Source organism: Tamandua tetradactyla, chromosome 13, assembly GCF_023851605.1.
Source record: "Tamandua tetradactyla isolate mTamTet1 chromosome 13, mTamTet1.pri, whole genome shotgun sequence".
NCBI lineage: Eukaryota > Metazoa > Chordata > Mammalia > Pilosa > Myrmecophagidae > Tamandua > Tamandua tetradactyla.
In genome coordinates, this window is record NC_135339.1 from 82,172,486 (window position 1) to 82,404,715 (window position 232,230).

The 232,230-nt window shown below is 37.6% G+C and overlaps 2 protein-coding genes and 2 pseudogenes across 12 annotated transcripts; 1 reads left to right on the plus strand and 3 right to left on the minus strand.

Moving 5' to 3' along the window:
- Positions 1-24,557: 24,557 nt before the first annotated feature.
- On the plus strand, positions 24,558-186,811 carry INPP5F (inositol polyphosphate-5-phosphatase F). Of its 7 annotated transcripts, XM_077126194.1 has the most exons (23): positions 24,558-24,741; positions 45,999-46,079; positions 103,320-103,456; positions 130,531-130,659; positions 130,999-131,166; positions 131,285-131,341; positions 134,042-134,240; positions 134,784-134,963; positions 135,546-135,613; positions 140,231-140,355; positions 141,136-141,213; positions 142,115-142,235; positions 143,513-143,641; positions 145,890-146,007; positions 147,486-147,684; positions 154,406-154,477; positions 155,533-155,606; positions 156,052-156,180; positions 157,318-157,405; positions 162,305-162,991; positions 164,065-164,155; positions 185,106-185,141; positions 186,367-186,811. In XM_077126194.1, exons 1-23 carry the CDS (start codon positions 24,645-24,647, stop codon positions 186,514-186,516), a joined length of 3,213 nt encoding a protein of 1,070 aa, XP_076982309.1. In that variant the 5' UTR covers positions 24,558-24,644; the 3' UTR covers positions 186,517-186,811. The 7 variants fall into 7 exon arrangements, with proteins under 7 accessions (XP_076982309.1, XP_076982310.1, XP_076982314.1 ...); XM_077126195.1 differs by lacking the exons at positions 185,106-185,141; positions 186,367-186,811 and adding an exon at positions 169,779-170,124 and having other exon boundaries at positions 24,559-24,741; XM_077126192.1 differs by lacking the exons at positions 185,106-185,141; positions 186,367-186,811 and having other exon boundaries at positions 24,563-24,741; positions 162,305-164,177.
- LOC143654359 (mitogen-activated protein kinase 6 pseudogene) lies at positions 67,276-69,445 on the minus strand (annotated as a pseudogene).
- MCMBP (minichromosome maintenance complex binding protein) lies at positions 159,792-229,779 on the minus strand. Of its 5 annotated transcripts, XM_077126207.1 has the most exons (18): positions 229,653-229,759; positions 218,415-218,737; positions 217,515-217,854; positions 211,621-211,706; positions 210,897-211,037; positions 210,737-210,778; positions 207,288-207,389; positions 194,280-194,424; positions 191,832-191,983; positions 190,281-190,381; positions 184,323-184,501; positions 183,839-183,962; positions 182,398-182,515; positions 176,720-176,885; positions 175,583-175,716; positions 174,467-174,631; positions 167,811-167,899; positions 159,792-166,983 (listed from the first exon to the last, which is right to left on the minus strand). In XM_077126207.1, exons 5-18 carry the CDS (start codon positions 210,969-210,971, stop codon positions 166,857-166,859), a joined length of 1,719 nt encoding a protein of 572 aa, XP_076982322.1. In that variant the 5' UTR covers positions 210,972-211,037; positions 211,621-211,706; positions 217,515-217,854; positions 218,415-218,737; positions 229,653-229,759; the 3' UTR covers positions 159,792-166,856. The 5 variants fall into 5 exon arrangements, with proteins under 5 accessions (XP_076982322.1, XP_076982321.1, XP_076982319.1 ...); XM_077126206.1 differs by lacking the exon at positions 229,653-229,759 and having other exon boundaries at positions 218,415-220,127; XM_077126204.1 differs by lacking the exons at positions 217,515-217,854; positions 218,415-218,737 and having other exon boundaries at positions 229,653-229,779.
- LOC143654368 (folate receptor alpha pseudogene) lies at positions 213,118-217,507 on the minus strand (annotated as a pseudogene).
- Positions 229,780-232,230: the final 2,451 nt, after the last annotated feature.

The window sequence follows — 232,230 nt, forward strand, 5'->3', positions numbered from 1 at the left end:
TTTCCAGGATCCCATTCTTTTCCAACGAATGCCTTTACTTGAATAGCAGACAGCCTGCAAGGTTGAGAATTTAGTTTATGTTATCAGTCTGCTACTCATATAATGAGACTCTAGGTCTGGTTTTCAGAGATCTCAGTTCTGTAGCCACAAGAAATAAAAATTTCTTTCAGGGCACACATAGAAACATTTACATCTTACCTAGAGTGCTTCAAATTTGCATCTTAAGCATTCTATGTAAGAACGTCAACTAGTTCCATCCCTCTATTCCATATTATTGACACCCCTTTCTAACATGAAAAAGTTAGAATGGGCATAGGCCAAATACCCCTAAAAACTGGGAGAAGGATCAAAGGAGAAGGGGAGTTATAACAGAGAATATAGGATTTAACAAATAAGTATGACTGCTGAATCTTTATATTAATATTTCTTTCAGTCTCCAGTGTCTAGGAGCAGCTGGAAGGAAAAAACTGAAATTGTGAAACTGTAACCCATACCAAATTTTGATATCTGTTCTATAATTACTTGTTACAATGTACTTTGAAACTTATTGCTTTTTTTATATATGTTATATTTCATAATTAAAAAAATTTTTTTAATGTTAAAACAAGACACTGCCATCCAGAGACTTGCCTTGTATAAGCCTGCAATTAGCAGAATCAAATGGTGATATTTTGCATATCTGTATTGCCAAATTACACCATGGACTGTCAGTGCCATCTTGATTATTGGAAAGAGAGTCATTAATGCCTTTGAATCTAATCAGAGCAGAAAACCAATGACAAAAACCCATTTTAAAGATTCTGTTTCGCAAGAACCACTAACAATTCCAAATCCTAGAGAGAGAGCTTCAAAAGAAAATGCTCCAGGACAGTCAAGATGGACCCACAGGAGCTGAGAGAGTCATTTTGAAACCAACCCAGGAAAGAAGGGCCAGCAAGCATTGCCATGTGCCTTCCCACGTGACAGAGGAGTCTTGGAAGCCATTGGCCTTTCTTCAGTGAATGTATCCTCTTGTTAATGCTGTAGTTTGGACATTTTTACACCTTTGAACTAGAAATTTGTAATCTAATAAATCCCCTTTATAAAAGCCAATCCGTATCTGGTATATTGCATTCTGGCAGCTTTAGCAGACTGAAACACACCCTCTCAGTTATTCTCTCTTTTCTCACGTCTCACCTACAACTGGATGGGTAGTTCCAGAGAGCCTTGCCCTGTGGGGAGAGTTCACTGGAGAGGGAGGAGGACTACGTCTTCCTTAGGCTTAAGTGTAAGCCATATTAAAGTCCATCTTTCTCTAAAGCTTTGCATTAGGGTTGGTTTTTGGTCCCCCATTTGGCTAGAAACCCTTGGACATACATTCTGCTGATATGAATCTTAGAGCAAGGGGAGCGTGAGTGACTCTTGATACCTTTGAGGTTATTCTCCTCAAATATTTTGCTGGATAAATAAATGAACTGGCTCATTTACCCCAGTTTTTCCCTCTTATAATAGCTCCCACTGACTGAGAACCTTCCATGGGCCAGGCATTATTACCTCATTGTATCTTCCCAACAACCCTGACAAGTGAGTTTTATTGTTTCCATTTTATAAAAGAGAAAATTCTACATAATGTCATCAGATTAAATATCCTAAAGCAAATCTCTGCTTTGAAAAAAATAGTAGTGCCTCATTCCTCCCAAAATCTGGTCCCAGATTCCCTGTCTGTCTTATTTCCACAATGGCTGGCCTACTGCTTGGCAGCTCAGAACCTGATGTGCTTTTGTCTCAGCTGCATATAGCACTGCTCTTGCTAAAGCATGCATTCTTCCAGCCTCGGTTCCTGCATTCATTCAACCACAAATATTTACTGAGTACCTACTATGCGCTGGATACCCAGCCAGATCCTGGGGATATGGTGGTAATCATTCTCCCTGTCCTCAGGGAGCTTTCCCTCTCTTGGGAGCTAACAGATTTGAACAAATGCATTAAGTGTGACAAAAAGAAATGTGGCTGAAGTGAGTGTGTGTGACAGAGGAACATAATCTAATATGGGGACTTTCTTGAAGAAATTATCAATTTGAGCTTAAGGTCTTCTGTCTTTATTCAGGAATGGGTTGGAACTCCCTTGCTGCTGATTTTCTCTGGTCCTCTCCACCATTCAACATCTAGAGCAAGTGAAATCTCCAGAAATCTTTCCTTCATCTTTTTACTGAATTGTAAAATAAGATGTTAGGAAATGAAAATAACTTTACATCATTTCATCATGGGGACAGAGACTGTTTGTTTCCCCCCTCCCCCCCAATAACATTCTTCTTCCTTGGAAAGAGAAACCTAAATCTTAGCTGGACTGATGGCGACCCAGAATAAAAACTGCATTTCCCAGCCTCTCCTGCAGCATGACATGGCTGTAGGATGTAAGCAGTATTGATGGGTGCTACACCCAAAATATGTCCTTAGTGGGAGGAGATGAGCTCCTTAGTCTCTCCCTGTTCTAGTTTGTTAGCTGTCGGAATGCAATATACCAGAAATGGAATGGCTTTTTAAAAAGGGGAATTTAATGAGTCGCTAGTTTACCATTCTGAGGCTGAGAAAATGTCCCAATTAAAACAAGTTTATAGAAATGTCCAGTCTAAGGCATCCAGGGAAAAATACCTTGGTTCAAGAAGGCCGATGAAGTTCAGGGTTTCTCTCTCAAGGGAGAAGGCACACGGTAAACACAGTCAGGGCTTCTCTCTCAGCTGGAAGGGCACATGGCAAATACAGCGTCATCTTCTAGCTTTCTCTCCTGGCTTCTGGTTTCATGAAGCTCCCCGGGAGGTGTCTTCCTTCTTCATCTCCAAAGGTCGCTGGCTGGTGGACTCTCTGCTTCGTAGTATTGCTCTCTCTGAATCTCTCATTCTCCTTTTATAGGACTTCAGAAACTAATCAAGGCCCACTCAAATGGGTGAAGACATGTCATCCCCTAATCCAATTTAACAACCACTCTTGACTAAATCATATCATCCAGGGAGATAATCTCACAGTTTCAAACATACAGTATTGAATAGAGATTATTCTACCTTTATGAAATGGGATTTATATTAAAACATGGTTTTTCTTAGGGGGCATACTTCCTTTCAAACCAGCACACTCCCCTTCCCCATCCTGAAGCCTGGTGGATGTGACAACTGGGGAATCTGTCTTGGACCATGAAGATGAGGACCACCTCATAAGGATGATGGAAAGGAAGCTGAGAGATGCTTGGAGAGCCACCATAGCTCTAACATGTAAAAAAGAAAGACTGTTTTCTCTTGTTTATGCTATTATTTTGGGTCTCTGCACCAGTATCTAACCAACAGAGTCATTCTGCGGTGCATGGATTTTGGGTTCTGCTGGGGACTGCTCTTAGGGAACAACCTCTCCCATTCTTAGAGGGGGTGGAGGGTGGCCAACCTGCTCCAGTGACCATATTTTTGATCCATGAATAGACACTTGACTCAAGTTAAGCCAGTGATATTCTCTTGCAGAGGATTTAAAATTGGAACTGAGAGTTAGCCAGTGTCTAGACTTGTTTTCTGTTTCTTGTAACCAGGAAGTTCAAATCATACTCATTCTACACAAGTTTTAACATTTAGAAAGTGGAGGAAGCTAAAAAATGGGGACTCTTTATTCCTCTTTTGCTTTTCAAGATTCTTGTTTTTCTTTTCAAAATCAGAAATACAGACGTTGGCATTAAAAACACCCCTAAATCTAGAGCCTAGATAATCTTCTATTTTAACTTTTTGTAGACCACATACCTATTTCTCTCAGCCTTTATTGAACAAGTACTTTGAGCATTTAGATTGCATCAAAAACTGTGAAGAGTTGGCACATGACTGTGCTGGTTTGAAACTGTTGTGTACTCTGGAAAAACCATGTTCTTTAATCTTGATTCAATATTGATGGGTGAAGATGTGATGTGCCCGATTGTGGGTGGGATCTTTTGATTAGGTGGTTTCCATGGACATGTGTCTCCACCCATTCAAGGTGGGGTTGCTTACTGGAGTCCTTTAAGAGGGAACCATTTTGAACTGACACAGAGAGAAATGTTTGGCAATGCAGAAAGAAAATACTCAAAGCTTTTTGAAATGAGAAGCCAAGAGAGAAAGCTAGCAGACATCCTCATGTACCTTCCCAGCCGACAGAAAACCCTGAACATTAGCAGCCCTTTCTTTGGTCAAGGTATCTATCTCTGGATGCCTTAGTTTGGACACTTTTATGGTTGCAGAACTGTTAACTTGCAACTTAATATATTCCATTTTTAAAAGCCATTCCATTTCTCATATATTGCATTCCAGCTGCTTTAGCAAACTAAAACAACAACACCAAGTAAAATTTCTTTCCTCTTTTGATTGTAATTGCTTGTTTGACCTATGATGAAAATGCTTTATTTTTAGATTGTATTCATGAGGGAAATCTCTGAGCATTCCGTGAGTGTGCTTTTGAGTTGTATATTTTCACTTCCTTTTTCTTTCTCAACACTTTTACTATTGGTAATATTATATCAGAATTTCCCTTTTTTTTCTTTTTGTTGTTTTTCTCTTTAGTGAAGTTTCATAATAACGATGCCATATTTCCCAAATTTTTATGAGCTCTTCTGCCATCTATCCACAAGAATGAGTCCTCAAAAAAGATTGGCTTATGGGCTTTTTTTTTTTTAATTAGAGAGGTTGCAAGTTTACAGAAAGATCATGCAGAAAATATAGAGTTGTCATATACCCACCCCTATTTTTAACATTTTGCATTTGTGTGGTACCTTTGTTAAAACTGATAAGAGAGGGCAGGCCATGGTGGCTCAGCAGGCAAAATGCTTGCCTGACATTCCAGAGGACCGGGGTTCGATTCCAGGTGCTTGCCCATGTAAAAAAAAAAAAAAAACTGACAAGAGAATATTATTATAAATGTACTATATTGTACTATTAACGCCTCAAAAATTTTAAGCACCACAATAACTTTTCTAAATCTGTATTTGATGGGCCAAAGCCTAAGATCTGACATTACTGTACAGCACAAGACATCAACAAGCATGGCAGAGGTATGAAAATTTCTTATGTGGCTGTGGATTTTGGTGCAAAGAAGGAACCAGGGATGACTTGAGATAGCCAAGACACCTGGTTCTAGTGCTGGGTCCTCCCACAAATTAGCATTACTTTGGCCAAATCCTTTCCCTACATCCTAAACCTTAGCACTTCATCTATAAAATGATGCTGTTAAACTAATTGAAAGTGTATTTTTGCTTTAAATGTCTATGCTTTTATGATTCTAGAGTGAACCATAAGGAAGAGAAAGTCAAACAGCTGTGAACAGTTAAAAATAGTTTGGAGAAATTAAAAAGAAAATCAGGAAAATTCCAAGGACAAAGAAGTCAATAGAAAATAATACAGAATAATAGAAAGTGAAAGAGTAAATTAAAACAAGGTAAAAAGGAGGCAGCAGAAAATTAAATTTTTTCTTGGAATTGAAAAAATAAAGCCATGAGATTTCACTCTCATGCCTGAAGAGAAAGAACAGAATCTGATTATTTGTGTTAATTTTTCATTAAGATGAAATCTTCAGGAGTTATTATCACTTGCCTCTCCAGGATTTAGCAACTCTAGCAACTAAAAAAGAGAGTTGCTGTCTAGTGGCTACTTTGAGTTATCAATTTGTTATAACTAGCACATGGTAGTTATTGAGTAAAAAAATGGTTTTAAAGAGAAGGTGGAGAAAGAATGTTGTGGGAGTAAAATGAGGCAATGTGGGTGGGGGGCGCTCACTCAGGAATGAACCATTCAGTTCTGTTGGTTTTCCTCCAGACTCAGAAAGAATGCTTACATTTTATGGTTTCATCTAGCTTGGCAACAATGCACGGTACAGATCATTGGGAAATGCTTAGTTCGCCACCTGACTTACATGACAATGGGACCCTGTTGTGGGATGTTGTGTGAGTGGCTTATTTTGATTGTTTTGGTTGGTCAGAAATTTGCTGAGGAGGCAGAGGCATCACTACACAAACAGAAACAGTACCTTCTAAACAAGCCCCTACTTGGTACAAGGGGGCAGAGGAAGCTTCTATTCTGGTCCTCTCTGACCCTCCCTCCTCTTCTCACTCAACCAGTACCTTAGTTCCCTCACTCTTGTGGGTCAGAACAGGGTGCACTGGTCTTTATCTTCCCCTCCCCCGCTCCCAGGGCCTGTGAACCTTGCCCACTTCTCATTTTCCACATCCCTAAGAAGGGACGATGATGTAGATCATGTGTATATTTATTTTTTTCTTTTTTTTTTTTTTGCATGGTCAGGCACTTGGGAATCGAACCCGAGTCTCTGGCATGGCAGTTGAGAACTCTGCCTGCTGAGCCACTGTGGCCTGCTTTTTTCTCCTATATATATATTTTTTTTAGATCACATATTAAGTAGAGATGGAGCTTACCCATGGAGTCTCAAACTGAATGGGAGCTCAAGAATGTTCTATGATTATATGGACATTCTTCTCCCTCCCTTCTAAAGAATGGCGGAATTGTTTAGAGCTGACCATCACATATACAGAAGATATGAGAAAGCCTGTTACCAGCTTTGGGGATGGGAAGTGAAAAAGTTGTAATGGAAAAGTCAAATCAGGCTTTATAGATTCCGTGGGGGCCATAAAGTTCAACTTGCAGAATTATGACTCATAGCCCTAGAGGGCTTATGCAGACAGAGATTCTGGGCTATTTCATTGGTAAACATGGTGCCGCTTCCCTTTTTCCTGGAGAGCCACGAGCTTTGATGATTTGAGTGTATTCACTCTTAGGTAGCAGTAACTCGTTCTTATGCTGACCAACTGACCACATCTCTGTCAACCCTTGTTTTCATCTGTGGAATAGAACTAATCCCTGTTCTCTAAAGCTTTGAGATTTCTGCTGAAATTTTAGTATAATTATTAATATGCAATTTTATATTAAAATACTATATATTTAGATTGGGGAAATCTGCTAGTTGAGTTGACAGGCTGGTAGGAAAAAGAGAGAAACTCCATTCTCTAACCGGAGCCCGGAGATTCTGCTGGGAGAACCGAGGTAGCACCTAAAAACACGTGCTGCTTCCTTTTCACCATCTGTGAAAGCTGCCGATGTTGACTTCCTGCTACCTCGGAATGAAAATGAGTCTTTTAAGTATTTTGAGCTCGATGGAGCCTGCTGTGGAAAATTAAAGGTAGCATTATCTTCCTTCACCTCCTCTCTCTCTCTCTCTTTTTTAAATAATGAACTTTCCCATCCTCAGAACTCGTTATTCACATCTTTTCCCTCAAGACATTTTCTCCTTGGTACCTGACAGTAATTCTCGTTCTGATGTCATTGGTGATTCCACACTTACGCAAAGGTGTTATTTTCCATTCTCTCAGGAACTTGGCTATTTATTTCGCTCCATTAATAAACTGGGAGCAGAGAGGGATATTTGCGTTGAATATATCTTACTTAATAGGTTATAAAGATGGGTGTAAATGGAATGCATCCTTGTAGTGCGGGCTGTTTTTTTTAAGATGTGGAATTGATGTAAACCCTGTTGACCTCATGCTTTTTTTTATTTTTAATTTTTTATTACATGCACAGGCACTGGGAAACCCGGGTCTACAGCATGCAGGCAGAAATTCTACCACTGAACTATCCTTGCCCCCCTCACGCTTTTTTATACCCCCCCCCCCATTGTGCGGATCAGATAGAATCTGGAACTGATATCAAACTAGAGATCTGAAAAAGGGTCCACTGTGTAATTACATTGTCATTAATGATAAGCTTTCTGATCTCATACTTTCTAACTGCAAACAAGGTTCTATTTTTCATGTTGAAAGGACTCCTTTGTCTTGGTGCTAGAGTTATTTTTATATGTTCATTTTCTGGCTTCAGCATTGACCTTTCTCTAGAGCATTACTAATATTCTTTTTACTTCATGCCCTAAAGTAAAATACGAACTAAACTAAACTAAAACATGAGCTATTTGGTTTTATTTTCCTATGTACATAACCTTTGCTTCTCATTCTGTCTTTATAATTTAGGTTTTTTGTTGACTGTTATTCACTTTTTTGTGTGTGTTTTAAAAGAAAGACACTTGAGTGCATTAGCAGTTGGCTTTGATTGAGTTTGTAATGTTTTTTTTTTTGACCACGATTATTCACAGTGAGCTTACACATTTAGAGAGTTTTGATGCCATTTTTAGCATAGAGTAAGCCTGTTGTTTTAGATTAACTTGATAACCAACTACTTCTGAAATGATAATTTTAAAAATAGATATTCTGATTTGTCCAAGACCTTTATAGGGTAAATCAATAATGAGTAGATTGTTACAAGCATCTGGTTTCTATGTGTCTAAATTATTTCATATGTTTCACTTTGTGGGTTGAGAAAGGACTCCACATTTTGTAGGGTGATTGGATGGACTCCAAGGATAGGTAGGTGGTGATAGAGTAGGTAGGCTGATGGTGACCTCTTTGGCTGGGTGTTGGCCACATGTCCGTCCCCACCGTGGAGTTCAGTTTGAATGGGAGCGGGAAGGGCAAGGAAGAGAAGAACAAACAGCAGAGCTATCCATTTAGAGATCCGCTTGATAGAACATTGAAAGCTCGAAGTATATTATCATATCAAGTTTGGATGGCAGGTATAGAAGCCTTCTTATGAGTAGGGAAAGGGATAAGCAGAGTGGGTAACAAACAAAACACATTCAAGTAGGCTGGGGTGGAGGCAGAAAGCTGTGAATATCCACACTTTATTTAGTTGTTGACTTTTCCTTAAAAGTCAATAAATCTATACTCTTGAGAAAAAAGAAGAGAACAAGACAATTAATTTGGGCAGACTTCTCTTACTCCCTATATAGCATTTGCTTTCTGAACAACATGAGGAAGTGGTGTATTAGAAATGGCAGTGAAAGAAAAAACAAGCCATCCAGTCTCTCTTGGGTGAGTGAACAAAGCAGGGACAAGCACAGTGCTTGACAAGTGCTGATGGTTTCTGAGTGTCATACAGTGGCACAGATCCAAACAGCAGGCTCAGACTTGTGGTGAATATTATATAAGTTGTAACGTGTCTAGCATAGACTCTCAGAAATAGTTCTCCTCTTCCCTTTCAAAGATGTAGTGTGGTAAGTACAATCCGCTGTTCCATGAGGCATCTCTTGGGAGTGTTCATTGTCTGAAATAAAATAACACATATAAAGAGCTTTTAGAACTGGAGGAAGCATCATAAACTTTGAGGGAATTATTATACTTCCAGGGGAAAGAATCATCTATATTCTGAAACATCCAAATAGCTGTCTTGGGATGGAAAATCAGCTAACTTTTGAGAAATCTTTCCCTTTTTAAGAAGAATTATCATTTAGCGATGGGTTCTGGAAGATAAGCATTGGAACTGCAATATTTTCCTGAATCTTTCCGATGTGAGCTGAAGTATGAAGCCAAGAAAAAAGAAGGGAACAAGACAATTAATTTGGGCAGACTTCTCTTACTTTCTATATAGCATTTGCTTTCTGAACAACGTGAGGAATTGGTGTATTAGAAATGGCAGTAAAAGAAAAAACAAGCCATCCAGTCTCTCTTGGGCGAGTGAACAAAACAGGGACAAGCACAGTGCTGCCTTTAATGTATGCCTGTCTTTTCTGCCAAAAGGGGTTGTGTGTGGATGGTGGGGGAATGGGGGGAGGGGTGCAAGGGTAGTTTAGTGGTAGAATTCTCGCCTGCCATGTGGGAGACCCAGGTTTGATTTCCGGTCTATGCACTTCGCCAACAAACAAACAAACACACACACACACACAAACAAGAATTTAACAAATGATGCTGCCATAGTGGGATACTCACAGGGAAAAATAATGAAATATAACCCTGCCATAAACCATACAATAAAAAGTAGTGGGGGGAGTGTTGTGTGAAGCTTAGTGAGGTATATGTTTGCAGCTGGTTGTAAAGACATAGTATCATTCCCAGGTAGGAAATTATCCAAAAGGCTGGGGTGTGTAGAGGGAATTGCACTGAATTGGGAACTCTGAGATTGGCTCCAAGAGGCCTGATGTTGCTGCCTAACCCTAGGCATGTGGTTCCACGTATTAGGAACTGAAATCGTTGGGACCATTATTCAATCTACTGCGAGGTTAGACTGTAAAAAGTAAAGTGCTGGAAGCTTTTGACTTCATCTAACTTAACTGTTTTCTTCACTGCTCAAGGAGGGGCTGGGGTGGGGTAGGGGAAGGCTTCTCGGTTTAGGCCTTCAGAGAACGTTCTGAATAAATGCTACCTGATGCCTCAGTTCTGTCTTCCTGATTCTTGATTGTCTCCTACTCTCCTTTAAACCTCTTCCAGTCTGATGTCTCCCAAATTCCAGTCCTTCTCACCAGGGAGACTTGCTCTCTTTCTCCATGTGTGTCCTGTAATTTCTGCCACTTCAGGTTTCCTCAGCAGAGGAGGTTCCTCTATTGGCTCTGAAGCTGGCAGGTGGGGGGTGAGGGAAACTTGGATTGGGGGAAGACCATGGTACTTCATTGCTTCTAGGCAGCGCCTTGGCAGGAATGGAATGGCTGTGGTCAGGTTTCTCCTGAATAAACCAAGGGCAAGTACAACTTAACCCACTCAATATTACATTTCTCCCTAAGACAATCTAATCTCATCTCACACAATGAAAACACTTCCCTCCTATTAATAGTACTTTTGAATCCACTTCTGGGAAATCTATAACCCTAGCATTATTGAATCAAAAGATTCTTCCTCAGTCTATTTTCACTATAAGAGCTTCACAATAAATGGGACGAGCTCTCTCTGAGTCATCTGGATGAATGGTCCTGTCCTTGAATGTACTAATTCCAATCTCTAAATTTATTCCTTGGTAGGAGTGTGTGTGTGTGTGTGTGTGTGCACACACACGTATTCACCCAGCCACATGATTTTTAGTGGATTAGAGAATTAGAGGGAGCAGAAAATACATCTTAGCTTGAGAAAGGGGAGTGGGTAAAAATGAAACAAGAGAATGATCAAAGAGGGAAGGACAAATCAACAGTAGACAATGGACAGGCACAAAATTCTCCTAGAATGTAGAAGCAAAGAACGTTCTTTTGTATTGGTGTTGGGAGTAAGGTTTGTGGGGCTTGAAGATTCTAAAATATGGAGGGTCCTCTTTAGGAGTAAGAACACAAAAATAATTATTATGAATTATGTACAGGGTTTTGGATAAAATTAAAAAGTCCTGAAGTTCAAGCTTCATTCGTCTCAGGGAAAATCTGCTTCTGGCAAGGCATCCAGGCCAACAGCCACCTTAGACTCCCACCATGTAACATAGTTATATGTTTAACATTTTGTCTATTTCCCAATCATGCAATCTGAGTTAAAAACATTTGATTTACTATATGTGCGCATATACACACACTGTAAACACACGCACACACAAATATATGTTCATAGGAATCTGTCAAGTAATGAATCTAAAATCTGTAGGGGAAAGCTTTCCACATAAAACAGGCATATTTTTTCTCTTGTTCTAAAATTTCTTTTCTATAACACTTTATAGTTTAGGATGCCTTCTTAAAGATTTTGCTTAAATATGAGAGGAACTTTGTGAAGAAAATTTTCTGTTTTACCCTAATTTTATATATGAGAAAACTGACCTTGAAGAGTTGAGACATTTGCTAAGGACATGGCTGGACAATAAGAGAGGGAAACAAGGACTCAGGGCTTTTTTAATACTTTGCAGTGTTGACAGGGGCTCGACAAAATTGGGGAGCATGGAAGAGTACAAGATCAATTAGTAGTTTCTATACACAAGCAATGAAAAATCAGAAGAAATAAAAACAGAATTCCATTCATAATAGCAACTAAAATAATCAAATAAATCTGACGAAGGATGTAAAGGACTTCTACACAGAAAACTACAAAACTTTGCTCAAAGAAATTTTAAAAGACCTGCATAAAGAATGGAAGGATGTTCTATCATGGAGTCGAAGACTAAATATCATTGTTAGTCCCACCCAAATAAATTTATAGATTCAATGAAGTCCCAATCAAAATTCCAACAACCTTCTTTGCAGAAATGGAAAAGTCATTGAACAAATTTATATGGAAGGGCAAGGGGCCCAAAATAGTTAAAGTCATCTTGAAAAAGAAGAATAAAGTTGGAGGACTCATACTTCCCGATCTTAAAACTTATTACAAAGCCAGAGTAATCACACCTAGGGCTCTATCTGTGATTCTACCAAAGTTTCACATACTCCATAGCCCAAACACCCCTAAAGAGAGATGTGAAAAGATCAAAGGTGATGGTGGAATTATACATAGACGATAGGACTTAACAAATGAATATGAATGCTGAATCATTAAATTGATATCTCTTGTAGTCCTCAGGATTCAGAGCAGCTAGAAGTAGAAACCTAAAATTGTGAAATTGTAACCCATGTCAAAGTCTGAAATATATTCTACAACCAATTGTGGTGCTGTGCTTTGAAATTTACAGCTTTTTTGTATGTATGTTATTTTTCACAGAAAAAGAAGGAAAAAAAGACGACAGTGATGATAAAAAAAAGTATTTAAACCCTCTAGCTGCCTATATGCTGGAGCAGCTAGAAGGGAAAATATGAGAGGATTGTTTGGTAGCCCATGACAAACCCTGGGATCTGTCCTATAACCACCTGTTAAAGAGTGCTTTGAAAACTATTGCTTTTTTTTTTATTTCTTTGCTTGTATATATGTTATACTATACAATAAGAAAAAAGTTAAAAAAAAAAAAAAGAAGAAAAATTTCACATACTAAGATTACTTTCCAGAAACCTACAACCTCCTTATCTGGCCTAGATGGGTTCCTAGACCAGTTAAGTCCTGAAACCCAAGGGGCCAGCCTCTACAAGAACATCAGCTAGTTCCATCCCCCATCACATATTATCAACACCCTTTTCCAACATGAAAAAGTTAGCGTTCAAATACCCCTAAAGATTGAGATAAGGAACAAAGGAAAAGGAGGGGTTATAACAGAGAAGATAGGAATACATGAGCATGATTGCTGAATCACTATGTTGATATTTCTTTTAGTTGCTAGTGTCCTGGAATAGCTAGAAGGAAAACCTAAAATTGGAGAACAGTAACCCATACCAAACTCTGAAATCTGTTCTATAACGACTTGTTGCAAAGTGCTTTGAAATTTATTGATTTTTTTTGTATATATGTCATATTTCATAATAAAAAATGTTTTTTAAAAAGTCACAGTAATCAAAACAGTGTGGTATAGGCACAAGGACAGCCATACAGAGCAACGGAATCAAATTGAGAGCTCAGAAATCAATTCTCACATTTATGGTCAATTTATTTTTATTGTTATTTTTTAAACAGTTTTATTTACACACCATAAAATCCATCCTAAGTATACTATATTGAATGACTCCTGATATAATCACATAGTTATGCATTCACTACCACAATCTATATGAAAACATCCCCATTTCTTCCAAAAAAAAACAAACAAAAAAATCCTACAACCCTTCCTTATATCACCTTATTATTGACATTTAGCCTTGGCATTGTACCTTTGTAATAATTTATGAAAGAATATTACGTTACTGTTAACTATAGACCTTAGTTGCATTAATCGTATTTTTCCCATATACCATCCCATTTTAAAAATCTTATAATAGTGACATACATTTGTTGTAGTTTATGTAAAAACTTTCTTATACTTGTATAATTAGCCACTGTCATTTTCTTTCTAGGTTTTGTTATGTTATACAGTCCCAGTTTTTATCTTCTAGCTTTCCTTCTGGTGCTACACACAAGCCTAGTCTTCCTCTTTCAACCATACTCACACTCAGTTGTGTTCATTATATTCACAGTATCGTGCTACCATCACACAGTTTTGTGCTATCCGTTTACAAACCTTTATAATCAACCTTATTAAACATTCTGTACTTCGTAAGCATCAGTTTTCCAATCTCTACACTCTTTCTATCTTCTGATAACCTGTGCCCTCTAATTTAACTCTCAAAGTTTGCTAATTATAATTAATTCATATGAGTGAGACCATACAGTTTTTGTCCTTTGGTTTCTGGCTTATTTCCCTCAACATAAAGTCTGCAAGTTTTATCCACATGGTTACATACATCATGACTTTATTCCTTCTTACAGCAACATAATATTCCATTGTATGTATATACCACTATTTGTTTATCCACCTGTCAGCTGATGGACATTTGGACTGTTTCCATACATTGTCAATTGTGAATAACACCCATGAGCAAATATTTGGAAACCATATATTCAATAAAGGTATATTATCCAGAATATAAAAAGAAATACTTAAACTTAACAACAAAAAGACAACAGGGCAAAAACATGTGAATGGACATCTCTCCAAAGAAGATAAACAGATGACCAGATAGCACATGAAAAGATGCTCACCATCACTAGCCATCAGGGAAATGCAAATCAAAACCATAATGAGATGCCATTTCACACCATTAGAATGGCTGCTGTAAAAAAAAAAAAGGAAAATAACAAATGTTGGAGAGGATACGGAGAAATAGGAACACTCATTCATTATTGGTGACAATGTAAAATGGTGTAGCCACTGTAGAAGATAGTTTGGGGTTCCTCAGAAAGTTGTGTATAGAACTACCACATGACCCAGCAATTCTACTACTAGGTATACACCCCAAAGAATTGCAAGCAGGGACTCAAACAGACATTTGCACATCAATGTTCATAGCAGCATTATTCACAATTGCCAAAAGACGGAAGCAACCCAAGTGTTCATCAAAGTGAATGGATAAACAAAATGCAGTACATGCATACAATGGAATATTATTCAACCTTAAAAAGAATGAAGTTCTGATATATGTGGCAACATGGGTAAAACTTGAAGGCATCATGTTAAGAGAAATATGCCAGACATAAAAGGAAAATAGTGTATGATCTCATTGATCATAGGGATCATAGGATAGGGATTGGAAAATTAAGGCTTAAATGTGCAGGGTTCCTATTTGGGATGATGGAAATGTTTAGGAAATGAATGGTGGTGATGTTAGCACAACATTGTGAAGGTAATTAACAGCACCGAAATAGATATCTGAGTATGATTAAAAGAGGAAATGTCAGATTGTATATTTGATAACAGAATAAAATAAAATAAAAAATCAGTGGAACCAAACTATACAAGCAGGAAACCATAAATTAAACCATGGACTTTAATTAATAATACCATTATAAAAATGTGCCTAACCATTGATTGTAACAAGTGTTCCACACCAACGCAAGGTGGTGGTGGTGGGGTGATGTATGGGAATCTTGAATATTGTGCATGATTGTTCTGTAAACCCACAACTTCTATAATTAAAAAAAAAATAGGGTAACAGTGGCCTGGATAAGGAAGTCGGTTTCCTTTGAAAGAAGGATTTATAAAAATTTCTCATTGTAGGGTGAAAAGATTAAGCATGAGAGCAGATTGATGAACCCAACCAGGAGTCCCACATTCTGTGAGAGGGAACCTCTCAGGGGTAGGGCAGGGTTTGTTCATGTCTTGTCTCCTCATAACCCACTCTTGGGATAGGGTGCTGGGGACTGTCCCAAGCAGTGGATTGTGATGATAGACAGCTGCAGACCTACTGCTCCAAAGTTCAATCCTACCCTATTCTGGGCCAATACAATTGTATTTACTTGCTCCCTTGGATAACTGCAGCTTGGGTCCCACTTACTCTAGTCTACCCACTTGCACTAGCTGCGTGCAAATGACATATCTTGTGCATTCCAATTTTTTTTTTCTTAATGTAAACATGCTGGTTTTGTATTTTTGTATGTTTTAATCTAAGCCCTCATTCCTGTGCTGTGTTCTCAGGTACATGAGCAATCTCAGGGATAAGTCCAGCAGCAGCTCCAGGTCTGCACAGCAGGAATACTTTTTTATGGTTGTTGTTTTATCACCACAAAGAACAACTATTTGAACTACCTCATTTTTACCAATTAGAGCTGTCCATAGTGTTCTCGTGAAATCCCTCCCTTTCATGGGAGATTAGGTTTTAATTGGGTTGCCCTATGACTTGATCTCCTACTTGAAGACTGGAAATTAGTATAAGTGGGAAGATGGTGCAGAGAGGTTAGGAGAGGCTGGGCCAATTTAAAGGTTAAGAGAAGAAGCCAAGGTTAGGTGAGAGTTATCCAAATATGTAATAAAGGAGTCCTGCTCCCAGCCTCTTAATCCTAGAGCACAGTGCTTGCTTGGTACACTAGATTCATCCTTCACTGGGTTAAGCTAGGCCTGCTGTGCACAATGTGCGTGTATGTGTGTGTGAGTGTGTGTGTGTCCCAGGATGGATGTATGAAGCAAAGACTAAAATCCTTCACCTTTCGAAATTCTGGACTTTTCCTGCTTGGCTTCCAGAGAGACCATAAGTGAAGGCTTTTTCTGTGGCATCTGGAGCCCATGCCCCTATCCTGGGGCAGTAGTGATTATAGTGTCATAGTAGCTAAAGGAGAAAGGGGGTTTTGTTTACATGCTGTGGGCTCACTGCAGACCTACCTCACTGAGTTGAAACATAGCAGATGCAATAGAAATCATTGGGTGACATGTGTCTCATCCTGGGTTCTTGTCTTCCTCAAATGTTGCCCCCTTCTAGCCATTGTTTTTGTCTGGGTTTTGTTGAACTTCACAGGTTGCTGATTTGGTCATTGCTAGGTGGCCTAATTTGTGTGAGTATAATGCGTTGGTCTTTCTCCATGTTCTTTTGGGGATTTTATGTTTACAAACTTCTTTTTGTGTGTGTTGAAAAATAGTGAAAACATCTTTAACAGAAGATTCTGCAATAGGCAAAAGGATCTGAAACATGCTTGGGGGCCCCTCTATGAAGTGGAACCATCCTTTCTTTCATGTTCCCTTTCTCCTATTTCCTATTTTGGACTAGATCTTCTGTCCTAAAAAACTTATCTCATCACCCCTCTCCAGCTCCCCCTCCCAAACCCCCATACACATTTAATTTTGAGGGTATCTCCACAACTCTTCAATGACTTTTGCAAAAAACCCGAAGAACCTAGGAATACTCCATCCCTCATTCCCAACTTTTTGAGTTGTGATTCATGCCAAAATATTAATGCTGCTGTACCTGGATTAACCAAACCTACCTAATCATCAATCCTAGGATAGAGATAAACAATGGGGCAGGGATGTTTCCATTTAGAAGGTGGAGGTGAGAGATCAAGAAAGAGAAGATGAATGTATACCCAAGTCACTCAGGAACTTTTGTGCAAGTGCAAGAAACTTATGTCAAAGTGGCCACAAGATTGTTGAATAGGAGATAGACGAATGTAACTCCATTTTTACTGCTAGAAACCAAAGCTTTGTGCAGAATCATGAATTTATGGGGAGGAAGGGAGGGTAGGAAGCCGTGCACCTGTTCTTTCCCTAATCCCTTCCCCTCATTCCTGAACTGTAGGAGACTGGACCCCCTTGGGCTTTGGTGACCCTATCACTGGAGTATATTTATATGATGGTTGATTGTTTTTTTTTTCATGGGCAGGCACCGGGAATTGAACCCAGGTCTTTGGCATGGCAGGCAAGAATTCTGCCATTGAGCCACCATTGCACCGCCTTGATGGTTGATTTTGTTCTGGGTACTTTCTTTCCCTTCTGCTATAATTTTGTGAAAATGCTGACCCTTTGCCCTCCCCCTCTTTTCCATGGGCTGATACAATGAATAAATAAGACTTATTGCTACCTGAAAAAAAGAAATAGGAAGGCACTTCAGCACGCCAAGGCTGGGGCAGGTTGAAGGAGAGAACAAGACAGTTCATCTAAACTGCCTGCCTCTTGCCACACTGATCCTTCTTACCTGTCGCTTACCACCCCCCTTGGATTTCTCTCAGCTTGACAGGTAGAACGGTAAGTAATTTCTACAAATAGGCTGGGTCAGCAGAAAACAAGGCACTGGTGACACTTTGGGGAATTGTTTTAGATCCAGTGCTTGTCTATCTCTGCAGGCAGACACCAGTCCCTGGAAGCTTGCTGTCCACCCCTGCACCAAAGACATTCAAATTCCAATCACGAAATGACATGGGAAGAAAAGCCCAGATACTAGCCTACAGCCTTTGAATGCAAGGCCCCCAAATGAAATTGTTTATAGGCCACTTTTTTTCCCCATTCAAAATAAAAATGGTTTTATAGAATCCCAAGGGGGAAATACATTTATACTGAAGTGGTGGGATTGACTTTTTAATGTCTGAGTATTCCCTTTTCCCCAAAGCTGGAGAGTTTTCTGGCTTAGCTTTGGGCTGTTTCTTCCCCTCTCCCCGACTCCAGGGAGGGCCAGGCCTTGCCGAGGAAATAGCTCACTCTAAATGTTTAGCCAGATTTCACAACAAAGAGCTGAAAAAGAGAAAGGAAGCTGGAGTAAGAGAGTAGCTGTGGTATACCAGGGCAATGGTCAGGAGAGAAATGAGGATTAAAAAAAATAGCTATTTGAAAGGGTTTTATGGTTTTCGAGAAATACATACAAAGTGCTTGAGCGTTCTCAAATTATTTTTAAATGTTTGGAATGCATTTGTTTTTTTAATTTCAGTGCTGCCCTGAAATGAACCTCTTGGGTTGTAGCTTTATAAGCATTATATCTACAACTTAGAGTCCATGCTTGATTAAATTGGAAAATGGCAATGAGAAATGACATAGTGCTTTGAGGCAACTTAAATGTTAGTTTCTTGCCATATTTGAGAAGCAGTAACGTGGAGGTAGCAGCTGTCTAATCCAGAAATTAGATTGTGGGCCAAATTTTGAAATCTATTTGCCAAATTTGCCACTGGTTGCTGGTCAGTCATTATGACCACAAAAACTGGGCGGGCCGCGGTGGCTCAGCGGGCAAAGTGCTTGCCTGCCATGCCGGAGGACCTCGGTTCGATTCCCGGCCCCAGCCCATGTAAAAAACAAACAAACAAACAAAATACAATAAAAAAAAAAACAAGAAAATGTTTAAAGATGTTTCCTTCCTTCCTTCTCTCTGTCTTTCCTTCCTTTCCTCCCTCTCTCTTTAAAAAAAAAAAAAAAAAAAAAAAAAAAACTTTGCATATCACATTCCCCCCATGTACTTTGCTCGCCAAACCTATGTTATGTCCCCAGCCCCATCTAGTCCCTATATTTCCTCAGGTCATTGAAGAATGCTGTAAAACTGAGGCAAAACAATGAAGCAGTATTGGGAAAACAAAAATCCTACATTCCTTTGTCATTGAATGCTACTCTTATTCATCGTAAAACACTGTAATATATTATTATCACTATTATTATTTTTGTTAATCAGGAAAGACACAATGGATGAAAATCTACTGGGCAGCTTTTCCAAAGAAGTACCAAGTTTCGGTAGGGATAATTTTCCCCCTGTGGTTTCCTGCCACAGTGCAAAACCTACTTTTGAAAATTCCCTAATGTGATTAGCCAACAGAACACATTTTTGATAATTATTACTGATTTCTGATGGTACAGGCCCCACCAGGCCACCAGCGTGAAAATTACATTCGGCAGAAAGGAAGAACAAGCCATTGTTACTGCTGTAGTTTAGAGAACGTGGTAAGGAAAAAACACTATTCCTTATATTATGTTTAAAAGAGTACATGGTATAGAAAGGTGGCTTATATACTTACTGTACCTTGCTTTGACAGCATTTAAGGTGTTAGGAAATCTCAGAAACATTAAATAGAATATGAAAAATGCCCCACCCACTGGTATGCTTGGGAGTGGTTGACATGGGAAAATTTTTATTGTACATATGTTTCCACAATTAAAAAAAAAAAGAACAACTAGAGACAACGATAATTAAACACGGTAAATGATGCTGAATGGGATCTAATAATGGAGGAGAAAAGGCTCTAAAGGACATTGAGACATGGAGAAACTGGAATTTAGACAGTAAGCTTTAAATAAATGTTAAATTTCTTGACCTTGGTAACTGTACTTAAGGTGGTTTTGTAAGTGACTACCCTTGTTCTTAGGAAATGTACGTGAAGTATATTATGTTCAAGGAGCATGATGCGTACAATTACTCTCAAATGTTTGGAAAATAAACAAATATATAGAGAGATGGATAGATAGGTAGGCAGATAAATAGAAAGAATGGTATAGTAAATGCTGCAAAATGTTAAAGTTTGTGGAGCTGGGTATCTGGTGGGGTGGTGTATGTTGGAATTCTCTGTATGGGTTTTGTATTATTTTTGCCACTGTTCTATAAGTTTGGAATTATTTCAAAATAAAAAGTTTAAGAAAAAAAAGCTGGGCAGTAAAACAGTGGCTCAGTGGCAGAATTCTTGCCTGCCATGCGGGAGACCCGGGTTTGATTCCCAGAACTTGCCCATGCCAAAAAAAAAAAAAAGCTATGCCCATGGACTCCTAGCTTGGTAAGACAAAGATTCTAGAGCCTTTAAATCTAATTTTTTTCTTAAAGAGGAGTGAGCTTTATAAATAGCTATACACACACACACACACATAAATGCATACATATATTTAACTATTTTTTTAAATTTAAAGCACTAAAAGCACATGGTTAAAAAATCAAACAGTATACAAGATCATTAAGTGAAAAGGAAAAGTCTTTGCCCTCCGTCCTGAATTCCCTTGTTCCCCCATCCTCACCCCACCCCATCCTCCAACCCCATGGCTGCCCATACTCCATTTTTCCTCCTTAGAGGTAACCGCACTTTCTGGTGTTTTGTTCTAGGAATATTCTGGGCTTATAAAAAAAAAAATCTTTCTCCCCTCCCTGCCTTTTAATAACTCAAAATGGGATACTATAAAATACAACTCTGAAACTTGGACTTTTTCTATTTAACAGTATATCTTGGACTTGTTTTCCAAATCAGCTACCTGAAATTTTTTTTAGCTACCTAAATTTTTAAACTTTAAAAAAATAATAATACAAAACAGAATGGAAGTGAGAGATAGTTGGCTTTAGACAGATACGAAATTATCACTGTAAAACAGTTATATTCCTTCTGCAAGGAGAGCAGAGAAAAAATAGATGCAGAAAATGTTTTCTCTCTCTTCCTCTCTCTCTCTCTCTCACACACACATAAACAAAGAGCCATTATAATTGGTTTAAACAATTACTAGGGTTCTTGACAATTTTATCAACCCTTACAATTAAAAAGCCAGTACTTATTTACCCCCAAAGTACAGAAATGAAGGAGAGATGGTCATCTACATTTAAAAAGTCATTTCTGTCTTTAAGACCAACAAGATGGTCTCCGTAAGAGACTTTTCCCCCTTTTGTTCTGTAGTGCTTCTCAAATGAACTGTTTCATTCACGTCAAAGTTCTCCAAAATGGCCATTATAATCTCCAATTATTCTTGATGAAGTTATGCAAGAGGGTAGCACAAGTTTATTAGCAGACAAATCCATGAAAAATTGGCTTATTGGTCATATGTAAAAATATGTCTTGTGAATGTCTTCAGCTCTTAACCCTATGTTAACTGCCCTGACTGCTGGCCTGAGAAATTAGTGGCCTCCCAGCAGGTAGAACATAAACACACACATGTGCACACGTATGCACACACACACACACACACACACACACACACTTCCCAAAGCCAATTTTTCATACAGAGAGAAGAATGACAGACGTTCTCACAACATACAACATACAAGACTGTGGACAGACAAAAGGCAGGAAAGGATGTTAAAAGTCAAATTTTACCAGGGGATGCAAAAAATCCCACAGCAAAATAATGAACCTGACAGTGAAGAGCCAAAGAGATCATCAATGTCCATATTCAGCATAAAACCCACACTACTGGGGACAGAGAGGCCTCCAGGGGTGAGATTCAAAGGGTCCCAAACTGTCACACCACTAAGGAGTCCAGGGTCTCAACCACACCTTTGTAGAATCTCCACAGGAAGCCACACTAGACATGTTTCTCTCCTACAAGGTGGAAGGTGGAAGATATGGTCACTTAAGTTGGTTGGAACATTTGGCATTGCTTTATATAGGTTACATTATATGGACACATTTCCTCATATTCACTGATTTTAGGACTGGAAGAACCCACTGTGATGATTTCTTCTAACAACTAAGGAAGCAGAGTAAAAGAGATTAAGTGATTTGATGGAGATCACACAGAATTGACTAGATCTCTAGTGAATGCACTTAAATTAATATAAATACAACCATACATATAAAAAATACATAATGTGTATGATGGTCATCCATGTTTTAAAAATAGAAGAGCAGCACATGAACTGTCCACTATACCAGGTGACACCAGGGCAGGAGGACCTAGAGTTACGTATCTGGGAGGTGATGAATGCTGAAGGGCAGCCTCAGGCCAAGGATGGATTACCCAGCCAGGGAGTGGAGAAGCTGCAGGACCAGAGGCTCCAGGCTGGCAAGCAGGGTCCAGGTTTCAGGAAGTCCATAGCACTAGCAAGATAGGCTGATGTCTCTCAGTGACAGAGAGTGTTTACTCTTTTCACTCATTCTGTTGTTATGTGTTCAGAGCCCAAAGGAGAGAGCTGTGTGCATTTGGTCAAATACACTACAGAGCATCTTTCCTTAAGGTTTTCTCTTTCCTAGGGACTCTGCTTGCTAATTAGGCTTTTACACGTAACCAACCCCACACAACGGTGTTAGTTAAATGACTGACTTCTGTTTTCTGCACACCTGCTATCAGAAAGATTTAACTAATTAATCGAGGCTACACATTAGAATCACATGGGGAATTTAGGCCAAAAATACGGATGCCAAAGCCCCACCCCAGAGATTTTGGTTTAATTGATCTGATGTCAAAACATTGGTATGTTTGAAAAACTCCTCAGGTAGATTCCTACTGGATTAGAATATACATACAACCTACTGGTAGCCAGGATTGAGGACAGCTGATATGAATATCTGGAAAATTTTCAATCAACTAATCTATGATTGTAAAACAGTTATGAAAGCATTATTTTCTTCACCTCAGGCAACGTGATTCGTTAAAAAATAATAAAATAAAAATTAATGAAATAATTCTCAGAACATACTGTCTATGTAGGACACGTTTATCTATTCATTTTTGCTAAGAAAGTCACCATATGGCTTAATTCAACAATAAATTTGAAACCAACGGTTTCACTGAAGTTGTTTTTTTTTTAATCGCCTTCTTGTCACCAGTATCTTCTTTGTCTAAATCACATCACAGAGATTTGTTGTAGAAATCACTCCTCTTGACACTTACTTTGAGATATCTGGGTAGCCCAGAAGGCATGGTACTTACAGAGAAAATTCCAGGACATTTTGTCATCATGGGACTTTCTGTGCTATGGAAATTCAAAGGAGAAATCAGTGTGTGCTAGAATGATTAGTAATGTGGAACGCCTTCCTTCCTGCTTTTGGGCCCTCTCTCTGGAGAAGGTTAAAAGTATTTTCTCATTTTCTTGTCTCCTATCTCTTACCTGCCTGCCTTCTTTCTTTCTGTCTTCGCATATGACAAGGCAGTAAATGAGTAGAACGACTTACTGATTTATAGTACTGGGAATGTAGTTAAAGGTCATTTAATTAATCACCATCTGAGCCCAAGATAGGACCAGGAGCGGGACTGGAACTCTGAGGCCTGGCTCCCACACTCCATTCTGTTCAAAATACTACCTGGCCTTTCAAGGCCAGACTAAACTCACGATGCTCGGGAGCAATTCCTCCTTTCACAAGCGCTTCTCCAGCTATCACATCTTTGCCAAACCTTATCTTTTCCACTTCATTTTTTCTTTTAAGTCTTTTCAGACCCATTCGGCTTAATTCAGCATGTAATAGTTTCTGTACTTGCTCCCTTCTCTTCAGTTTAGACTCCTGTGCTGCTAATCCTTGTGCAGTTTTTATTGTTCCATGTTTCTCATTGATGTGCATTTATTGAATGCCTGTTGTCGTCAAGCATCGCAAGGTTCTAACTCAAAAAGAGAAGACATCTGCTCTCAGCGGAAGACTCCGCAAGCCCCTTAGAGCTGGGTCTCTGCAGACAGCTCAGGCTCGCACGGCACGTGCTCAGCACCACCCTGGGTGATTTGTCTCGCTGGATTTAGGAATTCGGTCTGGCTTTCCTCAGGGCTGGTGAAAGGAATAAATCACTCGTCGGCTTGGTCAAGGGAGGCCCTATGAGAGGGTGCCCGCTAGGGGCTTCGGCCTGTCTCAGCCAAGCTCAGGTCTCGCCCGCTGTCAACAAGAGCAAGAAGGCGGGCCCGGGCGGGAGAGGATTCTGAGGAAGAGGGAAGGAGGAGAAGTAGGGAGGGGGAGCGCGAAGAAAGGAGCCGGAAGGAGAAATCCGGGAGAAACCCCGAGAGAATGAGCCGGAGAAGGGCGGGGGTGTAGGGGAGTAGGAGGCGGAGTAGGAGCCAGGTAGGGGGAGGTGCCAGAGAAGGGGCGGATCCTGGGCGGAACCGGGGGAGGAGCCAGTGAGGGGTGGAGCCTGGGGAGGGGCCAGGAAGGGGTGGAGCCGGGGGAGGAGGCCTCGTCCGCCGCCGCGGCCGCTGCCCCGGCGCGTTGTCCTCGCGCGGGTCGGGTCGGGCGGGGTGAGTACTCTCTCAGCAGCTTCTCTGAGGCGCTGTCCCTTCCAGAGGAGCCGGTTCTGGCGGCCCCGGCCGACGAGGACGCCCCGGGCGCCTCCCGCGGGCTGTCGCCGCCGGGACCGGGGGATCTGCCGGACGCAAGCGCGCCCGGACAGCCGCCTCTCTCGGCGCCCGGGGCCGGCATGGAGCTCTTCCAAGCCAAGGACCACTACATCCTGCAGCAGGGCGAGCGCGCGCTGTGGTGCAGCCGGCGGGACGGCGGCCTTCAGCTTCGGCCCGGTGAGGCTGGCGGGGCTGGGGGAGAGGGGGGCGCGGCCGGGCCCCTCCGCTAGGAGGAGCCGAGCGGGCGGGCGGGATGCGAGGGCCGCCAGCTGTCATTGTTTCCTGACCGGAGGGAGAGGGGCCTTTCGGCGAGGACAGCGCCCTCCCCGAGCCCTTGCCCCACCTCTGCGGGAGAAGAAAGGACTGGCGACCCTCGTCGCTCCCGGGCTCACTTCCGCCTCGCGATCTCGGCGGCTTGGTAGAAGGGCACACCCGGACCCAGCCTCTCACCGGCCGGTCGGGTTCTGGGCCTCGAGGACCGCGGCCGCAGGTGCCTCCTCGGCCCTTCGCAGCTGGTAGCCCGTTTTCCCCTGAAAGTTCGAGCGGGGTGCGCTCCGGTGGGAAGGCCGCTTCGATTCTGGGGTGACCGAGTAGTGTGGCTTCTTATAAGCAAAGTCCTTCGCGAGAAGTTCTGGGTTCTAATTCCGAAGTCAGGCCAGAAGAGATTGCGCCCGTTTGAGTGGAACGTTCTGCGGGAGAGTCCCTCTCTAACATCTCTGTGTGCCTGGTTCCTTATTGTTAAAGGTGTGACTTCATTATGGTTCCCTCACAGGCCCCCCCGACTTAAAGCATCTTTTCTTTGATTTAGTATTACAATTAAGCTGCATTGAAATGTTAAAATTTTAATATTTGGGAGTAACTCGATATTGTGCGATACAAAATGTTTTGTGGGCTGATGTTTGGGTGTCATGTACGTTGTTAGATACCTAAATCCACAACAGTGAGTTTCTTTAGGAAAACTTGTTTACAGTCTTGGCCTAAACAAGACAAGTCCCTGCCCTCAGAGAGCTAACAGTCTAGAGGGGTTCCTTTTTGAGGGAGTGGGTGGTATCTCACCTTTTAGGTTGTCATTCCTTTCTCCTGATCAATTCCAAGATCCTTTCACTTTAGGAAAAGTGTGAGAATAAAGTTCTTTAAAGAAATAGCCAGAGAATTTCAAATTTACTTTTAAGTCTTCTAGGTAATCTAGGCAAAAGAATGATATGTTGTTGAATTGAAATGTGCAAAGGGTTCAAATGAGCTTTTCATAAAAAAAGCAGTGACTGTTGATGGGTTGGTGTTAAGAACCCCTTAATATTTATCTTCAGCCTCTACAGTAACTTTGCAAAGCAGGTGGTAGTATCCTCTTTTTCAGGTGAGAGGGAAGGTGTGAGAAGTTATGCTGATTTGGAGCAGTTTCACCACCTCCAGAACATTTTCTAGCAGACCCTACTGCTTTGTTATAATGACCTGCTAATTGATTTGCCAGAGCAGTGAATAACTTTTTTTTTTTTTTTTAAGGCTCTGGCTATTACATTTTATTTCCTCTAGTTAAAATAGAGGAGAAATGACTACACCTGGATAAGGTTCTTGATGATGTTGGGACAGAAGTTGTAGATAGGCTGATTTTTGACAGTCTCAGTCTCGTGTCACCTGTGTTTTTCCTTATCTGACTATTTGCGCCGCCCCCCCCCCCCCCCCCACTTACCATAATAAGTTTGCAGTTTGAAGAAAAGTCGATTGTATAATTTCCAGGGCTATGAGAAGAGCCAGCTCCTTGGATTCTGAAAGCTTAGACTTGTAGAGCTAGGTGGAACTTGAGATCATCTTCAGTTTATCTGACTGATACACACTTTTATGTGCCTCATTTTCCTTAATTATAAAGTGAGGGTTGGGTTTTTTTTGTAGTCCTTTACTCGTACATAATGAAAATATGTTTAAAAACAATACCTATCTCTTAAGTGTTCGGTGTTTAGGGGACAAGAATTAACATATCTCATGAAAAACACTCAGGAAATCCTTAGTGGTCACTTGTATATTTGAATAGTGAGATGAGGCATATCTAAATAGGGTGGATTTGTTGCTTCCATTTCTTTCTCTTAGGCTTCAAGATGGACAGATATGAACCAAGATGGTAAAACTACATGATGTGGGGGAAGGATTCTGGAGTTCTCTGAATAGGAGGGATTTTCAGCAGATTACTTATCGTTCTGTTTGGTTTGTGTTAGTTTCTTGTACGCAGGAGGGGCGCCAGTCCTAATGACTACTTGGGGAGAAACAGCTCCCCTGAAGTTAAGTAAGTCAACTCTTCTGGAATGTGGGCTAGTAACTTATCTTTAAGTGGAAAGACTATTATGCCCATACTACTGAGCTAGAAAAATTCACATAGCTGAACAGAACCACAGGCCCAAGCCTTTAAGGAATATTCATGGGGTAACTAGGGCCCAAATTTTGCATTAAGCGATTTGGTTTGGATTTCTGTTTTTTTATCTAAAGGCCATTATCAGAACACAAAAAACTTTTTTTCTGAGTAAAAAAATGACTGTAGCTTTTGCAGTTAATTTCCTCAAGCATAGTTCACTTCTTAGGATATACTAGACCTTCAACTGAAGTAGAACAAAAGTCTAGAGCAGGGAAGAGACCATTATGTTTCAGAAGTAATGTCCATTTAATCTTTTAGGTGTTCAACTATAAGCCAGTGAAGAAAGAATCCCATGCACTTGACTTCACATTATAGCTTATTCTAGCCAATATTCAAGATCTTTTCTGAATAATGGCTGCTTAATAATAATGTCTTAATTGAGTAAATGCTTTTCATTTCTGATCTTTTTCTGTATTTGGAATAATCTAATTATTGAACTTTCTTCCCATGCTTTTATGGCTGGTTTTGCTATTGTTTGTAGTGACAGATCTTTAAAATCTTATATTGTTATTGGCAATTCAGCTCAATAGATTGCTAAGCTGTTTTCTTTTCCAAGAGAAAGTATTATAAGCCCAAAAAAGCTTCCAGGTGTTGTGGTTTTTACATTTTTTTGTGACTATTGAACAACCTGAAGTGGGATTTTTTTTTTTTTCCTCAGCCTGGAATGTTTGTTACTGCAGTACCTTTTCCTGAGTAAATCATTCTGTAAGATCCTGAACAGGTGCCACTTTTATTGTGTTTCCAAACACTTTATACGCTTAGTATACTCTTCGATGATAGCCCTTAACTGTGTTGTATAATAATAATTTGCTTACTTCTTCCCCAGTGGACAGGGCATTCCCCAAGGACAAGGACAGTATATTAACTCACCTTGATCTCTCCATACTTTTAGAATGCTGAGAACATAGGCATTTTTCGTTAAGTTGAACTGAATTAAATTTAAGTCCAAGTGATTTCTTAATATCATTGTCTTAAATAATAGAAAGTTGTGTTTGTTTATTTTAGGCCCTGTTTTGAATATCTTTTAATTGGAACAGAAAATCTCTGTCCACTTAGGTGAGGAAATGTGAAGGTTGCATTTCCTTTGTGCTATTTCTCTATCTGATTTAGCTTCCTTTTTTTTTCAGTAATCTTTGTGGTAGCATTCCTTATAGTTTTCTTCTTTACTGTTTATATTTTCTTTTCAGTTTTTCCTTCTAGTCAGGGAAAAAGTTATTTTTCTGCTGTTTCCATTTTTTTTCTTAAAGAGTAGTGAGTGGGGTGGGCCACAGTGGCTCAGCAAGCAAGAAAGTTTGCCTGCCATGCCAGAGGACCCGGGTTTGATTCCCGGTGCCTGCCCATGTAAGAAAAAAAAAAAAAAGAGTAGTGAGTGATGCTTATGTCTATTGCAGACTGATGACACCAGAGGAAAAATATTTAGTTTGTTTTATTTTCTATGAGGAAAAAATGATAAAGCACAGTGTAATCATCCAGTAGTTTCCTGAGAGTGGAATTTAATAAATGAGAGTAAGAATTGTAATTTAAAGACTTAAAAAGGAATATAATACAGCCTACTGTTGGGAAAGGGTGATATGGTCTTATCTCTTCAGTCTTAAAATTGCTTCCACTAGTCCTCGTGGTCTTGTCTGATATGACAGTGTTATATGATTTACTTCTGTGTGCTGCCTCATTCTATTCTGAGACTGAGTGTCCACAGAAAGACCTCAAAGCATGTCATAACCATAGCATTCCTAAGTAATTGAACCATATGGAGAGAGGTGATACTCTGAAAGATGAATGCCAGGGAATTTTTTGGGAGGGGATGTTAGCTATCAGGGCTTATGGAAACAAAAAATTTTACAGTTCTCAGAATTTATCTTTGATAATTAAATTATTTTATGGCAGGTCATATGAAGTTAACTTTTTTGCATAAGAAATTTTAGGTATAGAATAAAAATCTACATAGAATACTTATCTCTTTTGAGGAATTGAATTTTACGAAACTATTTATTTTACATGGAGTTTTGTGTCACCTGGGATTTACTTTGGGGAAAAAAAAAGACTTTAAATTTTACCCTTTTAAAAAATCTTGTATGCTAAAAATTCATGAAGTACCATATCAAAATATAACAGGACATGTTAATTTAAAAATGAATTATTTGGGCGGTGCAACGGTAGCTCAGTGGCAAGAATTCTCTTCAGCCAAGCTGGAGACCTGGTTCAATTCCCAGAGCCTGCCCATGCCAAAAAAAAAAAAAAGATCTAAAAAATGAATTATTAATCATATTGCAAAAAATCTTTCTAACCATTTTTGTTGAATAACCACATTTTTTTTTTTTCCCTAGTATCTGTAGCCTTCAGTTTCTTTAAAAATGTCTTATCAATCTTACACCCTGAACTACTTTATACTCCATTTTTTGTATTACTAACAGCTAGCTGTTGGGTTGAATAGGCCTGTATGATTGTTTTATGTATGCTTATTTTCATGCATGCAAGATAGAAAAGAAATTTCTTTCCAAACTCTTCCCTGCCCCCCTTTGGTAAAAAAGTATATATATGGGTCTTTCTAAAGTAACTAATGACAGTTTTTGGAATTGAGTTTTATAGATTGTGGGAAGCTTTTGTGTATATTTTGTCTACATTGGCAGCTGAGTGATTAAAAGTAGCTAGTGATAATGGCTTATATTTGAACATTTTTCTGAACCAGACGTTGTTCTAAGCCCTTTACATGTATTGTTTAATTACATCCTCACAGTAACCTCAGGAGAAGTGTTCTGTTATTCTTATTTTACAGGTAAGGCAACTGTGACACAGAGAAATAATTTGACCAAGTTCACAGAGTTAAAAGAGAGAGCCAGGCTTCTAACCTAGTATTTGACTAAAAACAAAATATTCCTCAATGTTGGCAAAAATGTTTTATAAATCTTTTTGCCTTCTTGACTACAAGATTATAGAACTTAGATTTTTTTATGGGTAATATCTGAAATCTCTTTAGTTATCATAAACATTTTAGACTATATAGAGAATAAACTAGCCTCTCAAATGTCAAAATTTATTGAGGAATGATATATAGAGTGAAATTTCTGATAATGGAACTTCTGATTTGTTCTTTGACCTTATATCTTCACTGACTCCTTTTTTGCAAAATTAATTTATCTAATTATAGGAGGCATTGTTATATAATAGATTGACTAGTTTCTCCAGCTACAGTCAGTTTAACAGAGTTCTCTTAAGCTTTCAGAATGTCTGCAGTTTGGGAAGGGTAGATCTTTGAGCAGAAACATTGATATGTACTAGACAGGAACTATTTTAGCCAGTGATAAGCAACCTGAAGCCTTTTCCAGTCTAGCTTTGCAAAAGTCCTAGATCCAGTTTCCTGGTCATCTCTCAGAGCCTACAAAGCAGAGAGGAAATGAGAAAAGTCCTTGAGGGCAGCCTCCTTCAAAGAGAGGAGGAACTTTATGGGAATCTTTGGCTCCTAGAAGTTTGTGTGATGGCCAGGATTTGCCAAAAGGCTAACCTGAGAGGAGAGGCTGTCTCAAGAGCCTTCTTAGTAGGGCGTGCAGGTGCCAGAACTGACCTGACATTTGGCTCTTTGGGAACCTGGCCACATTAGTGCTGCTCAGGAAGCCCCCCTTACTTGGCTCCCCTTATCCCACTTATCAAGCCTCACATAGCCCAAGCAGGGAGAGGGAGATGCAGATTCATCCCTTTATCTTTAGCTTTGACCCACAGTAATTAGGCCTTCAGTAAAAGTTGTGTTGAATGAACTGAAATAATTCTAGTTCTTGTTCTACCCTGTATGCCTTGAGCAACTCATTCCATCTGTGTTTTAGCTTTCCTGTGTGTAACGCAGGAATGATGGTAATTCCTACCTCATAGGAGCCATTGAGGAGTTTAAATGCAAAATATGAGAAAGACTGCCTCTTACCACCTTAAAAAAACCATCTTAATTTCTCACTATAATTTTATTCATAAAGGTGGTAATCTAATTTTGAAGACTGTGGGATTCAATACATCTGTTTGCTTTTTGAATGAAAATAAATGGGATCCATAGACATTTTTATTTTTCCTAAACTGGCACAAGGCAGGAAAGTTTGCTTGTTGCTGATTTTGACCCTATTGATTTATGATGGAATTGACTGCTGTATTTGCAGATAGATATTAAACCATTGGAAATTAGTTTGACTGTGCTGTTGATTTGGTGCATTCTCAGAACCATAGTCCCAAACTCATTTTGGTGTGGTTTAAGGGGTTTAAATGTGTCAGAGCTTTACAAGATGTATTGTTATCTCACTTTTTGTTAATTGTGCTATTTCTGTTGAAATATGTTTTAAAATATAATGTTTTTAAGTCTAGCCTTGCAAATGCAAGTTTAGGAAGTAGCAGTATGGTTATAGAGCCCTTAACAAATCATTACTCATTAGCTGGTCTAAATCATTAATCCTTGTATGTCAACTGACCATAATTAAGCTGAGAAGAACATTACAGTCAGGGTATATTTAGCAATACAGGAAAATAATACAGTTGTTTATTGTTAGTGACTAATGACAATACATTATAGTAAGTAAAAATGCTTAAGTAGTATTTTTAAAGTTAGATTAAACACTGAACATTTAGCACTATAGTTCTTTCACAGCACATGCTGGTAGTATCTTAATTAAATCCATGTTCTGTTAGGATGACTCATTTTGCGGTTGCTGTGAGACCCTTAAGGGAGCTGCTTCTGTTCACCAAAAAAAAAAAAAAAAAAAAAAAAAAAAAGACATCCACCCAGCCTTGCTTGCTTTGGTGAGGCTCTGGAGTGAAATACAGGTTGATTTTAGATCAGTGTTCCTTGGTATTATTTCATTTTAATTTAAATTTCTTTTAAATTTAACCTTGCATTTTTTTTAACTTAGCAGTAGGATATTTAAATATATGTATTCTTTTAGAATCTCATCCTTGAAATAGCTTTTCACTTTGTTACACTGAACTTCAGATTTTCACTGTATTTGTAAAATCAGTATTTACCTTTTGAGATAATCATAACATCTAACTGAAATGTTTGGAAATTGTAAACATGCCGTAATGCTTTTATCTTTTTTTAACATGTATAGTATCATTGAGATATATCACAGTATGATTATACATTACTTTTATGCCAGATATAAACGTTCTTCTCACTATTTCCAGCTAATCCCCCCTCCCCCCATACACTCAAACTTCATGTGGTGGAGGGACAGCTGTGGTTTGCTGAGCAAGGAGTTTAGTAGAGTAATACATTGCTCTTTTCTCTTCTGGGCACCTGTGTGTCTCAACTTCCAGGGTACACCTCTGTCATAACTGTGGCATTTATTTCTTTTTACGCTTTTCAAGTGCTCCCTTTTTTCAAAGAAACAGAGCTCTCCCCTTCTCCCCCATCGAACTAATTTAGTGTTATCTTACTTTCTCCTTGACATTACATTAAATCTTAAATCCTTTAAAGTTATTTCAGCAAACATTTATTGAAGACTTGTCTCCCAGGCCTTGTGCCAAAGTAAAAAGATAAATAAAACACTGTCCATGCCTTAGTGGAGGTTGCTGTTCGTTAGAAGAGACACACTTGATTCTAGACACTGGATAGAGCTATAAAGAGTTTTCTGAGGGAGATTTGAATTGAGTCCTAAAGTTTGAGATCCTGATCTTTTTTCCCCAAGATGGTAAAAATCTATTTTTCTTTCCTAATAACAAAGAAAATGGGAAGAAAGGTGTTCTTTGATTTGAATCTAAGATGTTCCTTTTAGATGTAGTCTGTTATATCCATCTATGGGAGTGGAAAACTGGGAGACACTGGCTTTTGTACTACTGGACTTTTATAGACGTTTCTTTTGTTTCACAAGAAAAATTGCTCTTCATTCTAACTTAGTGCTAAAAAAAAAGGAAAAAAGTTGAGAGAATGAATAAAACCTAACTGGCTAAACTGTTGGAATCGGCACAAGTTTTTGCTCCCCACTGTGCTGTTTGATCCTGAAGCAGCTCTTCATTTGAGGCCAAGGAAAGTAGCAGATCCTAGACTCACTGGTAAGTTGAAGGCAGAGCTTTTTGTTGGCAAGGAGTGTGCAAACAGTCTGAGATGGGAGAAGAAAAGTTAGGAAATCAAACGCCAGTTGGGAGAAAGGTTAAATCTATTTCATGACTGAAGCAGTAATTTTATGAAGCTCTCTTAAAGGTTCTAAAATGAGAGATTGAAAATACCAATTGATAGCACACTATTCATTCTTTGATTTAGTTCTCAGAATTGTGTTTCTGAACACTAAAATGAAGGTTTGGGGGAAAGTAGTAGTTCAGTGATATAACCCAAGACATTGCTTTGTTTCTTGGGTGATGTGTTATGAATTTTTTATCTAAGGATTTATTGAATCCTTGTTTGAATTGAATGTATCATCAGTTTTCTAAGTTGATGAGTGTGGAAAGTTTTAAGCTGTGCTTCCTTTCATTTATTCCTTAGCCATAATACAACCTATACTTCATTTCATTTGTTCCTGAGCCAAACTTGTGTATCACCTGTACTGATATTCCAAATGTACTGTGAAGTCATGATTTTTACTGTTGCATAATTATGTCTAATTTCCATTAGGTCTTCTCAGGCTGAAGCCTAATACCATTGTCTTACCTTTCATGAAAGTCTTTTTTTTTTAATAACCATCCTCTTGTTCTTTTTTTGATTAGTGCTGGGTCTTGAGATGCGACTGGTAGAACTTTATGTTCCAGGTAGAGGATCTAAACAATTTTGGATATTGTAGAATTGTAAAAAATGTTTCTAATATCCTTCAAGATGATAAAAACTTTGTGGTCCCCTTGCTTGCATTGTAATTTGATCCCTATTTCAATAGAAGCATCACTAGAAATTCTTCGTTCCCTTTCCTAGGTGATAACTAACAGATTTACAGTGCCATTAATTTTTTAAGTATTCTTGGGATTATTTTTTGAAATGTATTTCCTTATACTAGGTTAGACTGAGATGTCTGATTTTATGCTAACTCATCACGTTGAGATCTTCATGCAGTTTTGATATTTTATTACATGAGAGTTTAAAGTTCTATATCATAGGTACCATCTTTAGATAACTATAAACTGCTAATGCAGGTTCCACACAGTGACCTATAATCTTTTAGACCAGTAATTCTCAACCTGGCTGTAAATTAGAATCACCTGGGGGAGATTAAAAAAAGTCTGTACAAACAATCCCCCTCTAACCAATTGAGTTAGATTCTCTAAAGCTTGGAGGGCAGGCATCAGTATTTTATAATGCTCCCAAATGATGATAAACAGTCAGGGTTCATGCTGGAAAGTGACTACCTACTAATTTTTCTAAATTGGATTAGATCTTTAGTTTGCTGAATGTTGGGAAACAATTATCATTAGAAACGTCAAAGAAACCTGTATCTAGCTTAGTATTTAAAAGATGGCTCCTGAATGAAATTACTCCTTAACCTCTTTTTCCTGGTCTAATTAAATTCTTAGAATTGAGGCATGGAAGACCTAACAATTGGAATTTTCAGTTCTTTGTTTGAGAACCTTTTTCCTCATTGGTATTGATGATTTGTCTTTTCAGAGCAATAATATCCTTCGTTTTAAGCAGGAAATGAAACTTGGGTCTTATTATGATAAATCATAAATCATGGCACCTTTTTTGAAAAAAAATTTTAGACAAACGAAATTGTTTATGAATTTCAGCAGTTATGCAAAACACAGACTTGTTCTTGGTCTGAGAGAGCCCCTTCACTCTGGGCTCTTGGAATGAATGACTCATGCTTTATACAGACACACAATACTTAATCACTTGTTTTCTATGTACCAGGAAGAGGAGGTATATGAAAATAGAAGCCATGTACTGCCAGATGGATTTGAAATAAAAATGGAAATGTTGACATAGTGGTCAAACAATTGAGTTTATGACAAAAATTTATGTCTTTAAGGTGTATTTTACTTTAACTATTTCACTAATTAAAGTTTGGCATTATTTTTTAAATGCTTTACTTTTATAATTTATAAGCATTCTGTTCCTTATTAGATAACACTGATGATCTTACATTTTTAAAATTGAGAATTTTTTGAATTTTTTTTCCTATTGGAGTATATCTTTTGGGGGGAGGCTTAGAAAGTGATATGTTTTTTGAAGCAGTTCAGTTACATAGCTGTTTTTTGTGGAAGGATGGTATAAGCAGCAATGGCCGTTTTCTCTTCCAATGCCTTCTGCCTTCAGAGTAGCCATTTAATATGAGCAACCATGAGGCTCTACTACTAAGCATAGTCAATATGCCTTGGCTAATAATATCTATAAATATTTCCTATATCAACAGACTCTGCTTGTGCCAACTTGTTTATTTTCTTAGTGAAGAGTAACAGATTAAAAAAATTTACATATTTTGAGATGAATATTTGTACTAGATAGGAAAGACACAGCACTTATCTCTATTGGTATGAGAAACCACGTGCACCTGCTAGAGATTTTAAGATAATTTAAAATTGCCAAGAATTTTTAGGTATATCTTTCATTATGAGAAATCACAGTCATCATTTACTATATTTATTGAAATATAAATTTTTTTTAATTAAAAGCACCAGTATAACATAGACTGATATTTTTGGACTTCTTTTAAAAACAATAAAATGTAAGAGTTAGTCATTTTACAAGTCAATGAAAGTAAGAAGTTGGTAGGAGAAATCCATTTTCTGATTGAGTTTTTGATGCTTGTTTTATTCATTTGATTTAGTAACTACTGATTGAGGACCTACTACATGTCAGGTACTGTACTAAACCACAAGTACACAGTAGTAAACAAAACAGGCAAAGAAATAAACTGATACAGGGATTGAGACATAATGGTCTGTTTTTAATTGGTTAGTTTGAAACTTTTTGCATTTAATGTAACTATTAATAATTGGAGTTATTTCTGTGTTTTTCGACATATTTTCCACTTATGCATTTTTCTTTTTTTTTTTTCCTATCATCTTTTCCTGTCTTCTACTGGGTAGTTCACATTTTTGTCAGATGTCTTTCTGTGGTGATTAAAAGTTATGGACATTTTATTTATATTCTTCTGTGGTTTCCCAAAACTTGGGACCCAGTATTCATTTTCACATACATAATTGAAGTTTATCAATATCTGTGTCTTTTTCCAAAGCATATTTTGACCTCCCTTTATACTTGACCTCTTTTAGATTCTCCCTCCCTCCCATGAAGAGGGTCAGGGAGGTTAGGAAGCTGAAGATCATGCTTGATTTACCATTTGGATCAGAATTAGCTTACTGAGACAGTATGCTCAGTTCTGAGCTGTATCAGAGCTGCAGATCTGTGTTTCATATTCAGAAGAAATAGAATTCTAGGAGCAGATCTAGAATTCATAAAGCATGTATACCCTGAGATGCACCTACCATAACATTTGATAAGTAAAAAATCTCATTTGAGCAGGTTTTTTAAAAAAATGCTTTTCTTTTTTCTTTTTTAAGTCATATATAGACTCTTTTAAAAATTTGTGGGGAGATTATGGAGAGGTAGGAACCTGACATTTTAAGTGTATATATTTTCCTCAACTTCAGCTAAAATTTACTGAACATTTACTGTGAGCCAAACATTGTGCTAGGTACTTTCCCATAATTATCTTATTTAATCATCATTAAAACCCTGTAAGCTAGGTGGAATTCCCATTTACAAATGATGAAACCAAAGCTGAAAGGGATTCAGAGACTGTCAGGGTCCTGCAGGAGAGCCAGGATTTTTCACTAAGGACTCTTGACACCAGGTGTAGTAGGCTGTTTCCGTATCACATCTGTTGTCTAGTCTTCCCACTCCAGAATCAACCCTGAGCCATTCTGTGTGACTCTTATCTGTCACTTGGATCTCTGGCATCAGGCTTGCCCTTAAATGTCCATCTTTTACACAGCTATTCTAATGTTCATTCTCAAATGCAAATCTACCCTGTCTAGAGGAAAACCTGAATTTGCTATCTGTTGTCTTCCTGATTTGGTCCCTGTTTAGTTACTAAACTGCATTCTTACAGCTTCCTGTCTTATATCTCATGGCCCAGCAGAAACGAACTGCTTTGAGTTATCATTGCATTTAATAAATATTTGCGTGCTTGTGTTATACATTGAGCAGCTTGCTAGATGCTGGGAAGGTAACAGCTTATTTAAGGATCCAGATGGCAAAGGTCTTTGCCCTGCCCAAGGGTCCAGGGCAGTGGGGATAGAGAGAAGTGAGAGATTTATCAGACATTGAGGAAATAGAATCAATAGGATTTGGTGAGGAAGAAAGGCATTTTTGGATATCGCCCAGATTCTGGCTTGGGCAAAATGGATGGTGGTGATCTCAAAGCTCCATTTAATGTAAAATGAAAATATTACACCAGAGAGCATTTGGCAAGGAAATTTATGGTGTTAGAAGGTGTATTGGAAATAGCCCTAGACTAAGAGTGGGAAATAGTGTTCTGATTTTAACAAGCTGGGTAATGTTGGGCAGTCAACTCTGCCAGCTTTGTTCTTTATCTGAAATAGTAAGTTGAATTTAATTTTGCTACTTTAAATAGCTCTGTGAACTCTTCCAGCTTGATTCAATGCAAGTTGTTATCTCACTTCAACTTGCTTCTCGTTTTGGTGTCGTTCATTCATCTGTCCATTCAGCATTGTGGAGCCTGGTGAGTACCATGCACTGGGAACATAATGCTAAGGCAAGAGTAAGTCTTGATGAGCTTTTTGTTAAGTTATGGAGTCAGGGCAAGTCACCAATTAGGTACACTAAACCAAAATAAAATTTCCTCATGGAACTATGTGCAAGGTTCAGAGATTGTCAGTTTTACTGGATGGGTGGAGTGGGAAATGTGTCATGGAAGATCAGTGACCCTTGTTCTGAGTGTGGAATGAAGAATGAATAGAAGTGGGTGGAGAGCAGCATTCTAACCCAGGGCACATGGAAGATTATGCTGCTGGGGGTGGGAGGGTGGGGAGGCAGGAGGAATGTAGACACGTAGGGCCTTACAAACCTTTCCAAGGAATTTGGATTTTGTTCCTAAGGCTGTGAGAAGTAATGTGATCAGATTAGCAATGTTTGTATTTATCCCTTTTTACTACCTAATGTATTTCTTTTATAATATAAATGTTAGATAAGTCGTACTTTAAGACTTATTTGAAAAATAAGGATTATTTGAAGTAAAGGCAGTACATTCTAATAAACAGAACTGTTCACCAGGAGGACATAATAATCCTGAATATGTATATGCCTGACAACATAGTCTCAAAGAATAGAAAGCAAAAATTAAAAAGGAAAAATGGAAAAAAATAACAAAAAGTATGTGTGTTTTTAAATATCTTCTGCAAAAACCAGTAGGTCAAGCAATCAAAAAATTTAGCAAGTCTGTAGAGGAGTTGAACAAAATAATAAACAAGGTTGATAGAATGAACCCTTACCCCAAAGTTAAAAATTTTTTTCTAATATTGAGATCTGTAGTAAGAAATACTTTTTACGTCATCACCTAGTGAACACTTACATATATGTATGCACCAGAAAAAGTTTAATGAAATGACATTTACATACACTTATATATATGTATGTACCAGAAAAAAAAAGGTCATGAAATGTGCAATTTTCTATTTTCTGTTCTACTCTTTTTCATTGTAATGTTGATCTCATTATATAAAATAGATTTCATGGCCTACTAATGGATAGACACTGTTCTTCTTAATATAAGCAGTGAGTTTAAAAAGGATACGTGTTCTTCAAGAATGCATGGAACGTTTACAAAGTGACTTTCTGATTCCCCTTGCCATACTGCCTTGCCTTCAGCTCCTCTGTTTTCACCCTGTCCTTCCCCTTACTTCAAAGATAGACTTTGATTCCTATTTTTACTGAGTCAGGGCCATCTAATATGCTCATCTCCCTCTTTACTTCATTTCTATATTTATTTACTTCATTTCTATATTTATATTTTCATCCTTCCAGACTTAGGAAAAAATATAATTTCTGTCCTACTTTTCTAGGGTTAATACCCTGTACTTTTGATTTTATCATCTCCTGCTTTCTTTTCTTCCTCCAGTACCTCTTGTCATATTTCTATTCACACATTTCTCCTGACCATCCATCATGAACTCAGTCTTAATGGCTTTAAATGGTTCTCTGGACCTCAGTGATTATGAATGACTTATTTTTAATCATTAGACTACAGAACTCAGTTTTTTAAAAAACTTTTTATTGAAAACATCCTTTTAGGGTTTTTTTATAAGTTAAACTTTTATTTTCGTGAAAGGATGATAGTCACATGGTTCCAAATCCTCAGGAGAGGATAGATGTTTCAGTGTTATCTTTGATTTACTCTCTGCCTATCTTTGCTATACCTTCCCTTGGTGTGTTATATGTTAGTCGCTTCTGCGTTCTTCCCCCACTGCCAGCTCCACTCTCCAAGTTAGTTCTATGTCATTTCAAGCCAAAACTCTTGCAAAACCTAACTGGTTTCCCTGTTCCCATTCTCCACCTTTTTAATTGTTGTCAGCCTAATTCCTAGCTATAATCTTGCTTTAGTTATGACATTGCCTGCCTGCCATGGACTTGGGGAAATACATTAGATTTGCGTTCAAGTCTGTCCATAATTGGCCTCCATTTATTTTTCTGATCTTATCAATTCAAATCCCCGGTGTTCTGTTATCTAGATGTTTGCACCTTTATTTTTATTTCTTAGCCTGATCCAGTACCTTGTTCCTGGCGGCTATTTCTCTAACTACAAGACAAACTCTAGAACAAACCTTTTCCTTTCTTTCCTTTGCATTATTTTTCTTGCTGCCTTCCTATGCCCAAAGTTCCACTTCTGTGTAATTGTTCCTGACTACTTTAACTCTTAACTTTTTCTTCTTCCTCCAAACTCCTAGAGTTCATTTGGTCTCCAGGAGATAGACTCTACAACTATGGTCTGCTCATCAGAGGGCAGGCTGTAGAGTTAGGGTAGCCAGATCTGCTTTCCTTAGCAGGGTGTCAGTGTTGTATGTTGAGATTTGGCCTGCCTGATACAGGGATCCTGGTTCACTATTTGGAAGGAAATCAGTATTTTTATTCTATACACTAATATGAATTCTAGTGCAGTTAATTTTTTTTAAATTCTGATTTTTCTGAAATCAGAAGGAAAGATAGACGATAAAGATTGAGATGGTATAATCTAGGCATGCCTAGAGTGTATAATGATAGTGACTAAATGTACAAATTTTGAAAATGTTTTTGCATGAGGAAGAACAAAGAAATGTCATTACTGCAGGGTGCTGAAAACAGATGGTAATTAATATTTTAAAATTTAAACTTACGTGTGAGACTAAAGCAAAAAATGATTATTTGGTACAAAATTTATATTTTGACTAGTGCATTTCCTAATCTAACTTAGGTAGATAGTTTGGTTGAACACCGTAAGTATGTGGAACCTTGGGTAGGACATGAGATTTTTTTGGTTTGTCCAGAGTGATGCCCCGATGAATCTCAGAGTGATTTGATCAGTGAATGAAAAAGTATTTGCAAAGTCCCCTTCAGGGAATGGTGAGAAAGGGGGAAAATTCAACTTCCCCAAGTTGAATTCTTTTTATTCTCACAAGCAGTGCAGACAACCAAAGCAATACGCTGAGCCCCCAATCTTGGGGTTTGTTCATATGAAACTATACCGCACAAAGGGTAGGTCAAACCTACTTAAAATTAGGCCTAAGAGTCACCCCCAAGAGAACCTCTTTTGTTGCTCAGATGTGGCCTCTCTCTCCAGCCAACACAACAAACAAACTCACTGCCTTCCCCTGTCTACGTGGGACATGACTCCCAGGGGTGTGAACCTTCCTGGCAATGTGGGACAGAAATCCTAGAATGAGCTGAGACTCAGCATCAAGGGATTGAGAAAACCTTCTCTACCAAAAGGGGGAAGAGAGAAATGAGACAAAATAATGTGTCAATGACTGAGAGATTGAAAACAGTCAAAAGGTTATCCTGGAGGTTATTCTTATGCATTAAATAGATATCACCTTGTTATTCACGATGTAATGGAGAGGTTGGAGGGAACTGCCTGAAAATGTAGAGCTGTGTTTCAGTAGTCATATTTCTTGAAGATGAATGTATAACGATATAGCTTTCACAATGTGACTGTGTGTTTGTGAAAACCTTGTGTCTGATGCTCCTTTTATCTACCTTATTAAGAGATGAGTAAAACAAAGGGAATAAAAATAAATAATAGGGGAAACAAATGTTAAAATAAATTTAGATTGAAATGCTAGTGATCAATGAAAGGGAGGGGTAAGGGGTATGTATGTATGAATTTTTTTTCTGTTGTCTTTTTATTTTTCTTTTTCTGAATTTATGCTAATGTTCTAAGAAATGATCATGATGATGAATATGCAACTATGTGATAGTATTGTGAATTACTGATTATATATGTAGAACAGAATGATCATAAGTTAAGAATGTTGGCATTTGTTATATATTTTTAAAAAATTAAAAATAACAAATACAAAGAACTAGTAAATGCCTAATTGATACTGGATAATAAACAACTTTTTTTAAAATTTGTTCCCCTATTATTTATTTTTATCCCATATGTTCTACTCGTCTGTTGACAAGTAGATAAAAGGAGCATCAGACACAAGGTTTTCACAAACACACAGTCACATTGTGAAAGCTTTATTATTATTCAATGATCATCAAGAAGCATGGCTACTGAAACACAGCTCTACATTTTCAGGCAGTTCCCTCCAGCCTCTCCATTACATCATGAATAGCAAGGTGATATCTACTTAATGCGTAAGAATAACCTCCAGGATAACCTGTTGACTCTATTTGGAATCTCTCAGCCATTGACACTTTGTCTCATTTCTCTCTTCCCCCTTTTGGTGGAGAAGGTTTTCTCAATCCCTTGATGCTGAGTCCCAGCTTATTCTAGGATTTCTGTCCCACATTGCCAGGAAGGTCCACACCCCTGGGAGTCATGTCCCATGTAGACAGGGGGAGGGTGGAGAGTTTGCTTGTTGTGTTGGCTGGAGAGAGAGGCCACATCTGAGCAACAAAAGAGGTTCTCTTGGGGGTGACTCTTAGACCTAAATTTTAAGTAGGCTTGACCTATCCTTTGTGGGGTGAAGTTTCATATGAACTAACCCCAAGACTGGGGGCTCACCCTATAGCTTTGGTTGTTGTGCTGATTTGAAAGGAAGTATGCCCCCTAAGAAAGCCATGTTTTAATATAAATCCCATTTCATAAAGGTAGAATAATCTCTATTCAGTACTGTATGTTTGAAACTGTGATTGGATCATCTCCCTGGTTGATGTGATTTAGTTAAGAATGGTTGTTAAACTGGATTAGGGGATGACATGTCTCCACCCATTTGAGTGGGTCTTGATTAGTTTCTGAAGTCCTATTGGAAAATGAGAGATTCAGAGAGAGCAGAGAATGCTGAAGCACCACAGAGCAGAGAGTCCACCAGCCAGTGACCTTTGGAAATGAAGAAGGAAAATGCCTCCCAGGGAGCTTCATGAAATAGGAAGCCAGGAGAGAAAGGTAGCAGATGATACCATATTCGCCATGTGCCCTTCCAGCTGAGAGAGAAGCCCTGACTGTGTTCGCCATGTGCCTTCTCACTTGAGAGAGAGAGACCCTGAACTTCATCGGCCTTCTTGAACCAAGGTATCTTTCCCTGGATGCCTATGATTGGACATTTCTATAGACTTGTTTTGACTGGGACATTTTCTTGGCCTTAGAACTGTAAACTGGCAACTCATTAAATTCTCCCTTTTAAAAAGCCATTCCGTTTCTGGTATATTGCATTCCGGCAGCTAACAAACTAGAACAGTTGTCCACACTGCTTGTGAGAATAAAAAGAATTCAACTTGGGGAAGTTGAGTTTTCCCCCTTTCTCACCATTCCCTGAAGGGGACTTTGCAAATACTTTTCCATTCACTGATCAAATCACTCTGGGATTCATCAGGGCATCACTCTGGACAAACCAACAAAGTCTCATGTCCTACCCAAGGTTCCATGCACTTAGGGTGTTCAACCAAGCTATCTACCTAAGTTAGATTAGGAAATGCACTAGTCAAAATATAAATTTTGTACCAAATAATCATTTTTTGCTTTAGTCTCACACGTAAGTTTAAATTTTAAAATATTAATTACCATCTGTTTTCAGCACCCTGCAGTAATGACATTTCTTTGTTCTTCCTCATGCAAAAACATTTTCAAAATTTGTACATTTAGTCACTATCATTATAAACTCTAGGCATGCCTAGATTATACCATCTCAATCTTTATTGTCTATCTTTCTTTCTGATTTCATTTATGCCCCCAGCCCTCCTCCCTCTATCATTCTCACATTCAGCTTCATTCATTGTTTTAACATAATTGTATTACAAGTAGGTAGTATTGTGCTGTCCATTTCTGAGTTTTTATATTCAGTCCTGTTGCACAGTCTCCATCCCTTCAGCTCCAATTACCCAATATCTTACCCTGTTTCTATCTCCTAATGGTCTCTATTACCAATGAAATATTCCAAGTTTATTCACTAATGTCAGTTCATATCAGTGAGACCATATAGTATTTGTCCTTTTGTTTTTGGCTAATCTCACTCAGCATAATGTCCTCAAGGTTCATCCTTGTTGTTACATACTTCATAACTTTATTCTGTCTTACAGCTGCATAATATTCCATCGTGTGTATATACCACAGTTTGTTTAGCCACTCGTCTGTTGATGGACATTTTGGCTGTTTCCATCTCTTTGCAATTGTAAATAATGCTCCTATAAACATTGGTGTGCAAATGTCCATTTGTGTCTTTGCCCTCATGTCCTTTGAGTAGATTCCTAGCAATGGTATTGCCGGATCATATGTCAATTCTAAATTCAGCTTTTTGAGGAATTGCCAAACTGCTTTCCACAGTGGTTGCACCATTTGACATTCCCATCAACAGTGGATAATTGTGCCTCTTTCTCCACATCCTCTCCAGCACTTGTCATTTTCTGTTTTATTGATAATGGCCATTCTGGTGGGTGTGAGATGATATCTCATTGTGGTTTTGATTTACATTTCTCTGATGGCCAGGGAAGTTGAGCATCTCTTCATGTGCCTTTTGGCTATTTGTATATCCTCTTCTGAAAAGCGTCTGTTCAAGTCTTTTGCCCATTTTGTAGTTGGATTGGCTGTCTTTTTGTTGTTGAGTTGAACAATCTCTTTATAAATTCTGGATACTAGACCTTTATCTGATATGTTGTTTCCAAATATTGTCTCCATTGTGTAGGCTGTCTTTTTACTTTCTTGATGAAGTTCTTCGATTACTGGATAATAAACAACTTTTTGAGCCTAAAGATAATGAAAAATGATAGATTTATATAAAAATTAGAAACTGGAAATATATGCAAACATGTTCCATGGGTTGATGTCCTTAATATAAAAAGAATTGTTATGAACCAGTAAGAAGTATAAAGAAAATTTGTTAGAGGATACAAACAAGAAAATCATAGAAGAGTGGTAAAGAAACATAAAGTAGCCAATTTTATAATTAAATATTTAATATTACCAGCAGTGAAATGTTAGGCAATAGGTGCCATTAAATTAGTAAAGTTAAAAAGGAAATTCTAAATGCTGGCAAGAATACTTGAAATAAGCATTTCCATATGCTTCTGACCGTGGAAAGTAATTTGTTAATATTTTAGAGGTTTAATTTTTTTTTTTTTTATATTTCGACTTAGTATTTCCATTACTAGAAGTCTGTCCTAAAGCTATTAGGAATGCAAATAAAGTATTTGCTTAATGCTCATCATTTATCACTATGCTTTTTTTTGTACAATAGGGGAAGACTGGAAATTACTTAAATCCCCAAGAGTGAGAATATGCTTCTTTAAGTGAAATTATGCAGCCGTGAAGTTATGTTTTGAAAAATATTTTAAGGACTTGGGAAGGAATACTCATGAAATATTATAAGGAAAAAATTAGTATATAATGCTCTATCACGGATTGCAATTTGGTATACTCATAAACATATGACTTGAGGTGTAGCAAAATAAATTATTTCTGGATGGCAGGATTGGGGTGATGACACATTTTCCAATTTTATGTACTGTTACTTTCATAGTAAGAATGCACGTTATATTAAAATTTAAATATTGTCTTTTTGGTGAGTTCCATTTAATGTTTCTGAGGAGGGAATTATAGATGCAGCTGATTAAGAGCACAGGCCAATCCTGGTTTTAGATTGAAGCTCTGCCCTTTATCCCTTTTATGGCTTTGGTTGCATTACTTTTTTAAGCCTTCATTTTCTCATCTATAAATGGAACTCAATAGTAGCTTCATTACAGAGTTGTCAGGATTAGAAATAATAATATTTATAAGGCACTTTTGCAACCTGGGTTCCACAAGAGAATTAAACCTTAGTGCCCTTAGGCATCCGTTGTATGTGATGGGTTAGCTTCACTCCTATACATCTAGAATGGTGCCAGTTATATGCATTCCTTGGGAGAAATGAAAAACAGTCACCCAAATTGTAGTCTGTGTTCTGTGGTTCTGATGAGGATCCCTGCTTAAAATGCCTGGCTCATTGTAGGCACTTAGTAAATGGAACCCGCACTTCTGTTTTTGCCCTGGACGTCACAGAAAAGAGCATTGACTTTCTGGATTTCTTTGCTTGGTGTCAGCATCTTTGGGAATAAGTATGATCCAGTAAATTGACATCTCTATGATGGTTTATCAGATATTGCCATTGGACTGGCTATGGCTGTAGGACTGTGACTACTCATCTTGTTCTGCTTTCTTGCAGTATGCCAACATCTTTCCTTTACTACAGAATGCTATATTACTGACACTCTTCTGGACAGAGTTTCAGAAATTCAATTCTTTCTCCACAACTGTCCTTGTATTAGAAGCCTTATTCAGACTTTGGATTTAATGCTTCTTCACATATTGCTTTATGGAAATATATTCGATTGTATAGGTACTTAACTGCTTTCTTGGGACTATATTTTTAGTATATTGCTAAGTTATTGTTGTAATATATTTTCTGATGAATTGTTTTCTCATGAATGCTTCTTATTTTATTTTAGCTACAGATCTACTTCTTGCCTGGAATCCGATTTGTTTGGGATTGGTAGAAGGTGTTATTGGGAAAATTCAACTTCATTCAGGTATGTTTCTGTAAAGTCCTTAAGCTTGTCAAATTTATTATGGCATAGTAAGATATTTTGCTCATTGAGGATAAATGTAATGCTGTTATGTTTTTTATTTCTTTGTTCTAACTTTTTGTCTGCCCAAAGGGGATGTATATCATATAAGTTTCATAAAATAAAAATGCAGTTTTAGGGAATGAGACATTATATTAGTCAGGATTGTTTAGAGAAACAGAACTAACAGGAGATATCTGTAAATATGAGCTTTATAAAGATGTCTCACGCAACTATAGGAATCTAAAAGTCCAGAGTCTATAGGGCAGGCTGTGAAGCTGGCAACTCTGATGAAGAATCTAGCCAAACTCTACAAGAGAGACTCAGTGGCTGAAGAAACTGAAAATTCTCTCTTCTCCCTTAAAAATCTTCAACCAATTGGATCAAATCCAACTGATTGGGCACTCAGGGGTGGTCATAGCCAGATTGCCCTTGGTGAATAGAAGTCTATGTTGCTGAGTCCATGCATAACCTCCATCCCTACCACCATGCCCACTTTGTTCATTCATTAGCAACAGCCCATGAGTCAGTATACAAACACATCTCCTGCCAGTTCTCCTTCTAAGCAAAAGGAACAACCAGGTACACTGCTCAAAGTTCCGCCCACTGGGAAGATTTCCCCTCACCTCCTTTAAGGACATCCCATAATGGGGTTGTAGTACTAACTGTCCACTTTCAGGTGGTACCTGCATATCATGCAGAACCATCTGTAAACCAAGCCCCAGTTTTCTCTTCCTCACTCAGCTGACAGTAAGGAACTCCTCAAGAGGCCTTAGCTCTGGTCTGGGAAAGAGAAGGTAATGTGGCAGGAGTGGGGGCCATGGGCATTTGGACCACTTCCTTATGTAACTTACTTATGCCTTCAAGACCTGTTCAAGCCCAGCTCTTATTTATCATTTCCATTTTATGATGGAGTGCTGCTTTGTGTGTCCAACTTTATGGCTTGGTGGATCAACAACACACAGCTCATGATAGGCAACTGAGGTCTCATAGTAACTTGATGACCCATGGTTAAGCATTCAGTCTCTACCAAGGCCCAATAGCAGGCCAAAAGCTGCTTCTCAAAAAGAGAGTAGTTATCTGCAGTGGATGGTAAGGCTCCCAAATCTCTGGGGTCTGCTTTGTGATTCTCCTAAAGGGCCTGCCATAGGCTCTGTGTAGCATCTCTATTTGCCACTGACACTTCCAGCACTATTAGATCTCCTAGATCATATGGCCCAAGTGGCAGAGCAGCTTGCATAGCAACCTATACTTGTCACAGAGCCTTCTCTTGTTCCCGTCCCCACTCTAATCTACCAGCTTTGCTGGTCACTTGGTAAATGGGCTGGAATAGCACACTCGCATGAGGACTCGATTGTCTTCAAAATCTAAAGAGACCAATCAGACATTGTGCCTCTTATTTGGTCATAGGAGGGGCTAGATGCAACAGCTTATCCTTCACCGTAGAAGGGATATCTCGACATCCCCCTCACCACTGGACACCTGGAAATATCACTGAGGTGGAGGCCTCTGTATTTTTGTTGGATTTGTCTCCCATCCCCTGATGAGCACATGTCTTACCAATAAGTCTAGAGTAGTCACTACTTCTTGCCCAATAGGTCCAATCAACATGATATCATCAATATAGCGGACCAGTGTGAGGTCTTGTGGGAGAGAGAAACAATCAAATTCTCTGCAGAAGATTATGACATAGGGCTGAAGAGTTGTTATATCCCTGTGACAGGAAAGTGAAGATAGTCTGCTGGCCTTGCCAGCTGAATGCAAACTGTTCTGATGGTCTTTACTGACAGCTATTGAGAAAAATGCACTTGCCAGATCAATAGCTGCATACCACGTACCAGAGGGTGATTTACTCCAGCAATGATATCACATCTGGAACCGCAGCTGCAGTTGAAGTCACCACCTTGTTAAATTTATGATAATCCACTGTCATCTTCCAAGACCCATCTGTTTTCTGCACAGGCCAGATAGAGTTGAATGGAGATGTGGTGGGAATCACTACCCTTGCATCTTTCAAGTCCTTAAGAGTGGCACTAATGTCTAAGGGTTACTCTCTTTAGGTGGAGGTTGGGTGGCAGACTTCTCTGGGTGGTCTGGAGGCCAGAAGCTGTTTTCTCAAGGCAGACTGGAGATTGGGTGGCTGTTTCCTCAGTGCAGGCTCAATGATCTGTTTCATTAGAACAGATCATTACAGGCCTGTCTAACAAAGACCCCTGCAAAATCCAGGGTTTCCATGTCCCCATTGCTATAATTACCAAACCATATGTTCCCATCCCATGTTTCAGGATCCCATTCTTTTCTAATCAAAGCCCTTGCTTTAACAGCAGATACCCTGCAAGGTTGAGATTTTCATTTATGTTGTAAATCTGCTACTTGTGCAATGAGACTCTGTCTGGTTTTCAGAGATCTCAAATTTGTGACCACAGGAAATAAGATGTTCTTTCAGGGCACACATGGAATCTTTTACATCTTTCATAGGTGCCAAGTTGCAAACATGAAACCTTCAGCTCATCCCTTTCCCTCATAACTGTATTCAGCGTATATAACAACAACCAGCGAACATCATTCTACCTCTTAACTCCACAAAACTCCATTAAGATTTCAAAACAGTCTCACCCAGAGTCTTCCCTCCTATAAGCGTACAGTTCGAAGAATCAAACGGTGATATTTTGTCACTTTATTGCCAACACATGCCATGGACTGTCAGTGCCATCTTGGTTACTGGAAACAGAGTCATTAGTGACTTTGACTCTAATCATAGTAGAAAACCAATTGTAAAAACCCGTTTTTAAGATTCTGTTTCTTAAGAAGCACTCCCTGTACAAGCTGTATTAGTCAGGGTTCTCTAGAGAAACAGAACCAACAGGAGATATCTGTGAATATGAGATTTATACAGATGTCTCAGGCAACTGTGGAAATGCAAGAGCCCAAAATCTGTAGGGCAGGCTGTGAAGCTGGCAACTCTGATAAAGGTTCTCAGTGAAACTCCACAGGAGAGACTCGCTGGATGAAGTTACAGCGAAAATTCTCCCTTCTCCCTTAAAAGTCTTTAATGATTGGATCAAATACAATTGATTGGATTATTTTGTTTGCAGGAAACAGCCCTTAGTTGATAGTGGATGTAATCAGCCACAGTTACAATCACCTCACTGATGATTTAATAAACCAGCCTTCTGGTTTGTCAGCTAGCCATGAAATATCCTAGCTATATATAGCAGTAAAGGTTAAGTCAGTGCTTGCCTACCAGCAAGTGGGCACCTAGCCCAGTGACATCAGAACCTAACATATTTATATTATACATATTTATACACTCCTTTTTTTCTTTTGTTAAGAAAATACTTACTGAATGCTTACTATGTCAGGAATTGTACTAGGTGGTAGAACATAGTAATGAGTAAAAGTTGACTGGTTCCACCCTCATGGAGCTTACAGTTAAGGAGAGAAGCAGACATCAGTGAATAATCACTAAAATAACACAGTTATTTAATAATTGTGGTAGGTGCTATGCAGGAAAGATTTACCAAATACACTGATATCAAGGGAGTGTCTAATAAGAATGAGACTGGAGGGTTAGGCAGGTGGTAGTGCATAGATTAGCCAGCTTTGGGTCACATATCCATTCCTAACATAATCTCTGGTGGCCAGGAAGAGTGTGGGTCTCTTAGCATGCAGCATGGTCCTTTCCAGGAGTACTTTATAGGGTGGTCAAATTGATGGAAACTCTAGGTTGTTCACCTGGCCCTAGCTTGGAAAGATAGGTGCCTGGATTCAGAGGGGATTTTTTTTGTGTGGTAAAATATAATAACGATTATATAGGTAGTTTCCCAAATGATAGCTGTACAGAGCTAAATTAAATAGTTCTGAGCACTATATTTAGATATCTGTTTTTCCTTTGGCATCAGTTTTAATGAGTTATGAACTATAGGAGGCTTTGCCATTATTGCTGTGTAATTGGGAGTATTTCTATCTCTGGAGAGTAAGTAGCCTTTTTATTCTTTTAAATAAATGTATTGAGTTTTTGGGAGCTGGGTTGATTTTTGTGTAATATAAAGAGCATATTGCTAGAGATTTCATTTTCCTTTCCAGATTCTTTGGTTGTTTTTTAAAATTTGTTTTTATAATGAAACATATTACAGATTCAAAAAGCTGTATATCACAAATATGTAATATAAGTTGTTATGAAACAACAAATATGTTGTGAATCTACCACCCAAATTGAGAAATGAAATGTGGCCAGTGTATTTGGAGCCCTCTGTGTGCCTTTCTCCAAGTTTATTCTGCTTCCTTCCCTTGAACAGAACCTACTACTTTGAATTTGTACTTTTGTTCCTTTGATTTTCTTTTTTCACATGGGCAGGCACCAGGAATCAAACCTGGGTCCTCTGGCGTGGCAGGCAAGCATCCTTGCCTGCTGAGCCACTGTGGCCCGCCCTGTTCCTTTGATTTTCATTACAGCTTTTATTACATATGAATCCCTAAATAATATGTTAAGGTTAGTATTTTGGAAACTTTGTACAAATGACATTAAACTGTATGTGTTCTTTTGCTTCTTTTCCCCGCTCAGATTTGTATTTTTGAGCTCTAGCCATATTGATGAATTAAACTGTAGTTCTTTATTTTTACTCTTATATAATATTCCACAATATGAATATGTAAAAGTTTATCCTTTTTTCTGTCATTGGATTTCTTTTTCACATGGGCAGGCACCGCGAATCGAAACCAGGTCTCCCGCATGATAGGTGAGAACTCTACCTGCTGAGCCACTATGGCCCACCCTGTCATTGGATTTTGAGTTCCGTTTTTTTTCCTGTTATAAGTAATACTGCTATGAGTATTTTTCTACAGCCTGTGTCTTTGGTAGAATGTAAAACCTCTGTAGGTTTTAAAGAGGAGAAAAGCATTTAGACATTGTATAATCATTCTAAGTATTTTAGTAACATTCTGCCCATCCACAGTTATGTGCTGACAGGATAATTTCACATCTGGATGTTCTGAACTAAAGTATATTTTCTGTTATTTTAAATGGTATGTATGAAACTTTTGAGTTATTTTTCTTCAATTTCAGTCACATTTTGGAACAGTGAATAGATCACTGAAATCAGCCTTGATCTGGATTCAAACTCTATTTATTAGCTTCAAAATATAGGGGAAGTTACTTAATATCTGTTTCATTTATTTAGTGCTGCCTGTCATGCCATCCCAAAAGTTAATGGCTTAAAGTAACAGCAGTGTATAATACTTTGCAACTCGGTGAGTTGACGAAGCAGATTTTCTGGTCTGGGTATTAATGACTGGAGTCACTGGTGCAATTACATTCAGCAGGGAGTTGGGTTGGGGCCTCTTCAAGGGGCCTCTCTCTCCATGTTTCTTATCTCAAAGGCCTCTCCTTTAGTTCCCTCCACACTCTCCTGGGTAGCCTAGAAGTCCTTTCAGCATGTGCCTGGGTGCTTAGAGGACAAGCCCCAATGTGCAAGTACTTTTCAAGCCTCTGCCTGCATCACTGAGCTTGCTCATATTCCATGGCCAAAGGAAGTCACTCAGCCAGGACCAGCATGGAAGGGACGTGAATCCCAGAGGGCCACCAGCACAGCTGTTGACTACAGTATTCCTGAGCCCTCTCCGTTTTAAGAGTGTAAAATGGGAGCAAAAATAACTGCCCTCTTCATTTCCTTAGGTATTGTGAGATAATATACCTGAAAGTGCTTAGTAAATTATAAATCACTCTTTTTTCAAGGCCCTTTTGTTTGGCAATACGTATGCCTGGGGGTTTATGAAAAAAGATTTTCTTATAAGAAACTGAAAACAAGTAGTGGACATTGTACAGGATGTGAGATTGCTTTCTTGGGACTGGTGGTCTCCATCTATTCCTTCTATGTATATGTCTCCTTCATTCTTCTCTTTTTTTGGCTTTCTTTGTTTCTCTGTGTGTGTTAAGACCAAATTTATGTCCCTAAACAGTTTCCTCGGCCCTCAAATCAACAAACATCTGACGTTCTCAATAACCACTGGAGACTGACTAGCAATTACAAAGGATTCTGCAGCAAGTCTAGCTCAGACTCCTAGCAAAGAGACTCTTATTGGTCCAGCTCAGGCAGGTGCCTTCCCCAGTCATACGGTTCAATGATGGTTCAAAGGCCCACTCCTACTCGAGGTGGGAGGGACAGTCAGAGCAGGATGGTTTCTACTTGGCTTGTCTCTGCAAGGAGTATACAGATATCAGTTAATAATTGATGAATTTATGGTGCAGTGAAAGTATGGTCATCTCCTGTGGTCAGCCCCACTTATATGTATGTACTGTCCTTCCATGCATTGTGTGCCTTTATTTGGACTTAAAACAGGTGGTTAGTAGGCAGTTACCTGTTGCATAGGATACCTTGAAAAGAGAGTGGTGGGAAATAGAATGGGTTGGTGAAATAAATTATAAAAAAAGTAAAGGAAGGAATAAAAAGTAAAGTAAGATAGGGAAAGTCCATTTTTCACTATCCTAATTCTGTAACTTTTATTTTTTCTGGTCACGTCAATTCAAAGATTTGGCTGTTAAGAAAGCGGGTGGAAAGGAAGTAAAGAAAATCGTTTCTGGGCCCCCTGCTGCCCTTCCTGCCTTCACCCAGGAAGGGAACTGCAACCCCATCCTCTTTGCCTCACTCTGCCTCCTTGTTTTGCCTTTCTTTATCCTCTATTCTTGGATGCTTCACCCCTCCATTTCTCGTGCCCCATTAATGCCTCTGCTCTGCCTTCAGAGTATCTGCCTGGCAGGTACACTTCCGGTATATATTAGAACTGAGTGATCACTTTGGGGACACTTTCCTAGAATATCATCTTAAGTGGTGGGGAGAGTATGCCTTTTGGGGGTAGAGAATAAGGGGAATAAAATGCATGTAGTTAAAATTTGTCTCCTCATACCTGTATCCCTCCTACTTCTATACATATTAATACACTAATTTTTTTTCTTACCTAGTGAGATGGGAACACAAATTTATTTGAATAGATGTCACTGACAGTCTAAAAATGGCATGGGTGTGCTGTACCACTGTTTCTGTTACTGAACTCTGAGCTCTGTGGAATGTAAGAGGCTCTTGAGACTTAGGAACCAAAATAGCAAAGCACATCAAAGAAAATCCTCACTAGTCCCATATTACGGTTTCCTGTGTCTTACTGTAAATTTCAAAGTGAAATAGTAGACCATCCCCAAAATATTGACAAGATACACACCCTAGAGGTAGACTAATCCTGAAAGATCGCACAGTTGTCTTGGTCAGATTACTTAATGTAAGTGTTGGTTGCCCATCTATAAGACAAATATAACTCCTCCCTATGCAGTTACTGTGAAGACTTAACACAATGCATGTAAAGTGCTTAGCATGAATCTCGGTAATAGTAAGCATTATTATATGCTGGCTATTACTTTGTTTTGTTTTAGGTTTAAAGGTGCTTAGAGGTATCACCTATTCTACTAGAGAACTGCTAGTTCTCAACATACAGTTTTGAACATATTTTAAGCTCGGGCTATTTTTCCAGGGATGTTAATATTTGCTCAAACTGTAATGATATCAAAAAGCATGATGGGAATCTAAATAAGGTAATATTTTTTGTACTAAAATATTAGTGGCATTAATGAAGGTTATATTTATAATCCATGTACCCCTTTCAAAAAAATGTATGGTGAAAGAATTTTTAAGTATTTTTTTGGTTGTGGTATCCTTGGTTCGCCCTTCCTTTCAACAAGCTATGCTTAGAAATTCTATTAACCCTGGTGCCTATGAAAATATTTATTTAAGACTGTTAGCCTTTTTCAGTAGGAAGGCCTATTTCCCAAACATTTGCTGGCTGATGGACTTTTAGCCAGGGCGTAATAGTCTATATCTCTGACAGCTCAAATGTATCTGACTTTGGTTTGATTGGTTGGAATTTACATATTAGTATGAGGACATGTAATTTGACAAATAGGTTAAAGGAAAGTTCAATGAAAAATCAACATTTCTAATTGGTTGTAGTATCCAGGAGGAAGTACATTATAATGGTACTTGCAACGTTATGTATATACAGGTACTTACAACGGTACCTGTAATTACATTTTGATTTTTTATTTTCTTTTGTGTCTGCTCCCCTCTGGATAAGCTCCAAGAAGATGGGCTGTGTCAGCTTTTTGTTTTTTGGGTTTTGGGGGCTGTGTCTCTTTTACTCACTGCTGTATCTGTGTATCAGGCACAGTGCTGGCTCACAATAGGGTCTATTAAAAAATATTCAGCGAATATTTGTTAGTTTAACAAATACTTTTGGAGTGGCTGCTGTACGCCAAGCCTACACACAATACTGAGGGCTGAAGGATGGACAAAACTCTTAAGGTTTCAGAAGTGTAGAATTGAATCTGAGATAGACATTAATTATCCAGTCACACAGTTTTATCATTACAGACTTAAGCTTCTGAAGAAAAGTAGGAGCATATAGCAGAGGGGCCTCACTGGGTGGGGAAGTCCTAAATAGCATCTGAGGAAGGAAATTAGTTGAGATCTGAAAAATGAGTAGATAATCTGGACAGGGCCAGATTATCTGTGTGTGTGTGTGTGTGTGCATGCACACATTTTGGGGAGAGGTGAGAGGTGGGGGAGTGAGAAGAGAGATGTTTTTTGGGAGAGTAAGCAGCTTGTGCAAATGTCCCACATAATTGATTGTATTTCTTCTATTTATTTTTTGTATACCTTAAAGTCTAAAGTGTAGCTGTATCTTTTCATAAATATCTTTGAAAAGATTGCTTTAGCCTGGAGATTTTAAATGGACCACAAAAGCTAAGTTAAAATTTATTTTGAAGATTGAGAAAAGGATAAACTCAGAATAAGAAGTATCTGAATATAAAAAGCAAAAGGATTCATTAGCAAAGATATATGGCCTGTGATATAATCAGAAATAGTTTGAAGAGAAAATTGTCAGGGATCTTGATTAATTTAACAATAAAGACCCTTTATTTTGTAATTACGTGAATTACTACTCAGAGTACTGAACAAAATTCACTCAAATAGATAATCATTAATAGTACTTGCCATCTGCTGTTCCTCCGCTTTTGATATGATGATATTCCAGTCATTAAATGGAGTATGAATATAATGCAGTATGAATATAATTTTAAAAGTTTTATTTTAGCCATCAATCTGTGGAGACTTGATTGCTCTGACACTAATGATATATGAAATGTATTTTATATTTTAGTGATAAATGAATTGAATGTTAACACTCTTTTAGTATCTTCCTAAAAAAACATTGGAAAATCCCTCACTTCAGGGACGCTGGAGAGAAACAAAGAGAACCCTGGTGGGGCCCAGCAGAGCACTCAATACTTTGTAGAGCTCTGGTTTTGGGTGTTCCTGGGGCAAATCTTTTAGGTAATGCTTCTATTCAATTGTTACTTAGTCAGGAAAGTGGTTGTTTTATTGTCTTTAGCAACTCAGCTTAAGAATGTGTTCTTAATTAAGGACGTGTAAGGATTGTGATGATAGTTATACAACTCTATCGATTTATAATAATTATTGAGTTATACCTTACAATGGGTGAATTTTATGGTATGCAAATTATATCTCAGTATCTCAGTAAAGCTGTTAAAAACATTGAGGCTTTTTGTTGTAGCCTGTTTTCTTTATTTCTATTTTATCTTAATTAAAAAATTAAATACAGCTGCGTTTTGGTACTTCAGATGATTCTTTCATGTAACAAGGTTTTTTTTATAATACTTTCCTCAAAACGAGTGTATTTGTAAAAAAAATTCTTTAGCTGTAGTTTAGCTGACTATTAATAGCTTTGGGTCTTGGAAGCAGGCAGTTAAGTGGGTGAGATGATTTCCTTTTTGGGAATTCTCTCATCTCTCTGTTTTGCTTCCATCCTCATCCTTTTATGCTTTCTCTAGGTTTCTGGATGCCCAATGGCTCATCCTGTTCTTTTTCTGCTCCCCTCTGCCTGTTATGCTACTTCATGCTTCAGAATTTCCTACCTCCTTATCCCCTAATCTGACCTCTAGTCCCCTTGGTATTGTTGATTCCAACCCCTTGGGAGGAGCAGTAGTCTGAACCTGAACTAGCCATGTGAATGTGGTCTATACTTCTGAGCTCTTCCAGAGGGTCATTAGACAAGCGTGCTTCTTATATCTGAGAATTTTATATTTTCAGATAGAGAGATACTTTAGAAGCAGGCTAATTTTCCTCTTACCTTTTCCATTGTCATTCCTTCTTCTCTATAAATTTGTTCTTAAACTCCAGTTGTTTTCCTCAGTGATTCCTATGGCAGTGATTATTAGAAATTTTGGTTTTTAATTTCTGAAAGAAATATGCATGGGCCCACTAGTAATATGCTTTCTCTATTTATTCCCTCCTTTGCTTTCTTATCTTATTAAACATTTTGAAATAATTACAATCAAATTATTATTAGCTCTAGTAATGTTATGTTTTAAAAAGGAAATTCTTGATAAACATAGTAATTTATTGTTTACTTATTCTTGGCCAGTATTTTGTTTAATTGACTGGTAAATTATCAGGTTTGTTACAGCCTATGGTTTTGATCCCTTTATGTACATTATGAATATAAATTTAAAAGTTTTATTTTACCCATCAATCTGTAGAGAAATGGAATAATCATGATAATTTTAAAACTTAATCCAGATGTAGGCAAGAAAAAAGGAATGTAGAATAGATGGATCCAATAAGATGGTAGACTGATTTCTTAAATATATCAGTACTTACGTGTGAATGGATTTAACATTCCAATTAAAAACAAAGATTTTCATACTGGAAAAAAATATAAACCATCTGCATGCTTCCTTTCAGACACACACTTTGTGTATACAGAAAGATCAAAGGTATAAGGATAGGAAAAAGAAACACTACACAAACACCTAATGAAAACTGATATTGCTATACTAATAATCAAAGTTGAGGCACTTCTCCAAGATAGACATGCATTTCAAAATAAAAGATTCAAGTCATCAGGAAGATAGAAAATTTTTATTTTGTGTGCATCTAAATATAACCTCAAAGTGTGAGTTAGGGGCGGGCCACGGTGGCTCAGCAGGCAAGAACGCTTGCCTGCCATGCCAGAGGACCCGGGTTTGATTCCTGGTGCCTGCCCACGTTAAAAAAAAAAAAAAAAAAAAGAGAGGTGTTGGTTTAATTGTTTAGTTTAGACTGTCAATTTGAAATGATAGAATAACATAGAAGCATTCTTATAGGCAACTTGACATGAAAGAAAGGTAACCAGCTCATAGTCCCCTTTACTAATTTTTGTTTCTTTTCTTTATCAACATATCTTCATGTTCTATTTATCTGATACAAATATAGAGACTCCTCTATGGCTTATTGAGTTTTTTTTTGTTGTTGTTGCGGGGCAGGGGTGGGGTGGGGTGGATGGTGGTACATGGTCCGGGAATCAAACCAGGTCTCCCGCATGAAAGGCGAGCATTCTACCACTGAACCACCGTGTGTCTGCTGCTCTTTGAGGTGTTTTTTTGTTTTGTTTTGTTTTGTTTAACATGGCCAGGCACTGGGAATTGAACCTGGGTGTGCTGGTTTGAAATAATATGTCCCCTAGAAAAGCCATGTTTTAATCCTAATCCCATTTTGTTAAGGCAGCCGTTTCTTCTGATCCCTATTCAATACTGTATGTTTGAAACTGTAATCAGATCATCACCCTGGTTGATGTGATTTAGTCAAGAGTGGTTGTTAAACTGGATTAGGTGACCACATGTCCCCACCCATTTGGGTGGATCTTGACAAATTTCTGGAGTCCTGTAAAAGAGGAAACCCTTTGGAGAGAGCAGAAAATGCTTTAGCACCACTAAGCAGAGTCTACCAGCCAGCAACCTTTGGAGATAGAGAAGGAAAATGCCTCCTGGGGAGCTTCATGAAACAGGAAGCCAGGAGAAGAAGCTAGCAGATGACATCATGTTCGCCATATGCCCTTCCAGATGAGAGAGGAACCCTGACTGTGTTCACCATGTGCCTTTCCAGATGAGAGAGAAACTCTGTGTTCGCCATGTGCCTTCTCATTTGAGAGAGAAGAACTTCATCAGCGTTCTGGAACCAAGGTATCTTTCCCTGGGATGCCTTTGATTGGGCATTTCTATAGACTTGCTTTAATTGGGACATTTTCTTGGCCTTAGAACTGTAAACTAGCAACTTATTAAATTCTCCTTTTTAAAAGCCATTCCGTTTCTGGTATATTGCATTCTAGTAGCTAGCAAACTAGAACACTGGGTCCCTGGCATGGCAGGCGAGAACTCTGCTAGTGAGCCACGGAGGTCCGCCCACTCATTGAGTTTTAATCTGCAGAAAACCTTCAAGAATTTAAATTTTTGTATTAGGGTATTATAAAAGGTGTCTATAGTATTTGCTTATGTCTTTGGGTTAATATTATTTGTACCTGTTGACGTAATTACTCTCCTGGTGTTGGGATTCCTAAGAGTCTGACTGTGTGAGTGCTAAGGGACTTGGGTGTTCTCTGTTTCACCAATTTTCTGCTTCTCCTTTGAGGATGCTTCAGTAGAAGTGGGCCTGGGAGAGCCCAGGAATGGGCTATGCAGTGTTGGGGCATACTAAGGAGGTAAACATGGGAGAGTCATTAGCAAACACATCTTCTCTTTTTTATTTTACCTTTGGTCATAATATGAATGAATGCTTCCAGAGAAATGTAGAGAAATCAGGAAGTGTCTAAAATCACGTGAAAATAGAACCTACAAAAGAAGTAATGATTATACGCTAGGAAAAAAAGGTTATTTTTAAGCTCTTAAGTAAAAGCATTCATAACCAACAATTATAACCTATTGCTCTCCATCTCTGCTAATCTCTTTATATGAGAAACTGTACTAAGTGGGGTTTGGATTAGACTTAAAGAATTTTCATGGGTTTGGGAATAGTAGTCAAAGGAAACTTTCTCTGCAATGTTTTGTTCCTTTTGTTTATAAATTTCAAGTGTTCATGTACTTCCTGTATAATTAACATTAATAAAAATAGTAAGAGCTGTGTTGTTGGATCAAATGCATATTTTCTATATATGTTGTTAGAATGGATAGTCATGTCTAGAAATATGTAGATGTGATACTCGGTGGAGGTGACAGGATGAATAGGTAGAAAACATTATTTTTTTCCCAAAGTTGAGTGAAAATCTTTATCCCATAGTTGCTCATCTCTTTTTAAGTAAGTCACTTATTATATATTGCAAGCAATTGAATATTTTCCAGAACTGTTGTTTAAACTTGTCCTTCTGGTCATGCTTTTCAAGATAATCACTTCCTAATACGTTTTCTTATCTTGCCAGGAAAGTTAAGTTTCCTTGTCTTTTTTTTTTTTCTTCTAGAGAAGCCAGGGTTATGAAACTTACTTTTTTTTTCCATTGTAATATGTTAATAAAGTTGAAAAAATGTCTTTTTGTCATCGGATCCTACTAGTTGAAACTGTTTTTAAACTCTACTATACTCTACATCTAGATCTCAAGGTGGCATATTTAATTTAGTGGAGCTTCTTTTCTTGATGGGTAATATAAAATTAATAAAATAGCCAATTTGGCCCTTTAAAATTTTTTACTTACAGAATTATACCTGATGGATAGAGGGAATCCTAAGCAATAGTAATATTCCGCCTTTAATTTTTCTTGTCTTAAAACTCAAGCTAAGTACCAACTCTCCTCAAACTCTTCAAAAGAATCGAAGTGGAGGGAAAACTACCTAATTCATTCTATGAAGCCAACATCACCCTCATACCAAAACCAGGCAAAGATATTACAGAAAAAGAAAACTACAGACCAATCTCTCTAAAGAATATAGATGCAAAAATCCTCAACAAAATTCTAGCAAATCGAATCCAACAACACATTAAAAGAATTATACATCATGACCAAGTAGGATTCATCCCAGGTATGCAAGGATGGTTCAACATAAGAAAATCAATTAATGTAATACACCATATCAGCAAATCAAAGCAGAAAAATCACATGATCATCTCAATTGATGCAGAGAAGGCATTTGACAAGATTCAACATCCTTTCCTGTTGAAAACACTTCAAAAGATAGGAATACAAGGGAACTTCCTTAAAATGATAGAGGGAATATATGAAAAACCCGCAGCTAATATCATCCTCAATGGGGAAAAATTGAAAACTTTCCCCCTAAGATCAGGAACAAGACAAGGATGTCCATTATCACCACTATTATTCAACATTGTGTTGGAGGTTCTAGCCAGAGCAATTAGACAAGAAAAAGAAATACAAGGCATCAAAATTGGAAAGGAAGAAGTAAAACTATCACTGTTTGCAGACGATATGATACTATACGTCGAAAACCCGGAAAAATCCACAACAAAACTACTAGAGCTAATAAATGAGTACAGCAAAGTAGCAGGTTACAAGATCAACATTCAAAAATCTGTAGCATTTCTATACACTAGTAATGAACAAGCTGAGGGGGAAATCAAGAAACGAATCCCATTTACAATTGCAGCTAAAAGAATGAAATACCTAGGAATAAATTTAACTAAAGAGACAAAAAACATATATAAAGAAAACTACAAAAAACTGTTAAAAGAAATCACAGAAGACCTAAATAGATGGAAGGGCATACCGTGTTCGTGGATTGGAAGATTAAATATAGTTAAGATGTCAATCCTACCTAAATTGATTTACCAATCAAAATCCCAACAACTTATTTTTCAGAAATAGAAAAACCAATAAGCAAATTTATCTGGAAGGGCAGGGTGCCCCGAATTGCTAAAAACATCTTGAGGAAAAAAAACGAAGCTGGAGGTCTCGTGCTGCCGGACTTTAAGGCATATTATGAAGTCATAGTGGTCAAAACAGCATGGTATTGGTATAAAGATAGATATATCGACCAGTGAAATCGAATAGAGTGCTCAGATATAGACCCTCTCATCTATGGACATTTGATCTTTGATAAGGCAGTCAAGCCAACTCACCTGGGACAGAACAGTCTCTTCAATAAATGGTGCCTAGAGAACTGGATCTCCATATGCAAAAGAATGAAAGAAGACCCATATCTCATACCCTATACAAAAGTTAACTCAAAATGGATCAAAGATCTAAACATTAGGTCTAAGACCATAAAACAGTTAGAGGAAAATGTAGGGAGATATCTTATGAAACTTACAATTGGAGGCGGTTTTATGGACCTTAAACCTAAAGCAAGAGCACTGAAGAAGGAAATAAATAAATGGGAGCTCCTCAAAATTAAACACTTTTGTGCATCAAAGAACTTCATCAAGAAAGTAGAAAGACAGCCTACACAATGGGAGATAATATTTGGAAATGACATATCAGATAAAGGTCTAGTATCCAGAATTTATAAAGAGATTGTCCAACTCAACAACAAAAAGACATCCAACCCAATTACAAAATGGGAAAAAGACTTGAACAGACACCTACCAGAAGAGGAAATACAAATGGCCAAAAGGCACATGAAGAGATGCTCAATGTCCCTGGCCATTAGAGAAATGCAAATCAAAACCACAATGAGATATCATCTCACACCCACCAGAATGGCCATTATCAACAAAACAGAAAATGACAAGTGCTGGAGAGGATGTGGAGAAAGAGGCACACTTATCCACTGTTGGTGGGAATGTCAAATGGTGCAACCACTGTGGAAGGCAGTTTGGCGGTTCCTCAAAAAGCTGAATATAGAATTGCCATACGACCCAGCAATACCATTGCTGGGTATCTACTCAAAGGACTTAAGGGCAAAGACACAAACGGACATTTGCACACCAATGTGTATAGCAGCGTTATTTACAATTGCAAAGAGATGGAAACAGCCAAAATGTCCATCAACAGACGAGTGGCTAAACAAACTGTGGCGTATACCTACAATGGAATATTATGCAGCTTTAAGACAGACTAAACTTATGAAGCATGTAATAACGTGGATGGACCTAGAGAACATTATGCTGAGTGAGTCTAGCCAAAAACTAAAGGACAAATACTGTATGGTCCCACTGATGTGAACCGACATTCGAGAATAAACTTGGAATATGTCATTGGTAACAGAGACCAGCAGGAGTTAGAAACAGGGTAAGATAATGGGTAATTGGAGCTGAAGGGATACAGACTGTGCGACAGGACTAGATACAAAAACTCAAAAATGGACAGCACAATAATACCTAATTGTAAAGTAATCATGTTAAAACACTGAATGAAGCTGCATCTGAGCTATAGGTGTTTTTTTGTTTGTGTCTTTTTTTTTCTGTTTCCTTTTCTTTTTTTTTTTAACTATTATTATTTTTATTTTTTTCTCTATATTAACATTCTATATCTTTTTCTGTTGTTTTGCTAGTTCTTTTCCTAAATCGATGCAAATGTACTAAGAAATGATGATCATGCATCTATGTGATGATGTTAAGAATTACTGATTGCATATGTAGAATGGAATGATTTCTAAATGTTGTGTTAATTTCTTTTTTTCTTCAATTAATAAAAAAAACTCAAGCTATAGAAAAATTTATATTTCAATCATGTACTCTACATGCACATCGTTACTGGACTTGCCAGACATTGTGTGGTGGTGGTAGTGTGGTTTCTGAAAGCTAAGTAATTTCGGAACTAGAGATTGCTGTTATTTCCCATGAGGTTTTTTGTTTTGTTTTTTAGAATGAATGGTTTTCTTTGGAAATGTCTCAGTGGTTAATTCATAATTTTCCTTTTCTTTCCATTGTGATTTTGATTATTCCTTTGAACACTACTCAAAACAGATGTATATTTTCATTACTATTATGTTTCAAGAATTAATACGTTGTCCTAGCTTAACCTCTGTCTTTGGCAGAAAATGCACTTTTTAGTTTATGTACGCTTTCTAGTAGGCAAGATTCCTGAGAAGTTCTTTCGTTCCTCAGGAGCTGTTTTTTTTTAACTGATATATAATACACATGCTATGAAATTTACCCTTTAAAAGTGTGCAATTCAGTGGTTTTTAATATATTCACAAGATTGTGCAACCATCACCACAATCTAATCCCAGAACATTTTCATTATTCCGAAAGAAACCAGATTTAGCAGTCATTCCTCATTTTGCCTTCCACTGATCCCCTGGAAATCACAAATCTGCTTTCTGTGTATAGAGTTGCTTATTCTGTACATTTCATCTAAATGGAGCCATGCAATATGTTGTTCTTTGTAACTGGCTTTTTTTCACTGTGCATAAATGTTTTTGAGAGTCACTTATGTTGTAGCATGCATCGGTACTAATTCCTTTTTATTGCCAAATATTATTCCATCATGTGTTTATCCATTCACTCCTTGATGGACATTTGGGTTGTTTCCACAGAAGGAGCCTTTTTAAATTGAAATTTTTGAATAGGTAATTCATGAACAAGACTTAACAATTTAAATAATGGTAAAAGGTATTTAGTGAAAAGTCTACCTTACTCCCCTGTTCACGTTTGCCCAATTTCCACTGCCGTATTCTAACCCACCACCATTATTATTCTATATTTTCTACATAAAACCCAGTGTACTGTTCTACAACTTATATTTTTCTCCTAATAAGATGTGTTTTGATAGTCTTTCTAAAACAGTATGTATAGAGCCCTCACTTTTTTAAAAAAAGATATGGATCGTATTCCATTGTACAGAATTACCAAAATGTATTTATCCTGTTTTTTTGTTAGTAGAATTTTAGGTCACCTCCATTCTTGTTCAATTATAAATAATGCTGCCCTGAATAACTTTGTGTATAAATAACTTCCCTCATTTGTCAGTTTATCTTTAGATTTACTGGAATTAAGAATTGGTCTCTCAAATGATAGAAGCATTTTACAATTTTGATAGATATTCCTAAATTATCCTCCATAGGGATTGTACTAATTTAAATTACCACCAAACATGACCATGGCCATATAAAGTGTATAATAACATATTAGTATTCCAGTGTGATAGTGAACTGATAGTGAACTGTATGTGCATAATTTCACTTGTTATTGGGGAGGTCGAACATCTTTTCATACTTTTACAGCTGTTTTCTCTGAGCCATGTGTTCATGTCTTTTGCTCATTTTTCTGTTAGATTATTGATCTTTTCCTTTTTAATTCTTAACAACTTTCTATAAAATAGGGAGATTAGTCCTTTGGTTGCAAATTTTCTTAGCTTGCCTTTTGACTTTGTGTTGGCGTGATTTACATGCTAAAGTTTTTATTCTAACACAATCAAATTTATGAATCTTTTCATTTATGCTTTCTTTGCCAAGGAAATTTAAAGGAAAGTTGGGAGGGGGAAAAAAAACAGTTCCAACACATGAATCAGTATACCATTTTCCAAGGAAGTTGTTAAGGTTAAATTACATAGATAATCACTAGTAGATATTTATCTCCTTATCAATTTTACTTCAGTTTTTGTTTTTGATTGAGTTAGCCTGAAACAATAAGGGAGGAAACTACCACTGAGCTCTCATGAGCTGGGTACATTTCATTTGCTGCACCTTTGCTTTCACTTCATAGAGAAAGCATAGACTTCAGGTGCAAAACAAAAGATGAAAGAATAGGTATACAGCAGTGTAAGGGTAGCTCCATGGTAGAATTCTCGCCTGCCATTTGGGAGACCCAGGTTCGTTCCTGGAGCCTGCATATGCCAAAAACAAACAAACAAACACACAAAAACACTTCCTTTCATGGGATCAACAATTCCATCCTGACCAAAAGGGGGAAGAGGAGTGTAACAAAGTATCAGTGGCAGAGAGAATTCAAATAGAGTTGAGAGGCTACTCTAGAGGTCACTCTTATGCAAGTTTCAGTTAGACATTGCTAGCTGTCATAAACTGCCAACCCCCAACCAGGACCATTCCAGCCAATCCTAAAGGACACCTAGGGCAATATATAAGATTCCACCATCACCTTTGATCTTTCTATCCCTCTCTTTAGGGGTATTTGGCTATGGCCATTCTTTTTCATGTTGGAAGTGGTTGTCAATAATATGGGGTAGGGAGATGGAACTAGCTAATGTTCTGGAGAGGCTGGACCCTCTAGATTTCAGGACTTATCTGATCCAGACCCATCTGGAGGGTATAGGTTTCTAGAAAGTTACCCTAGTGCCTGGAACCTTTGTAGAATCTTACAATATTGTCCCTGTGTTCTGACTTACTTTAATCCTGACCTGATCGACTTTGTTCTTATCCCTAAATACCAGATTATAGATACATAAAACAGCCTCTCAAAATCTAAAAATAGGAATTATCTCTCCGGAATAAATGTGCCTGCTATAAGAGCTTACAATCTAGGCCCCTGTTTTCTTATAAGCATTTTCTAAAGGAGACCATACAACAATTGTTCTTTAGTTTCTGGCATGTTTTGCCTAACCAAATGTCCCACAGGTTCATTCACATTGTTGTATGCCTCATGACTTTGTTCCTTTTTGTAGCAGCATGATATTCGATCATATTTATGCACTACTGTTCTCCAATATACTTCTCAGTCTTTGCATCCTTCAGCCACCTACATTCATTAGGCATCGTGTATGATGCCCGAAGTCCACAGTCCATCAACACTCTCAATTTTAGATAATTTCATTGTCCCCAAGAGAAAGATAGCTAATAAACACACCGTCACAAAATAGGAAATCTAAACCTCCTCTTAACTCGTCCCTCCTGCAGTTATTTACCCCTGCTATTGCTGTGGTACTGCTGATGTTTTCCTGTTAAACATAGCCCATAGCATGCAATAGCAGTTTTCCCTCTGTACCCTGTACTTAATTAAACACTCTTTGTACATGAATCATACCTTTGAAGTAGTTCTTACAAAAATTTATTTATATTCCTAGTATTAATCAGTGGGACATATAGGTCTATACAACCCCTTTCAATCTTGTTCACTTTCAAAATGTTCATATTACTTATAGACTCACCAGGGAACTGCCTTCACTTCTGTCTGTTCCCTTACATTTGAGTTCAACCTCATTAGTTAACTGTTCACCCATCTCTAGCTTCTATGTATCTCTAAGTCCCCTATATTCTATGTTATAAACCTTCAGGACATAATGCTGAGTGAAATAAGCCAGACACAAAAGGATCCCCTCAAGCCTCTCCATTACACCTTAACTAAAAAAAAAAATCTATTTAATGCATAAGAATAACCTCCTCGACTCTGGAATCTCTCAGCCATTGACACTTTATTTTGTCTCATTTCTCTCTTCCCCCTTTTGGTTGAAAAGGTTTTCTCAATCCTCTGATGCTGAGCCCCAGCTCATGCTAGGATTTCTGTCTCATGTTGCCAGGAAGGTCCACACCCCTGGGAGTCATGTCCCACATAGAGGGGGGAGGGTGGTGAGTTTGCTTGTTGTGTTGGCTGAGAGAGCGAGGCCACATCTGAGCAACAAAAGAGGTGTTTTCTTGGGGGTAATTCTTTGGCCTACTTTTAAGTAGGCTTAGCCTATCCTTTGTGGGGTTACATTTCGTATGAACAACCCCCAAGATTGGGGGCTCAGCCTATTGCTTTGTTTGTCCCCACTGCTTGTGAGAATATCAAGAATTCTCCACTTGGGGATGTTGAATTTTCCCTTTCTCACCATTCCCCCAAGGGGACTTTGCAAATACTTTTTTATAAACAGTGAATGAATCTTGAAAATAGTTTACTATAATAAATGCTGGCTAAATAGAAGTGCGTATTGTGAAGTGTTATGGGTGGTATATGTTTTGCCACATACTTTTGTTACTTTGAGGTAGATAATGCGTGTGTACCAAATTCGGCATTCATTTTCAGTTGCTGCTGGTATCGTGTGTTTCATGAAATGTGTACAGTATGAAAAACTTGAAAATACTTATAAATGAAAAAATGTTTTAGAAAAAAATAGATATTTTCATGCAATTATGTACAGTCTCACTGTGTAAATTTCAAGGCAAGATTTTTGTTTCCTGTAAAACAGATCATTGTTCTATGTTTTTACTTAGTGCATTCTTTTGTCTCTGCCCGCATTGCATTATTTTGCTCTATTTTAAAAATGCATTGTGTGCAAATGACATGCCAATTAAAATGAAAGCTATCTCACATGTAGAAAATAAGTCTGGGTTTTAAAAACCAAAAACTACTGAAATCCTTACTAAAATGACACCATCTGATTCATAAAAAAATGACTTAAACTCTAGTAATAAAAAAGACAAGCACTTTCGTGAAGAATACAAAGAGAAATGTCTGCTGAGTGTTTTTAGTTTAGATGTTTCAGAATGCTGCTGTATGTTTTACGAGGAATTTGAGGGGAAGATTTCATAGCAGAAGGTGTTAGCGTAGCCTGTATTGACTTAGGTGGTGACCCTACTGGACTGTGAAACTGTGGGATGCCTGTGGATTCAAGCTGCTTGTTAAAGAGGAACTCCCCATTGTTGTTCAGAAATCCTTCCTCATTTCCTCTCTCCCCAAGCTTCCCAATCTCTGGCTCAGTTTCTAGAATTTCAGCATCTTCTTTCCTGCTAAAGAACCTGTCCAAGTACCTCGTGTGAGTGTTTTCCTTGACAATTTATTAATCCTTCCATACCTCACAACAAAACTGACTTATAAAACAGTCCTCCCCCCACTCACAAACTGGCTATTCCAAGAAGACTGGTACAAGGCCTCTCATTGAGCCAAATTTGCCATTCGTTTTTCCTCTTTTTCTCGGCTTACTGACTTTGATATCAAACTTTTCAATTCTAGTTGGGACACTGAGCTATTTTATTTAAGTCATTTAATTTATCAACAACATCAGTAGGCTCATGTTGTGAACTAAGTTGAATAGTTCCTGCAATAAAGGAATCAAAGTCAAATCCCTGATTCTTTTCCCTTCCTTTGTCAGCCAGTTGCTGTGATGCTTCCTCTGGAGCCATCTGGGCTTTAACCAATCCATTCCTTTCACATTTTGACTTGACTTTCTTATCGGACTTTTCTTTGCTTTGTTCTTTCCAATTGGAAATATCTATAATAAGCTTGGGTTCATACTAATGATTAACTTCACTGTCTCTCCAAACTAAGTTATTTAAATATGATGATGACCTCATTTTGTAGCTACAAGTATGGCTGCACTCCAGAACACAATATTTGTTTTCGTGATGATCTTGGTACTGCCATCAAGGCTCAGTAGAGTAATTGGTATCAAAATCAGGGTCCTCCAGATACTTTTCACGATCTCCATCCAAATATTTTCGAGGATCAAGTTGTACTACTTCTTCATCTGTGACATCAGACAGAGCTCTTGGGTCAAGCTGAACTTCCTCAATATCAAAGTTGTTCTGTATAGGCCAATCATGTTCTGAAAACTGACAATCATGGTACCTTTCCCCATTATAAATGTGACTGTGAGTTTCTTCCATAAGCAAAATATCATCAACTTCATCTTCAATATGAAAAGGATTACTTGAAATTGGCTCATGCGTTGGAAAAGAATATATGCTCATGTAAAGATGGGAGAGTGCTTTTTCTGCTGTCAAATGATCCATGGGGCTAAATGTCAAAATCTGTTCTAGGAAATCTAGTGCTTCTTGACTAATTCCTGGAAGTAGCTGGGTTAAAGGTTTGTGTGGCTCAGTTATTTCATTTTGATGTAAACTGGAATTATGCTGAGAAGCTCCTGAGGATCTTCCTCATGTACAGCTGGAATAGATTCTAAAATTAGCTGCATCTGTTCAGGTTCATGTGTACCTGCAAAGAGGGTTTTACCAGTCAGCATTTCAGCAAAGATGTAGCCTGCAGTCCACATGTCAATGGCTTTAGTATAATTTTTAGGAGAAAGTAAAAGATGTGGAGATCTGTACCATTTAGTAACCAATCCTTCAGAAAGATGACCCTTATGGGAATAATGGGGATGCATGATCTGTGCAAGACCAAAGTCACCTATCTTCAGCACCAAGTCTTCAGTATTAATGAAAAGATTAGCTGGTTTGAAATCTCTGTGCAGTACATTTGCACGGTGAATATACTTGAGCTCACGTAGCAACTGATACATGAAAAGTCTGGCATACTCCTCCAGCAAAGGGCCTTGCTCCAGCACATTAGCCAAGTCTGTCTCCATGTACCACTGAACAATGTAGACACTGTTCAGTTTAGTAACAGAGCCCACATCATCTGTTAACTGGCTTCCACTGGGACCAAGAATTTCAAACACTTTCACAGTGTTATCATGGTCAAGTCTTCTAATAATTTTGATTTCACGTAGAGCATGTTTGACGCTCTGGGGGTCAGTAAGGACAGTTTTCTTGATGGCTTCTCTTTTGTCACAGTCATTGTCTACAGCAGAAAAAAATAAGCCATTGCCTCCACAACCCAGTGGTTTTAAGTCAATATACCTAGAGCCTAGAAAAAACCATGAATGTTCATGAGACTTTCAGATTTCTCTGCCATTTTGAAACCTCTTCCTTTTGAATTGTTGAACTTGTATAAATGAGGAAGAAAACTGGTATCGAAAGAAAAGATCTTTCAAAAAGGGAGAAGAGAAATAATTTTGCTTCCACAGCAAGGTAGTTTCTTGATGTTCATTGCATATGCCAACCAGGCTGTTGGATTCCCCTTAGATTTAAACTCAAAATGCTCTACTCATAGTGAAATGAAAAAGATTGCAGTACTTATAGTTCAAGAAAGGGGCAGCAACTCTGCAGACATTTAAAGAAAACACTCAAACTCAAATGGAATGAAATGACATACTATGCACTCAGATGTACTTGTGCTAAACGATTTAACATTTAACAAAAATGTGAATAAATATGCACACAGCAGGCTTCTCTGAACATTCTCTTCACAGTGCAGATACATTCAGTGTTGGACTGGTCCTGAGCAGCATCATTCTAAGGTGCTGGTAAGCACTATTTCTGTTTTGCTTCTTTTCTTCCTTTGTTGCTATATATTTCAACAGGAAGCTCTGGTGGCTGTTGGTTAACCGATGTCTTTTGTTAATGATCAGGTGGCTCCAGCTCACCACAATCACAATCAAAGCTACCATCCATCTTATTCTGATACAATGAGACTTCTCCGACTCATTGAGAGAGTGAGGGCTGCAGACAGCCCCCAGGGTCGGCTCAGGTCTCTGGCTGTGCTGGCAGCAGCGACATCTCCGAGGCTCTCGCTTTGCCTCAGTTGCCACCATGTAACCCTGACCTACTAGAGAGGGCGAAGGAGAGAGGGCCTCATTGTATTCTTTTTTTTTTTTTTTAATTTTTTTTATTAATCAAAAAAAGAAAAGAAATTAACACAACATTTAGAAATCATTCCATTCTACACATGCACTCAGTAATTCTTAGTATCATCACATAGATGTATGATCATCATTTCTTAGTACATTTGCATCGATTTAGGAAAAGAACTAGCAAAACAGCAGAAAAAGATATAGAATGTTAATATAGAGAAGAGAATTAAAATAATAATACTAATAATATATATATATATAAAGGAAAAAGAAAAAAAACAAAAACAAAAGATACAAACACACAAACAAACAAAAAAACATATTTCAGGTGCAGCTTCATTCAGTGTTCCAACCTAGTTACATTACACTTAGGTATTATTGTGCTGTCCATTTTTGAGTTTTTGTATCTAGTCCTGTCGCACAGTCTGTATCCCTTCAGCTCCAATTACCCATTATCTTACCCTGTTTCTAACTCCTGCTGGTCTCTGTTACCAATGATATATTCCAAGCTGATTCTCGAATGTCGGTTCACATCAGTGGGACCTTACAGTATTTGTCCTTTAGTTTTGGGCTAGACTCACTCAGCATAATGTTCTCTAGGTCCATCCATGTTATTACATGCTTCATAAGTTTAGTCTGTCTTAAAGCTGCATAATATTCCATCGTAGGTATACGCCACAGTTTGTTTAGCCACTCGTCTGTTGATGAACATTTTGGCTGTTTCCATCTCTTTGCAATTGTAGATAATGCTGCTATAAACACTGGTGTGCAAATGTCCGTCTGTGTCTTTGCCCTTAAGTCCCTTGAGTAGATACCTAGCAGTGGTATTGCTGGGTCGTAATCCATTCTGCCATTCTATGTCTTTTGATTGGGAAATTCAGTCCATTAACTTTTAGTATTATTACTGTTTGGATAATATTTTCCTCTACCATTTTGGCTTTTGTATTATATATATCATATCTGATTTTCCTTCTTTCTACACTTTACTCCATACCTCTCTCTTCTGTCTTTTCGTATCTGACTCTAGTGCTCCCTTTAGTATTTCTTGCAGAGCTGGTCTCTTGGTCACAAATTCTCTCAGTGACTTTTTGTCTATAAATGTTTTAATTTCTCCTTCATTTTTGAAGGACAATTTTGCTGGATATAGGAGTCTTGGTTGGCAGTTTTTCTCTTTTAGTAATTTAAATATATCATCCCACTGTCTTCTAGCTTCCATGGTTTCTGCTGAGAAATCTACACATAGTCTTATTGGGTTTCCCTTGTATGTGACAGATTGTTTTTCTCTTGCTGCTTTCAAGATCCTCTCTTTCTCTTTGACCTCTGACATTCTAACTAGTAAGTGTCTTGGAGAACGCCTATTTGGGTCTATTCTCTTTGGGGTGCGCTGCACTTCTTGGATCTGCAAATTTAGGTCTTTCATAAGAGTTGGGAAATTTTCAGTGATAATTTCTTCCATTAGTTTTTCTCCTCCTTTTCCCTTCTCTTCTCCTTCTGGGACACCCACAACACATATATTTGTGCGCTTCATATTGTCATTCAGTTCCCTGATCCCCTGCTCAAGTTTTTCCATTCTTTTCCCTATAGTTTCTGTTTCTTTTTGGAATTCAGATGTTCCATCCTCCAGTTCACTAATTGTAGCTTCTGTCTCTTTAGATCTACCATTGTAGGCATCCATTGTTTTTTCCATTTTTTCTTCTTTGTCCTTCACTCCCATAAGTTCTGTGATTTGTTTTTTCAGATTTTCTATTTCTTCTTTTTGTTCAGCCCATGTCTTCTTCATGTCCTCCCTCAATTTATTGATTTGGTTTTTGAAGAGTTTTTCCATTTCTGTTCGTATATTCAGCATTAGTTGTCTCAGCTCCTGTATCTCATTTGAACTATTGGTTTGTTCCTTTGACTGGGCCATATCTTCAATTTTCCGAGCGTCATCCATTATTTTCTGCTGGTGTCTGGGCATTTGATCAGATTTCCCTGGGTGTGGGACCCAGCTGTTTGAAAGCTTTTTCTGTGAAATCTCTGGGCTCTGTTTTTCTTTTCCTGCCCAGTAGGTGGCGCTCGTCTGTCTGCACGGCAGTCGGCCCGGGAAACCGCGCGTGGAGGCGGGGGTCGCTGGCCGCCGCGACTTGGGAGAGTGCCGGTCCTAATTGCCCAGCTGGCCCGAAACACCAAGCGTGACGGGAGGGCCCCGCTATCCAATGTTCCCAGTCAGATCGGGGAGCCACGTGTGTGGAGGGGACCCCAGTCGCCAGCCGCCCCGGCCGGGAAAACACGCGCCCCTCGGGTATCTCACCGCAGCAGATTCTCCCTGCCCGTTCAGCTGTTCCAGAATGGGGTACGCTGTCTTTTTGGTCTCTGTCGTGACTCCGGGAGCTGTTTCGTATTGTTTCTGTTTCTTTAGTTGCTTTTCTGGAGGAGGAACTAAGACCCGCGCGTCTTACTAAGCCGCCATCTTCTCCGGAAGTCCCTCATTGTATTCTTGATCTGCATTTCCCTTATAGGTAATGAAAACGAGCACCTCTTCATGTGCATTTGAGCCATCTGTATTTGCTCTTTAGAAAAACGCCTATTCATATCTTTAGCCCATTATATAGTTGGGTTGTCCCAGTTCAGTGGATTTGGGGGCCTTGTCAAAACTCAGTTGACCATAGATTTGGTGATCTATTTCTGCACTCTCAAGTTGATTCCATTGGTCAGTGCTTCTGTCTTTGTGCCAGTATCATGCTGCTTTGACCTCTGTGGCTTTATAATAAGCTTTAAAGTCAGAAAGTATTAATCCTCCCAGTTTGTTCTTCTTTTTTAGGATGCTTTTAGCTATTTGGGGTCTCTTTCCCTTCCAGATGAATTTGGTAACAGCTTTTCCAAGTCTTCAAAGTAGGTTGTTGGAATTTTGATTGGTATTGCATTGAATCTTTGATCAATTTGGGTAGATTTGTCATCTGAACTATATTTAACCTTCCTCTCCATGAGCAGGGAATGTCTTTCCATGTATTTAGATCTCCTTTGATTTCTTTTAGCAGTGTTATGTAGTTTTCTGTGTAAAAGTCCTTTACTTCCCTAATTAAGTTCATTCCTAAGTTCTTGATTCTTTTAGTTGCTATTTTGAATGGAATTTTTTCCTTAACTGACTCCTCTCCTAGGTCATTGCTTGTGTATAGAAATGTTACTGATTTTTGCACATTAATTTTCAAAATTTTTCAAGTTTAATATCATGTCATCTGCAAACAATGAAAGTTTTACTTCTTCCTTTCCAATTTGGATACTTTTATTTCTTTGTCCTGCCTGATTGCTCTAGCTAGAACTTCTGGTACAGTGTTGAATAATAGTGGTGACATAGGGCATTATTTTTTAATTTAATTTTATTTTTTTACATGGGCAGGCACCGGGAATCAAACCTGGGTCCTCTGGCTTGGCAGGCAAGCATTCTTACCTGCTGAGCCACCGTGGCCCGCCCAACATAGGGCATTCTTGTCTTTTTCCTGATCTTACGGGAAAGCTTTCAGTCTCTCTCCATTGAGTATGATATTGGCTATCAGTTTTTCATATATGCCCTTTATCATATTGGGGAAGTTGCCTTTGATGCCTGTCTTCTGAAGTGTTTTTATCAGAAGAGAATGTTAAATTTTGCCTAATGCTTTTTCAGCGTCAATCGAGATGATCATGTGATTTTTCCCTTTCAATTTGTTAACATGCTGTATTATATTAATTGATTTTCTTGTATTGAACCATCCTTGCATTCCTGGTATAAACCCCACTTGGTCATGGTGTATAATTTTTTATTGTGTTGTTGAATTCAATTTGCTAGTATTTTGTTGAGAATTTTTGCATCTATGCTCATTAGGGAGATTAGCTTGTAGTTTTCCTTTCTTATAGCATGTTTACCTGGTTTTGGTATTAAAATGATATTAGCTTCATGAAATGAGTTAGGTAATGTTCTTTTTCCTCAGTTTTTTGGAAAAGTTTGATCATGAGTGTTGTTATTTCTTTTTTGGAACGCTTCATAAAATTGCCCTGGGAAACTACCTGGTCCTGGGTTCTTCTTTGTAGGAAGATTTTGATGACTGATTGAATCTCTTTTCTTGTGATTGGTTTGTTGAGATCTTCTATTTCTTCCTAGGTTAGTGTGACTTGTTTGTGTGTTTCCAGAAATTTGTCCATTTCATCTAACTTGTCTGGTTTGTTGGTATATAGTTGTTCATAGTATTCTCTTATAATTTCTTTTATTTCTTCAGGGTCTGGGTAATACATTCCTTCTCATTTCTGATTTCATTTGCATCCTCTCTATTTTTGTCTTTGTCAGTCTTGCTAGTGGCTCATCAATTTTATTGATTTTCTCAGAGAACCAACTTTTGGTTTTATTGATTCTTTCTATTGTTATTTTGTTCTCCCATTCATTGAACTCTGCTTTTATCTTTGTTATCTCTCTTCTGTTTGCTTTGGGGTTAGTTTACTGTTCTCTCTCAAGTTCCTCCAGGTGAGCAGTTAGGTCCTCAATTTTTTGCTCGCTCTTGTTTTTTAATGTAGGCATTTAGGGCAATAAATTTCCCTCTCAGCACAGCCTTTGCCACATCCCATAAGTTCTGATATGTTGTATTCTCCTTTCAGTTCATCTATAGATAGCTACTGATTTCTCTTGCAATTTTTTCCTTGACCCACTGGTTGTTTAAGAGTGTGTTATTTAATCTCCATATATTTGTGAAAGTTCTCATTCTTTGATGGGTATTGATAGGCAGCTTTATTCCACTGTGATCAGAGAAAGTACTTTGAATCATTACAGTGTTTTTAAATTTATAAAACACTATATATGTTTCTCAAGCTTATGATCTATCCTGGAGAATGTTCATGAGCACTTGGGAAGAAGTATATCCTGGTGTTTTGGGGTGTAATGACCTATATATGTCTGTTAGGTCTAAGTCATTTATCAAGTTGTTTAACTTCACTATTTCCTTGTTGATCTTCTGTCTGGTTGCTCTGTCCATAGAGGAGAGTGGTGTATTGAACTATCCTACTATTATTGTTGAAACATCTATTGCTCCCTTCAGCTTTGCCAATGTCTGTCTCATGTTCTTTGGCGCTCCATGATTAGAAGCATAAACATTTATTATTGTTATTTCTTCTTGGTGAGTTGTCCTTTTTATTAATATATAGTGTCCCTCTTTGTCTCTTTACATTTAAAGTCTATTTTGTCCACTATTAGTGTGACTACTCCTGAGTTCTTTTGGTTACAATTTGTGTGGAACATCTTTTTCTACCCTTTTACTTTCAATCTATTTGTATACTTGTGTCTAAGATGAGTCTCTTGTAAGCAGCATGTAGCTGTATTATATTTCTTAATCCATTTTGCCAACTTGTATCTTTTAAAATGTAAGGTTAGTCGTTTAACATTCAAAGTTATTACTGAAAAGGCATTTCTTGAATCCACCATCTTAACTTTTGGATTTTGTCAGATCTAAATATTCTTTTCCTTCTTTCTCTTTTTATTGTTTAAGCTATACTTAGTGATACTCTTCAATTCTGTGCCCTCTTTCAGACTGCCCTCTTCTGTCTTTTTTCTTCAGCTGGCAGAGCTCTCTTTAGTATTTCTTGTAGGACTGGTCTCTTGTTGACAAATCCTTTCAGGATTCATTTGTGAAAATTTTAATCTCTCCCTCAGTTTTGAAGGACAGTTTGCCTGGGTACAGAATTCTTGGCTGGAAGTCATTCTGTTTCCTGATCTTAACTCTTACCATATCACTGCCTTCTTGCCTCCATAGGGCCAGTTGAGTAGTCTTAACTCAGTCCTTATGTGGTTACCTTTTATGTGGTATAATGTTTTGCTTGTTGCCACTTATAGGATTTTCTGCTTCACTTCAACATTTGGCAGACTGATTAGTATGTGTCTTGGGGAAGGCTTATTTGGATTTATTCTATTTGGCATTCGTTGAATTTCTTTGATTTGTGTATTTATATCCTTTATAAGGGTTAGAAAGTTTTCCCCGCATTATATCCTCAACTAATCTTCCTAGCCCTTTACTCTTCTCTTCTCCTTCTGGGACATCAGTGATTCTTATTTGTGTACTTTGTTTTGTCCATCATTTCCCTGAGATCCAATTCAAATTTTTCCATCTTTTTTACCATTTGCTGTTTTGAATGTTCGAAATCGGTTATCCTCTCCTCTAATTTGCTTATTCTTTCTTCTGGCTCTTCAAATCTGCTGTTGTGTGTCTCTAGTATGTTTTTTTATTTGGTCTACAGCATCTTTAATCTCTGTGATATCTGCTATTTTTCTATTTATTCTTTCAAATTCTTCTTTATGCTCTTCTATCTTCTTGATCTCCTTTATGTCATTAGCCATCCCATTTATTTTATTTAGTAGAGTTATATGAACAGCTTTGATTAGTGTTCCAACGTCTGTGTCTACCATGGTGTTTTAACTTGGTTGTTAGGCTGGACTATATCTGTCTGCATCATGATATGCTTAGTGATCTTCTGCTGTCTTTGTGGCATGTAAATAACTTGATTGGTTTACTTTGGAAGTTGATTTCCTTCAGTAGTCTAAAGCCTTGTATATATGAGATGAATGTGGAGCAGGATGCAGGGTGCAGGGCGGGTCACAACATTGCAGTGATGGTTTCAGTGCAGGTATAGGCACAAGTTAGGGATGCTGCACTGGTGCCTGTGAGTGTGGGTGCCCATCAGTGTGGAGGTTGTGACTGTGCAGGTACATGGGTCTGGGGATTGGGGTCCTGGTATGCACTGGTCTAGGGTGCAGGGTCCTTTGTGCACATGCACAGATCTCAGAGCAGTGGATTTGCATTGTGCCTGCATGGGCTGGGCACATGTGACCCCGTTGCACAGGTCAGCGCTTGCCCAGAGCTGGGAGGCGTGACTGCGGTCCATGTGCATGCACAGATCTTGGAGGCCTGAAACTGATGTACATGTGCACAGAGCTCAGGGAGGGCAGGGTGGGGTTGCATGATTGTGGGCTAGGGGTAGGTAGGTGTAGTCTGGGAATGGTTAGTGCCCGCAGCCTTTATGAGCTGGTGACTGCCTGCAGTGAGTAAGAACTGGGTGGTAGGGTTTGGGAGGGGCAGGGCAAGACTACACTTTTGTAGGAGAGGTGAGTTGGGCTGGGGCAGGTATACTTGTGCTAGGGGTGGGCTTGTAGGGTGGGCATGTGTGTGAGGGGTTGGCGGGACGGGGGTGCTTGGAGCATGGGGTGGGGTGCAGGTGACAGGGTTCAGGTGGGGGCATGGGATGAGTTGCGGGTCATGGGGCTGTGCTGGTGGGGTTAGCGTGTTCAAGGAAGAAGGCTTGGCTTACTTGTAGTCCCCATCTCTACCTCCGTGTACTCTGAGGGCTATGGGCTGTTCACACCAAACAGATGGTCTCCGGTTCTCTGCTTCTCAGTTCCTCAGCTTTTGCAACCAGGGCTGCCGTGTGTGGTACAGAAGACTCTCCCAGGTCACCTACACCCTGGAATCGCTGTCTCAGTTGCCCTTCTGTCCCTTCTCTAGCTATTCTTTTGAGCAGGATTGAACACAATCTAACCTATTCCACCATCTTTCTGGAACTCACCATGATCATTTTTTTAGATTATGCCAGAAAAAGAATTAAAAAGAAAAAAAAGCTCATAATGCCCTTATCTCTATTTCTATCTACCTGATTTATTTTCCCCCTTTATCCCCCTTATTATTTATTTTTTATCCAATTTTTTTTTTTTTTTTTTTTTACTCATCTGTCCATATCCTGGATAAAAGGAGCACAGACACAAGTTTTTCACAATCCCACAGTCACATTGTAAACATTTTGTCTTTATACAGTTGTCTTCAAGGATCAAGGCTACTGGAACAGAGCTCAGTAGTTTCAGGTAATTCCCTCTAGCCACTCCAAAACACCATAAACTAAAAAGGAGTATCTATATAATGCATTAGAGTAACCTCCAGGATAACCTCTTGATTCTGTTTGAAATCTCTCAGCCACTGAAACTTTATTTTTGTCTTATTTCTCTCTTTCCCCTTTTGGTCAAGAAATTTCTCAATCCCTTGATGCCAGGTCCCAGCTTATCCCAGGATTTCTGTCCCATGTTGCCAGGGAGATTTACACCCCTGGGAGTCATGTCCCATGTGGCAGGGGAGGGCAGTGAGTTCATCTGTCATCAGCCTTTCTTGAGCCAGGGTATTTTGCTCTGGATACCTCAGTCTGGACATTTTTATGACCTTAGAACTGTTAACTTGTAACTTAATAAATCCCTTTTATAAAAGCCAGCCCATTTCTGGTATATTGCATTCCAGTAGCATTAGCAAACTGAAACAAGATCTACAGTACACCATCAAGCATTAATACATGCATTATGGGAGTCCCAGAGGGAGAAGAAAGAGAGAAAGAAACAGAAGGGCTAGTCAAATAAATAATGACAGAAAGCTTCCCAACTTGGAAAAAGATGTGCATTTGCACATCCAAGAAGTCTGTTCAACACCAAATAAGATAAACTTTAAGAGAAATGGGCCCAGACATATAGCAGTCAAGTTGTTGGTTTGTTTGGTTGGCTGCAAATACTCTAAATTGTTCAGTGTAAAGTAAAAATTATTCCTATGAGGTTAAGAGACCTGTAGTAAGGTTTTATTTTTTTAATTCAAGAAAATTCGTTGACATACAGCAAAAATTAATTGTTTTAGGTGCTTGGTAATCCTGATCCATGCCTCATGTACTTTCCGGCACTTGGTAGGTTAGGTCTTCAGTAAATATTTAATGATAATGAATAATGAAATAGTCTGAAAAAGCCTTGAAACTTTGGAGCAAATTTCTACTCCTTTTCAAAAATTCTTGTGAAATATTTCCAAACTTTTGCATTTATAAAACACTTAAAGCATATCTATAAACACACATTCAAACCAATGCTGAACAAAGCACACGTTCAAGGCAACCTAAAATGAAGGCTGATAAATATTAAGGGAAAATGAAGGAAGTTGCAGTACTTTGTCTATTTAAAAAATTTTTTTGTATGGGAAATATATATATCCATTGTGTTAATTTTTTGAGGGAGAAATTCCTGAAACACTATTTATTTAGTTATTTTCATATTTTATATTTATAAATAATGCCAAACATAAAAATAAGGGTATAGTCTAATAAACTGAAAAATTGTTTTTGTGGGTTATCTTTCAAAGATTGCTTTTCATTATAAACCTCTCTTGTAAGAAGTAGAAATTTGTATTGGAAAGGTAACTATTGGGCTTTTGCATGTTTTCTTTCCTTCTTTCTCTTATGGTTACTGGAGGTTTTTTTGTTTTACCATCCTGTTTCATTCTCTCAATTTATTTGGTTATTTGCTTATTCCTAGTATGCACATAAAGTAGTTTTGGGATTCCTAACCCATACTCTTCTGAAAAACAAACTTAAGTACAATATTTATATATAGTTTCTTTTGGTTTTAGCCTTACAAAATACTGTTTTCCGAAGTATTTAGGTTATTTTTTCCCCCATCCTCTACAGTGTAGTTACATTTTCCATTTGTAGTAGAATTGAGTAACTGGTTGCGTTCTGTTTTGGGTCACACACCCCCACTCCTAACCCCAGCGCCTCTCCTGGCCTTTCTAGCTGATTTGAAATATATGAGACATTATCATGATTCTAAGAGTTGCAACTACAGTATGTAAAAGAGTATACTCAGAACAGCCATTTCCCCCTCATCCCGTCTATCCCATTCCTATTTCCCCCTTTCTTTCAACCTCATTTCCAAGTACTTGCTTTAGGTAACCAGTCTCATTAATTTCTGGATTATCACTCTTGTATTTTTTCTTTTTGCACAAATGAGTAAGTTCTTGTATATTTTCTTTTGCACTTTAATTTCTTCACTTAATATATCCAGGAATCACTTATCTGTTCATAGAATTTTTCGTCATACTTTTGTTTTTGTTTTTTTTTTTAACAGCTGCATAGCACTCTGTTGTGTGAATGTGCTGTAGTCTATTCAAGTACTCTCTTATGCCTGAGCATTTATTTTATAATGACCAAACTACTGTAATAAGTAGACTTGAATGTGTGTCTTTATTTTTTCTTTATTAGAGAAAAATTGCAAAACAATTATGCATAAAATACAGTTTTCCCATATACCACCTTATTACCACCACTTTGCATTGGTGTGCAACATTTGTTACAATTGATGAAAGCATATTTTTATAATTGTACCATTAACTGTAGTTCATAGTTTAACTTAGGGTTCCCTGCTTGTGAGTGTAGTTCCATGGGTTTTTGTTTTTAACTTCTGTTGCCATTTATGCAACCTAACATTTCCCCTTCTAACAATGTTCAGATATTAATTTCAGTGCTGTTAATTACCTCTACAATTTTTGTCCTTTTGTGGCTTATTTTACTCAACATGATGTCTTTAAAGTTCATCCATGTTGTTAGATGTATTAGCCCTGTATTTTTTTTTATTAATTAATGGGAAAAAAGAAATTAACCCAACATTTAGAAATCATACCATTCTACACATGCAATCAGTAATTCTCAACATCATCACATAGATGCATGATCATCGTTTCTTAGTACATTTGCATTGGTTTAGAAGAACTAGCAACACAACAGAAAAAGATATAGAATGTTAATATAGAGAAAAGAAATAAAAGTAATAATAATAGTTAAAAAAAACAAAAAACAAACAAAAAAACTATAGCTCAGATGCAGCTTCATTCAGTGTTTTAACATGATTACTTTACACTTAGGTATTATTGTGCTGTCCATTTGTGAGTTTTTGCATCTAGTCCTGTTGCACAGTCTGTATCCCTTCAGCTCCAATTACCCATTATCTTACCCTGTTTCTAACTCTTGCTGGACTCTATTACCAATGACATATTCCAAGTTTATTCTCGAATGTCGGTTCACATCAGTGGAACCATACAGTATTTGTCCTTTAGTTTTTGGCTAGACTCACTCAGCATAATGTTCTCTAGGTCCATCCATGTTATTACATGCTTCATAAGTTTATTCTGTCTTAAAGCTGCATAATATTCCATCGTATGTATATACCACAGTTTGTTTAGCCACTCTTCTGTTGATGGAGATTTCGGCTGTTTCCATCTCTTTGCAATTGTAAATAACGCTGCTATAAACATTGGTGTGCAAATGTCCGTTTGTGTCTTTGCCCTTAAGTCCTTTGAGTAGATACCCAGCAATGGTATTGCTGGGTCATATGGCAATTCTATATTCAGCTTTTTGAGGAACCGCCAAACTGCCTTCCACAGTGGTTGCACCATTTGACATTCCCACCAACAGTGGATAAGTGTGCCTCTTTCTCCGCATCCTCTCCAGCACTTGTCATTTTCTGTTTTGTTGATAATGACCATTCTGGTGGGTGTGAGATGATATCTCATTGTGGTTTTGATTTGCATTTCTCTAATGGCCAGGGACATTGAGCATCTCTTCATGTGCCTTTTGGCCATTTGTATTTCCTCTTCTGGTAGGTGTCTGTTCAAGTCTTTTTCCCATTTTGTAATTGGGTTGGCTGTCTTTTTGTTGTTGAGTTGGACAATCTCTTTATAAATTCTGGATACTAGACCTTTATCTGATATGTCATTTCCAAATATTATCTCCCATTGTGTAGGCTGTCTTTCTACTTTCTTGATGAAGTTCTTTGATGCACAAAAGTGTTTAATTTTGAGGAGCTCCCATTTATTTATTTCCTTCTTCAGTGCTCTTGCTTTAGGTTTAAGGTCCATAAAACCGCCTCCAATTGTAAGTTTCATAAGATATCTCCCTACATTTTCCTCTAACTGTTTTATGGTCTTAGACCTAATGTTTAGATCTTTGATCCATTTTGAGTTAACTTTTGTATAGGGTGTGAGATATGGGTCTTCTTTCATTCTTTTGCATATGGAGATCCAGTTCTCTAGGCACCATTTATTGAAGAGACTGTTCTGTCCCAGGTGAGTTGGCTTGACTGCCTTATCAAAGACCAAATGTCCATAGATGAGAGGGTCTATATCTGAGCACTCTATTCGATTCCATTGGTCGATATATCTATCTTTATGCCAATACCATGCTGTTTTGACCACTGTGGCTTCATAATATGCCTTAAAGTCCGGCAGCACGAGACCTCCAGCTTTGTTTTTTTTCCTCAAGATGTTTTTAGCAATTCGGGGCACCCTGCCCTTCCATATAAATTTGCTTATTGGTTTTTCTATTTCTGAAAAATAAGTTGTTGGGATTTTGATTGGTATTGCATTGAATCTGTAGATCAATTTAGGTAGGATTGACATCTTAATTATATTTAGTCTTCCAATCCATGAACACGGTATGCCCTTCCATCTATTTAGGTCTTCTGTGATTTCTTTTAGCAGTTTTTTGTAGTTTTCTTTATATAGGTTTTTTGTCTCTTTAGTTAAATTTATTCCTAGGTATTTTATTCTTTTAGTTGCAATTGTAAATGGGAATCGTTTCTTGATTTCCCCCTCAGCTTGTTCATTACTAGTGTATAGAAATGCTACAGATTTTTGAATGTTGATCTTGTAACCTGCTACTTTGCTGTACTCACATATTAGCTTTAGTAGTTTTGTTGTGGATTTTTCCGGGTTTTCGACATATAATATCATATCGTCTGCAAAGAGTGATAGATTTACTTCTTCCTTTCCAATTTTGATGCCTTGTATTTCTTTTTCTTGTCTAATTGCTCTGGCTAGAACCTCCAACACAATGTTGAATAATAGTGGTGATAGTGGACATCCTTGTCTTGTTCCTGATCTTAGGGGGAAGTTTTCAATTTTTCCCCATGAGGATGATATTAGCTGCGGGTTTTTCATATATTCCCTCTATCATTTTAAGGAAGTTCCCTTGTATTCCTATCTTTTGAAGTGTTTTCAACAGGAAAGGATGTTGAATCTTGTCAAATGCCTTCTCTGCATCAATTGAGATGATCATGTGATTTTTCTGCTTTGATTTGTTGATATGGTGTATTACATTAATTGATTTTCTTATGTTGAACCATCCTTACATACCTGGGATGAATCCTACTTGGTCATGATGTATAATTCTTTTAATGTGTTGTTGAATACGATTTGCTAGAATTTTATTGAGGATTTTTGCATCTATATTCATTAGAGAGATTGGTCTGTAGTTTTCTTTTTTTGTAATATCTTTGCCTGGTTTTGGTATGAGGGTGATGCTGGCTTCATAGAATGAATTAGGTAGTTTTCCCTCCACTTTGATTTTTTTGAAGAGTTTGAGGAGAGTTGGTACTTATTCTTTCTGGAATGTTTGATAGAATTCAGATGTGAAGCCGTCTGGTCCTGGACTTTTCTTTTTAGGAAGCTTTTGAATGACTAATTCAATTTCTTTACTTGTGATTGGTTTGTTGAGGTCATCTATGTCTTCTTGAGCAAAGTTGGTTGTTCATGTCTTTCCAGGAACCCGTCCATTTCCTCTAAATTGTTGTATTTATTAGCGTAAAGTTGTTCATAGTATCCTGTTATTGCCTCCTTTATTTCTGTGAGGTCAGTAGTTATGTCTCCTCTTCCATTTCTGATCTTATTTATTTGCATCCTCTCTCTTCTTCTTTTTGTCAATCTTGCTAAGGGCCCATCAATCTTATTGATTTTCTCATTGAACCAACTTCTGGTCTTATTGATTTTTTCTATTGTTTTCAATTTCATTTATTTCTGCTCTAATCTTTGTTATTTCTTTCCTTTTGCTTGCTTTGGGATTAGTTTGCTGTTCTTTCTCCAGTTCTTCCAAGTGGACAGTTAATTCCTGCATTTTTGCCTTTTCTTCTTTTCTGATATAGGCATTTAGGGCAATAAATTTCCCTCTTAGCACTGCCTTTGCTGCGTCCCATGAGTTTTGATATGTTGTGTTTTCGTTTTCATTTGCCTCGAGGTATTTACTAATTTCTCTTGCAATTTCTTCTTTGACCCACTGGTTGTTTAAGAGTGTGTTGTTGAGCCTCCACGTATTTGTGAATTTTCTGGCACTCCGCCCAACTTCATTCCTTTATGATCCGAGAAAGTGTTGTGTATGATTTCAATCTTTTTAAATTTGTTAAGACTTGCTTTGTGACCCAGCATATGGTCTATCTTTGAGAATGATCCATGAGCACTTGAGAAAAAGGTGTATCCTGCTGTTGTGGGATGTCATGTCCTATAAATGTCTGTTAAGTCTAGCTCATTTATATTAATATTCAGATTCTCTATTTCTTTATTGATCCTCTGTCTAGATATTCTGTCCATTGATGAGAGTGGTGAATTGAAGTCTCCAACTACTATGGTATATGTGTGTATTTCCCTTTTCAGTGTTTGCAGTGTATTCCTCACGTATTTTGGGGCATTCTGGTAGGTGTGTAAATATTTATGATTGTTATGTCTTCTTGTTTAATTGTTCCTTTTATTAGTATATAGTGTCCTTCTTTGTCTCTTTTAACTGTTTTACATTTGAAGTCTAAATTGTTGGATATTAGTATAGCCACTCCTGCTCTTTTCTGGTTGTTATTTGCATGAAATATCTTTTCCCAACCTTTCACTTTCAACCTATGTTTATCTTTGGGTCTAAGATGTGTTTCCTGTAGACAGCATATAGAAGGATCCTGTTTTTTAATCCATTCTGCCAATCTATGTCTTTTGATTGGGGAATTCAGTCCATTAACATTTAGTATTATTACTGTTTAGATAATATTTTCCTCTACCATTTTGCCTTTTGTATTATATATATCATATCTGACTTTCCTTCTTTCTACACTCTTCTCCATACCTCTCTCTTCTGTCTTTTCGTATCTGACTCTAGTGCTCCCTTTAGTATTTCTTGCAGAGCTGGTCTCTTGGTCACAAATTCTCTCAGTGACTTTTTGTCTGAGAATGTTTTAATTTCTCCCTCATTTTTGAAGGACAATTTTGCTGGATATAGGAGTCTTGGTTGGCAGTTTTTCTCTTTTAGTAATTTAAATATATCATCCCTCTGTCTTCTAGCTTCCATGGTTTCTGCTGAGAATCTACACATAGTCTTATTGGGTTTCCCTTGTATGCGATGGATTGTTTTTCTCTTGCTGCTTTCAAGATCCTCTCTTTCTCTTTGACCTCTGACATTCTAACTAGTAAGTGTCTTGGAGAACGCCTATTTGGGTCTAATCTCTTTGGGGTGCGCTGCACTTCTTGGATCTGTAATTTTAGGTCTTTCATAAGAGTTGGGAAATTTTCAGTGATAATTTCTTCCATTAGTTTTTCTCCTCCTTTTCCCTTCTCTTCTCCTTCTGGGACACCCACAACATGTATATTTGTGCGGTTCATATTGTCCTTGAGTTCCCTGATTCCCTGTTCAAATTTTCCCATTCTTTTCCGTATATTTTCTGTTTGTTTTTGGAATTCATATGTTCCATCCTCCAAATCACTAATTCTATCTTCTGTCTCTTTAAATCTATCATTGTAGGTGTTCATTGTTTTTTCCATCTTTTCTACTTTATCCTTCACTTCCATAAGCTCTGTGATTTGTTTTTTCAGTTTTTCTATTTCTTCTTTTTGTTCAGCCCATGTCTTCTTCATGTCCTCCCTCAATTTTTCGATTTCGTTTTTGAACAGGTTTTCCATTTCTGTTCGTATATTCAGCATTAGTTGTCTCAGCTCCTGTATCTCATTTGAACTATTGGTTTGTTCCTTTGACTGGGCCATATTTTCAATCTTCTGAGCTTGGTCTGTTATCTTCTGCTGCTGGCGTCTGGGCAATTAGTCAGATTTCCCTGGGTGTTGGTCCCAACAGGTTGAAAGATTTTTCTGTGAAATCTCTGGGTTCTGTTTTTCTTATCCTGCCCAGTAGGTGGCGCTCGTGGCACACGTTTGTCTGCGGGTTCTACCAGTAAAAGGTGCTGTGGGTCCTTTAACTTTGGAAAACTCTCGCCGTGGGGGAGGTTCGCCAGCCGTAGCGGCTTGGAAGAGTGCCAGCTGTCCCGGGGGTCCGAACGCGGGGAGGGTCGCCGGCCGCCACAGCCCGGGAGAGCGCCCGACCGAAATTCCTAGTCGGCCCGGGGCGCAATGCGTGGCTGGAGGGCGCCAGCTGCCGCAGCCCGGGAGAGTGCACTGTTCCCAGCCGGACCGGGGAGTCATGTGTTTTGAAGGGACCCCCCTCCATCACCGTTCTCCGTGGTCTGGGGATTTCTGACCCAACTCTCTCAGTTGGTCCGGGGGGCCTCGCGTGGTGGGGACTCCAGCTGCCGCGGCCCGAGGGGACCGCCTGCCCAGTTCTGCCAGCTGGCCTGGGAAGGAGGAAGGAAGGGACTCCGGACGCTTGCCGTCCCGCCCGGGAAAGCCCGCGCCCCTCGGCAATCTCACTGGAGCTGGTTCTCCCAGACAGTCAACCGTTCCAGGATGGGGTATGCCGTCCCTTTCATCTCCGTTGTGGCTCCGGGAGCTGCTCTGTATCGTCTCCACTCTCCCAGTAGCTGTTCTGGAGGAGGAAAGGTGAGGGTGGCAAGGCTGTCGAGGACGGTGGCAGAGGAGCCGGTGCAGGCGGAAGAGGGCACGGTGGTGGTTGGAGAGCCGCCGGAGCAGGAGGAGAAAGGGAAGGGCAAGATGGCGAATCAAGATTCCATTTCTTAACCACTCCTGGTACCAAGATATATTCGTTACAGTTCTCTGTATATCACCATCCCCTCGGCGCGCTCCGTGGGCTCCGCAGAGGACAGCTCCTGGGAAGGGGTGGGCGTGGCGCCCCACCCCTCTATTCTTTTTATAGCTGAATAATATTCCATTGTGTGTATATAGCACATTTTCTTTATCTATTTACCTTCATGGACACTTGGGTTGCTTCCATCTTTTGGCAATTGTGAATAATGATAATAATTAACATTGGTGTGCAAATTTCTGTTTGCGTCCCTACTTTCAATTCTCTTGGGCATATACCTAGTAGTGAGATTGCTGGGTCATGTGGTAGTTCTGTATTTAACTTTCTGAGGAACTGTCAAATTGTTTTCCACTGCAGCTGCCCCATTTTACATTGCCACCAACAATGAATGAGTGGTCCTATTTCTCCACATCCTTTCCAATGCTTGTAATTTTCTGTTCTTTTTTTTAACGGCAGCCATTCTGATGGGTGAGAAACAGTAGTTCCTTGTGGTTTTGATTTGCATTTCCCTGATGTGTAATAATGTTGTGCATCTTTTCATGTGCTTTCTGTCCATTTGTGTATCTTCTTTGGAGAGCTGTCTATTCAAGTATTTTGCCCATTTTTAAATAGGGTTGTTTGTCTTTCTGTTGTTGAGTTGAAGTATTTCGTTATATATTCTGGATATTAAACCTTTATCAGATATATGGTTTCCAAATATATTCTCCCACTGTGAGGGTTGTCATATTACTTTCATGATAAAGTCCTTTGAGGGGCAAAAGTTTTAAATTTTGATGAGATGCCATTTCTTTCTTTATTCATTCATTCATTCTTTTTTCGCTTCTGTTTTGGGTATAAAGTTTATTATTATTATTTTTGCATGGGGAGGTACCAGGAATCGAGCCCGGGTCTCAAGCATGGCAGGTGAGAACTCTGCCACTGAGTCACCATGGCCCACCCGGGTATAAAGTTTAAGAAACCACTACCTAGTACAAAGTCATGATGTTGCTTCCCTACATTTTCTTTTAGAAGTTTAATAGTTCTGGCTCATATATTTAGGTCTTTGATCCATTTTGAGTTGCTGTTGTATGGTGTTAAGTAGGAGTCCTTCTTTTCTTCTTCTTTTTTTTTTTGGCAAATGGAGATTCAGTTTTTTGAGTGTATGTATTTTTGTATTAAGGTAAATTCTCAAGAGTGGGATGGTTGGGTCAGAAGCATGTATCTTGTATTGTTAGGTATTGCCAAATTTCCCTCCAGAAAAGCAGTACTCATTTGTATTCCTAACCAGCACATATGAGTTTCTGTTTCCCATAGGCTTACCAATAGAATGTATTGTCATCCTTCTTAATTTTCACAGTGAGAAATGGCATCACAATGTTTTAACTTACATTTTTTAAAATTATGAGTGAGGTTAAACATCTTTTCTCTTGTTCATGGACCATTTAAAAAATTTTTATATTTTTATTTAAAAATTTTTTTTGTGTGTGAAATTTAACATATTCAAAAGAGTGATGAATTCCAAAGTACATTTTAGCAAGTGATTATAAAATAAATGTCAAAGTACGGTATGGGCTACAGTTCCACAATTTCAGGTACTTCCTTCCGGCTGCTCTAAGACACTGGAGACTAAAAAGAAGCACCCACTATAATGATTCAGCAGTCATACTCATTTATTAAACCCTATCTTCTCTGTTATAACTCCTCCTTCTCCTTTCAACCTTCTCCCAATTTTTAGGTATATTTGGACAATGACCATTCTAACTTCATGTTGAAAAGGGTTGTTGATATTATGGGATAGGGGTTGATGCATTTGGAGATCCTGGTACCTCTGGGTTTCAGGTCTTAATTGACCTAGTAACCATCTGGAGGTTTTAGGTTTCTGAAAAATAAACTTAGTGAAACTTTTGTAGAATCTCAGATAGAGCCCTGGGTATTCTTTACAGTTTACAGGAATACTGTTGGTTGGGGCTTGGCATACCATGACATATCTTGCTGAAGCTTGCATAAGAATAACCCCCAGAATAGCCTCTTGACTCTGTTTGAAATTTCTTAGCCACTAATGCCTTATTTTGTTACATTTCTTTTCCTTTTGATCAGGTAGGCATTGTTGATCTCACAGTGCCAGGGTCAGGCTCATCCCTGGGAATCATGTCCTGTGTTGCCAGGGGACTTACACCCCTGGATATCAAGGACTATTTTTATGTCTTTTTGCACATGCGTGTGTGTGTGTATATGTGTGTGTGTGTGTGTGTGTGTTTTACTTTAAAAGTTTGTATCTGGAGAGGGGCCAAGATGTCGGCTTAGCAAGGAGTGGGATTTAGGTGGTCCTCTGGAGCAGCTAGCAAATAGCCAGGAACAGTACAGAACAACTGCTGGGGCCATGTCAGTGACCAGAGACACAGTGTACCCCAGTCTGGACAAGCTGGACTGGCTGTGAGCCCACCCAGAACTGTGAGTCCCCCAAGCTGTGGTGCCGGCACCCCTTCCCCACAGGCTGGTTCCCAGAGGGAAAAGGAAGGAGACTTTACTAGCAGCATGGGTTGAGTGCAACCAAGCTCCAATTGGGGAATTAATTAAATAATTCAGACTACTAAAAATAGGCCCCCAGCTCAGCTGAACCTTGAGTAAAAGCTGAGGTTGCTGGGTTTTGCCCCTACACAGAGGAGGCAGGGATGGCAGGAAAAAAAAAGCAATAGAGGCTTTTTTGGATTGGACAGCATGTAATATTTGAAAAGGTCTGGTCCCTGAAGGAAAGGAGGGGGCATAGAGGACCTGGAGATACACAGAACAATGTACCAACTTAAGCTCTTGATTAGCAAATGCAAGGAATGGGGATCCTGCTTTGAAAAGGATTTTTCTTTTTCTTTTTTGTGGCTGTGTTTCTATGGCTTGACTACTCTTTGGATACAGCTGCAGGGCTTCTCAGGCTCCAACTGCCTGACGCATGGGCAGAATTAAGCTTGTTTGAGAGTTTGTCTGGAGCCTGTGCTTTCTCCAGGAGAGAGGTGGAACATAGGTCAGGTGGAATCCCTCCCTTGAGGAATTCAGACCCCAGGGTCTGGAAAGGTAGAGTGATTAAAGTCAGCTTACAACCTCTCCCCTGTCTCAATCAAGCCCCCAGCAGGAGAGTCCGCTGAAGTTAAAGGTACCGCATCACCTTATGCTGGTGTGACTCACAGGCAGACAAGTGCCACATACCAGGCAGGATAGGAAAAACAGAGTCCAGAGGCTCCACAGGAAAGTCTTTCAGCTTGCTGGGTCTCACCCACAGGGAAAACTGATACAGGTGACTCTTTCCTCCTGACAGGAAGCCACTCTGGTCTGGGAAAATCTGACTCTGGGGTCTATAATACCTAAGTAGACCCTCCAAAGGGGGGAAAAAGGCACCATATAGACAGGGCAAGAAACAGAAAAACAAGAACTGAAAAATACTGATCTGTTAGAACCTTAAGCTAGAGGTCTAGAATAAGCTGAACTGAATGTCAAAGAACAGATAGACAACAAAGTCATCAAGCAAGAAAATCCTAGGTAGAAACAGTGAAAACAATCTCCAGAATAAACTAATTAAGGAAATTAAATGCCTAAAGGCCAGCAAAAAATAACAAATCATACTAGGAAAATTGAAGAAATGGCCCAGTCAGAGGAACAAACCAACAATTCAAATGAGATACAGGAGTTGAAACAATTAATTCAGAATGTTCAAAAAGACATGGAAAACTTTATCAGAAATCAAATTAGTGAATTGAGGGAGGATAGAAAGAAGGCAAGGAATGAACAAAAAGAAGAAATTGAAAGTCTGAAAAAACAAATCACAGAGCTTATGGTAATGAAAGGCACAGTAGAAGGGATGAAAAACAATGGAAACCTACAATGGTAGATTTCAAGAGCAGAAGATAGGATTAGTGAACTGGAGGATGGGACATCTGAAATCTGACAAGCAAAAGAAAATAAAGGGAAAAGAATGGAAAGATATAAGCTGGGACTCAGGGAATTGAATGACAGCATGAAGCACATGAATATACATGTTGTGGGTATCCCAAAGAGAAGGGAAAAGGAAGAAAAAAAATAATGGAGGAAATTATTACTGAAAATTTCCAAACTCTTATGAAAGACTTAAAATTACAGATCCAAGAAGTGCAACATACCCCAAACAGAATAGATCCAAATAGATGTACTCCAAGACACTTACTAATCAGAGCGTCAGATGTCAAAGAGAAAGAGAGAATCTTGAAAGTAGCAAGAGAAAAGCAATCTATCACATACAAGGGAAGCCAAATAAGACTATGTGTAGATTTCTCAGCAGAAACCATGGAGGCGAGAAGAGAGTGATATGATATATTTAAGTTACTAAAAGAGAAAAACTGCCAACCAAGAATTCTGTGTCCAGCAAAATTGTCCTTCAGAAATTAGGGGGAAATTAAAACATTTTGAGACAAAAAATCACTGAGAGGATTTGTGACCAAGAGACCAGCGCTGCAAGAAATCCTAAAGGTAGCACTAGAGACAGATAGGAAAAGACAGGGGAGAGAGGTGTGGAGAAGAGTGTAGAAATGAAGACTATCAGTAAAGGTAAAAAGAAGAAAAATTAGATATGACATATAAAACCCAAAAGGCAAAATGGTAGAAGAAAGTACTGCCTGTACAGTAATAACACTAAATGTTAATGGATTAAACTCCCCAAATCAAAAGAGATAGACTGGCAGAATGGATTAAAAAACGACCCATCTGTATGCTGTCTACAGGAAATATATCTTAGACCCAAGGCTAAACATAGGTTGAAAGTGAAAGGTTGGAAAAAGATATATCATGCAAATAACAATCAGAAAAGAGCAGGAGTAGCTATACTAATATCCAGCAAATTAGACTTCAAATGTAAAACAGTTAAAAGAGACAAAGAAGGACACTATGTATTAATAAAAGGAACAATTCAACAAGAAGATATAACAGTCATAAATATTTATGCACCAAACCAGAATGCTCCAAAGTACATGAGGCAAACACTGAAAGAGAAATAGACACATCTACCATAATAGTTGGAGACTTCAATTCCCCACTGTCATCAATGGACAGAACATCTAGACAGAGGATCAATAAAGAAACAGAATTTGAATAGTACAGGAAATGAGCTAGACTTGGCAGAGCACTTTTTCTCAAGTGCTCATGAATCATTCCCAAGGATAGACCATATGCTGGGTCACAAAGCAAGTCTCAATAAATTTAAAAAGATTGAAATCATACAAAACGCTTTCTCAAGTCATAAAGGAATGAAGTTGGAAATCAATAATAGGCAGAGTGCCAGAAAATTCACAAATATATGGAGGCTCAGCAACACACTTTTCAACAACCAGTGGGTCAAGGAAGAAATTACAAGAGAAATCAGTAAATATCTCAAGGCAAATGAAAAGTAAAGCACAACATATCAAAATTTATGGGACACAGCAAAGGTAGTGCTAAAAGGGAAGTTTCTTGCCCTAAATGTCTATATCGAAAAAGGAGAAAGAGCAAAACTCGAAGAAATAACTGTCCTCTTGGAAGAACTAGAGAAAGAACAGCACACTAACCCCAAAGCAAGCAAAAGGAAAGGAATAATGACAATTAGAGCAGAAATAAATGAAATTGAAAAACATGAAAACAGTAGAGAAAATCAACAAAACCAGAAGTTGGTTTTATGAGACAATCAATAATTTTGATGGACCCTTAGCAAGGTTGGCGAAAAGAAGAGAGAGGATGCAAATAAATAAAATCAGAAAAAGAAGAGGAGACATAACCACTGACCCTGCAGAAATAAAGGAAGTAATGAGAGGATACTATGAACAACTTTATGCTAGTAAACTCAACAATGTAGATGAAATGGACAACTTCCTAGAAAGGCATGAACAACCAACATTAACTCGAGAAGAAATAGCCGACCTCAACAAACCAATCACAAGAAATAGAATCAGTTATTAAGAAGCTCCCCAAAAAGAAAAGTCCAGGACCAGATGGCTTCACATGTGAATTCTACCAAACATTCAAGAAAGAATTAGTACCAACTCTGTTCAAACTCTTCAAAAAAATTCAAGAGGAGGAAGATGGCGGCTTAGTAAGATGCGCGGATCTTAGTTTCTTCTCCAGGACAGCTACTAGGGGAGTAGAAATGATAAAGAAAGCGCCCAAAGCCACAACAGAGATAAAAAAAGACAGCGTACCCCATCCTGGAACGGCTGGCTGGCTGAGAGAAGCAGCTCGGGTGAGATCGCCGAGGCGCGCGGGTGGCGCTCCCTTCCCCCTTCCCGGGCCGGAGTAACTCCCTTCCCCCTTCCCGGGCCGGCTGGGAGAATTGGAGAGGCGGTCCCCTGAAACCAAGGCGGCTGGCGCCCACACCACGCGCAGCCCCCCGGACCAACTGAGAGAATTGGATCAGAAATCCCCAGGTCGCGGAGAACGGTGACGGGTGGGGGAGGCCCCTTCCAAACCCGTGACTCCCGGGGAACGTGCACTCTCCTGGGCGGGCCGCTGCCGCTGGCGCCCTCCCACCACGCTTGTCGCCCAGGGCCGACTAGGAAATTTGGACGGGCTCTTTCCCCGGCTGCGGCGACCAGCAACCCTCCCTGCGTTCGGACCCAGGGCCGGCTCAAGCCGCTTCGGCTAGCGAACCCCCCGGACGGCGAGAGTTTTCCAAAGTTTAAGTTCCCACAGCACCTTTTACTGGTGGGACCCGCAGACAAACGTGTGCCACGAGCGCCACCTACTGGGCAGGATAAGAAAAACAGAACCCAGAGATTTCACAGGAAAATCTTCCAAACTTTTGGATCCAATACCCAGGGAAATCTGTCTAAATGCGCAGACGCCAACAGAAGATAACGGATCACGCTCAAATAATTGAAAATATGGCCCAGTCAAAGGAACAAACCAATAGTTCAAATGAGATACAAGAGCTGAGACAACTAATGCTAAACATACGAACAGAAATGGAAAACCTCTTCAAAAACGAAATCGATAAATTGAGGGAGGACATGAAGAGGACATGGGCTGAACATAAAGAAGAAATAGAAAAACTGAAAAAACAAATCACAGAGCTTATGGAAGTGAAGGACAAAGTGGAAAAAAGAGAAAAAACAATGGATACCTACAATGATAGATTCAAAGAGACAGAAGATAGAATTAGTGATTTGGAGGATGGAACATCTGAATTCCAAAAACAAACAGAAACTATCGGGAAAAGAATGGAAAAATTTGAACAGGATATCAGGGAACTGAAGGACAATATGAACCGCACAAATATACGTGTTGTGGGTGTCCCAGAAGGAGAAGAGAAGGGAAAAGGAGGAGAAAAACTAATGGAAGAAATTTTCACTGAAAATTTCCCAACTCTTATGAAAGACCTAAATTTGCAGATCCAAGAAGTGCAGCGTACCCCAAAGAGATTAGACCCAAATAGGCGTTCTCCAAGACACTTACTAGTTAGAATGTCAGAGGTCAAAGAGAAAGAGAGGATCTTGAAAGCAGCAAGAGAAAAACAATCCATCACATACAAGGGAAACCCAATAAGACTATGTGTAGATTTCTCAGCAGAAACCATGGAGGCTAGAAGATAGTGGGATGATATATTTAAATTACTAAAAGAGAAAAACTGCCAACCAAGACTCCTATATCCAGCAAAATTGTCCTTCAAAACTGAAGGAGAAATTAAAACATTCTCAGACAAAAAGTCACTGAGAGAATTTGTGACCAAGAGACCAGCTCTGCAAGAAATACTAAAGGGAGCACTAGAGTCAGATACGAAAAGACAGAAGAGAGAGGTATGGAGAAGAGTGTAGAAAGAAGGAAAGTCAGATATGATATATATAATACAAAAGGCAAAATGGCAGAGGAAAATATTATCCAAACAGTAATAACACTAAATGTTAATGGACTGAATTCCCCAATCAAAAGACATAGATTGGCAGAATGGATTAAAAAACAGGATCCTTCTATATGCTGTCTACAGGAAACACATCTTAGACCCAAAGATAAACATAGTTTGAAAGTGAAAGGTTGGGAAAAGATATTTCATGCAAATAACACCCAGAAAAGAGCAGGAGTGGCTATACTAATATCCAACAATTTAGACTTCAAATGTAAAACAGTTAAAAGAGACAAAGAAGGACACTATATACTAATAAAAGGAACAATTAAACAAGAAGAAATAACAATCATAAATATTTATGCACCGAACCAGAATGCCCCAAAATACGTGAGGAATACACTGCAAACACTGAAAAGGGAAATAGACACAAATACCATAATAGTTGGAGACTTCAATTCCCCACTCTCATCAATGGACAGAACATCTAGACAGAGGATCAATAAAGAAATAGAGAATCTGAATATTACTATAAAGGAGCTAGACTTAACAGACATTTATAGGACATGACATCCCACAACAGCAGGATACACCTTTTTCTCAAGTGCTCATGGATCATTCTCAAAGATAGACCATATGCTGGGTCACAAAGCAAGTCTTAACAGATTTAAAAAGATTGAAATCATACACAACACTTTCTCGGATCATAAAGGAATGAAGTTGGAAATCAATAATAGGCAGAATGCCAGAAAATTCACAAATACCTGGAGGCTCAACAACACACTCTTAAACAACGAGTGGGTCAAAGAAGAAATTGCTAGAGAAATTAGTAAATACCTCGAGGCAAATGAAAATGAAAACACAACATATCAAAACTTATGGGACGCAGCAAAGGCAGTGCTAAGAGGGAAATTTATTGCCCTAAATGCCTATATCAGAAAAGAAGAAAAGGCAAAAATGCAGGAATTAACTGTCCACTTGGAAGAACTGGAGAAAGAACAGCAAACTAATCCCAAAGCAAGCAAAAGGAAAGAAATAACAAAGATTAGAGCAGAAATAAATGAAATTGAAAACAATAGAAAAAATCAATAAGACCAGAAGTTGGTTCAATGAGAAAATCAATAAGATTGATGGGCCCTTAGCAAGATTGACAAAAAGAAGAAGAGAGAGGATGCAAATAAATAAGATCAGAAATGGAAGAGGAGACATAACTACTGACCTCACAGAAATAAAGGAGGCAATAACAGGATACTATGAACAACTTTACGCTAATAAATACAACAATTTAGAGGAAATGGACGGGTTCCTGGAAAGACATGAACAACCAACTTTGACTCAAGAAGACATAGATGACCTCAACAAACCAATCACAAGTAAAGAAATTGAATTAGTCATTCAAAAGCTTCCTAAAAAGAAAAGTCCAGGACCAGATGGCTTCACATGTGAATTCTACCAAACGTTCCAGAAAGAATTAGTACCAATTCTCCTCAAACTCTTCAAAAAAATCGAAGTGGAGGGAAAACTGCCTAATTCATTCTATGAAGCCAACATCACCCTCATACCAAAACCAGGCAAAGATATTACAAAAAAAGAAAACTACAGACCAATCTCTCTAATGAATATAGATGCAAAAATCCTCAATAAAATTCTAGCAAATCGTATCCAACAACACATTAAAAGAATTATACATCATGACCAAGTAGGATTCATCCCAGGTATGCAAGGATGGTTCAACATAAGAAAATCAATTAATGTAATACACCATATCAACAAATCAAAGCAGAAAAATCACATGATCATCTCAATTGATGCAGAGAAGGCATTTGACAAGATTCAACATCCTTTCCTGTTGAAAACACTTCAAAAGATAGGAATACAAGGGAACTTCCTTAAAATGATAGAGGAAATATATGAAAAACCCGCAGCTAATATCATCCTCAATGGGGAAAAATTGAAAACTTTCCCCCTAAGATCAGGAACAAGACAAGGATGTCCACTATCACCACTATTATTCAACATTGTGTTGGAGGTTCTAGCCAGAGCAATTAGACAAGAAAAAGAAATACAAGGCATCAAAATTGGAAAGGAAGAAGTAAAACTATCACTGTTTGCAGACGGTATGATACTATACGTCGAAAACCCGGAAAAATCCACAACAAAACTACTAGAGCTAATAAATGAGTACAGCAAAGTAGCAGGTTACAAGATCAACATTCAAAAATCTGTAGCATTTCTATACACTAGTAATGAACAAGCTGAGGGGGAAATCAAGAAATGAATCCCATTTACAATTGCAACTAAAAGAATAAAATACCTAGGAATAAATTTAACTAAAGAGACAAAAAACCTATATAAAGAAAACTACAAAAAACTGCTAAAAGAAATCACAGAAGACCTAAATAGATGGAAGGGCATACCGTGTTCATGGATTGGAAGACTAAATATAGTTAAGATGTCAATCCCACCTAAATTGATTTACAGATTCAATGCAATACCAATCAAAATCCCAACAACTTATTTTTCAGAAATAGAAAAACCAATAAGCAAATTTATCTGGAAGGGCAGGGTGCCCCGAATTGCTAAAAGCATCTTGAGGAAAAAAAACGAAGCTGGAGGTCTCGCGCTGCCTGACTTTAAGGCATATTATGAAACCACAGTGGTCAAAACAGCATGGTATTGGCATAAAGATAGATATATTGACCAATGGAATCGAATAGAGTGCTCAGATATAGACCCTCTCATCTATGGACATTTGATCTTTGATAAGGCAGTCAAGCCAACTCACCTGGGACAGAGCAGTCTCTTCAATAAATGGTGCCTAGAGAACTGGATCTCCATATGCAAAAGAATGAAAGAAGACCCATCTCTCACACCCTATACAAAAGTTAACTCAAAATGGATCAAAGATCTAAACATTAGGTCTAAGACCATAAAACAGTTAGAGGAAAATGTTGGGAGATATCTTATGGATCTTACAACTGGAGGCGGTTTTATGGACCTTAAACCTAAAGCAAGAGCACTGAAGAAGGAAATAAATAAATGGGAACTCCTCAAAATTAAACACTTTTGTGCATCAAAGAACTTCATCAAGAAAGTAGAAAGACAGCCTACACAATGGGAGACAATATTTGGAAATGATATATCAGATAAAGGTCTAGTATCCAGAATTTATAAAGAGATTGTTCATCTCAACAACAAAAAGACAGCCAACCCAATTACAAAATGGAAAAAAGACTTGAACAGACACCTATCAGAAGAGGAAATACAAATGGCCAAAAGGCACATGAAGAGATGCTCAATGTCCCTGGCCATTAGAGAAATGCAAATCAAAACCACAATGAGATATCATCTCACACCCACCAGAATGGCCATTATCAACAAAACAGAAAATGACAAGTGCTGGAGAGGATGCGGAGAAAGAGGCACACTTATCCACTGTTGGTGGGAATGTCAAATGGTGCAACCACTGTGGAAGGCAGTTTGGCGGTTCCTCAAAAAGCTGAATATAGAATTGCCATACGACCCAGCAATACCATTGCTGGGAATATACTCAAAGGACTTAAGGGCAAAGACACAAACGGACATTTGCGCACCAATGTTTATAGCAGCGTTATTTACAATTGCAAAGAGATGGAAACAGCCGAAATCTCCATCAACAGAAGAGTGGCTAAACAAACTGTGGTATATAAATACGATGGAATACTATGCAGCTTTAAGACAGGATAAACTTATGAAGCATGTAATAACATGGATGGACCTAGAGAACATTATGCTGAGTGAATCTAGCCAAAAACTAAAGGACAAATACTGTATGGTCCCACTGATGTGAACAGACATTCGAGAATAAATTTGGAATATGTCCTTGATAACAGAGTCCAGCAGGAGGTAGAAACAGGGTAAGATAATGGCCAATTGGAGTTGAAGGGATACAGACGGTGTAACAGGACTAGATACAAAAACTCAAAAATGGACAGCACAATAATACCTAATTGTAAACTAATCATGTTAAAACACTGAATGAAGCTGCATCTGAGCTATAGGTTTTTGTTTTGTTTTGTTTTGATTTTACTATTATTACTTTTATTTTTTTCTCTATATTAACATTCTATATCTTTTTCGGTTATGTTGCTAGTTCTTCTAAACCAATGTATATGTACTAAGAAATGATGATCATGCATCTATGTGATGATGTTAAGAATTAATGAATGCATATGTAGAATGGTATGATCTTTAAATGTTGGGTTAACTCCTTTTTTTCCGTTAATTAAAAAAAAAAAAAAAGAGAAGGGATAATTGGAGCTGAAGGGATACCGACTGTACAACGGGACTGGATATAAAAACTCAGAAATGGACAGCACAATACTACCCAATTGTAATGCAATTATGTTAAAACACTGAATGAAGCTGCATGTCAGGTATAGGTTTTTTTTTTTCTCTTTCTATTATTGTTTTAATTCTTATTCTGTTGTCTTTTTATTTCTTTTTCTAAATCGATGCAAATGTACTAAGAAATGATGAATATGCAACTATGTGATGTTATTAAGAATTACTGATTGTACATGTAGATTGGAATGATTTCTAATTGTTTTGTTAATTCTTTTTTTAATTAATAAAAAAAAAAAGTTAAACACACCAAAAAAAAAAAAAATTCAAGAGGAGAGAAAGCTACCTAACTCATCCTTTGAAGCCAACATCACCATCATACCAAAGCCAGACAAAGATATTACAATAAGAGAAAACTACGGACGAATCTCTCTAATGAATATAGATGTAAAAATCCCCAACAAAAGTCTTGCAGATTGAATCGAGCATCATATTAAAAGAATTATACACTGTGTCCAAGTAGGATTCATCCCAGGTGTGCAAGGATGGTTTAATATAAGAAAATCGTTTAATGTAATACATCATATCAACAAATCAAAGCAGAAAAACCACACAATCATCTTGATTGATGCAGAAAAGGCATTTGACAGAATTCAACATCCTTTCTTGTTTAAAACACTTCAAAGGATAGGAATAGAAGGGAACTTCCTCAACATGATAAAGGGAATATATGAAAAACCTACAGCTAACATCATCCTCAATGGGGAAAAACTGAAAACTTTCCCCCTATGATCAGAAACAAGACAAGGATGTCCACTATCACTGTTGTTATTCAACATTGTGTTGGAAGCTCTAGCCAGAGCAATTAGAAAAGAAAAAGAAACACAAGGTATCAGAATTGGAAAGGAAGAAGTAAAACTCTCACTGTTTGTAGATGAAATGATACTATATGTTGAAAACCCCGAAAAATCTACAGCAAAACTAGTAAAGCTAATAAATGAGTACAGGAAAGTGGCAGGTTACAAGAGCAACACTCAACAATCTGCAGTGTTTCTATACACTAGTAATGGACAATCTGAGGGGGAAGTCAAGAAAAAAAATTCTGTTTACAATTGCAACCAAAAGAATAAAATATTTAGGAATAAATTTAAGGGTACAAAAGACTTATACAAAGAAAACTATAAGAAATTGCTAAAAGAAATCACAGAAGACCAAATAAATGGAAGGGCATACCATTTTCGTGGATTGGAAGATTAACTATAGTTAAGATGTCAAGTCTACCTAAATTGATTTATAGATTCAATGCAATTCCAATTAAAATCCCAAAAACTTACTTTTCAAAAATTAGAAAAATCAATAACCAAATTGATCTGTAAGGGCAGGGTGCCCTGAATAGCTAAAAATATCCTGAGAGAGAAAAATGAGGGTGGAGGTCTCACACTACCTGACTTTAAGGTATTTTACGAAGCTACAGTAGTCAAAACAGCATGGTACTGGCATAAGGATAGATATACTGACCAATGGAATCGAATAGAGTGTTCAGATACAGACTCGCTCATCTATGGACAATTAATCTTTGATAAGGCAGTAGAGCCACCTCATGTGGGACAGAACAGTCTCTCAATAAATGGTGCCTAGAGAACTGGATATCCATGTGCAGAAGAATGAAAGAGAATCCATATCTCACACCCTATACAAAAATCAACTCAGAATGGATCAGAGACCTAAACATTAGATCTATGACCATAAAACTTTCAGAAGAAAATGTAGGGAAATATCTTGTAAATCTTATAATTGGAGGCAGTTTCCTAGACCTTACACCGAAAGGACGAGCGTTGAATAAATAAATAAATAAATGGAAACTCTTCAAAATTAAATGCTTTTGTGCATCAAAGAAAAAAAGCCTACACAATGGAAGACAATATTTGGAAACAATGTATCAGATAAAAGTCTAGTATCCAGAATATAGGAAGAGATTGTTCAGCTCAACAACTAAAAGACAGACAACCCAGTTACAAAATGGGCAAAAGACATGAACAGACACTTCTCAAAGAGAGGAAATACAGATGGCTAAAAGGCACATGAAAAGATGCTCCACTTCCCTGGCTGTTAGGGAAATGCAAATCAAAACCACAATGAGATACCATCTCACACACACCAGAATGGCCATTATCAATAAAACAGAAAACAACAAGTACTGGAGAGGATTTGGAGAAAGAGGCACACTTACCTACTGTTGGTAGGAATGTCAAATGGTACAATCACTGTGGAAGGCAGTTTGGCAGGTTCCTCAGGAAGCTAAGTGTAGAATTGCCGTATGATCCGGCAATACCATTACTTAGTATCTACTCAGAGGACATGAGGGCAAGGACACAAATGGACATTTGTACACCAATGTTTATAGTAGTATTATTTACAGTTGCCAAGAGATGGAAACAGCCTAAATGTCCATCAACAGACGAGTGACTAAACAAGCTGTGGTACATACATACAATGGAATATTATGCAGCTGTAAGACAGAATAAGGTTAAGAAGTATGTAGCAACATGGATGGACCTTAAGGACATTATGCTGAGTTAGATTAGCCAGAAATAAAAGGACAAATACAGTGTGGTCTCACTGATATAGACTAACATTAGTGAGTGAACTTGAAGAGTCTCAGTTAAGAATAGAGACCATCAGGAGATGGAAATAGGGTAGATATAGGGTAATTGGAACTGAAGGGATACAGATTGTGCAACAGGACTGATTGTAAAACAGGACTGCTACAAAGAGATTGTTCAACAAGATTGAACAGGATTGTTCAAAGGATTGTAAAACAGGACTGATGTAAAAATTCAGAAATGGATAGCACAATACTACCTAACTGTAGTACAGTAATGTTAGTACTCTGAATGAAGCTGAATGTGAAAATGATAGAGGGAGGAGGGCTGGGGGTACAAATGAAATCAGAAAGAAAGATAGGCAATAAAGACTGAGATGATATCTAGGAATGCTTAGAGTGTATAATGATAGTTACTAAATGTAAAAATTAAAAAATGTTTTTGCATGAGGAAGAACAAAGGAATGTCAGTACTTCAAGGTGTTGAAAATAGATGGTAATTCATATTTTAAAACTTTAACTTATGTGTGAGACTAAAGCAAAAAATGTTTATTTGGTACAAAATTTGTATTTTGACTGGTGCATTTCCTAATATAACTTATGTAGACAGTTTAATTGAATACCATAAGTACATGGAACCTTGAGTAGGATATGAGATCTTGTAGGTTTGTCCAGAGTGATGTCCTGGTAAATCCCAGAGTGATTTGAACAGTGAATAAAAAAGTATTTGCAAAGTCCCCTTGGGGGAATGGCAAGAAAGGGGGAAAATTCAACTTTCCCATGTGGAGAATGGCTAATATTCTCACGAGCAGTGGGGACAACCAAAGCAGTAACCTGAGCCCTCAATCTTGGGGTTTGTTCATATGAAACTCAACTCTGCAAAGGATAGGCTAAACCTACTTGAAATTAGGCCTAGAATTAGTCACCCCCCAGAAAGCATCTCTTTTTTGCTCAGATGTGGCCTCGCTCTCTCAGCCAACATGACAAGCAAACTCACTGCCCTCCACTTCTCTATGTGGGGCATGACTCCCAGGGTGTAAACCTTCCTGGCAACGTGGGACAGAAGTCCTAGAATGAGCTGGGACTCAGCATCAGGGGATTGTGAAAACCTCGACCAAAAGGGGGAAGAGAGAAATGAGACAAAATAAAGTATCAATGGCTGAGAGATTTCAAACAGAGTCGAGAGGTTATCCTGGAGGTTATTCTTATGCATTACATAGATATCACCTTTTTAGTTAAGGTATAATGGAGAGACTGAAGGGAAGTGCCTGAAAATGTAGAGCTGTGTTCCAGTAGCCATGTTTCTTGAAGATGATTGTATAATGATATAGCTTTTGCAATGTGACTGTGTGATTGTGAAAACCTTGTGTTTGATGCACCTTTATCTACCTTATGGACAGATTAGTAAAAAATATGGATTAAAAATAAATAATAGGGGTAACAAATGTTAAAATAAATGTACTAGATTGAAATGCTAGTGATCAATGAAAGGGAGGTGTAAGGGGTATGGTATGTATGAATTTTTTTTCCTTTTTCTTTTTCTGAATTGATGCAAATGTTCTAAGAAATGATGATGATGAATATACAACTATGTGATGATATTGTGAGTTATTGATTATATATCAAGAATGAAATGTTCACATTTGTATGTTGTTATGTTTAAAAAATTAATTAATTAAAAAAAGTTTATATCTGTCCACATTTGTTATTGTTATTATATTATTCACCTTCTGCTTTCCAGTACAGTAGCACTTTATAAATACCAGAAATTAACAATATTTTTCTCTTTTAGATCTTCCGTGGTGGCTTATTCTAATTCGTCAGAAAGCATTGGTTGGCAAACTTCCAGGGGACCATGAGGTCTGTAAAGTTACCAAAATTGTTGTTTTGTCACTCTCTGAAATGGAACCTCAGGATCTTGAACTAGAGGTAAGGTAAAATCTTGGGAGATTTTATGAAAATTTGATATGAATATAATAGCAGTTATGAGGATTTGACTCATAGACCAGAATCATACAATTTTAAAGCTGGATAATGTCTTTAAGATAACTTAGTGTTGTGGCTTTCAAACTTCATTTTAATAGTGGAACCCTCATTTCAAAATCTGTAAAATCCAGTATAGAAGTATGGGGGCAACAGTGGCTCAGTGGCATTGTTCTTGCCTGCCATGCTGGAGATCTGGGTGTGTTTCCATGCCTGCCCATGTGAAAAAAAGAAAATTAAAAACCCAGTATAGGAAATACATAAAAGCAGAGCTACTTTGGTTGTGGTGGTGATGGGGGTTCCTTGGGGCTCTGCCCTCTTGACTTCTCCTGGCGAGACACCCTCTACTTCCAGGAAACCTTACGGCTTTGCACAATACAGTTTGAAAACCCCTGATCTGGCAGTGGGTGAGAGGGTGAGTAATCAAGAAGAGATTTAATTTTTACTAAATCCTCCTTTAATCTGTATTTCTAGAAAATGTTAGGCAAATATTGCTTTTGAAATAAGTTTTTGTTTTTTTTTTAAAGAAAGGAAACTACTTATCTATCTAGTGCAATATTTTTCTTTTCCAGTGTGGAAACCAAGCCCTCAAGTAAAGCAACTTAAGATAAAAATAATGACATTGCTTAGAGCTGGTGTTTTACCACTACATTGTGCTGCATCCTGCTAGAAGTAACCTATAAAAGTTTTTTGCCATGTTTGTCATTAGTGTGGCAATTTGGCGGCAAGGGATTTTCATCACTTTGCTATAATCAGAACCTGTTTTGCTCGATAAATGCTTGTCAGGCCCTGTGGATTACATGGGTTATCCTATTTAATCCTTAAGACCACCCTTTTGTAAGGTGGGCACTGCTGTGATCCATGTTGTGCAGATAAGGACAGAAGGTTTGTGGAGGGTCAAGTCACACAGCCAGCACATGGAAGGGTCTGAACTTGGCCTCAGGCAGTCTGGGTCTGCATCACTCTGCTGAGCTGCTTTCCTCTTACCTGAACAGCAGGTAACATAGCACCCTCTGCCTCAAGATATGTTTTTCCATGCTGAGTTCTTGGGGAGGAGTTTGGGGACAGTATTAAGTTGTTTTAAAACTCAGCAAAAATATGACTATTTTTATGTTTCAGATTTCACTGGAATTTCTACATTCTAATTTTTTTTGAATTATTAAAAATATTTTTTCTGTAATGGATACCATAGGACAATACTGATATTTGTGCGGTGCTTAGGATATTTCCTTTCTTGGGCAGGAATCTTGGAAGCTTTGCAAGATGTCTAACACCCTTAGCTCCCACACTCTTTTTTGTTTGTTTTTTAATGTTTTTTTTTTCAATTGTGAAGAATAACATAAATACAAAAAAAAGAAAAAACAATAATTTTCAGAGTACACTCCAACAAGCAGCTACAGAACAGATTTCATGGTTTGGTATGGGTTACCATTCTATAGTGTCAGGTTTTTCCTTCTAGCTGCTCCAAAACACTGGAGGCTAAAAGAAATAATAATATAGTGATTCAGCAATCATACTCATTTGTTAAATCCTATTTTCTCTGTTATAACTTGTCCTTTAATCCTTCTCCCACTCTGTGAGGATCTCTGGGGCCCTTTCTAACCTTTTCATGTTGAAAAGGAGTGTCCATAATATAGGGTAACCAGATGGAATTAGTTGATATTCTTGGAGAGGCTAGCCCCTCTGGGTTTCCAGGCTTACCTAGTCTAGGAACCCTCTGGAGGTAATGGGTTTCAGGAAGGTGAACTTACTGCATGAAAATTTTATAGTCTCTTTCAGCCCTAGATGTAGTTTAGGGTTGATAGGCATGATGTTGGTTGGGGGTTGGCAGATTGTGACAATTAGCAATATCTGGCTGAAACTTGCATAAGAGTAACCTTCAGAATAGCCTCTTGATTCTATTTGAGCTGTCTTATCCACTGGTATCTTGTTTTGTTACTTTTCTTTTCCCCCTTTTGGTCCAGAAGGCATTATCAATCCCACAGTGCCAGGGCCAGGCTCATCATCCCTGGGAGTCATGTCCCACGTTGTCAGGGAGATTTTACCCCTGAATGCCATGTTCCATGTAGCAGGGAAGGTAATGATTTTCCTTGTAGAGTTGGCTTAGAGAGAGAGAGAGGTCACATCTGAGGAACTAAAGAGGTTTCCTGTAAACAACTCTTAGCCATAATTATAGGTAGTCTTAGCTTCGCCACTACAGAAATACATTTCATAAGGGCAAGCCTCAAACTCAAGGGCTTGGCCTATTTTGTTGGGAGGCCCTAATATTTGAGAAATTACCAGGAAAGTTTAATAGTTCCATTTTCTTTTTCTCCAGTTCCTCAAGGAACTCTACCAGTTCTTTTTATTTATCAGCCCACCATAGTCTGGGATATCTCTGGGTGTTACATTAAGCTATACAGAATTACAAGGCCTCGTTCCTGTTCTGGGCTCCATGTGTTTGTGTTGTTTAAGTGAGCTATCCAGAAAGGTTGATTTAGAATGTCTGTTTCAGATAATGTAGATCCTGCCTTTGGTCTCATACAGTAGGTGAAGCTCTAGAGTACATACACTATCATTTTTTGCCCTGTATTCTGATTGACCTTTGTCTCAACCAGATCAGCTTCATTTTTATCTCTAATTGAAGCCTGATCTCTTTTTTGGTCACTTTAACTGTTATTATACGTAGCAGTGCAGACTTTCAGAGCTGCAGAATTCCAGCTCTGAATTTTAGTTGTCACAGAGGTACTCAAAGTTCCAGGGAAATACTAGCCGATACACATATAACTAGTGTCTCAGAATCTAGAAATACACTTACAACTTCAGATTAAGTGTGGTTGCTATACGAATTTACAATTTAGGCTCCAATTTTTTTTATAAGTATTTTCTGAAAGAGACTGTGGCATATTTATTCTTTTGTTTGTGACTTATTTTGAATAACCCATTGTTTTCAAGGTACATTCAGTTCGTTGAGTGCCTCACATCATTCCTTTTTGTAGCCACACAGTGTTCCATCATATGTATATATATATTTATCACAGTTCGCCTTTCAGTTTCTCAGTGATTGTACCCTCCATCCATTGGGCATCATGGATAATGTCCAAAATAAACTCTTACACAGTCCTCACATGGTTGTATAATCAGCAACCCTCTCAATTTTAGACAGTTTTCATTGGTCCAAAGAGACAAAGAACTGATAAACACAGCCTCACCAATATCAAGTCAAAATCTTCCTTAGTCTCTTATCCGTACTCCCCCCCCCCCCAATTATTTACCCCACTATTGCAGTGTATTTGTGCTATTTTCCTGTTAATTATAGGCCATAGCATGCAATATTAGTTTTCCCCCATACTCCTCTCTTAATGACTCTGTACAAGATCAAACCTTTGAAGGAGTTCATGTGAGAACTTATTTATAATTGTAGAATTAATCAGTGGGATAAATGGCACTATTCATCCCCTTTCAATCATATTCACCTTCAATATGGCAATGTCACTTATGACTCCAGTAATTAGCTGCCATCACTTCTGTTTTCTTATGTTTACATTCAACCTCATCGGATAACCTTTCTCCCATCTCTAGCTTCTGTGTACCTCTAGGTCCCCTATATTCTACTATGTAAATCTTTGAGATTACCTTTATTAGAGTCAAAATAGCAAAATCACATGGTATTTATCCTTTTGTGCCTGATATATTTCACTCAGCATTATGTTCTCAGGGTTCATCTATTTTGTCATATGCTTTGGGATCTCATTTCATCTTACTGCTGTGTAATATTCCATCGTATGTATATACCATGTTTTGTTTATCCACTCATCCTTTTGATGGGAACTTGGATTGTTTCCATCTTTTGGCATTGTGAAAAGTGCCCTTATGAACATCAATGTACAAATGTCTGTTCATGTCACTGTTTTCCGCTCTTCTGGGTATAAACTGAGTATTGATATTGCCAGGTCATAGTACAACTCAATATTTAGTTTTCTGAGGAACTACCAAACTGTGATCCAAGGCAGCTGTACCATTTTACATTCCCACCAGCAGTGAATAAGTGTTCTAGTTTCTTCACATCCTTTCCAATATTTGTACTTTCCTGTTTGTTTAATAGCAGCCATTCTTATAGGTGTGAGGTGATACCTTATTGTAGTCTTAATTTGCATTTCCCTTATAGCTAATGAAGATGAACATCTCTTAATGTACTTTTTAGCCATCTATATTTGCTCTTCAGGAAAGTGTCTATTTATATTCTCTATCCATTTTATAATTGGGTTGTTTGATTTTTTGTTGTTGAGTTGCATAAGTTCTTTATGTGCACAGGATATTCCAACCATTATCAGATATGTGGTTTCCAAAAATTTTCTCCCATTGAGTTGACTGCTGCTTCACCTTTTTAACAAAGACCTTTTAGGCTCAGAGGCTTTTGATTTTAAGGAGTTTCCAGTTATCAATTTTTCCTTTCATTGCTTTTGCTTTGGCTATAAAGTTTAAGAAGCTGCCTCCTATTACCAGGTCTTGAACATGTTTCCCTATATTTTCTTCTAGGAGTTTTATGGTATTGGCTCTTATATTTAGGTCTTTAATCCATTTTGAATTAATTTTTGTATATAGCATAAGTTAGGGGTTCTCTTTCATTCTTTTGGCTATTGATATCCAGTTCTCTCATGCTCATTTATTGAAAAGACTGTTCTGTCCCAGTTCAGTGGATTTGGGGGCCTTATCAAAGATCAGTTGACAATAGATTTGATGGTCTATCTCCAGTCTCAATTCAATTCCACTGATTGATATTTCTGTCTTTGTGCCAGTACCAAGATGTTTTGACCACTGTGGCTTTATAGTAAGCTTTAAAGTCAGGAAGTGCTTACCCTTCCACTTCACTCTTCTTTTTTAGGGCATCTTTAGCTATTCAAGGTCTCTTTCCATTCTAAAAGAATTTGATAACTAGCTTTTCCAAGTCTTCAAAGTAGGTTGTTGAAATTTTGATTGGTATTGCATTGAATCTGTAGGTCAGTTTGGGTAGAATTGACATCTTAACAACATTCAACCTTCCTATCCATGAGCACGGAATGTCTTTCCTTCTATTTAGGTTTTCTCTGATTTCCTGTACTAATGTTTTGTAGTTTTGTATGTACAAGCCTTTGCCAATCCTGGTTAAGCTTATTCCTAGATACTTGATTCTTTTGGTTACTATTTTGAATGAAATTTTTTCCTTAATTGTCTCTTCAGTAGGTCATTACTGGTGTATAGAAGCATTACTGACTTTTGTACATTGATCTTGTATCCTGCTACTTTTTCTGAAATTCTTTATTAGCTCAAGTAGCTTTGTCATAGATTTCTCAGGATTTTTCAAGTATAGGATCATGTCTTCTGCAAATAATGAAAGTTTTACTTATTCCTTTCTGATTTGTTTACCTTTTTTTTTCCTTCTCCAGCCTGATTACTCTAGCTAGGACTTCTAGTACAATGTTGAATAATAGTGGTGACAGTGGGTATCTTGTCTTGTACCTGATCTTAGAAAGAATACTTTGAGTCTCTCACCATTAAGTATGATGCTGGTTATGGGTTTTTCGTATATGCCCTTTATGATATTGAGGAAGCTTCCTTTGATCCCTACCCTTTGAAGTGCATTTATCAGAAAAGGTTGGTAAATTTTGTTGAATGCTTTTTTAGCCTCAATTGAGATGATCATGTGATATTTCCCTTTTGATTTGTTAAAGTGCTGTATTACATTAATTGATTTTCTTGTCTTGACTGTCCTTGCATTCCTGGTATAAACCCCACTTGATCGTGGTGTATAATTCTTTTGATATGTTGTTGGATTCGATTTGCTAGTATTTTCTTGAGAATTTTTGCATCTATATTCATTAAGGAGATTGGCCTGTAGTTTTCCTTTCTTAGAGCATCTCTACCAGGTTTGGGTATTAAAGTGATGTTAGCTTCATAAAATAAGTTAGGTAGCGTTCTTTTCCCTCAATTTTTTGGAAGAGTTTGAGCAGAATTGGTGTTAGTTCTTTTTGAAGTGTTTTGCTATAATTCCCCTGTGAAGTTGTCTGGTCCTAGGCTTTTCTTTGTAGGAAGTTTTTTGATGATTGATTGAATCTCTTTACTTGTAATTGATCTGTTGTGATCTTCTGTTTCTTCTCGTGTCAGATAGGTAGTTCTTGTGTTTCTAGGAATTTGTCCATTTCATCTAAGTTGTCTAATTTGTTGGTCTATAGTTCTTCACAGTATTCTCTTGATTTTTAAAATGTCTTCAGGATCCGTGGTAACAATCCTCCTCTCATTTCTGATTTTATTTCCATCCTCTTTTCTCTGTCAGCTTTGTTAGAGGTCTGTCAATTTTATTGATTTTCTCAGAGAACCAACTTTTGGTTTTATTGATTCTTTCTATTTTTTGTCTTCCAGTTTGTTTATTCTGCTTTAATCTTTATTTCTCTTTATCTGTTTGCTTTGGGGTTAGTTTTCTTTTCTTTCTCTAATTTCTCCAGGTGAGCAGTTAAGTCCTTGATTTTTATTCTTGTTTTTTAATAGAGGTGTTTGGGGCAATAAGTTTCCCTCTCAGCACCGCCTTTGCTGCATCTGATAAGTTCTGATATGTTGTCGTCTCATTTTTATTTGTCTCTAGATATTTACCAATTTCTTAGCAATTTCTCCTTTGACCCACTGATTATTTAAGAGTGTGTTGTTTAATTTCCATATATTGTGGAAGTTCTAGTTCTTTGGTGATTATTAATTTCCAGCTTTATTTTGTTGTGGTTAGATAAAGTGCTTTGGACAATTTCAATCTTATTAAATTTATAAAGACCTGTTTTGTGTCCCAGCATGTGATCTATCCTGGAGAACATTCCATGAGCAGCAAAGAAGAATGTATATCCTGGTGTTTTCGGGTGTAACGGTCTGTATATGTTTGTAGGTCTAATTCATTTATCACATTGTTTAAGTTCTCATTGTTTAAGTTCTCTGGTTGTTCTATATATAGTGGAAAGTGGTGTATTGAAGTCTCCTACTATTATTGTTGAAATGTCTGTAGCTCCCTTCAGTTTTACCAGTGTTTACCTCATATACTTTTGGAGCTCCTTGAAGGGGAGCATAAGCATTTATGATTGTTATTTCTTCTTGGTGAACTGACCCTTTTATTAATATGGAGTATCCTTCTTTGTCTCTTATGACATCTTTACATTTAAACTCTATTTTTTTCTGAACTAGCATAGCTACTCCTGCTTTCTTTTGGTTATAGCTTGCATTGAAAATCTTCTTCCGTCCTTTCACTTTCAATCCATTTGTGTCCTTGGTCTAAGATGCATCTTTTGTAAACAGCATATAGATGGATTATATTTTTAAATCCATTCTGGCAATCTGTATTTTTAAATTGGTGAGTTTAATCTGTTAATGTTCAAAGTTTTTACTGTTTAAAGCAGATCTTGAATCTCCCATTTTATTCTTTGGTTTTTTCAGGTCTATATATTATTTCTCCTCTCTCTCTTTTTATCCCTTAAATTATCATTACTGGTTCTAGTTTGCTAGCTGTCAAAAGGCAATAAATATACCAGAAATGGAATAGCTGTTAAAAAAAAAGGGGGGGGGGAATTTATTAAATTGCATGTTTATAGTTCTAAGGTCATGAAAATGTCCCAATCAAAGCAAGTTATACAAATGTACAAATTAAGGCACCAGCAAGAGGTTACCTTCACTCAAGAAAGGCTGATGCCATTCAGGGTTTCTCTCTCAACTGAAAAGGCACATGGCAACGATGGCAATGTCTGCTAGCTTCCTCTCCAGGCTTCTTGCTTCATGAAGCTCCCATGGGGGCGTTTTCCTTCTTCATCTCCAAAGATCTCTGGCAGTGTGGGCTCTCTGCTTTGTTACTCTAAAAAAGAGCCTCTCTCCAAAATGTTTCCTCTTTTAAAGGATTCTGGTAAATTAATCAGGACCCACCTGGAATGGGTAGAGTCACAACTCCATCTAATCAAATGTTAATAATCCACTGTTGGGTGAGTCACATCTCTGTGGAGATAATCTAATCAAGTTTCCACATAGCAATAATGAATGATGATTAAAGGACATGACTCTTCTGTCCTTTAAGGACAGATTCAAACCGGCATACTGGTATTCTTCAATTGTGTGCCCTCATCCAGACCTCCCTATCCTGTCTTTTTTTTTTCCCCCTGACAGGACTTCCTTTAGTATTTCTTGTAGGGGCAGATCTCTCGTTAACTAGTTCTCTCAGTCTGTGGTTGTCTTTGAAGATTTTAATCTCTCAGTTTTGAAGGACACCATGGCTGGATACAGAATTCTTGGCTGGAAGCCTTTCTCATTCAGGATCTTAAATATATCATACCACTGCCATCTCACCTCCATGGTGCCTGCTGAGTAGTCTGAGTCAATCTTATGTGGTTTTTCTTATATGTAGTAGATCACTTTTCTTGTGCTGCTTTCAGGGCTTTCTACTTCTCCAACATTTAGCAGTCTGATTAGGATGTGTCTTGGAGCAGGCCTATTTGGATTTTTCTGTTTTGGGGTTCATTGGGCCTCTTTGATTTGTGTATTTATGTCTTTTATAAGGGTTGGGAAGTTTTCTCCAATTATATCTTCAACTAACCTTCCCAGTCCTTTATTCTTCTTTTCTCCTTCTGAGACACCATTGATTCTTATACTTGCTGGACTTTTCTGTCCATCATTTCTCTGAGATCCAGTTCCATTTTTTTCCCATTTTTCTTGCCATTTGTTCTTTTGTGCCCTCTAGTTCGATTGTTATGTCTTTTAGCTCACTTAGTCTTCCTTCTGTTTCTTCAAATCTGCTATCATGTGTCTAGTAAATTTCTAATTTGATCGACAGTATCTTTAATCTCTGTGAGATGTGCTATTTTTCTATTTAAACTTTTGAATTCTTCTTTATGCTCTTCTAGTGTCTTCCTGTTATCTTTTATTTCTGTTTAAATATCCTTGAGTAGGTATTCCATATTCTGTGTCCCCTCTGGTATTTGCTTTGTTCATTTAGCTGGGCCATTTCTGCCTGGATCTTTATGTGCTCTGTGATTTTCTGTTGTATTCAGGGCATTTGATTATCTTAATAAGTTGGTTTCCTTCACTCATCTAAAGTTTTGCATTTACTTAGGTTTGCATTGAAGATCTGCTTTTGTACTTAGTTTGTCAGTAATTCCCCACCAAACCAAGTCCTAGATCTCATGTAGGGGATGCAATTCTGCTTGAGGGTCTATTAATAGCTAGGTTGTGGTGCACAAGTAGTTCAGTGGCAGAATGCCCACCTCCTATGCTGGATACCCAGGCTCAACTCCTGGCCCATGAACCTAAGACAACAACACATCAGCAGTAGTAGGCCCTGAAGCCAGAAGGAGATACCCCAAGATATATTGGGAATGAACTCAGACTGGTGCCCACAGATAAGAATGAAACATAAAAGAAATGAAAATAAAAAAATAAATAAAAATTTAAAAATAAAACAAATTAGGCAGTTTGCCAGACTGCATTTACTGCTTCTTCCCAGCAGATGGTCCTCTTAAGCTGCCACCTCCCCTCAGGCCCATCTGTCCAAAACTGTGGTGCTGGCTGGGCACCATGGTTTCACAGTGGCACAGAGGGACAGCTGGTCCCAGCACGCTGAACCAGTCAGCTGATCATAATGCCTTGCGAGGCATTTGACCTGGCGGATAATCCGTCTACAGGTTCCAGCAGGGTGACTGATGCCAGCACCCACGGGCATGGCCCCTTGTGAGGCACCTGTGTGAATCCCTGAGCTCCCCATAAGTGCTTCTGGATGCAGAGCTGCGTGCAGAGGTCTCCCCGGCTAGCCACTGGAGAAGCTGGAGCAGAGGGATGTTTTACTCCCTTGGATCCATGCTTCCCCACGTGCTGCCATCTGCCCCCAGGGGGACTGTGGCTGAACAGACTTACTCTGCTCTCCCCATCCTGATCCCCCTGCCATATCTACCAGGACCTCTGTATTAAATGCTGAAGACCCTCCTCGACTCACCCACTATGACTGCAGTCCTGGTCAACTTTTCCATCCCATCTCTTTTTGCTCCATGGTGCAAGAGGGATCCCAGTCTATCCTGCTCTGCCATATTTCTGGAAGTCTGCACTCTAATGTTATAAAACTAATGTTAAAACAAATTTAAGAGGCTCCTGATTTTAACTATCTCTTGCTGGAATTAAAAAAGAGATTAGAGTACTTTTTCTTATCCTTTTATTGGTACTAATGCTAGAATATTATTCACTATTGTTGATCTACTTAGGTGCCATTAGATGGCAATTAGGCTTTTTATTAAAGACAATTGTTTGCTTTTTTGTTTGCATTTTTAGGGATTATGATCCATGCTAAAAAAACTGAAATATGTAATGGCCCTTGTTAGTAGGAGTAAAAGTGACTATACAGAAAGTGTTTTCAGATCCTATTATAGTAAATAGTTTGGTGCTTCTTTTTCTCAAGAAAATATAATTTTTAAAATTTGCATATAAGCCTTTCCTCCCACCCCCACCTTTTAATTCTATTTTACAGTAAGGGAACTGAAAGGTTTAGGAGGCGAAAGGGTGAGAAAGAAGGAAGGTAGACCAGGAAATTTAAAGTGGGCGGGTTTATTTCTGTGCTCCCAGGAAGAGCTCACTGAACCCAAGATGGAGGAAGGTGAGTGCACGCGGGCTTTGACGTAGGCAGCTTTTAAGGATGGAGGTCAGGTGATGTCTGGAAGGGGTTGTTCATTAGTTCCCGAAGTCATGTTGGGAGGGGCGACACAGCCCTTGCAGCTCAAGGTGCAGTGCTCTTCCGCATTCCCCCGACCTAACAGGAACTTTACAATAGTGAACTAGAGGAGAAGGGGCAAAAAAACAGTTTCGTCGAAAATCCTGACTTTTGTTGCTTATTGTCTGACATACTAATTTAAATCTTTAGTACCCTCATTTTGATTTCCATGTAACGCCATTTAAAAGGAGCTTTTAGACACTTGATCATTTTGTTATATATTTTCAGGTTAAATAGTAAATTGTAAAGAAGGAATGAAAAAACCCCACCAATTAGAAATGATGATTGTCATTATTCTGGTGGACTTTTTTTTTCTTTTTTGGGTACATGAATCAGGAATTCAACCAGGGTCTCCCACATCTGATGGATTTTAGTGATTGTTTTCCATTTGCCCGACCTCTTTAGAGAAGCAATATTCCACATTTTTCAGAATAGTTCTTATTTTGCATGTTTATGTATTTTTTCATACTTAACTCTTAATCAGTTATTTTTTGGGGGGACATAAATATCTCAGGCACATAAAAGCTTACGAAAAAAAAGATGAACTGAGTCTCAGGTTTTTGTATTGTATCTTCTAATTTGGATGCCTGGGTATCACTACTGCTTTCATTCTTTCCCAGCAGGACCCTCAGGCTCCTTAGTGTGATCACTATTCTAGAGCCTATTCTGTCTCCTGTAATTGAAGCAGAAGTAATAATATTTCAGTGTTGATATTAAAAGAAATTTCTAATTTTCTACCTCAGTTGATATTTACCTCCAGTATATTGCTTATTTGTCTGCCATTTAAAAAAATATTGGCTGTATTGAGATATAATTTACATACCATGCAATTCATGCATTTAAAGTATACAATTCAGTTTTTTTTTTTAGCATATTCATGGAGTTACACGACCATCACCACCATCAATTTTAGAGCATTTTCATCATCCTGAAAAGAAACCTGGTACCCATTTGCTATCACTCTCCATTTTATTCCATTCCTCCACTGCCACTACCAGCCCTAGGCAATCACTGATCTAATTTTGCCTCTATGGGTTGTCTAGTCTTGAAATTTCATAATATGTGATCTTTTTTGACTGGCTTCTTCCACTTAACATAATGTTTTCAAGATTGACCGTGATGTAGTATGTATCAATACTTCATTCCTTTTTGCTGCCAAATATTCCATTGTATGCATATACCACATTTCATTTATCCATTCATCAGTTGATTGGCATTTAAATTGTTTTCACTTTGGAGCTATTTTGAATAATGCTGCTATGAACATTTGTGTACCAGTTTTGTGTAGATATATGATCTCATTTCTCTTGGTTATATACCTAGACATGGAATTGCTGGGTCATATAGTAACTCTGTATTTAACCTTTTAAGGAACTACCAGACGTTTTCCAAAGTGTTATGTCAGTTTTTTTTTTTTAAAGCAATTTTATTGAGATATATTCACATACCATATAATCATCCAAAATATATGATCGATGGCTCACAGTATCATCATAGAGTTGTGCATTCATTAGCACAGTCAATTTTAGAACATTTTCATTACTCCAAAAATAAAAAATAAAAGTAAAAAGAACACCCAAAACATCCCATACCCTTTATATCCCCCTATTATTTATTTATTTTTTTAATCTTTAATTTTCTTACTCATTTGCCCATACACTGGATGAAGGGCATATCAGTCACAAGGCTTTCACAATTGCTTGGTCACACTGTAAAAGCTATGTAGTTATACACACATCATCAGTATCAAGGCTTCTGGATTGCATATCAACAATTTTAGGTGTTTCCTCCTAGCTATTCTAACACTCCGGAAGCTAAAAGGCAATATTTATATAATGCATAAGAATAAAGTCCAGAATGATCTCAGGACTCTATTTGAAATCTCTGAGCCAGTGAAACTTTACTTTGTTTCATTTCTCTTCTCCCTTTTGTTCAAAGGCTTTCTCAGTCCCACAATGCCAGGGCCAGGCTCTGGGAGTCATATTGCGCATTGCCAGGGAGAATTACACCCCTGAGAGTCATGTCCCACTTAGGGGGGAGAGTATTGAGTTTATTTGCCGAGTTGGCTTAGAGAGACAGGTCACATCTAAGTAACAAAGTAGGTTCTCTAGAGGTGACTCTTAGGCATAATTATAAGTAGGCTTAGCTTCTCCTTTGTAGGAAAAATTTCATAATGGTAAGCCCCAAAATTGAGGACTTTACTTATTAAATTGGTATTCCCTAATGGTCGTGAGAATATCAGGAATTCCTCAGGTGAGGAAGTTTAATATTTCCACATTTTCCCCTAGGCCCCCAAGGGGACTTTGCAAATACTTTTTTTATTTTCTGCCCATATTGCTCTGGGATGGGTCAGGGTATTATAATAACTTTTTTCCTTTTTTAATGGTCTATACAAGGGTGTGAGGAATCTGTGGAGTTCAAATAAGTAAGAACATAGATGTTCTTTCTTTTGTAAAAACATCCTTTAAAGTTTTATGAGCTTATATTCCTTGTCTGCATATCTTATTTACTGTATCTCATTACCTTAATAGATGACTGTATCATTTTCCATATTTGGTTTCCTATCAGACATCTGTTTAAAATTTTATCTCCATGTGGCTATAGATAGATACCAACTTTTAAAGTAAAACCTCTTATTTTCCTTTTCTTAAATGGCAGCAACAATATCAGCCCTTAATCTTGATTATGAGACATCAGTAAAGATAGCCAATGAAAAACAATGGGAGCACTTCATGGGACTTGTAGTGGTTTTCTTTTTGAGATCCTGTATATCAAAGTTGTGATAAGGGCCTAAGCACATACTACACAGAACTGGCTGGGCCTCTGGAAAAGGGAATGTGATCCTGTAGTCAATGTCAGATCTTGTAATCCCAATAGTTTTATTTAAACAGAGCAATATGGAACTGCACGGCATCCCAAGGAGTAATTTTCTTTAACCCTGTTTAGCAGGACTGAATTTAACCCTTTCAGAAAGATAATCTATACTGTCTTTCCTTAAAGCAACTATGTAGAAGATTCTAAAATATTTATGTTTAAAGAAATTTTAAGTTTCTATTTAGAAAAAGTAGTTTTAAGGCACAGAGAAAAATTGGTTAAGTGAATTCACGCTTTGCTATATAGATTCACAGTCCTTTCTTTGAAGACTGAAGGACCTGAAAAGGCCATATTTGTTTTAGAGTTCAGGTTTTTGGGGGGTGTTTCAAAAGGTTGTCACACATATTTTATATACCTTTATCATGACCTCACAGTCCAACACATCAATATTTCTTTAAAAATCACCAATATTCATACAAAGGGGATGACTGTCAGTAGCCTCACATCAGTTCAGGATATGTTTTGCCATTAAATGAGTTTGCAAAAAATTTAAAAAAAAACAACATTCAAGTATCATAGTTTTGGGATTTTAGATTTATAGGCTAATGGGGCTGTAGCAGCTCTGTTCCAGCCACTTCGGCTGAGATATGAGGATAGATTAAAAATAGAGAAACAAAGAAGATTTGCCAGGCCCAGAGATAAGAAGCATCTCCATGGACCACAAATGCAACCTTAGATAGAACAGAAGCCATAGACCTCCTAGATTCTGGATTCAGAAGCAAGTAGTGGCAGCTGGAAATTTGGCTCCTACAGGATCCAAGAGCATTGACTAAAGATAAGATGGGAAATGGGGACCTGGAGCCATGCTCAGTAGTTGGAGCCTGATGCTAGGATGGGACTCTGTAGTTCATGAAAGCAGGATATTAGGTTGTGTGCATTATATGGGGTAATCCTGTATGAAGAGTTCTCCTGTCTACACCATTTTCACTTTCTTTGAGAAACACTGGTGTGGGCAAAAGATAAGGATCTGAATTAACACAATAGCAGTGGGCATGAAGTAGTTGAGGTTGATAGGAGAAGCTTTAAGGGTTAATAATAGAGGATGACTCCAAGGTTTCTTGCTTGAAAAATCCAGTGGGAATGTCTGGCCATTATCTAATATAGGGCATACTAAATAAGGAACCATACCAGTTTTGGAAAGTCTATGAGTTTTAGGGACCTGTGTATCAGCAGGGGAGAAATATTGGGTATATGGGTCTTGAGCTCAGGTTAAAAGAGTGTAGTTAGAAATGTGAAGTCAACAAACATAACGGTAGTTGAAATGATGAAAGGGGGTGACATTTTCTAGATAAAGCATGAAGAAGGAGAAGCGAGCTCAGGAAACCAATATTTTAGGGACAGAAAGAGACACCAGGAAAGAAGACTGAAAAGGAATAGTTAGAGGTGAGAGAAGAGCCCAGAGTAATTGGTGTCTTGGGGACCAGAGGAGGAGGCAGCAGGAAGATGTCCTCAAGGTCACATTCTATAGAAGAGAAAGATAAGGTTTTTTTTTCAGAGTCATTGTTTCACGTTGCCCAAGCAGTTTCATTGGTGCCTTTACCTTTCAACCTGCCACAAAATATGGTTTTCACAACTCTAGTGATGTGACACTGTACCCTGCTGGCTCACAGAAGGTTGAAGGATGTAGTGAAAGAAAAAAAAAAAGATTCTGGTATAGGTATAGTTGGCAGGAAAGGAGCTGTAAAGGAGAGGCTGGATAAAGAAGAGAGAGTGGATGGTGATGAGGCCAGGCCCTGCTCCTAAAGGAGACACAGACAGGGAAGTAGCCTTAGAGAGCAAAACAGCGGTCTTTCCTTCTGAGAGGGAGGGAAGTGCGGGTGCAGACAAGGTGTGTGATTACAACTTTACTTTAGAATGACTAGATCTTTTAAGTATTTCATTTCTTATTTCATTGATAACAGAGACCATCAGGAGATAGAAATAGGGTAAGATATTGGGTAATTGGAGCTGAAGGGATACAGACTGTGCAACAGGACTGGATACAAAAACTCAGAAATGGACAGCACAATACTACCTAACTGTAATAATTATGTTAAAACACTGAATGAAGCTGCATGTGAGAATGATAGAGGGAGGAGGGCTGGGGACATAAATGAAATCAGAAAGAAAGATAGATGTTAAAGATTGAGATGGTATAATCTAGGAATGCCTAGGGTGTACAATAATAGTGAAATGTACAATGTACAAACTTTAAAAATGTTTTTGCATGAGGAAGAACAAAGGAATGTCATTATTACAGGGTGTTGAAAATAGATGGTAATTAATATTTTAAAATGTCACCTTATGTGTGAGACTAAAGCAAAAAATGTTTGTTACAAAATTTATATTTTGACTAGTGCGTTTCCTAATCTAACTTATGTAGATAGTTTGATTGAACGCCATAAGTACTTGGAATCTCAGGTAGGACATGAGATTTTGTTGGTTTGTCCAGAGTGATGCCCCGATGAATCCCAGAGTGATTCGATCAGTGAGTGGAAAAGTATTTGCAAGCCCCCTTCGGGGAATGGTGAGAGTGGGGAGAAATTCAACTTCCCCAAGTTGAATTCTTGATATTCTCACAAGCAGTGTGGACAACCAAAGCTATAGGCTGAGCCCCCAGTCTTGGGGTTTGTTCATATGAAACTTAACCCCACAAAGGATAGGTCAAGTCTACTTAAAATCTAGGCCAAAGAGTCACCCCCAAGAGAGCCTCTTTTGTTGCTCAGATGTGGCCTCTCTCTCCAGCCAATACGACGAGCAGTCTCACCACCCTCCCCCTCTCTGTGTGGGACATGACTCCCAGGGGTGTGGACCTTCCTGGCAATGTGGGACAGAGATCATGGAATGAGCTGAGACTCAACATCAAGGGATTGAGAAAAACCCTAGAATGAGCTGAGACCCAGCATCAACGGATTGAGAGAACCTTCCCAACCAAAAGGGGGAAGAGTGAAATGAGACAAAGTGTCAATGGCTGAGAGATTCCAAACAGAGTTGAGAGGTTATCCTGGAGGTTATTCTTATGCATTAAGTAGATATCACGTTGTTGTTCAAGATGTAGCGGAGAGGCTGGAGGGAACTGCCTGAAAATGTAGAGCTGTGTTCCAGTAGCCATGTTTCTTGATGATGATTGAACAATGATATAGCTTTCACAATGTGACTCTGTGATTGTGAAAACCTTGTGTCTGATGCTCCTTTTATCTACCATATCAACAGACAAGTAGAACATATGGAATAAAAATAAATAATGGGGGAACAAATGTTAAAATAAATTTAGTTTGAAATGCTAGTGATAAATGAAAAAGAGTGTATTTATATATATATATATATATTTATTGCCTGGGCAAGCACCAGGAATTGAACCCAGGTCTCCTACGTGGCAGGCAAGAACTCTGCTACTGAGCCATCGTGGCCTGCCGGCTTTAGAGTAGTTTAGAGTATAGAGCTTTGAGGTATTCCAGGGAGGGGAAATTTGCTTATTTGAATGCTCTTAAGAATTAACTATGTCTGAAAAATACATCCTGACTTCTCTTAAATATTAAACTTACAGCAATCCTATAACTAGATTTTGGGCATGTTTTCAGATTTTCTTTGCAAGAAACTTATTAATATGAGTAGACAATTGTTAACATTCTGTATAAAAAAATGCTAGCCAACAATACCTTAAGTGTCACAAGCAGAAAGAATAGCAGAGGACTAAAGGGAGAGCATCTTTTTCTTTTTTTTTTTGTATGCTGTATGGCAGAGGTCACATTTCATTCTTTTTCCATGAGTGTCCTATTGTTGCGCTGTTTGTTGAATTTTTGTCTGTCTGTTTGTTTCACTTGTTTGTTTTTTGGAAAGTGCATGGGCCAGGAATTGAACCCAGGTCTCCTGCATGGCAGGCAAGAATTCTACCATTGAACTACCTTTGCACCCCCAAGTCCATCTGTTTAAAACAACTTCTGTGCTGCCTCAATGATACTTCACCAAGGAAGAGTGGGTGTGCATGATATGTTTGTGGAAGAACGTGAGTGATGGTTTTCCCAGGATTAATTTACATGCCCCATGTGTGAATCTAGGGGTTTCCACTTATATTTATAGCATCAGAGCCCATTCATTCCTTTAACAAATATTTCTTGAGACCTCCTATGCCAAGCACTGCTATATGGGGACATATAATTTCACACAGCTAAGATCCCTGCCCTCATGGAGCTTACATTCTGGTAATTATTAAAGTAATAATTATGTGATGTTTTTTTGTTTTCACATTTTTTTTATTAATTAATAAAAAATTAACTAACAACATTTCGAAATCATTCCATTCTACATATGCAATCAGTAATTCTTAATATCATCACATAGATGTATGATCATCATTTCTTAGTACATTTGCATCGATTTAGAGAAAAAAATAGCAAGACAACAGAAAAAGAAATAAAATGATAATATAGAGAAAAAAATAAAAATAAAAAATACAAAATATATATATAAAAAACAAAACAAACAAACAAACAAAAAAACTATAGCTCAGATGCAGCTTCATTCAGTGTTTTAACATAATTACATTACAATTAGGTAGTATTGTGCTGTCCATTTTTGAGTTTTTGTATCTAGTCCTGTTGCACAGTTTGTATCCCTTCAGCTCCAATTACCCATTATCTTACTCTGTTTCTAACTCCTGCTGGTCTCTGTTACCAATGACATATTCCAAGTTTATTCTCTAATGTCGGTTCACATCAGTGGGACCATACAGTATTTGTCCTTTAGTTTTTGGCTAGTCTCACTCAGCATAATGTACTCTAGGTCCATCCATGTTATTACATGCTTCATAAGTTTATCCTGTCTTAAAACTGCATAATATTCCATCGTATATACCACAGTTTGTTTAGCCACTCGTCTATTGATGGACATTTTGGCTGTTTCCATCTCTTTGCAATTGTAAATAACGCTGCTATAAACATTGGTGTGCAAATGTCCGTTTGTGTCTTTGCCCTTAAGTCCTTTGAGTAGATACCTAGCAATGGTATTGCTGGGTCGTATGGCAGTTCTATATTCAGCTTTTTGAGGAACCGCCAAACTGCTTTCCACAGTGGTTGCACCATTTGACATTCCCACCAACAGTGGATAAGTGTGCCTCTTTCTCCGCATCCTCTCCAGCACTTGTCATTTTTTGTTTTGTAGATAATGGCCATTCTGGTGGGTGTGAGATGATATCTCATTGTGGTTTTGATTTGCATTTCTCTAATGGCCAGGGACATTGAGCATCTCTTCATGTGCCTTTTGGCCATTTGTATTTCCTCTTCTGATAGGTGTCTGTTCAAGTCTTTTTCCCATTTTGTAATTGGGTTGGCTATCTTTTTGTTGTTGAGTTGAACAATCTCTTTATAAATTCTGGACACTAGACCTTTATCTGATATGTCATTTCCAAATATTATCTCCCATTGTGTAGGCTGTCTTTCTACTTTCTTGATGAAGTTCTTTGATGCACAAAAGTGTTTAATTTTGAGGAGCTCCCATTTATTTATTTCCTTCTTCAGTGCTCTTGCTTTAGGTTTAAGGTCCATAAAACCGCCTCCAATTGTAAGTTTCATATCTCCCTACATTTTCCTCTGTTTTATGGTCTTAGACCTAATGTTTAGATCTTTGATCCATTTTGAGTTAACTTTTGTGTAGGGTGTGAGATACGGGTCCTCTTTCATTCTTTTGCATATGGATATCCAGTTCTCTAGGCACCATTTATTGAAGAGACTGTTCTGTCCCAGGTGAGTTGGCTTGACTGCCTTATCAAAGATCAAATGTCCATAGATGAGAGGGTCTATATCTGAGCACTCTATTCGATTCCATTGGTCGATATATCTATCTTTATGCCAGTACCATGCTGTTTTGACCACTGTGGCTTCATAATATGCCTTAAAGTCTTGCAGCACGAGACCTCCAGCTTTGTTTTTTTTCCTCAAGATGTTTTTAGCAATTCAGGGCACCCTGCCCTTCCATATAAATTTGCTTATTGGTTTTTCTATTTCTGAAAAATAAGTTGTTGGGATTTTGATTGGTATTGCATTGAATCTGTAGATCAATTTAGGTAGGATTGACATCTTAACTATATTTAGTCTTCCAATCCATGAACACGATATGCCCTTCCATCTATTTAGGTCTTCTGTGATTTCTTTTAACAGTTTTTTGTAGTTTTCTTTATATATGTTTTTTGTCTCTTTAGTTAAATTTATTCCTAGGTATTTCATTCTTTTAGTTGCAATTGTGAATGGGATTCGTTTCTTGATTTCCCCCTCAGCTTGTTCATTACTAGTGTATAGAAATGCTACAGATTTTTGAATGTTGATCCTGCTATTTTGCTGTACTCATTTATTAGCTCTAGTAGTTTTGTTGTGGATTTTTCCGGGTTTTCGACATATAATATCATATCGTCTGCAAAGAGTGATAGATTTACTTCTTCCTTTCCAATTTTGATGCCTTGTATTTCTTTTTCTTGTCTAATTGCTCTGGCTAGAACCTCCAACACAATGTTGAATAATAGTGGTGATAGTGGACATCCTTGTCTTGTTCCTGATCTTAGGGGGAAAGTTTTCAATTTTTCCCCATTGAGGATGATATTAGCTGTGGGTTTTTCATATATTCCCTCTATCATTGTAAGGAAGTTCCCTTGTATTCCTATCTTTTGAAGTGTTTTCAACAGGAAAGGATGTTGAATCTTGCCAAATGCCTTCTCTGCATCAATTGAGATGATCATGTGATTTTTCTGCTTTGATTTGTTGATATGGTGTATTACATTAATTGATTTTCTTATGTTGAACCATCCTTACATACCTGGGATGAATCCTACTTGGTCATGATGTATAATTCTTTTAATGTGTTGTTGAATATGATTTGCTAGAATTTTATTGAGGATTTTTGCATCTATATTCATTAGAGAGATTGGTCTGTAGTTTTCTTTTTTTGTAATATCTTTGCCTGGTTTTGGTATGAGGGTGATGTTGGCTTCATAGAATGAATTAGGTAGTTTTCCCTCCACTTTGATTTTTTTGAAGAGTTTGAGGAGAGTTGGTACTAATTCTTTCTGGAATGTTTGATAGAATTCAAATGTGAAGCCGTCTGGTCCTAGACTTTTCTTTTTAGGAAGCTTTTGAATGACTAATTCAATTTCTTTACTTGTGATTGGTTTGTTGAGGTCATCTATGTCTTCTTGAGCAAAGTTGGTTGTTCATGTCTTTCCAGGAACCCGTCCATTTCCTCTAAATTGTTGTATTTATTAGCGTAAAGTTGTTCATAGTATCCTGTTATTGCCTCCTTTATTTCTGTGAGGTCAGTAGTTATGTCTCCTCTTCCATTTCTGATCTTATTTATTTGCATCCTCTCTCTTCTTCTTTTTGTCAATCTTGCTAAGGGCTCATCAATCTTATTGATTTTCTCATTGAACCAACTTCTGGTCTTATTGATTTTCTCTATTGTTTTCAATTTCATTTATTTCTGCTCTAATCTTTGTTATTTCTTTCCTTTTGCTTGCTTTGGGATTAGTTTGCTGTTCTTTCTCCAGTTCTTCCAAGTGGACAGTTAATTCCTGCATTTTTGCCTTTTCTTCTTTTCTGATATAGGCATTTAGGGCAATAAATTTCCCTCTTAGCACTGCCTTTGCTGCATCCCATAAGTTTTGATATGTTGTGTTTTCATTTTCATTCGCCTCGAGGTATTTACTAATTTCTCTAGCAATTTCTTCTTTGACCCACTCGTTGTTTAAGAGTGTGTTGTTGAGCCTCCATGTATTTGTGAATTTTCTGGTGCTTGGCCTATTATTGATTTCCAACTTCATTCCTTTATGATCCGAGAAAGTGTTGTGTATGATTTCAATCTTTTTAAATTTGTTAAGACTTGCTTTGTGACCCAGCATATGGTCTATCTTTGAGAATGATCCATGAGCACTTGAGAAAAAGGTGTATCCTGCTGTTGTGGGATGTAATGTCCTATAAATATCTGTTAAGTGTAGCTCATTTATAGTAATATTCAGATTCTCTATTTCTTTATTGATCCTCTGTCTAGATGTTCTGTCCATTGATGAGAATGGTGAATTGAAGTCTCCAGCTATTATGGTATATGAATCTATTTCCCTTTTCAGTGTTTGCAGTGTATTCCTCACGTATTTTGGGGCATTCTGGTTCGGTGCATAAATATTTATGATTGTTATGTCTTCTTGTTTAATTGTTCCTTTTATTAGTATATAGTGTCCTTCTTTGTCTCTTTTAACTATTTTACATTTGAAGTCTAAATTGTTGGATATTAGTATAGCCACTCCTGCTCTTTTCTGGTTGTTATTTGCATGAAATATCTTTTCCCAACCTTTCACTTTCAACCTATGTTTATCTTTGGGTCTAAGATGTGTTTCCTGTAGACAGCATATAGAAGGATCCTGTTTTTTAATCCATTCTGCCAATCTATGTCTTTTGATTGGGGAATTCAGTCCATTAACATTTAGTATTATTACTGTTTAGATAATATTTTCCTCTACCATTTTGCCTTTTGTATTATATATATCATATCTGACTTTCCTTCTTTCTACACTCTTCTCCATACCTCTCTCTTCTGTCTTTTCGTATCTGACTCTAGTGCTCCCTTTAGTATTTCTTGCAGAGCTGGTCTCTTGGTCACAAATTCTCTCAGTGACTTTTTGTCTGAGAATGTTTTAATTTCTCCCTCATTTTTGAAGGACAATTTTGCTGGATATAGGAGTCTTGGTTGGCAGTTTTTCTCTTTTAGTAATTTAACTATATCATCCCACTGTCTTCTAGCTTCCATGGTTTCTGCTGAGAATCTACACATAGTCTTATTGGGTTTCCCTTGTATGCGATGGATTGTTTTTTTCTTGCTGCTTTCAAGATCCTCTCTTTCTCTTTGACCTCTGACATTCTAACTAGTAAGTGTCTTGGAGAACGCCTATTTGGGTCTAATCTCTTTGGGGTGCGCTGCACTTCTTGGATCTGTAATTTTAGGTCTTTCATAAGAGTTGGGAAATTTTCAGTGATAATTTCTTCCATTAGTTTTTCTCCTCCTTTTCCCTTCTCTTCTCCTTCTGGGACACCCACAACACGTATATTTGTGCGGTTCATATTGTCCTTGAGTTCCCTGATACCCTGTTCAAATTTTTCCATTCTTTTCCCGATAGTTTCTGTTTCTTTTTGGAATTCAGATGTTCTATCCTCCAAATCACTAATTCTATCTTCTGTCTCTTTAAATCTATCATTGTAGGTGTTCATTGTTTTTTCCATCTTTTCTACTTTATCCTTCACTTCCATAAGCTCTGTGATTTGTTTTTTCAGTTTTTCTATTTCTTCTTTTTGTTCAGCCCATGTCTTCTTCATGTCCTCCCTCAATTTTTCGATTTCGTTTTTGAAGAGGTTTTCCATTTCTGTTCGTATATTCAGCATTAGTTGTCTCAGCTCTTGTATCTCATTTGAACTATTGGTTTGTTCCTTTGACTGGGCCATATTTTCAATCTTCTGAGCTTGGTCTGTTATCTTCTGCTGCTGGCGTCTGGGCAATTAGTCAGATTTCCCTGGGTGTTGGACCCAACAGGTTGTAAGATTTTTCTGTGAAATCTCTGGGCTCTGTTTTTCTTATCCTGCCCAGTAGGTGGCGCTCGTGGCACACGTTTGTCTCATGTGTTTGGAAGGGATCCCCCCGGTCACCGTTCTCGCGGCCTGGGGATTTCCCATCCAATTCTCTCAATTGGTCCGGGGAGCCACACGTGGTGAGGGCGCCAGCCACCGCGGCTTGCAGGGACCCTGTGGCTCCTTTATTAATGCCCCTATTGGTGTTTGGTTGGACCCAGTCCCTGCCAATGTCGGAAATTCCCTCCTCTCCCTGGAGGGGTGCCGGTCGCTGGCCGCCGCGGCCCGGGGAACTCGCCACCGGACCAGGAAGCCGCTCGCAGGGGAGGGGAGCCGGTTACCGGCCGCCGCAGCCTTGGGAACTCGCCACTGGACCAGGAAGCCGCCCGCGGGGGAGGGGCTCCGGTTGCCGGCCACCGCTGCTTGGGTAGCCCTCTGATCCGAGACTCATAGCCAGTCCAGGAAGCCGCCTGCAAAAGACGGGCGCCGGCTGCCGAGGCTTGGGAAACTTGCCTCTCCGAGACTCTCAGCCAGCCCGGGAAGGAGGGAGGGAGGAGCTCCGGCCGCCAGCTGCCGCGGCTCGGGGAAGCGCATGCCGCTCAGGGATCTCACCGCAGCAGAGTCTCGCAGTCAGTCTAGCCAATCCAGACTGGGGTACGCTGTGTGTCCATTCCCTGCCGTGGCCCCGGGAGCTGTTCTGCACTGTTTCTGTTCACCTAGTAGTTGCTCTGCAGGAGGAACCAAGACGCACACACCTTACTAAGCTGCCATCTTGGCCCCGCCTCCTTCTATGTGATGTTTTGAAAGGTAGTAAATGCTATGGGAAATAAAATTTGATTATATACAAGAAGTAGGGGGAGTGTTCAAGGGCAGAGATTGTGGTAAGATACCTGTGGAAGGAGTGCCTGGGCAAGAGGATGCACTAGAACAAAGGCCCTAAGGTGGAAGCATTCCTGGTGTGTTGAGTAACAGCAGGTTGGCCAGTGTGGGTAGAATAGAGTAAACAAGTGGAAGAATAGAAGGACATGTAGGCAGTGGAGCGCCTGGTTTGGGAGGTGTTAAGTTTGAATGCTGTTTCAGTTTGTAAAAGCTGCCAGAATGCAATATACTAGTAATTGAATGGCTTTTTAAAAGGAGGTATATTAGTTAGGTTTCTCTAGAGAAACAGAATCAACAGGAAACACTTGCAAATATAAAATTTATAAATGTATCTCACATAACCATGGGAACGCAGAGTCCAAAATCTGCAGGGCAGGCTTTTGATTCCAGTGGAGGTTCTAGACGAACTCCATAGGAGAAGCTCCCCTGCTGAAGCAGGAAGAGAGTCTGTGTCTTCTGAATCCTCCTTAAAAGGCTCCTAGTGATTAGATTAAGCATCACTCATTGCAGAAGACACTCCCCTTGGCTGATTACAAATGGAATCAGCTGTGGATACAGCTGATGTGATTGTTATTTAATTCTATGAAATGTCCTCATCGCAACAGACAGGCCAGCACTTGCCCAACCAGACAAACAGGCACTTAGCCAAGTTGACACATGAACCTGACCATGACAGGGGGATTTATTAAGTTGCAAGTTTACAGTTCTAAAGCCATGAAAATATTCAAACTAAGGCATCCAGGGAAAAATACCTTGATTCAAGAAAGGTTGATGGTTCCAGAACACCTCTGTCAACTGGAAAGGCACATGGTGACATTTGCTAGCTTTCTCTCCCACCTTCTTCATTGGCTTCCCTGGGGGCATTTTCTTTCATCTCCAAAGGTCTCTGGCTAGGTGGGTTATGTGGGCTCTGTGGTTCTGGTGGCTGTAAAGCTTTTTCCAAAATGGTTCCCTCTTAAAGGACTCCAGCAAGCAATCCCACCTTAAATGAATGGAGACACATCTCCATGGGAACCATCTAATCAAAAGTTACCACCCACAGTTGGGTGCGTCACATCTACATGGAAACAATCAGAAAGATCTCACCCACCAATATTGAATAATGGTTAAAGGACATGACCTTTCTGGGGCATATGGCAGTTTCAAACTGGCACAGACGTCTAGTGGAAAGCCAGGTGGAGATGTTGGGCTATATGAGGCTGGAGTTCTGGAGAGAGAGTTGGCTAGAAATAGATGTTTGGGAGGGAGAAGTTGACATGTAGATGGTATTCAATGGAATGCAGATAGAAAGCAGGATCAGGAACTGAACCTTAGAGTGCCCAGGCATTAAGAGGTCACTTGGAAAAGTGGCGGAGACTGAGAGAAGACAAGTTTATCAAAGAGGAGAGGGGGTGATAAACCGTTACCACTACTGAGTGGTGAAGATAAGGACCAAGAATCTACCATTGGTTGTGCTGAAGATTGTGCTTTAGATGGCATGGTAGGGGCCAATGACAGCTTATAGTAGAGACAGAGTGGGAGGAGAAGGGCCAGATATAGTGAGCAGTACAAAGAAACAGGCAGGAGGTGGGAAAGAAAGAAGGTAAGCAAAGGGGTTTTGTTTTGTTTCTTTTTTAAAGGAGAGAAATGTGAGAATTTCTGGTCTGATCCAGCAGAGAAAGGGGAGAACTGCTGGAGCACTGTTCATGCACTTAGTTCTCTTTTTCTCGAACATCTAAAGATCTTGTTAGTTTTACATATTTGAGGAGTAATTAAGTTTTGGCAGTAGGACTAATAATCTTTTCCACCTGATCTTTTGTTTCCTTTTCCTTAACACTGGGACAGGAGCAATGTGAAGCTGTAACAATGTTGAAGCATATGAATAGAGTTTTTGACAGTCATAATTTTGAAAAGGGATAAAATCAGTTGGAGGTTCTACAGCATCTGACAACTTGGTCCAAAAATATAACTTGCCACTTATAATTTAATAAAACAGAAATGGTCCTTTTAAACATTTGTAATCACAGCTTCAATTAGCTTTTATTCTCCTCATTAAGTTTTTGTTTTTCATCCTATTCATCTGGTGATAGTTATTTTAAGACACGAATAATAATAAGCATTTTAGTGACTGTTGTTAGTAGGAGTCTGTCTCTTAGGGTAGCAATAAAACTACTGTATTGAAAAAATTGAATTGGTCTGCATACAGCTAATAGAATTCTTGTGGACCTTTTAGAAATATTTACTTTGTGTGCTGAGCCACGTGAAATTATATGTTAAACTCCTGACTGTGACTGAGGATCCTTCTTGTCCTTCTCTTGTTTTAACACAGCCATGTTCATGTTTCTGTCCCCTTTTTGACCCCAGTCAGCTGGACTGCACATTTCCTGCAACCCCTAATTACTGATTGTTCAAATTTAACCGAGCTCAAGACCCAGAGATATATTATGCTTTTTAAAATTTGGTATGTGTGAGAATAAGAGAAGAGGGAGTGGTTGAAATGTCCAGCTTTTAAGATTCCCAGTATAGCAGACTCTTAAAATAACTTTCTGAACCAAAAAAATTAACTAGGCATTAATGAATTTTTAGCACAGATAGCTGTATAATGATGACCCTGAAGCATAGCAAATATGTATTTTGCAATATTTTAATTCTTAGACACCAATTTTCAAAGCATTAACAATCTCAATCAGAACATGTTATTCTTCAGTTTTATTGGATAAGTTAGGATATAATCATGATCCTAACCTGAATTTTCTACCTCTGTATCCTAACTATATCCTGCTGTGTAGCCTTATCCTTTACCGTAGTTTTCCAATCACTGAAACCACAGCTCGGTTTTCTAATATCAGTTGACCAAGCTGATCATTTTACTGGCTCTTGAAGTTTACTTTTAACCAAAATGCATGAGCATTAGCATTGACTTCACGCATACTTGGACATTCAACAGGTAAATAATAATAATGAATCATCTTTCTCTTATTTAGCTCTGTAAGAAGCATCATTTTGGAATTAACAAACCAGAGAAGATTATTGCATCTCCTGATGATTCAAAGTTTCTCCTGAAGACCTTTACACATATTAAATCTAATGTGTCTGCTCCTAATAAAAAGAAAGTAAGAATTTAATTGGTATGGGCTTTGGATAAGTTTGTTTTTGTTTGTTTGTTTTGCATGGGCAGGCACTGGGAATCAAACCCAGGTCTCTGGCATGGCAGGCGAGAACTCTGCCTGCTGAGCCACTGTGGCCTGCCCTGGCTGTGTTTTGATTAGTTTTATATCAGGGAGTACTTTTTCCTTCCAGTAAATTTGTTTCTGAAACCATTTGTTATATTAAACAGTCTGTTCAAGTCATTGGAATTATTTTCATTTCTCTTCTAGATAGAAAGTTATGTATTAACCATATTATACTTTATATTTAATTCCTGCAGTAATAATAGATGGTATTTCTTGTAGGTTAAGGAGAGTAAAGAAAAGGAGAAGTTGGAGAGGAGACTACTTGAGGAGTTGCTGAAGATGTTCATGGACTCCGAATCCTTTTATTATAGCTTGACGTATGACCTGACTAATTCTGTGCAGAGACAGAGCACTGGGAAGAGGGATGGCCGCCCCCTCTGGCAGAAGGTACTGCTCATAGCTCAGGACAGGATTTGCTTTCTGAGGCACTTTATGGGCCAGCTTGATTTTTATAGGAAAACTGAAATAATGTGTTTCTGAACTGTTTATTTTCTTCTTTTTCCAGGTTGATGACAGATTTTTTTGGAATAAATACATGATACAAGATCTTACTGAGATTGATGTGAGTAGTTGTTTTGTTTATTTTAAGAATCACTGGCTTGGGGGTGCAAGAGTAGTTCAGTGGTAGAATTCTCACCTGCCATGCAGGAAACCCTGGTTCAATTCCTGGTCCATGCACTTCCCAGAAAACAAACAAATAAGCAAAAACAAACAAAAAGCCAAGCAAACAAGTAAACAAAAAGTCAACAAATGGTGCTGTAACAACGGGGTACTCACATGGAAAAATAATGAAATGTGACCCTGCCATACAGCATACCAAAAAAAAAAAAAATCACTGCTTTGTTTTTCCTCTTTTTTTTAACCTTGTAAAGTTTTTAAAGCTTTAAACTCTTTAAAGTTTTTAAAATGGAATCGACCAGAAGGGATATTATTTTCCAATGCTTCTCATGTATTAAAATTCTAAGATGCCTTTTTAGGAATAAAAGAAAGCTCTTCACTGTTCACAGGATTATTTCCGAGTTGCATAAATTATTTCCCCCCTCCTCATGTTTTTTTGTACTTCCTGTATTCCCCCATTCAATCTTGGCTGTCACAATCAGATAAACAAAAAGCATGAGGATCATCTTTCTTGCATCTGTATTGGAAACTTTAAGAAGTAGACATTAACTGCTACAGTCCGAGTGATAAATGGATGAGTAGTTGTTTTTAAAATTTCCAAAATTGTTAAGCATATGTTTTAAAAATTGTATTAAGATAAATTAAAAATCTCACTATAATATGTTCTCATACAGATTGGGGATGATTTACTTAAGGAATTCTAAGGCATTATTTTAAGGCAGTTCATAAACCCACTCTGCATAATCACAGACCTGTCTTTTTAGATTTCCATAGGATACTAGTCATTTAAGGCTGTGGAACTAATGCCCACAGCACTCGTGTAAAAGAGGTATTTTGTTTATGTCCACTGAAACCGTAAGGCCCAGTTTTTCTTTAGTGATAACCAGTTACCTAACCTTCCTGAACTTGTAGTTACTCATCTTTAAAAATAAGGAATTGGAGTAGACAAATCTCTAAATCCAGTCCAGTACCACCAGTAGTTGATTAAAGGAAAACAGGAGCGATGAAGAGATTATTTCATGGGTTCCTTCCAGTTTGAAGATTACTTTCTTCCTTTACTCTGTTACACGTATTGTAGAATTATGACTGTCCAAGGAAGACTAAATCATTTATTCATTCAGTCAACAAATATTTTTTGAAGGCCTGCTTTGTGTCAGTTACTATTCCAGGCACTTAAAGCAGGCAGGTAACTGAATGGGATCACATATTATCTTTTTTTTTTTAACCCTTTAGAAATTTCAAATCTTTTTTCCTTCTTTCTGTTTTGCACCCATAGTGGTGTTAGTATAAATGATCTTGACTGTATCTAGAGGTGTCTACTCAATGTATCAATAATAAAACATGAAATTGTTCTCGTTGCTTATGATTAAATTATGACCACCAAAACCTAATGATAGAAGAGAACAATGTCAAGGACATTTATAATGAGTATTTGTCCTGTCTGCTGACAGCTGCAACACCACGTCCTAATGTGTTTTGCAGATTTTTGTTGGAATACTTTTACATTACCATGTAAAACTGATGACTTGTAATAGGATAGTATTTATCAATATTCATTGCTCCATATCTGGCCCGAGTTTTGCAGTTGCGGCTAGAATAGAAATACAGATAATGAGGATTGTGATACAAATAATGAATGCAGGTGGTCTTTTTTTGCCTCACTTACTGTTTTCTAACTACCTTCCTGAGATCCTTCTGCTGGCTCCATAAAACAAAACTGTGAGGTAGGACCTGGAATCTATGATGGAAGAAAAGATGGATTTGAAATGGATATTGAGATTAAGATACAGTTATGGAGATAGAATGAGAGAAGGTAGGACTAAGAACAAGTCTCAGGAGCACTTTTTATATTTTACTTTCTCCACAGTCACTTGAGAAATATGAATATTCTTAGTTTGAAAGACAGAAGAGGAAATCTCTAACTTTAAGTAATGCTCCCTTAATTATATTGGATTATTTTTAAAAATAAGATATTTAAGGAAAGACTTTTTGTTATTCATTTACTTTTTGGATTTTAGTGTAGTAAAGCAAATTTTTTTTTCTAAATTAGAAAATAGTGTAGACCTGTATGTTTCTTAATAAAGTGATCAGACTTGGTTGTGTTTTACTAAAGGCTTAATCCAACTGGGAATTGAAAATCATTCTTTAAGCTTTTTTTTTTAAAACCTCAGGAATAGTCATAATAGCTGCATTTGCTAAGTACTCACCATATATGACAGGCATTATGTTACAAACTTTACATATATTACTTATTTGATCTTTACAATGACCTTCTGAGCTTATTTTATATTCCTATTCCACAGGGGAGGAAGTTGAGGCACAATGAGATTCAAGAGTCAGTTCCCTGAGTTAATTAGTAATGGAGCTTACATTGTAAACAGGCAATCTGGCTCCTTGGTAGTTTCCTCTTAGTTCTTTTTTCCCTCTTTCTTTCCTGCCTATCCTGTCTCCCTCCCTCCTTCCTTCCCTCTTTCCTCATTCTCTCTTTCTTTCCTTCCTGTTCTACTTTAAGTTGAAAATATGGTTAAAGAATGGAAAGTTTCTCCTAATAAACTGACAAATATGTGCTAACTACTGTTTGGGTTTAAGAAAGTGTTGTGTATTATACACAATAGAAACAACATGACGTTCATATTGTTTTCAGATACCAGAGGTGGACTTTTGGATTATCCCTATCATCCAAGGTTTTGTGCAGATTGAGGAACTCGTGGTTAATTATAATGAATCATCTGACGATGAGAAAAGCAGCCCAGAGACTCCCCCTCAGGAGTCCACTTGTGTAGACGATATTCACCCACGATTTCTAGTGGCTCTCATTTCACGTCGAAGTAGGCACAGAGCAGGTGAGGAGAGGGGCCTATATTAGCATGTAAATCAAATTCATCTGGAAAAATCTGCAGATGTAATAAAACACTAATGACAATACTGGATTTAGAAGCACAGTTGGCCTCGATATGCTCAGTGACTGTAAATACTGGAACATAATTGGGGACTAATTTTTGGAGTGGAGTGAGTAAAGCAGAGTTAAGAAAAGGAAAAAGAGAAGGTCTGTAGAGAGGAGAAAAGAAAGTCTGTTGGGAAGTACCTCAAAATACTAGTGTTCCAACTAGTGGCCTGTGTTATCATGACAAGTCCTTCTAGTGCCTATGAATACTAGTATCTTTGGGAAAATCTTCCCTTTCGTTTCTTAGGAACTATCTTAGCTTCAACTTTTCAAAAACATTGAAATATACAATTATGATTTGGGGTAGGATGATATTGTTCTGCCTGGCACACTGGATCTCCAAGGCTGTCCTGAAAGATAAAGATTTGGTTAGGAAGCATAATCTATTCACACTAAATAAATTTTTTAAATGTTGCTCTTTTCTATTTAAATATTCTTTCAGGAATGCGCTATAAGCGAAGAGGAGTTGATAAAAATGGAAATGTTGCAAATTATGTGGAGACTGAGCAGTTAATTCATGTTCATAATCATACCCTATCATTTATTCAAACACGAGGTTCTGTGCCTGTGTTTTGGAGTCAGGTTGGATATCGATATAATCCAAGACCTCGGCTGGATAAAAGTAAGCATGTCATTGATTTAAAATGATGATAATAAGAATTTCATTTCTTCTGGTATTTTAATTTTAACCCTGGGATGGTTAAATCATTTAAATCTAATTGGATTACTGAAAGAGTTTGATTTTTAAAATAGTTTATAGAATATCTTTTTCTTAAAACTTAACTCATGTCTTTGAGAACTCAGTATAACTCCAGCTTTTAAAATTTGGAGAAATTTTGATTCTTTTATGGTATGCTACGTGAAATCTTTCCTGAGAAGTAGACTGGATATAAAAATAATACATTTCATAATTTTACAGTTTACACTTCTGGGTATGTTTCAGTTTAGTCTTATTCAATGATAAAATGAATATATTTTATAATTTATATATCAAAATATATAAAAGAAAATACTTTGATATTTTATCAAAAATGAAGATTAGAGATCTTTAGCTTAGCTTTTAATTTTAAAAAACTGTTTTTAGACAATCTTAGTTATATTTGGCCTGTCAATAACCTATTTAAAAAAGGAGAAAAATGAATAGACACAAATTTCTGTCTTAAACATGGGAAGGAAAAATAGATTGTCTATCACTTCTTTGTAGGTGAAAAGGAAACTGTTGCCTATTTCTGTGCCCATTTTGAAGAACAACTGAAAATTTACAAAAAACAGGTGGGCTTTGATGTGTAGTAGTATAATGTTTTTTCATATTTTGAAATGATTGTTTCTATTTTTTAATTGCTTGAAAACAACGATGTACTATTCATAATTAAGCAAAGCATTTCTATGAAGTTAAAAATACATATAAACTAAGAATATTCTTAATATTCTTTAAGAATAATCTTCAGCCACTTTAAACTGTATTTGGATAACATAAAAGATCAGACTGCTATCAATTGATTCTTATAATCCAAGAAGTATCTAGATTAAGAAATGAAAGTCATCTCTCAATACAACCCATAGTCACCTCTGGGAAGTAGCAATTTGGTATGTATCTTTCAAGATCATTTTTTTCTGCCCACCTTTCATATGTATTTATACACTTACATATAGGAATGGGATTATATAAGCCAAAACAATAGAAAACTTAGATAAAATACAAGTTCAGTAAGATGACCATATTTCGGGTATAAGGTTAATAGATAATCAGTAACTTTTCTGTCCTTTAGTAATGATCCATTTCAATGCAGAAAGCCATACATACCATGCTTTTTCCTAACAGCAACAAAAATAAAATATGAAGAAATAAGCTAATATCTAAGAAACATACAAAAAGATACCATATATATGGGGGGAGGAGGAGGATTACTGAAGAACACAAAAGAAAACCTGAATAGATGGAGAGCAAATATCTGGTTCTTAGAAAGGACAACTTAATATTGAACAGATTCAGTTCTTCCAAAATTAATATGCAATTTTGGTGTAATCTCAAACAAAGTTCCTGCAGGGCAATAGAAAGTAGACCCTCAGATTGAAACAAAAAGTTTGATAATAAGAGAGAAAGGTAGTATTTGGGGAAATGAGAACTCTCATACATTGCCAGCAGGAGCCTAAGTTGATAGAACCATTTTGAATGGTATTAGCAATTAAAACATGCTCCCGTTATTTAACCTAGTAACTTTTATCTTTTATATCTATCTTATATATAATATATATAAATCAATTCCAGATAGATTGTGGATCTGAATGTGAAAGGTAAAAAAAAAATAAATAAAGCTTTTGGAGGGAAACATAGAACGTCTTTGTGACCTCAGGTCTTCGATGGACTTAAAGACACTATACTGGAAAATACTGATAAATATGACTTTATTAAAAAAAGAACTTCTGTTTATCAACAGGTATCATTCAGAGAATGAAAACACATTCACAACGTTAGAGAAGATATTTTCAACACATATATATGTCAAAGGACTCATATCTAGAATATATAGAAAGCTCTTATTAAATCCATAAGATAGTCTAGCCAAAAGAAAAATGGACAAAAGACTTAAGGGGACTCTTCTCAAAAAGGGTATTCAAAGGCCAATAAACATATGAAAAGGTGCCTCACTTCACATACTAGGATGGCTAAAACAAAGATGGGAAATACCATGGGCAAAGATGTGGAGCAACTGAAACTCTAATATACTGTTCTCAAGAGTATGAATTATGCAACCTCAATATATGACCAGCAATTCCTATTCTAGGTATACACTTGACAGAAATATATATGTATATTCACCAAAAGGCTTGTTTGCACTTATTTACAGCAGCACTATTCATAGTAGTAAAAAATTGGAAACTTCTTGATTGATCATCAATAGTAGAACAGATAACTAGAGCGGTATATTCACACAATGGAATACCTTACAACAGTGGGAGTGGAACCAATTACAACTACATGCAATCAAACATTTTTAGCAAAAGAAGCTAGTTACAAGAGTATAAAATTATATTATTCAGTTTCTATAACACATCAAAATAGCAGAAGGTGGGGAAGGAAGCTGCAGTAACTTCCCTAGAGAAGCATATGTTCACTCAAGAAGGCACGTACTAGACAGTCATTGCAGCCAAAAACAACCTAACTATTCACCACTAGAACATTGGGTAAAGTATGGCACATCTAAAGTACTGAATGTCATCTTGCTTTAAAAAAATGAGGTAGATCTTTGTATAACATGGAGAAATCATATTGTTGATGGAGAAAATTAAACTGTAAAAAATCCCACAAATGAAACTGTCATTTATATGTATGGTTTTCTTCTTTGTTTGTAAAAATATACAAGCATATTGACATATATAGTAATTCTGTTCATGTATGTTTACCACATATACATTCATATATGTGTTTTAACATCCATATACACTTATGTATGTACATTTGTATAGGAATTTGTATAGTGGGCTGGTAGCGTACACACCAAATTGATAACAGGAGTTACCTCCAAGGAGGGGAACAGGGTTGTGATCAGGAAACTTTTTCCCGTTATGCATGTTTGAAGTTTTTACAATGTGAGTAAATTCATGCATTAGCAATGTGTGTAATCATAAATAACTTTACAGAGAATAAGCCACAATTTCAGAGCAACACATAATCATTGTAAAAGTCAAAACAATGCCGATTTGTATAAAATAAGCAGAAGGTAACCTTCTCTTCACCATGTTCTTCCTTACTCCTTATTGACTTTTAAGATCTTTTTGTACACATCTATTTTATAAGTGTGTGTATTGAGCAGATACCTCCTCATTTCTAATAGTGCCCTAATACTGTTTATACATCCACCTTATTCCCCTGGGTAATTGCTTTCCACGTTGGGCTAACTCAGGCCTGATGATGTCATTGTTCTTGCTGGTGACTAGTTTGAGTGTGGGCCTGGGGATGTTCATTGGCAATTTGTGAGGTTTGATGTGAGGGAGGTTTGCTGTGAGGCTTCTGGGAAATGTTTCCTGCTGTAATATAAAGCGATAGAGGAAGCAACAGTTCCTCTATGTAGGAACCATGCTACCTCCAGACTTCTTGTTCTGAGATTTGAGCCAATGATGTGTCATTTACAGTAAAAAGCATCCTGACACAGAAATATATATATACACACATATACATATATATATATGTATATGCATTTAAAACTCTTCTTAATTCAAAACAAGGCTATGTCATATTTATCATCCTGCAACTGTTTTTCACTTACTCGTTCATGGTCATTGTTTAACCATTTCTCTGTTGGTAGACTTTTAGGATACGGTAGTATTTTTAATTACTGTAAAAATGCTCCAGAAAACATCTTTTGTATATTTTGGGACACACGTATGTTAGAGAATAAATTTCTAGAAGTGAAATTGCTGGATCAAATGGTACATGTATTTAAAATTGATACCTGAGCTCTCTTGCCCACACCCAAGATCACATCAGTTTACATTCCCTGCTGGCAGCACGGGAAGCCAATTGCCCATTTCCCCAAATATCATATATGTAGTATTTGCAATTTCTGCCAGTGTATTAGAAGAAGACTAGTTTTCTGTTTTAAAATTTGTTTTCTTTGATTATTCACAAAGCTGCTATCTGATGTTTATTGGCTGTTTGTATATTTTCTTTGTGAATTTCCTATGTATTTTCCAATTTTTTTCTTTTTAGATTTGTAAACTCTTTACATATTATTGCTATTTATTCATGTTGCAGGTATTGTGTAGGTACTGCTTTGGTTTTTACATTGCTAGTATAAGCTTTCTAGTATTTATGTTATGCTTAGAAAGTCATGTCCAAGTCTGCAGTTATGGAGACATTATCCTAAATTTTCTTCTAGCTTTTTTTAGAACCTGGAGAAATAATATATAGGCCATTAATGCATCTGAAATTTATTTTGTGTAAAATGAGAGGTGGGGAGCTAACATAAGCTTCTTCCTCTATATACGTAGCAAATAATCCAACATCATTTACAGAACAGTTCGTAATTCCCCCAGAAAGATACTGCTAGCATGTCTTAGATTCCCCAATATACGTAGTTCCATATCTGGACTTTCTGCCTAGTTCCATTGAGTCATTTATCTGTTTCTACACTAGTGCCACAGTTTTCAGTGTGATTTAGAGTATATTTTGCTCTCCAGTGGGGCAATTCCCATTTTTTATTTTTATTTTTTATTATAAAAATTACTCTTCCAGATGAACTTTAGAATTAACTTATCTAGTCCATAAAAAGATCCTGATCTAATTTTGGTAGATTGATTTGGGGAGACTTGACATCTTTAGAGTATCAAATCTTCCCATCCAGCAAAATGGTAGTTTCTCCATTTATTTGACTTTTCTTTTATGTATTTCAGGAAAATTTTATAGTGTTCACCATATGGGTCTTGTACATTTCTCTTAAATTCTAGAAAACTTTAAATATTTGCTATTATAAAAGTTCTGTAATTGGTTATTGTTAATGTTAGGTCGTTGAGTTGTTAATCTGTTAAGTCATTGATGTAACAAATCTTATACACCTAAATGTAACAGATGAGCATGTAATTTTATGGGGAAAAAGTGATCCTTGAATGGATTAATTTCTAAGCACAGCTATAGGGAATTTCTAAAATGTAATTCCAACTTGGGGGTTCATGGGTGGTTCAGTGGTAGAATGCACACCTGCCATGCAGGAGACGCAGGTTCAACTTCTGACCCAGGCACACACACTGACCCCCCAATGTAATTCCAAATAGATCATTAAAAAAATCACATTACCAAAAAAAAAAAAAGAAAGAAAATCACAATGTGGTTCTAATATCTGATTACATTTAACTTTCTTTCATTCTTTCTTTTCTTTTTAACTTTCACAGGTTATTATTAATTTAGTAGACCAGGCAGGAAGAGAGAAAATTATTGGAGATGCTTACCTGAAGCAAGTGTTACTTTTTAACAACTCACACCTCACTTATGTTTCTTTTGACTTCCATGAGCACTGGTAAGATGGCTTCCTGAAATGACTTTTTATCAGTCTCAGTGCCTGTGGTATATACTACTGCAGGGACCTTGGTTTCTTCTCTTCTCTTTACTGGGGAGAAAAAATTCTTTTTTTTTTTTTCATTATTACAAAGGGAAAGAGTATCATTTGTTTATTTAGTTTTAATTTTCATCTGGACTTTTTTGGCCAGAAATTTGAATTAATTGTTCCTGAAATATTTCTAATTTTTCTGTTCCAAGATGACTTGGCATTCCAATTCCTCTTGTCTCACCAGTTCTAGAGCTTTTCCTTTCTGCTTGGGTCTGAGCCTGGCAGAAGTAATAGAGTACCTGTACTTAAAAATCATCCTCCTGGCTTGTCTTCAAACTCTGTTAGTGCTTTCCCTTTGAATAAACTTTACCAGAGTTTGCGCTGGAAAAAACAATAATCAGTGAATCATTTCTATGTCGCCATTTGCTTGTGTACAGTCTGAAAGCAAGGTTCTTTTGTCATAATCCTGGCCCTAACTTGGGTTAATTTACATAGGTATTGGGAATTTGGTGGAGAAAGAACCTTCTGATACCTGTGACAATGTTTCAGTGTGCTTTATTTCACAATGCAGATTATAGTTATAAGCAATTATATAAATTCCTACATATTATACAGTAGTGCTAACTGCATATACTTAAGGTGATAATTCTTTAATTTTTCTAAGGGACTTTAAATATTATATTTTAAATTTTTAAAAATAATTCTATTATCATGTTAAAGATTTTTTCTTTCTTTTGGCATGTGTTTTAGCCGAGGAATGAAGTTTGAGAATGTTCAAACACTAACTGATGCAATTTGTGACATTATTCTTGACATGAAATGGTGCTGGTACGTATTTCATAATCAGTCAAAACTCTTGGTTGGAGAAACCATATCTATTTGTCTAGCTACCACTTATCATTAAAATAATACCACACTGAGAAAACTTTCTTTTTTCCTTTTCAATTTCTATTCTCATTTTTATTAATCTTGAGGCAGTGTTAGCCTTGAACCAAGGAGAAGGTGCCAGATGATTGGGCAAAATAGAATGAGGTCTTCTCTGACTGTTCTTTGAAGATGTAAGTCTATTCCTTACAGTGCTCCATGGTTCACATTTCCTTTTTTCCCTTCTTTTTCACTATCCCTAATATGGGAAAAAGGCTTAGTGATGACTTAGTCTCAGTTTAAGGTTTATTAGAATTGTCAGACAAGAAAGATGAATCAGACTATATGAGAGAGATGTAGGAAGAATAAATGAACTTAAATGATAGGGGAGTACATTACATTAGACTTTAAGATTAGCTAGGAGGCTAGAGAAATTAGATGAACAAGTGATGATGCATGACTCTTCACTAGGCTGTAAAAGTAAATTAGTCTGTTTCAGATCATTTAGATGCATTTCTACTTGGAATGTTTAAAGTGCCTTCTGGTTTTAAAGTGTATGGAAAAGTATAACCTGGGGTTGTGTCAGCTCTGCCTCTTGGTAGCTGTATGATTTGATACAAATCACTAACTCGATACTTCATTATTGTTTTTTTTTTTAATGGGTTCTAGAATATCGTTCTTGTCAAGTAATTGTGTGAATTAGCAGCAATGTCTTTGAAGGACTTGGTAATGTCTGGCATATAATAATTATATTCCAAGCAATTGATAACTAATGCTGCTGTTGTTATACTTCAAAGAATTGTTGCTTTTGAAACACTTATTAAAGTATTTCATATTGTAAAATAATCCTGTTTGTTTTTAAAAGGGTTGATCAAGCTGGGGTAATATGTAAACAGGAAGGAATCTTTCGTGTTAACTGCATGGACTGCCTGGATCGCACCAATGTGGTCCAAGCCGCCATCGCACGCGTGGTCATGGAACAGCAGGTAATTTAGAGTCCCTTGGGATTGTAAATCTTCATTCTTAAATGATTTTTTTTCATGTGTAAAAGGATAACTAAACTCTTTTGTTTCCTAGAACATATCTAATTAAAGCATCCTTGCTGCATTAAAACCTAGAAAACAGAACTTTACTTGAAATAAATTGAGTGAAATGGCATTTTCTTAAGTATTCATTTCAAGAACATGAGGACCAACATTTAAAATGTATTGGGTGATGTTTATGTGGCCACTTACCTTTATCTTCTTAGCTCCAAACCCAACCTTCTGTGTTCCATTTTGGAGGCTGTAGTCTGCACACATTTCTGCAGAATCACCCACCTCTCTGTCAGGCTCTGCCAAAGGGGCCACTAAAGGGAGACCATGAGGCAGAGGGAAAAAAGGAATAAGCTCCTTCACCCCTCTCACTAGTGCTCTCGATAGGGGCTCTTGGTTCCTTTGAAATCACAGCACTAATCTCTTCTCTTGCCCTAGCCCTACGGGTGGCAGCAGCTTCCTACAGTCATCATTTCTGACACCTCAGAGTCCCCTTTTAGATCTTTCAATTCTCCAACACCTGGGTAATGAATTCCTTATATTACATTTCCAAAGTGGAAGTACCTAGCATGGCTTCTGCTTGTTTGTTTCTTTTTTTCTCCCCTGACTGATAGTTTAATGTAGCATTAAGCAACCTGGGTTAGCAGCCAGCCAGTTAGCTGCTAGGGTTCCATTTCTTGCTCTGCTACATTCCAGGTGTCGACCCCAAAGCAAAGAACTTAACCTCTCCAAATCTCAGTTTCTTCTTTAAAACAGAGGCAATGAGAATATTGACTGATTAGAATTGCTATGAGGAGTAAATGAGATAATTTATGTAAAAGCATTTTGAGTTCTCCTCCTGGCACAGAGTTAACATTTCTTGTATACTTTCTACTCTGTGACTATTATTGTTGTTGTTTCTATATACTCTTTTGATACTTAGTTTCACTCCATAGGCAAATTTAAAGCAAAGATGAAATATAATAGTATGAACCTATACACTAAAAATTACACCAACAATATAAATATTTTATTCTATTTATTCATCTGTAGCAATTCATAAAGCTTTCAGGTCGTGTGATTTTTTTTTTAATTTATTTTTATTTTTATTTTTTTTTCTTTTCTCTGATATTTTTTTTTAAGTCTGAAAAAAAGGGTCCTGAATTGTACATGAGTATGCTTCCTTTTCTATTTTTTTGCTATGGTTTCCTGGTTTATATGCAGCTCATCCATTAATGTGTTCATTTTAGTTAAAGAAATTAGGTGTCATGCCCCCAGAGCAACCACTGCCAATGAGATGCAATCGGATCTATCAGATAATGTGGGCCAACAACGGTGACTCCATTAGTAGACAGTATGCTGGGACAGCTGCTCTGAAGGTAAATATAGGCACCAAGCTTTTGTGGATCATTCTGTGGGACACAGATAAGACTGTGATTTAAAAACCAGCTTTGGTTTTGAGAGAATGGTATGTGGGCTCCAGGTGGGGGTTTTGTGCAGTTCACTCCTTTCTGAAATGTTTGACTAGGGCAAGGATCACACACTGAAATTCCTGTAGGGGCCAGGTAATGTGATTCAGGTAGGCCACCTATTATATCAAAGAGAGAGGAGGGGCTGTGTAAACTTGAGGTGCACACACTGTCTCTGGAGAGGACCTTTCTGTCATTGCCTTATTTATGGGTGTGGTGGCACAGTGTTGCCAAATACTCCAGTTTTTCAAGAGGGGTCTCAAAATCTGGAATTTTATTGTATGAGATGGTTGGTTTTTAAAATTTCATACAGACAAAACAACACATGTCTGCAGGTAGGTTTTTTGCCCCCACTCTGATAGCTTGCCTCCTCATAGTGGGAATCCCAATCCTGCCTCTTGCTAGCTCTGTGACATTAGGCAAGTTACTTAACCTCTCTATGCCTGACTCCTCATCTGAGTTAATGCATTTGAGGGGCTTAGAACATTCCCTGGCACATAGTAAAAATGCGAGAGATTTTACTAACTTTTATAACTATAATTAATAAACACTTTCAAGGATCCTACAGGCCTAATCTATACAGAATTTTAAGTTGTGTCAAAATATAGTTCCTGGTTCCTAAATAGTTCCTCTATGTGTAATAGGAAATGACTGAATTCATTTAAATTAGGTTTATATTAGTTTCCATTGAGGTAATAATTCATCTGAGGATATATCTTATATGGTAAATTATACCCTTAAAGGTTCAGTAGGCATCAGATACTCCATCTTTTGGTTGAGTAATAAATATCAAATAGCTTCTTATTAGTTAAGGGAAATAACTTTAGGAGTTCTTATATAAGTTATAGTTTAAAGGGAAATACTTTTTTTTTTCTTTTTGAACTTCTTGGGAATCAGCAGTCATGCCCCTCTCTTCTGTAACAGATACAGTTCACTATACTGACAATCCTGTGAGACCTAACTGGCAGCCTGTTCTTCCTAAATTGTCAGTTTTAGGATGAGGCCTGTTTCTAAGATTGCCCTGGATCGAAATAGTGGACTTGGGATGGGGGAAACAAGAGATAGTACCTTCCTTGCTTTAAGCTTAAGTCACTATCTCTCGAGGAACTATCTCTGACACCTTTGTTTGAAAAGCAAGGGAAACAAAACAATTTAAATCTTTATTGGATCATTCCACAGATGATTTGTAATGAGCAGTGAGGTATGGAAACTTCTGCTCTCTCTAAGCATGCATATCCACTTACTCAGGTTAAACTCACCTTACGATAAACTCTAGGGGACTGTTTCCTTTGTCCTGTGAGTTTTGAATATTATACCGATTTGAGGCTTGAAAATATTTTTGTCTTGTCGTTTGTTATATAGTAAGTTGTCAACTGTAAACTATAGAAGCTCTGCAAATTGCCAAGACTGGCTTACCCCTAAAAGACCATTTAACTGTGTAGACTTGATGCCACAAATAGCATGTTTAATTATTTGACATATTTGGGTGAAAGTCAAATACTAGTAGATATTTTAATTTTTAAAAAAATATTTTTATTGTACACAACAAGCAAACATACATTCTATACATGGTGTTCAATCAGTGGCTCACAATATTATCACATTGCTGTGTATTCATCACCATGATCATTTTTTTGAACATTTACATCTCTCCAGCAAAAGAAATAAAAAAGAAAAAACTTGGGTGGTCTATGGTGACTCAGCAGGAAGAGTTCTGGACTGCCATGCTGGAGACCTGGGTTCGATTCCTGGTGTCTGCCTATGCAAAACAAACAAACAAAAACTCGTATGTGCCATACTGCTTACTCTTCCCTCTCATTGACCACTAGTATTTCAATCTACTCAATTTATTTTAACCTTTGTTCCCCCTATTGTTTATTTTTAATCCATATTTTTTACTCATCTGTCCATACTGTAGATAAAAGCATCAGACACAAGGTTTTCACAATCACAGTCACATTGCAAAAGCGATATCATCATACAATCATCTTCAAGAACCATGGCTATTGGGATGACATTTTAATTTAACTACACTATTTGGAAAGTGGAGAAGTTCGCAGTAGCCCATAGAATTCCAGTTCTAAACTGAAAGGTCACAGTGATTTTAGGAGCATTCTTGTGTTTGTATGAATTGTCAAAATGACTTTTCCTTTAACAGGGCGACTTTACAAGGACAGGAGAAAGGAAGTTAGCAGGAGTGATGAAAGATGGTGTTAACTCAGCAAATAGGTACTATCTGAATCGCTTTAAGGATGCTTATAGGCAAGCTGTTATAGGTAAGAAACAGAAACGCTTTCCTTAAAGTGTGTTATTCCTTCTGTGATGAACATTTTACAGAAACCAATTTCATTAACATTGCTCATATGTTTTGTGTCCCTGTGTTGATGATCTTAACTTAATAAACCAAATTTGAATTTTACAAGATGATAGTTTGATAGTTTTTTAGGCTAGAGCAACGAAAGAAATCACATATTTCCATATGGATTTGTCAGTTTACTACTCGGGTAACAGCAAGGTTGCTGCTCCCATATATGGGATATGATACCCTAAAATCCCACCAATTGAAGTCTGCACATTCTGTGTGATTTGCCATTACTGATGGCAATGTAATGAGATTATTTTCTTTCCCCATAAGCTAATTTGTCTTATGGTCTTGCTGTGGATAAATGCACCATCCTTTTCTATAAGCATCATTTAGCAGAACATTAGGGTACCAGATTTAGAGATTATCCAAACCAACTCTACCCATTTTTAGAAAAGGAAGTAAAGGTTAGATTGCTTGGTAGAATTCATGGCCTAGGCATGTTTTTAATTTAATTTTCATGCAAGTGTTACCTTGTAGAATTAAATGTAAAATGTTCTAGATTAGAATCACATGTAACATACTTAATCTGTGGTTCCTGAGCATCTTTTTAAAATCCTATTTTTGAGCTGATTATTTAGCACACATGAAGTAGTAGGACCTAGCCACAGGCCAGTTAGGAATTTGAGACATCTGGTATAAATAAGAAACTTCCTTCATTTGCTACAAATGGGCCTATTACTATGACTGGAAGATTGGATTTTAACAGCTTATTCAAGGGAAAATTAAGATACCTTTCTTCATTTAGTTGATCTGGTTACTCAGTTATATCATTGAAGATGTAAGTTCTGTCTCTTAATTTGGCCATCCATAGTATCACTTCATCCTAATCCTGAAGCTGGCTCTCTTCAAGGTTTTGCCTACCTATGTAATACAATATATGATAGCCAGTAGCAATTTGGGCTTCTTCTTTTAGGGCCAGTAGTTGGGAAATCTTTCCCAGATGTTCCTCCAGTCTCATTGGCTCAAATAACTTCATGGGAAATGAGATTTTGATGATTGGTCCACATGTCCCACCAAGAGGGGGTTAGCCTATCTTTTTAAATTGGGTAATTTGTCTTTTTTATTATTGAATTGTAGGAATTCTTTATATGTTCTGGACACAAATCCCTTATCAAGTGATATGTAAATATTTTCACCCATTTTGTCGGTTTTTTTCACTTTCTTGAATGGTGTCCTGTGAAACACAAAATTTTCAACTTTGATGTAAAATTTGTTTTTTCTTTGGTTGTCTGTCTTCTTGATTTTGGTGGCATCTCTAAGAAATTGTGCCTAATCCAAGGTCACAAAGATTTGCACCTATGTTTTCTCTTAGGAGTTTTATAGTTTTAGGTTTCCTCTCTTCTAATTAGTAAACTAAGATAATGATAGATATCAACACTTCTACTCTAGATTTGATGCAAGGCATTCCTGTGACAGAAGATCTTTATTCCATATTTACCAAGGAGAAAGAGCATGAAGCTTTGCATAAGGAAAATCAGAGAAGCCATCAGGAGCTAATTAGCCAGCTCTTACAGAGTTACATGAAGTTACTGCTACCTGATGATGAGAAGTTCCATGGGGGCTGGGCCCTCATTGACTGTGATCCCAGGTGAGTTGGAAGTGGAGCTCTGGAGATTAACTTGCTTAACCATCTGATGTTTTAAGTTGTCATAATTAACACTTAGTAATTGTCCAGAAAGAATGGGCATGGATACACAATGCATGGCAGTTGTCAATATTGAAAACTTACTAAGGCAAAATTAAGGGAGTGCTAAAATACTTAGTAGTGGAAAAAAAATTTTTTTTATGCAGTTTCTATTTAAAAAAATCAAATTGGCAAACTGAACTGTGGGTGGTCATATTTGGTCCCCGTTCCCCTAATCTGAATATATTATATAAATGCACAAAATTGAGTGCAGCAAGAGGTGCAACAATGTTGGTTACTTTTATTGGTTATAAACTGATCCTGGCCTTTCATAAAATAAAATAGGCCAATTGATGCTTTAATTTTTTTTTTTTTAAAACAAAAACCATCCAGTTTCGAGTGGTTCTTCAAAATAGCAATAGATGACAGGATCTAAATTTATCACTAGATTTAATATTTGCTTTTAGGCTGAATTCTAAAATTACAGTCTTCAATATGAATTAAATATTTCAAAAAATTCTATATTAAATTCTGAGCATAACATCTGATTTAGATCTTACTATACATTTCATGTGCTTTTAATAAAAGGGGTATAAAACTTCTTGAAAGAACAATTAAATGTATAGGTACATATTTTAAAGTGAATAAAGAATTAGAATTTACTTTATATATGGTCATATATATTGAGAGCAGAAACCATTGTTTCCCCTGGAAAATAACAAGTAAAACAATAATCTGTTTCCCAATAGTCTTGCATTTCATTATGGCTGATGAAACTTTTGTGTCCTTCCATTTAAGTGTGTTTAAGTTCATTTAGTTCTTTCCTCATTGCTGCCTTGTCTGCAGATGTTACCCTGGCCCAAGGCTTGCCTGTCCAATGGTAATAGGGGAATCATACTCCCTAAACCCCAGGATCCTTTGTAGTTGTAGCTCTGTCACTGGAGGTTTCAGACTAAGCTTTCTGTTGAGTTTGCTTTTTGGTCCCATTTTTGCTGCTGTGCTACTTCATTCTTTTATTTTAGGATTTTTTTGGCTCTGATTCTTCAGTTGTGAGTCTCTGCTTAAGTCTCCTGATTTCCAGTTTGTTGTCAGGTTCCCTGCCACTCTTCCTCCGATATATGCTGCAAGATGCTTTTGTCCTCTAATTCTTTCTTATAGTATCTATAGCCAAGTTTGATTGTGAGAATACCCTTTTGCCTAATTTACCTGCCAAAAGGCATTCTCCACTGCCATCCTTAACCTCCGCCTTTTTTGGTAATTAGGGAAATGAATATGCCCACCAGTCAGCTCTTAGTAATTCCCTTTGACTTTTGTCTTCTGGGACACTGAAGGATTCTGAAAGTTTTCCCATCAGCCCAGGAATTATTACTGAGCTGCTGCCTTCCCTGTCCTGTAGAGATTGTGAAAATTTTTGCATTTTCTCTGTGAATGCTTAAGCCAATGACAGAATGGAGAATGGCTCTTCAGACCAGAGAACCTGATATCTTGGGCCTCAGGCAGAGATGGGCCGGTGGGCTCCATTACTAACTGGGACAGTAGAAGTGTCTGAGGGACTAAGGCTTTGATTCTCAAGAGGAAGAGGTGGAAGTGAAGCAGTGGAGTGGAGGAGGAACTGAAGGTTCACAGATTTGAGTGTTTTGTCTAAGGTCTGCTCCTTGGCTACAGGGACTGTCTGCTTGGGTTTGAGACTCTCTACTCTAGTATTTGAAAGATCTCCTTTAAGGTCAAACATACCTGAAGTAGTTGTATCTGATGATGGTTGAGGCATTAGCTACTTGCTGGTTTTTTCCTTGTTCTTTGTGGATCCAGCTGTTAATTCTTTGTGGGTTCCACTTTTGTTTTGCTAGAAACTGCCTCCTTGGAAGCTTTGGAATGAGATGAGGTGGATGAAGTTTATAGTAAAGTTGATGATTTGAAGCCAGTGGCCTCTCAGGTCATGTCTTAGCTTATTGGCTAGAACGGAAGGACAGGGCCTGCTAACCAGGAGTCTTTGTATTTTCTATTTTAATTGAAGACACTTTATCATCCTTGTGGTTGGTCCCATGTTGGTCCCTTTTGGAGGCACAGGTAGTTTTGAAGTTAAAACTTGCTCTTGGGCTTTAGAGGAGGTGGAGCAGGAGCTACTGGTATTTCAGAGCATTTTTGGTGTTCTCTTTTTCTTCCAGAGCTGATGCTTTTTCAGATACAGAAGCTTTCACCTTCTTTGGATTTTGCTATGTTTTTCTCTTAAGTGGCTTTCTCTTTGGGTACCATGTGCCCATTTTAATTTTCAAAATTAACTATGTCTTCATGTTGATTAGGCAGTTCTTTAAGAATTCTTATTATTAGCTCCTCTCTACTGTGTCCTATGGATTAATATCCTTTCTAATACTCCCGAGATTTTTCTAAATTTGTCACTGGTCTTTTAATCTATTTCTAAGGCTTAGACATTTTCCCCATGGTGGGTAGTTTTCTTTTTTTCTTGTAGGGAGATGTTTGGAAACCTACTCTTGGGCTGAGTTTGTTATAGAAGCTCTGTCCAGTCAATCCACTGAACTGGAGATATAAACCTGGAATGGGTGGCCCCCAGCTGAGGAGTGAGAGGTGGCTCTAGGAGTTGGCTTCCAGGGCTTAGATCCTGGGCTGTCAGCCGGCAAAAGGCAACAGCTTTATTGAGATATAATTTTTATACCATATAATTAGCCCATTTAAAGTATACAGTTCAGTGGTTTTCGGTAACTTCACAGATATGTGCAATCAGTACCACAGTGAATTTCAGAACATTTTTCATTACAAAGAAAAACCTCATACCCTTTAGCTGTCATCCTCCATTCTTCTATACCATCTCAGCCCTAAGCAACCACTAATCTACTTTCTTTCTTTATAGATGTGACTATTATGGACATTTCACAGAAATGAAATCAGAAAAAGATGCCAGTCTTTGTGGCTGACTTCTTTCATTTAACATGATATCTTCAAGGTTTATGCATATTATGGCATATATCAGTACTTAACTCCTTTTTATGACATTGGTATATCCATTGATGGCTATTATGAATAGTACTATTAGGAACATTTGTATACAAGTTTGTGTTTGAACAGCTCTTTTTAGTTCTTTAGGGTATATATCTAGCAGTGGAATTGCAGGGTCAGATGGTAATTCCTGGTTTAAGTTTTTGAGAAACTGCCAAACTTCCATAGTGCCTTCACCATTTTATATTCCCACCAGTAGTATATGAAGGCTCCAATTTCTCCACATCCTCCCCAACATGTTATTTCCCGATTATTTTTTATATGGCCACCATGCTAGTGACTGTGAAATGGTATCTCACTGTGGTTTTTATTTATATTTTCTTGATGATAAATATATTGAGCATCTTTTCTTGTGCTTGTATTTGTATAGTTTCTTCAGAAATATGTCTATTCAAGTCCTTTGCTCATTTTTTAGCTTAACTGTCTTTCTGATGTTGAGTTGGGTGTGATTTTGTAAGTGAAGTTTTCTGGGGCCAGGATGAGAATGAAGCCAATGAAGCAGGTCAGGTGGGGCCAAGTGTAGGGCTGGAGCCTGTTTCCGTTTTAAATTGTGAGGTTTGTTCATTATGGACTTTTTTTTTGCATTAATTTTTTTTTAAATATTGCATTAAAAATTAGTTGTCTTAAGTAAGTTTTTTGGCACTCCCCTAAATTTTGCAGTAGTACCTCACTCACCTCGTTGTAGTCATGGCCCCATTGAAATATTTGGTAGAAATAGTTTGGCAAGCAGTTTACAAATACTTATTGCTATGGGAAACAAGAATGGCTGCCCTTCTGTTACATGTCCTCACACCACTCCAGCTGGAACTGCACAGGAGACTGGCCGAGCCGCCGTTTCTGCCCCAGTAGTTGGGTTTCTTCCCGTTTTGTGCATACTCGGTGCCCACTCCTGGTCCTGGGCCTTTTCTTTTGAAACACTTACTGAGCACAATTCAGTTTACTTCCCCGTAGACAGTTTCTGGTATGTACAGATCTGACAACTCTGACCTTTTTATATCCTTGTCATCCTCAACCCATCACACACAGCCTGCGGTTATCACAGACAAATCTGACTTTAATCACAGCCTCTGAGCATCTGGTGGCGCATCAAAGGATTGAAAGAGGAAATCTTAAGTTTGAATGGAAGTCGTGTCCTTAAAAGTGCCTTTCAGCATCTCCACAAAGCCATCACTGTTTATAAACAATTTTATCCAGTGCTACTTAATTTGCATTTTCACACACTGGAATTAAATAACCACTTCCCTTTTTTATCCATTTTAGGCAAGTAGCTAGGTGTGCAGCAGCCACGCTTTCTTAGCCATGTGTCACTGCAGGGGACGGGGTGCCGCCATGATGCCTGCGTACCCTGGAGCCCCGGGACGGTTCTGTACAATGGTGCCTGCGAGCTCTCGCGGGAACAGGGCGGGGCATATAGGGTCTGGTGGCTACCCCTCCCTTCTGGGGCTGGGGTCCACGCTCTCCCCCGAGGGCCAAGGATGCGCAGAATGGGCTGCGCATGCGCACTGGTTGCTAGCTGCCGCCGGAAATGAGCGGCCGGAAGTGAGACGTGTCCCATGGGCGTGACTTGGCGCTGCCGCGTCGCAGTTGCCGCATTCGCCGCATTTGCTGCAGGCGTGAGGCCCGGACAGCTAGTTAACTAAGCTTCGAAGCATCGACGGGAGGACAGACTGACTGACGAGATGCCGCGCTCCCACAGACCTCCACCTATCGCTCAGCGGCCTGCTCCAGAGCCCAAGTCTGATGGCGTTCTGGCAATGACTTTCAAGATTTTTCTCCTTTTTGCAGGACTTATGGTCAAAGTTCCTGTGGGGTTATATTTTTCCTGTAAATTACTTCTTTTTCAAAGTCTTATGTTAATGTCCCCTGAAGACAGCGCCTTTTACGCGACCATCGTCGCAGTGGTTGGGCTTCATGTGGTGCTGGCAATTTTTGTCTTCATAGTATGGAAGGAGGGCTTGCCTCAGTGGCGGGAAAACAAAAATGATTAGAGCAGCTTCTCCTTTAGAGCTGCAAACACGGGGGTGGGGAAGTGCTTAAAGGGTTTTTTTTTCCCTCTTCGTATTAAATTTTTTTTTAAGGGGAGGGGTGGACGGGTAGGGAAATTCAGTATTAACTGCATCTGAGACTTCAATAAAAACGGGGGTGGGGAGGGTGGGCTGACATTTTTTGACCGCCTGTTACGTGCCAAGTGTTTATTCTTTTGGGACATAACGTTTTTGGCTGAGGATCATGTTGGACTGATGTAAATAATAATGCCAAAATAGGCAGCTAGGATGAAAGTAACACTAATTAAGAGTGAGATTTAATTATTTCTTACTGAAAGATGTGTTGTGACGTAATCTTTGTGGCCTGGCTCCAGCAACAATATTCAGAGTGCAGGTAAGTATCCACGCACAAGACTAAATTACGTTTTATAGTGGTAAACGTATTCTGCGTTGTTATCAGTGCAGCTGCCAGGATCATTGAATTTATGCTTTTTGCCCCCAAATTGGTTAGTGCTCAAAATTTTGAATTCTAGAATTCATCGGTGTTAACAGGTTCTGGCCTTTTATCTTATTCCTTATATTTTTTAGTATATTATTTCAAGTAAAAATTGAGGTAAATTTATTCAGATTAAGACTGTTTTACTACAAGGTGCTGCTGATGTAAAACACTCCTGTTTGTGATGTTGGTAAATACCTCCCTGCAGCATCCCTTAAGCAATGACCTCATTCTTACGCAGATTAAGTTGTGTGGTTTAAATTCCATTTACAAATGCTTTTTTCCCTACTGTCTTCCATTTGTTTTTCAGTAGCATTGTGATAAGGCTACTAAAGCAGAAATGTGCACTCAAACAGTAGAATTTTGAGAGTAATATACCAATGCAGATGAATTTCCATCTTTCGTGGAAAGGCTGTTTTTAATGTTAATATTAATAGAAAAATGTTTCGTTTGTGTTCAAATTCTGCCTTGTTATTGGTTGATGATTTATAGATTTTCTACTGTTTTATCTTAGGAGGGTATACGTTTTCCTGTGGTTTTGGTTTAATGGTTCATAAATACTCATCTGTTTTTTAACCCTTATTCTGATGTTTGATTTCAGACTGGATATAAATATAGCAAAAGTGAGAGTAAGGAAATGTTTATTCTTTTGTTCCTTGAAAGCTCAATAAATTAATCTGTAGTGAGAAAAATGCAAAACTGACTTGAGCTTGTTTCATTTTTGCCCAATTTAAAATTCTTTCAGAGGATGCATTCTACATGAGTGTAAAAATGCATGGTATTATTTTTGAAGTTTAGGTAATGTGCAATAATCTAGATTTATACCCTTCTCCACCTCACTTTTTCCTTTCTTCTTCCCAGTATCCGCCTTTCTCCCCTTCTCACATTCCTTCCCGCTTCTCCCTCCTGTCTCCCTCCCCTCTGCCCCGCCATTATCCCTTTTCTCCTGAGGCCTTTCCTCCTCAGGAATGATCCCCTCTTGCCTCTTTCCCTTTCCCGCCTCCCCAAGCTGGTTCTTTTCTTTAAAATTTCCAAATGAATAGATGGCATTACATTTAAAGTAGAATTTACTATTTGATTTTCTTGTTTTCCCCTGGCTATCTTTTGCTATAAGGGCATCTGCTGTAGAAATATGCTTCGCAAAAATTGCAGATGAAAATGAAAATTTTAATTCTGTGTCATATTTGTTTAGCCTCATTGATGCTACTCACAAAGATGTGGATGTGCTGTTACTGCTTTCTAACTCTGCCTACTACGTGGCCTAGTAAGTTATTGATTTAAAGCTTTTATTTTTGTTTACTTTTTAAACCTCGAGGAAATTTTCTTTTTAGAAGACATAACCAAAAAAAGGTAGCAATCGTTTTTACTATATATTTTGTGAAACTTCATTGAATCCTTTTACCTTACATAACATTACTCTGATCCTTCTCAATTAGAAAATATGATTTTAGAATTATCTCTGTGCTCATAAAGTATTCTGTTTTATCCGTATTATTTCCTCTGTATCTTTCAGGTTTTGATGTATTCTGTACGTTTTTATTGTTAATGGCCATATATCTTTGTTTGCATTATTATACCATAGTTAAATGTTTCTCCACTTTTAGGCACTGAGTTCCACTTTTTTGCGATTATGAATGATGTCCCTGTCTTTGTGCACATGACTGTGTGTGTGTGTGTGTGTGTGTGTGTGTGTATGCACTTCCCTGGTTACAAGGGTATGATGAATTATAACTTCTGTGGTTCGTTGTCAGATTGCTCTTCAGGAAGATTACTTATTGACAATGCCACTAGCATTGTTTCATTGTAATCTTACCAGAATTGGATTTTATTCTTTTATTTTTTTTCTAAGTAAATATTCACATTCTTTTTTATCTTGTATGAACTGTCATTTCTTAGTCTTTGGCCCGGGTGCCTTTTGGCATTGATCATATGGATTTTTCATGCTTGATTTTGGATATCAGATTTATCTGCTGTATTATTCACAAATACATAGTTTCAATATATGTATAGTGTGTTTTGCCTTTCTTTCAGGTTTGCATTTTATGAAAGTTTTTCTAAATCTGGTTATTTTTACCTTAAAATTGATTTCTTCTTTTACTGTACATTCAATACCTCATTTTCCTTTACCTGTTGAACCAAGTATGTTTTTATTTCATCTAGTTTTTAAAATATTTCTTACATGTTTAATTATCTTTGCCCTAGAATAAATTGTACTGTGGAGATTATTTTAATTGCAAAGTAGTTTGCTACTACTATAGCTGACAAGCCAAATATGTTTTTTATTTTAATCCTCTTTTTATTCATATTCTCTTTATCTAGTTATGATGATGAAGTTGATAAAGTAAACCAATATCAACGATTAAGTCTGGAAGACCTGGAAAAAATAGAAATAGGTAAATTTAACATACCATAAACTGAGTCATAGAAAGCAAATGCAGTTCCTTCCAAGAGGTTGTCAGATTAATTTAGCAACCGGTATAACATATTATTAGAACCAGAAAGGGATGTTCCAAGCAATCTATTTATTAGGACTTCTTTTCCATATTTTAGAGATTAGTGATAAATGTAGTCCAATAATAACTATTCCTTTTATTATTTTCCTTTTGTGAGGATTAACCCTGAGATCAAGAAAGTTTAATTAGTTGAGACTGAAGGAGAGTTTTTATTTTATTTGTAGCCTCATCTAACCAAATGGTCACAATAGGCTTGTATTTTGTATAGTCTAGGTTATGAAGAAAAATAAGGCTAAATTCTTAATTGATGAATATAAGTTGAAGATATAGAAGAGTGAATATTACATGAAAGATGTAACTTTATACATATTCATTTGGAAATTAGGTCCTGAGCCCACTCTTTTTGGTAAGCCAAAGTTCTCCTGCATGCGACTGCACTACAGACATAAAGAAGCAAGTGGCTATTTCCACACACTGAGAGCTGTGATGCGTAATCCTGAAGAGGATGGAAAAGGTATGAGGAAAGGGAAGAGATCAAAGTTTTCAGTGATATCTTCATACCTATCATAATAAGCACAGAAGGAATTTGGGGCATTATAAACCATTACCTTCTGGGGAGGGAGTAGTTTTGTGGTTTGAGACCTTGAAATAGCAACTTTGCTCTGAGCAATTTGGGATTATATGAACTCATAATGTAGTTTGGGCAGGGGAATCTATAGTGGAAATTCTCAGTGTCTGACCTTATATGAAGCCATTTGGGTGCCCATGTTTTTCCCACCACATGTTCCGTTTTGTGAATAGTAGGCAGGGCTCATGTCTTGTTCACCACTGTTGTCTGGGCACCTATCATAGTATTTGAACAAAAAAAGAATTAGAACATAGTTTCATTCCAATCAATTTGTTTTTCTTGTCATGTGTTTACACCATAAACAGTTTATTCTAAATAGTTTATATAGTCAAATATGAAAGGCAAAATTATAAAACCACTTAAACATATATAGAACAACGTATCTTTGTGACTCAAGTGTACAATCTTTCTTAAAAAAGATACATCAAAAAATATGCAATGAAAAGACAAACCACAAATGAGGAGAATAAATTTGCAGAGTAAAACCAACAGAAGACTATATTCAGAATATATGGAAATTCCTACATGTAAATAAGAAAAATACTGAAATAGAAAAGTCATAAATATGTATTGCATAAGGAACATAACTGGTAATAAACATATAAACTATATTTAACCTCATTAGTAATTAAGCAAATGAAATTTAAGACCACGAGATACCATTTACATCGTTACCATTTATTTATTTATTTATTTATTTATTTATTTATTTTATTTATGGCATGGGCAGCACCAGGACTTGAACCTTGAACCCAGGTCTCGGGCATGGCAGGCAAGAACTCTGCCTGCTGAGCCACTGTGGCCCACCCATGTCCTTTATTTTTATGTTAAAATTTGTTTTGGAAGATTTTTGAACTAGTCATGGAGAGTATTGAACAAGGAGCATTTTTTTGGTACATTATAGCAGGTAAGTTTGCATTTAATTGTATGAGCTCAGATTTCTTTCAGAGTTCTTTTAGTTGAAGCTGGCTATTTTTTAGTGTGCCTTGGAGAAACTGGCAAACAGTTATATTTGGGTTTCAGATACCCTTCAGTGCATTGCGGAGATGTTGCAGATCACCAAGCAAGCCATGGGATTGGATGTACCTATAATTGAGAAAAAACTTGAGAGGTGAGTATACTACTTTGGTTTTTCCCCAAGAATAAAGACATTATTATTTAAAGTCTTCTTTGAAAGTATTTGCAAAGTGGGAGGCTGGGGGTGGGGGTGGCGAGGAGGTCACGTTAAAGAGAGGGAAGAAATAAATATCTGTGGATCAAAAAGTAACACTTCTTGTATATATATTTTTATATAGAGATAATATAATTTTCAGACAGACTTATGGAAGAGTTGCAGAAATAGTACAGAATTCCCGTTTACCCTTCCCTCAGCTTCCCCTTGTGTTACCATCTTACATAACCATAGGGCATTTATCAAAACCAAGAAATTAACCTAATACAATACTGTTAACCCAAGTACAAAACTGATTTTTTTGGATTTCACTAGTTTTTTCACTAATGTCCTTTTTCTATTCCAGTATCTAATCCAAGAATCCCACATTGTGTTTAGCTGTCTCGTCTCCATGGTTTCCTTGTAGTTTGGGACAGTTCCTCAGTTTTTCCTTGTCTTTTATGACCTTGATACTTTTGAAGAGTCAGTTACTTTGTAGTTCCCCCAGTGTGGGTTAGTCTCATGTTTTTTCATGGTTGACCTGAGGTTGTGCACTACTGGGAAGGGATACCAACAAAGTGATGTGCACTTTTCAGTGCATATTGCAGGGGTGGGGTATATGGCATCATGTTACTGTTGATGGTAATCATGAGTACTTGACTAAGATGGCGTTCTAGTTTGCTAGCTGCTGGAATGCAAAATGCCAGAAACAGAATGGCTTTTAAAGAGGGGAGTTTGATCAGATGCTAGTTTACAGTTCCAAGGCCGAGAAAATGTCCCCATTAAAACAAGTCTGTAGAAATGTCCAATCTAAGGCATCCAGGGAAAGATACCTTGGTTCAAGAAGGCTGATGAAGTTCAGGGTTTCTCTCTCAAGTGAGAAGGCACATGATGAGCACAGTCAGGGTTCCTCTCTCATCTGAAAGGGCACATGGTGACCACAGCATCATCTGCTAGCTTTGTCTCCTGGCTTCCTGTTTCATGAAGCTCCCCAGAAGGCATTTTCCTTCTTCATCTCCAAAGGTGGCTGGCTGGTGGACTCTGCTTCTTGTGGCTATGTCGTTCTGCTCAGCTCTCTCTGAATCTCCTTCATTCTCCAAAATGTTTCCTATTTTATAGGACTCCAGAAATTTATCAAGACACATCCAAATGGGTGGAGACATATTGTCACTTAATCCAGCTTAACAACCACTCTTGATTAAGTCACATCTCCAGGGAGATGATCTAACTACAGATTCAAACATACAGTATTGAATAGGGATTATTCTGCCTTTATGAAATGGGATTTAGATTAAAACATGGCTTTTCTAGGGGACATACAGCCTTTCAAACCAGCACAGATGGTGTGTGCTAGGATCTCCACTTAAATATTTTGGAGATCCTTTGAGACTGTGCAGATATCCATTTTGTTGCTTGAGTTGTTCTCCTTTTGGTCGTAGGAGCCTTTCAAGTTAACTTCTGAGTGTTTTTTTATTTTATGAATCCTATGAAAATTCTTGATCCCCTTGTTTCCTCTTATGGCCCTGAAGTATGGGGAAGCTTGGAAAAGTCTCCTATGCATATGCACAGTGGACTTTGAAGTGCTTTGGGTCCCAGGAGCTTAGTCTAGGAGAGGACTGTTGTCACTGAGAGGGCTTGGAGGGCTTTGGAAGGCTTAGTCAGCTACTGGCATTACCAGCTTTGGCCAATAGCCTGTGACTATCGAGCATGTCTCCATGCCCGTTTCAGCATTGAAATATACAGCTGTTTCCTCATCACACAACTTAAGTATTAAATTGTTTTCTGTTTGGCACCTTAACTTATAGTAGTCAGATTTCTCCAGAAGAAATTCACCTTACTACAAAATGTATTCATTCCACAACTAATTATTGAGAGTCTCTGTTCAAGTACTGCTAGTTTGTGGGGTTTCATAGCGATAGATAATTCCTGCCTTTAAGGAATTTAGTCTTTTCTTGAAATTTTTTTATTTTGATTTCTTAATTTTTCCATGTCCATAGTCTCACCTTGCCATGTCACCACCATCCTAAATTTTATTATATCCTTACTTAGTTTTCATTCGCAGACATATGTATACATGGATGTTTAAATAGAATGTTATTTTAGAAAAACGATTACACTGTATGACTTGTATTCAGGAATTTGATTTTTCATTTAACATGAAGTTAAGATTGATCTATGAAATATTTTTGCAAAATGACTAGCATACCTGACTTAAATATCTGATTAATGAAATTGTTTTTGTTTTATGTTTAATATTGTTTTTTAAAATACCTGCAACTCTGTGTTGAATCAGTAGGCCAGAAAGTTTTAAGACGCTAAATTGTAGGACCATCTTCCAAAATGTGTAGCCTCTTTGTAAGGATTTTGTCCTTTTTTTTTTTTTAAATCAGTCTACATATTTTCTCATGACCATTTACTTCAATAATTGTGGCATATATAAAAAGTTATCAGCGGCCAACTTAAATTTTTATGTATAGTTTTAAAAAACTGTCATACTGAAAAAACTTGAAATATTAGAAAATTTGTCACATCATTATTGAATCACAGCCACTGTTGTGGAATCATATAATACATATGATCCCCTTAAAAAGTTTTTTAAAAGAAGACCTCTAAGTATAAACCAACTATTTCATCTAATGTGCAAGAAAGTGATCTATCCCAATTTTGGAAGAAAAATTGGCTTATGCTGGACCTAATAAATCATAACAGTATACTTAATATCATATATTCACTATTTAAGAGGTTTTCAAGCGTAATCTTAGTGTACTTGGGTTGCTTAAGATGATTAGTTTACAGCTGATGCTCATTTAAGATGGCATTCCATGGTAATTATCATTTTGATGTATTTCTTTCCCCATATTTTTTCTTCTTGCAAGTTTTAAATCCATATAGGAAATAGTTTTTTTTGCCTAGCAGAGTATTGTATGCATATTTCATATTAGTTATAGTGATTATAACTATTGGTTTTAATAGTTGGATATCATCTATTTGATAAGGTATTGTGTTTGCTAAGAACATGGACTCTTATCAGTCAGACCTTTTTTTGACTCTTGGCTCTATCACTTACCCTTCGACCTTGGGAAAGGTACTTCACAGTCATCTGTAAGATGGGATACTATAAAATCTTCCAGAGAGTAGTTGCATAGATTGAATGATAATGCTTACTAAAGTGCTTAGAATTAATACCTGGCACATAGCCATGAAACCCAGTTGCAAAAACTTTGGGTTACTGTTTTCTTCCTTCTGTTAGGTCATGACAGACATCCTTGTACGTGTACTGACTGTTCTCACATTTTAGCATTATTTCCTTACAATAGCATCCCAAAATTGAAACCTGAATTAAAAGGTGTGAATATTTCCCTTGCTCTTAACAGTTCCAAATTGCTTGCCAGACTCATTGAGCCATATATCTTCCAAGGACAATGAGAAGTCTCCTTACTTGTCATTTATCCTTATTTTCAAGAAGTCTAAAGACTCGATTTTCTTTTTCTTGAGTGACTTGGCATTTAAACTACATTTAATATTTAGATTTGTTCAAGTTGTAATATAGAGTGTATAACTCTGATCCTCTCCACTAGTAGTTAGTTAGGTGGTATTTTGCTAAGAACTGTGCTGAAATGTAGCTCAGAGAATTCCTCTGTAAGAAAGTTTCTCAGTATTTTGCCATCCTTAATATAACCTGGGTGGACACATATTTTTAAACTCTTAAATACACTGGAGAGAGAGGGAACATTCAAATTTAATTACTTTGTAGAGAAAATAGCCAGTATGCTTTAGACATGCATACTGGCTTAGAAAATAGCCAGCCAGTATGCATTAGACATTTGCATTTAGGAAAAGAAAGGCAAGACTAATAGCAGATTATCTTTACATTTAAAATCTCTGAATATTTTCATCCTTACGAGCACTGACCACATTCCATTAGGGAAGAAAGCAATGTAGCTATCTAGAGAAGAATAGATAAATTTTTGTTAGTGGAGAGAATTGTTAAAGAAGCAATTAATTTCATAGCTTTTCTGAAATAGTCTCATGATTAGTAATCCTACATGGTCAACCAGAGTAATTCTTCCCCAGTGTATAAAATGAACTGAGGCAATTGTGGTAAGTAGCACTCAGACTTTTTTTTCTCCCAGTTATAGATGTAATGAGGGATGCCAAAGGAGTAGAAGGCACTTAAGATTAGTTATGTTAAATGTCCCAAATCTCTTAAATTCAGGTAATCAGTATGAAATAAAGTAATATTAGAAAACAGAATTCCAACCCCCACCTCTGCCTGAATTCAGCCAAACTAGAATATATCGAGAAAACTTTAGGGAAGATGCTGTAGATTTCCATTGACAGTCAGTGATGCCTCTGTGCCAGTAGTTTAGTTTACAGATGTGCTAGAACTGGGCTGCCCAAAACATAACCTTTCATCACATGAGGCTATAGAACCCTTGAAATGTGACTAGGACAAATTATGGATTACTGTACACTGGCTGTTTCAAAGACTCACAGTGAAAACAGAATATAAAATATCTCAGTCATTTTTAATATCAATTACCTGTTGAAATATTTTTTGATATCTTAGGTAAAATGTTATTAAAATTGATTTTACATGGCACTTTTCAATGTGGCTGCTAGAAAATTTTAAATATACAGCTCACATAATATTTCTTTTGGGTAGTGCTATGTTCTTGAGTCAGCTGGGGGTTTCCTGAGTTTAACCTAACTGGTAAATTTCAAGAAATTGAAATCGAATTTACTGTTTTCAAGAAACTGAGAGCAATTTAAATAGGCAAGTGTTTTCACTTACATTACTAATTGCAACTGGAATATAGATTCCATAGGGAATTAACTCTTTTCTTTTCTATTTTATAGGAAGAGCAGTAAACCTCACGAAGACATCATTGGTATTAGATCTCAGAACCAAGGCTCTTTGGCCCAAGGGAAGAATTTTCTCATGAGCAAATTTTCTTCTCTAAATCAAAAAGTAAAACAGACCAAATCAAATGTAAACATTGGCAATCTACGAAAGCTAGGAAACTTTACAAAACCTGAAATGAAAGTTAACTTTCTGAAACCAAACTTAAAAGTAAATCTTTGGAAATCAGATAGTAGTCTTGAAACCATAGAAAATACAGGTGTGATGGATAGTAAGGACCAGGCAGAGTCTGAAGGGGAAATATCTTCAGATAATGACTCATATCACTCTGATGAATTCCTTACAAATTCCAAGTGTGATGAGGACAGGCAGCTAGTTAATTCTTTAGAGCACATAGGGCCAGTAGACTATGTTCTTCCTAGTTGTGGTATTATTGCTTCAGCACCTCGATTAGGCAGTCGATCCCAGTCTGTAAGCAGCACTGAAGTTAACGTTTACATTCCTTCTGAGGGTACTGTGGATCATGAAAGTGGGCTTGGAAAAGCCCATGAGTCTCCTTTGAAGAAAAGTCCGTCTGCTGACAACGTACACATTTTGACTGGCTTTGCCAAGCCTGTGGATATTTACTGCCAGAGATTTGTACAAGATGCACAAAGCAAAATGGCCGAGCCTTCAGAGACCAGGTCTGTTTCTCAGCAGGCTACTGAGGAAAAAAATGAAGTGACCAATCAAGTTTCTAGTGAAGACACCCAATCTGAAGCAGTAGGACAGACACCTTCTCGACCCTCTCAATTAGATGTGTCTTTTTCTGTGACAGGCCCACAGTTTTTGTCTGTTGAACCAGTACATTCAGTCGTATCTCAAAAGAGCCCAAGCTCTGGATCCAGCATGCTTGAACTTGAGACAGGGCTTCATGTAACCCCTTCTCCTTCAGATAGCAGTAGCAGCAGAGCTGTCTCTCCCTTTGCAAAGATTCGAAGTTCCATGGTCCAGGTTGCTAATATTACCCAAGCTGGATTAACTCATGGAATCAGCTTTGCAGTGGCAAAAGTTCAAAAGAGTCCTGCAGAACCTGAAGTAGTTAATGAGGTCCAGCAAAATGAACTTAAAAATATGTTTACACAATGCCAGACCCGAATAATTCAGATTTAGTTTTTAGCTACAAAGAATCCTTACAGGTGGCTTTTATTTCATCAAAAAGGTTTCCCATATTAGCCTCTTATAATTGTACTGTCTTTGAATATAAGGGATCACAAATTCTGTTTACTGGAAAAGGTTTTAAAGGGAGTCTGATCCTGAGCAGATAGCCAAAGTTGAGAGCCAAGACCACAGAAGTGTATCATCCTAGAATTAGTGTAGGCTGAGTAGCTTATATGCTACAAAGCAATTGAAAAGAAATCAGGAATAATTCACTTTAAACCACTACCTAAACCTTTTTGGAATGAAGTGGGTGGGCAGAGTGTTGAAGGATGGGCATGGACACGTGGAGAGGAATAGCATTTTTTACCATTTGTTTTGTTCATTTTTGAGTGGAGTGCCTCTACAAGGTAAATACCATTCAGTTCTAGTGATTTCTAGTTTGGAAATCATTTGAACATTAGAAAAAAAAAACACCTTGGTTTATTTTAGTGGCTTAACTTCCTTATGAGGTTAATTGAGAGTTGACAGTATAGTCAAGAAACGTGCCCATTTGATCCTAATTTTCCTTTTCAACTTGAACAAATTTAAAATATTCTGCTGTCTTGTATACCCACAGTCTGGAAGCATTAAGACTTGCCAGTCATAAAGCAGTACATCGGATGTGTATACCAGCACCTATTAAATTTAATCCTGCTGTTTTCAGGAAGGTAAGAATATATGTATATTGACACTACTAATTATAGAAGGAAATCTTCAAATTTTAATTTTTTCTAGGAGGGCATTTGACATCTTGTGTAGACTATCACAATTATAGAAAATTTAGTCTGAAGCACAGTTGTGTTAAAACTGGTTTTATGGTTATACTCTGACCACACAGAACCAGTGCTTATTCTGTGAAATCCATATACTAAGAAAGTTGCACGTTGTATTCCAAACAAATACTGGTTTGACTCGTATCTTAGAGCCTTACTCTGTTGAAGTGATTCTCAGCTGAACATTATGTCTGTTGTAACTTTGATACGCATTTCCACTTTTGTTATTTATTAGTGGTATATTTTTTTCAAGTGTCAAATCTTGTGACTTTAAAATAAAATACCATTGCAATTTAAAATGACAATGTGTATGAGAATTCCTTCAATAACATTTTAAACATAAGGGTTGATTTTAAGTCAGTCAAAGAATTGATAAACAGGGTACATTTACTAAAACTGAACTTTTAGTCCTAGCCTTTCCAAGTTTTTACTCCTTCGAAATGTTTTCATGACTTTCAAACCCAAGCATTTGAAACGGAGTGTTTTTATCTCACCAACTTTTCTTCTGGGTCTTAAAATATTAAGTATTCTAGAACATTAGAGAAAACATAAGCCAAGGTCATGTGAGATGAAATACACATGTTTAAACTATAGAAATTAGCTCCAAAGGTTTTTGGAAATGAAAATTATCCTAAGAAGACAGGCAGTTTAGTTTCCAATCAGGATAATAATGGATGTCTTTAATTTTCTGATCATTCAAATAAAATTAACATCTTGTCTTAAATCAGAGCAACACATTTTAATGTCTATATGTGTAAACAAGGGAGAAAAGGACTTCTGAAACCCTAAGACTTCCACAATCACCCCCCTGGCTGGTGGCCTTCGATAAGATGCACCTCCCATACTTAAGCTTCCCTCTGGTAATAGTTATCCACCGAGAGGACAAAAGCACAAAGAAGATGGATGTGGGATGCTGAGTATGATTTAATTCATGAAAAACAGCCCAAAGTACTTGTAATTTGGGAAGTTTTATTTATTTAAAAGAGGGTTCTCCTTTCAAGGGAACTTTTCTACAAGACCAAGCAAATTATGTACTTCTCTTTGGTAAATTACAATTCACATTGGCACAATAAACACATGGTAACTAATCTATTTTGTTCTAGGCCAATTATAGAAAATGAATTTTCACAAATCCAGTTGAGCCTTTTCTAAAAGCTTAAGGTCTAAACTACCAGTTATAAAAATGAAAACCAGTTAGGATTCTAAATATAAACAGATTATTTACATGAGTTTATAAAAATAGATTTCAGTTTAGGAAAAGTTAACAATATTGTTTAAACAACTAGTAATTTCCACTTCATTTCATTAGGCAAAATGAATTCCTTGATTTTCAAGGTTGACCCTGTTTTCTTAGTTAGCAATATCAATTTAGGCCTTATAGGAAAAAATTTTAAGAAATCAGTCGATCTGTTTCCAACTAGGTAAGTTATTAACTAAAGTTCTTGCTGCCACAATTATACTACTACAGTATTATTAATTTGCTTTCTAAGAAAGCTTTTCTTTGAAAACGTAAAAACTGTCATTGGTCTTGGAAAAACTTACCAGCCATTGTATCAGAACATTACTTGACTAGCAGATAATGTCACTTGATCTAACACATCTGGAACTCACTGATAAACTTATATAAAAATGTTAAAATCTGAAACAAAGAAACTGGACATTTGTTAGTAAAATACCAGAAAAAAAATTTTAAGAGGGCTATTTCGTTCTTCTCACAATTAGGCAAAACAGCTTTGTTAGGGCAGTTCTCCCCTAAGTGAGTCTTACAAAACAGTGGTCCCAAATGCACTGGAGTAAAATGTGAAAAATAAGGACAATGTAGTGTTTTTTTCCAAAAAGCTACATTTATTTCTTTTAAAGGACTAATTTTTATTATGAGGTTGTCCTTTTATGAAAAAAAAAAGTGGTAATACAGTGATTAATTTCAGATTACTTGGCAAAATAAATTGGCAACACTGTCCCAAAAGTTTTGAAAATATTACTGATCCATGAAATCCAAGTCTAGGAACCACTGCCCTGTGAAAGATAGTTGTGCAGGTTGTTAACAACTGTTAAATGGAAATAAGCTTCTGTGGTCATTTGGAAATGAGAGAATTTCTCGTGACCTTTAGGTCATGTGAATTAATGGCAAGCATGCCACAGTTCCCAAACTTTGACCATTGTACATACTCAGACCCACTGTTAACTGGAAAAACAGAAATTTGAAGTGAAGAATTAATATTTTGATAATCAGTTTTCTTCAAATGACATTAAACATTAGCATTTCAACAGAGTCTGGCCTAGGACTTAGCTGAAGCTAAGAAAATGGTATCATCAGCAACATTATCGATATTAAACTTTTAATATCAAACACATTTTTATATATTGTTACTAATTTATATAATTATAAAACAAAGTTCAAAAGCTCCATAAAATCATTAAGGTAAAAGCCCTTACTGAACATTATATAAATTTCAGATGTTACCAGACTTGATTTCAGGAAAAGTCATTGGTTTTTGATACAAATTATCTACAAAACAATGTGGTATAAATGGCATTTGAATTTTACAGTAACGTGACTACAGTTTGCACATCGCATTTCATAGGTATCAGATCTCTAAAGCTCATTTCCATTCACACATTTCTGTTGTTGAAGCCTGGTTCTTCTTAAAGATTCTAGCTGCTTTGCTCTTAGCCATCGTTCTCTTGACAGTGTGGTCTGACCGGCACTGAGAGACAGAAACCTGGTTTGAAATACAGAAAGATATTTAAGTCTAGACGTAGGACTATATCTATGTATAGATATGTATTTTTCTATCGAAGCCTGAGAATACTTTTAAAACACAGGCATCCTAAAGAATACCCAGGGATCTCTCTATCTGAGACTGAGTTTATTCACCTCAGTGAATAAACTTTCATTCACTAAGTTTATTATTCAGAAACCTAAACCCTCCAGATTGCTCCTTCTATGTCAAATAAGCCCTGAAACCCAGAGGTACCAGTCTCTCCAAGAACATCAACCAGTTGTACCCCTGTACCCCATAATGTCAACACCCCTTTTCAACATGAAGTTAGAATGGTCATTGCCGAAATACCTTAAAGATGGGGAGCATGATCAAATGCAAGGGAGGAGTTGTAACAGAGAAGACAGAACTTAACAAATGAGTAGGACTACTGAATCATTATACTGATATTTCCTTAAGTCTCCAGTGTATTGGAACAGCTAGAAGTAAATACTGAAATTGTGGAACGGCAGCCCACACCATACTTTGAAATTTATCACTTTTCTGCATATATGTTGTATTTCAGAATAAAAAATGTTTAAAAACATCTCCTGGTAGCTGCACCTAAGTCAAGAGCCAAGTTAGACCTCTACAAAGCAGATTCAGATAGTGACTCACTAACGCTTAGAGGACGAGATGCATGCTGCTCCACTCAAGTGATCACCAACCAAACACAATTCTCTCTCAATGACTCCTTTTACAAAGTGTTTTTTAGATGTCTGACGTAGTTAAGTCCTAAATAATGAGAATTACACATACCTCACTAAATATGTACATGTAATTCTTACCGAGCTACAACAAGCAACTGGTGGAGATCATCAGCAGTGATACTCTGGGGATCATTCTTGCGCATTTCCACAAAGTCATCTTCGACGGCCTTTATCAAAAGAGTAAATGTACTTTAAAACTGCTCCTTATGAGAAAATGACATTCGCCTTTTTGAAAGGAAAGGAAGAGTTACATGGGATATCCCTTCAATGGTATAAAAGTGAAGATATCAATCCAGCCTCTTGGACAAATGAGATAATATGGATGGGAAGGAATGAGAACCAAAATTTTAACATATATATAAATGTTACTGATGAAAGTACAAAGGAACAAAACTCAGATCCACTTAAGCAGGCCAAGCAAACAGATATAAATCAGCAACTTGCACAGCAAATATGCCTTTAAACAAACACAGGAATAACATCAGTAAAAATGTCAGAGTAAGGACCTCTGAAAATGTTCTCTTCCATAAAAACAAAAACATTGGCAAAAAGTGTCAGAATCAATGTTTTAAAAACTCTGGAAATTGACAAGGTAAAGTGTCAATGGCTAAGAGAATCCAAACAGAGTCTAGAGGTTATCCTGGAGGTTATTCTTACGCATTAAATAGGTATCATTTTTATAGTTTAAGATGTGTTAGAGAGGCTAGAGGAAGTGCCTGAAACTGTAGAGCTGTGTTCCAGTAGCCATGTTTCTTGAAGATGACTATAATGATAGAGCTTTCGCAATGTGACTGTAATTGTGAAAACCTTGGTGTGATGCTTCTTTTATCTACCTTATGGACAGAAGAATAAAACATGGATTAAAGATAAATAATAGGGGGAACAAATGTTAAAATAAATTTAATAGATTGAAATGCTAGTGATCAATGAAAGGGAGGGGTAAGGAGTATGGTATGTAAGAATTTTTTTTCTGGTTTTACTTCTTTTTCTGAATTGATGCAAATGTTCTAAGAAATGTTAATGATGAATATACAACCATGCCATTAAAGAAAAAAAAAAAAAACCTCTGGGAATTATCCAGAGGCTGGCAATAATCTAAGGAGTGCTTATTCAAGAAAAACTGCTAAATTCTATTAAGAAAAGTGAGTTCTGTGGCATTTTAAGTCACCATATTCCAATCCCTGCAGTAGAACTGAACCACAGCCCCTGGAATCACACTGAAAATTTTCAGTCACTGGAGGGGTGGGATTGAGGTTGGACTTCCTTCTAATCCTGTTTCCCAAAGACTTGTTATCATTTGACCTTTCTGGTGGTTCCCTGAAAGACCCCACTTGGAAGACTACTTTTAACTGCCTCAGAATTTGCCCAGTGTGAACAGACTTTTCCTCCTGGGAAGCATATCAAAAACAAGTTTATATATAAAAAATTAAGTCAAAATGGACCAATAACCTAAAGGTAAGACCTAAAACCACAAAACTCAGAAGAAAACACAGGGGATAATCTTTATGACCTTGGACTAGGTAATGATTTCTTAGATAACAATACCAAAAGCATGAGCAACAACAGAAAAAAAATAGATAAATCAACTTCATTAAAATTTAAAACATTTGTGTCAATGACATCAAGATGGTGAAAAGACAATACAGAATGGAAGCTATATACAGAAAAAAGTTTTAATATATAATAACGCCTACAACTCAACAACAAAAGACAACCCATTTTTTTAAATGGGCACAGGACTTGAAATAGATATTTCCCCAAAGAAGATATACAACTGGCCAATAAATACAAGTAAAAATGTTCAACATTATTAGCTATTAAGGAAAAGCACATCACAAGACACCACTTTGGATCCACTAGTATGGCTATTCAATTAAAAAAACAAAAAAAACTCCCACAAAACAATAGCATAGATGCTGAAAATATGAACCCTAATACATTGTTGGTAGAAAATGTAAAATGGTAAGGCCACTGTGGAAGAGTTCGGCGGTTCTTCAAAAATGTTAAACATAGAATTACTCTATAACCTGGCAATTCTACTTCTAGGTATTTACCCAAAATGACAGAAAACAAGGTTTTGACCAGATGCATGTACACCAATGTACGCAGCACCATTATTCACAAAAGCCAGAAGCTAGAAACTACCCAAGTTTCCACCAGTAGATGAATGGATAAACAAAATGTGGTATGTATGAAATGCAGAGGGGCCAGCCCCTTACAACATGAAAAAGTTAAAGTGGCCATAGCCCAAATATCCCTAAAGTGTGGGAGAAAGATCAAAGGTGAGGGGAGTTATACAGAGAAGGTCATGTTTAACAAATGAGGATGACTCCTGAATCATTACACCGAAACTTCTTTTAGCCTCCAGTACCTTAGAGCAGCTAGAAATAAAAACCTAAATTGTGGAATTCTAACCCATACCAAACTCTGAAATCTGTTCTACAACTAATTGTTAGATGTACTTTGAAATTTATTGCTTTTATATATGTATGTTATTTAAAGAGAAGTAGGAGTATAACAGAAGATAGGAGTTAACACAAGAGTATGAGTCCTGAATCATTACACTGATATTTTTGTTGGTTTCCAGTGTCTTGGAGAAGCTCGAAGAAAAAATGAAAAATCGTGGAACTAAAACCCCTACTAAACTTTAGACTGTTCTATAACTACTTGTTAAATGTACTTGAAAAAAAAAAGGAATGAAATTCTGATACATGCGCCAGCATGGCTGAACTTTGAAAATATTATGTTGAGTGAAAAAGCCAGATAAAAAAGGACAAATGTACTATTTCATTTATATGAAATATCTAGAATAAGCAAATTCATAGAGACATAATGTAGATTAGAAGTTACCAAGGAGGGTAGTGGAAAACAGGGAATTACTGCTTATGGGTACAGATTCTATTTGGAGTGATGCAAAAGTTATGGTAATGGATGGTAGTAATAGTAGCACTGAAATGCACATTTAAAAATGGTTAGATAGGAGATTTGTATATATGTTAACACAATAAGAATTTTTTAAAAAACAATAAAAAACAGTTGTTCATCATATTGGCTGCCTGAAGCACTGGTTAACAGTTGGTGTACAATAGTTTAACTAAACCCTTACAAGGAAAAGTTGGAGAATGACACGTCCATAGGAGACTGAGGGTTTAAAAGGCCACTCATACACAGCGCTGTGTGCATGCTCAGGAAAGACCTGAGAAGGCCTTAAGTGTTCAACCTCTGTAATCTTGATGCTCTGTGTTAAGGAGGAATAAACTATTTGGCTAAGTGTTGAAGGCACGCCCTAACATGCATACAGAGCCCCTCTGCATGTGTATGTGTATACAGAGCATAGATTGGGAGATGCTTTGCTTCCAGGCACCTAAAGAAATTTCCATCCTATCATTAACTGACCATTAAGCTAACCGAGCAGAAACTGCATTGGGTATACACAACAAAGAATATAGACTTGACAGAATCCAGAAAAGTCACTAACAGCAACAACTGGAAACCCTGGGGAGGGGGTAAATCTGATTTCCCAGATGAGTGGCCATGTTGTATTTTTCTAAATGTCAAGTTTTCAACCAAAAAAATGAGACATGCAAAGAAAAAATATTGCCCATATACTGGAAAAAAAGACAATCATCAGAACCTTGCCCTGAGGAAATCTAAAATACTGAACTCACTATACAAAGACTTTAGTCAGCTATTTTAAATACATTCAAAGAACTGAAGGAAACCATATAAAAAGAACTAAAGGAGGGTATGAGAACAATATCTCATCAAATCAATGTCAATCAATAGATAGGAATTATAAAAAAGAAGCAAATATTTTTGTATATATGTTATTTTTCACAAAAAAGAAAAAAAAATTGATTGTGATGATAAAAAAATATCTGTTCCTCCTAGCCTCCTATATTCCAGAGCAGCTAGAAGGCAAAATCTGAGATGATGGTATGGCAAACTCTGGGATCTATCCTGTAACTATTTGAGGAGTGCTTTGAAAACTACTGGTTTTTTCTTTCTTTGCTTTGTATTTTTGTTATATTATACAATTTAAAAAGTTAAAAAAAAAAAAGAACAAATAGAAATTCTGCAGTTGAAAAATACAACTGAAACAAATTTACTAGAGGATCTTAACAGCAGGTTTGGGCAGGCAGAAGAATCAGCAAACTTGAAGATAGGTCATAACTGAGATTTAGAAAATCTCTTTTAAGTAAAGAAAAAAGAAGAAAAATGAACAAAGCCTCAAAGACCTGTGGGGCATCACCGACACATGCATAATGGGAGTCCTAGAGGGAAGAGAGAATAGAGAGAGGGGTAGACGGAGTATCTGAAGAAACAGCCCCACTTCCCAAATTTGATGAAAAACATTAACCTCCATATCCAAGAAGTTCAACAAATTTCAAGTAGGATTAATTCAGAGATCCACACTTGGTCATATCATAAACTAGTGAAAATCACAAAGAGACACTCTTGAAAGCAGCAAGACCCAAATGACTCGATAAATGAGGGAGGCCAGAAAGCAGTAGGAAGACATATTCAATGTGCTGAAAGAAAAAGCCTATAAAACAAGAATTTTATAACTAGCAAAACTACTCTTCAAAAACAAAGGAGAAATTAAGACGTGTCCAGGTAAATAACATGAGAGAACTTGTCACTAGCAGATCTGTCCTACAAGAAATACTAAGGAAGAACTTCAGCCTGAAATGAACAAACATTAGACAGTAATACTTCAAATCTGTATGATCAAATAAATAACTGTGATAAAGACATTAACTTGAATTAGTATGGCAAAATAAAGAGCTCTTGTAAAGGTATGTTACCTATAATTTTATAAAATAAACATAGGTATATAAAAGACAGTGTAAATGTCTTTTTTCTTTTAACTCTTGTTCTGTGATATAAAAGACAACTGCATAAAGCAATAATTATAAATTGACATTGATGGGCAGAGAACGTATAAAGATTTTATTTGTATGACAACAGCACAAAGGAGAGAAGGAATGGAACCATATAAGGGCAAAGTTTTGTATACTATTGTAATTCATCATGACTTTTATCATTCAAGGCATACTGACTTCATAAAGAAAGTAAAAGACAAACCTACAGAATTTGGAGAAAATATTTGAACATAGTAAGGGTTTAATATCCAGAATATATAAAGAAATCTTACAATGCAATGACTCAATTAAAAGATGGACAAAAGACCTGAATAGACATTTCTGCAAAGATGTACTCCAAATGGCCAATAAGCACATGAAAAAATGTTCACCATCATCACCATCAGGGGAAGTGATGCAAATCAAAACCACAATGAGATAACCATTTCACACCCACTAGAAAGACTACTGTGAAAAAAAATGGGAAATAAGAACTGAAGAGGATGTAGAAAAACAGGAATACTTGTTCACTGCTGGTGCATATGTAAAATGGTGCAACAGCTGGGGAAAACAGATTAGTAGTTCCTCAGAAAAGCTAAAGATAGAATTACCATATGAACTGGCAAACCCATGTCTAGATATACCCCAAAAAAACGGAAAGCTGGGACTCAAATATTTACACACCAGTATTCATAGTGGTATTATTCTTATTGTTAAAAGATGGAAGCAACCCAGAGTGTTCATCAAAGTGAATGGATAAACAAAATGTGGATTATACCTACAATGGAATGTTATTCAGCCATAAAAAGGAATGCAGTTCTGATATATATGCTACAACATGAATAAATGTTGAATGAAATAAGCCACACATAAAAAGACAATGTGTGATCTCACTGATAAATAATGAGAATAAGCAAGTTCATAAGGTCAGAATCTAAAATATAGTTTACCAGGGGCTGGGGTGGGGGAAGTAGGGAATTGGGAGTTAGTAATTAATTGGTACAGAGTTTCTATTTGGGGCAATGGGAAAGTTTTGGCAGTGATGCTAGCATAGCACTGTAAATGTTAATTAACACCAGTGAATTTTGAACATGATCAAAAGGGTAAATTTTGATTGCATATGTAGAATAGAATGATTTCTAAATGTTGTGTTAATTTCTTTTTATTCTTTAATTAATAAAAAAAAGAAAAAAAAGGGTAAATTTTTGGTTGCACATATGTTACTAGAATAAAAAATTACTACATAAAATTACACAATCTGTGAACACTAATGTAAACTGTGAACTATAAAGTATAATTATAACAATACTGTTTCAATTGTAACAGGTACCACAGTAAGGCAAAGTGTTAATAATAGGGAAAATTGTATGTATGTGAAGGAATATATGGCTTTTTTAAAAACTTCCAACTTCTCTAATAAACAAAAGGCAAAACCAAATACTTTTGTAATTAAATTGGTATTATCCTAACTGGACCGTTAAGATGCTGAATGTAATCCCCAGGACAAGCATTAAGAAAATAACTAAAAAAATATATATCATAAAAAGAAATTAAATTGGTACACCAGAAAATAACTATTTAAAACAAAAGAAGGGTTCTTGCCTGACATGCTAGGGACCCGGGTTCAATTCCTGAAACCTGCCCAGGTCAAAAAAAAGGGGTATAGGTGGGGGGAAATGATGCCTTAAAAAAAAAAAAAAGTACAAATTGAAAAGAAAAGAAAAAGCTAAATAAATAAATAAAATAAAAGACGTCAATAACAGAGAAGCAGAGAGCTAAAGAGACCCAGGACATACAGAAAACAAATAGTGAAATTATGTCATCAGTAATTACAGTGAATGTAAATCCTTTACTTTAACCCAAATGTACCTTGGTTATCTCATCAGATATGCTGTAATCCAGGAATCTCAAAAGGGTCAAATAAATGCGGAATTTATTCAGTACAGAAGGCAGCACCGCTGAGAGAAGGCTATTCATGTACTCCTCCATGTTTGGTGGAATTATCTGTGGTTGTAAGTGAATCTGGCAGTCTGCCTGGAAGGAGAAATTGTACATGGTGTTTTCCAGGTTTCTAAAGTAATCTATATTTTTCAGGATGATATATCATCTCTCGCAGCATTACAGGGGAATTAGGAATATCATTTTTATTGGGAGGGATCAGTTTTTGTGTTGATTTACATATACTGTAAACACCTCAACAATAATTACAAAATTTAACGTTTTCTTGGTCATTTATATTTTCTTAGTAAAATCAATAAGCATATAAAAAAGGTACCCAACCTCTAGAAAGCAGTTTATTAAAATGTTTTTGATGTTTCCTTAATTATGGTATATGAATGGCATTTCTAGAAACCACATAAAGCAAATCAGTTTCTCATGGGAAATTTAACAATGGGCCATTTCATTCTTAACCAGGCTGTGTTTTTCATAAATCAAAGGTGAACACCATTATACAGAAAAAGTGAACACCTTTTAATAACTGGGATTATTTCTCATCATCTTACTCAGAATTAAAAGTTCCCTGAGATTAGACACGCCACTCTGATAATTTACCAATTTCACCACAAAGCATAAAAATACTTAGGTGATTAGGGACATTTTAAAAAGAACTCTAATATATTTCTCACATAATTTAAGATTGGCAAAAAACAGTGGGATAAAGCAGGAAGAACAGAGGTTTGGGTGTTAAAGAGGTAATTTATAGACAGTTTCTACATCCTATGCCTAGATATGGTAGCTTCTGATGTCAAAAGCTTTTGCTTGGATTGTGACTTGCTGATATCTGGTTATTGGTGGATGTAAGGTTTTCATCCCAAGACAGGCACAAAATAATTGATAGTATTAATATTCCCTTATTAATAATGAGCTGCCAATATTTTTAAACAAATGTAACTAACAGCAAACAGCACCAAGAAACAAAACAAAAATGTAGGTACAGTATCTTTCACATGTAACCTCCCTCCATTTAAAAATGACTCATCATACCGGGAGGAGTGATCTCCCTTCAGAAGTAATGAAAACATTAATATTGCAAGGGAATTCCATCTGGTGGTAACTGAAGTCATAATCCACCTTCTGCCAAGTTATCAGGTTGCTCAGGGCAGTCACATTATGAACACCTAGAAAAGTTAGAGAATAATTTTTTGGTCATTTGACTTTAATCACCTAAGCAAATTAGTTTTGATGACACTGATTATAAGACATGAGGTATCTGCTGCTTTAATAAAGAATATGAGGCAATGTCCAATTTACTCCTCTATCACTAAGTCAAGCTAGAACTTTTGGGGGCCAAGACTCCCCACTCCCAAATCTAATACCCAGCACTGAGCATTGAGTAACTTATAAAATAAGTTCCCAATAATATGATTACTTTTGAGGTGGTGAATTCACAGGGCTAAAATCTATGGTAGGACTAAGACCATTTGTATCCACAGATAAGCTTACTGAATTTTACTGATTTTATACTCAACTTTGCCAATAAATTTACAAGTCTACATTATTTTTTCTTTGTTTCTTATCAGCAAAGTGTCTTAATTCTCCCATTTCAGTACTGATAAAGCAATATGCTTTCTCATAAATTTATATGCTCCATGATTGAAGCTAATTCAAACTATCTGCTCTACTAAATATTTTTCTCAGATACTCTGAAAAATTTTTTTAAATCCCACAATGGGGGATAAAAAAAATATTTTATTAAAATCCTTCCTACAGGGTGGGCCACAGTGGCTCAGCAGGTAAGAGTGCTTGCCTGCCATGCCTGAGGACCTGGGTTCGATTCCCAGTGCCTGCCCATGTAAAAAAAAAAAAAAAAAAAAAAAAAAAATCCTTCCTACACTTCTCTTATTTAATATATAACTAAAGGCACAACTTCATCCCTTTTCAGCCTTCAAAAGACCTCATGATGCTGCTTACTTGTTCCACTGTACTATTTTCATAAAACTGACAAAACATGGGTTGGTGTACACAAGTTAATTAGTTTATAATACATACTTAATCAAGCCTATATCCTAAATATTAGTTTAATATGAATTTGTCTTTGTCCACAGAAATTCTATTAAAAAGTCATTCTTAGATTGGCTTTAACTGGAGGTTAGAAATGGAGGGAAACATCTACATACACACCTGGGGTGTCGAGCTGCCCCTGCTCCAGAAGAGTTTCATCAATTACAAGAGAAGTATTATTGGGCAGCTGGAGGAGTCCGCTAACCAAGCGATTGGCTGTATAGTCTTTGTGGGGAATGAATTTCAAATGGTTCATGTTCTCTATAGTCATCTGCAGACGAAAAGACTGCAAGAGAGAAAGTTTTTTTTTTTAATGAACAAGGAACTAATAACTTGCCTGCTTTAAGGCAATTTGTATTTTGGGGTAAATACTGTATTTCATATGGAAAGAATGACCTAACAAGTTTCCCCTTGAGTAGAGTCTCAGGTATCTAGAACCTAAATACGAATTTCACTGATTCTGTGAGTTGATTTGCACACGCCTGTTTTCAATCTTAAAGAATAATTTTATTTTTACAAGTAAAACAAATGTAGACAACTGAGATATTTATATATATAAAACATCCCTAAGCTCTACTTCTTTAACCTACACAGGCTAGACAAAACAGAAAAGAAAATATTTTACCCATTAAAAGAAAGAAGGAAAAGGGCTCAGTTTAATTTTCCTTTTCAATACTTAAAATTACACCCATTCATCAACAGATTGCTTAACTCAGGCCATCCCGACTACAGCTGACGTCTCACCCAGGGTTAACAGAGTAAAGTATCTGCTAAACTATCTGCATATCTGCATGCCCTCCCACCTCCCTGAGACACCACTCAAACACCCTCTTCACTCTGCTGAGTGTACCAGTCCACTCGTTCTACACTCTAGCCTAATGACAAGTATGTGTGGCAGGAGTGCAGAGAGAGATTGGGAGAAGCTTGTTGAGGTTTTTTTAAGATACACTGCCAAAATCCAAGGAGTTTCCTATTTTGGCAAGCGTCAAAAAGAAGCAGGGCCTGTCAAATCAAAAGATGGCTTGGCCCCCTACCCCAATCAAGATGATGGAGTAAGAAGCTTCAAGGCTCCAGCCCCCCAGAGAAGTTTTGAACAACCAGTAAGAACTGGCAGACATATTTTTCAAAGCTCCAGAAAACAGTTAAAGGACTGGAATAACAGGGCAACTGCCAAATCAAGAAAAAGGCTATTTAAAAGCAGGAGAATCTGTAGAGCCCTGGTTGGCCCCTCAACTGGAAAGAGCAGAGTAATGTTTGTACATATACCGGGAGCATGCATTCTATCTGGTGGTGGCCTGCTGCATTTTAAAAGAGCTTTTCTATAGAATACAGAAGAGAAATGTTGTGCTGCCTGGTACAAGGGATTGCTGGCTGTGGGACATAAAATGTAGTACTCCGCACCGTGAGGAAAGCATTTTCTAGGGCAGGAAGGGACATATGTATCCATCTAATTGAGAATTCCTAGGGCCACACAAAGCATGCCTAGGATAAAGAGGCATAGGCAGAAAGCATTAGGGGGACTCATTACATAAGCCATTCTCTAAACTCACTGTATGCTTAAACCCTGATAGAGAGCACGAGCACAGGTAAATCTGCAAAGACTGGGAAAGGTGTTTTATTTTTTCCTTCTTCTTTCTTTCTTTTTGTTAGCTTCTGGCAATCAAGGAAAGTTCTGTCATAACACTAGGTGGATACAAGCTTAAAGAACAGACACCATGGTCTAAATTCCAGCAATAATGTACTAAAATATCACAATGTCTAGGTTTCAACAAAAACATTAAAAAATAAAAAGTAAGTGATGGCCCAGGTAAAGGAGAAGAGTAAAGTATTAGAAGCCATTGAGGAGGACCAGACCTGGGGCATACCAAAGACTTTTAAAAAATGGCCCTAGTATGTTCAAAGACTAAAGGAAATCAGGAAAATGATGGGTGAACACAAAAAGAGTATCAGTAGAGAGGTGGAAATTATGAAAAGGAATCAATCAAAGCTGAAGACCACAGTAACAGAAATTAAAACTTCCCCAGAGGATTTTAACAGCAGACTGGAGCTAGCAGAAGAAAGAACTGTGAACTTCAAGACAAGCTAATGAAATCATCCAGTCTGGAAAGAAGAAAGAATGGAGAAAAACGAGCAGAGCCTAAGACAGCCATGGGACACACCATCAAGCATAAAAACATATGCATCATGGGAATCCTAGAAGGAGAGAAAAGAGAGAAAGGAGCAGAGAAAATATTCAAAGAAATAACAGCCGAAAACTTCCCCAATTTAAAGACATGAACACTCAACAAAGTCCACACAGGATAAAACCAAATAGATCCATGATTGTGCCATGTTATAATCAAACTGTTAAATGTCAAACATAGAGAAGTTTGAAAGCCACAAGAGAGGAGAAATGTGTCACATACAAAAGGGTCTCAATAAGACTAACTACCTATTTCTCATGGGGAACCAGTGAGGCAAGAAGGTGGGAAACCATTTAAAGTGCTGAAAGCAAAACATTTATATCCAGCAAAACTGTGTTTCAAAAAATGAGGGAGAGATTAAGACATTCCCAGATAAATCAAAGCCGAGGGAGTTTATCACCCCAGACTGGCCCTACAAGAGAGGCTAAAGACAATTCTGCAGGTCAAAAGGAAAGGACAGTAGACAATAGATCAATGCCACATGAAAACATTGAGATCTCTAGTAAGGATAACAACAAGGGTAAATATAAATTCCAGTACTATTATATTTTTAATGTGTAACACTTTTTACTTCCTACAGGATCTAAAAGGCAAATGCATAAAATATAACCAGAAATCTGTGGTTTGGGACTCAATGTATAAACAAGTAGTCTGTGATAAGATCTACATAAAGGTGGGGGGAAGGAAGGGTACAGAAACAGTCTGTATATGCTACTGAAATTGGTATCAAAGAAAATAAACTTGATACATTTAGTAGGATGTTAAATTTAAACCCTTTGATGACTGCAAGGAGAATACGGGAACTCACAGAGACAGCTTGCCAAGGGTGGGGGGAAAGGGGAATGGGAATTTAATGCAGAATGGGAACAGGGATTCCGTTTGCATAGATGGGAAGGTTTAATAATGGACGGTGGTAAGGGTACACACTGAATGTGATTAATCCCACTCAATGGTTATGCCTGGGAGTTGAAATGGGAAAGTATATGTTCCCAAAATAAAAAAAAGAAATCGTAACTAAAGAGACAATGACAATAAAAGGTAAACATGATCCTGGATGGGATCTAACAAAGGAGCACAGAAAGTACAAAAGGGCATTGTTGAGGCATATAGAAAAAAAAAATGGAAATAGAGAATATAAGCTTTATAGCAATGTTAAATTTCTTGAACTTGATAACTTTATTTAAGGTGGTTATATAAATGAATTAATTATTTTAGGAAATGCACATTGAGTTCAATGAGTATGATGTACACCACCTACATTTAAGTGTTCAGAAAAATGGATTCATGAATAGAGAAATGGATAGACTAATGTAAATATAGAATGATATGACAAATGAGGCAAAACGTTAAAATTGATGGTTCCAGGTATCTGAAGGTATAGGGATACTGGAGTTCTCCGTATGGGATTTGTAATTTTTTTTAAGCTGTCCTATAAGTTTGAAAGTATTTCAAAATAAAAGGTTTAAAATTAAAAACAAAAAGTGTCTATGAGGAGAATCTAGCCTAGGCTCTACCATATACATGTAAGGAAGTCTCTCACACCTCATTAATCTGCTGTGTAAACTAAATGAAATGAAAGACACAAATGTTTAGAAGTCACAGTGCTAGCTAGACATAATTATAAGGGAATGCACAATGTTAAAAATGAAAAGAAAGGGTGGGCCGCAGTGGCTCAGTGGCAGAGTTCTCACCTGCCATGACGAAGACCGGGGTTTGATTCCCGGTGCCTGCTCATGTTAAAAGAAAAAAAAAAGAAGACGACAAACCTACTGCAAAGTGATATAAAATAAAAAAGGACCAAAAAGAAATATTTACTCTGCTATAACCTTTAGAATCTTCCGAGGTAACTCCTTCACAGTTAAAAATATAATTCATGTCCAAAATATGTGCTACTTAAACCTTGGACTCCTAAGCAGTGCATGGCCCTGGGCTGTCTCTCTCCGGCCTCACCTCCCACCGTTCCCAACAGTGCTCATTCCATGCAGAACACACTGGCCTCTCTGCCTCTAGTTCCCTGAAAGTGCCAAGCACACCACAGCGTCTGGGCCTTGGCACTTGTTCTCTCTGACGAGGACGAACACTCTGACCCAGGTATCCATTTATCATGCTCTTGTACTTCCATCAGGCTTCTCCTTGATAACCCCTTGATGACCACCCTTCTCAGCGTGGCTTTCTCTGGCCACGCTATATCAACAGCCCCACCTTGGCCTGCTGCCAGCTTGATTGTTCTTCATGGCACATAACATGACTTAACATGTATATATTTAGTTATCTGTCTATATTCCACCATAAAAAGTTCAACTCCACAAAAGCAAAGGATTTGACTAATTCAGCAATATCTAAATGTGGTTCACAGAACATGAGGAAGTAACCACAACCCTTTTATTGGGTCCATGAGGTCAAATCATACATGGGTAAAAGATCTATTCAATGTGCAAGACAAACCAATGGTACATGAAAAATTAATTAAAATAATTTCAGATTCCACACTTCAACTATCCTCTAAGAAACTGCCGTGTGAACAGTTTTGATCTAGTATCAAAGATCAAAGATTAGAAAAGGCTATTAAAACACTCCTGCTTTTGCCAACTACTTTTCCAACATAAGGCCAGCTTTCTTTCATATACTTCAATCAAAACATCATATTAGAACAGACTGAATGCAGAAACAAATTTGAGAATCCAACTGTCTTCTATCAGGCTAGACACTAAAGAGATTTGCAAAAATGTAAAACAATGCCTTGTTCATTACCAGTATTTTTTGTATGGGAAAATAGTTGTTTTTCATAAAAAAAAATACCATTTATGTCTGTATGTAATTGGTTTATTACTTTTAATAAATAAATTAATGTTTTAAAATCTTTTGTTTTAATTTATGGTAAACTAATGATAAATATAACCCACATAAACAACAGCTCTTTAGGAGTCCTCAAACAATTTTTAAGAGTGAAAATGGGTCACCCCCCAAAAAAAGTATGAGAACTGATGGTCTATTTGGTCCACTGCTGTTTCCTGAGGGCCGGGAACAATCCCTAGCATTTGACAGGCACTCCATAAATATTGGTTAAATAAATAATCATTTCAAATGTCTTAAGTATCTCAGTAAGAGCTAATTAGCATTTCCAGTCATACTACCCATCAGAAGCAATCCCCCGTTCCTAAGATATTCTCAACACAAAGAGTCCATTCCAGATGCCCTTGCAAATAAAGGTAACTCCACTTTTCAAATTAGAGTTAAAATGAGGTAATGAAGATAAAGATCTTTATTACCTTAGCTAAAATAATTCCATCCCTATAATTCAGAGTTTATATTTAAAATTTTAATGCACACTAAGAAGTCCAAATTTCACAAATATATGGGCATCAATAGATTGTACAATTTTAAGGGAGTTACTGCAATCATGATAATTATTAGGATTTCAGAAATGTGTGTTCAGACAATAAAAGAAAGGTGAAATGATTAGGGGAGAGTACCTTTTAAATGAGGGATCAACTGTTTCCCCTTAAAAGCAATCTATTCACAGCTCAAAGTTAAATATGTAGGTTGCATGAAGGAAAACTAGATGGGTTTTTAAAGTGTGCTAAGGTTTATAAAATATATTTATAATGCTCTTACTGCTGGAACAAGATGCTGAATAATTCGATATAAGTGTTCTGTAAAGGTGCTATTCCGTGGGCAACCACTCAAGTTAACGGTAAATTTTCCTAGGGGAAGAACATCTCTTCTTGTATATCTGGAAAAAAAAAAATAAATGAGTAAGGTACCAAATTATTCCCACCAAGAAGCAAATGAACAACTTAGCTTAATATTGTCATTAAAAATAAGGCAGAACAAAGCAAGGAAAAAAAAGAAAAAAGGCAGGTAATAGTCTGACCAGTTGTTTATCAAAATGACAGCATTAAAAACAACAGCCAATACAGAGAAGTGCTGACCATGTGCCAGGATTCTTCTGAGTGCTTAAATGCTTTCTTGTTTAATTCCCAAAACTCTGAGATAGGTATGATTAGCTCTGTTTTAAAGATGAGAAACCAGAGGCACAGAAATTTAAGGCACATACTTGTCACACAACCAGGAAGTAGAAGAGCTAGGATTCGACCCAGGTAGTTTGGTTCCAGAATCTGTACCCTCAATCCTTATGTACTACTATCTCAGATACTATTCTAGGAAACAATTTATAGTTTAGAGGTGTTTATTGTGTTTATTAATCATAGAGAAAAATGAGGAAATCCTAACATTTCAGAAAATGGTTCAAGTATGGTACAACTGTCTATAATGAAATACTGTACAGCCATTAAAACGTTTGTGAAGAATTATGATGAATGTCTAATATATATCAAATAATACAGGCAAGATACAGATCTGTGTTAAGCATATAACTGGAGGGTACATGAATGGTTCAGTTGTACAATGTTCACATGTCATATGGGAGACTTGGGTTCAATTCCCAGCCCATGAACCCCCCAAATAAGCCAAAAAAAAAAAGATTATAATTAAGATCTATGCAGAAATGTATCAACACAAAGATTAAAGATCGACTATTTAACAAAATGTTAACTGACATATCTCAAAAAGGTGAGAATAAAGGTGGCCTTTATTTTCTTATATATGCTCTCAGAATTTGCTGAAGGAGCACACTTCTGAAATCAGAAATTGGAAAACAAAATATAGTAGAGTCAAAGGGTGAGGTGCTAAAGACAGTGTACAAGTTCAATATGCACATGATGTTGCCTCTACTGGCTATTTTCAGAAATAGAGCCTTGAGAAGTATAAACAGAGAATTCAGAATGCAAGTAGGATAGAATAGCTCACTTACCCATCCTTTTGGTTCTAGACTTTAAGGGGGCATAATCAAAATGCTAAATGCAAAGTTGTGAGAAAAGGTGAAAAAAGGAATTTATGATCAGTTCCAACATTTGTTACACTAAACAACAGAAACCATTTGAAGATGAAGCATGAAAAACGAACACACACAAACTACCTCGAAATCTTCCTGCTCTTTTCCACTTTCTATAGAACAGCAGCCTCCCTTAAATCCCACCAGGAATACACCACTTACACTGTAGAGATGAGATGTAATATAAGATATTCCGCAGCCAAACCATCTCCCAAAAGGGCATGAGTGAGGAACCCAAGCAGTTCTGCTCTGACTGGAGACAATTCAGACATGAAACCTGAAACAACTAGAGAAGGGAGATCCAATTCAGAATACTACAATCCCAGAACCTCTCCTCAAATTATTACAGTAAAAATAAAATGACTATATGGAACAACAACAACAAAAATTTAGTATAGACTTAAAATATTGGTCAATTAGTGATGCCAACCTTAAAAATATGAGTTTTCAAGCTCTTTTTTGCCCCCTCCCTTCAATGAGTATAATTAATGTAAGAGAAAAAGTGAAGCAAAGAAATGGAGATTCCTGAAGGAATGTGTTCTAACAAACTAAGGACGTGTTTCAATTCCACCATGAGCACACACTTCAGGAAGGCCCCGACACACTCAGGATCACAGTCTACGGCTGCCCCAACGTTAACACTTACACTTACAGGTTTTGCTGTCTTCTTTGTTAAGGCAAGCAGGCAGTAACGGATTGATGTGCTGTAACTTCTGGGCTAAAATCACATGAATTCTTGGCACTAATGAAGCAGGAGGACTGTGCACTCTCTGTTCTTCTGCTGTGTCTGTGCATTCCATCGGATCTAGCAGTGAAGAGGCGTCCCTTTGGAGGGATGACAAAGCTTCAATTTACAGACACATACATTGTATACATATAAAATAACATGTATTTCTCAAAATAAAAAATCAGAATCCAAGCCAAGAACACTTCCACCTGTACAGCTTCTTAAAGAACAAAAGACTGCTCATCATTCTAAAATACTGCAACACACAGATTTCATGAGTTAAATAATATATTTATTCTATTCAAGAACAATAAAGATTTTGCTCCATGGGCTATTACTGCAAGAAATGAGATACAGTATGTCACTTATAAGGCTAGCTTCTTTCAAAACAGAAATGTTCTGTCTTGAGCTTTAAGCTAAGTCACAAACACTTCAGAGCACACCTCCAAAGCTGGGTCTTTTTTTTGAAAGCCATCTGTTATTTATTGTTCATTGTGTGGAGAATGTCACCTCTATCTTGCTGTTTCTTCTAAATTATATTCTTACATGATACTTCCACATTGAGTAATGTTTGCACAAGCAATGAAAATAAAGTAAGTTTGAAATTTTTAGATTTGCTAAATTAGTAGGTAGGAGATTTATTCTGAGATGACTGGAACAAATGACTTAAATGATTTTTTCTTTTTTTTTTCGCATGGGCAGGCACTGGGAATCGAACCCGGATCTCCGGCATGGCAGGTGAGAATTCTCCCTTTGAACCACATTGCACTGCCCGACTTAAGTGTTCCTAATCTTCTGACTTTATACACTGATTCTACAGAATACTAAATTGACACTACTACCTTCGTTTAATACAGAAACAATGACAACCTTTTACACAGTGCTTCCCATGAATGGGATGCAGCCATTACAAATAGCTAAAATGTGAAAGCTGCTTTGGAATTGGGTAATGGGCAGAGGCTTAAGAACTGTGAGGGGCCTGACAGGAAAAGCCTAGATTGTTTTGAAAAGACTGTTGGTAGAAATATGGATGCTAATGATACTTCTAGGGGTGCCTTAGAAGGAAATAATGAAATGTGCTATTGGAAACTGAAGCAAAGCAATCTTTGTTTTTAAAGTGGCAGAGAACTTGGTGAAATTGAGTTCTGATGTGGAATAGAAGGCAGAATTTCAAAGCAATGAACCTGGATATTTAGCTGAGGAAATTTCCAAGCTTAGTATGGAAGGTACAACCTACTTTCTCCTTGCAGTGCATAGTGAAATAAGAGAGGAAAGGGATAAGCTCAGAACTGAACTCCCAAAGCACAAAGAAACCAGAAACTGATGATCTGGAAAATTCTAAGCCTATCTAGATAGTGTGTTCTGAGATCAGGGCCAGACACAGCTCTATCAGGGAATTCCCTAAGCTTCTGGAAACCAAGTCCCTAGAGATTAGGATTCCATGTGAATGTTTAACAGAACATGGAGCCAGTCAGCCATTTCACTGGAAATCAGGATTAGAGGAGCAGCTCTGCAGGAAGGATCTATGTAAAGTTCTATCACCTGATGGTCTGGACCTCTGTGAACTGCACACAAAGCCAGAAATTTTTTTGTGAAATCTGTATAGGAAAAGCTACTGCCAGTCTGGACTGAAGGGGATAGAAAAAAGACAAACTGAAGGAAGAATAACTTCAAGGGCAGAAACATGGAAGCCAAGGTCTAGACCCAAGAGATCTTCCTCAGGCCAAGAGAGCAGAGCCACCCATGTGTGTGGAAAGGACAGGTTCACCTGCATGTTTAGAGGTGGCAGGCCATCTGCTCTAGTACTTGGAGGGCCTGAGCCTTGTGTGCCATTTTTCAGGGAGAGTGTTGTCACCTCACTGCTCGGAGATGGCGGGGCCTGTGCCCTGAAGTTTAGAGAGCCTGGGGGCCATGCAAGGTTCACAGAGGGTGGGGCCTGAGTTCCCGCATTCTGTTCATGTAGAGGCTGGCTACTATCCTGAAGGTTGGAGAGGATGGGGCCTTCACCCTAAGGAGAGCACAGTCACTGCACAAGCACTTGGAAGGGGTGCGGCTGCTGTTCAATCAAGCCTGGAGGACAAAACATCAATCCACAGATAATTCTCAGACTTAGAAATCTAATGGACTTTGCCCAGTGGGTTTTGGAATTGTTTGGGTCCTGAGACCTGTCTTTCTTCCAATCTCTCCCTGCTGGAATGGGAATGTCAATTTTATGCCTATCCCTCCACTGTAAACTGGAAGCAGATATCTTGTTTTCTTGGTTTTACAAGTCTACAGACAAAGGGGAGTTGCACTCCAGGAAAGACTGCACCCATAAGTGATTTTAATGAGATATTGTACTTAGTATTGTTACTGAAATAATTTATGGCTTTTGGCATGTTGTGATCAAATAAATGTATTTTGCATGTGGAAAGAACATCAGTGGACTGTGGTGGCTTAGGGCTATGTGTACCCAAAACATGATCTTAAACCTAATCCACTCCTGTGGGCATGAACCAATTGTAAGTAGGACTTCTTGCTGTAGTTACTTCAGAAAAGGTGTGGCCCAGCTGAATTAGGATGGGTCTTAATCTTATTACTGAAGGTCTCAAAAGGGAGGCTGCACCAAGGAAGAAAGCCACAGTGAGCAGCCAGAAGCTAGAAGTCGATGAAAAAAGAAGGGAAGAGAGGCCGCCACGTGACAGAAAAATCAAAGACCAAGAATGCTACAGTGTTCTGGGAGAAAGTATTGCATTGCTGATGCCTTGATTTTGAAACTTCTCCTGGTCTCAAAACCATGAACCAATAAATTCCCATTGTGTAAGCCAACTCATCACATGGTGTGCTGGTTTGAAATGGTGTATGTACCCTAGAAAAGCCATGCTTTACTCTTAATCCCATTTTGTAAAGGCAGTCGTTTCTTCTAATTGCTATTCAATGCTGTATGTTTGAGACTGTAACTAGATCATCTCCCTGGAGATGTGATTTAATCGAGTGGTTGTTAAGCTGGATTAGGTGACGACACATCTCCACCCATTCGGGTGGGTCTTGATTAGTTTCTGAAGTCCTATAAAAGAGGAAACATTTTGGAGAATGAAGGAGATTCAGAGAGAGCAAAGCAGAACAACATAGCCATGAGAAGCAGAGTTCACCAGCCAGTCACCTTTGGAGATGAAGAAGGAAAATGTCTCCTGGGGAGCTTCATGAAACAGGAAGCCAGGAGAAGAAGCTAGCAGACAATGTCGTGTTCGCCATGTGCCCTTCCAGATGAGAGAGGAACCCTGACCGTATTAATAGTAAGCTATTAAATTCCCCTTTTAAAAAGCCATGCCATTTCTGGTATATTGCATTCCAGCAGCTAGCAAATTAGAACACATGGTATTTGCTTTAGCACCCAGTAAACTAAAACAATTATGCTTCCTACTATATAAGAAAAAAGAGGAAATAAAATAAACATGTATGTGCTTATGTTTGCACAGAAGTACCAGAAGGATGAATCAGAAACTGAGACTGACGTCCTACAGAGCATGGGCAGGGTAGAAGGGGAGGGGTAGTGGGAAGTGACACTCCAGAGTTTATCTTTTTGCATAGTTTTGACTTTGACAACAATGCTACTGTTTTAATACTTAGAAAAAAAAATTACACCATAAGGATGGAGAAAAAAACTCTAATGCAAAATACAATCAGAAACTAACTGCACATCAAAAGAATAATGAATAACATAATGATACCAAAGAGGGGAAAAGAACTCACCCAAATACCTTTGTAATACAGCACTCTGATTATATAACATCATTCTAAAGTCAAAAAGAACCATAAACAATTACTGAACTCTAGTAATTACATTTGCTTTCTGCAGTGGTATGGTTTTATTAATTTCAAAATTACCTTCATTGTATTGTAGAATTGAACAAATAAATATATCGAAGATAATGGGAGTCAAGGTTCTCTCCATTAGGAAAGGAAGTTACGATAGTCAAAATTAGAGTGAGACTAGAGTGAAACTGGTGGTGCCAAACAAGACTTGGAAATACACTTATCAATTCATGATTTCTAATATACATATATCGTCTCCTATTTCTAGATCACATATATATGTGTCTGTATACATATGTGTGTCTGTATATACATATATACATGTATGTATGTAAATGAGTTTATATTTGTCTATGCATATGTATGTGCCAGTCTGAAACTGCTGTGTACCCAGAAAGGCCATGTTCTTTAACCTGATTCAGTATTGCTGGCTGGGATCTTCTGATTAAGTTGTTTCCATGGAGATGTGACCCACCAATTGTGGGCAGGACACCTTTGATTAGGTGGTTTCTGTGGAGATGTCTCCACCCATTCAAAGTGGGGTTGTTTACTGGAGTCCTTTAAGAGGGAACCATTTTGGAAAAAGCTTCAGAGCCCACACAGCCAGAGACCTTTGGAGATACAGAAGGAAAATGCCCCCAGGGGGGTCTTATGAAATAGGAAGCCTGGAGAGAAGGCTAACAGACATTGCCACGTGCCTTCCCAGCTGACAGAGATGTTCTGGATGGCATCAGCCTTACTTGAGTGAAGGTAACCTCTTGTTGGTGCCTTAATTTGGACATTTTTGCAGCTTTAGAACTATTAACTTGCGATTTAATAAATTCCCTTTAAAAAGCCATTCTGTTTCTGGTATAGGTATACTGCATTTGGCAGCTTCAACAAACTAAAACAATGTATATATTTGCTGGCTCTGAATTGGAAAGAATCTAAAAATGAGGATACCCTGGAAATAATGAGCATATCTAGCACTTAGATCTTGATTTTTAAATAAAGCTGCTCATTAAACGAACCTGGTGCTCCTTGGAAAAGTGGTTGATTATCAGGGATGGAGCATGGAAAGTATAAAATGAGGGTGAAAACAGCTTAATGTGTCAGAAAGCAAGTGCTCAGAAATGATAATGTCAAGGCAAAAAGGACCCAGAGCCAGATTAAGTGGCTTCCAGTAGGCAAATGTGGGGAAAATTTTGTCTCAAAATAAATGACAGTAACATTGAAAAAAAAAGAATTCACCAGTCCATACTGACATAAATACATTACTTTAAAAATCACCATAATAGTAACTGATTCAAACAAGAATCATCAATGGATGCTAAAATAAACAGCTGAAAGTGTAAATAAGAAACTGGACAGTTACATTTCCCAAAGTGTCTCCCTTCGAATTACAAAGTAAAACAGAGTAACTTTACAGGAGACAAATCTGGTAGACATCACCTTGACCAAATGATTGAACTCAGCATCAGCAGTGATGAGACAAACTGATACATGTTACATGTGTCCAGTGAGGTGAACACTGGGGACAATTCCCATCTGTGGTATTCCTACTTAAATGCATAAACTGAATCTAATCATGAGGAATTATCAGACAAACCTGAACTGAGAGACGTTCTACAAAATAACAGGGCTGTACTCTTCTCAGAAGTATCAAGGTCATGAAATACAAAGAATGGCTCAGGAACTGTTCTAGATTAATGCAATGAGTGACTCTATTGGATTCTGGACCAGGAAAAAAACTGCCAGAAAGGATATGATTGAGTGAAATTTGAATATTGACTATGGATTTCAGTGTATTGTAATTTCATGTTAAATTCCTTAATTTTGATACCGGTACTCTTGATTATATGAGACAGCCTTTGTTCTTAGGAAATACTTTGGGGGAAAAGGGCATGATGTCTGCAAATTACTTACTCTTAAGTGTTATATGTATATGTATAGAGAGCAAGCAAATCGAGCATTAATAATAACCACTGGTGAATATAGGTAAACGGTAAAAGGAAGTTCTTTATAACCATTCCTATAACTTTTCAGAAAGTTTGAAAGTATATCAAAATTTAAAATTACCCAGAAAAGAGCAAATACACTTACCTTTCATCATTATTCAGTATACTCAGCACAGGATCAACAGACAGTATGCCATACAACTCAAGAACATCATTTACTTTGAAACAATCCCAATCTTCATATACCTAACAAGAAACGACAGGAAATCAAGTTGTTTGGACTAAATGACACACACAAAAGTAAGTTAACGGTCCAGAGATTAAGGGATAATAATATGTATCAGGAAGTGAACCTGAGAGACATGTAAAGCAATTCCTATACTTCATAAATTGAGGCGGGGAGAGGGAGGGTACTTGCCTCAAGTCATTCTGCTAGTTAGCAACAAAGTTAAAAACTAAAGCATTGACTCCTGATTCCCAGGCAAATGTTGCTCTCAATATATCACACTACTTTAAAGAAAGAAACTTTCCCCAAAGAATGACTTCAAGTAAAACTAGAAACATGTATTATCTCAAAATCTGTTAGTCACAACAGAAGGAAAAAGAAACAGGGTAGCCTGGGCTTATTCATAAACTCTGCAACAGTAGCAGAACACAAAACTAGGATGGTCATGAGGTTTTTCACAATAAAAAAAACAAACATTCAAAGTGTCTTTCACAATGAACTCTAGCAATGGTGAAAGCCTCCTATTGGTGCAATTTAATGTGACAGTAGAATGGCAGGATAAAGTGTTAAATTCAGCCCTTATGCCATATAACTGAAGTACCACTTAAGTTAAAACCACAAGTAAGAGAGAAAATTCTCAAATATGAGTTCTGAAACTTTTCATTTCCTCACCTATCAGTGTCAAAGAAAAAAGAATAAGACAGGAGAACAAATTATTAATGGGCTTTTTTCTTTTCTTTTATTTAAATACAAGTAAGAAATGGTTTTTGAAAGAGAAAGAAGAATGGTAAAAATGGAGTAGATAACAGGAAGATGAATGACATAGGAAGAAAGTAGACAGGAAACAAAAAGTTGTTCCAGCTTTGGACCCACTCCTGTGTCTGAAATATTCTTGGATTCTTTAAATACGCTGGGGTAGGCAGAATAACAGCTTCCCAAAGATATCCATGGCTTAATCCCTAGAACCTATGACTCTATTGCTTTAGATGGAAAAGGGAATTTGCAGATGTGATTAAATCAAGGAGTCTGAGATGGGAGATTTTCCTGGATTATAATCACACCTATCCTTAAAATTGGAGAACCTTTCCAGGTCAGAGGGAGATATAACTATGGAAAAATGGTCAGAGATGCAGCACTAGGGCTGTACAGATGAACGAACACGGACAGGAGTCAAGGAACGCAGGTGGTCTCATGAAGCTGGAAAAGGCAAAGAAACAAATCCTCCCCTACAGCCTCCAGAAAGGAAAGTAGTCCTGTCGACTCCTTGCTTTTACCCCAGTGAGACTCAAACCTGAATTCTAACCTACAAGAGCTGTAAGTCAGTAAATTAATATTGTTTAAGCCACTAAATTTGTATAATTTATTTCTGTAACAACAGAAAACTAATAAAAATGCTAAGTGCTTCCCATTTTCATTTCTGAGACCCCAACACATCTACTTCAAGGTCAGAGCAGTGAAGGATTTTATTACCTTTACAAGGCACGCAGGACCTTTCTCTCCTGGCAGCGGAAAATTCAGATCAAAAGGATAAGAGAGGTTCAGGGAGTTCAGTTGTTGTCCAGTGCAAGCTTCAGTCTCTAAACGTTTTGGCTCTCCAGACCACTGAAGACCTCCACCATTTCCTAAAATAAAGAAAATCACTGTACTTAGTAAATTCTAAGGCCTGGAGAAAAAGACTATCCCTCAAGAGCCTTTCAAGTTTAATAGAGATGATGCTTGTGAACTCACAAAGTTCAAGTTGTTACAATTATTAAGGAAATAACATACTAAAAAAGTCCTTTGTTTGACTTAGAGCAAAGATAAATTTGAAGATCTGAAAAATTTTAAATGATTTTTTTCCTCCAATAAATGGCAAAAAATTCCCCACATTTATTTTGTGTAAGACTTTTAAAAGTTAATATTCAATATGGTTACTTTAACATCCTTGACTTAAGGGTATTATGGTCTTCTGTCAGCAAAGGCACCTTGGTAGAACATTTTTTCCTATTTATTAAGCAGAATAAAACCAGACAGTAATAAACTCATTTCCCAAATATTTATACGCACCCATGTACCAAGAATCAGATTACTGTTGGTGATACACAAATTAAGAGATAGTCCCTACCCCTGAAGCAATTAAAGTTTATGGTGTTAACTAATCAAAATTCAAATAAGCCTGTCATATAATGGAACACTACTCAGCAATAAAAAGGAACAAACTATTGATACATGCAATAATTTGGATGGATTTCAAGGGAATTATGCTGAGTAAAAAAAAGCCAATCTTACAAGGCTACATACTGTAGGATTCCATTTACATAACATTCTTGAAATGATGAAATTATTGATATGGAAAATAGATCAGTAGTTGCCAAAGGGTTAGGAACTGGGGGGGAAGAAGGCAAAAAGGGCCCCACAGGGGATCCTGGCAGTGAGGACCTGTTCTGTATTTGACTATGGTGTTCACATGACTCCACAAATGTGATAAAACTGAACAGAACTAAAAACACACATACATGCACACACACACACGAGTGCATGTAAAAATGGTGGCAATGACAAGGTTGGTGGGCCATATCGATGTCAATCTCCTGGTTAAGATAAACTACTATCATTAGGTGAGATCTGCCACAAAGGGAAATTGGATGAAAAGAATAAAGGTTCTCTCTGTATTATTTCTTACAAAGGCATGTTAAACTATATTTATCTCAAAAATTAAAAGTATATACACACACACACACACACACACACACACACACAAAGGTTATCTAGAAACAACAAGTTAAACCTTACATAAAGGATGTCCTCAAATGTATAAAAAGCCCTACAGCACAGTGTTGAAATATAAGGGGCAAATATATAAAGGAGCATCAATTGCCTAAGTGATAAGAAAAAGAATTACCATATTTCCTGGACTCTAAAATGTCACTTTCTGTTAAGATACACCATTAATTTTAATAAATATTTGGAGGTAGGAGGTAGGCTACCATATTCATATATATTTATTGAAAACATTCCAATTTTAAAAACATTAAAATATGTCTTAGGACTAAGAAACGAAGTAATGTGGGCTTAGAAAAATAGAAGAATATGTGGCTACATAACATTCATTGGTAAATCTCTGTATACCACTGACTTGTTAAATCTGTCCTTTCTAATCAATCCTAAAGATACCAATTATCTACATTATGTTTTACGTTCTCTCCCTTTAACTTGCCCTCTGATTAAAAGTGCTAATGAGAAGCAGCTGGCATAAAAAGGAGAAAGACAAAGACATCTACCTATCATAATAAAGAAAGTCACTGCTCATAAAAGCTGTGAATGGTAAAATCAATAATGATACATGCTGATTCTAAAAATTTCTCATGCTCTTAAAAAATTTCAACCTTTGGTCTCCTAGTTTTAATCAGAATTTTGTATTTAAGCATGGTTTAGGAAATAAACCACTACAATAGAACAGAACTGTGACTATTCTAAGGGCTTTCTGCTTTAAAGTTCAGGGATAAATCACCTACCTTGTATGCCAAAATTCCATGATATTTTTAGTCTTTTTTAACTGAATAAAAGTACCACTATTTTAAAAAGAAAATGAAAAAAAGATGTTTTCAGATAAAAATAAAGTCATTTTAAGGATAGAGTACTATGCTTAAAAGATCTTTTCCAGCTCACAACTTGAGAATATAAAGACTTAGGGCAGAGCAGCACTTCTCACAAGTAACAACTGACTGTTTAGTTCTGAAGTAAAGTCTGAGCAAACAGCGGTCTAAACACTCAGAACTGTCTATAAATTTGAAGGCAAGGTTGCCACATCACTACTAGCTCCTAAATCTAGAGTTATGTTCTAAAATAATGAATTGCAAAAAAACCCCCCAAAAAACAAAAAACCAAACTCTCCTATAAGAGAAAAGAATTTGGAGGATGCCTGCTGGCACATGCTACCTGCTTGTCTGGCGCCTGTATGTTGGTCTTTTTGCTTGTTGGGCTGTAGGTCCGTATCTTCATCATCTTCATAACTCCTCTTGTGACGACTGGGAGTATAGGATGTCGAGGGACTGACTCGAACTTGGTTTGCGTTAACATAGGCGTGAAATGAAAGGTTAAGAAAAGACGACATGAACAGCGGCATGTCCTAAATTATGTTAATTACGTGAATAATAAAAGACTACCAGTTTGGTAATTGGAGAAAATGAAAATATATTTCTAAAAGGAGAGTGGAAGGCGGGCCATGGTGGCTCAACAGGCAGAGTTCTTGCCTGCTGTGCTAGACACCTGGGTTTGATTCCCGGTGCCTGCCCCATGTAAAAAAAAAAATAAAAAAAAAAAGAGAGACTGGACATCTGGTTTTGGTCATGAAGGTACTTGGTATCAACCGTATGCCTCTCTACCACCCCCTTATAAAGAACTAGGAAACTGTACAGAACACATAAACCAACTATTTCCAGGCATCGGACCACGGGGAACATAAGGTTATGATCCTTAAATGAGGAGAAGAATACCAGCTGAACTCTATTTTCTCTAGCTCTCTCTTAGGAGTATTTTCCAGATGCTCTTGCTGGGTGGAGAAAACAGAGTACACATTTCAGGGTGACTGAAGTAACTGGAATCTGTAGAATGATTCTGAAGAGGATGGAGCTGTGGATAAAGAGACCCAGAAATCTGTGCAGGTTCCACTTGGGTCTTTGGCTAAACATAAAGCTTTGGATCCACAAGCCAAGATTCCTTGAGGTCTAGAGAAGAACAACTATTAGGAGACTGAAAATTTAAGGGGAGGCTTTTTTTTTTTTTACATGGGCAGGCACCGGAAATCGAACCCGGGTCCTCTGACATGGCAGGCGAGCATTCTTGCCTGCTGAGCCACCGTGGCCCAGGGGAGACTTTTAAGGTTGTTGAGCAATAGAATTGAACTTTGTTGAACATCCCAGGCATTTAGGTCAGACCCAGAAATGGTACATGTCATAAGTCAGAACCACATCCTACACAGTAAAGGCTACTCTAACAAAACCCAAAGTTTTAACAATATCAAAGCAAACTGCCAGCAAATTATCTGCCTTCCAGAACAAAATCTGACATTCTTGATAAGACAAAAATCTAAATTATTTCCAATCTATCTACCTGCTTGTCTGGCACCTGTAAGTATTATTAGATATGTGAAGAAGCAGGAAAATGTGGCCAGCGTACGGTAAGGATTAAAAACAGTCAATAGAAAAAAAAAAAACAACCCAAAGATGGCCTGGATTTCAGAACTAGTCAAGGACGTTAAAACAAAATCATAGGACTTCCTGGAAGATGGCGGCTTAGTAAGACGCGCGGATCTTAGTTTCTTCTCCAGGACACCTACTAGGGGAGTAGAAACGATACAGAAAGCGCCCAAAGCCACAACAGAGATAAAAAAGACAGCGTACCCCATCCTGGAACGGCTGGCTGGCTGAGAGAAGCAGCTCGGGTGAGATCGCCAAGGCGCGCGGGCCTTACCGGGCGGGGTGGCAAGCGGCCGGAGTTACTCCCTTCCCCCTTTCCGGGCCGGCTGGGAGAACTGGAGAGGTGGTCCCCTGAAACCAAGGCGACCGGCGCCCACACCACGCGCAGCCCCCGGACCAACTGAGAGAATTGGATCGGAAACCCCCAGGCCGCGGAGAACGGTGACCCCGTGACTCCCAGGGAACGTGCACTCTCTCGGGCGGGCCGCTGCCGCTGGCGCCCTCCCGCCACGCTTGTTGCCCAGGGCCGACTAGGAAATTCGGACGGGCTCTTTCCCTGGCTGCGGCGACCAGCAACCCTCCCTGCGTTCGGACACCCTCCCTGCGTTCGGACCCCTGGGCCGGCTCAAGCCGCTTCGGCTAGCGAACCCCCAGGACAGCGAGAGTTTTCCAAAGTTTAAGGTCCCACAGCACCTTTTACTGGTGGGACCCACAGACAAACGTGTGCCACAAGCGCCACCTACTGGGCAGGATAAGAAAAACAGAACCCAGAGATTTCACAGAAAAATCTTTCAACCTTGCTGGGTCCAACACCAAGAGAAATCTGAATAAATGCCCAGACGCCAGCAGCAGAAGATAACTGTCCATGCTCAGAAGATTGAGAATATGGCTCAGTCAAAGGAACAAACCAATAGCTCAAATGAGACACAAGAGCTGAGACAACTAATGCTGAATATACGAACAGAAATGGAAAACCTCTTCAAAAATGAAATCGATAAATTGAGGGAGGACATGAAGAGGACATGGGCTGAACATAAAGAAGAAATAGAAAAACTGAAAAAACAAATCGCAGAACTTATGGAAGTGAAGGATAAAGTAGCAAACATAGAAAAAATAATGGATAGCTACAATGATAGATTTAAAGAGACAGAAGATAGAATTAGTGATTTGGAGGATGGAACATCTGAATTCCAAAAAGAAACAGAAACTATAGGGAAAAGAATGGAAAAATTTGAACAGGGTATCAGGGAACTCAAGGACAATATGAACCGCACAAATATACGTGTTGTGGGTGTCCCAGAAGGAGAAGAGAAGGGAAAAGGAGGAGAAAAACTAATGGAAGAAATTATCACTGAAAATTTCCCAACTCTTATGAAAGACCTAAAATTACAGATCCAAGAAGTGCAGCGCACCCCAAAGAGATTAGACACAAATAGGTGTTCTCCAAGACACTTACTAGTTAGAATGTCAGAGGTCAAAGAGAAAGAGAAGATCTTGAAAGCAGCAAGAGAAAAACAATCCATTACATACAAGGGAAACCCAATAAGACTTTGTGTAGATTTCTCAGCAGAAACCATGGAAGCTAGAAGACAGTGGGATGATATATTTAAAATACTAAAAGAGAAAAAGTGCCAACCAAGACTCCTATATCCAGCAAAATTATCCTTCAAAAATGAGGGAGAAATTAAAACATTCTCAGACAAAAAGTCACTGAAAGAATTTGTGACCAAGAGACCAGCTCTGCAAGAAATACTAAAGGGAGCACTAGAGTCAGATACAAAAAGACAGAAGAGAGAGATATGGAAAAGAGTGTAGAAAGAAGGAAAATCAGATATGATATATATAATACAAAAGGCAAAATGTTAGAGGAAAATATTATCCAAACAGTAATAACACTAAATGTCAATGGACTGAATTCCCCAATCAAAAGACATAGATTGGCAGAATGGATTAAAAAACAGGATCCTTCGATATGCTGTCTACAGGAAACACATCTTAGACCCAAAGATAAACATAGGTTGAAAGTGAAAGGTTGGGAAAAGATATTTCATGCAAATAACAACCAGAAAAGAGCAGGAGTGGCTATACTAATATCCAACAAATTAGACTTCAAATGTAAAACAGTTAAAAGAGACAAAGAAGGACACTATATACTAATAAAAGGAACAATTAAACAAGAAGACATAACAATCATAAATATTTACGCACCGAATCAGAATGCCCCAAAATACGTGAGGAATATACTGCAAACACTGAAAAGGGAAATAGACTCATATACCATAATAGTTGGAGACTTCAACTCACCACTCTCATCAAGGGACAGAACATCTAGACAGAGGATCAACAAAGAAATAGAGAATCTGAATATTACTATAAATGAACTAGACTTAATAGACATTTATAGGACATTACATCCCACAACAGCAGGATACACCTTTTTCTCAAGTGCTCATGGATCATTCTCAAAGATAGACCATATGCTGGGTCACAAAGCAAGTCTTAACAAATTTAAAAAGATTGAAATCTTACACAACACTTTCTCGGACCATAAAGGAATGATGTTGGAAATCAATAATAGGCAGAGTGCCAGAAAATTCACAAATACGTGGAGGCTCAACAACACACTCCTAAACAACGACTGGGTCAAAGAAGAAATTGCAAGAGAAATTAGCAAATACCTCGAGGCGAATGAAAATGAAAACACAACATATCAAAACTTATGGGACGCAGCAAAGGCAGTGCTAAGAGGGAAATTTATTGCCCTAAATGCCTATATCAGAAAAGAAGAAAAGGCAAAAATTCAGGAATTAACTATCCATTTGGAAGAACTGGAGAAAGAACAGCAAGCTAACCCCAAAGCAAGCAAAAGGAAAGAAATAACAAAGATTAGAGCACAAATAAATGAAATTGAAAACATGAAAACAATAGAGAAAATCAATAAGGCCAGAAGTTGGTTCTATGAGAAAATCAATAAGATTGATGGGCCCTTAGCAAGATTGACAAAAAGAAGAAGAGAGAGGATGCAAATAAATAAGATCAGAAATGGAAGAGGAGACATAACTACTGACCTCACAGAAATAAAGGAGGTAATAACAGGATACTATGAACAACTTTACGCTAATAAATACAACAATTTAGAGGAAATGGACGGGTTCCTGGAAAGACATGAACAACCAACTTTGACTCAAGAAGACATAGATGACCTCAACAAACCAATCACAAGTAAAGAAATTGAATTAGTCATTCAAAAGCTTCCTAAAAAGAAAAGTCCAGGACCAGATGGCTTCACATGTGAATTCTACCAAACGTTCCAGAAAGAATTAGTACCAATTCTCTTCAAACTCTTCAAAAAAATCGAAGTGGAGGGAAAACTACCTAATTCATTCTATGAAGCCAACATCACCCTCATACCAAAACCAGGCAAAGATATTACAAAAAAAGAAAACTACAGACCAATCTCTCTAATGAATACAGATGCAAAAATCCTCAATAAAATTCTAGCAAATCGTATCCAACAACACATTAAAAGAATTATACATCATGACCAAGTAGGATTCATCCCAGGTATGCAAGGATGGTTCAACATAAGAAAATCAATTAATGTAATACACCATATCAACAAATCAAGGCAGAAAAATCACATGATCATCTCAATTGATGCAGAGAAGGCATTCGACAAGATTCAACATCCTTTCCTGTTGAAAACACTTCAAAAGATAGGAATACAAGGGAACTTCCTTAAAATGATAGAGGGAATATATGAAAAACCCACAGCTAATATCATCCTCAATGGGGAAAAATTGAAAACTTTTCCCCTAAGATCAGGAACAAGACAAGGATGTCCACTATCACCACTATTATTCAACATTGTGTTGGAGGTTCTAGCCAGAGCAATTAGACAAGAAAAAGAAATACAAGGCATCAAAATTGGAAAGGAAGAAGTAAAACTATCACTGTTTGCAGACGATATGATACTATACGTCGAAAACCCGGAAAAATCCACAACAAAACTACTAGAGCTAATAAATGAGTACAGCAAAGTAGCAGGTTACAAGATCAACATTCAAAAATCTGTAGCATTTCTATACACTAGTAATGAACAAGCTGAGGGGGAAATCAAGAAACGAATCCCATTTACAATTGCAACTAAAAGAATAAAATACCTAGGAATAAATTTAACTAAAGAGACAAAAAACCTATATAAAGAAAACTACAAAAAACTGCTAAAAGAAATCACAGAAGACCTAAATAGATGGAAGGGCATACCGTGTTCATGGATTGGAAGACTAAATATAGTTAAGATGTCAATCCCACCTAAATTGATTTACAGATTCAATGCAATACCAATCAAAATCCCAACAACTTATTTTTCAGAAATAGAAAAACCAATAAGCAAATTTATCTGGAAGGGCAGGGTGCCCCGAATTGCTAAAAACATCTTGAGGAAAAAAAACGAAGCTGGAGGTCTCGCGCTGCCTGACTTTAAGGCATATTATGAAGCCACAGTGGTCAAAACAGCATGGTATTGGCATAAAGATAGATATATCGACCAATGGAATCGAATAGAGTGCTCAGATATAGACCCTCTCATCTATGGACATTTGATCTTTGATAAGGCAGTCAAGCCAACTCACCTGGGACAGAGCAGTCTCTTCAATAAATGGTGCCTAGAGAACTGGATATCCATATGCAAAAGAATGAAAGAAGACCCATCTCTCACACCCTATACAAAAGTTAACTCAAAATGGATCAAAGATCTAAACATTAGGTCTAAGACCATAAAACAGTTAGAGGAAAATGTTGGGAGATATCTTATGGATCTTACAACTGGAGGCGGTTTTATGGACCTTAAACCTAAAGCAAGAGCACTGAAGAAGGAAATAAATAAATGGGAACTCCTCAAAATTAAACACTTTTGTGCATCAAAGAACTTCATCAAGAAAGTAGAAAGACAGCCTTCACAATGGGAGACAATATTTGGAAATGATATATCAGATAAAGGTCTAGTATCCAGAATTTATAAAGAGATTGTTCATCTCAACAACAAAAAGACAGCCAACCCAATTACAAAATGGGAAAAAGACTTGAACAGACACCTATCAGAAGAGGAAATACGGATGGCCAAGAGGCACATGAAGAGATGCTCAATGTCCCTGGCCATTAGAGAAATGCAAATCAAAACCACAATGAGATATCATCTCACACCCACCAGAATGGCCATTATCAACAAAACAGAAAATGACAAGTGCTGGAGAGGATGCGGAGAAAGAGGCACACTTATCCACTGTTGGTGGGAATGTCAAAGGGTGCAACCACTGTGGAAGGCAGTTTGGCGGTTCCTCAAAAAGCTGAATATAGAATTGCCATACGATCCAGCAATACCATTGCTAGGTATCTACTCAAAGGACTTAAGGGCAAAGACACAAACGGACATTTGCACACCAATGTTTATAGCAGCATTATTTACAATTGCAAAGAGATGGAAACAGCCAAAATGTCCATCAACAGAAGAATGGCTAAACAAACTGTGGTATATACATACGATGGAATATTATGCAGCTTTAAGACAAGATAAACTTATGAACCATGTAATAACATGGATGGACCTAGAGAATATTATGCTGAGTGAATCCAGCCAAAAACTAAAGGACAAATACTGTATGGTCCCACTGATGTGAACGGACATTCGAGAATAAACTTGAAATATGTCATTGGTAACAGAGTTCAGCAGGAGTTAGAAACAGGGTAAGACAATGGGTAATTGGAGCTGAAGGGATACAGACTGTGCAACAGGACTAGATACAAAAACTCAAAAATGGACAGCACAATAATACCTAATTGTAAAGTAATCATGTTAAAACACTGAATGAAGCTGCATCTGAGCTATAGGTTTTTGTTTTGTTTTGTTTTGATTTTACTATTATTACTTTTATTTTTTTCTCTATATTAGCATTCTATATCTTTTTCGGTTATGTTGCTAGTTCTTCTAAACCAATGCAAATGTACTAAGAAATGATGATCATGCATCTATGTGATGATGTTAAGAATTAATGATTGCATGTGTAGAATGGTATGATCTCTAAATGTTGGGTTAATTTCCTTTTTTCCGTTAATTAAAAAAAAAAAAAAGATAAGGGATAATTGGAGATGAAGGGATACAGACTGTACAACGGGACTGGATATAAAAACTCAGAAATGGACAGCACAATACTACCCAATTGTAATGCAATTATGTTAAAACACTGAATGAAGCTGCATGTGAGGTATAGGTTTTTTGTTTTTGTTTTTTTTGTTTTTTTTTCTTTCTATTATTGTTTTAATTCTTATTCTGTTGTCTTTTTATCTCTTTTTCTAAATCGATGCAAATGTACTAAGAAATGATGAATATGCAACTATGTGATGTTATTAAGAATTACTGATTGTATATGTAGATTGGAATGATTTCTAATTGTTTTGTTAATTCTTTTTTTAATTAATAAAAAAAAAAGATAATACATGAGAAAATCCCAAAAAAAAAAAAAAATCATAAAATTCACAATTTTAAAAGAAAAGATGAATATAATGAATGAACAGAGAGGAAGTATCAGCAGAAAAATAGAAACATGAAAAAGAACCAACTGAAAAATCTAAAACTGAAAAAACAAAATACCTGAACTTTAAAAAACCATCACTGAGAATGAGCTTAATACCAGATTGGGAATGAAAGAAGAAAAAAATCAGTGAACATGAAGACAGGTCAACAGTAACTATCCAAACTGAAGCAAAGAAAAAAAGATTTAAAAAAAAAGGGAGAGAAAGAGAATGGCACCTCACTGACCTGGGGGACAACAGCAAATGGTCTAGTAATCATGTAATTGGAGTCCCATAAAAATTAAGAGAATGTGGCAGAAAAAAATATCTGAGAAAATAATGGCTGAATATTTTCCAAATTTCTGGAAAAATATCAACCCGCCAATCAAAAAACCCCAACAAAACCCAAGCAAGATAAACACAAAGAAAACTACACATAGGCATATCACAGTCAAACTGCTGAAAAGTGAGACAAAGAGAATCTTGGAAGAAGCCCAAAGGAAAAAAAAGACACATTACATACAGGAGAATAATGATGACTGGATAATTAGCTTTTCATCAAAAACAATGGAGGCCAGACAACAATAGGACAGTATCATTACAGAGCCGGAGAGGAGAAAACCTGTGAAATAAGAACTCTACATCCTGTGAAATAGCCTTCAAAAATGAGGATGATGGTGGAGTTAAACAGAGAAGGTAGGGTTTAACAAATGAGTATGATTGCTAAATCATTATACTGATATTTCTTTTAGCCTCCAGTACCTTAGCTAGAAATAAAAACCTGAAATTATGGAATTGTAACCGATACCAAACCCTGAAATCTTTTCTACAACTCATTGTTGTGATGTACTTTGAAATTCATTGCTTTTATGTCTATGCTATTTAAAGAGAAGGGGTATAACAGAGAAAATAGGATTCAATAAATGAATAAGACTGCTGAATCATTATACTGATATTTCTGTTGGTGTCCAGTGTCATTATATTGATATTTCTGTTGGTCTCCAGTGCCTAAGTGAACTAGAAGGAAAAAACAAAAAATCGTGGAACTGTAACCTATACCGAACTTTAAAATCTGTTCTGTAATTACTTGTTAAAATGTACTTGGAAATTTATTGCTTTCTTGTATATATGTTATATTTCACAGTAAAAAAAATGAAGATGAAATAAAGACATTTTCAAATGAACTAAAGCTAAGGATTCATCTCTAACACATATGAATTTAAAGGAAATAAACAAACAAAGCTAAAGGAAATGATTCTAGATGGAAACATCAGTCAACAACATACGAGCTGAAAGTGGGATATATGTGCACAAATATAAAAGATGTATTTTTCTCACTTCTTAATTTATGTACCAGTAACTGACCAAAGCAAAAATAATAATAACGTATCATGGGCTCTATACTGTAGGTACAAGTAAAATGACAACAACACAAACAATTGGAAGGGGATAAGTGGAAGCATACTATTGTAAGCCTCCTGTATTATACGCGAAGCCATATAAATTCAAGATAAACTGGAAGTTCAGAGCATATTATAACCATAGAGCAAGTGCTAAATAAATAAAACAAAGAGATTAGGTAAAAAGCCGGGAAATAAAATGGAATACTAAAAGAATTTTATTAATTCAAATGAACATAGAGAAGAAAAAGACGAAAAAATAATAATAGCAAGATGGTAGAATTAAAGCCTGACTATATCAATAATTATAATAAATGTAACTGGACCAAACAATCTAATTAAATGGCAGGGATAGTCACAAATTCTTTTTACAAAAATACATGTTTAAATATACAGATAAATTCACAGTGTAAGTTAGGGCAAAGATATACATGTAAATGCTAACATACAAAATAACCATATAATAACAAAGTAGATTTCAAGTCAAGGTATATTACTAGAGACAAAGAAAAACATATAATAATAAAAGGGCCAGTTCTTTAAGAAAACAACAGTCCTAAATGTTATGTACCTAATAACAGCTTTGAATTGCGTGAAGCGCAACCTTACAGTACTACAAAGGGAAATAAATCTACAACCATAATTGGAGACTGTAACACTCCTTTCTCAGTAACTGATAAATTAGAAAATATTGTGAACTGAAAGATAATAAAAACACAACAAATCAAAATGTGGGATGCAACTAAAGGAGTGATAAGAAAGAAATTTATAGCTTTAAATTCTAATATTAGGAGGAAAGGGGGGGGGGGCATTCTCATAGAGAGAGTGCCAGGCCTAGAGGCTTCACTGATGAATTCTACCAAACATTTAAGGAAGAAATAATACTAACTTACATAAACTCTTTCAGAAAATAGAGGAGGGATCACTTTATAACTCATTTTATGAGGTCAAACGAACAGTAAAACCAAAACCAGCATAAATAAACTGTTGACAAATAACCCTCATTAATATAGACAAAAAAACTGTTCAACAAAATATAAAAGCAAAGTAAATCCAGTAATATCTAGGAAGGATACTAAATCTTGATCAAATGGGGTTTATCCCAGGATTGCAAAGTTGATCTAACATTCAAAAATCAATCAGTTCACCAAAGGAGAAAAACTATATGATTACTTCAACAGAAGTAGAAAAAGCAATTTATAAAAATTCAACATTCATTCAAGAAAAAACAATCCCAGAAAATTAGGTGCAAAAAAGAAATTCCTCAAACTTGATATAAGGCAGCTATGAAAACATTCATCTAAGCATCAGTGAAAGAACAGAGTACAGATCCACATTTATACAGAAAACTGATTTTTGAAAATGTGTAAAGCATTTCAGTAGGGAAAGAAAAGCCTATGTAAAATATGGTGATTCCATTACTAGGAATACACTTGGAAGAAATGAAAACAGGGACTTGAATAGACATTTGCACACTGATGTTTATGGTGGCATTATTCATGACAGCCAATGGATGGAGGTGTCTGAAGGGTATATCAGCTGAGGACTGAATGGGTGAACTGTCGTGCATATATACAATGGAATATTGTGAGGCTACAGAAAGGAATGATGTCATAAGGCATGCAACAAGGTGAATGAACTCTGAGGACATTATGTTGAACAAAATAAGCCAGAAACAAAAGAACAAATATTGTATGGTCTCATTTAGAAAATACTTATAAGAAAATCAGGGTCTATTGTAAACTCTAGACAGTCACATTTATTCCTGAGTTTTAAGTGCTATCTCTAAATTCTGAAATGCTGTGCTCAATGTGTATAACTGGTTTTTCCTGGAAACCTGTGTATCTGACCTGTGTGACAACTTAAGAGTTTGATTTCTACAGCTCTGAAAGTCAGTACTAATTCATACAAAAACTGTTAAAGAAGCTGAAACAGAGATTAAACTTCAATTAGGGATCCAACAAAGTGGATATGGTTAGAAATAAGGTAAATCAGAGTACAGGGTAAAGGATGATACTATCTGCATTCTAAAACTTCACCTTCTGTTTGAGAATGAAGGAAGACATGTTTTTTTTCTTCAAAAATTTAAATTTTCTGTGGCATATAACCGAACTTGTCTAGCCAGTTCATTAAAACAACCTGTAACAAATGGAGCCTAGAATAGGGAATGAGATCTTGTAATTCTGTATAGCTTAATGTAATACCCTGATACATTCCAGAGTATGTTGGGCAGATAATAAAAAAAGTATTTGCAAAGTCCCTTGAGGACTGGAGAAAAAAAATTATTTGTATTTTTGGTAGTGAAACAACTGTATGTCCAAACGGAAAGCAATGAACCTCATCCACCTCCCCACCTCATGCTATACACAAAAATTAATTCAAGACAGACACAGACTTAAGTGTAAAAGCTAAAAGAAAACATGGGAGAATCTTCACAGCTTGTAGGCAGGCAGCAAAGATTCTCACAAAAAGAGAACTATTTATAAAAGAAAAGAAATTGGACTTCTTCAACATTAAAAATATCTGCTTATCAAAGAAACTATAACAAAACCAAATATACAATTCAAACACTGGGGAAAAAAGCAATTCCAAGTATCCAGAATATATAAAGAATTCTTGCAAACTGATAATAAAATGACAAATAACAATAAAAACTAGCAAAAAACAAAAAGATCCTTCACAGAAGATACATGAAGAGCAAAAAGCACACTAAAATGTGTTGAACAATATGAGTCACTGAGAAAATGCAAATTAAAACAATGAGTTATTGCTTCACACCCACTAGAACAGCTATAATTAAAAAGACTCACTGTAACAAGTGTTGGCAAAGATGTGGAGCAATGTGGGACTATATTTCTGACAAAGTTAAATATACATTTTTCCACATGATCCAGCAATTCTACTCCTATGTACTTACCCATGAAAAGTGAAGACACATGACAACAAAAGCCATACCTGAATATTCATAGAAGCTTTACTCCGAATAGCCAAAAAAAGCCATATCTGAATATTCATAGAAGCTTTACTATGAATAGCCAAAAAGTGGAAACAACCCAGTGTATCAAGTGAAGAACCATAAACAAATACCACGCGAATCAATAAAAAGAAATGAACTAACACCCAGGACAAGGACGAATCTCAAATGTATTATGCTGAACAAAAGCAGTCAAACTCAAAAGACTATATATGCTATGATTCCATCTATATGATATTCAATAGTTCAAACTCAGCTATGGTAAAAGAAATCAGAACAGTGTAAACTATATAGGCATACATAATTATCCAGTTATCCAAATTGCTGAACTGTACCCTTAAAATCTGTGCACTGCAGTATATGTGACCTACATCCGCAAAATGACTATGCAAAAAATAAATAAAACGTTAAAAGATGAGACAGATGTCACACAAACTTCTCTAAGAACCAACATGCTGTATTCCTTTAAGAGCATTAAAATGAATTCTAATTTGAGTTTTAAACTTATCTTGATGCTCTTTTTCAGTACCCATAAATCTATCTCAATCTTATAACAGTATTTCGCTACAGTACTGTACAACAATTTAGCCATTTCTCAGTGATGTTTATTTAGATTGCTTATAGGTTTTCCTACTTAGGACAAATGAAGTGCATTTTATTAAAATGAAGTCAAGCACTGTAAATGAAGAAAAAATTTTTTTACCATTTAAATTCTTAGAAACTTGAAATTGCAATCATGGTCTTTACTATTAAAAAAATAAATAATCAGGAACCATTCAACACATAAAGTTCAGATAAAGGATATTTCTTTTACCCATGTAGATTCTCCAGGCACTGGTACACAATAGAAAGTCTGTCTTTCCAAAGTGGTAGTTCGTGGAGAGTTTAAATCAACTTCTTGTTGAGGCTGTGATGTACACAAAAAGTATGTAAGAATTTATTAGTAAAAACACAACTTAAAAAAAGATTAGCAGCAACATTTTCATGTTATTTATTAAACTACAAATATTTCACATTAAGAGGCAACTAAATTCACAAACACTAATTTCAAACTAATTTTTTAAAAGGAAACTAACATGGAATTTCTATATCTCCCCCATAGAAAAAAATCAGAATGAGCCTATAAAATAGGAATTTAATGAAATACTCGTAAGTACATAGCTTCATCATGGGTTTTAAAGGTCAGATACTACTTCCTAGAAAAAGCATATCCTATATTTCAAATATATTTAGAAAATCCTAAAAGGTTCAAAGGAACCAAAAGACATCAAGTTCAAGCCTGAGATAACATGTACAAGCTGGGATTGTTTGTTTCTTTCCAGGTCCAACGCCCTTTTTCCTGAGTGGGGCTTTTACTTAAAATTTGTTAGCAGCATACAGAGCCTTAGGTAGTGCCACAGATGGATAGTCTTATCTATTTTATTAGCCTGTTTCCAGACGCCAAGAATACTGAGCTACAGTGACACTGTATTATTGTATCCTAGAAAAAACTGTGTATTGATATATTACCACAGTGTGAGTTAAGCCTCCTTAAGGAATGCAGTAAGCCTTTTGTAACACTAATCCATTAGACTTGGCATAGAGTCAATTCAGGGGGGGAAAGGTCTTAAGGACCTTTCCTAATGATGACTTGAAGATCATCATACATAAGAATAAACCGTCTTTCATGTGAGTCTATAAAAACGGCAGAATGTTACATTTTTGTTTAACATAGTCATTGAGTCAACCGTTCAAATTAGGGCTATTTTTCTGTCCCGATCTGCCCTCTAAACTATAATACTTTATTCAGTTGGGAACAATTTAACAGATGGGTATTAGGCATTACAAATCAATCTCTTGAGATGTGGGTAAACAGGAGTCAAAATCCCAGAATATAAAAAGCCTGAAACAATCTAATAAAACTAAGATTCTGGATCTGTAAAGCAGAGAACTAGGTACAAAACAGGAAAGGCTCCACCAAGGTTCCACGTTTCTGAGGCCTGCCTAAGCTGGTCAAGCCACACCTGTGACTTTTTTTTTCGTTTCAACAACTGATAATTAGTCAGTGTTTCAATAGATGCACTAAAAAACACACAGGGACCAAAACTTAAGAGACTCTTTTTGTACATATTTCTTTTGATATGCTGATAATCTTTTGTGTTAGTAAACTAGAAATAAATTTTAACTTCCCCTAGTTACAACATGTCTAACAGGTATTAGTTTGAAATTAAATTTAATTCTGCATGATGTTTGTTTTCTGAAAAGCAATGCAGAAGAAAAAAATGTAGATATACTGTGATTCCTCTATAAGTGTTTTTTTTGGTAAGTTTTTACCATGACTTTCCTTTCACAGTTATATATATATATATATATCCAACGTGCTACCTTCTTCCTTTTCTTATTGATATGTAAGAATTTCTATTACCAAAGAAAAAGTTTAAGCTTACTATAATTATGTATTTTTTTCCTGGGAAAAGAGGGCAGAATTTAATAAAATTTAATTAAGCAAGTGCTCAAGCCCTAACTTAATCTTCCACTTTCATTTGAAAAGATTTTAGCACAACTTGTAATTTTTTAGGCCATGCAAACAGACTGGGAAAGGAAGATAATTAATTTTGATATTTATAATACTTCACCTTCTAGATCTACTGAAGATAAAAAAAAAATCACATCAGAAAAGCTCTTAAATAATAGACAAAGAAAACACTTCATGAGATTTATTAGAACTTATTTACACACAAGATAGATAAATTAACATTGACCAAAGGAAAGTAATAAATTCCTTGCTTAGAAATCAAAACTAGGGCGGGCCACAGTGGCTCAGCAGGCAAGAATGCTTGCCTGCCATGCCAGAGGACCCGGGTTTGATTCCCGGTGCCTGCCCATGTAAAAAAAAAAAAAAAAAAGAAATCAAAACCAGAATGAGGATACCATTTCGCACCTATTAGAAAGGCTTCTATGAAAAAAAAATGGAAAATTACAAGTGTTGGAGATGATGCGGAGAAACAGGAACACTCATTCATTGCTGGTGGCAATGTAAAATGGTACCTTTGCTGTAGAAGACAGTTTGGGGGTCTCAGAAAGTTAAGTATAGAACTACCATATGACCCGGCAATCCCACTACTAGGTATAAACCCAAAAGAATGGAAAACAGAGACTCAAACAGATAATTGCAAACTAATGTTCACAGCAGCATTACTCACAATTGCCAAAAAATGGAGGCAACCCAAGTGTCCATCAACTGATGAACGGATAAACAAAATGTGCTATATACATATAATGGAATATTATTATACCATAAAAAGGAATGAAGTCCTGATATATGTGACAACATGGATAAACCCTGAAGACATCACAGTTAGTGAAATAAGCCAGACACAAAAGGATAAAGATTGTATAATCCCCTAGTTTTAAGCAAGTAGAATAAGCAAATTCATATTTAGAAACTAGATTACTGATTACCAGGGGACAGGATAGAGATAAAAAATGGGAAGTTAAGGGTTAAAATGTACAGGTTTCCTGTTTGAAATGATGGAAATGTTTAGGTAATAGTTGGTTATTGTGAAGGTAATTAACAACACTGAAATATATATCTAAATGTGATTAAAACAGCAAATGTTAGATTGTATATATGGTAACAGTAAAAATTAAAAAAAAAAAATAAAAAAATCCATGGACCTATATACACAGTGAACCCTAAGTTAAACCACAGACTTTAGTTAATAGTACAATTATTAAAATATGCTACCATAAATTGTAATATATGTTCCACACCAATGCAAGGTGTAAATAATAGGGTGGCATATGGGAATCCTGTTTTTATGCATGATTGCTCTGTAAATCCATAACTTCTCTAATAAAGGGGAAAAAAAAGAAGTGATGAGAAAAGAAGCATAAGAAAAGAAAAGATCAGTATAGAAATGAGTAATGGAAGAGTACCTGGCTTTTGAAAATCACTGTGGACAAAATCGGTGAGTTAGATTTGATATCTCAGGTATGAACATGCAGATGTCTAAGTTCACTACTATCACTGTTTCCTCAGAATTGAGATGCAAGAGTATTAACCTTGTCAGCAAAGATTAGATCTCCTTTTTGTTCAAAAGACATCTGAACAATGGCTATTTGGAGCCTAGAAAAGTCTCTTTAATACATTATTTTGGAAAAAAATAAATTTATTTTAATCAATTGCTGTAGTTCAAAAATTCCAAACAAAAAAATTTCCTGCTCAGGAAAAAATTCTTATTAAAAATGTTTATTTATCTTAAGGATACATACCCCACATTCTGCTACATCTCTATATTTTCCAAAATGAAGGACCTACAATTCAGAACAAAGAATAACAGTATTACATCAACATTTCAAAATCAAAACTACCATAAACAACACAAGGACATATAAGCAGAATGTTTCATGAAAAAACAAAAACAATACATACGCGTGCTTTTGTATTTTGATTAACCGTTTCATAAACTCCCATGTAAAACTCAGGGTCAAACATATCCTGAATCATGCAACGAAATTTCACAAAACTGTTAGGTTTCAAATAATGAAGGGGAACCTCATTCAATGATGGTACCTTAAAGGAAAACAATCAAGTCAATAAAATACCTTGTCCATTAAACATTAGCATACATACACAGACTTCATATCTAGATCCAAATTGCCATTAAAAAAAAAATTAAACTCCACGTGGGAGCCAAATGATAAGCATAACAAAACCACTGGATAAAATAACTTTCCAAGTTCTGACAAATTTGTAAAATGTTTGACCATAATGAAAAGGATGTTTTCTCTTCAGTACACTTTTCAAGTCACAGAAAGACATTTTCTTTGTGAACTCTTCTGTTAAAACAAACAGATGCCAGTTTTTTAAAAAATGAAAATAATAAAATAAAGGAAACAGAAGCTCTCTGAACTGCTAATTTTTTTCTTAGAAGTAAAACTGTCAATTACTGCCATCTAGCGGTGCCAATACAGAAGCATACAATTGTCTGAACTTCACCTATAATCTAGACCAACATCTTTTACACATATGCAATCAAAGGAGAAGGCAGTACAGATTGATTTGTGTATTTTCAAATAACATGTAGATTACTACTCTACTGAGAGAAATTATGTCTGCCCAACCCTCTCCCCCCACAAAACAGCAATAAGCTTACCCATTTAGGAGCATTATTTTCCTTCAATTTTTCCTTAAAATACTCAATTACTTTTTTTTCCCAATCAGGATTAACTCCATTTTGAGCTGAAAGAGAAATAAGTTTTTCAAAGCTAGAGGTATAATACATAATAATTGGTGAGTCACAAATTTGTTTAGCTAGTTAAAACGGAAACAAAATTTTCTATCAATGATAAAGGCTTCTGAAAGAGGCTGAATTTGACATAGGCCTGGAAAGAAGGTTAGTAATGAAATCTGCTGAGGTGTCAGGGAATGCCTGGGTGCTGCAGGGTACTCTGGGAGTAGGGATGGGGAATAGTAATACCAAAACAGGGATAAGGACCAGAAATTTAAACACATGGAGCACTAAGGGCCTGGGAGAGAATAAGGCCAAAAAACAAAGTGGATGTGGTCACACATAAACCAAGGAGTTTTCAAAGCCAGGCTACAGATTTTGCTTCTTTTAGTCCTAGCCAGGGCCTGGGACAGAAGCTACTGGAGTCAGAATAAACATTAAATGAATACAATGTTGAGAAAATATGTTATTATGCTAGACTAGCATCCATTTCCCCCTTTTCTTGTGAGCGTACTTCTTATTCAAAGGGGAACCACCTCACCCTCCCCCAGTCCGAGAGTGTGTCTGACGTAGACCTCATGAGGGCAATGATGATTAGGTTAGGAGTAGACCAATAATCAAGGACAATTCCAGAAGCTGAAGCTCTAAGTGCCCACTCTGTGCAAAAGCCATCTGAAAACTAAACCATCCCAGAAGGAAAGTAGAGTACAGAGGCAGATTCCTATAGACATGCTTAATACTTGTCTAAATATACATTTCCTTAATGACTAATAATGCTGTACATTTTTACATATGTTCCCTGACCACTCCAATATCTTCTTTAACAAAGCACATTTTTAAAAACCAAGCTGTCTGTCTTGGCATGATTGATTTGTATGAATTATTCACGTATTCTTTTGAATACAAATCTTTTGTCAGATACATGTAGTACAAACATTTTCTACTAAAACGTAGTTTGCCTTTGACCTCAACAGTGTCTTTTCATGAGTGGTTCTTTTTTAATGAAATCCAGTCTATCACCTTTTTTCTTATACGGTTACTGACTCCAAGACCATGAAAATATCTCCTATGTGTTATGTAGTTGTAGTTTTCACATTTAGGCCTGTAAACCATATGAAATTAATAATCTTGTTTACAGCACAATGTAGGGGTCAACACTTTTTCCCCGCCAAACAGAAATCTACTTATTCCAGGACAACTTTAAAAAAAGATCTTCCCTGTATTGCTTTAGTACTTTTGTAAAAAACCCAACAGACTCAGTTAGTTTATATCTAGGTTTTCTGTTATGTTATACTGATCTGTTTGTCTATCCTCATGCCTATACTACACTGCCTTTATTATCAAGGCAGCTTGGATAGTAAGTCTTGAAATCAGGTAGTTTAACTTCTTCAAATTCGTTCTTTGGTTTTGTCTTGATTTTTCTGGATTTTTCTGGATTCACATTTCTATGTAATTTTTAGGACTAGCTTGTGGCTTTCTACTTCAATTTTTAAAAAAATCTACTTAAAAATAAAAAGCCTGATGAAATCTTAACTGGGATTGGGCTGAATCCATAGATTAATTAGGGGAGAGCTGACTTCTTAACAATATTGAGTCTTCCAATGCATTATTTAAATTTTAACGCATACAATTAAGTTATTCAAAGGACAGAGATCCAAGAAGACCTTTGTTGTTCAGGATTACTCTAAATAGAAATCATGGCACAAGAGTATATGCTTTATAATTCCATTTACACAAATTTCAAGAACAGACATAATTAATACATAGTGAAAAAGCAGATCAGTGGTAGCTAAGGGTGGAAGTAACCAGGAGACTGACTACAGAATGGCATAAAGAAACTTTTGGGGGTGATGGGATGTCCCATAAGTTGACTGTAGTCAAAGTTCAACAGTTAACATACTTCTGCCGAAACTCATCAGACTGAATATTTAAAACAGGGGCATAGTATTGCATGTAAATTATACCTTAATAAAAACGAGAAAAAAATTTGAAGTCATGATAACATTATACAAATGTAGTTCTATTCTCTGGACTTGAAATACAAATACAGAGGGTGGACATCTTGCTGTATAAAGCATTAGCCCATTTTCAAATATAAACTGGTACAAGTGGAATGTAAATTAGTAGTAGTGATTGTGGTTCCTACAACCTTACCTTCTAAAAGTTAAGCAGTATTAAAAGGATAACAATTTGATCTAAGCCCAATATGTGGGCTGTCATAAAGCACTATATTATTAATTTAATATCAATCAAACAGTATGGATGAAAAATTCAGTAAGAAACTATGGTCGAAAAATTTATTTTAATGTGCAATGTGTTTATTTAAATAGGTTGTCAGAGCCCCACCATGGAGCAGGAACGGAGTAAGGAATAGCCAGGGGCTGTGAGGCTGAACAGGGCTAGGATGTGCAGGATTCAGAAGGTGGAAGAAACTCAGCTGAGCAGCCAGGGCATTATGAGGGACAGGGTGAACAAGTGAGACTCCATCCTATGGCACCCAGCCCCACTCACGGTCTCAGCACAGAACTTCGCTACCTTCTTGCTGGGTGTGACCTGGGCTGGGCTGATCCCAATCTAGATGCAGCAGCTGCTCCCTTGGCTGTAGTTGCTGACACTGTAGGAGTAATTCTAGATTTCACTGCACAGAGCAGCAGGTATAGGAAAGCAGCAACTGAAAGGGTGGAAGGCAGCTCTTACTGCGCACTGGTTATACCAAAAGGTCCAATTCTGGTCCTTAGGCCAGTTGTTCTTGCAGATGTAGGACGCTTGGTAGTCCTCGCACTAGTGCTCCCAATTCTCTTTGCACAGGAGTATGCTCAAGATCTGCTCTTTGTACCAGCTCTGGCCCACCTTCTGGTCCAGGGGCCTAGGTGGAGGGGCACTCATTGAAACAGGTGTCCTGAATGAAGTGCCATTTGCAGGCAGACTATATATATCTCTCTATAAATGGTCCCAGTTGAATATGTACAGGTTGGAGATATCCTTATGGGCTTCCAGGCTGCTGCTGACTGGAACAGCAGGCATTGTTCCTCCAGGGACTGCACTCTCATACAACTTGTCCTCAGGGCCTGGTTTTTCCTTCTGGTACTTGGTGTTCATGCAGACATTGAGAAGTTCAGTCCTGGCTCACATAGTCCTGGGCTGAGTACCTCATACCGTGGCCAATGACACCAGAAGGAGCAACAGCTGTGCTGTCATCAGTTGGGCCATGTCTGTCCCTGAAGGAAGAGCTAATAAGTTTCACCTGTCTGGGCCTCAGTTTGTCCTGAATACACTGGGGTTTAGGCAAACAGTCGTGGTTGAATTCTGAAGAGGATATAATGAAGAATGAAGCAGGGTTTTGAAGGGTAGACAAAAGTTAGATAAACAGAGAAAAGAAGAGAGGACATTCCTGGATAGAGGAGTGACATAGGTACACACTGGAGTAAATAGAGTAAACCATGTGCAGTGTGTAAGTCAAGTTACCTGGGGCAGAGGAACACAGAAGGCTAGAAAAACAACTGGAATTAATTAATTGGAATTAAGAAAGATTAGAAACCAAAATATCTATTAGGAAGCAAGCGCAATGATACAGGTAGGTATATGAATAAAAGGTAAATTCCTTCAGGTGCTATTAACCAAACAGTCTTTCATGCTGCCCCTCTGGGAGTCACACTTTAGCCCCACCATTAACTCTGTTCTAGTTTGCTAGCTGCCGGAATGCAATATACCAGAAACGGGATGGCTTTTAAAAGGGAGAATTTAATGAGTTGCTGGTTTACAGCTCTAAGGCCGAGAAAATGTCCCAATTATAACAAGTCTGTAGAAATATCCAATTAAAGGCATCCAGGGAAAGATACCTTGGTTCAAGAAGGCCGATGAAGTTCAGGGTTTCTCTGTCAAGTCAGAAGGCACATGGCGAACACAGTCACAGTTTCTCTCTCGGCTGGAAGGGCACATGGCAAGCAAGGAATCATCTGCTAACTTTCTCTCCAGGCTTCCTGTTTCATGAAGCTCCCCGGGAGGCACTTTCCTTCTTCATCTCCAAAGGTCACTGGCTTGTGGGCTCTCTGCTTCTCGTGGCTATGTCGTTCTTCTCTGCTCTCTATGAGTCTCTCATTCTCCAAAATGTTTCCTCTTTTATAGGACTTCAGAAACTAATCAAGACCCACTCAGATGGGTGGAGACATGTCATCCCCTAATCCAGTTTAACAACCATTCTTAACTAAATCACATCAACCAGGGAGATGATCTCATTACAGTTTCAAACATGCAGTATCGAATAGAGATTATTCTACCTTTATGAAATGGGATTTATATTAAAACATGGCCATTCTTAGGGCGCATACTTCCTTCCAAACCAGCACAAACTCCATGGTTCTTCATCAGTGCTGTTTTGTCTTCTTGAGAATATCATATAAACTATGGAATTATATGTATGTAAACATTTTGACACTGGCCTCTGTTCACTCATCATAGTGCCTTTGATATTCATTCAAGTAGTGTGCACAGGAGAGTTAACACAGCAGGCTTATGACTACTATCCTTAGAAAGGCCTGTTTACAAAGTTGGCCTTCAGGTGATGTCAGGGTGGCTCTCAGAGTGTTCTCCATCAACAGCTAATTGTAAGAGTGGTTTAATCTGCACAGACTGAGCAAACAACATGGTTTACGCTGAACACCTGCTTTCCTTTTGCGAGTCTAGAATTTTGGTATGTGCTATCCTTTCTGAAGTCTAATTTTAACATAATAAAGACTAATGAATGTCTTATCACCTAGTGATAGTTTTGTAGCTCATGAGATTTTTAGAAAACTCATAATATTAATATTCAAATAAGGAATTATAGAAAGAATTTTAAAGAATGAAGTGTTTACTGCAATCCTTTTAAAAAGCCTTGGCCCATTTGAAAGATCAACAATGAATGAAAAAAAATCAGAAGAAAACAAAGTTCATAGACCTGTTTTAATTGGGATATTTTCTCAGTCTTAGAACTGTAAACTAGCAACTTATTAAATTTCCCCTTTTAAAAGCCATTCTGTTTCTGGTATATTGCATTCCAGCAGCTAGCAAACTGGAACACCCCACAAGATTGGTCAAGATTAAAACATGGCTTTTTTGGAGGTATATGATAGTTTCAAACTGGCACATTCCACCCTCTGAACTCTAAAAAGACATGTTCTTTTCAGATATAAAATATTTTCACTCCATCACAATATCACAAAAGTCTTAAGCTATTTCAGTAACAATACAAAGTCAAAAACAGTACAAAATCTAGCAAAGTCAGTTATAGGCATAGTCTGTCCTAAGGCAGAATTCTCCTCTAGTTGTGGACCTGTAAAACTCAGGACAAGTTATCTGCTGCCAACATACAAAGGAAGAAGAGTCAGACTACACGTTCCCATTGCCATAGGGAGAAATCGATAGGAAACAGGGAACAAAGGTCTCAAACAGTTCCTATAACCTCAGGGCAAATTCCATTGGATTTCAGAGTCTGAGAGTCATTTATCCTTAGGGCTTTAGAAAGTGGCAGTCCCATGATTTCCAAAGGTCTATGCAGAGGTTTTACGCTCTGTCCAAGCACTGGAGTGAATCGTAACACTGGAGTGCACTGGGGGAACCACCCTTCTCTTGGCTCCACCCTCTCCAAGCTTTGGGGCAGCACCTGGGATCTCCACCATCTCTGGGGGCACATGCTCAACCCCTCCAGAACAATGGGATGGCAGCCAGGCTCCCCTCAATCCCTGGTTGATGCCCTCCACCCTCCCTGAGGCCTGGGGCAGCAAAACTCTTTCTGAGCATCAAGGCAGAAGGCCCACCCTCTGCCTTTGGGGCAAACTCACCCTCTCCAAGCGAACGGGGTAAGTCCGTTTTCCTGGCCCAAGGTTTCTTGGCTTCAGACCTCAGCTGCTACAATTCTGCCTCTTAAGTTATTTTTCCTTTAATTTGTCTCTGTTCTGTCCCTGTTAGTCCAGACTTGCAGTGCTTCCATTTATACAGATCCCACAACATTCTTGTTGATTGTCCATGCAATATCCTGGGTTGGTACCCATCAGACAATAGGACTCTCCATAAATCCTTTTTGGATAACTCCATTTTCAATTCTGGCTTCTCCTGAAATGGATGACTGGTTCTGTTTTGTTAAATCCTCACATGGGGCCCTAGTCACCGGAGTCTCACTTTCTGGAAGCACAGAATTTTCCAGACCATCAGTTTCTATTTTCTTTGTACCCATGAGTTTCATTCTCAACTTATCTCTTTCCTGTCACATCTGCTATAATCTGCAAGGAGCAGCCAAACTGCATTTTCCACATTTAGTTAGGAAATTTCTTCTGTGATGTATCTAAGTTCATTACTCTCAAATTCTGCCTTACATCCTCAAAGAGTATCTTCCTTCCAGTTTGCAACGGCATGCTCATTTCTGTCTAAAGTCTTATCAGAAGAATCCTTAGAGTCCACATTTCTACCAACAGTCTCTTCAAACATTTTAGGCCTTCTCTATCAAGATCCTTACAACTCTTCCAGAACCTTCCCCTTATCAATTTAAAAGCTGTTCCAACATGTGTGGTATTTGCAAACTGCAGCAGCACCCCATTCCCAGTACCAAAATCTGTTTTGATTTGCTAAAGCTGTCAGAATACAACAAACCAGAAATGGAACAGCTTCTATAAAGGGAATTTATTACAAGTTTACAGTTCTAAGGCCGTGAAAATGTACAAATTAAGATACCAACAAGAGGTTACCTTCACTCCAGAAAGGCTGATGCCGTCTGGAACACCTCTGTCAGCTGGGAAGGCAAATGGCTGGCATCTCCTGGTCTTTGTTGCTGGTTCCATTGCTTCCAGCTTCTGATGCCAGTGGTTTCCTCTCTAAGTATCTATGGGCCTTCACTTAGTTCCTCCATGACACAACTCTGGTTTCTGGCTTGCCTAGCATTTCATGGGAATGCACATGGCAATGTCTGCTGGGCTCTGCCTGTGTCTAGGCATCTGGTCTCTGTCGGTACTCCAAGAATCTCCAAACATCCATGTCTCTGTCAGCTTTGAAGCAACTGTTATTCAAGCACCTGCATGCATATAGCAGCATTTCACAGTTGTTACTGAAAATAATTCTAGTATAGGGAAAGGGGTGTTAAAACACTACCATGGGTATGCCCCTGAAACTAAGCAATTTGGCTTTAGAGTGTAACCTTAACTATTCTATCATCAAAAGAACAAAAGTACTACAGATAGAATACAATCCCTATCAAAATTCCAAATACCTTTCCCCACCCACAAATGATCAGACTGAGCCTAAAATTCACATGGAAATATAAGGGATCCTGCATAGGCAAAATAATCTTGACAAAGAATAAAGTTGAAAGACTCACACTTCCTGATTTCAAGTTATTATAAAGCTACAGTAATCAAGATAATATGGTACTAGCACAAAGAAAGACATGTAGACCAATGGAACAAAACTGTAGAGTCCAGAAATAAACCCATATCTCTATGGTCAACTGATTTTTAACAGTCTTTTCAACAAATGGCGCTAGAACAACTGTACATCCACATTCAAGAATCAATTAATTTGGATCCCTATCTCACATCATCTACCAAAACTAACTCAACATGGATCAAAGATCTAAATATAAGTGCTAAAACTATAAAACTCTAAGAAGGAAACAGGTGTAAATTTTGGTGACCTTGGATTAGCCAATGATTCCTTAAATATTACATCAAAAGTACACGCAAGGCTGGAAAGATCAAAGCTGATGATGGCGTTATACAGTGAAGATAGGATTTAACAAATGAATATGAAGGCTGAACCATTAAATTGATATCTCTTTTAATCTTCAGTATCTTAGAGCAGCTAGAAGTAAAAACCTAAAATTGTGGAATTGTAACCCACGTCAAACTCTGAAATACGTTCTACAACTAACTGTGGTGCTGTCCTTTGAAATTTATTGCCTTTTTGTATATAAGTTATTTTTCACAAAAAAGAAGGAAAAAAAGTCGAATGTGGTGATAAAAAAAATATTTAAGCCTGATATTCTCCTATATTCTAGGACAGCTAGAAGGAAAATCTGAGAAGATCATATGGTAGACAAACTCTGGGATCTGAACTGTAACTACTTGTTGAAGAGTGCTTTGAAAACTATTGCTTTTTTACCTCTTTGCTTTGTATACATGCTATACTACTGCACAATTAAAAAGTTAAAAAAAAAAAAGCACAAGCAAGAAAAAGACAGATATATTACAGTTCACCAAAATTTAAAATTTCTGTGCATCATAGGATACTATCAAGAGAGTGAACAGACAACACACAGAATGGGAGAAAATATTTGTATATCATACATCTGGTAAAAGTCTAGTAACCACAATATATACCTAGTAACTACAACATATAAAGAACTCTTCTAAGAAAGCTCAATGAAAAGAAGACACATAACCCGATTTAAAAATTTGAGAAGTACTGAATAGACATTTTTCTAAGGATATACAAAATGACCAATAAGTGTGTGAAAAGATCCTCAAGATCATTAGTTTTAAGAGATATGCATATAAAAACTACTATGAGGGCTTCCAGGAAGATGGTGGAGTGGGGTGGATTGAATTCAACCCTGCTCTGTGGGACAAGAGAGTGGACTAGAGAGAATGACCGATAGGGGACTGGGAGAGAATGACCGGGACTATGGTCCTGGGGGATGGGAGGAGGTGAGTGATCTTAGAGGGTCTTCATTGTTTATTGAGGAGCAGAGAGATGGGGGGAGGGGGCAGTAATCAGGACTGGGAGAGCAAAGTGGGTCAAACTGGCTATGATCCCCATTAGGGGGACAGTGGCACACAGGGAAGTATGGATTGGAGGGAACTGACCATTCTTCTGCTCCAGCCAGCCCAAGATGCTGGCTGCAGAAGACTCCCGGAGTGTCCCTATAAAATGGGTAGAGGATATGAATAGACCCTTTTCTGAAAAGCACATACAGATGGCTAAAAAGTACATGAAGAGATGTTCATCTTCACTAGTTATAAGGGAAATGCAAATTAAGACTACAATGAGATATCACCTCACACCTATTAAGAACAGCAGCTATCAAACAAACAGAAAACTGTAAGAGTTGGAGAGCATGTGGAGAAATTAGAATACTTATTCATTGCTGGTGGAAATGTAAAACGGCACAGTTGCCTTGGAATAGTTTGGCGGTTTGTCAGAAAACTAAATATCGAGTTGCCCTATGACCCAGCAATATCAATACTTAGTATACAGTCAGAAGAGCTGAGGGCAGTGACATGAACGACATTTGCACACTGATGCTACAGTATCACTTTTCACAACTGCCAAAAGATGGAAACAATCCAAGTGCCCATCAACAGACAAATGGATAAACAAAATGTGGTATACACATATGATGGAATATTATGCAACAGTAAGACAAAATGAGGTCCCGAAGCACTTGACAATGTGGATGAATCATGAGGACATAACGCTGAGTGAAATAACGCAGACACAAGAGATAGATATTAATGATTTCACTATTATGACTCGGGTAAAAGTAATTTCAGAGGTTACATGTAGAATATAACAGACCTAAAGCATGCAAAAGTTTTGAGAGACTGGGGAAAGGCTATGTAATGAGTTGAACCTAAATGCAAGAGAACAGTTAGAAGTGACAGTAACTAATTAGTGGGGTTATAAGTAACAATGCCATACTTAAGATCAATATAATTGAAAGAGAATGTATAGTGCCATGTGTCCCACTGATTAAATCTATAATTACAAATAGCTTCTCAAATGAACTATCTTAAAGGTCCCATTATTGGACAAGAATCAATAGTAGAGGGGTACAGAGGGAAAACTAAAAAGCATGCTCTGGCCAATAGTTAACAGGAAGACATTAACAGTACCACAGCATTACCAGGGGCAACTGATTGGAGGAGAGGGACAAGTGCTGACAGTTTTGATTTGATAGTGGTGACACTGTGTTTGTTGGCTCTTTGTCACAATGGACTGTTGGAAATTGTCTAAAATCGAGAGTGCTGCTGATTGTACAACCAAGTTAGGATTCTGTAAGACATGGTTTGTTTATTTTGGACATTATTTATGATGCCCAATGGATGGAGAGAGTTGAAGGGTACAATGGCTGAAAAGCAGAATGGTGAACTGTGATACATTCATATGATGAAATATGGTGCAACTTCAAAAAGGAAGGACATTGAGAGGCACACAACAAACTGAATAAAATTGGGAACAATGTGTTGTGCATAAGCCAGAAACAAAAGAACAAACATGCTAAGGTCTCTTTCAGAAAATATTTTTAAGAAAATTGGAGCCTAACGTGTAAGCCCTTACAGAATCACACTTAGTCTGAAGTTGTAAATGCATTTCTAGATTCTGAGACACTGAGCTATATGTGTATTAGCTGGTACTTCCCTGGAATTTTGAGTAACTCTGTGACACAAAAGATCCAGAAATGGAGTGCTACAGCCCTGAAAGTTTGTATAGCTATACACAAAATTAATAGTTAAAGTAACCAAAAAAGTTCTAAAACTAAAAACAAAGCCAATCTGGTTGGGACTAAGGTAAATTAGAATACAGGGTAAAAGATGATAGTGTATGTACTCTAGACCTTCATTTACTATATGAGGCCAAAGGTTTATTATGTCTAGAACCTAAATTTTCTGTATTAGGATAGTTTATTTAACCCAAACTCCCAGAGTCCAGAACGGGAACAAGACCTTTAATTCTGCATAGCTTAATGTAATACCAGGATACATCTCAGACTATGGTGGACTGAAAATTAGAAAGTATTGGTAGAGTCTCTTGAGAGTTTGAGGGGGGGGCAATATATATATATATGGACTTATTAAACTTTCCCAGGTACCCTCTCAACCATTGGGGACTCCCAAGAAAACAGGCCAAGCCACGGATTTTGAAACTTCCCTTTATGAAACATTTCTGCAGTGGAGAAGCTAAGACCACCTAGGCATGAGAATTGCTTCCACGAAACCTCTTTTATTGCTCAGATATGTCCTCTCTCTCTCTCTTTAAGTCCAGGTCTGCAAGGAAAATCATTACCCTCCCCCTATGTGGGACATGACATTCAGGGTTAAAAATCTCCCTGACAACATGGGGCGTGACTCCAGGGGATGAGACTGGCCCCTGGCACTATAGGACAGACAATGCCTTACTGACTAAAGGGAAAAAGAAGTGTAATAAATATAAATCATCAGCGCTAAGAGAAATCAAATAGGGTTAAGAGGCTATTCTGAAGGCTACTCTTATGCAGACTTCAGTTAGACAGTGCTAACTGCCAGTCTGCTAAACCCACCACCAACATTCCTGTTAACTCTTAAGAAGACCTAGGGCTGGAACTGACACTCTATAAAAGCTGAATGCACTAAGTGTGCTTTCCTGGAACTTAGAATTCCAGGAGGGCTTCTAGGTCAGATAAATTCTGAAACCCAGAAGGACCAGCCTATCCAATATTATCAATTTATTACATCTCCTCATCCTTTAGTGTGGGCACCACTTCTCAACATGAAAAAGTCAGAACAGGCATTACCTAAAGACCCCAATAGATTGGGAGAAGGATCGAAGGAGGAGGAGGAATAACAGAGAAAATAGGATTCAACAAACGAGTATGACTGCTGAATCACTATATTAATATTCCTTCTATCCTCCAGTGTTTTGGACTAGTTATAAGGAAAAACCTGAGCTGGTGATCTGTTCAGAACTACTTTTTGAAGTCTGTTTTGAAAATTATTGCTTTTTCTTTCTTTGCTTTGTATATATATTTTACAACAAAAAAAGTTAAAAATAAAGTAAAAAATGAAACACCATGAGGTATCACTTCACATCCACTAGGTTGGCTCTAGCCATTTAAAAAGAAAAGGGTAAATAATAAGTGTTGGAGAAGATACAGAAAAATCAGAACTCTTATACACAACTGGTAGAAATGTAAAATGGTGCAGCCATGTGGAAAACAATTCGGTATTTCCTCAGAAAGTTAAACATAAAATTACCATATATACCAGCAATTTCACTCCTAGATATATAAATGAGAAAAATGAAAACCTATGTTCACACAAAAAACTTGTACACAAATGTTCATAGCAGCACTATTAAAAAGAACCAACAGATGTGGCCTCTCTCTCTGAGCTAATTCAGCAGGTGAACTCAATGCACTCCCCCCTACATGGCTGCCAGGGGTGTAAATTTCCCCGAGATCAGCTGGACACAGCATCACGGGATTGAGATAGCCTTCTTGATCAAAAGAGGGAAGAGAGAAATGAGACAAAATAAAGTTTCAGTGGCTGACAGTCAAGAGCTTATCCTGGAGGTTATTCTTATGCATTATATAGATATCCCTTTTTAGATTATGGTGTATTGGAGTGGTTAGAGGGAAGTACCTGAAGCTGTTGAACTGTGTTCCAGTAGCCCTGATTCTTGAGGACGACTGTATAAATATATAGCTTTTAAAATGTGAACCTATATTATGAAAACCTTGTGGCTGATGCTCCTTTTATCTAGGGTATGGTCAGATGAGTAAAAAAAAATAAAGATAAAAAAATAAATAATGGGGGAGCAGAATAAAGGATAAACAATTTGATAGATTGAAATACTAGTGGTCAATAAGAGGGAGGGGTAAAGGGTATGAGATGTATGTTTTATTTTGTTTTTTCTTTTTATTTCTTTTTCTGGAGGGATGCAAATGTTCTAAAAATGATCATGGTAATGAATATACAACTATGTGATGTTACTGTGAGCCACTGATCATTTACTATGGATGGAACATATGTGTATGGAGATTTCTCAGTAAAAATATATATTTAAAAATCCTCAAAAAGAGCCAAAGTGGAAACAATCCAAATACCTATCAACTGATGAATAAACAAAATGACCACATTTTGTATAGACCATATCCAACAACTGAATATTATTCAAACATATACAGTAATAAAGTACTGATACATACTATAACATGAATGAACTCTGAAAACAATATGGTAAGTGAACAAAGGCAGACACGAAATTCTACGTATTATACGATTACATTTATATGAAATGTCCAGAATAGGCAAAACCTAGACCAATGTAGATTAGTGGTTGCCAGGAATCGAGGATTAGGGAATGGGGAGTGACTGCTAATAGATACAGGGTTTCTTTTTGGGGTAGAAGAAATGTTCTAGAATTAGACAGTGATCCTGATTGTACAACAATGTTAATATACTAAAAATCACTGACTTGTACACTTTAAAATGGTGAATTTTATATCATGTAAATTATAGCTCAAAAAGTTTGCAAAAAAGAAAAAGAAAGGAAAGCAGAAACAGTTACCTCAGTAGAGGTAAAGCATACTTTACTCTTTATTCAACTCACCGTGTTGCTCCTTTTTTTTAAAGCCATGTGCAAGTTATTGTTTTATAACTTAAAATTGTAAAAAAAGTATATATACACATACATGTGTTTTGTCACAGCTGTCTAATCCATTCCTCTTCCCTGAGAACATGTCCCACTGTTGCGATGTGGCCTTCAATTGTCATGACTGTCCTACATAACCCTGTGCCCTGGTTATAGCTGACTGATCTGTAAATGGACTACTGACTTCATGCTGGGCCAATCAGATTCTTCATCCTTGGAATCTGGGATTGAGATAACGATGCTGATGTCAGCTAGTGTGGGTTGGAAGTGAGAACAAGTGAATTTGGGAGCTGTGGAGCAAAATGTCAGTGTGCCAAGATGAATATAGCCTAAGGAAGATAAACTGAGAGTAGTTGCTTGGATTCCCACTATTACAGTTCTTGACTCTACTCAGTCTCTTGAGATACCCAGCCACCCTCCTGCAATTACTTTCTATAGCCTTATAAAAGTAAGGTTTTCACTGACCTACCAAGAGTAGGCTGGTGGCAGAGGTCCAACGTGTACGCAGACAATAAGAGATGCACTGCTTGTTTCGATGTATGTTGGTAATAAAAAGCAGACTAATTTTTAGTTCCTCTTATCACTGTTTAAAATTCTCTAAAATGCTAGTGATAAAATACTCCCCACCCTCCTTCATATACCACTGCACGAGCTAGGCTGGTTCTGTTAGATACAAGCAAAGCACCTTGAATGTTTTCAAATGTAATGATCTTGGTCCTACCAACAACTAAAAGAGAAAACATAGTGAAAGAAATCACAGATGATAAGAGTTCCCATTTTTCTGAAATTAATAGCAGTTATTAATTCAAAGAAAGAAAATTTCCTCTTTCAAAAAGTAAAAAAAAGATTAAAAGATAAAGAAGGGTAGAAAACCTTTCTTTTTTTAATTTAAGGTTCCCGGCTTTGTTTAAGGAAAGTAATTTGAGATGGGTCACTAAATGACCAATCACTGAGAGTACACAGTTAGCTTTATTCACAAAACAAGTCCAATAAGGACCTGCTGCACTATAGTATTCCTAAATCTTAAGTCCTGGACCTCAATGTCCTGTATATGAGATCATTTATAAGCTGGAAAACAATGAAGGCATTTTATGAAGACTAGAGGAAAAATTTTACATGAACAATTCTAATATGGCAGATACAAATTTAAAATATAGATTGGTTCACAAAGATGAATTATGATTCAGAAGGTTAAGCTTGGCCACCCCCAGAATTTCAAAGATTCTTACCTGAACCAGGAAGAAAGAATTAGGATTGTATCTGGTGTGATCACATTCTCTGAATCAACATAAAGGCCCGTCAGGACTGTCCTAAATTGAGATTTGTGATCTCAGTAAACATCCTAATTTAAATTATTTCTGATGAATCAGTCTTTTCATCATCATGGTTCAACAAATGTTTACTGAGGACTTTCAACATACATGGCCTATCCCAGGCACTGAGGATATAATAGTGAACAGGGCAGATACAGACCTTCAATACCCAAAGTTCACAAACTAGTAAAGGAACACATGAAACAAGTAATTTCAGCAATGCATTAACTTTCCTGGATGCACTGGTTACTGCAGTAACATGGAGCATGGGGTACCTAACCTGGAATAGATACCTGACAGAACAGTAAGATTTAGCCAGGAAAGTGGAGCTGGCGTGGGAAATGGGGTGCAGGCAAAGAAAAGAGCAAACGAAGAAGCCCTGCAGGCAAGGTTCAAAATCAAAGAACTGAAACAGGATTCAACCTAGCTGGGATGGAGGGTATGAGATATGATGGGGATGTGGTGGTGAGGTTTGAGAGTAGGCAAGGGTCTAGAGTCAAGAGGCTCATAAACCACTTTACAAGGTTTGGATCAGATCCTAAGTACAAGAGGAAACGAGGAAATAACTGAAGGGTTTGGGTGCAGTGTGGAAAATAAATCTGAGAGGAGCAAGACTGGAGTCAGGTTAAGAGACTGTTTTGGTTGTCCAGGCAAGAGACTGAAATGAACCAAATTATGTAGCAGAACTGGGGATGAAGACTTCTGAACAAATTCAAGAGACATTCAAGAACTAAAAAAACTGACAGTTTTTTTAAAGTGATAGAATTCAGACTCGATACGTAGGTGGTTATTTAAAAAAATCAGTACCACATTACTTAGGGGAATACTCTAAGATCAGCTCTGCACAAGAGCACTTACAGAGATGACAGAAAAAGTCTATTTCGGTGATGTCTGATACAGTAACTCCTATCCACATGCTACTGAGCATTTGAAATGTGGTGAGATTGAGAAACTGAACTTTTAATTTAATTTTAATTAATTTACATTTAAATAGCCACCACAGGCTGGTGGCTGCTGCTGCATTGGACCACATGGCTGTAAATCACTAACACACCTAACTTAAAATATATGGCCAAGTTAATAAGTATATAACAGGGATAGTGAGAATAGGAGAATTCCCTCAGACTCAGTTGGAAAGATGTCCAAGACATAGCAAATTAAGAAAAGAATACCTCAGAATCAAGCACAGAAAATTCTGCTTCCCCATTTTAAAAACTAAATCTAAATATATGCAAAGAAAACAGACTGGACGATAAACCAGATAACTATAAACGAACCAGTGATTATCTTTGAGGATGAAGGATAAGAGGTTTCATATTCTGTGTTGTATGTCACTGCTTGCCCCCCTCTTTCTTGTACAATAAACAAGCATTACTTTTTTATCTGGGGGCAAAAAAAGATTTAAAACAATTTCCTACTAAATGAAACCAAAAGGAATCCACAAGTTTAATCCCTCACTTCTCACAAAAACAAACTACAATACTATCATTATAAAGTTATTCAAAGTTACAGAGATAGGAAAATACAGCAAACACGTCTACACATCAGAACAGCTCCTACAAAAGCATGACTATCTATAAGACAGTATTAGTTTCTTTTAAGACACACCCTGTTTGGCAATAAGACATTTGTGGGAAACACATCAAGGTCCGGAACCTCCCATAACAAACCACAAAATTTACAAAATACTATAAAGCCAGTATTTTATATCCAAAGTATATCCTTTCTCTATTATGATAGACTTAGAAAACAAAATCTGATCCAAATACATTAAATGTTCTATCAAATATAAAATCATTCCATTTATCCAGTAAGACTAGAGTAGGGGCAATTTTTCATAAATGAATTTTCTAAATATGAGTAACTGGAACTTAACCCTTCAGGCACCAAACTTCTTACTTTTGAACGATTTTTCCTAAAAACTATCTGAACCTCCTTAAACCAACAATACAATTTAATTCTCACTTGTCATTCTGGGGCCATAATTTGGAACATCAATTATTGGTTCCAGTAATCATTTTTTTAAAGCATCGATTACCAGGATTTACTGGAGAGACGTATTCTACTTTCTCAAATCACTCTTGCCCACACCATACATAGTTAAGTGATTTTTTTTGCCTGTCGATATATGTGGGTATTCAGTTTATTTCTTCTTTATTAGGCTACCAGTGTTCACTGGCTACAATCTGGACAGTACTTAGACCCTCTTCTAATCGGCTGCCTCTGGTTTCAGCCTGGGGAACCAGATAACCAAACGAGTTATAAGTATAGGTAAAATAAATAAAGAGCTGCTGAGTGAGTATAAAAGAAGACCTTCTAAGTAGGAACATTTTACGCCATCAGTTCCGGCTGCTGAGACCTATTTAGCTTCGTACCAGCCTCCCTCACTATCTCACAGATATTTTAAATGAGCTGAGACATTCTGTATTCTTGCCTCCAGACAAGGTACAGGTTATGCTCTAACCGTAATTTCTGGTTGGGTCTGACTCCACCACTTCAATGTGGAAAACAGACACTGGGAGGACGGGTGTCAAAACACCCGGTTCGGTGGCAAACAAACCTAAACTTTTCTTCATTCACCCGTGGCAGAAAAGCAGCATTAACAAAATAACAACGGCAACTTTACTAAGCTTGCCTGCAGAGTCTGGTTAGTTCAATCTTTCTTGCGAGCTATGACACAAGAGATATATTCTAGCCAGGTTTTCAAGCCTAAAGTCATTTCAGCCGAGAAATTAAGCTATAGCATTCAATTCTGTGTCCTCTCTACGAGAGGATGTGTGTAACACAGTAGTTAGAGCCAACTTCTGCTTCAACAGAGCGAGCACTCCCCGGCACACCGGAAGTTTTGAAATATCCTGTAGGCTTCCAATAGGCAGTGTTCTTCCTTAACCACATCTCTACGGACCCTCGGGAAAGTTCAGGACCTCTCCGAGTTTTGCCGCTCCCCGGGCTCGAGCCCCTGGTTGTACCACAAAAGGGGAGGGAAGCGGTCAATCACAACCCGACAGCTGCTCCTCGGGCTTAACCTTGGCCGCTCGCGAATCGGGCAGGTGGGAGGCACCTGCGGCCGCAGCGGGGGGAGCCGCGAGGAAGCCGCGGACGCCGATGGGGAGCGTCCCATCTCCGAGCCAGGCAACCCCGCGTAGCGGCGAAGGCCCCGCGTGGCCGTCTCGGGCCGCGTGAGCCCTCGAGGTCGCCCCGCGTGGGGGGCCGCGCGGCCGGGCCCGGGACTCGGCAAACTCCGCGGCCCGCCCCACCGCCACTCACCGAAGAAGCCTTGCACGATCCCGAGCGGCTGGCTGAGCCAATCCTCCCCACAGGGCATCTCGGCGAGGGGCCGGGGCCGGCGCGGCGCGGCCGGGTGTCCGGCGCCCCTTCTCCGGCTCCTCCTCCGGGGCTCGGCCGCTCCTAGCCCGCACCCTCCCACGTAGCGCCAGCCGCGGCGCGCGGACCGCCCGGCCTCCCCGCGCTTCGGGCAGTGGCGGCTGCAGCGGCGGACACTGATGAACCACTGGCGACCGGCAGGCGCGACGCGCACGGCCCCCAGCCTCCACTTCGCACAATGGCGGGAAACAGCCACCGCCGACCGCGCCGCCTGCGACCTGGGTGGAGCTCGTGCGGGGAGGGGCGGCGAGAGCGCGCAGCGCGGCCCCGCGCGACTAGGAGGCGGGGCACGCGGGCCGGTTCGCCCGGGGGCGGGGTGGGGCAGCGACAGTGCGCGGCCGCCATCTTGGAGACGGGCAAAGGGAAGGGTACGCGCCGCCGTGGGGAGGTCGCCCGAAGAATAACCCTGGGGGCGCGGGCGGCTTGTTGCCGTTTGTCGTCACCTTTTTCAAGCGTGAAGGAAGAGATTCCCGCAACCGGTGTTTCAGTTCCTAGTGCGAGTCTTAGCACAGCTTGGAGGCCTCAACAGCCCAAGAGCACAGACCTCACAGTCGGCTCGGGGCAGAATAAGTGCGTGAAGCCGCCTCAGGTGCCTGCTCACCTCCTCGTGCTTTTCTTTTTTCGTTTTTCTTGCTGTGACAACTCTTTTATTTGACGTCCTGCCCAAATCCGTACGCAGTGACTTTTCGTCAGCTGTATAAGTTCTTACCCCGCTAAGAGAGGTAACACCTTTCAGATGAGGAGGAGTTTTAAAAGACCCCAAGCTCACTTTGCTGTTGTCGCAGAAGGGCGGGTTCCCAATTGAGGAGCCAAGCGCTGAGAAACTCACCGCGGGCTGCGAAAGCATATGCTGATTTGGGTCTGCCCAGAATCTGGAAAGTAACGGGGAGCTGAGGCGAGGCACCCCGGGAAGTGTGTATCAGGATCCTCCCAGAGAATGTAGATGGTAGGCGTCAACACACGCAAAAAAGATCAGATCTACAGCAACCCAACCTGTTACGTTTTGCTGAGGAAATTTGAAAATGTCTAGGTTCACTATGAAAGAATTTTCCCGTGGGTGTGGAATGTACAAAAAAACCCCCACAAAACCACCCTAGTCTCATAAGATAAATCTACTCAGCTAAAGAAAGGGTGTGTTAACAGGAGAAAATGATCTGAATGGAATCTAGAAAGTGGAGAGCCGAAAAACGAGACGTGAACTCAGATATCAAGTCCTCTTGGGGGCAAAAGGAGGTAGCTTAAAGTTCTGATTTTGAACTAATTAATTGGCATATTGGACTGTACATCTGGGTCTTGGGCGTTTGGGTGGGCTGAAAAAAATTCAGATTCATGGTAACCTAAGCAGGGCACTCCCACCACTCATTCATTCATTTGGCGCAGAGGGTTGCCAAATACTTGGTTTTGAATGGGGAAATCTCACATTTTTGCTTCGTGGCCAGTATGCAAATTCAGTGCATGACATGAAAAAATTTGCTTTCAAGTCGTCATAGTTTCAGATTTACTTTGTCTGAATTGCAGCTCGGTATCAATACAGCAATGCTAGAAAACATTTCATTTTTGTGGTTTCTCCTACTATGGAGTATTTAATGATTCGTTAACAAGCAATTGCTCAGATTTGATTTAAAGGGACCCTGATCCTTCTGAAATAATTATTTTATAATATGAATAATTTCACCCTAAATTTTCTGTAGTAAGACATTTTGATACTAATAATACGTATTTATGAAAATGGAAAAGGCCAGGTGAGGGCCCAGGAGGTTACATCTCTATGGCAAAATTTTTTTTCCCACCACCAGCAATCCTGCTCCTACCCTATCCCATAAGGAATGGGATCCCTTTTTTAAGGAGGATATTAGTCAAATCTATCTAGGGCATTGGAGAGTGAAAAAAGGAGATACCATTCCCACCCTCATGGAGCTTACACTCAAGTGGTGAGACATTACGTAAATAATTATTCACTTTCAATCTCGATGAATGCTGGGCAAAAAAAAGTAAACTTCCAGAAGAGGAAGGAACAGAGGGATCTGTTCTATTGGGGGTGGTGGAGACAGGAAAGAATGCTTTAGGGGCTTCCTAAACAAGTGACATTTACTCTAGAACTTGAAAGATAAATAAGAGTTAAGTGAAAAGTGTGAGGAGAAAGCCTTAAGACTAGGAAAAGCTTGCATGCTGATGAGTTAAGGTAGAGTGGCAGTTATAGAGTAATATTTTGTAAAATGTCTGTGATGATTTGAAAGGCAGACTAAGTTCCTACTGGCCCTGCAGCTCTAGAGAAATAGCTGGAAAATGCAGCTTAAACAAGGCATTACAAAAAAAAGATGAACTTGGGCAAGTAATGGCCAGTTTTCAATCAGAAATTGAGGGAATAAGAAAGTCTAGAACAGTGCTGTGCAATAGAAATGCACAGAACATAAACAAATATGAACAAAAACAAAGGCCACCCAAATGAAAACAGTCTTCT

Coding starts and splice junctions, on each gene's coding strand:
- INPP5F (XM_077126192.1), top strand. CDS start 24,645: ATGGAGCTCTTCCAAGCCAAGGACCACTACATCCTGCAGCAGGGCGAG. Junction 135,614..140,230: donor TGAAAATTTACAAAAAACAG/GTGGGCTTTGAT, acceptor TAACTTTCACAG/GTTATTATTAATTTAGTAGA. Junction 147,685..154,405: donor CTCATTGACTGTGATCCCAG/GTGAGTTGGAAG, acceptor ATATTTGTTTAG/CCTCATTGATGCTACTCACA.
- MCMBP (XM_077126204.1), bottom strand. CDS start 229,710: ATGCCCTGTGGGGAGGATTGGCTCAGCCAGCCGCTCGGGATCGTGCAA. Junction 211,038..211,620: donor AAAATAATGCTCCTAAATGG/GTAAGCTTATTG, acceptor TTTTCCTTTAAG/GTACCATCATTGAATGAGGT. Junction 184,502..190,280: donor ATACTGAATAATGATGAAAG/GTAAGTGTATTT, acceptor ATCCCTCCAAAG/GGACGCCTCTTCACTGCTAG.